Raw genomic sequence first — 239,411 nt, 5'->3', positions numbered from 1 at the left:
GGATTTTGTTGTCTTGTTAAGGAAGTCGTTTTTTAATTCATTCCAAACTTATTCGCTATTAATTACTCAATTGCTTTGATTATTACAATTAAGTCATGCACCTTGGGCCGTACTTCTAGCATATATGATTATATTTTAACGGCAACCACTGAAACTTGTCGCTTTCCGGCGTTTCTAACGTCAGCCTATCTGTGGCGCTGTTAGTGCTTGAGACTAAGCTTCAGACACCTCCATTGAGCACTGACCACCTTCGACAATTGCAACACATGGCCTAAAAATATTAATTTATTTTTGCCTCGAAGGTACATATGTACATGACAGCGGAGATGGCCGATAAGGCATGCATATAAATAAAGGAAAAAAGGCGATATGTAAAATAAGGTAGTAACATGAGGATAAACAATTAGTATGAATAAGAGCACCTTGGCTAATTAGTTATTGACTGGTTATCACATATGTAGCGGTGCGGGCTGCTGCTATTTATTGTATCTGCAAGAAAGACGTTATTCGTTCTACTGAACTGTTTTCAAAATGTTTTGGATCTTCCTACTTGAAGCATGTCGTATTATGGGACGCTATAGTACCTTCTAACACATCATTTACTCGCCATTGTGTTCATTAATGGTGTAAAGGTAAACCAAATGCAAATGCTCATGGTGACATTATTCGCGTTTTGATTATGGTCGACTGCGCACAGTATAGGGCCAGCACAAAAGATCTAACCGATTCACGCGTCCCAAGCACTCCGCTACGGCGTCCCTTATGGCTTGCGTGTTGATTTGGGCCGTGAAGCCCTACAATTCGATTTGATTTCAATCCGCATGCCAAATACAGGCCGGCTTCCTTAATCAGCAACTCACCGACATGATTCCGATTGGTCCCTTTTCATCCTGAGTCGGGCCACGTCGTCGAGCGAGCCTTCGCATTCCAGCCGCAACCGAAGAAGCCGGTTCTCGAGACAGCCTGTTGCGGGCGCTGCGTGATAAGAACTGCCCAGCTGTATGACTAACACACACACAGACACACACGCACATGTGCACGCACGCATACACACAAGAAAGAGCGAGAGAGAGAGAGGAACCACCATCTGTGGTAAATCGGAGGATAAGGTTGAGAAGTGCTCGGTTCCCGAAGGAGAGTTCCACCCTCAACGTCGGCCCTCCCGGTTGTAATTTCACAGTCAACCCTAAACCGGGGCGTCCGAAGAGTGTCAATTCACAGCTATCTGACGCCTCGCTATAGCTAACGCCGGAAGGCACGCACTTTTGATGCGCCGCTTATCGTGCGGACGCTTCGGATCGTGTGTTGTCATCTCCACGACAACAGCGTGTCCAAGTACTGAGAACGAAAACCAAAGGGGTCAAATGCAGTGATCGGAAAGCAAGTGGCACAGGCTCCCGCTCACCGTGCAAAGAAGGCGGAGCGCGACGTTCGCTGAGCCGGTCCACTACTCACTGACCACCGTGCACATGCGCTATTCGCGTTTTCTTTATCTGTGGAGCTGCACCACAAGGGGCACACAGCAATGAACCGAGCACGTCAGGGCGCATTTGGCCCGTCCTTCCATAAAGGCTCCATGCGTTATGAGCGAAAAATCCGGGAGTGGATGCTGTCACATGCAAGCAAACGGGACCATGCAAATGAGCGCTTTCTTCTTTGTTTTTCATTCCGTTCGGGCTTTATTGTAATTGAGCTGAATTCAATTCCGGGCCTTTACGTGCCAAAACCACGATTTGATTATGAGGCACGCCGTAGTGGGAGATTCTGGATTAATTTCGACCACCAGGGGATCTTTAACGTGCGCCTAATGCACGGGACACGGGCGTTTCCGCATTTCTCCCCCATCAAAACGCGGCCGCGCGGCCGGAATTTGATCCCGCGACTTCTTGCTTAGCAGCGCAACATCATAGCCGCTCAGCTACCACGGCGGGATGTTTTATTGTAGCCTGACATTGTACATTATATGGAAGCGTGTCACCTGAATAGACCATATTTGCGTCAGAGTGACATCACTGACGATTATTACGGCACCGATGGTAAAGTACTCGTCTATGGGACTATTCAGTTTTCTGGCATAATGCACACTCCTGCATAACTTATCTTTGAGGTGGCGGTCATGACGAAGCAACATTCAGAATGATGTCCGAAAAAACTCACAGGCGAAGGGTCGTCTTCGGATCTGATCGCTTTCCGCGTTGATTGAGCACACCACCAGCAGCAGGTAAGCAGGTAATCCAACCCGCATCTCTACCTTTAGCGCTAATCAAAAGAGGCGAAATGTGGCGAAATTTTATCTCGCTAGCGTTTGTGCTTTAGCACATGCACAAGCTCGGCCACATTTGTGTGGTATGCCGTTACCTCTAGCGTGGTGAAAGTTGCCCGAAAATTCTAAGGCCTGCGTTGCGCTAGATTTTATGACGATGTTCATGCTGATGCGCCTTCAATTTTTCTCACAATGTTGATATCGACGGCGCTGCCCGCTCAGCTCTTCCCCGATTTTTGACGCAGCAGTGTTAATGTGTCAGAAATATGGTGACTAGCGTGAACTGTTTGAGTACGAACAATAAAATGATTGTAGACGTGGTACAAAAGTGGTTGCAGAAGAAGGTAAAAAAAAACAAACAAGGTTCATCGAACAGAAAAAAAAAGGGTAATTCTTTTTAGTCGTTCTGGGCAACATGTTATTGTTGTAGCAGAGTGGTCAAAGGGTTATTTGCACGTTCATCTTCGGTTCGACGTGCCGAAGTAGGCAGTTGCGCTACGTATGATTTGCTGAGCCAAAGCATGCGCTCCTTCTCATGAGTAGCTTACTTTTGGGGATTGTGAAGCACCCCACACACCGGGACTCAACAGCGCGTTCTCCTCCTTATGCATCTGCTCTATCCCATTATCCATATGGGTAAGTGTGATACATTGGAACCAGAGCTCGAGGCTTGCTGTTCGGGTGTTGGCGGCGGCTCCTTATTGTTCAACGATAGTTGTTCATCGCTGTAAGCTAATGAACGTTTTTGAGAGCGTGAGGGCACCAATTTGGAACACTCGGTACACAAGCCGACAAGAAAACAATTGAACGCCGAAATGCAATGAGGCAGATTAGTAAAGATTATCTCTTGTTCGTGTACATGGACCATTGGCACTATGCGCCAATATCCCTTAATCTATAGATACATTCGCAACCTAGCCAATGTTTACATAGCCGAGGCCGTCAAAGGACATTTGCTTACGTTATTAAGCTTTCGACTGAAAACACTCCGCGCCTCAGCTTAATACTCGATGTGTTTGTGCGTGTGAAGCTGCACAAACACGCCATAGGACAGAGGCAGCAGGAGCGCTTTGCATCCGTGCATTACACATGAAAATGAAGACGATATCGATTTACAATACTTCTCGGACCGAATTCACGAAGCTTTCCCTTAGTCCGTGCAGTTTGTCGTTGAATGACCGCCTTAGCTAATGTTTCCCATCCAACATCACGATTTACACCTGTGCTCTTACGAATAGTTGTCGGCGATCGTCCACGTCACGCCGATAGTCTGCGATTGGCCATCGCCGCGACTATCCTCTCTATCAAACGGATTGCAGTGGTGGTCACCAGGACGCCGGCCAAGCTTCCCGATTGGCCCACGTAAGGGCACTGACAGCTGCCTCGAATACTATGTGTATTGCACCACATTCGCCACTGCAGTTTTGTAAAAAAACCTCGGCAGAGATGCTAGGTACAGTCACCAACCAAGAAACAAGTCATGGGAATTGTAGCGGCCAAGAACCGGCCAATTATTCGTTTCGATTCTCTATTTTTTTTTCTGTGGCCAGCCTTCTTTTAATTTTGACTGTTTAATATTTTTTAATCCCTTCGGCTAGACCGCCGTTTGATCACGATTGGCTCGACAGGTGTGCGAGCCAGACAGCTGCGCTGGCGAGCGTCATCATGCCCCAGGCGCCCGTCCTGCGACTGCAGTCGGAACAGTAGATAAGGCCCAGGCGGTCGAACAACTCGTTGCTCATCTCTGCGACCTGAGGTGCCACTGCGGAGCAGTGGTGCTTGTCAGCCGAGTCGTTCAGGCATTTGCGGTAGCCGATGAGGTCACTGCGCAAAGGAATCACCTCGCATTGCGTTACAAGCAAACGCACCAGGAAAGAAAGGGAAGATTCCGAACAGGCTGTGACTGATAATGGTTCGTGTTGATCGTCGTTTTAACGAGAAACAGACTCGGTACTAGGTACCACGATTTCTACGGATTAAGGTGTAGAGCACTCCAATCACGTGCGGCTAGTTTTTCCCCTGCAGGAGCCCCTGTTTCGGAACGCCCCTGGAGCGCCTGCAACATCCTTGTCGACAATGCTGAGAGCGAACTGCCAAGCTGATGGCTTCCCACGAAACTGAGTGCGTTTTTCACGATGCGGAATGGCGCGGCAATTGCACTTAGTGCGTTTTACGAGATGCGCGGTGGCGAGGCAATTGCAACGGCAATATCGATGACTATAACATTTCAGTTTCTGTAGTGGTGACTGCGGGTGCAGTTCGAGCGGCGTCCACGGTGTATGTTAGAGGCGCTCAAAAGCCATAGTCGGAATAGTGAACATGGTGCGACATTGCGCTTACTATAGCGGCGTATTAAAAACAGTACTTATTTAATACTATAGCCTAGGCTACACGAAAAAAGAAAGTTGTGCCATTTACATGGAAAAGTATAGCGCACAGTGCGGGAATCACGAAAACTTCACAGTGGATCGAGCGCAGCTGGAGTTGCACGAACCCACTGGTAGGCCCGCTTTTTATTTGGATCTACAGATAGGCTTTGCGAAAGTAGTTTGTCGAACATGTCCCACAACCGCATCTGTGACCTGCAACCGGTATACCGGCGGCAAACATAAGAAGCGTTAATATTCGCGCCCTAATTTCGCTAAAATTTGCAGGAGATGTTACTTCTGTTGTAGAGCGATCGATATTCGTTCCCACGAGCTTTCGAATGCAAATATTTTCGACCTGCAGCTCCCATTCACTGGGTTTGAATTCACCGGTCGCGTGCACACAAATCCTTTCGATAAGAACAAAGGAAGGTCGGGATCTCGGCTGCCACTCGCGAGGCAGGCCTGGCGTGCTCACGTGCAAAGTCTCCGTCGCACACGGTTGCTGACGGGAGTCTTCCGGAAAGCAGAGCCATTGCGATAGAAAAGGCTGATGTCGTCCTCCATTGCCGAGTCACAGGATTCCCATTCCTGGGTAAATTCCTTGAGCTCGCAAGCTGCGACGACGGAAAGTTACAGGGGACAACATTAGGCTCCAAACAATGGTGCATCCCGAAATTCATTACTACTAGCCTCGTTTTACAGCACGGCAACACACTCAGCACCTGCTCCTCACGGTTGACTTTGGAAACAGCCACGTGAAGGTTTAAGAATAGAATGTTTGGCTTAACCTTTAATCACGCTTTCCACGCGAGAAGCCGTGGCTTCATGGTTCTTCTCGGCCACTAATTTTTAAATTTTCAAGAGTATTTTGTATCAGCTGAGCTGTGAAGGAGCAATTCAATAAAGCCACATAAGTGATCAGACCAGCGAATACGGCGCGCAGGAGGGTAATATTTATTCGGCATGTTTACAAGAGCATTATGTAAATATTGGTCCAGTTTATAAATGTTGCAGCAACTCTTGAACTGGCGAAGTTGCGTGCATTTACTGTGTGTCACTTCAGGCAATGTGCAACACATTTTTATAAGGGACAATTGCATCTGGGTGTAGGAAGATTTCTTAGAGATGACCTTCGCACTACACAAGATGCAATGAAGACACAAAGATGAATACAGGATCATATCTCTATCAACGAGCTGTTGCGCTGTGTAGATGGCATGCATGATCGCCCAGCCAGCCATCCTATTTCCAATGGCGAGCTAGTAGACTCGTTACTTGGGGCTCTTCAACCGGCTTCGCTATATGCTGTTAGCATATATTAGGGATAGAGACATATGTGTACCATTTCGGCTACAGCGCGTGCAAGAACATCATTACCATTGGTCTGTGGCTATGAATGTTGATGTATTTGTTGTTGAGGCGGCCTACAGAGTTTTACATTCTAATGTTACGCTTCAACAAAGAGAGACATCGCATATAGGTGGGGGCGTTTGTATTCCGCCAGAGTAGGAAGTGCACTATATCAGACACCTTGCTCCGACGCGCTGTATTTCCTCAACTAGTGCGCATTTTGAATATATTCAACGTGAATCTTCATCCTGAGTTTCCCTCATTGTGAAAAAAAAGAGACCCATGCAGAAATTCTCTCTTCGATTTCAATGGGTCGAAAATACTTTTTTTTTCATTTTAACCGGGACTGACTCAGAAGGTAAAGATGCGACTGTTATGCAGTGGACGATGCCCATGGAAACAATGCATAGCAAATGCTTCCAGCCGTACTCACTTATCGCAGACTGTTTCCAGTCCCGTGTCACTCACACCCAGTTTAACGAAAAAAAGAAAATGATTGTGGGGCTCAACGGTCCTGGAACTGCACAGTGATTTATGAAGGACGCCGCAGTGGAGGGCTCCGGATTAATTGCGACCTCCTGGAGCTCTTTAAGTTGCTCCGAAATATGCGAGCAGTTTTGCATTTCGCCCCCATCCAAATGAGGCCCGGATTCGAAACCGTGATCTCATGCTCAGCAGCAGAACGCCATACACTAAGTCACATTGGTGGGTGACTCACGCCAGGTTTATGACAGCATGGGAGAGTCAGGTTAGCTACTTGAAATCATATATAGTCAAGTAGTTACCCTCCCATCCCCCAACTCCACCATTCGAAAACGCCGCTTTGATAAACCCAACTTGTTGCTGCGGACAAGCTAAAAATATTCTGGATGAGATTTTTCTTTTCGGTTTTTTCACCCTGGTTAAGCCCTTGATACCTATTTCCCCGATAGACCATCCTGCTGGATAAATTTGTACCCAACCAATCGATTCAAGCAACCCTGCAGACAAACCACCCATGGTGCATTAGGGATGATAATATTGCCAGCAAACCTCCCTCCCGCCTTCCTGCGTCACGGGCTCGTATCGGGCCCGCATCGGCTCGTCACGGGCCCCTGATCACGCGGTACGCCTGCTTGATGAAGTTATCTGACTGAAATTATTGTAGCCGGATAGAATGGGCCCAGCTTCGACAGCAGATGCCTCCTACTTTCTAGTTAATAAACTCGGTGCAGCTGGGCTTGCTTACCAAATAATACAGCCGCACATGAACGTCACCTAGCTGCTGTATCGTCTCCTGCCTATTCGATTTACTTTCTTATTTTGTGGAAAGGGGGTGTTTGAATGGTAAATTTCCTGAATCAGATCGAATGTAAATATTTGATAAAAACGTCATCCGAACGTTGAATCGAATGCCGTATATTTTCTCAGTTCTAAAGTCAGTGATATAAAAAATTTGGAGTGCGTCTGGTTAATACGGCTTGTTTACGGTATTGTACATGTGCATGCAGTGATCTTAGACAATTGGACGTCCTGTCTAGTGAGGAGAATGTAAGTCATAAACTAGTTCTTACAGTTATCTGGTGGATCTCGACAATGACAGCAATGGAACAAAAGGACAGCGCCACATGCACGTACAGTGCTGTGTTCTTTTGAACGAGCGGAGCCTAATACTGCAACGCTGCACACCATTTTATCGAAATGCAACCACGATAAGATCTGTCAAGTAAAAATTTAAAAAAGGTAATGTTTAGAAAACCAACAAAGATGATTGTTCAAGTACTGGCTTGCACCATACTATGCCTGTCGTTTTTTTTTTTTTTCAACCCCCGTGTTATTAAAGCGTCGGCGTTATCTGTGGCTTATGCACGGCTGCACCTCGCAGTCCAGCAGAGGCATGGCACCAAGACACGTGGCTGTGCGTGAACATCGTCACAAGCGCATGTCTCGCTATTCTGCTGTACATAACCGCGGACAAACGCCTATGACAATGAAAGGAAAGCTGCGGTGGGGAAGCTTCTGTGCGCGTATTACTGCGCCACAAATTCTCGCAGCGCTTAAGAGGGCTTTTGGTTTCTTATAACAGACACCGGAAGGCATCAGCGTAGTTTCCACATGCGAAGATGTACTAAAAGAAAAGCAGAAACATGAGACACATTTAACACTTATTTGCGCATGCGGTTTCTTTTCTTTTTTTTTTGTGCGTGTGGTTGTAAGTAGGACAACTTAAACTAACGCGCATGAAAATCCGGGGCTTTTTTAGGAGCGCTCTTACTTGTGTGCCGCTTTTGTCCCCCTAGATTCCCTTCATTGCTACAGAAAGCTGTCCGCGGACGCAGCAGTGTTCGCGCAACATGCGACGCCGCGCTTTCTGTCACAGACCTATAGGCCGATCCCGAAGGCGGTGCAATGCAACATGGCATCTCCAAGTGCTAGCTGCCCCAAGGGAAGGATGGGGGAAAATGGCGCGCTATGACACGAGGCAAGCAGATCGCTTCTGGGCGACAGGACCGACTCGCCAAACGTCTCAGAGCGCTAACTTGAACGACGGAAGATGTAGTAAGGTTTTCTCTCGTGGCATGCTTGTGTGTGTGGCCTAAAGGGTAAGGCAGTGGGCTGCAGCGCTGGAGGACCCTAGTTTAAATCCCATCATCGGGCAGGTGATTTATAACTCGATCAGCATTCTTTGGGAAGTTGACCAACTTATGTTTGTGGCTAACTTCTTTCACCCAGTGACCCCACTTGTCTACTAGCTTGGTCCAAGCATGTGGTGGCTGCTGTTTTAGGCCACAGAGCATGTACCCGAATAGTATAGTTGCTGCTGGCTGCTGTCTGGACCGGTAGCCAACTTGGGTCACTGAGTATGTGCCACTGGGTATGTTCCCGAGCAGTCAACTACGGCACCACGTTATGTGATATTTGTACGTGCCATTTTTTTTTTGCCTATCTCAAGCAATCAATGCGCCAAGGTGACATAAGGGATATGTAGCCTTAAATATATTAAAGCCATAACGTCCCATCCGCAGCAGACACCACCGCGTCCAGCGCGGCCGGTTGATGGAGAGCCACTGCAATGAAGTCGCAGCCAGGATACTAGGGATATTACGGAGCTTTAGCTGGCGTCCAATGATTGCAACAAGATATGCTTTGTCCTGGTATCATTTGGAAATGGGGTCGGCAGCGAGATTGCCACTTCTTGTGCCTGCGGTAGCAATACGGTATGTCGCTACATTGCTTTAATGCCAATCGCATCAACGCCGACATTCACCAGGAGATGTGTTCAGCCGGAATTTCTTTACTGAGCGACATCTTGCGTTAAACGTGTGCTGACATAAAGCGTGACGCATATACCTGACGCACCAATACGCAAACGCTTTACTTTCTTGGCGAGAAACCGCAGCAGCACCGACCCACGGCAAACCCCGTTGAGCGAGGCAAAGGAGGCTTCGCTTGAAGAATGCTTTGCCTCAACAAATACAAGCTCACGGACTGCCTAAATACGTGTCGTTCTTATTCAATGACTGGAAGTTATTGGGTTCGCCGCTCATGGCGTTCGCTGAGCAGCTGGCGTCCTTTTGCAGTATCCGCGGGCTATCCTGAAGCCAAGCAATTCGCCCTCGTTTCCGTTCTTATTTCTAAGTGGAAGTGTAGTTCTCCCTTATATTCGAACAAACACGAACATTCGACAATTTATAGCAATGAATTGTCCAATCGAATGGCAAAGACTGTTCGATTCGGATTCGAAACGCCTAAAATATTAGCACGCCCCTATTTAGAAGCTTAAATCTGAAGACTCGCCTATAAGAGGGATGGATTTGTATGAGCATTTCTTACCTTGACGGTACACCTTGAATTCCTGGTCTTCACTAGAGGGTAGTGCATTGCATGTGTCTTCGAACTCCATGAGCAAGTGCTTCTTTAGAACAGATATCTCAGTGTTGAGAAAAAGGGCATCTGAGCAGCCGGAGTCGTGTGTCGCTGAATACATGCAGTATTTCATTTCCTTCACCAGCCTAAGAAGAAGAAGAAAAGAAGACATGCGTTGCTGTCATTTCGATGCGTAATGCGTAGTCGTGTACTATTCGCAAAATGACGTCGCAGCGCCGGCGGCTATTCCCCCAGTCTGCGCACATATATACAGGCCTAATGCGTTCATGCAACACTATTTAATGAATTTGCGAAAATTCTTACCCATCAGAGGGCATTGCTTCATGGATTTCCTCCTCGCGGAAGAATTTTTCAAGAGCGTTTTGTAACATCAGAATAATGAAGTGGCTATTCAATTGACATGCAAGGAGCACAAACAACCATAAGGGTGATTTTTCAGATTCCCTGCTGCGTGTAGTAGAATATTTCCTCGGAATATTTACAACAGTTAATATGTAGCTACTCGGTGGATTTAACTTTAATAGTAAAAAAAATTGTTGAACCCCTACGAAAACGCAGTCCCAAGCTTAGGAATCGACGTTGCCGACAGAAAGTTTCAACGGATCGAATGCTGTGCCCCTTGCTTTTGCGAGATATTACGGTCTGCCAGTTAGACTAGCACGTAGCTGAAAATTCCGTAAAGAACTTACTGCTCTCGCATAGATTCATTTTGTTTGCTTGCGAGACATACATGGCCTGCATATGTTATCCTCACTAGAGCCGAAATCAGGCACCCCAGGGCGGTAACTCGCACAGCACGCGTTACCGAAACGGGAAAACTCGGTCGCCTAGCGACTGTAGTAAGATCGAATAGTGGTTTATGTTCGCTTTCTTGAAAATTCTGACCGACGGTTCTTGTGCTCCGCAGCACGGCCCATACGTGCTGGCTAAACTATCTCACAGCCCCATTTCCCTTCGTTTTGTGCTGCCTAGAAAAATTACTTCAAAGACTTGGATTGCGCTGTACAAGCCACCCAGAATTAAGCTATCACAATTTTGTCTGCAACCACACCAGCTTTCGAAACTACATTTGTCCAGCGTATTATTTAACCGCGCGGACAATGTTTGCGGCCATAAAGTTCTGAAGTAAAATATTAATTATGAAAATATTCATTCACCCTTTAATTATATACGAATGCCCTTTCTTCCACAAACATGCTACAGAAAAGTAAGAAGATACCTATAAAGAAAGGGGTAAGAGAAAAAGACACAATCTGTCTTATGCTATTTACTGCGTGCTTGGAAGAAGTATTCAACCTATTAAACTGGGAAGGCTTAGGAGTGAGGAACAACGGCGAATATGTCATCAACCTTCCATTTGCGGATGACATTGTGCTGTTCAGCAACACTGGGGACGAGTTACAACAAATTATTTAGGATCTTAACAGAGAGAGTGTAAGAGTGGGGTTGAAGATTAATATGCAGAAGATAAAGATAATGATCAATAACCGGATAAGGTAGGAAGAGCTCAGGATCACCAGTCAGCCTCTAGAGTCTGTGAAGCAGTACGTTTACCTTGGTCAATTACTCACAGGGGACCCTGATCATGAGAATCAAATTTACAGAAGAACAAAAATAGGTTGGAGCGCATACGGCAGACATTGTCAGATACTGACTGGAAGCTTACCATTATATAAGAAAGGTATACAATCAGTGCATTCTACCGGGGCTAACATATGGGGCAGAAACTTGGACACTGACAAATAAGCTCGGAAAAAGTTAAGGACCGCGCAAAGAGCGATGGAACGAAGAATGTTAGGCGTATCGTTAAGAGACAGGAAGAGAGCGGTGTGGATCAGAGAGCAAATGGGGATAGCCGATATTCTAGTTCGCATTAAGAGAAAAAATGAAGCTGGGCAGGTCATATAATCCGTAGGTTAGATAACCGGTGGACCATCCATTAGGGTCACAGAATGGGTGCAAAGAGAAGGGAAGCACAGTTGAGGACGGTAGAAGACTACGTGGGGTGATGAAATTAAGAAATTTATAGGCGCTAGTTGGAATCGGTTGGCGCAGGACAGGAGCCTTCCTCCTGCAGTGGACATAAAATAGGTTAATGATGACACAAACACGCTTGCAGGAAGTTTGTGTCCCTTACGATTCCCAATATTCGCCACTTGGCAGGACGAATGATAATAAATAATAATAATTAAAGTGAAAGAACCTTTACACTAAAGCACGTTGTTGGGCTAGTTGGTACACTGTAGATTAGAAAAAACCAGCCACAAAAAGACGCACACAGGAAACGTACATCACAGGAAAGAGGCACTTCCTGTCTTGTATGTTTCCTGTGTGCAGTCTTTTTTTGGCTGGTTTTTTTAAATACAACCTTTACACTATTCGGTCCTATCGATGTGTCAGTGATAAAATGTAGAGCAACACGAACTCCAGATAGAGCTTTATACGTCCTTGCTCGATACGTCCTACGTAATGTTTTTTCCGAACGTAAAAGAAGCCCGCGAATACACGCACAGTGCCGCAAGCGGCCAGTCGCGTGGTAATTTTTTGTGCATTCGCGGGCTTTCATGTTTGTAAAAACACTTTTATAAAACACATATTGAGGAACAGAAAGCTGGATCGGGAGTTTCTCATGTTGCTCTACATTTTTCTCATTGACACTTTTCATGCAATGATAATATATGAGAAGTTAATTAATTAATTAAGGCTAATTATATAATTAGGAGGAATGCAAATAATAATTTGGGTATCTCCAAGTGACGACACAGAACATTACTTTGGTTCTGTCCAGCTACGTGGCATTTGGACATTGTGAAAGTTTCGCTAAAATTACACGGGGTACGCTGTAAAGTGTGAATCCTGCTAATCTACATGTACTGCTGTATTCACGACGCCTCCCCCCCCCCCCCCCCCCCCCCCGTCCTCCCAATTTATGCCTGCGGGCATTCGAGGTGGAATAAATGGAATGAACTGAAATGAATTGACTCCACAGAGCGCATTTAAAAGCTTCTGCTCCAATGCAACGTTCCCCTAAGTATATCTTAAAAAAATCCCGTGTCCGTGGTGCAGGCGCTGCCACAACTTTGTATTTCACGGGTGGCTTACGGGCAGACTTCTGTTCGGTTTTCCTTCAGATGCGTTCCATTGTCGAGAGACACAAGCATCCTGTGGAAGGTAACGCCACACAGCACGAGCTTCTTGATGGCCTTGAATTGATCGCACGTGGTCTGCCGCTCCAGTCCCAAGTAGACGCGCCGCTTGTCTTTGTCTGGGCAGTCACAGAAAATAGAGCGAAATAAAGATGAGAATCGAACCAGAGCGTGTTTTTTGGACATACGTGGGAGCAGGGCAAAACGCGTAACACAAGAACAAGACAACACACTGCTCACTGTCAGTCGTAGACCTGCTTTAGTACTCCGTGCTTGGCGCCGTACGTTTTTATAGTTCACCAACAGATGACAGGTAGACATCGAGAGCGTCTCAAAATACTGTAGCGGTTTGGTCCACACGAAAAACTCCGGTGCCCACCGGGCGCCAAGTAGATAAAATTTGCAATCTATAGTTCCTAATAGGGCGCCCTGCATGCGCTGACGCGAAAGCCACTGCCTTTCGTGAATAGCACTATATTTACGCACGAAACCGCCACATGTTCGCACACACTTAAGGATTAGTGCCGGGCAGTCAACCTTCACTTATTAGCATAGGAAATTGGGCCAGATGCTAATGATTTATCTTCAACAGCGTCACTGTAGCCTGTATTATTTTGCTTGTCCCTGTCGTAAGGGGTGGGGGATGGTAGAAGATGAATTCACCTTCACGCCACAAGTTCATCCAACCTGCGACGAAAACACGCAGCGAAGTGTTACTTATTCGTGGTCATGGTTCTTTGAACTTGAATTTTGTAGCATTAATTATCGGTTCCCTCGCGGTTGGCAACCGAGGAATTGATATTAGAAATGATGTGAGTAAGACAATGGTCGAATGGACGTCACCTGCAGGAGCTTTGCAATCTGATTTGTGCTTGCGGTTGAACACCTTGGTCACATAGTCCCTGACCTTCTTGATGTTATCAAACAACGCCGCAGTCTCCTTGCAGTTCGGTCTGTTCTTGAATACAGATTCATAGCTGCAGTTGTGAAAATCTTCCAAAAGCCTGTAAACATGGACACATACAGGAATCGGAACGGGCTCAAAAATCATGACGCGTGCGACGTACTTGCAAACGTGTGGCTGATTAACAAGGTACGTTGAGCCGAACTCGTTGTACGACTGGTAGTACGTCAGACCGCAAGAGAAGAAGTTCTTTATCAAAACCAACTTGTCACAAGTGTCTGCAAAAAGAAGGATGAATTTCTTTAGCGAAGGCAACTTGATTGTCTACCAAAAGCATAGAGCAGAACGAATACAAAAGGATGTTTGCAAACTGAAATCCTCAAACCAGAGTTCAATACCAAGCGCTAACAATTCAATGTTGAGCGCTAAGGAAGCTTTGGTTACGTGTGATGGGGAGCAGGCCCACCGCGGGCCAATGCTGCATTGAAGTTCGTGCCTTGAACGCTTGCTTCAATGACTCATCTCACTATAGTAGTTAGAAGAATCATAGATTCAGGTGGTATGGCGTCTCAAACAACTCTGAAGCTTTCAGCGACGCCGCAGAGCGGAGCGCTACAGAATAATTTTGACCATCTTAGGCCCTTCAAGTTGCGCCTAAATCAAAGTACGCGAGCGTTTTGCACTTCGCCTCCATCGACACGCGGCCACAGCGAACGGGAATCATACCCGCGACTTCGAGCTCAGCAGCCAAACACTCAGTGAACAAATACCGAGCTGCCATGGCGGGTAGTCAGAAGAAACATCGCTTTTGCAAGTCGCTCCGTCACTTGCACCTTTTCACGGGGCCGCACCGGAACTAAGCTAAAGCTGGGTGAACACGCAAGTCTTTCCTAACTGTGAAAAAAAAAAAAGGAACGTTTTGTTGTTTAGTTCCTGAAGCGCGCACAATTCATCTTCCACCACGAAATATTCGAGGGCTAGCCGCATTATATGAGACAAACTTTTTTATTCGGTATATCGACGACTTACATTATTAATGTCGTTTTATCACAGGTTAACGAGAATATCTTATCTGTGGCATAGCGAAATTTCGCACTTAAAGCTCAATGTTATGAACAAGTGGAGGGGGATAAGGGTTGTGATACGAGTTATTGTTTCAAGTGATAATGTGCCTAAAGCACAATTTTAACGCATTTTCTCGCTGAGAAATTGAATGGAATGTAAACGTAGAGTGAGAACCGTCGATTTTCATATAGTATTCTATATAGGTATAATCCTGTTCATCATCATTTCTACATTAAGTTTATCTATTTCTTATATTTAGTAGAAATGTAAGCTTTGTTGACTGTTGCTTCTGCTTTGTCCAATACTGTGGATTGTGGAGTGCCGTGACACGTAAACGAACGACTGTAGGCAGTCGCCTCCACGAGTAAGATAATTAAAACAACAACAACAACAAACAATTTCTTCAGCCTTGACAAGTGCCAATAGAACAATTAGCGCTCGACGCAGCGCCTGCTTCTGGGCTATTGGCTATTGTTATAAAAATAACTTATAGCAACACCGTCTGACAAACGAATGGAAGGGGGCGCGCTTACCGGCTTGTTGGTTTTGTTTATTTGGAAGCCTAGCTGTCGAAATAGGGAAAATATTTAAAACGGCGAGCTAGAGAAACGATTTCAGTAAACAATGTGTTTCTGCACGTGCGCTTGCATAAAGCGTTGTTTTAGAGCGCAGTTCTTAGGCGCCCGTTCCTGCGTTTAGGGTCGGCGTCCCTCAGCGTCGTCCTTCAGTGTCGGCCCTAGGCGTAACCGAGCGAACGAGGACATCGAAAGATACAAGAGCGAACGCGGAGCGCAGCGGGGTATGAAAGACAGCGATAATGAAGAGAGCGCGAGGCCGAAAGTGGAGGAGGAGGGCATGGCGAAAGCGTGAGAAGAAAAGCGTAGAGTCGCGCAAGACGGGCTCTGCGGCGACGACCTCTACGAGATGGCGCCAGAGTAGCGCGCAGTCGTCTGTTCACCGATGGTATGCCACAAGCGCGTCAGCCGATGCCATATATGGAAACAAAGCCCTGCATGAGCGGAATTCTCTCTGCGGCGGCTGCTGTCAATCACGCCCACGCCTCACCAACGCACTGCCTCTCGCGATCTCCCAATTAGCGAGGCAGTCGCGCCACACTTCGCTGCGTTTGCAGTGTGCCGCACGAGATGGATTGTCCGCGCCAGCCAATATATCACGAAGTGAGAACACGTATAGAGCTGCACTCAAATTTCGCATTAGGGTGTATCGTAATGGTCAGTGAATTTTTTCTGTAGCGGACACGGTACCGAGAAAGTTTCCGGGGCACGCATATTGTGAATTCCAACCTGAATTTGAATACAGGGATGCGTTGTGGTAGCGCTAGAGAAACTTTGGCGATTCTTTCCCTTCTATGACTGCGACATTGACTAGGCCAAGTTTTGTTTTATTGCGGATCTCGGTGCTAAATTTTGCAATCAGACAACACACAGTAGCGTACCGCTAATGACGTCTTGCTATATGTTATCCTAACGTGTTTCTTTTTTCTTCCTTTTTCTTTTTTTTGTTGTAGGTACGTACTGCAATCTCGGAAGGGGATTTTCTCGGTCTTAAATAACGGCCGCCTGATTTCGACTCTTTCGGAAAAAGGAGCAAGAACTACAGGTAGTGTCAGAGAACCATAGCGCATAAGTGCAGCAACACGCATCCGGGAAAACGAGCAAAACGTGCCACGACAAATTAATCACTATTTGAGAGGTTTAAGCAAATTCAGAGAAGGCTGTAAAGCTCTAGCATAAAAAGATTATTCCATTGCGTTATTGCTCTATAGGAAAACGAACATTTCAGGTAGTTTTGACTACCAAAGGGAGCATATATTAAGAGCAGTTCTTTGTCGGCGGAAAAAGGCAACATTTACGACGTGCCTAAAATGATGAAATTAAATTTTGGGGTTTTACATGCCACAACCACGATGTGATTATTAGACACGTCGTATTAGGGGACTCCTGATTAATTTTGACCACATGAGGTTCTTTAACGTGCAGCCCAAACACAGCAGACGGGCGTTTTTCTTCTTCCTTCCGTCTTTCTATCGAAATCTTAATTTTGTGACGTCGTTCTCTCTTTTCTTTTTTTTTGAGCAGATATAATACGACTTAAGCATTTTTTGTGGCATTGTCCAACTGAATGTCGCATACCTTCCGGCGAATATTTTTCATTTATTCTCTTGAGCTATTGCGTTCTGTATTTGCCGATATTTTTATTTTGCTTCGAACATTTGCCCATGTGAAAATTCTAACCTTTTCCGTGGTGATAACTTAAGGAGGAAGAACAGAGAGAGAAAGAGACAGGTAAAGGCTATGGGGCTATTGAGCTCATTTTCTCTTTTCCTTGAGCTTTGCCAGTCTTTGCCATCAGACCAAGCGTAGGAACAAATAAACGCTCAGAATAAACGTAAGAATAGCTCTCTCAGCTCTGCCACCGAGGCACCACTCACCGGTCAAGTTGACACCCCTGCACTTATCCTCGTAGCCTTCCGTCAGTATTTGTGAAAACCTCATTATTGCTGACTTAATGTCGGTCGGGCTGGAGCAAGGAATCAGGAGGGAATAGCACTTCAGATACTGGTTGTAGAACCTGCAGGAGGAACCATGGCCATTAGTGTAAACTAGATGTGGTAGTCGTTAAGAGTACTAGTAGGCGAGTGCCGGCACTGGCACGGCCGTGAGTCACGCTTGTTTCATTCACACGCAAGAATGATCAAAGAAACTATCATAGCGTTATTTCCATTGAACGATGCGAGCTTCTGTCGTGTTACAACACGATCCTTCACCGATTCCAGGAAATGCGTAATCTGCGTGTTGCGAGTACAGAGTAGGTCATACGTGTCCCAATTTTGCCTCCTCATGCAGCCATGTAAGCAAGTGGCTTCAGGGAGATTAACTGCTTCGCGTCTATACCTTCACGTACCCCTGTTTGAAGGCCACTGATACGAGAACGTCTCAAGCGAGGAACGCGTTTGCTCGGCTGAAAAGGCAACGCGAAGAAAAGCTCGTACAATCTCAAATGTTTTACACTTTAAGAGTGTTTGTTTGTCTCATAACTAACACATTTACCTTTACGGCTGCACATATTTTGTTGTACATGACAGCGAGGTCAGACTACGCCTGTGATGAGGGAAGTCGTAGCTGCAGGCAGTGTTATAATTGTGACCACCTAGTGCGCACTGAAAAATATGACACGAGAGCTTGACAGCGGAGCCATTTGAAGTTTCCTTTGGTGCAGTTTTTGTGTTGTCTGTCTTAGCTATGCTCATGCTTACTTTCCACAAAAAGTCGGCCGAAAAAATAAAAGAACTTTCAACAACTATACACCTTAAAGGTAGGAGTGTTGCCATGGGACAAACTTAGCACCCTTTATTTAATTTATTTTTACATACTACTCCTTTAACACAACTATTCCAGGAATGGGAGTGCTTACATAGAAAGAACAAAATAAAAAGGACGATGAGCAAAACGAGAACAAGGTAAAAGCGGGAGCCAACCTCTCTACAAGTGGTTTTATCTTGGTCAAGCCCTTGAAAAAGACAAGTCCACTTGTCGAAATGTTCGCTCCCGCTTTTACCTTGTTCTCGTTTTTCTCATCGTCTCCAATTTCCATGTCCCGCCTTCCCTGTGTTTTCCCAAAATAAAAAGGAGGTGTAAAAACCGACAGCTCAAGCAAAGGTGAAACAAGTACGATAAAAAGTAAAGCACTTAAAAGCATGATTACATGTTCCTAAGTGTCAATACAAAGTTAGCGAGCGGAAAAGAACGAGTACCGCCGCTGAGAAAGTAATTTGAAGGTTTTAGCGCGTGAAGATATCGGTATGTGTACTGGTTAATTTATGATGGCTTCGAGGCTGATGTCTTGGCGAACGTTAAAAAGATGTTTGACAGGCGAGAGGAATTGGTGATGCAGTGTAGCGTGTTTAATTACTGCTTACCTCGGCGCTCACAGACAGAGGTTATTTTTAGAAGGACTAGGGCCGTAGATAGAGAAAACGCGCTTTCATAGCGCTGAAAGGCTGCGCGAACTGCCTTCATTAAAACAAATTTTAAACGCATTAATTTCATGTTGCTTGCGGGGACACCAAACAGCAGCAGCATACCCAAACACAGACTGTATCAGGGACTTCATAGAGTTTAGTGTGTTTTGGTGCTCCTAAAATGGGGGGGGGGGGGGCGGACCCTGCTTCCTGAGGTACTTATCGGTCATATAATTGATGTCATTGGATCATGAGTGGTTATAGGTGGAAACAACTACAATGTACTTGTACTCATGAAACCGTGTTAATTTCACGCCCTTGGAGGATTAAGTAAACTTGAAGGTTGAATATGCATTAGAAAATATCGTGGTAACCATTTTGCTAAAGTAAATTTTTATGCCTAATGAACTGCACAAGAAAGACGAGGACCAAGAAAAGATATGCATGGGACAGGTGCTCACTTCAAACTAAAATTTATGCAGAAGCACACAGATTATGCATTCGTCTTATCCCAGCGATCTCATGCAAACAAACCAAAACAAACTAAAAGAAAAACCATGAGAAAATTTAAACCATGGCGTTGTTCAGCGTAGGTGCACATTTAAGGCAAACTAAGAAAGAGCACCTTTTTAAGTTGATATTGCTCTCTATTAGTTTACACCTGTGTGGTGCACGAACGTAACTTTGTGTTCTCACGGACAATAAGATGATAAGTGAAAAAAGTGTCCTCAAGATGATAGGCCGAGTTTTTCACAATAACGCCTACACACAAGTTCGAGAACTTATTATATTGCGTTAAAAAATAATGTACTTCATTGTATGGCTAGAAAGAAACTGATATGAATCTTATGAAGACAACCACTTGTACGTATAGTACGGGAAATTGTAGGCTAAATCAAACTTAAGATTTAACAGGAAAAATGTACATTTGTTGATCGTCCAAATCTTTCTGCGTTCGTGCCGCCTGGGCCGTTTCTGAAGGCCTTCAGTAACTATATCTTCGGCAAAATATGTGTTAATTTTTAGGATCGAATTTAAGTAAACTTTAACATTACAACATGCCATTACATTCCATTACAAACATGCAACTAATGTGATGCTTCTGTTATAAATTCGGCCGAATAAGTAATACCCCCGTCGCTGGCGTCAATATGCCATAAAACGTGGCTATCCTCCTGTTTCTGCACAGTAATGTTCGCGAGCAATCAGGAGCGCCCGAAGCGCAGGGTGTGTAAAAGTGGGCAATAAAGAGCAATAACATACCATAATATAAGGAGGAGGTGTTTTTAACCTTTCGATCGCATTGCTGTTGGCTACCATTAGCCATTTTGCCAGCCTGCTCCTCACTTTCCCTTTCCTGTTAATTGTGTATATGTGTTCAAAACAAATAATAATAATGCTTACAGTGACCTAGCTGGCGTATCTAGGTCAATGTTTTAAAAATACCTTTTAAGCATTAAGGCCTCATATTTTTTTGTTCGAGAAATGCTACCAAAATGGCCCATTAAAAAAATTATGTAAAATGATCTGAAATGCTTTAAAAGCATGTTAAACACAAAGACATCTCAGGTAAACTTGCATCACAAGAAATAATTGTTTATTTACAATTATGGTACCGCCCACTTCACTTGTTGGGTCTCACTAGAAAAATGCTACAAAAATTCTGAGAATTGTACACTAATGCGTAAGCATTATTGGCTCGGCTGTTATCTAGCTTTTAGCTACTTGATTTTCCTAGCTTATGCATGACTACTCATCGCTTTTCCGGTGCCAAAGAAATGAAATCCGTGTACTGAACGGTGTGGAGATCAGTTGCCAGGAAGCTGGCATGACCCCTTCAAAGCGATCAATTGACTCAGCTGGAACGCCGTCACAACGGGAAAATACCCTGACGCCCTCGAAGTAGCAAAGGTAGTACCAATTTATAAGGAAGGAGATCTTTCTGCCCCCAGCAACTATAAACCAATATCTGTTCTGAGCATAATACTTGGTTTGAGAAAATAATTTGTATACGCATGCAGGAATTTTTAGGTAAATCTAATATTATTTGTGCTAATGAGCATTGGTTTCGTCCTCACAGATCCAAAAATCTGCAGTTCTTGCACTTAAACAATTGATTAATACAGCATTACATGATAATAAGATTGCCGTTGTTTTTCTGGACTTGGAAAAAAAGCATTTCATACGGCTAATCGTATAATATTACTGCATAAACAGTATACTTATGGTTTTAGGGGAAGAATATCAGATCTGATAAATAGTTATCTCTCGGAGCGGAAGCAGTATGTTGTAATTAATAGCTTCATGTCAGCCTCACATAGTGTTTCGATGGGCGTTCCGCAAGGCTCAGTTCTTGGGCCCGTCTTCTTCTCCCTATACGTCAACGATCTTCCCTTGGTGTTAACGTGCTCTGAAGTTTTATTATACGCGGATGATACGGCTTTATTTTTTGTGGGGGACACTACTGAAGAACTGCAGGGCAAAATAAATCAAGAAGTCAGTCGTGTCGAGAAACTGTTCACGCAGAATCAGCTCACACTTAACATTGACAAAGCCAGTTTTGTAGTCTTCCATTCCAGGAGGAAGGAAACGAATTGTGACACCGTGTCTATATTTTTGAATGATGTCCAGTTGAACAGAGCATGCCGCTACAAGTATCTAGGTGTTTGGTTTGAATCTGATATGCATTGGAAATATCGAATTGGTAAGGTTTGTTCCAAATTGGCGTATGTTTGTCATGTATTAGAAGTCCATCAGTGTTTTGACCCTCAAGTTTTACGGATACTATGCTTTTATACAGAGGCGCCTTTATTATCGCTTAGAGTCTTGGGGAAGTACGTACACAACCTATGTAGAGCCTGTCGTTGGCCTTCAAAAACGGGCACTTCGAATAGTTACCTTTTCTAAACATAATGATCCAAGTAAAGCTCTCTTTCAATTGCTTCTTGCTCTGCCGTTCAGCCACGCGTATAAAGTAAAAGTTGCTGACGCAGCTAATGCAATAATATGTTTTAATTATCCGCGACCTACCACAATATCTAATTTTCCGGCATGAAACACGGGGGAGCTACTAACAACTGTATTAACTTACCATCATGTCACAATGTATATGGACGGAGACTCGGGGAATTCAACGGTGCTATTATATGGAACGCACTCCCACTCAGTGTAAAGACTAGCCAAAACTTTCTACAATTGGTAAAATACTTCTTTCATGAATGATCGCAGGATCTTTTGTATTTTTATCCTCTGCTGTCATAACATAGTCTTTTGTTTATCCTATATTTTCCCTGTAAAAATGCTTTAATAACGTGTGTTTAAGTTGTCTCGTACAATAAGTACGCTTTTCTTATGTCTATTTTGTTATTGGACAACAAACTAGCCGCCAAGGCTATGGGTCCAAACAGTATTGTGTACTGTGTGTATGCAATGAATTAAATAAAGAAATAAAAATGGTTTCAGCAAAGCTGTTTTTTTTTTCTCATTCTTCTTAATCTAATTTTTTTTTTTAATTTTCTATCACCACCGTGACACGGCGACGTCGACGTCACCAGTTTTTGTAAGTCCACCAATCTATGTTTATTATGATACTGTTATCACATGCACCAATCAGTTAGCCTTATTTTTATACTCAGTAGCCTCATAGCAGGCTTTTCTGCGCACCACGCGTCATACCAGAAAGTGAGCTTTCAAGGCGGCCTGAAGAGAACGGTTTTCTCTCTGATCAATCTTATTTTTATTTTATTTTTTCTTTCAATAGTTCCTTATCGCTTATAAATGTATCAATCAGCTACATTTACGCTATCATAACGATTAAATGTCTGAACTTCGTAAATTATTCATTTTTGTGCAGGTACAAGGCTTTACACTTCTCACATGACAGGCAGATTTTGCTCAGGTACTCGCCGAACAATACTTACGCATTAAAAATATCCGGATTGTAAGTGTCCCTCTCCTGATGCTCTGCAAGCTATACCGCAGACTACCACGGGTCTGATAGCGCTAAAAGCATGGCGCCCTGAGCTGCGCATTCTTACACCACCCACTCCAGATCCTAGTTTCTTTGCGTTTGTTCTTCCGATTGCTCTCTTGTAACTTGAGGTACACTTGGTACAATTTGGTTAACTCGACTGGTATCGCATCTACTCGTGCATTTCCCCAAAAAATGTCTTGCAAGGCCATTCTAAGCTCATCGATAGTTACACATAGATCTATATCTTGTTCGTCACTACTCCTGGTGACATTACCTTATGGGGTTATTGCGATCTTAAAGAACCAGAAGCACGGCATGCATGGTTCAACATGGTGTTAACAAGCAAAGCGTTCCACGGCGCGGACACGAGAAAGCGCACAAACGCATGGACACAAGCCCGTCGTGTGTGTGTTCTGCCTAGTGCACGTGACGTGTGGAGATTTACTTAATCAAGGTAGCGCTTGCAGAGTTGCCAATCATGTGCGTTGTTGTAATAAATGAAGTTTTCATTGAGATCAGTATGCTTACCTGCAATCTTCATCTTTGCTCGGAGGAGTTGGAAACGTGTTCATTAGGAAAATTGTGCCGCAAGTAAAGAATGTTCCGGCGTATTCACGTAAGTGGCATTTTGGTTCGTTACTACGGAACCGTATTTTTCCTGTCAGAAGTGGCAATAGAAGCGTGTTTAACGAAGCGGCACAATCGGACTCGACAAATGCGAAACGCAACAATCCACTTACCGGAACGTTTGTACTGCGCTTTCGAGCATTGCATGCCGGGAGCCGAATGCAGCTCGTTGGTTAGGTAGTCGAGACTTGCTTGGATTTCTGACAGCGATTGGCAGCTGGAAGACTTCTTGAGCTCTTCCAGACAAAGGTTATGGCGCTCTATAGTTCTGCGTACGATAAGAAATAGGGCAGGAGGTATAGTTATGGTAGGACAGAGCTAATATGCCGCTTGGCAGCACTGGCCAGATGTCTGCAGCGGCGCCGAATTGAAGAAAGAAGTGGGAAAGGCAAGAGATACAAAATTATATTCTGTGTGGAAAGAAACTATATTGGGGCAATATAAAACATATGCCCAGACATTTTTTTCTTGTCCTTCCAATAAACTTGTGTCGAGTTGCAAACTCTGGTAGTAACCGTTTCACAAGTATTACACGGCGTTTCAGCTAACTTTTGTTATTTCTGAAGGTATCCAGGTTTGCGGTACGAGAATGCAACCGATTGAGTATAGTTCTTTTGTGCTCTTGAGAAACTCAAGGTATATTGTTACTATACGCGGTGTGCACGCCGATGGCCGCGCCACTGGTGGCGGCCTTGCGCAGAACGCACGGGAGAGGTGCGAGCCGCGCGCCGTAGCACGCCGTAGTTTGTTGCGTCGCTGATAGTGCTTCCCCGTCTTATTTGTGTTTTCAGAGCAAAATAGGCAACACCCTTCGCATGTGTGGGATGGCCAAAGGTTCAAGGAATGTCGAAGAAGAATTGTTGCAGGGTGGGGTGCTCAAATACCGGCGAAAGCGTGCCGGCGATAACGGTTCTAATTATTCCCCACAAAGCCTCAACAGCAGGAGCAACGGTGGCAATGGATCGTCGCTTCGGCGAGAGATTTCTTGTTCTCATCTTTTCCTTTGTCGCTTCGGTGTTTTTTTTTTTTACTCGATCGTAGATAGACGCGTAAGCGACGAAGTTCGTCTGCAGTGCAACATGCGGTTTAAAGGCATTTCGCTAAAGTTCGGAATGCCGTTTGCCGCTTATATTGTTTTCCGCTTCTTCACCGCGCTGGGCTAGCTAGGCAGCACGACTGCATGAGCGCATTGTGTTGTATGTTAAAGCTACAGAAATTTGCAAGAACTGAAATTGTTAGTTTTATGTGGCCCGGGAAATCCTCGCACCAGCTGTCGCGTACTTCATGTTTTTACATCTATATTATGCGTGGCTTCGCACATGTTTAACTGTTGCTAGTTGCTTCATGCATAACTCTTGTTGATTCTTTTTAGCTGCGAGGTTTTCACCCTGCCTCGTTTGTAAAGGGTATAAATCACGCTGTGTCTTGTCGGAATGACACCAAGCAAGTGCTTCTCTAACAGCTTTATTCATTTCGCCCGAGGGCATCTTAGATATTGTGGTTTTTTTGGGAAATGTGTTTAGAAAATAGGTAGCTCAGGGCGAGAATTGCTAATAGTTGCTGCTTATGGTATTTTTGTTCCATTTTTCGCTGAATAGTTCGCGTCACGTTTGGTAAGTCATCACACCTTGATGCTGTCTGAGCAGACTTAACACGCTGAGTGATTTGTTTCACAACGTAGTCGCTTCTTGCAAGTGAATTTTGTACTCAACTGAATTATTTATTATTATGCTTACGCCGCATAGGACTAAACCCGGCCATGCCGCCAGCGCTGGATCTACTTTGACTGGCGCGGTTCTGCCTTTAAATATATCATGTGGCACCTCTCTCTAGTAACATTTAAAGAAAGTACTGAAAAGTTAGTCAGACTACAGCTTTGTACGTTTCCAAGCAGCTCCCTTAGGGAATTTAAAATTGCAAAAACTGCAGCGCGAACGGGAGTTCATCGGCGGTACAGCGCTAACACGCGCTTTTATTAACCCGTGCGTTTGGTGGCTTCGTTGACTATAGTGTACGCGTTTCTATCAATAAATTCGCAATTACTCTTCTTCAGGCGACTTTGACTAGACTTATTCGGCGGCGTCACATGTATTCATCGGCAGAAAAATCACAACGGCATATGCAGACATCGCACCGTGCGGATTTGTTTTCTAAGTCTGCACTAACGACGGGTGCTTATTATTGAGGTACAGAAGCTGCATTACGGCAAGGGTAGAATTTAAAAAAAAAGACACGGTCGAGACATTGCATTAGTCAACAAAATTTGTCGGATAGTTCACATGAGCTCCACTTCATGTAAATGGTCTTTATGGCGTTTGTCTGCGGGACGCACCTGGCGCGTATGTGGACCATGTTGTCCCAAACACCGGTAACATCGTGTTCGTACCCGCTCCCACAGAGGTCTGCGTCTTCCCTACAGCTGTCACCGCAGAAGAAGCAGTCTGGAGCCCGAACAAAGGACAAATCGCAGCCGCGAACTTCAGTCACCCTTACTGCAAAGCGTTGTCGTCTGCTACTGCTCCCGCGCGTACTGTTGGGAGCGCCCGCTAGGTGGCTATCAGTGGCGCCTCTATAGGCGGTGCACGAGGCCTATAGCCCTAAGACATTAATTTAAATAAGGTAAACTCCCAAACACTCCGTACAAATGGTTAACCAGTGAAGGTGAAACGTGCGGCCCCGGTGTTTATCACTGGGTTAATCACGGCGGTTCAATAAACGGCGGCTTGGTAGGCTGCCGGATCCTCGGTACGCAGTTGCTGCTTGTATTCGGCTGCACGAGCATGTTCTTGTGCCCGGGTTGCAGTATCGGCACGGCGTAGACGAGCTCGTTCCCGATTCTGCTCGGGGCGTTGCTGATCGAAAACTGCCTGCTCCTAAGGAGTATCTATGACGCATGGCCTACCATTTCGGAGCCGGAAATAAACTCCTGTGCGCGCACTGGGCTGCGACGCAGAAAAACAACGTCACTATTGGTGCAGCTAATCCAACACCACCTAGATAGCACAAGGCCTTTTCGCTCCGATCCATGACGCCATGTTACCTGGGCCGACAGCCATAGAATATGATGGAGGTACTCCCGAGCAGGCAACAACGATTTTGACCAATGCTTTCATCACGCCAGACTTGTAAGTGAAAATTTCGGGCCAGGTAGCGTGTCCTCGTGGATCACAGTAAACAGCCCTTGTGCTATCTACGTGGTGTTGGCTAATCACGTGCCTCTCTTTCTCTCTCTCACTCCATTGTTTTTTTGCGCATACGCATGAGGTTGCGCCGGAGGAGTTTTGAGCGTATAGGTTACTCGGCTAGCCATAGACAGCTTCGCTGTAAAAACAATTAACCGACATTTAAAGTATTGTTTAAATGCAAAATCTTCATTCTTTAGCCGATTTGATTAAACGCCACTGAAATACTGCTCTGAACCGCCCTCTCAGCGAACCATCAACGCGAATCGTTCTTGGGCGAGTCAATACAGTTTTTGCGAATATAGCTCATCTCGCCGTTTTCGCGGGCCGATCCTGGAGTTGGTACAGTCTAAAATTATGCGCCACTGGGGCCACCCGTCGCCGTGATGTTGCAGATGTAGATAATGAACGAAAATAAAGGAAACTGGGGTGCCCGATTTTTATTAGCTATATCATAAGCCAACAAACAAAGACACCAAGGACAGCATAGGGTAAATTATTTCTACCTAGTAATTGAACTAAAGAAATAATAAATTAATTGATAATGAAAGGGGATGCAAAAACAACTGGCCGCAGGCGGAATACGAACCCACGTCTTCGCATTACGCGCGCGATGCTCTTACCAATTCAGCTGCCGCGGCACCGATTTCCCATCCACTTTCTGGGGTATTTATGTTTATCTACTAGAACTAACCCTGGGAGTGTTAGCCAGCGCTACCACTCACAAGCCTTGGCGGTGGATGTTGAACATCCTTTCCCCCCGAGGCGTCACGTGTACTTGAACTTTTTAGTTGCAATCAACTGGTCAATAAACCCACACACGCTAACTGAAAGCATCAATGCTGCCGGATTCGAGACTCCAGGTGGATACGCATAACAAATAAAAATTGGGCTGCTCGGTTTCCTTTCGTCTCGTTCATTACAAAGCGAGGGTCTCGTATTCGGCAACATTGATGCCTTAATAATAATAATAATAATAATAATAATAATAATAATAATAATAATAATAATAATAATAATAATAATAATAATAATAATCCTATCTTATTTCCACTGTAGGACGACCGCCTCTCCCTGAGATCTCCAATTACCCCTGTCCTGCGCCAACCGATTCCAACTAGCGCCCGCGAATTTCCTGATTTCAACGCTCCACCCTGTTTCTGCAGGCCTCGACTGCGCTTCCCTTCTCTTGGTACCTATAATATAACCCTAATGGTCCAACGGTTATCTAACCTGCGCACCACATGACCTGCCCAGCTCTATTTTTTTCTCTTAATGTCAATTAGAATATCATCTATACCCATTTGCTCTCTGATCCCAAACCTCTCTCTTTCTGTCTCTTAAAGTTATGCCTGGCTCTTTCCATTGGTCTTCCGTCGCTCTATGCGCGGTCCTTAACTTGTTCTCAAGCTTCGTCAGTCTCCAAGTCTCTGCCCCATATGTCAGCACCGGTAAATGCACTGATTGTACACCTTCCTTTTCAATGGTAATGGTAAGCTTCCAGTCATGAGCTGACAATGCCTGCCGTATGTGATCCAACCCATTTTTATTCTTCTGGAAATTTCCTTCTCATGATCAGGGTTCCCTATGATTAATTGACCTAGGTAAACGCACTCCTTCGCAGAATCTAGAGGCTGACTGGCGGTCCTGAACTCTTGTTCCCTTGCCCGGTTATTCATTATCTTTGTCTTCTGCATATTAATCTTCAACGCCACTCTTACACTCTCTCTGTTAAGGTCCTCAATCATTTGTTGTAACTCGTCTGCAGTGTTGCTGAATAGAACAATGCCATCGGCAAACAGAAGGTTGCTGAGATATTCGCCGTCGATCCTTACTCCTAAGCCTTCCCAGTTTAATAGCTTGAATACTTCTTCCAAGCACACTCTTAAGCAAAATTACACCCTTTTGCCACACAACGATAATCGTCATCTGTCTTGTCCGCATTTACTTTAACGCGGCGAGCCCGGTACTTTCCAGTAACGAACGGCATGCGCGTGATCAGCATGACATAGCATTCCCGACAGGAAAGTAACTAGCGTGGCGTTTTCAACAAAAACAAAGGAAACGCAAGCAAGGCAGATGACGATGATTGTTTTGTGGCAGAAATACACCCCAAAGGGTGTAACTTTGCCTAAGAGTGCACGCAGTAACAGCATCGGAGAGATTGTGTCTCCTTGTCTGACCCTTTCTTTATATGTATCTTCCTACTTTTCTTGTGTCAAATTAATGTGGCTGTGGGATCTCTGTAGATATTTACAAAGATATTTAGGTAAGCGGTCTGTATTCCGTGATTACGTAATTCCTCTATGACTGCTGGTATATCTACTGAATCAGATGACTTTCTTTATTCTATGAAAGCCATATAAAGAGGATGATTGTACTCTGCCGATTTCTCGATTACCTGATTAATGACATGGATCTGATCCATCTGAAGTCAGCCTGTTCTCTTAACTAAAGTCCACTATTACCCTTACTCTATTCCAAATTATCTCGGTAAATATTTCATATAATACTGGGAGTAAGCTAATGGGCCTGTAGTCGATAGACACTTCGTATAGAGAGCCGCCAGTTTTTCAAGCATTATGTCTCCACCATCTTTGATTAAATCGACTGTTCCATCTTCTCCTGCCGCTTTCCCCGTTTCATGTCTTGCAAGACCCTTCTGACCTGATCTCTGCAACCTGTTTATTGCTGCTTCGAATGGAGGTATTGTGGCTCCTCTGGGTACTGTACAGGTCATTAAGGAATCCTTCCCCTGCTTTTACTATGCCTTCGAGATTGCTGATAATATTACCCTGCTTATCTTCCAGCCCATACAGCTTGGTTTGTCCTATGCCAAGTTTCCTTCTGACTAATTTCAGGCTACGTTCATTTTTTATGGCTTCTTCAGTCTTTCTCAAGTTATAATTTCCAATATCACTTATTTTAGCCTTGTTGATCAGTTTTGACAGTTTAGCGATTTGTATCTAATCTCTTGAGTTGGGCACTTTCATTCTTTTTTGTTCCTTTATTAGTTCCTTTGTTACTTGGGAGAGCTTGCCTACTGGTTGCCTCGGTGCCTTGCCTCCCACTTCAATTGCTGCCTCTTAAACCAGCCTAGTTACGGTTTCATTCATTACCTCTATGTCATCTTCATGTCTCTGTTCTAAGGCTGCTTATTTGTTTGCAAATACCAGCCTGAATTTGTCTGTTTTTACCCGTACTGCCTCTAGGTTGGCCTGTTTCTTCTTGACCAATTTTACTGTTTCCCTCTTCAAATTGAGGTGAATCCTAGCCCTCCTCGCTAACCTATGATCACTGCACTTTACCCTACCTATCACTTCTACATCCTGCACTATGCTGGGATCGGCAGAAAGTATGAAATCAATTTCATATTCTGTTTCACCATTAGGGCTTTTCCAGCTCCACTTTCTGTTGATAGGCTTCCTGAAAAAGGTGTTAATAATAATAATAATAATAATAATAATAATAATAATAATAATAATAATAATAATAATAATAATAATAATAATATATTTGTGTGTGTGTGTGTGTGTGCGTGCGTGTGTGTGTGTGTGTGTGTGTGTGTGTGTGTGTGTGTGCATGCGCGTGCGTGTGCGCATATTTAGCGCGCGCGTGCGCTAAATATGTGACGCATAATATAATCCTGCTGTAGTCGACTTAAAACTGCATGTAGCGTTGCGCTCTATGACCGTCCGTTGCTTGAAGTTTATTTTTGCGAGCTGTTACAGAGTTTTAGCGTGTCCATAATCGTATTTAGTTTACGAAATACCTGAGTACTGGAGACTTCGACGGCTTTGATAATGATCGATGAATTGTATTCGCATCCCCTTTGAAACGGGGCGGTGACGAATGGCCTCCTAGCCTGTTTGAGCTAATCAGGTTTTACTGCATTTCTCGCGGTTTAGCATTATGCCTGTCTCTCGATCTTTTCTTTGTTCAATAAAACCTCTATCTCTATATTTTACAGTTACTCATGCCTGTAATGACTCCGGCTCTACCAATCTATTCCGTGTGTTTTTTCATCAATAGTCTAAGCGTCTGTTGTCTAGCTCGACTGGTTACCAGATAATACTTCCATTTACTTTGAATCCAAGCGCTTATTGAAGGTGGGCGTTTCCTACGGGCCTTGCTGGAAGAATGTCTTAGCATTCCATTACAATGTGCTGAGTCGTTTCGGGACTTTTGCTGCAGCAGACACATGCCTCATACTTTTCCGAATATTAGCTCCGGTATGTTCTTGTACTCAAGCAGCCAGCTTGGGCCTCAAATAGCCAGGCCACTGCCCTTTGTGTTAGCGTACATATTTTCCTCGCCTGATTTCTTTCTTGTATTTGTAGGTATCCATCGTCCTTCTTTTAAGGCGGAAGTTTTAAGTGGCTCGTTGCAGTGGCGCATACCCCTAAATAGCGGCGTGTAGTGTAGTGTAGTGTAGAGTGCTTAAAAATATCATCAAGTCGAGTGATGTAAAAAAAGTTGACGAGTGGTACGAAAAATATTATCAGCAATGGTCCATACCCGAAAAAAAATAGCGATCTGGAATGGCTGATGCCTCCCCCCCCCCCTTAAGCAAGCAAAGATGGACTGGCTGAATATGAATGAAAACACGAAAGAAAAAAGAACGAAGGAAAGAAAGAAAGAAAACATCAGGAAAGCCTCATACAGCCGCAAGCAAAGATACAATGGTTGAATATGAACGAAACGAAAAAAGAAAGTGCGAAAGAAGGAACTAAATAAAGAACGAACGAAAGAAAGAACGAAGGACAAAGAAAAAGAGAACAAAGAAAAAAAGAACGAAAGAAAGAAAGAAGGGAAGAAAGAAAGAGGGAAATAAAAAAAGATAGTAAGAAAGAATGAACGAACGTTTACATAGTACATTCGCATGTGTCGTTTAGGAGATGGACCTACAGCGCAATACGTTTACTTCACACTGCAGCTCGTCAAGTGTTGCAAGAAGTCTGACACCTCCGATCGGAAAACTTAGTGCATCATCACTACGTGTGCAGCAGGCTTTCGCCTTAACGTGTTACAGGAGTGTAACATGCTGTGATTTTTTGTTTCCATCCTTTATATTTGCTTAGCTGCTCTGAATAACGCTTTTTATTAAACGTTACTGTTGCGTTATTTATTGCCTCCTCAGGAGGGAGAATGAAAGCATCCAGGTCAAGCTTATTGCTGCTGTTGAAGCCTTGACCCAGAACATAGGTAGAACATGGTAATTTGGGTTATATTCTCTATATATCAGCGTCACAAGATGGCGTTACCAGGGCTGCATCTGCCATCTGCCTCTCTTTCTCTGGTATTCTGTAAACTGAAGCGTCTATGAATCAGTTAGAACTCTCTCAAAAGGTCTTCGCGTAGCGTCGGAAGCGCGATGTATAAAGGTCGCAAATAACTCCTCTATATTATGTAATGTTTCAATGAGCATGCATGTCCTCTACGTCGCGCCAGCAGCTCGCAAAGCGGCAGGCAACGAAAGAAAGGCTCCACTCACTCGCACACCTGGTTCTTGTGCTGTGGATTGTCGCCGTACATTGCGTCACGCAGATTGTACACGTAAAGGAGGCCGCACTCAAAGTATTTCTCCATGAAGTGATCCTCGACGCAGCCAACTGGTTTGGACGGTGGCTGGCCGTCGGTAGAGGGTTGGTCAGGTTTAATAGCTAAACGGATGGTGAAGTGGACAAGTTGGAAGTTATACACTGTGATTAGCACGCAAACGAACGAGGGCAACCGCTAAAGACAACACAGGACAGACTCACCCGCATTGCTGCAGAAGTGCTCGTACTGGCTGGTTAGTACGTTCATCACGTGCATAGAATGCGTGTGGAACTCAGAACCGATGTTGCAATGTAAATCCTTCTCAATCACGTTTGTGCAGTTTTTGAAGTTTTTGTACGCCCTGTGGAAAGGAGGAAGAAAGTGGGCAAAATATCGGGGAACGCCGATCCCAAGTGACTACGGCTTCAAAATGAGTTTGGAAACGCCAGTTGTTGAGTCATCTTTCGATGGCATCACTGTCTACTGCTGCTCTATCAAAGTCAACCATAATAGTCGTAAGGAGAGAGAGAAAGGGAAAGATAAAAATAATAGAAACTTCTGTCAAGCGGAATGTCAAGACGTGCCACGCCAATGGGTGAAGTAAACATTCCGACCAGTTGCCTCCATTTAAGTCATGAATGCGTGTGTGTTGCCAGAATTTTTTTTTGTTCCTGGTTAACCAAATGGAGGCAAAAAAAAAAAAGATGGCACGCCCCACATGTCGTTCTCCGCGTAGCTCTGTAGTAGAGGCGGAAGCAAAATTATTCGCTGACCACAGGCGTCACTGCGAACGATAGCAATTTTCTCAAACAGACCAGCACAACCGGTGTCCGAATAAGAGAGGCGCTGTTCTTATGGTTGACCGAACCCCATGAAATGAAACGCGAACAGTGCTGTGCGCATTCCCACTAAAAATACAATTACAAGTAAAGCAAATGAAGAGGGAGAGGGATCCTTCAGCACAAAGCGGTGCACCTCATTTTGTAGTCTAATAGGTACAACTTTGTACGTAATTCCGACAGTTTCCAAGTATGACGCCTCTGTTCATACATATACACCGACGAGTTAAGGGGTAGCTTCGGTGAATGTTACGTTTATCCGTAGTTCCAAAAAACATGGGTTCCGTTTAAACCAAGTTTGATAACACTGTGCTTATGGGCGGCCAATCAAAGTTTATATCATGGTTCTGTTTATCGGCCATTCCCGTTTAACCGACTTGCTTTATCCAGAGGCCACCGCTGTACCGAAGTCGACTGAGCAGGGAATATGAGCCCTTATGAACAACTTTGTGACGACATCCTTGGGCCCAGAGACCGCACTCACAAAGCATTTAGTTCGTAAGTGCTGTCTGCCATTGGCAGGCCCTTTTCGCAAATATATCCAACAACACGATTGGGAGGGCATTTTGCGTTACGAACAATTTTACCGCAAGAACATTTTTGTGAATACAGGTCCTGCCTCTGTACTACCACCGGGGAACAGGGCTGCACGCTGCGGCAGTATAGCTGACCTTGACGGCCTCGTTCCTCGTCTTTGCGGGCATCGTTTCTATGGGGCGACAGATTGGCATTTGGCGATGGAAATTTGACGTTTTAGAAATTCACCTAGCACTGCATTTGTAAAATAGTGCGTCAACAAAATTAGTAAAACAATGTAAATGTACACTGATCGGGGTATCATTGCTTGTACTGCTGCGTGGCTGACGGGCAAGCATCCTGTGCTTAGGTTGGCGAGCAGATTACTATCGTGTAAATATACCAATAATAAATTTAAATGTTCTATAGCCTCGTAAGAACAAAAGCTTGTCAGTTATAATAGCGAATATATTATTAAACAGATCTGCTGGCTGCTAATAGAGTTCTTACAGGTGAAAAACATTTTAAATTTCACTCAGTCTTCAGTAGCTAAAGTGAGTTAAGAGAACTTACACGCAGATCCTCTCCTTAGAGGGGTTGTGACTCACAATCTCATTGAACAACAAGCCACACGCGAAGAACTCCTTTGTAGCGTCTTCTTCCTGGCAATTCTGATCTTGAGTGTAGCCTGCACAAGAAAGCCAAGACGGTACGGAGCATCTCTACTCGAAGCAATCACGCTTGCGCGGAGAAGTGCTCGAAGCGATAACTGTATATAGGTCACGCACAATAGCATAGGCTTACCCTCAAGTCTTTTGGCGACGTTCATGGCAGTAAGCTTAAGCTCAGCGTAGCACATCTCGCGGTACTTCTGGGTTAGCACTTTGGGAAAGTATTCCATATGCATCATGAGTTCTGTATCCTCTTCGCAGGATTCACTGTGAAGGACTGTGTTCAGGCAACTGTAGTAGCGACTTAGAGATCTGATGCAAGGAGTGAAAAGAAAGAAAAATAGCATACAAACAGCATGTCTAAAGAATTTCGCACAAGGCGTTGTTCTTCGAAAAAGCAAATTATCTGAACTGTAGTCGGTTTCTCAGGCCCCAAGGCGAACGGTCTTACTGTCAGCAAAGAAGTGTGCCGACTCCACTTGGCACAGCTCGTGACACTTGCGACGACTCAATATTATCCGCTAAATAAGTTACATTTTATTTCATTTACCATCATGTAAGAAAAATTGCTGCTACCGCCGTCTAAGAACCTTCTAAGAACTACCACCTAGTGGTGGTTCATCACATCACGCCACATAGTAGTGGCGGTTAATAAGTTACCCCTTGGGCATTATATCTCAACAATTAGGCTTTTCGCTCAAAATTATTTTGTACCGCATAATTACAAATCCGTCTGATTGCTCACAGCTACAGTACCATATCGACAAAGTTAACTCATGATGAAACATTTGATTAATGAAATTAGATGTTTCTAAGTGCAAAGTATTGAGGGTTATCTTGTTTTTCTATCATTCTTAACGATTGACTTTATGCAATAAAGAACGCAGTACTCAGCACTGTATATTCCTACAAATGACCAGGTGTCCATACTATCCACTACCTTTCTTGGAATTTGCATGCAACTTACGTGCCTAATAACGCTAAATGCATGCTGCAATATCTAGGCTGAAATTTCTCCGCTGTTCCTTCCAGCCTTATGGTAAACTTTGCAACTCGTTTGTCCAATCTAAATTGGGGTACGGGTTTTCTATTTGGGATACTACTTACGTCACTTTATCACTCTTGAAAGAGTGCAAAATCTAGCTGCCCGCTTCATGCCATCCAATTTTTGCCGTGCTGCCAGTGTCTCGTCAGTGAAAGCTAATCCTAACTTGTTTGTCCCGCCATCGCGCCGTAATGTTCCTGCTTATGTCTGTCTGTTCCAAACGCTTGACCATAGTAATTTAACACTGAAAAAATCAACGCCTACTTCAACGTAACCACATTTCGTCAACCAGTGATCATTACTTTGAAGTAGGTGTTGCCACATGTCGCACTAAAGCATATATTGATTATTTCATCCCCCGGACCAACAGCCCAAGGGAAGTGAACCACTTTCCTTCGTCCATTCCTAGCATAACTGATGCCGCCGCCTTCAAAAATGATGTTACTAATATTTTTTAACACCACTCCTCTCTGTGATGCCTTCTGGCTCTTGAGAGTATAAAAATAAGTAAAATAAATAAATCGTATATAAGAATGACTCTGACCTGCAAATTTGGTGGGATTCGACTTCTTTGTCGTCTTCAATCTTTCGTAATTTAGTATGGAATTTTTTGGCACACAGGAACTGTGTCTCCCATGCCTTATCTCTTGTGCACAAGTCTAGCTTTGCACGAAAGCCTGTAGGTGATCTTGACTCTGACGACGCTGGAAGAAAAAAAAAGTGCAGAATTTGAGGTGCTTTGCAATTCTTGTGCAGAACATTGCGGCTATTGCTCACTAGCAGACATACCGTTGACTTCTGGAATGCATTCGATGTGGCTTTCTTGGATGTACTGCTGCATTGGTTGTAGCTGTCTTATCAGGAACTCTTTGTCGTCGCATCCAGTCGCTTGGATCGCGTTGGCAAGGCACATTTTATATTTGCCGATAACCCTGCAAAGTTAGAAATAAAGTATGAATGATTACATCGCACGCGATACACTTGTGAGCCCGGGCAGGTGGCCTGAGTATAAAATGCCACCTGCGGACGGTCAACCCGTGATGGAGCAGTTCATCTATAGGTTTGGTTTTGCTGGTCATCTGTACTGCTCACATTATTTTTTTGTTTTAATTCACTGTGCTTGTAATTTCCTTCATAGAAATGAAGTGAAATGAATGAATGAATGAATCGCTCACCCGATAGTGTTCTTAGCACTGATAACAAGCTTGGCGCAGTGCCAAAAATACTTGTCCGGGACGCTTTCAGTGTCGAGTCACGCGAAATTTCTCGAAAGTGAAACTATCTCCGAAAGGGATCGCCCAAGAATACCGCCCAAGGAAAGCTGTCTCCACCTGAGATGATAACGATAAGTGAAGATAACTTGTTTCCGATTTGTGATTTCTTGAATAAAGGTACCATTTCTTGTTCCGTTCATCTCGCGTTACATTCGCGGTTTTACTTTTTGTTTATTTCGCGTGACTGGAAAGTAGACCGTCGCGTTACAATCCCGGTCGCCCTACATTCGAGTGAATACGGTACATTATGGAGCGATGAAAATATATACCGCATATACCGTTGGCGACTTCACTTGACAGCTACTGCTCGATATCCCGGCCGGGACGGCTGCATTGTGATGGGGGCGGAATGCAAAAACGCTCGTGTGCTGTGCATTGGTGACCGTTAAAGGAACTCAGATGGACGAAATTAATCCGGAGCCCTCACGGATCATGCTTTTCGCACGTAATGGCCAAGATGCCTTGTTCTTATTTTTTGCTGGGCTTCCAAACTGAATGTGAGATTTACCGAATGTGGACACCTCCGGCGTAAAGTTCCGAACGTCTAAACATTTGGAGATTCAAATTTTACATCTTCGGATCGCACACTCGAAGATGCTGCGCAAGAGGAAGAAAAGGCCGAAACAGAAGAAAGAGGGATGGTGCCCTTTTCTTACATTCTAGCTTTCACGCCTTTATTTCAAGCATTAACTATTTACAACAAGCCCAAATGTCCATCCTACTCAGAATCACACACTTCTGCTTAGCTATACAGCGCGCTGTACCGAAAAGTATTTCACTCTCATTACACATCGATACAGATCGTCAACACATGATATAGTTTGCACATACACGAGGCAGGGCAAAAATTCCACTTAGACGGGGTCACGGTAGGATTTATATCTGGCTCACAGTCGAATTTATACGAAGTAGAGATGTAAACAGCAAGAACGCTCTTGCATAGAAGTTATTGTAAATTACTTACGCGCATAAAAACTTCATATCTCCGTGGTTATGAGGAATGTTCAGTTTGAATGTAGCATCGCACAGCTCCCTCTGGGGCGTGAAACGGGCGGCGTCGCAAGCACTGTCATCTAGAAGAATAAGTACAACAAATAAAACGAACTAGCAACACGAAACAAGAAAACATTGAAGCAAGCGCAATAATAGGGAGTCACAACGTGCTAGGCGCAATTGTTAATGTGCTAGTTTTGTAAAGAACGAGTGATATACCGGGTATTTCTTTTCCTTTTCTTCTTTTTTTTCTTTTTCTTTTTTAATCTGAGGAGGCGGAGCTCAGATTTCCCCTCCTCCGGCACACTACTTCTCCAGGCTTCGAGTGGCGCCTGACACCGGCAAAAGATGCCGAGAAGTCAGTGGGGCTACACTGATCCAGGTACAACCAAAATAGGAAGGTCCACTAAGCTTCAACAAAGACACTCCCTCACCAGAACAGGAATCGGCCTCCCTAGTGCAGTATACGGCCACTACCTCCCTCATGATTCCTACAATTAATCCAGGGCCCTCAGTCCTCAGCAGCTGCGGAGCAGCTGACCAGGGCGGCGGTCAGATCTGTAACGCGGCAGAGGGTTCTAAGAATCTCTGGACCCGGACAGGCCGCCAATGAAAACTGACCTTGGCAACCTTTAGCACCCGAACTCTGTCGAGTGCGGCTAGATTAGCAAGTGTCTTTGAGGAACCATCAGACATTGTTTGGGATATCATTGGCCTTAGTGAGATTAGAAGAACTGGTGAAGCTTACACAGTGATGACGAACGGCCGTGTCCTCTGCTATAGAGATCTGCCAGATAAGAAGCAACACGGGGTAGGGCCCTCAATCCATAAGGACATAGCGGGCAACATTGACGAATTCCACAGCATTAATGAGAAGGTAGCAGTAGTCGTAATTAAACTTAATAAGAGGTAAAGGTAGCACAAGCCTACGCTCAAACATCCAGTCACGATGATGATGAAGTAGATCACTTTTATGAAGACGTTGAATTAGCGATGAGAAGAAGTGCAAGCTCAGTATGCTCTAATGGGCGACTTCAATGCAAAAGTGGGGAAAAAGCAGGCTGGTGAACAAGCAATTGCAACTACGGCGTCGATTATAGGAACGCTAGAGGAGAGATTCTGCTAGAATTCGCAGAAAGGAATGAGCTACGAATAATGAACACATTTTACAGGTAGCGTAACAACAGAAAGTGGACATGGGAAAGCCTTAATGATGAAGCAAAAAATGAAATAGATTTCATACTTTCTGCCGATGCCGGCATAGTGCAGGATGTAGAAGTGTTAGGTAGGGTAAGGTGCAGTGATCATAGGTTAGTGAGGGCTAGGATTCACGTCAATTTGAAGAGACAAAGAGTAAAATTGGTCAAGAAGAAACAGGCCAACCTAGAGGCAGTAAGGATAAAAGCAGGCTGGTACATGCCATGGTACATGGTACATGATAATTGAGGCTGGTACATGCAAACAAATATGCAGCCTTAGAACAGAGAGATGAAGATGACATAGAGGTAATGAATGAAACCGTAACTAGGCTAGCTTCAGAGGCAGCATTTGAAGAGCGAGGCAAGGCACAACGGCAACCAGTAGGCAAGCTCTCCCAAGTAACAAAGGAACTAATAAAGAAATGACAAAGAGTGAAAGTGCCCAACTCAAGAGATAAGATAGAATTCGCGGAAGTGTCAAAACTGATCAACAAGGCTAAAATAAGTGATATTGGAAATTATAACGTGAGAAAGACTGAAGAAGCCATTAAAAATGAACGTAGCCTGAAATTAGTCAGAAGGAAACTTGGCATAGGACAAACCAAGCTGTATGGGCTGGAAGATAAGCAGGGTAATATCATCAGCAATCTCAATGGTATAGTAAAAAGCAGCGGAAGAATTATACACTGACCTGTACAGTACCCGGAGGAGCCACGATACCTCCAGTCGAAGCAGTAATAAACAGGTTGCAGAGACTCCTCCTATAACTAGCGATGAGGTCAGAAGGGCCTTGCAATACATGAAACGGGGAAAGCGGCAGGAGAAGATGGAATAACAGTCGATTTAATCAAAGATGGAGGAGACATAATGCGTGGAAAACTGGGGGTTCTTTATACGAAGTGTCTATCGATTGCAAGGGTCCCAGAAAACTGGAAGAATGCAAACATTATACTAATCCACAAAAAGGGAGACGTTAAAGAATTGAAAAATTATAAGCCTATTAGCCTACTCCCTGTATTATATGAAATATTTAACCAAGATAATTTGCAATAGAATAAGGGCAATAATTGACTTCAGTCAGCCAAGGAAACAGGCTGGCTTCAGGAAGGGATACTCTACAATGAATCCCATCCATGTGATTAATCAGGTAATCGAGAAATCCTCAGAGTACAGTCGGCCTCTCTATATGGCTTTAATAGATTACGACAACGCATTTGATTCAGTAGACATACCATCAGTCATAGAGGCATTACGTATTCAAAGACTACAGCCCACTTACGTAAATGTCTTGGAAAATATCTACAGAGATTCCACAGCCACCTTAATTCTACAAAAGAAACGTAGGAAGATACCTATAAAGAAAGGGTCTGACAAGGAGACACAATCTCTTCAGTACTATTCACTGCCTGCTTGGAAAAAGTATTTAAGGTATTAAACTGGGAAGGCTTAGGAGTAAGGACCGACGGCGAATATCTAAGGAACCTTCGGTTTGCGCTTGTCATTGTTCTATTCAACAACACTACAGATGAGTTACAACAACTGATTGATGACCTTAACAGAGAGAGTGTAAGAATGGGGTTAAAGATTAATATGAACAAGACAAAGATAATCATGAATAGCCGGGCAAGGGAGCAAGAGTTCAGGATCTCCATTCAGCCTCTAGAGTCTGTTAAAGAGTGCGTTTACCTAGGTCAAATTAATCACTGGGAACCCTGATCATGAGAAGGAAATTTCCAGAAGAATAAAAATAGGTTGGATCGCATACGGCAGACATTGTCAGCTCATGACTGGAAGCTTACCATTATTATTGAAACGGAAGGTGTACAATCAGTGCATTTTACCCGTGCTCACATATGGAGCAGAAGCTTGGAGACTGACAAAGAAGCTTGAGAACAAGTTAAGGACCGCGCAAGGAGCGATGGAACGAAGAATTCTAGGCATAAGGTTAAGACACAGAAAGAGGGCGATTTGGATCAGAGAGCAAACGCGTATAGCCGATATTCTAATTGGCATTAAGAGAAAAAAATGGAGCTAGGCAGGTCATGTAATGCGCATGTTAGGTAACCGTTGGACCATTATGGTTACAGAATGGGTACCAAGAGAAGGGAAGCGCAGTCGTGGACGGCAGAGTACTAGATGGGGCAATGAAATTAGAAAATTCGCGGGCGCTTGTTGGAATCGGTTGGCGCAGGACTGGGGTAATTGGAGATCGCAGGGAGCGGCCTTCGTCTTGCAGTGGACATAGAATAGGCTGATGTTAATGATGTTCACAGCGAATACTGTCACATTTTTGTAAAAATTGCATATTGTAGATAGGACATTTCTAGTCCACAAGCTGGTCTATTCGAAGAGGCAGACATTATTTGCACAAAGAAATTGAAATGGATAATCGTATATATATATAAGTATTCACTAATTAAGTTTTTAGCTAATTCCCCTATGGCACATATTCTAATTTACATGTTCTAGATCGGGAGTTTGCTAGGTGGATCCACTTGGAACGAATTCTCAGGATGACACCAGTTTCCAGATATTAATTTCCGTACTTTGCGGAGAAACGCATTGGCGTTCCATTTACTTTTGTGCTTAAATGCAGAAAACCACGTTTTGTTGAGAAAGTAAGAGGAACGACATTTCCTTTTTTTACCGCAGGTTTGACGGCGCATATCTCGTAAATGGTGTCATCCACACAGTTCTTTTCAAGTGGATATGCCTTGCAGTCTCGCCCGCTAGAATTTGCAAATTTCAATACCTGCCATAAGGTATTAAACAAGACTAGTGAAAACAACAAGACAGCAAAACAACAAGATTAGTGAAAAAACTTAGGCAATTGATCTTTTTTAATTAGTCGTTATTGTATTTCAATTTATTTCGTGCACGTAATTCCCACCCTTTATAGGAGACCAGCTCATGTACTAGAATTTTGCTATCTGCCACAGGCAATTTCTAAAGAAATCTTGAAATTGTTGGCTTAAACACCCAGTATATACGCTTGTTGTATCTCCCTAAGAAAAAGAAAAAGAAAAAAAAAAGAAACAAGCAAAGAAAGGAATGTATCACTTACGCGCAGTTGGCCCAGAGTGGCCAAATTTTCCTTCGTAGAAAACTACAATTGGCCGACCAGTCACTGCTAATAATAAGTCCGCTTTCTCTATCAGAGAGCGCCTTTTTTTTTTCTTTTTTTTCCTTTTTTTGAGGACCGTTGTAAAAAGAATGCGGAGCCGAGGAACTTAGAATTCTGGGGCCGAATTCACAAAGCGTCTCCTTCGTAAGTGCTGTTCGCAGTGGCAAGCCGCCTTCACTAATGATGTGTACAGTATCGCGATTAGTTGCAATTTGTGCCGACGAACAATTATAGTATAAAAGCTTTTTCTGAATACGAGTCCTATATTCTTGGGCCCCAGTACAGTTTGCCACGATACTTGACCTATTTTCGCAATGTATGAGACGGTACGCCGCTCGAGCCGCTGACGAAATTTTAGCAGAACAACTAGACCAGAAGCCATACAACTCTTACATCAGCCTTGTTGGTTGTCACCTTGGGTCTTTTTTTTTTTTTCGAAACCGGGATCTTGTCTTATAGACAAGGGGCGAATTCTTAAAACCTTATGGTTCTGCAAACTGCTTGTCATTGACAGGTCCCTTAAATAATGCTATGTTCGCTGTCCCGATTGGCTTAAGCTTTCTCCTACGAACGTTTGTATTATAGTACATAGCTTTTGAATTCGCGCCCTAGTGCGCCCTGGAGCCATCGGAGCGGTTCGAAAGAGCAGTTTCTGGAGAACGCTAATAGCGAATATTCCTTTAGTGAAGCCAGTTGACTAATTAAAGCCAGTTAGGATCAAAAACATTGAGAATTTGGTCTCCGCGGTGAATTAACAAACATCTGTCACTGGCCGGCAACCTGCGCTAATAACACGTTCGCTCTCACCGGTTCTCTCAAACAATTCTATCGTAAACGATATCATGTGAATGTGGAGTCGGGACCCCTATTCACATTGCGTATATGAGCCAAGGACCCGTATTCACGGAAAACGCTCCTTCCCTAAGAGTGTTCGTCAGAGAAAACACAAGTGAATCGTGACTTTGTACATGTTAGCGAAGGCGGTCGGCCAATGGTGAAACAGTACATACGAACGAAAATCTCCGTAATTACGAACAAAAGTATTTCGTAAGTACCCTTTGTCGATGGCTGGTCGCGTTCGCGTAAATATGTCCAGCGTCAGGATAGGCAAGAATTTTTTTTTACTAACACCTCTGGCGTACTAGCAAGTTCCAGGCAACCCTGGTCCTGGACATACTAATACCGAAGGAGATCGGGCAATGGCAAAGAGCATCTACGAAGGAAAAACTTTGAATTCGGCCTCCGATATCTGTGGGGTGTTCACGACCAACATGTTACTGTCACGTACTTATTCGACGTGTCTGACTCGTACTTTAGTGTATACGCGTGCATGTGTGTAGTCGCGTGCGCACACAAACACACGTACTCATCAGCAATATAGGTTTTCGTTAATGCTCTGGTAAGCCTTCCATTTGTTCACATTCACAATAATCCCAAGAGCCTTAAGTTTTTCAGCTCTTACGATAAGTACATCGCAAATACAAGCAAAAAATACCCGAGACATAAAAACGTATCAGTGAAAATGTACGAGCACGACGCCATGCGGAAAAATACATAGTTATCTTACGTTTTGTTTCCTGCCGTAGCACTGACACCTCGACGAGTTGAGAGCCATCGCAGGTAGCTAAACAGAGCACAACGCCCAAGAAGCCGATAAAGGCCTTCATTTCCAGCCTAAGACCTGCAGTAGTTACTAGGGAAAAACACACATACACAAACACACACACACACATGAGTAACTCCACGAGCTCGTGAGTTTCTTGCTACGAGCCAACGTTGAAACACAATGACAGTATAAAAAATCGCCGACAATTAAAGATTTTAATGTTAGCTTTTCGGCTCGCACACACTAGCCTTGTTTACAGTGTGGTTAAAAAATGACCGAACAACCACTGCAATAAGTCGTATAACGTGTTTTGACGCGAAACGACTTTCAATTCGATGAGAATAAAGGGCTATAGAAGAGTTGATTGTTGGGCCAGTTGGATTTCCATAACTGAGCAAATAATATAGTGCAATAAAAACCACAAACACAAGAAAGGTGGACAAAGCGCTTCTCTTTGTCCGCCTTTCTTGTGTCTGTGCTTTTATTGCGCTAAGTTACTTGTTCAGTTCAGAATAACGAGCCGCTTGCTAAAACCGCATGTAACGAGAACATGCCATAGTATTATCATTTGTATCTTTGCAACCGCATTACCCACGTGCATTACATATTATGGTATTATTGTGTACAAAGTAGTCATTAATCGATTACGCATGGATCGCGTCCACAGATGGCACTGATGTCGCGCCATCCATGACGCAATAGAGGCTCAATTCTTTCCTCTCACTCGGCGTTCAGAGAGACATTGATCGGCAGTACCTTTTGGAGCAGTCACGTTTGAGAAATCACTCAGTCATATTAGGTATAATCCATGAAGTTCGAACCTGTGCTCATCTCCCTTATAAGGCTTACAGTGTGCGATTTCGTGCAGAAATTTGATCCTTGCTCTGCTATGACGCCCTAGCGTTCGACACATAGGGCCCAGAAATTGAGTGGAGAGACTCGGGTAGCAAGACAGAGATGCTTATTCTCGCCCACCCCATCAGACCACGGCTCAAAATATCTGTCTCCATGGGAAGGGCAAGCGCAGGTGACTCTTATATGGGCTAAATACACTACACTAGCTGTAACATAAGTGAAGCATGTAAGCTTTGTAATGCTTGCGTAAATGAAAGTTGTTACGTTATTTCACCCTAGTACCCCATACAACCTCCTCAGTACGTCAAGACGTTTCAAGTACCCCACAGTGGTTGCGTCGCTGATAGAGCCTACCCAATCTTTTAAGATCTAATTGTAAACAACGCTCCCGAGTGGAAGCAGGAACGTTAACCTACTATATTGTTTGTGGCCGGCTGTTTGTCGCGTTCTTTTATCGTGCTCCTTCAAAGAGCCACGGGATTTGGTCATACTCGTTTCGAAACGTTGAAATAGTTGCGCAATATGCCGGCAGTTGAGTCTGTTTGCAAGGTTGCTTCTTGTTTTTCATGTCAATAAATATTGCAGCTGAACGGCAAACATATGAGTATACGCGTCCACTGCTTATCTGAAAAATTAGTCTTGCAAACAAACCTAGCATTAGAAAGCACCAATTGCACAGTGCGTGCAGCATTATTTTGCAAACGCTCATCGCAACGTCAACAGGAGCCATCCCGCAATGTCAAAGTATATCGAGGTGCGATGAGTATATCAAGAATCAAGTTGCGGTATCCTGCATCACCTCTTCTATTCAGACGCCGGATGTTGAGTTCTGTTGTTTTGTCCGTTTCCACAAATGTTGCGATTGGAGGATTTCTCGCGAATTCATGCACATTTACACAAATACAGCTCTACCAGACGGACCGAAACAAGGAGCACACAGACACGGCGCTAACTGACGACGGTAGGCATTTAATGACACGCCTTGCCTTGTATACACGGATAAATCGCCAGGCCAACAACGTAAGATGGCCACAAAACATAAAATACATGCAGCTGCTAGCACCGTGTCTGTGTGCTTCTTGTTTCAGTCCGTCTGGTAGCGTTGTTGTCATCTAATCATGAACCTACTATAGCCCGGCATTCAATCCTCAATTATTTCGCGTACACAGACAGATGCACCACTGCGTAGCACGGATCAGTGCAATTTACTGTTGTTGGTGCCTAGCGCTGACCGGGTCGTTAAATTCTAGTCTCCTGCGGCTTATGTGTCGCTACAAGGGTTGCGCACTGTCACTGTCGGATGTGGCTGCGGCGCGTGCGCTTGCGTTGGCTTGTAAGTAATCGCACACGAACGTAATTTCAGTAAACAAATGCCGCATCTGTCCGTCATCTGCATTTATTTCGAATTTTCTTTACTGTTTGCTTCGTATAACTGTAGGGAAAGTGAGGATGCTGTTTAGAACAGCTGGAGCTCCCCTTTCTGTCATTGATACTATTGAATATCTCGACTGAAACTCAGGTTCCTTTAATTACAAAACAAAACACAAATTGGTGGGCGTGCCATGACAGCACTGGCTGCATGACCCATCCCAGTTACCCGTTGCGAGTTTTTAAAATCTGCCTTATTGTAACGTACGAGACTACGAAAAATAGCGCTATGACATGAAATTTCGTCAGTTCTCAGGAGCTCCGAAAAGCGGGGAAAACTATGCTCATTCGCTTATCAATTATTGGCTGTTCATTTTGCTAGAACGGCTTTGCCGAAAAATACGCTAGTTGACTCTGGTTCGATGCCCTGCGCACTAATTTCACTAAAAGCAGCAGCGCAAATGACCGCACGAGCGGATCAGCCTCCCGTTAATCTTTTGCCTTCTGTCGCTTTCTGTCGTTCGACGTCCTCTTCATTAGGTTTGCGCTGGTAGCGAAAACGAACGCGCTAGCTAGGTGAGTGGCAGCGACCACGAAAAAACCACAACAGCATCAGAATCCCCCCCAACGGCCCACTGTGATAGCCCTGGCGAACTCGCTGGCAAGCATTCGCGGTAAACACTGAACAGCGGTAAGCCTTACAGGCCTTGCGAGGCGCCTACAGCAAAACACACGCGCTGCACTTTCGGCTCCGCCACAAAGAGCGAGAAAAATCGACTCTGCGGTACCTGGAACAGGCTGCAAATCGGACTTCCTCGGATGGCGGTCGCTAGCTTCGTTTACATGGCCCACCTTGGCTCAGCGTCCGAGGGGCCGGTTCACTTCGAAGGCATTCGAAGGCTCGCGACAGTGCGCGGCGAGAACGTGCCTCGCAGCCGCACTGGCTGGTTGTGTGCGCTCGCAATGGCCATGCTGCTGCCCACCGTCGGCGCATGAGCCAATTAGTGGGTCTCTGCTGCCACCTAGCCAGCCGTATGGAGGGGTCGCAGTATACGCCCGTGACTAGAAGTACAACCATATATTTTCAGTGCGCGGATGTCCGCTTGAGTGAGTAACACGTTTTGCACACCGTTTAGCGTTCGAGAAAATATTGTTGGTCCTCTCATAGTACGGGAAATGCACCGAAAATAATTTATAATGGAAGAGTTCAAGCTTAACGAAGCTACAGGGGTCCTCCATTTACACGAAAATAATGCTGCACTTAACACCACACTGAGGTCGTGGGCTGTCGTCGAATGCAACTACAGAAGTTACCTAAAAAAAGCGGTGTATTCAGCGCACTAGTTCGAATCTATGAGAGTTCTAATCCAAAAGCTCGTGCAGTAAGTTTAAATAAAATTGATTTCACAAGCTTTCAGATACATCAGTATGGTCACCTTCGAAATAGTCCACGTTAGACACAATGCGATAGTTCCACTTGCACTACTGGAAGCAGCCTAGGATGTTTTCTTCTCAACGGAGATATCGTTTCCTTTCAAATTTTGTCACATCCCCGAAACGCTGCCCCGGAACACCAGTCTGCATTTGAAAAAAAAATGAAAATCTGGTAGAACCAACGTTGGGTTGATATTTTCGTAAGCGTCTCTCAGCTAATCATGTTACGTAGTAACGCACACATGTTTACTCGTATGATGTATTTACATATGTACGTTTTGATTGTTTCCAATGCGAAGCATTGTTTGTCTCATTCCATAGGAACCTTTTAATAGATGGGTAGGTTGGTTCCCATCTCGCTTTGCTTTAATAAACAGAAAATAAATGTATGACAGATGGTGGAACCAAACCTCTACCGTCGATCACAGCAGCCCGATGCTGTGGCCATTAGGTCACGATGGCACGCATACTTCTCTCGTTCCAAAGCCAGCCAGCCCTTTAAAACACTCGGCGCGCTCGCCTCATGCCCCTATCTCGTCTTCTTTCATTGTGGCAGCTCGAGCTTTCAGGCGCTGTGTTAGACTGCACTAAATGCGGGACTGGCCAAGTACTTCCTCCCAACTACTTTCCTCGTAGCAGCTTACGCTACGTAGAAACTGTGCGACGTTGTAAGTACTTCACGATCGCCCAGGTTCATCATTTCTTCTTCAGAGTACAAATGTCATCTTTGTATTAACATACACCACGTGAGTGAGTGAGTGAGTGAGTGAGTGAGTGAGTGAGTGAGTGAGTGAGTGAGTGAGTGAGTGAGTGAGTGAGTGAGTGAGTGAGTGAGTGAGTGAGTGAGTGAGTGAGTGAGTGAGTGAGTGAGTGAGTGAGTGAACTTTATTGCAGGTCCGGCCAGGACGCAAACTTGTCGCGCATCCGGCTAGTCCCACATCGGGACCGGCAGGTCTAGCCCACCGGCCCGGTCGCGGGCACGCCGAGCGGCCAGGATTTGCTTTTCTAGAGCGGGGCTGCGTAGAAGCGAGTCCCACTCCTCCTTGATGAACTTGGGGTATGTCGACCCGCACTCCTAGAGCATGTGCGCTAGAGTGGAGGTCTGCCCGCAGGACAGGCAGGCGTCGTCGCGATACACGTCGGTATCAGCCTCGTGGAGGGCTGACAGACACGGATATGTGCTGGTCTGTAGAAGCCTGAGTGAATCGGCTTGCGCCCTATTCAACTTGTTGAATAGTGAGGCGGTGAGGCGGTGGAAAGACCCTTCTAGACATCTAGAAATAGTTAATAATCTAGTTGTGAGTAGCGGGAGCGTCCCTGTGGCCGTAGAGTGGAGGGGAGTCAGCGCTCCTTATAGAGGAAGTGCGGTCGGTGAGGTCACGTGCAACCTCGTGAGGTTCAGGGGAGCACCCTCGACCGACCCTACGTGAGCAGGAAACCAGTGAATTGAATGGTTTTGTGAGAGCATATGGACTCGAGCCGCTAAGAAGACGAGCAGCTTCCTTGGCGATGCAACCCTTCTGAAAAGCCCTAACTGCCGTTTTGGAATCACTATAGATTTCGGACCCACAACCGTCTAGCAGGGCGAGGGCCATGGCGGCTTGCTCGGCGACTCCGGGGTCTGAAGTGCGAATCGAGGCGCTGTTGGAAATCTTGCCGCTTGAGTCGACCACAACGACGGCAAAGCTCTTCCCGTCGCTGTACTCCACGGCGTCGATAAAGCTTGCTCTAAATCATTTAAATTGAATTATTCGAAGTACTCTCGAAGGAACTGCGTGACTGCTCTGTGCAAGTATACGTACATTCCAACACTAGCAAGCCACCGACGCATTACTTAAATGCCTATACGTTTTTTGTCATGACTGCATGGCTATCAACAAATACTGCAGCCTAAAGACACCATATCCACGCTCATCTAGAACCATGCTAAGTTTATCCGACAAGTTCCGCACTGTGCGGTGCAATATTCGAATAATATTTTATATCCATCTGTTATAGACCGTTTCATCGGGCGAGGAGGATAGGGCGCGCGGAGAGCCTTTCCTCCTCTCAGGCTTGGGCGATCCGGCGCGGCGCTGCTTGAAAGTATTGCTGTCGCGTGCTGAGGAACGATTTCGAGATGTTTTAGATGTTACTTTGGGAAATTTACGCCATGTTCGTTCATATAAGGTCGTCAGGGAAGCCTTTCGGTGCATCGGCAACTACTGTAGGCGGAAATATGTCTTGGGGGCGCAAAAATGTGACGCGCATAATCAGCCACGGTGTACGCGCATTATCAGTCGCGGTGCGTGTATGAGTTGCTTACTATTTTGCTTATATTGATTTTAATTAAACAAAAAAAAAACCGGCGTCTTTGTATTACCAGCATTAAATGGTAAATCAGCTCACTGTCTGATCGATTAGCGTACGGAGTAAAACATAAAACATACGAGCGCATGCTCGTGCACGGCCAACCTAAGGCAACCACGGAACATCTGAGCGGCAGGCACTATCAAATATCGTTCTCACACATTTCAAGTCTAGTGTGCTTGAAATTACCATATGTCTACGCTAGCCTTGCTGCATGAGGCCCATGGCGCTGCTCAACACAGCGATCACTGCGGTTGGTGAGCCAGCACGACACATAGATAATCTGTGTGCTTCGGCATTGCCTTTTTGGCCTGTATACAGGCATAGTAAATGAGAGGGTTCGCATAAAAAGAATGCGATGGCTATTTTTGAGCGCAAAATTTCCGTAATACGTGTCAGTACGTCGTAGAGAACTGAACGAACACTACCGAAAAAAAAATTCGGTTATCATCTTCTTTCTCTAAAAAGCAAGTTAAACGGGCTAACGCCGCACAACGTTAATAAATATATAACCGCTGATGCCGCATGCTTGGACCATGCGTTCTATAGAACAAATATATCTGTAACCCAGCACCTACTACTGCCTAGGACGCTCGCGCAGTTCGTCAACGGTCGCTTTGCTGGACAAGCTTGATTCAGACTCTAAGGTATGCTGCTATTACTAGCCAAAACTATTTTATTCATGGGTGGAAACCTCATCCATCCAACCAAGTAGTCACGCAATGTGACCTGCATCGAACAGTTTGAACGCTTGTCAAAGTATAACAGCACAGCTCCTATTCTAGCAGAACGGTGCCCACGCTGTTACGATCGTCGCGTATTTTTCATGGCTCCTAAACCGCAGCTTAAAAATAGAGGATCTGTCTGATCTGACAACAGAGAGGTTGTGAAACTGTGATGGCAGCATGTGCGAAAGAATTACTAAACCAGTGGGTACCTCACTTAGTGCACGCGAAGATGAATACTTCGTTCGGGTTGCTAAACTGCAAACCAGCATAACGGCAGACAAATGGGCACGGTACGTGAACCTGAGGTTTGATAAAGTTTGCATAGCTCCAAATCTGACGGATCAAAGATAAATCCATGCAATTAGGATAGCGGTGTCGAATACCGCCACACTGCAGTTTTCCTTGCAGCAGTTTGCCTCCGTGGTGGAACCGCTCTCGCCGTTGTTTGCCGCTGCCACATACTAATAAGAAAGGCGAGAGGTAAATATATAGTTACGCGAGTTTTCATTGCACCTTAATTTTCAAACGCGCTCATTTGTTCTATTGGACGCGATTTTGTGTCTGGTGCGGAACCACACTTATGATAGCGGAGTACCGGCGCTGCGCCCGAGTAGCGTATGGGTGCACCCAAATTATGTGCACTCTCCTACGATTGCTCCTTCAAGACTCATTGCACGTGATGGAACCTTTCGTAAAAAAATTATTTGCGAATGACCGGCCGCCATAAATGTCCGACATCACGATTGGCTGGCGCCTGCTCTTCAGACAGTTGTAGCGTATGAGAACTTTTGTAAATACTAGTCAACGTTTCCAGAAATAGCTGTACGTAGTCGAAGTTGGCATACAGGCATACGACTCGTTGATGTTCTCAACTTGCCACACGTGATTAAGCCATGGCTCCGATGACAGAACCTGGTTCGTTCTCTGCAGCCTCGCATAAAGGTAACTAGAATTAAGGGCACATATAGGGGCCACAGTGGCACAACATTCAGGACCACACTTTATACACTCTCAGCTGAAGGGATGTACACGACTACATGATGCAGAAAAAAATACGTAAAGAGAAAGAAAGGGTAAGTAGGTGGGAGTGAACTTTTTCAGCGCTGCTCGCGCAGCTTTTTCTTGCGTCGGCTCATTCCTTCTGACTCTTCGGAGTCCTCCAGGAAGCCATCGTTGGGGTCAGCTGGGTAACCATCGCCCTTGTCTTGGTCGTCCCTCTTGGAACCCCAGTTGTTGTGCCGATTGCGACGGCCTTCTCCGCGGGATCCCTTGAAGCCGCCCTTGCGGGCGCTGCGTTCTCCGCTGTCACCACCGCCGCCCTCGTAGCCGCCGTGGTTCGCGCCTGCTTTCCTGGCGAACTTGCCACGCCTGCTCTCGCGATTTGGAGGGTCGTCGTAGTCACGTCGCGCCTCGGGTCGCTTTCTCTCCAACGGCGACGAGTCGTCGTCGTGGCTTCTCGGGTAGTCCTCGGCTTGAGGAATGCGCGGCTCAAGTGGCATCTTGCGAATTGGAGGGTAGAATGGGTTCTCGGTGGTCACCTTGAGATGGAAAAAGAAAAATCATTTCTAGCCGTGCTCCATTAAGGGCAGCAGAAAATAGCCCCCCTTTGCCAGAGTCTATCACTCACTGTCCTGAGTGAGCTACGCTCACTCAGGACAGTGAGTGATGAGGACAGTGAGTGAGCAAAATAATTACCATTACAGCCAATTTGGTTTCTTTAACACGCCGATATGATGGCATCAATTTCATTGAGAGCGTTTGATGGAGGATCGCCAGAGACCTTGGCGTAACATGTTTTATGCGTTTAAGCCGCAGGTAATAGTTATTTTAAATCTTTTCGATGCCTCTATGGTCAGTGCAGTTAATTTAATAGCTTATTGGACTGCTAAGTTAAGCTGTTGAATGGCGAAATTGTGAATTGATGAAGCAAAATGGAAAATAAAGGTGTATTCCGTTTGATCGTGAGCGTAGTATTGTTAATATATCTTAATATATCGCCTGGTAAAACGAGCAGACTGCAGGTTCGTTGTATAGTCGACCTTGAGTTAAGCGCGCCAGCACAACTGATCCTATTGACTCCTAAAGAGCGGAAGTAAAACTGTGCTCACCGTAGGGCACCTTGCAATGCTTTTCTTCCCTGGCACGTTGAACGCATAGCTTAATATCGACATAGAGCGTTTTACTTAGCCTGCAAAAGAAGCTTACTTAGCTTAGCAAGGAAGGCCGTCGCAAAGGGATCTCATTGTGCCTCCATCTACACGTCAAGGGTAGAACGACCACGACGTTAAGGTCAGGCTGGAAGTGCAGCATTCCACGCATCCAACACACGACAGGAATTCAAAGGAAGATGGAGGCTTGGAGTGAGGGACCATGGTAGAACAAGGAATGTCGCTGAAGCCACCGTTTCGACAGGGGAAGTTCTCTTCGTCAGGAAGGGCTGACGAATACAAGTTTCCTTGTCGAAACGTTGGCTTCAGCGACATTCCTTGTTCTACCACTGCTACACATCCCATGCATTCAGCTCAAGCTAGAGGCAGTTTCTGTAAACGACTCGTGGCTTACGTTTGATGCAATATTTATTTATTTATTTATTTATTTATTTATTTATTTATTTATTTATCTATTTATTTATTTATTTATTTTCAGAATACCGCCGATCTCACATGGGATTATAGGAGCCTTGTAAAAATGTAATATACCCCAAAGCAACCGCCAAGAATATTCGATTGCACTTGCTTGTATGCGACATCAGCTTTCTGTGAAAGGATTGGAGGGAATGTTGCGAAACGCCCGCCATAGAACAGTCTTTCCAGTCACCAGATTGACTGCGCACTGTGGAGCAATAGGCAGTTCCAGAAGCGAACAAATGTAATGGAGCACTCTACACACCACTTGCTCTGTACTTTATTGGGTTTCTTGAGCCGAGTTCACGCACAGGCAGAAGCTGCCTTCTTTGCCTGCTTTGTCATAATTGGAAGGAGACTTAAGATGGCTGCTCTTCTCTCACTTCATTCGGTTGACTGCACTGGTATTTCGCACAAAAGCCCATGAAAAGGTCACGCAATAAGTCTTTTTGATTGTATCTTGAGCGAAATACCAGCGCAGTAAGCGGAATGATGCTGTATCAGCTAGACCAAGCCTTATTGAACTGCCGTCACTGTATATTAAGCCGTCTGCGACGATTATTATTGCGATAGCAATTATATGGACACTCCAGACGCATTTTGACGTCGTCGTCGCCGTGATGCTCTGTATAAATTCCAAAGGCGATAACACCGTCGACGCGCGCCGTATACTGTATGTGCGAGTGACAGCGTGTGAGGCTGAGCCGACGATCACGGCGTACTTTCGCGCGCGCAAGCGGGTATGCGGGATGAAGCGCGCCGTCTTCCGTCGCGCGCGAGGAACCGGGGGGAGGGAGACAGGGAGGGAGCGTTGTACTTCGTCAGCAGCTGCGTATGGCGCGGCCGCGTGCGGTCACGTGGGCTTTATCTTGAAAGCGATCTGCTTTGGGGGCAGAGCCTAGGTGGTCCGACTGCTCGTAGCTTTGCGTATGCTGTGTTCTCGCCGCTCATTCTGCGTTGCGGCCACGGACAACACGGTCACTTCGGTCGCTGCTGCTGCCACGCCTCCTCACGCGAGGGTTTTGACAGCGAGTGTGCGCGGCCATCGAGTCTGATGTGTGCATGTTTGCCTGTGCGCGCTGACACCATATTTGTTACTTTAATTCTTAAGCGAGTGTTACAAGTTGTGTACGGCCGATAAAACTACTATCCATACTTAGTATGGGTGTCTACTAATTTGCTATCGCAATCGACCCTTCGCCTTTCGAGCAAAAATGTGGCTTTCTTGGAAAACACCCATGGAAATGGCACGACGTATGCCATAGGATTCTCTTTGTTTGGACAGCTTTCGCACCAGCCACAATCAGGTGGGGCCACGTTCACTTGGGTTTTCTTTGCGTTTGCGTTCTCGTACGTTAAACAAATTATTGAAGTGACGTGCACCCAAAGGTCTCTCAAACTGCTCGTGTTTAACGTAAGACACCGCACGCTAATATAAAACCGTCTAACAGTTAGGTGGAAGCAATGCTGCTGCTGCCCGTACAAGAAATACAATATGATACGCCACATCAGAATTGAAGGTACAGAAGCCGCGTGCGCTCTCGTAAGCGCAGAGAATCGCCCTTCAACCTTGTTTTTTGCAGTGCAGCTGTAATCTTTGGCTAAAACTATCTTCACTCATTAATTGTAGTATGTAGTCAATGCGCGAGCAAACGAGCAATAAATCGCCGGTAAGGAAGCTTGGTACCTTGAAAACTTGGTCTGTGTACTTGAAGAACCTTCGGCGTGTTGGGCCACCTTCGTGTTCTGGCGGTTGCGATGTAGGTTCGGTGTGTCTTCCGTCCGGTTTGTTTTCGGGCAGGCGTGGGCCGCTATCGTTACGCCCGCGGCTAGTGTTGTCTTCTGTGGTGTTAGCTAGCTCTCCACCGATCCTGCCGCGTTTGTCTGCGAGAAGGTCGCGGAAATGTTGCACGCAGTTATAAGAACGTTGTAGTTTTAGCACAAGTTCGTAGACAATCCAATCGTGTTATTTGTGTTTTGCGCTACTCGCCTCATTTTTATTAACTTGCGATTCTGAGCCACCTGGAGAAGGCACCTGTTAATTCACTGGTCATTTGACCAACCGGAAGTTTATAAAGGCCCAATAAAATTTAAGTGTGCGTTATTTAGTATTATAACAAAACCGGTGCCTTTAGCGCTCTTCGAATTCCGGTTAGTATCCGTCGTTAATGTGCTATAATTGAATTACGGACCACTGTTTTTCTTTTGTCGCATGCGCAGCAAAAAAAGTGTGTCAGCTTCGAAGCTGCTTTTTTTATTTTCCTACTTTAGAAGAGCCATGCATTCTTATTTATTCGCTTACAAGTAGAGCTCGCTAAGGTAAGATTGTGACAGCTCGGTTACAGTGAGAAGTGAAGCCATAAACATTTACAGTTTATGGTAGGAGCTCCTTTTCTCGACTGTCATAGCATTGTCGTGTGGGACGAGGGCCAGTTGGCGAACGTAGGCCAATGAGGAAACGCCGTTACGTACGTTTTATGAATATAGAAGGATTTTGGCTTAATATATGCAAGAATCACTGCAGAACTGAGTTAGGCGAGAACGCTGCAATAAAATATTGCTCAGACGAGATCATTTTATTCCCAGCCACATTTCTACAATTCAGTTGAAAGATAGGCATTGTGGGAAAGCCGGGTGTGCGATTTGCTCTCCCGTGACCTTAACTTGCGTATGAGGGAGACATTCCTGTAGCGCACAGATTAGGCAGTTTGATTACTAACAAAACCCACCCTATTATTGCCATATTTGCATCTGCGAAGTTTAAAGGACGGTATCTTTTTCACAAGGAGGCAAGATTAAAGACATCAGTTAATTTTTCAGCGAAGGGTTTTCTAGATCGACTCGCCATTCGCAGAAGGAAACTGAATTTGGTAGGTCGAGTGGGCTACCCTTTTTCACTGTGTTAAAATAGGCTGGTTGTGAACAACAAACACCATGTTTACAGAGACGATACCGACACCAAGTGTGAGATTAAATTTGCTACTGTTATTAAACCGACGCGAGGCCGCACTGACTGTTCATTAGCGATCTCCTTCGCAGTTTATCGCATCCATATGCAGCTTGGAAACATGCAGATTGTATATCACTGAATTTCACAAATCCGGGAAGGGTTCGAAAGAAACGTTCCACGTTGTCATCAGCCATTGATTAATTCACTGTTGATATACTTGCAATAATGAAAATGTGGCCTCTCGACTAAAAAAAAGAAGAAAAAGGAACGATATATTTTAATGTGAACTACGTATGCGTATCGCTGCGACCATGATGTCCATTCTGAGGGCGGCGCGCTGTGGTACTGTTCATTTCGTCTGCCTTTCTTAACGCATCGTATTTAGAACTTATCTGTGTGCGCGCAATCGTCGCCCATGTTACCACGCCCTAGCTACTTTATGCTTGTCATAACTAACTTTATGATAACAGTCTTGTCATTTCCTATGTCGCCACCGTTTGTTGTAGGTGATTTCAACTTTCCTGCCACTTTTGTCACTGTAAGACGCAATTGCTCTGAATGTACGAGATTTTAATTCATAAGCATTCTTTGGCGAGCATTCCGGAGAAATTTGCTGCGTCTGTACCGTAACACCTTGTAACTGGGAAATAAGTGCGTAATTGGTCAAGACATTTTATCGTTATAATAATGTAACTGTAGATGATTGGCAGTTTTATCACCGATAAGAAAACTGCTCACGTCGTTGTCACAATTGCCCAGTTTTGAACACTCCATTTGCTTCGTTATGCTGCAAGAATGCGCCTGCATGGTTTTTGCGACTACCTGAAGGATTTCTTTCTAGAATATCATTTTATTCATTGCGTTGCTGTTGCTAAGAATATAAACAATATAAAGATCTCGTCTACCGGCCCTTATTCAATCAACTCAAAAATTAAAAAAAAATAGTAGCGTATATCCGCCTCATAATGCTTTCCAACTTTCTTGCCCAATTCTCACATTGTTCCCTACTAGCAAATCGATGGAAGGAATAAAAGGTGCTTCCTGTCTTCAAATCAGTTTGCCCGATAACTATCACCCCATCCGAGAAACCTTAAAACATATTATATTCGCAGTTATTTAATTTCTGAAGGACAATTCAATCTTTAATAACCAACACCATTGATTCACAAAAATATGCGATTGCGATAGCGATTGCACGGACACTCCAGAAAATTTTCGCCGTCGCCGTTAGCTTCCCTATGAAGTCATAGGGGGGTAAGATGCTATCCCGCCCCGCGCTGTGGGTGCGAAAGAAAGCGTACGAGAGCGAATGGAGAAGGATAGTCGCTTGATGCGGTGTCCAGAGTTGGAGGTTACGTCATAAAGCACGCGCAACGCAGGCAGGAGAAAAGGGGGAGGGGGTGCACGCCTCCTGCGCTACTTCGGTCGTGGCTGCGCATGGCGTTCCGCGCAGCTGAGCGCGTATACCACCTGCGCCCTATAAACCTTTTCATCGGGCGAGGAGGATAGAGCGCGCGGCGAGCCTTTCCTCCTGTCTGGTTTGGGCGATCCGGCGCGGCGCTGCTTGAAAGTATTGCTGTGGGTGCTGCGGAACAATTTCGGGATGTTTTAGACCGTACTTGCTGAAATTTACGCCATGTATGTTCATATAAGGTCGTCAGGGAAGTCTTTCGGTGCATAGACAACTACAGTAGGCAGAAATATGTCCTGGGGGCGCAAAAATGTGACGCGCTTTATCAGCCGCGGTGTACGCACGTTATAAGTCGCGGTGTGTGCATGCGTTGTGAACTATTTTGCTTATATCGGTTTTAATTCAACAACAAAAAAAAAACCGGTGTCTCTGTATTACCAGCATTAAATCGTAAATCAGCTCAATGTCTGATCGCTTGGCGTAGGGTGTAAAAAATAAAAGATACGAGCGCATGCTCGTGCCCGGCTAAGGCAACCACGAAACATCTAAGCGGCAGACGCTATCAAATATTCGTGATGCACCACATCGTTCTCACGCATTTCAAGTCTAGTAGGCTTGAAATTAGTATATGTCCACGCTAGCCTTCCTGTATGTGGCCGATGGCGCTGCTAAACACAGCGATCACTGCAGTTGGTGAACCAGCAAGATACATATAAGAGCCCTGCGCTTCAGCATTGCCTTTTTGGCCTGTATACAGCCATAATACATGAAAGGGATCGCATTAAAAGAATGCGATGGCTATTTTTGAGGACAACATTTCCGTAATACGTGTGAGTGTGTCGTAGAGAACGGAACCAACACAACCGAAAAAAAAAAAGATCGGTTCTCATTCTCTTTCTCGAAAAAGCAAGAGTAAACGGGCTAACGCCGCAATACGACCTCGCATAGTCACGCCGCACAACGTTTGTATATATGTAACCACTGATGCCGTATGCTTGGACCATGTGCTATATAGAACAAAGATATCTGTAATCCCGCACCTACCACTGCTTAGGACACTCGCGCAGTTCGTAAAGAGTCCCTTTGCTGGATAAGCTTAATTTAGACTGTAAGGTATGCTGCTATTACTAGCCAAAACTATTTTATTCCAGGGCGCAAACCTCATCCATCGAACCAAGTAGTCACGCAATGTAACCTGCAGCGAGCAGTTTGAACGCTTGTCAAAGTATGACATCACAGTTGCTATCGTAGCAGAATGGTACTCATGTGCACGCTGTTATAATCGTCGCGTAAGTTTCATGGCTCATAAACTGCAGCTTAGAAATAGAGGATAATACTGCAATAAGGTCACATTAGTGATTGGAACATTCAGAAATACACAATTGATCTCCGAGGCTGACTGTAGGCTCAAATATGGGCGCACACATCGCGCTGCGTGTTCCGTTCACCTCAACGCCAGCCAGCAGAACTCCGGTCATGACGCCTTAAACCCCTTCAGCATGTCTCACAGAACCGTTTACCATGTAGAAGACGCACGTCATACTAAACAGACCGCACGACCGTGAAAACAAACGCCAGAACCTACCACCGAGCGCATACCTGCCATGCAAAACACCACTTTCACCCAAGCCAGTATGGTGCTGCTCATAGGCGGCGCCACTGCCTTCACAATATGGCGGCGCCCACGATAAAACGGTGTATAGTGGAGGTAATCTCTGGCGGGTGCAAAGATGAGTGAGCCGAGGTGGCTGGTGCATACATGTGTGCTGTCTTCCCGCGCACCTAGGGCTGGAGGTCGCGTGCGTTATCTGAAGTTTCGGAGACGAAGCGAAATGTAGCAGAAGCATTCGCTTCCCTCTTGTTTGCGGTGTTCATCACACCAGTGCAGTGACAGCGAGTGTTTGCGGCCATCGAGTCAGACCTGTTCATGTTTGCCTGTTCGTGCGTGACACCATGCTTGTTAATGTAATTAGGAAACGAATATTTACTGCAATTTATGCGGTGGAAAGAACAAAGAACCCCATTTCTTGTAGTTGTCTAATACTTTGCTGTCGCTATCAATGCTTCGTCTTTGGAGCGAAAGTGCGACCTTTTTGTTTATATTAATGACCCGCCCCGTGCGCCATCTCCGTAGATTGTAACGGGGCGGCTGAAAACTCGGGGCAGTGACGCCGCTATGGTCGGTAGCAATGCACATTTCTAAAACATTACACTAAATTTCACGCTTTACGCGGAGGGCTCAAATGTGTCACATAATGATCAGAAGAACCTACCCTTACGACTCAGTACGTTTGTGCAATGTCGTCAAAATCGTTTCAGGGTCTGTTCAAACTTTTCAAGACCAGGCAATAGAACACAATGCGTTTCGCTGCACGTCAAATGCACTACCATTCACTACCATTAATTCACTACCATTTATAAAGAGAGTAATACTACAAAAACCAATTGAAACTTGGCTGCAAGTATTAAATGAAAGCATGAAAAGGACTTGTTCTTTTGAGGAAAACAACTTCTCCGTACTGCGTGATTTCTTAGTCTTTAGGCGCACAACTTTTCATCTTACCCTCGCAGGTCCAGATTTTCGCTTCCTGCTGGCCTCGACTTTCGGCAAGGTTAACTTAAATTATGGGGTTTAATGTCTTGAAACAGCACAGTGGGTTCTATGAGGGATGCCCGCATAGTGGTGGGCTTCAGATTAATTTTCACCAACTGAGATTCTTCGATTAAATACGCTAACTATTCTGCATTTCGCTTCCATTCATATACAGTGGCAGCGGCCAAGAAACGAAGCCGTGACCTTGTGCGCAGCAGCACTACGCCGTAGCCACTGATGGAGCGTGGTGCAATATTACAAAGAGCGCATTTTCATGGCGTAAAAGCTGCAATACGGCACTGCGCTTAAGTGTGCAAGCAAGACAAAGGGCGCACGAATGATGGATGGGATCACGAAGACAAACCCGCTTGACGAAACGTTGACTCTAGAAAGAGCGTAGGTTAGGGCGTGTTGGTATTCCATAACTGAGGTTTTTTAGCGCACGAGAAGGGACGAAAGACAGTGGCGAGACGAGGACACAGCGCTAACTTCCAACAATGGTTTTATTCCACAAAGCGGTACACACATATATATAGGTAACACACACAACCGTACGCATGCGCATATGCACTGATTTCTAGTCAAATGAGACTGCAACGAGACATGTGTTATGGAAAGTTAAGATCTTATCAAAGATGAAAGAACGACCATGCATAGCCAAAAAAAAATTTCTTGTAATTGCAAGATTAAAATGTAATCTCCATCAGGCCGCCCTCTGTGTCACGTTTAAAAAAGCGAATTCTTTACTTGAAAGATCTATTGAAGGCGCGCTAACACAAGCGCTCCCTAAACTAGCAATCTTCACATGTCTCGTTGCAGTCTCATTTGACTAGAAATCAGTGCATATGCGCATGCGTACGGTTGTGTGTGTTACCTATATATATGTGTGTACCGCTTTGTGGAATAAAACCATTGTTGGAAGTTAGCGCTGTGTCCTCGTCTCGCCACTGTCTTTCGTCCCTTCTCGTGCGCTAAAAAACCTCAGTTGACTCTAGACCGAGAATTTTCTTGTTCGTCCGCATTTGCACACTTAAATGCATGCGTTACGTGTACCACTTGAAGCAACCTCCTTCACTCCCGTATCAATTGAGGCGTGCTTCTTACTGTGCTTGCACTGTGCCTGGTAGTCGTACAGGAGGACAGCCAACACATTTTGGGCGTGATGGTGGAACTCTGAGCTTTCTCCACAGTTCAGTGTTTGGGCAATTGTTCTCGAACACTGAATGAAGTTTCGGTAAGCTCTGTAAGCACAAGGGAAAAAAAGGTAATCAGAGTGCAATGATGAGTCGTTAATGCTGGGCCTCATGATTTGCAAAGCATTTCTTATACGATAAGTGCCGACCGCGGTTGGCCATCAAAGCTCCTAATGTCTCGTTAACGCGACGATCGCTATCACGAGTAGTGGACTTCAGAACGCCAGCCAGAGACGAAAAGCTTTATACAGTCGAGAATTTAGCCGCCTCCGCTGATAGATACAGCGTCACGACGGGCCAAAATGTTCTCTTACGAACAATACTAGCGTAAGAGCTTCTATTGCGACAGCAATTGTAAGGATATTCCAGGTGAATTTTCGCCGTCGTCGCCGTGATGTTCCGTATAAAGTCCAAGTGCGATACCAACGCGACGCGAGCCATATGCTGTATTTTATTTATTTACTCTCATACCCACAGCGTCATTTAGGCATTGCAGTGAGAGCGGGAGAGGGGGGGGTTCCACAGAGCAATGTGAACAACCTACGGCATTTTTATGTGAACATTGGTTCAGTATGACGCACAATCAATGTCACTAAGGAACAGAAGCAGCATATCAAGATGTCAGTGTACATTACCAACATACAATAAGCTAAGCTCATATTTAGACGAAGGTGTAGGTGCGAGGGAAAGCTCACGAGGGTGAACCGAAAAGGATGGTGGCTAGATGCGGCGCCGTCTTCTCACGTGCGCAGGGGGGAGGGGGAGGGGGGGAGTTGCAGGGAGATGTGCATGCGCTAGCAGCAGAGGGCGGGGGGAAGGGGGCCGGCTAGTGCGCACCTGCTCTTCTACTCCCTATCTTGGAGATAATCCGCGGCGGGTTCGAATGATAGGCGGCCCGAGATCGGCGATGGCTTCGCATACGCTGTGTTCTCGCGCGCCTACTTTGCATTGAAGCGAGAGGCAGCACGACGGGCAATTCAGTCGCCGCTGCCGCCGCTCTTCACCATGCCAGCGTTCTGACAGCGAGTTTCCACGGTCATCGAGTGAGACGTGTTCGTGTTTACCTGTGCGCGCGTGACAACGTGCTTATTAATCTAGTTAGAAAGCAAATGTTTACGGCAGTTTATGCAGATCATATAGACTTCGCATAGCTTTCTATTAATTTGCTATCGCAATCAATGCTTCGCCTTTCGGGCGAAACTGCGCCTTTCTTCTGAACATGTGCGCAGAAGTTTTGGGAACATGGGCCCCGGTTTCTTTGTTCTTACTTATACAGGCTGTGACAACTATTATACAGCGAGTTAAACAAAAAGAAATAAACATGTATTATTCTGCGCAAATAAGCACAAGCACATCTTGTTCATATTCTGATTAATAAACTGGTAGTAACTTCTAACGATGAATTATTAAAAATTATTATGACTTTTTTTCGCTCTGCTAATTGCCGTTAAGATGTCAAACAGTTGTAAACTATATTAAGATACGTCAGAATGAGGTGTTTCCAGCAAGCTAAGCATCGCGTATTCACTTTTTTCCGCGTAATGGAGAAAGCCCGCGAAATTAAAGAAGAAAAAGAATAGCATGTGACTGCGCGCCCGTCGGCCCATAGTGTACTTGCTTTCCTACTGAAATTGTTTAATGGCGCTACTATCCCGTTCCCACTGAAGACTCTGGATCCTCGAAAAAGTATCGAAATAGTTTGATCTCGCCACCCAGCTATACGTGATTGGATGATACCTTCAGTGCGCCTCTTGGTTCAGGCCAGCTAGGAGCGCTGGCAGGCGGCACGCGCCTCGGGCACATCGTTCTCCGTTCCCAACCGGCGCACAAGTTTGCGCCGTGACATTCCCTGTGATATGATATGGCTGTGATGCGACCGTAACTTCTTTCTCAGTTTCTGGGTTCTTCTCCGTTTGGTGCACGCAAATGGGAAAGAAGCCAACGGCTTTTAGAGAGACGCCGAATTTCCGGTTTTGGTCGCCTGCAATGTCACGCAGCCACTTAATGTAACGCGGCCTCGTATCAAGGGCTCACAGAAAATTTTTCTCTTGGCACAAACCAGGAGGTGCAGGTTTTACTGCATAACGGAAACATCCAGGGGTTTTGGTGCGCACGGGTGCGCGATCACATGGTGTTTTAATATTTGTCGGGAACAGCAAACACGCGATGTCTATGCTGCTGGAAACAGCTCATTTTGAAGTGGCTCGTGACTTTCTACAACTACCTAATTGACACCTTTACAATTAGAAGAACAATTAAAAATGTAATCTTATTTTTAAATGAATAATTAAGTATTCGAGACCAAAAAGAATAAACATTTACTTTTTTTTTCACCTGTGTGCATGACATTTACAAAGGTACATGTACAAACACCCTGTATATATGTGAAACTGATTGTCTCTTGTTAATCCAACTGTCTTGAAACCAAACGAAGAAGAGTTCCATACTGATTATCGCGATTCATATCGAAAGTACTTCCCACTCTGTATTTGCTCAATTTGACGTTAGAGGATATTTTAAATGTTAGGCCCAGAAATATTTTCCTGGGGTTTTCTTGATAAGCGGTCTATAGAACACAAGTATGCGGACAATAATGCATTTAGGTGTTTGCTCTCTAGGTAGAAAACACCTGCTCACCTAAGGGACCTAGTGGACGCTCGGGATGTATCAAAATATGCTAACGTGCTCGCCCCCCCTTCCCCCCAAAAAAAAGAGAAAGCGCTTTTACGTTAGAATTTTTCGTAAAGCGCAAGATCCAGCCACTTGTGATGCTGTGCACACATATTGTGAGCGAAGGGCGCCGGGCAACCGTAAAGACCGCTTGGACACGAAAAGATTTGTGAATTCGCTTCCATTTATACACTATGCTCTGTTGCAAAATTGTTATTTTTCAATATACTCTGGTCAATATTAAAAGAAAAAGCTCTTACACTAGAACTGTTCGTAAGAGAAAATTCCAGAACATCCTGATGCTGCGCGTATTGTTAGCGAAGGTGATCGACCAATGGCAAAGGGCACCTTACGAAGGAATAGCTTTCTGAATTCGGTCCTCTGTTCTCTCTAAGGTTGATGACAAAGACGGGAAGTAAATTCGGCACATTTTATCAAGTTTCGGCGTCTACGACGCGTACCTCGATGAAGATGCGCACCGCTGCACGTGCGCTATAGAGGAATCTCTCTTATGCTCACCGAACATTGTGGTGCCACAGACCTGTCACGGAAAAGTCAGAACGCAGGGTTACCTAATGAAAGGCCAAAAGTGACACGTGTTTTGTTGTTAGTGGCATGAGGATACGGTTGTCCGACAGGCTGCTACGTAAATAAAGTAGCGCGTGCTGTACACAATACAGACCCATAACGCTTGGGATTTTCTATCAGCCACCATCTGTTGGCACTACAAGGTCGAAATTTGCACATTCTCCTCAAAATTAGTATTTCTTGCTTATCTGACTAACATTTCGCTCATTTGGATGCGACCAGACGTGGCCGACGTCTGCTCTGTTCTCGTAATATTGCGAGCATCCCGCGCATTCCGCGAGCGGCATTCAATTACGCTCATATCGACTGGATGGGTTCCGTCAGTGAGAGCATTTTTGCTGTAAATATGGTTAGATGTAGCTTTCTTGTTTAAATGGCACGTCTTATCTGTCGCAAAGTATCGATGGCCGAACGGCCAGACTGGGCCTAAAGCCTATTCGCGACGGCATAGTCGCTGGTACTATCTGTACAGGCTAGGTGACATGGGTCACTTTACCTCAAAAGAAAGAAAAAAAAAAACCTTGTCTGCTCAGTTGCCAAGGTGATGATGATTATCATTGTTTATTGTCAATTCCGTTGAAACGGGGCGGGGATAAATAGTCACCTAGCTTTAGTTAATCAGGTGTGCTATACACGCTTTTTGTTCTTGAATTTTGTATACATCTCCTAAATCTTTCTTGCTTCATTAAAAGTTCTGTCTATCTTGTACCGCTACCTATGCCTGCGACTGATCCAGCCCTATCAATCTTTTCCCTGCATTTTCCCCCCCAATACTCAAAAAGTCGCTTGTACCTCGACTGCTGAACGGCTGATGCTTCCGCCCACCTTAAATCCAAGCGCTTCTGGAATGTGCACGTTACCTACAGGTTTCGCTGGGTGAATACCTTCGCATTCCATTAGGATTTGCTCAGTGGTCTCCGGTTTTTTGCTGCCGCAAGCACATGCCTCACGTTGTTGCGAATATCTGCTCCGGCATGTTTTTGTCCTTATGCCACCAGCTCGACCCTCGAATAGCAAGGCCATTTGTGTTATCGTACAGATCTTCCTTTCTAATTTCTTTGTTCCGATTCTTGTAAATCTGCACGGTCTTTTTTTCTTTTCCGTCCTTTGCATCCAATTTACTGTCTCTGTATTTCTCGTTTTCTTTCCGATGACTCCCGGTTGTCTATTTACACTTTCAATTACCATGTACCTTGTTGCCAACTTCCTTGACCTCCCTCTCAAATATCCGTCCACGCTTTTAAGTACTTTAGCATGTATTTTCATCCATGTTACTGGGCCTTTCTTCAAAATTAATTTCGCTCATAATTTTGGTGACCACAGCGCCATGTAGGGTTTTGTGCGCCGCACTTATGGAGCATGCGAAGATGCAAATTCCTTGGCCGTCTCGGCGCCCGAGTGCGCAGGATGTGATGGAGCAGCAGCTTACTCGCACTGTCGGAAGTGATCCTTCGTGTGTGCTACCACTTCGTTGAACACCAAGGCGCACGCCAGGAACTCTCGAGACGCCTGTTCCTCTTTGCAGTTGTCCTGGCTTGCAAGCACGGCGGCCATTGATGCTGTTGGGAGAGGATTCTTTTTAAAGCAACACCACCAACGTAATTGCATGGATTTCTTTAAACGTGATCAAACATCCTTTCGGTATAGCGCACCACAAGTTTATACCGCAGTTTAAGTCGTACGTTAATGAAATACGGCGTTTCGCATTCGGTCAGTGCGGCTGGCCGCTGCTTTGGCACATGAGCAACTATGCTTTGCTCTGAGGTGCTTTCCTTTCATAAGCTATTTCAATGTATATAACTAGACAATGGTCGTAATTACCGCTACATTAAATCTAATATTAAAAATGAGAGAGATCCCAGCTTGAGTCAAATAGCGCTAAGCAATAACCTTTCTAAGTGTTTCTAATGTTGCAACTTCTGCGTATTAGTTTATAGCCCATAAAGTAGGTTCCATTATTTTTTTCTTTTTCTCCTCTATTTTTTTTTGGGGGGGGGGCGTGTTCTCGTGCCAAAACCAGGATTTGATTATGAGGCATTGATTAAATAATACATTGATTACTAATTAAAATTACTAATTAATCCGCATTAATTTTGGCCACCTGGGATATCTTATCATGCACCTATATCTACGCACACAAGCAGCCTTTCTCTTTTCTTTTTTTTATGTGAATGGCGTCCGTATATCAAAGTGCGGCCGCTGCGGCCAGTAAGGTAAGCTGGATTGCACGAGTAAGTGTTACGGATTATTATATATTTTCTTTCTCAGGCCAGTTTCCCAGTCTATACAGAAATACCACGAGGAGTTTAGAGCCATTTAGGCATTAAAGTGGGAGCGGGGGAGGGGGGGGTTACACAGAGCAATGTGAACAACCTATGGCATTTTTATATAAACATCGGTACAGTATGAAGCCCAATCAATATTGTTTTGATCCCACCGATGGCATCGGTTGTTGGGAACTCGGCGCTGACGCCCGTGGTTGTACCTGGGTCGCAAGCCCCAAGGGTAGCGTTGGCCTGGCGGCCTGGGGTACAACTGGAAGCATCCGAAGGTCCCGGCAAAGCATGAGTCGACTGGTAACAACAAAACAACTTGTTTATTTTAACATCGCAAAGAGTTGGCGGTCAGGTTGACCGAAGTAGAGAGACGGGAGAGCGAACTTAAAGAGCAAAAAGAGAAACAGGAGCGCGAACTTAAAGAGGGCTCCGATTTCTTCTGTTGAGTAAAGTGCTCTCCCGTCTCTCTACTTCGGTCGACCTGACCGCCAACTCTTTGCGATGTTAAAATAAACAAGTTGTTTTGTTGTTACCAGTCGACTCATGCTTTGCCGGGACCTTCGGATGCTTCCAGTTGTACCCCAGGCCGCCAGGCCAACGCTACCCTTGGGGCTTGCGACCCAGGTACAACCACGGGCGTCAGCGCCGAGTTCCCAACCAATCGCACAAGCGGTGCGATGCAAACATCTAGTGGCAGCGGTGGGATCAAAACATCTGGTTGGCAGCGGTGAGATCGCCTCCGACTTCAAACAACTGTCTGCCAGCGGTGAGATCGCGACAACGGAGGCCAGCAGCGAAGAGATGCAGTTGACTGTATGCTGAGCAGCTCATCGACGATCCGGGAGCAGTGCAACGAGCCCTGTGTGATGACTGGTTGCCTGCAGCGGAACGACTGCGCTGGACTCTTGGCTGCGAGGTTTGGTGAGTGCGGGACTTTCTTCTTCTGAGCTTTGCCAGGCTTTTTGTTAGTGTCAGAAACAGAGCTGGTAATTGTGGTTGTCGTTGCTGCCGGGTTAGTTTGCGGCAAGACAATAGTAAGCAGTAGAGAAAGCAGCATTCAGAGCAGCCATGGATTTGAAGTCGTTGCGCAAACCGAAATTGTTGGAGCTTGCAAGAGAGTTGGGTCTGGATGTCTCAGACAAACTAAGAAAACCTGAACTGCTAAAGGCTATTCTTGAGTTAGAGGCTGAGGATGACGAGCTGTCGGAATGCCTTGAGACTATTGAGGAGAGGTCAAAAAGACAGGAGCGCGAACTTAAAGAGCAAAAAGAGAAACAGGAGCGCGAACTTAAAGAGGGCTCCGATTTCTTCTGTTGAGTAAAGTGCTCTCCCGTCTCTCTACTTCGGTCGACCTGACCGCCAACTCTTTGCGATGTTAAAATAAACAAGTTGTTTTGTTGTTACCAGTCGACTCATGCTTTGCCGGGACCTTCGGATGCTTCCAGTTGTACCCCAGGCCGCCAGGCCAACGCTACCCTTGGGGCTTGCGACCCAGGTACAACCACGGGCGTCAGCGCCGAGTTCCCAACCAATCGCACCAGCGGTGCGATCCAAACAATATCACTAAGGCTAGAGAAGCAGTACATCAAGATGTCAGTGCACATTACCGACGTAAGATAAACCAAGCTCCTAGGGCTTTGATAGACGAAGGTGTAGGCGCGAGGGAAAGCTCAGGCGTTTGTATAACCTTTCATGTAATACAAACCCGAACATAATAGGGGTCGCGAAATAAATGAAAAAGGGAAAAAAAATGTCTGGATATAACGCAGCTAGAACACAATTAGTTTTTGGCCGCGTATTCCAAACGACACAGAGCTGGAATCTTTCCTATCCGAATATAATAATAATGATAATGAACTTGACTTGCCATAATATGGAACAAAGCTTGATATTAGATTTTATTGCGCACAAATGTTAGGTTACCATAAAGAATTGGTCTATACCGATTGCTCGACGTGTTGGATTGTATATGCTTTTGAGAACCCAGTACAAAAGGAAAAAAAATGGGCGGGCGGACCTAATGTCGAAAGAACGATTGCAGAAAACTATTGGTTTGGCTCGCGTAGAAGACTGGCGGTATTTTTTTTTAATCGTGTGATCTTTTAGCGTTTCAGGAAAAAAGTATGTCTCGCACGCGATTATTGCATGAGCTGTGTGCTCCTGAATGAATGAATTGTCGGGTTTAACGTGCCGAAACCCCGTTTTGATTATGAGGGGGGGACTCCGGATTAATTTTTACCACCAGGGGAATTCTTTACTGCCTCCCCCCCCCCCCCCCCCCCTCCCGTGCGCGGGACACGGGCGTTCTCTGTTCTTTTATTTTTTTTCAACTTCGTCCCCATCAAAATGTGCCGCCGCCGCGGCCGAGATTTGATTGCGGTGGATGGGCTTTTATGTTCCGTTCTAAAATTGCATGCATTAATGACACGTTTAAATACTGCCAAAATAAAATTTCGTACGTATTAAAGCTGCGGGCTAAGACGGAGAAGCAAAGCTCGTCAACGCTATTGTTCGAAGCGAATGGAAACAGGTCACGAAGTGCGTTTAGAGAGGTGGTCATTCTCTAGACTCGGCTGTGAGCATAGGGCATCGGCGTTGTTTTATCGCGAATTGACTCAAACAGCAGCGTTCGTATTCCGACTTCCTTACTGTTCACTTTTTCCTTGAAGAGAGATGGACTGATGTCAAGCTCCCTGAGGCAGACTTCCTTGTACCGGGAGGTGATGGCTTTTGGGAAGTACTCCAGATCTCTGACGAATTCAGGATTCTTTTGGCAACTAGCCGACTCTGTGACAGGTGTCAAGCAGTGGTAGTAGCGAAGAATGGTTCTGAAAAGGCAGGCAAAGTCGAAAACTGTAGAGCATAACAGTTTTAATTTTACGAACATCTGCCCATGCTAGTAATAGGCGTATTGCTGGGTGAGCTTTAATTTTGTGCGCATAATGAACGAAAATTCTCATTCATGGCAGAATTATACTTAGCTGGTATTTTTTATATGTTGAAGCGAATCGGTTTTAATTTACACATAAAGTTACGTAACGCTGAGCAACACATGTATTCTTTAAGAACACCCAAATATGTACTCGTACGGACACTCGTTGACCTGCAGAAGTGTCTTAGACCTGGTGTGTTGTCTATGGCCCCTTCATTTCCTGATATATAGAGGACAGAAATTAAGTAAGTTTCCTTATAATTATTATATGATGTGGTGATTTCGTGACCGCGAGTATACCGCCACTGTAATAGCCGAACTGTCATATATCGACGTAATTCTTCTGACGTAGTTCCTTAAAGAAAGCAGTATGGTTCGTGGAAGCATAAAAGCGTCACGTAACGAAAAATTGGTATTTGGACCTTTTCGTACTGTTTTTTAATGACGAAAATAGAATATACAGGGGTGATTTAGCAATAAATGGGAGAGAAATGCGCCAGAATTACGTCGCACCTCTTTGAGGTCCCTGACCTCGGATTGGAACCGCGTTCACCACATTGCAAAGTGCATGAGCTCACTCGACACACGTCCTGCCTCTTCAAGGAGCGAAGTGCCACTGACTATGGTCTGCTCGGGAACACCGACAGTGGCCCTTTGCTCCTCGAAAAGAGAGAATGTGTGTTGCAGTTCCTTATGCATATATATATATATATATATATATATATATATATATATATATATATATATATATATATATATATATATATATATATATATATATATATATATATATATAGGGGTTTTCTTCAAAGTTCAGCACGCTGGACCCGACGTAAAATACGCAGGAAAGAGACGACGAACTTTTTGGGAGATTTCTATTTCTTACTTAACGTTTTCGGCTGGTGGACCAGCCTTCGTCAGAGCCTTCGTCAGAAACACCATATATATATATATATATATATATATATATATATATATATATATATATATATATATATATATATATATATATATATGGTGTTTCTGGCTCTAGTACGTTGTACAGGACGCTGGTTCCTATGGCCGCATTTGCATGAATAGGGCAAGTGGCGCGTCGCATCGCATTGCCGGAGCCTCGCATCCATGTCTACGGGGGTAATGGGCTAGGAAGGCGAATCGCATTAACGTGCCAGGATAGGGTAGATCGAGCCGGGTAAGTCGACTCACCCGGTGCATGCAAACACGCCTGCGTGTCGCATGGAGGGAGTAAAGAAAATCGTGACAGCTGACAGCACACGCACTACTCGACTCATCGGCGAAACGCACTCGCCGGAAACAGGTTCCGCTTGTTTCTGACGAAATGGAAGGGCCACGTGTGAACGCTGTCGCATAGCATTACCTGGATGCATTAGGAATTGCGACAGGCCACTGTAGCATTCGTGTAAACGCGGCTGGTGTTTCAGGTATATGTACCTGCCTGTCGTCGTGCGAATTAGCCGCTGTTGAAAATAATGGTACGGTATAGGCCACATCTTCATCATCGTCGTCGTCGTCGTCGTCGTCGTCGTCAGCCTGTTTTATGTCTACTGCAGGACAAAGGCCTCTCCCTGCGATCTCCGATTACCCCTGTCCTGCGCCAACCGATTCCAAGTAGCGCTCGCGAATTTCCTAATTTCATCGCTCCACCTAGTCTTCTGTCTTCCTCGATTGCGTTTCCCTTCTCTTGGTACCCACTCTGTAACCCTAATGGTCCATCGGTTATCTAACCGGCGCATTACATGACCTGCCCTGCTCCATTTTTTTCTCTTGATGTCAATTACAATATCGTCTATACCCGTTTGCTGTCTGATGCAAACCGCTCTCTTTCTGTCTCTTAACGTTATGCCTAGCAATTATCGTTCTATCGCTATTTGCCCGGTCCTTAACTTGTTCTCAAGCATCTTTGTCAGTCTCCAAGTTTCTGCGCCATATGTCAGCACTGGTAAAATTCACTGATTGGACACCTTCCTTTTCAACTATAATGGTAAGCTTCCAGTCAGGAGCTGAAAATGTCTACCATATGCGATCCAACCAATTTTTATTCTTCTGTGACTTTCCTTCTCATGATCAAGGTTCCCTGTGATTAATTGACCTAGGTAAACGTATTCATTCACAGACTCTAGAGGCTGCTGGCTATCCTGAACTCTTGTTCCTTTGCCCGGCTATTCATCATTATCTTTGTCTTCTGCATATTAATCTTCAACCCTATTCTTACACTCTCTCTGTTAAGGTCCTCAATCATTTGTTGTAACTCGTCTGCACTGTTGCTGAATAGAACAATGTCATCGGCAAATCGAAGTTGCTGAGATATTAGCCGTCGATCCTTACTTCCCCGTTTAATAGCTTGAATACTTCTTCCAAGCACGCAATGAATAGCATTGGAGAGATTGTGTCTCCCTGTCTGACCCCTTTCTTAATAGGTATCTTCCTGCTTTTCCTGTGTAGAATTAAGGTAGCTGTAGAACCTCTGTAGATATTTTCCAAGGTAACTACGCAAGCCTTCCGTACTCCTTGATTACGTAATGCCTCTATGACTGCTGGTATCTCTACTGAATCAAATGCGTTTTCGTAATCTATGAAAGCCATATAGAGAGGCTTAGTGCACTCTGCGGATTTCTCGATAACCTGATTAGTGACATGCATGTGATCCATCGTACAGTATCCCTTCCTAAAGCCAGCCTGTTCCCTTGGTTGACTCAAGTCCAGTGTTGCCTTTATTCTATTAAAGATTATTTTGGTAAATATTTTGTATAACACGGGGAGTAAGCTAGTGGGCCTATAATTTTTCAATTCTTTAACGTCTCCCTTTTTGTGGATTAGTATAACGCTTGCATTCTTCCAGCTTTCTGGGACCCTTGCAGTCGATAGACTCTTCGTATAAAGAACCGGCAGTTTTCCAAGCATTATGTCTCCTCAATCTTTGATTAAATCGACTGTTATTCCATCTTCTCCTGCCGCGCTTCCTCGTTTCATGTCTTGCAAGGCCCTTCTGACCTCGATCATCGCTAGTTATAGGAGGAGTTCCTGTATCCTGTTCATTACTGTTTCTAATGGAGGTATCCTGACTCCTCTGGGTATTGTACAGGTCTGGAAGCAAGAAACTGAAATACGAGTTGATTACACTGCAATTTACTTGGCCTATATATACAGAGGATTACATTTTACCGCTATTTTTGGAGCTGGACGAAGACGTTAAGTTTCGCTAAAACCATATCTACAGTGCATTCAAATTTAATGCATGATTCGCTGGGTGAACAGATTGCATGCAATATTTGGCGAAACGTCGCGAGTGCCTCCGGCTTAGCTATCTAGTAGGCCGGAGAATGGCAAGTTACAAAACAACAGTGCTCGTAATTACAACACCCTGCGCTAGAGTGCTTGTAATAAAACCTGTTCCGGCCAATTGTGAGAGCGAACATATTGTTAGCAATGCGGATAGCTAACGAAGACGCTTAGTGAATTTGTCCTCAGACAGCCAAATTGGGCAAGCTGCCTATCAGCGCTGACTAAAGGATCTGCGGACGAATTCACAAAGCTTTCCGTTCATCAAAGCATGCTCCATGCTATTGGACGGCCGCGTTTGCTATGTCGAACATTATGAATGGCTGGGGTTTGTGTTACGAACAGTTCTAACCGGTCTTAGTTCATAAGAAATGTTCCATCGACCGGCGGATGTTCTTGTGAATGATTCTAGCGTACAAACTGACTTACGAACAAAGGTCTTGGGGCGGAGGTCCCCTGGGTGTCTCTTCGCAAGCATTGCATTAATAACTGGGAAAGGCACATGGTAGGACATTACAGCAATAAAAGAACGTTAATACAGGAGGCAAAATTTTTTCTGGGGCATTAAACTTGTCAGACATACAGCAACTGTGATAGTGACGGCCATTCCAACCTGTCGTGGCAGTAGTCGGGTCTTTTTAGTTTATTCAACAAGAAGCGCGTGGAAAAAAAAAAGAAAGCCGTGCACTAACATTCATCGTTCAGCTGTAGTACGGTATAGCATTTTTCTAACGCCGCTAGTCTGTTTGGTTGCATTTTCATTTCTGTATGGGACTTCTCATGCATGTACACACACACACACACACACACACACGCACGCACACACACACACACACACACACACACACACACACACACACACACACACACGCACACGCACACGCACACGCACACGCACACGCACACACACACACACACACACACACACACACACACACACACACACGTACACGCACGCACACGCACACGCACACACTGATAGAAAGGAAGACACAGTTTCGCCTATGTCATTAGGCGACATTGTGTTTGTACGGCACGTAATGACAGACGCGCTCGACTGAGTTAGCACTTCGCAAACAAACTCCTTACCTGCAAGACTTTTTGATTGCCTTGGACGGCTCGTTCAATTGACCGAGGGCCTTCATGTCAGACTCGAAGTCCTTTGTGCATGTGAGCTCCACGGCCCACGCTGTTGCCGGGCTGCACTCCGCCGAAAGCTTCACCTTCGCCATGCGGAAGCGGAGGCGCCGGACTTTCAAGCCTCGCCTGTTCGTTTCTGCGCCGCAAACGTGAACGCGTTTCAGACGTTTGACGCGTCGTGTGACTGTGCTAAAATAAATAACACCTTGTGTACAAATATGTCGCCAGTACTTCGAAATTCGCGCACGGGGTGCCAGGTCAAGCTACGTTGAGCCCTTTCCCGGTTTTATCAGCACGTGTTACGCTGTGAACCAGTGTAGTACTGACGCCCAACTACGCTGTGTCCACATCAGTGCAGCTTCTAGTCTACAAGCATTAATGTTATTATAAAAAAAGAACGCACACAACATCGAAAAGGCATCGTAATTGGTGAATGTGCACGACCAGAACATAACTTCCACAAATCATTTATGTTATCTTTAATTGGAAGCACCCATTATCACTCGTTCGACGCTTTTCGGTGCGTTGTCGGTCGGGCTCATGCAAAAGTCATCCGCGCAGTAACACTTCTTATTTTTATGAGCTGTTTATGATGTACTGGAGCTGTAACCAGCGCCTTAGCTTAACTACACTATACACATTTGCGGTAAACGGGATTGCACATGAGTAACAAACGAACTACGTGAGCATAATAGCTAATAATCAGCATATATAAGTGGGCTGTCGACTTGAATGTGCATTTAAACTTATTCCCAGTAAATGGCTGCAAATGAGTGTTGCAGGTGGCCATGAAAAAAAAAAGTGTTTAGGACAGCTTGTGGCAACTTGGCTACCACATCAGTGAGCAGCAAACGGAGGTTCGTGAACAGTACAATACAATACGACAGTCTGTAATATGTAATGCTGCAGCAATTTTTCATCCAGCAGCTTCTAGAAAATAAACGAGTGCTTAAATATAAGAACAACTCCAAATAAGGCACGAAATTGCAACAAACGTAGCCATAATCCAACATGAATACACAATACGTACAAGAGTTCAAGGTTCCCCACAAAAGGTGTATCAGAGGCTGAAATGACTTCGCTGCAGTGGCCTCTTATACACAAATATACTTTTCAGGTTACCTAATAAAAATTAATCAAGCCAATAATTTTTGAATTGTACATGGTGTCCAGCATCATGGGCAACAAGAACTGGCTCTGGCTATCTGAAAATGACAGCTAAAGTCCCACAAGCTAATGCACTGGATCCCACGCTTTTTCTTTTATCTATTTCCGGATGTTTTTAGAGCTTTCGCCAAAAATAAAATTTTGTTTGGGGATAAAACCTCTAGGAAGGTGATGACCAAAATGACACTGCCTGATTAACGTTTTATTTACGACTGAGAAGAGGTAACCAGTAAAGCATATTTATTAATGCTGAAAAAGAAAGATCTGCCCATTACTTGAAAGAAGAACTAAAAGGACGATTCTCTTTCAGACATATGCCTCTTACACATCTTTCAGAAATTGTGCATCTTAAGGCATAAGCTAAATCATATTCCTTGTAGCATCAAACTTATCGACTGTTCATTATTTAGGCCTAAACTTGAACGTGCGTGCCTAGTATTACCATATGGTGACATTAAAGCTATTCAATGACTCTGCTAGAAAGCATACACGTTTGATTTTGATAAATATTTCGTGTTGGACTCGGGAACGAAAGTAATAAAAAGCAGTAGCTTAGAGTCGCTTCAAGAGCTCAGAAAAGAATTAGACTACAATTTCTTTTACTTCTCAATATAGGGAAAGTTTTCTAGCGACATGTACGAGAAAGGTTCTAATGAATGTCTTCGCATTAGATCCTTATAACAGTCAATACGTAAGACAACTTCGCCCACATTTTCTGTCAACATGCAGCATTCGTCGGAACAAAGTCCGAATTCACAATGCGTTTCATTCGTAAGTGCCCTTTGCCACTGAACGGTCGCCTTGGCTAATGATATGTATAGAGTCAGGATTGGCTGAAATATTCTCTTACGAACAATTCTAGCATAAAACATTTTTGTGAATATTCGCTCAGATGAGTTTTTGTTCTTTCCACGATCAATATAAGTAAGTGCAACGCGCTAAGTGACAATCTGTTCGTTGAATTGTAACATGAATGTAGTTTTTGGGGAGTCTTTTCGTTTCACTGTAATTTTTATCTTTCTTTATACTAGCCTCCCGCCTTAAACTTGCGGTCTTAAATAAGGTCAAGCAGAATGTTTCCGCTACTGCGGGCCGCATAGCCCTCCGTAGATCACCTTCTTGACTTCAACATAGTGCATCGCTGTTCGCACGACCAAAGCTTTACGCATCCCTTGCAGATAGCGGATTAAAATATTAAAAATAACAACTGGCGACTTGTACCAACACAAATGCCTACAGCCTTGCTTACTTCCGAGTGCTCAAAACCGGAACCAGCTGGATAAGCGACAAAGCCGAACGTGGTTGGGAATGCTGCGCTTTAGTCACGTGACACTGTACGAGCAAAACTCGGCAGGCGAAAACATAAGCGATGTGCCAGTTTCCGTAGTGGTGTCGGATGGCCCGTCAGTCGAGCAACTATTTTGTGCTTTTTAGGCCCTGTTAGCGCAGTTGTACCGAATTGGGTTTCGGTTGCATGTGGCATCTGTTTTCCCGGCTTTCTGTCGGAAAACGACTACGTTGGTACCATTAGCGTATTCTTCAATCTTCGTCTGGTTTCAGTGATCCACGCGTCATATCACATTCAGTCCCGTCTCGTTTTTCTAGGAAGCAGTAGCCCCGTTTGCCAAAGAAGAGCCAGAACTGTGTAGCAAAATGTAGTACGAAACGCACGTGAATGACCCCAGAGACTTGGATCACTTACTCGGATTTCGCGAGTTTTACATAATCGTTCCTTTTAGATTGCCGTACTCGCAAAAAATAAGAGCCAACGTGAATAGCCTACTGGAGGAGCGGTTTCTTTTATTTCGACCTGGTGCACAAAAGATGAGCTCGACTTGTAGCAGAAAATTCTGCATCAAAATTTGCCCCACCTTTCGTATGCTGGAATCGATCGTAAGAACTGTTACTGATGAAAATTGACGACAAATAATAATAATAATAATAATAATAATAATACACATGCGAGCACACATAAAAAAAAGAAGAATAATTTCGCAAATACAGATTTTACCAGAGCACAACATGTACCACAAATAATAAAAGAAATAATAACACAAGAAGGATTACAGAATGACGGAACAAACAACGGATATGAGAGTTTATGTTCAGTTATTGAAGTTCCTCTGCAACTCCTTTCAGGAAAATATTAAAATTAGGCATGATAATATCCAGGCACTCTGAATAGGCGTTACCTGTCGCCTCCACTCTAGGTAGAGGGTCACAAAAATGTGAAGGCTGAAAAGCGCGCTGTTTCGTCGTGCCTTTCTGCGGAATGTAAAAGCGCACATTAGAAAGCAAGTGCGAGCAGCAGATTTTTCCACGCATTAATTTGTGAAGAAAAAGAACATCCGATTTGTTGCGTCTACAGGTGAGGGTAGGTGACATGAGTGGCTGTGTTAGCTCTATGGATATGGAAGGCTTTTGACAGAATCGATGTTTAAATATAGATGTGAATTTTTTTTTTTGCACATTTTCGACAAGTTCACAATTTGACTTGCAAGTGCCGCCCCAAACCACGGAGGCGTACACAAGAAATGGTAGGCATACGCTCTCATATAAAGTTACAAATGGCCCAGGTTGTTTGAAGTCTCTCGTCTCCCGACATACTGTACCGAGCGTTCAAAGTGCACGCTGCCTCGTCTGTTGAGCGTGGGGCGAGAAACTCGGAGAGCTATCGTTGTACACTCCAAGGTCCTTCGTTCCCTGAGCTCTTTGCTGGAGAACATCTTTAACGCTATAGGGAAATGAAGTCATGCTAGTCTTCCGCGTGAAGCTTACGACTTTCTTTTTTGATCCATTTATGACCAGCTTGTTTTCAGCGCACCATGACGCAAAATTTGTAATGTCCTTCTGAAGAGCGGCGCAATCATTAACATATCTTACCGCTTTGAAAAGTTTCGCGTCGTCAGCATATAACAAAATTGAGGAGTTTTGAATGACGGCCGGAACGTCGTTAATAGCCAGCGAAAAAAAAAGAGGAGCCAGGACAGGCCCTTGAGGAACTGCACTTGTAACCGCATAAAGTTATGACGACTGACCATTTGCGCTAACGTAGCAGTGCCGGTCGCGTAGGTAGCGTCTTATCAGCGCTATGGCAGAGTGGTGCAGACAAGTTATGTCAACTTTTGAAGGAGTATATTGTGGCATACGATATCAAACGCCTTACTGAGGTCAAAATAAATGACATACAGCTGTCCTTTCTTATACATTGCTTGAGAGGCATGTATCATGAAGCTAACGAGGTTGGTAGTTGTGGAGCGTCCTAATATGAATCCATGCTGCTGAGGAATGATAGCATGTTTAATAGAGGATGAAATTATTGAGTGCAGAGATGACTCGAATAATTTAGATGCTGTGCATAGGAGAGATATAGGCCTGTAGTTACTCTCAGCTGTCTTTACCAGTGACTTAAAGACGGGAACTTTTGGCACGTAATACTCCACAATTTTTTTTTAAAGATGGGAACGACCTGCGCTATTTTTCCAAGCCTTTGGGAATGTGTTCGTCTTTAAAGCAGAACTAAAAATACAAGTAATCACTGGAACAAGCAAGGAACCATACGTCTTAATCAAAGTAGGTGGAATGTCATCAGGACCACACGAAAAAGGCTGCTTTAAGCGTTGGATGCTCTTAAAGACAAGTTCCTCCGAGTCCGATATACTTGAATGCCGGGAAGGGCTATTGGAAAGCTCACTAACTCCGTCACTGTACCCTTCACCGTACACAGACCCGAAGTGTAGGGTGAAGGCGCCCGCGACATCTGGGATAAGTTGGCCTATAATAATAATAATAATAATAATAATAATAATAATAATAATAATAATAATAATAATAATAATAATAATAATAATAATAATAATAATAATAATAATAATAAGAATAATAAGAATAATAATAATAATAATAATAATAATAATAATAATATAATAGTTTCTAAGAGACGTTAGAAACCAAATGTTCTGTGTGTCAAGTCCCTGGTAGAAACTTTTGACTGACTGGTGCACGAAGCTGCTGCCGTTTCATTGCCCCTTCTACCAAACCCTTTCTCCACGGGGCAATGGATGCACCCACCATGTGAGGTATGTAAATGTTCGTACCTACAGCAGTGAACAAAATGGCGAACTGGGCGAGTTCGTGTGCATTCATGGAAAGTGCGACGGGATGACAGGTAAGACAGCAGTCTTACCTTTAGTTATATTGAAGCAGTCAACACTGTAGCCCTGTATGATGCCACGAATCTTGTGAAGCTCTTGAGATATGAATGTCCTTTCGTAGCAGCTCGACTGGATCATCACACTGGCGACGCACATCTTGTACTTGCGCAGGGCGCTAAGGAAGCGAAAAGTATAAAATATAACTCACCATCGTGACTATTGATCGCTCTAAATGTGTACGACATCGTTGCCCCCGACTCTTGAGGACAAGATAACAGCATCCGTTAAGAGAGATTAGAAAAGCGTACAGCTCAGAAGGTTTGTCAGCTGGCAAGCACTCAAACAGTTTCAATTATGTTTGATTTAATGAAGGCATCCTATTCTAATGCCACGAACACTAAGTTCATGACTATGAGACCCCGCCATGATCGGTGCGGAGTTTTGGAGCTTTCAAAATGGATATTGCAATCCAGCAAACTGTACGAAACACGGAATTTAAAGAGGACAGATTTCACATGTTGCATTTGAGTACACACCGCCACACACCGCCGATACACACCGCCATTTGGGCATGTGACTTCTCCAAAATTGACATTACTGAGGTAACAATGCCCGTAAGGATTAATACGAAATCTTCCTCTTTAAGTTAGCAACGATATATATAATGACCTGCGAAATCTGTTTAGTTTCCATTATATGTAACACTATCCAAATCTATTCAGCGCGTCCCTAAACCGTAGTATATTTCTTTGTTTTACATATATCTGACCAGTAAAAAGACAAAGCCTAAAGCTCTCACTTAGCTGGAACTGCTTTTGTGTTTCATTAAATGGCACTATTTTTACGCATGGTGTTCTATTACTGCAACAAAAAATAACGTGCGAACGGGCGTTATTGCCAATTTCCAGAGCTTGATTTTCTTTTTAAACTTCTTTGTTTGTACTACGTTCGAGAGCCCTTCAAAATCGGGCTAAGGCGATTTACTGCGACTTTACACGCCTGACGTCAAAGGGCCAATGAGGAAGCGTTATGACATCTTTCTCGCGACAGAATAAACAAGTAAACAAAAGCGGTGGGGTAGAACTTGTATAAAGAAACAGACAAACCCTCACTGGTGGACAGTAGTCTGACGATAATAGGCACCTCGACGCCTGTGATATATCCGCTGGCATTTGCCTATAGTGTTATAAGCGAGGCGTGCTTACAATTACACAGTGCGTAATTTTTTTTTCGTGCACATATTTTTATGGTCGTGAATGAATGGTCATGTCTCAAGTGGCTCGCGTACTCGACTTCTCAGCTGGAGACAACGAGCGAAGGAGCAAGACAAAGTGGCGAGACTCACTAGCAAACATAATCGTGACTGCCGTAGTGGTGAGGCAGATTCATCCGCAAGATGCGGTCGCACTCGGACTGCCCCCTCCTGAAGCTGTCCACCTCGCATTCGGCCCTTGGTGGTGTTTGCTCTTCTGCAGTGATCGCAAAGAGAAAGCGTCAGTCAAATTTGCATTAGTAAGATCTTGATGAGGGCTAGTTGGTTCATACTTTGAACTGAGGTGAAACAGCGCGAAAAAAGACGAGGACACAAGGAAACAAATACCACAGACAAGCGCTGACTGCCAACTGGAAGTTTATTTGAAAGTAAGAAGGAAAGGGAAATAGTAGAGGCCTTTCATATAAAAAAGGAAGGCGATAAATGTGTAAGCACTCCCTCTCTTGCCTTGTCGGGAAAAGAAATCACATTTTTGGAAGAAAGATTAAAATGTTGATTTGCAGATAAGAAAGATTAAAATGTTGATTTGCAGATGTTTTTGCGACTGATGTGCGCATGCCTATGCTGAAGAAGGTATAAATGTCCGGTGAATTTCAAATAAACTTCCAGTTGGCAGTCAGCGCTTGTCTGTGGTATTTGTTTCCTTGTGTCCTCGTCTTTTTTTGCGCTGTTTCACCTCAGTTCTACGTCAGTCAAAGTTTGGAGTACTTCTTGTTGGACTAGTCAAGGGTTATGGTGACGGGCACCGTAACGTGGTTACTATAACGCGGTGAGTTCTGTCTACCTAGCTGCATCGTTTGCTATTGTGTAACAAAATATTTACCACAGGTTCAATGCAGCCACAAATTTCGTTTTTCTTTGGCATCTGAAGGAAAGCAAATTTGCGAGATTCTAACAAACCATCTCCGAAAAAAAAGAACACCTGCCACAGAATGGTTGCTCATGACGTGTATCCAGGTAACTGCCTCAGCAGTACCTGGCAGCTCCTGTGCAATCCTATGCGATTTAAATTATGTGGTTTAATGCCCTGGAAAACTACTCATTTGGTTATGCGGGACGCTGTGATAGAGGGCTGCGAATCATTTTGGCCACCTAGGGCTTTAACGTGCCCCTAAATCTGAGTACACCAGTGTTTTTGCATTTAGCCCCATCAATCACGGCCATCGCGTCATGGAATCGAACCTGCGACCTCGTGCTTATCAGTACAACGCCAGAGCCACTGAGCCGCCGCGGCGGGCGATGTGAACTAGAATCCACCAGTTGCAAGCAAATTGCTGCCGTAATGAAAATTCTTATATGACCATCAAGAAAATATTCGGTCTATGGCTACAACAGAGTCAGGGCTCTACAGCACATTAGAGTATTAACGCCAGACATTGCTCTGTGGATCGCTTTTTTTTTCTTCAGAAGTTGGGGGGTGGGGTGGCTTAATGGTGGAGGGAGTGTGATATGACATGATCTGCTGGAAAGCCTTTTTTTCTGAAGGGGGGGGGGGGGGTGCGTTACTGGTGGAGGGAGCAGGGTCATTGGTGGTCAGCCGTACCGCCGGCTGGGCGTAGATCTCGCGCGCACGACTACGACAGCCAAGATAGGCTGGTAGAGGTGCTGGCCGTACTCAAACTGGGTTTAGGCACTTACGATCATCGTAGCTGTAGCCCGAAGGACCACTTGTCTCCGGCGCCGGCTTGGGGTCACGGTGGCGACGCATCTCACCGGGGTCGCTCATCCACGGCTGTTCCTCCTCGTCATCATCGTCAGTCTCGGAGCGGGCGAACCTGCGGCCGGTAGCTAGACTCGCAAGAAGCAGCAGGACGAGCCCGCTGCGGCGGAGACCAGCTAGCATGGTGCAAGTTAGGCGCAGCAGTTCGGGCGCTCACAACTGCGGCCAGGGGATTCCACGGCACGAGCTGGCCCTCACGCGCGGTGCTGCCCTGCGAGCTCGCTGGGGCGCGCTGATTGCTCTTCGTGATGATGATGGCGGCACCTCGGCGCGCGACAACCTGGCGCTCAAAAGCAGCGCCGCTTGCGTGTTTTCGGGACAGTGCGTAACATCTCAGTAATGAAATAAACAAGTCTAGCCAGGTGCCAAAATATACCTTGCTTCGGGATCGCAACTGAAACTGTGTGAAAGTGCGGGAATCTGCTTACTATTTGCAGACTGCGATTTTCTGACTGTTGCGGCAAATACGGGCGGAGGTTTACGTTTGTCGTGATAAATTCGCACGGCTAGGACCTTTATGCCTTGGGCAACCCGGCCTACCTGCTGCTCTCAACGAAAACGTCAACAGTGGTGGTGACAACAATAATAATATGTCACCATTCTAAATGCCACCGAAACAAGGCACAGAAGAAGACGAAGCGCTGTATGAGGTTGCGCTAGCGGCCTGGTATGAGCACCTTATATCGACATCTGCTCGTTATCTTTTTTTTTTTTTGCCACTGGTGAGAAGCGAACTTCTGAAATAAATGAAATAAAAGTTATGAATTAATTTTAAGAATTCTTGGAAAAAATGTCAAGGAGGAAAGAGAGATTACGAGGCAGCCGGCATGGACTTTCCTTGCTCACTATACGCATGCAATGCAGCCTTCTGTTTCACGCGTGGGACGTGAGAACCGGCAAGCGTACGGCGAGGCATTATGTACTTCACTCAAAGCACGTCGAATTAAAGTGATACAAAATTGTCACCTTTCGAAGTAGTCCCCTTGCACAGTACTGCACCTTTCCGGAACCCCTCTAGCGCTTTCTGCTCTACCAGCAATCATGTTAAATCGCAACATTTGAGCTTGCTTTTAATTATGGGACCATAGCGAAAAAGAGAGGCAATTTGGCTGTTTTCCAGCTAAACTGACTACTTTTAGTAATGTTTAACGGGAATAAATGTCTTTCGTTGCGGGAAGAAACGTTTTTCTGGCCATCTGCAAGTGGTGTTTGCGTCCTTGTGGTGGTAAAGCAAGTCGAAGTCGACATTTTTCTTATACCTACTGTGCTCTGACTTTCGTAAGCACAATATTGACACATGCCCTCTTTTAGGTAGGAAGGAAAATTGGGATCCATAGTGAACTAATAACAGCGCAAACTGACGAGGAAGAGATGAGAAGGCGACACGCACACGCGCTGACTTACAACTACCTTTATTTTCGCATGAAATGTATAGCATACACATGACACACAAAAATTAAGAAACAGAGGCAACAATCACGAGATCGTGCTGGCAGCTTAATCAGAACTGCTTATTCAACTGAACAAGCACACCAAGAAACGTTCTCTTTTTTTTTTTCTGTCGACGCCAGGGACGCCATGTTTACACATGCGCCATCCATTTCAACTATATTTGCCGCTTCGACTATTAATCTAGTCATCTGCTCAGAGCAGCCGTAAGCACTGTCGTACTGTAAGAATGTGGTACGCATCCACGATTTCGGCATTTGTGTATTCCCATCTGCCCGGAAGTGACTGAGTTCACGTTATAATAGTGTTCCTTTAATCTTTTATTTAGGCACCTGCCGGTTTGACCTATGTGTGCTTTACCACATGACACGGGAACAGAATAATCTAGATTGTCTGTGCACTCAATAAACCATCTGCGCTGCTGCGTAGAACAAGCGACCACCACAACTTTTTATTCCTTGTTTACGCGCTCGCAATGACTTTGCAGGCGCTTAGGAGCAGAGAAAACCACCTTGATGCATGCTCTGTTACCTATCTTTTTGAAGGTTATGAGAAATATGATGCAAGTAGGACACGACTACTACATTTTTTTTTGGCTTTTCAAGACGTAACGTTTCATTCCGTATTCTCACTATGCACCGCTTCAGCAAACCTTCCGCGACCGATGTCAGTAACGGAGCACGATAGCCAGCCACGACAAATCGTTTAGCCTGCCCTAGCAGGTTGCCTTCCACCCGATGCTCACAAGATTTTTCTAGAGTGTTGCCAAAACAAGACGAAATAACTGCGCGTTTCGCCAATTTAGAATGGGCGGATCCAAAAGAAAACAGTTTTATGGCCCCTCGGTTCATACCCCAGGAGGTACGCTGAAAAAATGCAGCCCTGAATCTAAAAATTTTATGAAGCCTTCAAGAGAAACTTAATGTGTCAACTCTAAAAGTTCAAGGCACTTGGAAAACATCGTCATTGCCTTTAAAGCAAGTGAATTAAAACCAGATGCGTGAGCATTTAAAGCAACTAAAAGGTCGCCAACAAACTTAAAAACCGCAACAATGTCCGTTTTATTCATATGTCCGTTGACCTCACTAAAAACTGCACAAATGATCACATTATCGCCTTGCATTGTTCCCAATGAAGTCTGCACGGCTGTGCAATAAAATTATGCAACAATGACACTCTTATTCAGAGTCAACCATAATTCATAATAAAAGGGGGTTGTGCTATAAGTACGTCCTTGAAGACTGAATACTGCATGTTCCTAGAGACGTAAGACGAGCGAAGAAAGCACAGCCGTCTGCAAGTAACGGGGTAATATACTTCCGCAGTGTGCAGTCGCACGAAAAGCGTTTATTAATACTGTGTAAAGTCCAAGGGCAATAAAATCGTCGCCGCGCGCAGTACGCTGTATGTGCAAGTTAAAGCGTGAGAAGGTGAGCCGGCCGTGGCGGCTCATTCTCGCGCCCGCAAGGGTAGAGAGCGGAGAGGAAGCGCCATGGGAAGCGCGCTGTCTTCCGTCTTGCGCACCATTCCGGAGGGAAGGCAGGGAGTTGGGAGGGCATGTTCTACTCCGACGGCTGCTACGTAAGGCCCGGCCGCGCGCGCGCGCCCGTGCCGCTTTTTTTCAAAAGCCATCTGCAACGGGGACAGAGTCCGCCTTGCGCTGTTTTCGCGGCTTTGTTCGCGTTGATGCTGGAAGCAGCACGAAGGTGCAATTCGCTCGCTGTTGCTGCCGAGCTTCCTCACTCCAGCATTCTCATAGCGAGTTTACGCGGTTATCGAGTGAATGTGTTCACGTTTGCGTGTGCGCGCTTAACAGCATGCTTGCTAATTTAGTTACTATGCCTGTGTTTATAAGTTTATACGGCCCATAAAATGGAAGTGGAACTGCGAAGGCCCCTGCTAAACTGTCTGCGCAGTGCACATGAACATTACACGGAGTGTGTGGAGCGTGAACAGGGGTGTCTGAGAGCCGTAAAACGAAGACGTGAGGCTGAGACGCAAAGCAGGGACAAACGCACCTCTCCCATTGAGGAGAAGTCCCTCTTGCTTGCCAATATATCTTCCCTCCAATTCCTTCTAAGCAATGCCCAAGAACTGATAACCAGTAGTCTCAATAAAATCCACCTAGGATTAGGATACTCTCTAAAGCGAAATTTGAGTGCAGTTATATACTTGTTTTCATTTCGTGATCTATTGGCTGGGGCGTATCATCTGTCTCATGCGGTACGTTGCAAACGGAGCAAAGTGTGGAGCGATTGCCTAGCCAATCTGGAGATCGTGAGAAGCAACACGTGGGTGATACGTGGGCGCGATTCACAGCCGCCGCACACACCTCCCAGACGACGCGCGCTACTCTGGCGCGATCTCGTAGCCATCGTCGCCGCGCTACGTTTTTCTTCTCAAGCTTTCGTCATACCCTCTTCCTCTGCTTTCCTCTTCGCGTCTTTCATCCCCCGCTGCGCTCCGCGTCCGCTCTTTCATCCATTGCTGTGCTCATTTGCTCGGTCTCCCCGCAGGAATGAGGTGCGCTCTAAAAACAAAAACATGGGCAAAGTGAAGAGGGGCAACATCTTGCTCGAGGAGGCCAAGACAGGTCTGTCAAAAGCGCTAACGCGACATCCGTGTGTTCGTCGACTGATGTTTTGCCAACCTTTGTGGTACGGGCCAGTGAAGTGCGATATTTTTTACCATTTTGAACGCACTTTTACAGTGAAGAAATGTGCAATAGTATTTCTGCGTGCTCAAGTCTAGCGCACCAGTGTTCCATATGTAATAAAATGCTCCAAGGCGATCGAGCCTCTTTTTGTGACAGTTTTATCAGGTTCAACGTGTTAAGATATGATACATGCTCCTCTAATGTAAAATAAAGTCTGATATGCCGCTTCTACATCTTCTGAAACGGTATTTTAACTGCTCCCAGCCAGCTACAAAACTGCAATTTACCTGTTCCCAGGAGTGCTCCAAGACACTGTGTACCAATTCCACCCCTACTTCGTACGGCAGTGGACCTAAATCGGCTGCCGCTGCGGCAATTGCTACTGGAAATACTGAGGTTTCTGCAGAATATGCCACCGTCTATGTTGTATCTCAGGTGTCTGACTTAGCCTACAGTAGTAAATAACACGCTCTGTACGCATACGTAGATTTCAGTTTCCTCTGTCCCTTGGATTTATATCCACTAGTTTGTGTAATACAGTTCCACAGATAATAAATGCATCGTTCTCACGTACGTTTTAGAGCGCAGCTCTTGCCTGTTCCTGAGTGTCGACGTCGGTATCCCTCGGCGTAACCGAGCGAACGAGCACGGCGAAGGATGAAATAGCGAACGCGAACGCGAAATGCAGCGGGTGATGAAAGATGGCGATAGCGAAGAGAGCGCGAGGAGGAAAGCGGTGTAGGAGGGCGCAGTGGAAGCATGAGGAGGGAAGCGGAGGAGGAGAGTATGGCGAACGGGTGAGGAGGAAAGCGGAGTGCTGCACGAGACGTGCTCAACGGGGGCGACTAGGCATGCGGCAAGCGCGTCCGCCGATGCCATATATGAAAGCAAATCGCTGGCGTGGCCTTCGGACCCACTGCGCATGCTCCACTTCGCCTGCGCAGCGGCCGCTAGAGAAAGCGCTCTAGAGAAGACGCCTTCATGTGTTCACGCTTTCTTTCTGTACAATGAGGACGCAACCTGTGGAAATGCTTCGTGTGCCGCTGCTGCTAAATAAGCTGCCTGAGCAGAGGCTCAGCACGACCGCCGAGAGGACACTGTAGTTCAGTATGAAATTCTTTGCCACAATATATTGGGAATTCGAAACACCGTAACAGCTGCGCTCAAAATTCGCATTAAGGAGTATCGTAATCGTCGGCGAATTAAAGAAAGATCACAATGTACACTTTTGCCAAGAGGGCAAGCGTGACGATACGCTTTTCTCAAGTAGTTCGGCACATTTATGGTTGGACCCGCCGCGGCACCACAGTGACTGTGGCGTTGCGCTGCTAAGCTCTAGGGCGCGGTATCGAATCCCGACCGCGACGCGCCCGCTTTTTGATGGGAGCGAAATACAAAAACGCTCGTGTACCGTGCATTGGGTTCACGTTAAAGAATCGCAGGTGGTCAAAATTAATCCACTACGGCGTGCCTCATAGTCCTATCTTGGTTTCGGCACGTAAAACCGCAGAATTAACTTTTTACCTTATGGATGGAAATTTGCACGGCATATGTCTTGCACAAAATGAATTAAAATAAATATTATCACTCGTACAGCGACCGCTCGAACTCGATGACTTCTTACTGGAGTAAACTAGCTGCTCCAAATCACTTGTTGAACTTACTTGAAAACAGCACCCATAACAGCTGTTTACCGAGGGAGTGAACCACCGTGGTGACTTAGTGACCATTCTGTTTTGCTGCTGAGCACGAGGCCGTGAGTTATCTTTCTACGATAACTCACCCAAGCGAGCCCATCCCCGTTACTGCAGCAGGTGTATCACGGGCTATTGACAGGCTCCCACTTAGCTCCAGTCCTGGACCGGACGGCATCTGCTCAAAACTACTAAAACTAACTTCCCACGTATCATCGTTATTACTGTGTTTAATTTTCCAACAATCTGGAAGTCTGGCCATATCATACCCATATTTAAATCTGGCGAGCCCTCATGTCCAAGCAATGACCGCCCGATTTCACTGACATCAGTTTGTTGTGAACTCCTTGAGCACATTATTACACCCACACTATGGGTCATCTTAATGCAAATAATTTGTTATTAAAAAATCAGCATGGCTTCAGATACGAACGGTCTTGCCAAACGCAGTTGTTCGAACTAACCACTGGCCTACATCCCTCTTTGCACAATTTGCTTTATACTGACGCATTATTTAGTGACCTCTCTAAAGCCTTCGATCGTGTTCCCCACAAACGGCTAATCATGAAAATAAACAGCCTTAAGTTAGATGAAAAAACTACCCAGTGGATTAACGACTTCCTATCTGGTCGCTCTCGACCATTAACTATTAATAAGAACCAATCTACTTTCTGCCGCATTAGGTCAGGGTTGCCTCAAAGGTCAGTGTTAGGCCCGTTATTATTCCTTATATATAATAATGGCATAGCTATGAATCTAACTTCACCAATGCGGCTGTTTGCCGATGATTGTGTAATTTATAGAAAGATAACCACCCCTGTTGAAGATGCCACATTACAAAAAGATTTGACCAAATTCGCTGAGTGGTGTTGTGTATGGAAGATACAAATTAATGCAGATAAAACTAAGGTCATGACATTTTCTTCCACGTTAAGCTTTCCGTCCAACGTATACATTCTACGCAATTGCATACTCGAACGAACCTCTTCTTTTAAATACCTGGGCGTTATTCTTACTTCTGATTTAAGCTGGGCCATGCATGTTGAGCATATTACTAATAAGACGCTAAAAAAACTTGGCTTTTTAAAGCGCCGTCTGTACCTTGCAAATAGTGACACAAGACTTCGTGCATACATTTCCCTTATCAGAGCAACCCTGGATTGCGCCTCAATTATTTGGAACCCTCACACAGCTAACCTTTCTGATTGCATCGAATCAATTGAAAATGAGGCTGCCCGCTTTATTTTGCGCTCCTACTCTCCATACCAAAGTGTGTCTGCGTTAAAGCAGACCCTTAATATTCCGAATCTTGGCACATGACGGAAATATTTCCGTCTGTCTTTTTGCACTCCCTTTACTATTGTGGTTCATCTTTTTCATCTGCTCCCATCTTGCCCACCCATTATCTCTCCAACCGCGATGACCATGTATACAAAGTGTCTCCCATATTTTCTAGGACCAAAATATTCCAAAATTCCCCTTTTGTGTCATCAATGACTGAAGGGAACGCCCTACCCCGAGATATTGTAACAATCACTGACCCGTCTGCCTTCCAGTGTGCCCTGCGGACATTTTTAGATGTATAAAATGTTCAGCTGCCACATTTTGCCTGGCCTGTTATATATATATATATATATATATATATATATATATATATATATATATATATATATATATATATATATATATATATATATATGCGCATTTTTCCAACACCCACCTGCCGCGTGTACCGTGTTGAAGCGTGCCATGTATAGCACATGTGAATTGTACCCTGTACTCTCACCCTAACTTCTTCTAGTTTTCTTTCCTTTTTTTGTACAAGCGGTATCTTTTACCCAAATCTGTGCTTGATTGTTGTCTTCAGTCGTTTTTATTGTGTTGACATATCATGTGTGAATTGTCCCCCCCCCCCCCCTACGTAATGCCTTGCGGGGCCTTTAGGGTAGTAAAATAAATAAATAAATACAATTACCGGCCGCCGCCACGGCATTGCGATAGAGGTGCAATCAAAAGGGGCCCGCGTGCTGTGCTACATAACGAAGGCCATGTGGTCAAAATTAATTGCCCTCCACTAGGCTGTCACCCATAGGTCTTTTCCTGAATCGTTAAAGGGCCCCAAAACCCCCAGTGGTCGAAATTTAGTTGTGGTGTTGCAGTTGAGCACAAGCCTGCAACGAACACGTAGCCGCGAGAATTTTCGGAAATGGTGCCGTAATGGCGGAGTTATACGCGTTTGATGATCGAAACGCGGCCCTCGTTCGTTTCGCTCTTCCCTTCGCTACTCTCCGTTCGTCGGTTGGTCTCCTCCTCGCCGAGTACTCCTCCAAGTGTCACGTGGCATACGTCATCGCCAACGCGCTTTTCTAAACACTGTCCACTTCCGGTTATCGCGACTCCGCGCCCCTCAGCTACCCTCTGTTGCTGCCGCGCCGGCCCGTACTACTTACAAGCGTGCCGCTGTGGACCCCGTTTTGCGCGCACGTCTAGAAAGGCACGCCAATATAATGGACCCGTATACGGTGATATGCCATGCCGAAGCACGTCCGCTGGAGTTGAACAGCCCCCGTCGCCGCCTTCCCCAGATCGTGGCGACGATATGGGTCGGTAAGCTCCGTTGTTTTCGCCCACGGGCTGTTAGCCCGTACCGCGATAATGTTATGATCAATGCAGGTGCGCGTGCGGTCTATGTGTGGCAAGTACAAATACCGAGGCGAAAGTTTGCTGCTTGTTCGAGCAATCGACAACGTCTGCTCCTGGTGACATCACCAGATGCACCCTGGGGACGTTACGACGAGCGCTTGTTGTACCGGAAAGGCGCGGAGATGGGCGCGAGATTGTTTTTTCGATTTTGTGGCGCGTCCGCGGCGCGTAGCCTGCAGCGTTTGGCATCGTTGATCGTGGCGTCGTTCTGAACTATATGCGCGTGTTCACTTGAAATGACTAAAGAACAGAGGTCGTTGCTAAAGGAAATTATGACTGCATTAGGCGGCACCCATATTTCCCCAGCATATGTCTGAGTCCTGGTGTCCTCAAGGCGGCGTACTATGCTTTCCGGGAGCTCGGCATGCAAATAGAAGGAGGGTTACACAAGTGAACAAAATATGCGTTCATTACAACGTTTCTAGGTTAGCTCACTGAAACAGCTCCAATGCGCTCAAGCCAAGCATTGCGCAGCTAGGGCGTCATCACGAGGCAGCCGGTGTCGTGTCTCTTTGTTTTTCCAGTCGGCACTCTTGCAGCTAAGCACTGCACACTGATGCATTCTAGCCATCGTAAAACATTGCCGGACTCTGTTCGCGCAGCTAATCAGACCGCTGAGCACGACTGTGTTGGAACGCGAGCGATTTGGCACTTGCGGTGCGGACCGCAGTTACCAATTCGCATGTGCGCACAAGCGAGCATCACGACGAGGAAAAGCAGAGAGCGCGCATACCTGCTAGCAGACTAACCGAAAGTCCTCGGTTCTTGTTCGAGCAATCGACAACGTCTGCTCCTGGTGACATCACCAGATGCACCCTGGGGACGTTACGACGAGCGCCTGTTGTACCGGAAAGGCGCGGAGATGGGCGCGGGATTGTTTTTTCGATTTTGTGGCGCGCCCGCGGCGCGTAGCCTGCAGCGTTTGGCATCGTTGATCGTGGCGTCGTTCTGAACTATATGCGCGTGTTCACTTGAAATTATTTAAAAAAATATTGGATGTCGTTTAGGGCCCGTTTAAAACAGTAAAACGCTTGAATGAATTATTATTACTATTTGGTGTTTTCTCATTGGGCCTGGGCGCTGGCATGTTCGTACTGACTATTTCAAATTCTAGTATATATCAGGCATAGCATGTTCGGGGAAGCCTTACTTTTTACATTTGATGTGTGTGCACCTGTGTTTGTGTGCGTACATTACATAGAAAATATTACGCGGCTCGATTTAACAGAAGCAGTGGAAACATATCATTTAGCACATAAAATTCTATATATATAGTAAGCTATGGAAATATTCATCAAATGGTGCGGTTATCAGCGATTTTCACATTCGACATGCGCATTACATAGCCATGTAGTCGGCTGTTGCGAATTATGCTGTGCGAAGCTTATATTCTTTGGTGCAACTACTATTCACCCACTATATTTCCAATTAAAAACTAAGGAATAGAAATCTTCTGGCTTGCCGTTTTATTGTGATGCGCTTAGCAAGATTGTGCCTAGGATTGGCACTAAGGCCATTATCAAAATCAGCGTAAAAGGTTTGTGAGTCAGCGGGGCACTGCTGCAGTAGCTTATTCCCAAACGATTGAGCTTCTGCTTGAAAAAATCCATTATTTCAGCCGTCGCCTCGTAGCAGTGAAATATCAAAGCCGTGTCCATCAGGCATTTCTTGTAGTCGCGAACGTGCCTGCGGAAATAACAGTGGAAGACATCAAATACATCGTGTTGTTCTGACACTTTACGGGTAACATTAGAGCACTTTAATGCGAATCTTACGCAACATCACCGAACGATAAGCCACGCCCGACTGAAGCGATAAACAATTAAAAAATAAATGGAGACACAGCTTCCTCAGATGCAGCAAGGGCTGCCAGAAATTCCGTTTGAAACAGAAACAGGTGTGCATTTACTTGGCCATCAGCGTTAAATTTGTTTTCTAATCTATTCCTTATTGTCGGCTACCGGATTATTGCGTTGATTTGACTTGGTGGCCTAAACGGTTCATATTTACTCAACTTCAGTCAATGTAACTGCGTTAACTAAATTTCGTTATGGAATCGACAACTTCCGTTTAATGCTGCTGTCGAAAAATAACTCGCTGTGAGCCCCTGTATGCTCACTGGCAATAGATGAAACGTAGTTAGGTAATCGCAAAAGTAGGCCGATTACGACAGCTGGTGCAACGTGCCCTTGATATGTTCGACAGAATATGCCGATTGTACATGTGGCAGTGCGGAAAATGTCCATATGCCACAAGATTTGATCGACTTACATACAAATCATAGCCTTGGCCCGTAGCAGGAAAGAGCTCCGAACAGGTGCCATCCGGAAGACGTTCTCCTTGAGAAGCACAGCGTCGTCTTCAAAGACACGATCGCACTTTTCGATAGCTTTCAAGAATCCCCTTTCCCGGCAGGACTGGTCTGAAAGCGTTTATAGCAGTAGCTTCTGTATTCTACATTGTAACAGTTAGCTTCTATCAACAGTCGACTGGGCGCCTCAGCAAAATTTTCGAAGAGTTTTCAAAACACTGTACCAGTGTCCTAGTGAGAGCTGCTGTGCAATAAGCATGGTATATGGTTTAGGAGACCAAGCGCAATTCAAACTGAGCTATCTTAAGACTTTGTTGTAAAGAGGTAATGATTGCTGCGTACAATAGTCGTATAATAGAATGTGCCACCAAAGAAAGTAAATGCATTCAGCCGTACGTAGCGCTTATGTTTCTGTATATATGTCTAGTAGAAATTTAATCTGCTTTGATTGACTCCATGAAGTTGCACTAGCACAGATATTAGAGGGAAAACGTCGTTACTCACGCCTTAGTCTCCTGTCACCTCTTTCACCTGGTCCGGTATCGCCTGAAGCTTCGCAAACAATGCCGTAATCGCGGGCTAATAGTGTAGTCAGTGTGTGCAGACGGCTCAAACCATGACTCTTGAAATCGCAGTTTGTTTCGTGTGACGACGTCTCGAGGCATTCTCTGTATTTTTCCCGTATCCTGGAGAGAGTGTGATAAAGGCTGATAAATATAACTTTGAATTAGCATTCTTTGCACAGCTGAACATGCATTACGGCGTTCTATGGCGTCATATTTTTGTTTTTCAGAGGTTTAAGTAGAAGTAATGCATTAGTTAGTTGGGTTGGAGGAGGTGCAAAATAAGAGCAGCCTTTCGAACAGGTCTCACAAGGGCGGCGATCATTCACAAGATTCTGTCTTTTAGTGGAAAATGCGAGCAGAACAACACATACTGGCAAATGCGCTCGTTGTCCGTGCCGATCTCCATCAGTTGGAGCATACGCATGAAGTCGCCGGCGCAAAACTCGTACTTCTTCTGAGCCCTGTCTGAGTCGCATTCCCTGTCGCCAAGGATACGCTGGTACGAGAGTCTTGCTGCCGCTTTTCAACGCAGCAACGGAAAAGAAAAAAGGGCATCATATTGTTCAAGCTTCCCGTCAAGCGAACGAAATGCCATCAAAAGCGAAGCGAACAAAGCAGGCTTGCACCAGTGATTTTCTTGCCTCTTGCTCTTTTCTTTTCCAAGTACCCTGTCAAGAGCCTGTCACTCCAGAACAATAAAAGTACTAAGGTTGCTAATGGCGAACTGGGCAAATCGCACCCGGGCGCACCAGGGTGCTTTGATGTGCCGTTTCGTCCAATCATGGTTGCACCAAGATGCCCCCGTGCGCATCGGTGCGATTTGCCGAATTCACCAAAAGACTTGGCTTTCACTGACATCTTTCGCGATCGCTTTGATCATCCCTAGTTCTTCTGCCACAAAAAGCGTAAGTACGGGCTCGGAGTCTCAGAACCAAGGCTAACAAGAACCATGAACACGACAAAAGCAGTTGTGATCTGTCCATTTTCCTTCAGTTCTCTCATAGTTGCCAGTAACTTGGCATACAGTAGAAGTCTATAGTCGAATTGACAGAGCTATTTCTTTTTAAGTTCTCTTTGCGATTGGCCGGTATCCTTCGCTAATAATAGGTGCAGAATCAGACTTGGCTAGAATTTTCTGTAATGAACAATTCTGGCGCAAGAGCTTTTTGAGAATGCGAGCCCTGGAGATTTCTGTTCAATGTGCACGCTTCGATAACACTCGGTGCACTGCGACATCCGCTATCACCCTCCATACTCGTAAAAACAAACCTGTGCTGGGACCCGACCCTCGAATTCGAGTTATTGCAAAAGTACACGCGCCCTCGCTAAACCACTCGATAACAGCATTTACGGGTTTAGTGTCACACTATCACAAGATTTTGGCACATTTTAAAAACTGTGACTATATGAAACGAAAATCGGTGCAGTTTGGAGATGCGCTGTTTACAGGTGATGAAGACCGAGTCTATAAATGATACATAGATGTTGCGAACAGCTCTTCTCAAATCGTCCTTGTATTAGGAAAAATTTCACGACTTCCAAGAGCTCCTATTGTTAAAGCTTTGAGAGTGTTTGGGCAAAAAATACCGTGGGATCAAAAATCAAGTCGCTGTGCTCGATACGCGCAGCTGATCGGGGAGAATCTACTTCTCCGCATAACTGCCGCTTCGCTGATTGCGTTATTGGTTATTAATGAAAAGCGGTGTTATAGTGCCGGTTTCGTGTCCTAGAATATAGAGGGGCAGGTTCCAGAATTTCCGCCCATGGTCACCGGGCTGAACGCCGAACTTTTTGTGGCAAGGATGGCGCGTTGCCGCCATCTGAGAGGACGATGAAGTCGCCGGCTGCTGCCACCTAAACACGTCTCTGGCAGTTAGTGGTCTCACCGGGGTTTCTGCCCACCAGACGCCAACTGCGTGCCTGCTCTCGTTACCCTGGGTCATACTCAGCGCTGACGCTTACATAAAGGGCTGAAGCTTGACATGGGGCACACTTTTTATTCAGTGAAAATGCATGTTTTACATGGGCAGTACTTCTAAGAGCGCTGGTACCGCTGATCTCACAAAGTATGATTGTGACAGTGCAGCAGGAGCTGGTGGTGCAAAAAAAAAAAAAAAAAGTTTTTCTTTGCGCATGCGCGCTTCGTTCCGACTCTGCCGCGCTGTTGCAAGCGGAACGCAGTTTAGCGTTCCGTCTTTTTGGGGTCACTCTCCCTGGATGTCTTGCCTCGTCTCACGGCGCACATGGGCTCGTACTGTTCCAAAATAAAGTTCTGCATGTAGGCAAGGTGGTTGTTGAGCTCCATCCTCATGTTGCAGTGAGTCGCATGTCGCGCCCCGTTGACGCAGTGTCTGTAGATGCTCACTACCCTGCCGAAATCCAAAAGGTGCGGACACTCGGTGAGCATTTATTGGCAGCGTCAGTTAAACGTCAGAACAGTGAGTGAATAATTTCTGCGAGACACTCTTCATTTCGATTTCCTTTAGGAACGCTCTGACTAAAGGCACTGCACGAAGAAACAAGACGGAAACGCAAGTTGACAGGACAATAGGGCGGGAAACACAAGTTCATAGGATAACATCGACAAGAGTTGCCATGTCTTGTTTCTTCGTGTACTGTTGTTAAGTGAGCGCGTTCATGAGGAAATCAAATTCAACCAACTAGCCCTATTTATTGCTCTGTTGACCCTTCATTTTGTCTGCGTGCGTTCGCACTTATCTGAAGTGGGCGTGATGTAGCTAGCATGAGAGTGATTCGTTTGATAGCTGTCAGTCGAATTTCACATCGTCCCGCAGTTCACCAACCAGGCTTCACGTTCCTAGCGACTTTACTCTCGAACTGCGTGGACACAGCTTAATCAACGTGGCCTTGTTGTGCGGTAAGTTTAGGTCACACAAAATGAATCCAGAATTTTGTGCATGATACGAAAGATATGTACCTGCAGATGTAGTGCAGGTCTTTTGGCGAGTTGCTTGTTGCATTCACAAAACCAGCGGCGCACTGGAAGAAGAACCGGATGAACCGATTTCCGTCACATGTGTATGCAACATCTGAAATAGAAAGAGGACATTGCTTTAGCTATGACGTGGAATGTGCGGAGTGAACAGAAGTTTAGTTTACGGAGGTGCTGTAATAAGTACGTGTGTTAGTTGAAACATACGTCATTAGCAGCAAAGTAAGTATTATGGTATTTTCATGACTATTACAATATTGGACAACCATAGCATATTTATGTTGGCACAAGAAACGATCCCTTTAAGAGGTAAGTTCTTACTCGGGATTCATTTCATTTTCATTTCATTTATCTACGCTTAGGGCGGAGAATCGGGTATTACATGGGGGGGGGGGGGGTAACAACACAAAGACACTTCATACGCATGAAGATCAAATCACAAATAGAACAGTTTTCAGCATTAAGTAGATACAGTGCACTAGTAGTAGCACGGGGGGGGGGGGGGGAACGTAATGATTATATAATGCAATATAACGCGATTGAGCTGCAACACTATTAGAATAATGCAACACATACATGACACTGATCAAAGGTGTTAAGGCGCGCAATCAGGATAACATAGTTGTTTAGAAAACATCAGCTGGTCTGGCAGGTTTTTTCACTAAGGTACGTTATTAAAGCCGATTGGAAAGAAGATAATATTGTTGGCAATGAATTGGGAAGGGCGTTCCACTCATTTCTTGATAAGACTAAAGGTGTGTGTAAATATTTTTTAGCCCATGCGAAAAGCGGGTATACTGTTAGTTCGTGGTCAATACGGGCGGAGATGTGGACTGCTGGATGAATGAATTTGCGATTCAGTGACTATTTGCTGGCTTCAGATCACATAACTGACAGCTGTCAATTTTAAGCTGCTTTTTTTCTTCTTTACTGCCGCGAAATGTAGCCCTGAAAGGCTGCATAATTTATGTTGCCTGAAAGTCGCTCTTATCACTGAGGAGAGTGGCGATAATCAATAACGGGAAACACGTACCACAGGAGGATTTAGTTTCATGCAGCTCTTATCGTATGCCAGCAGAAGTCAGCGCCTTGAAAAGGGCACAAAATCATCGCCTTATTGCTGTGTCATCTATCGGGTGGCGCTACGTGACTAAAGACCTCATGTCATGCAGCACGCTGTTAGTAACCGGGGGCCGAATTCACGACGATTTTCGTTTGCAAGTGCTCCTTGCAATCGGCCAGCCTCCCTTGCTGTACTCGCGGATAACTTTCTGTGGCTATGAAGGGAAACCTACAGAAGCAAAGCGCGCACAAGTGACAGCGCTTCTGAAAAGTGTCCCGAATTTTCATCCACGCTAGTGTAAGCTGGCGAAGTGAAAACATAAACACCTTATTAGCAACACTTAAATAAGACAAAACGCACCAGTGAATGTAAAAGCTTACTTATACTGCGGCTTTTGCCTTCCCCGTCTCGGCAAACTCGAAACCGTCGCACGTGGAAGCTGCGCCGATTCATCGTATGTTCCGAGCAACCAAAAGCACTGTCAAACGCTGACGGAGCACTTAGCGCGGTACCACATGTGCAACAGCTCCGCCCCCGCAGCATTCCCTACATAGCCACAGAAAGTTGTTCGCGAGTATAATCATATATTTAGCATCAAGATTGGCTGGAATTTTTTCTTAAGATCAGTGCTGTCGCAAGAGCTTTTTGAATAAGGGCCCTTGGATTGAATCCACAAAAACGTTTTTACGCTATAATTATTCGTAAGACAATATTTCTGACAATCCCGAATGTAGACACAGTCTTAGCGAAGGCGGCCGGCCAGTTGCAAACAGCACTTATAAACGAAAAGCTTTGTGAATTCGGCCCCTTGCCCCGTATTGACAAAGAAAGTTCTGACGTTAAAGGTTTTCATAAGAGCAGATACTAGGCAACAATGATATCATACATGGTATTAGTGAATACACCGAGACAATGGCAAGCAGCACTTATAAGCGAAAAGCTTTGCACATCCGGACCATCGGATCAAATTGACGAGGCTTTTCCATTCGTAAGGAATTTTTTTTTTTTTTTTGCCATTGGCCGGCGGGTTTCGCTAATTGTATGTCCAACATTGACTGTAATTTCCTCTTCCGAACGACTCTTGCGTAAGAGTTTTTTTTTTTTTTACTGAATAATGTCCAACGTCACGATTGGTTGGCATCTCATCTCACGACCAGCTATGGCATAAGAACGTCTTTGCGAAAAATGGCCATGCATGGCGAAAAGGAGCCGATGAAAGAAATCATTAGGAAACACCAATGTCTTCATTACGGATAGCGTTCCTAACACATCGATGAATGCAGAGGTTGGGCAAATTGATAAAAAAAAGATATCGTATGAGCACAATTGGCGGATATTTTCCTTTTACTATTACGCTCTTTACTAATCTGTTAAAGCCAAGCTGCCGAAGATGACAAGGCCGCCTTCGACGAAGATAGGCCATCTTATCGAAATGTTGGCCAGCCTTTCTGAGGCACCTTGTCCTGGTTTGTAATATTTATATCACAGTGTGCTGATTCATCTATGAGTCCCCTTCTTGATTTTGGATTACCATCCTTGTTTGATGAATCTTTAACAACCTTAATCTTTAAACTAAAGAATGAGCTTGCAACTATTGTTGCATGGCGCTATTCTAAATTTTTATTAAGCCTGCCAAACTCAAGACATTATTTTCCGAATAAGTCAAACAATACTACCTGACATACCTGAGATAATTCTAGATGGCCCTCCCATCTCAATCGCCGACTGTGTATCATTTTTGGTATCAAATTATATTCTAACGTAAATTTTCTTTCAACACATCGCCTTCATTAAGCCAAAGTTTATTCGGTTTAGTGAATTAATTAAATCGAAAGCATATTTTTCTAAACATTAAAGAAAACTAAATTCTGGTGTGTTACGTGCCAAAACCATGCATACGATTATGCGGCACGTCGTAGTGGGGGACTTTGGATTCATTTTGATCACCTGGGGTTCTTTAACCTGAAACAAGTGCATGGTACGCGCATGGTTTCTCGCATTTCGGCCCCAATCGAAATTCGGCCGCCGCGGCCGGGCAAACGATGCCGCGCCCTCGCGCTTGACAGCGCAACGTCGAAGCCACTACGACACCACGGCGAGTTTTATTTCCGTTATTCCAAAGACGCGTCATTAACATGATGCTTTGCTTTCGTCCATAATGAAAACACTTACGCCATTGTTTCTTGGGGAAATACATATTACTATCATATCTCGTCTATTCAAGCCTTACAAAAGCAAGTAATGCGCGTAACTACTAAGAGTGTCTTTTTTTTTTTTGCGAATACTACTTTGTTACTCAGGGAAAACAACGTCCTCCTTGTGACGAGTTTGTTCAGCTATCGTCTCATATTATTGCATCATAAATGCGTTACTAAACAGCTTTCACACGATTTCATTTATGCTAAATATCTTACAAATAAAAATAAGTTTAGGTATACATGCAAGACCGATATCATCCTACCTATGGTTCATATTAACTGTGGTAAAATGACATCGTCATTCGCGGGTATAAAAATATGGAATGATTTACTTCACTTAATCAGATCTGCGTCATATATATATATATAACCGGGAATATATATATATGATGCAGATCGGATTGAGTCAAGTAAACTATATATATATATATATATATATATATATATATATATATATATATATATATATATATATATATATATATATATATATATATATATATATATATATACACGCGCACTTGCATGCACTTAAAAATGTCCTGAGGCATTTTTACATATATTATTAGGTCTAAATCTGTGATTTACTGTCTTGCGTCATTTGTATGTATTGCTGGCATTTTTTTAGATAACTACAGCTTTGTATATTGAGTTTGCATCTCATTCGTTCAATTTTTCTTTCCAGGTATTTCATGCCATTGTTTGTTCCTTTTATGTTTTATGTTAGTTTCTAGCTTGCTACTCTTCGCCCATGTGCCTTCATTTTTACGATTAACCAGGGGTCCCATTACAATATTTGACTTTGGGACCCTCGTCTGTATAATATCTACAACCCATTTACTGTGTGTTAACGAATGACGAAGTAAAACTGAATGTGAAAAAAAAATATTGGCACGCAAATCTGCTGCGGAGCTGTGGCTCTATGAAAAAAAATGCTGATAATAAAACGCACCTGCCGTTGTCTAAGTGCACTCCACCATCTGAGAATAGAAAAACACAATCTTAAGGAAGGAAACCGCTCACCTTCTTTAAGCGTAAGACGTGAAGCCAGAGGCGAGCTGCGGGCCCTCCGTTGTGATGCGCACGTGCTGTTGTATTTTTGAGTTAGAAGGACGAAGAATTTTTCGGCGTCCTTGGACAAGTGATCGGGAGGAGCGCACCCGTAGTTGACAAGAGACGTGTTATGGCATTCTCTGTACTTCTGTATGTACCTATTGACAACAAGGCAGCCATTAATACTTCATTGATGCATAGAGTGTCTTGTTAATTGCTCGTGCTCATAGACGAACACATTATGTCTGGTGTTTACATTGCCAGCCGGAATATAGGCTTGCAGCAAAACAGAGAGCGTCGTTTTCCTGCATAATACTAATTATCCTTAAGTACTGATTCTTCCAACCGCTTTCTCTGTTCAATTTATTCATTATTTTTCCGCGAAGGCCCAAGAATGCGACTCTCTCTGCCACTTTTTGTTCTCGCTAGCAGTGTGCTCTAAGCACCAACATTCTCTTTCAACAATTTTTCTGGAGCTGAAATATAGACTAGAGTTTCTTGGGCTTCATTTGTCTGGTTTTCTTTGCTGGCATTGAAACTTTTGACCATTTGCCGCAGATGAAGTGGCTCTAGTTGATTTGTACACATTTTTTATGCAATCAGATGGGCTCGTCATGGCGTCACAGTGACTTTACAGGTCTGTTGCTGAGCAAGAGGTCGCGAGCTCGATCCATGGCCTCGTGTTCGGCAGCAATCCAATGGAGATGGAATTGCTAAACAACTGTGCCAGTTAGATATTTTAGGTACTCAATAAAGAATTCCAGGGTGCACATGATCAAATGCATTCGGAACCCCTCACAACGGCCTCTCTTGTTGCTCAGGTGTTGCTGTGACACGTTAAATGCAATGAATGAATGAGTGAATCTACAATTAAATGAATGAATCAAGCAATTACTTCAAATGAAATGAACGACTTCTTTCCATCACGAATAGATAAATCGCAAATTAATACGGATGTTCCATAAATCACTTCTACAGAGCCAAGAATAAAACGTCGTTTGTAGAGCCGTTTTATTGAAAATACGGCCTTACGAGATCTAGCTACGCACTAATCGCTAACGTGAACGTATGTAGAATGGCAGAATTGCAAGAAGAAATGGAAACGCAAGTGCATGGAAACGCAAGTGCATGGAAACGTACGCGCATACTTCTTCTGCGTTCGCTCCAACAACTTCGGCAACATTAGCAAAGTGGTAGCCGCAAAGGAACATGTCGTTTATGAACTTTTGACGGTCGCATGCTGTGGTACCTTTCTGGAAGGCTGGAAAAAGTGAGCACACGGGTGAGAACAGGGGAGGTAGGCAGCGGTACAGAGCATGCTGCCGCCACACCTATCTTTTTCTTTGTACCATAGAGCTTTGCTCTTTGCATGAATCTTCGTTTAAAAATTCTGCGTGGTACCCAAGGCGCTATTCTAGCACGTTCTGCTTCGTGGTTTACATTAGAGCTAACCATTTATCTCTATAGTCGTGTACATGTGGTTTTGTGCGTGTGATTTGGCTTTGCTGTGGTATGGTGTGGTGTGTTACATGCATTTTTTTTTTTGCCTTTTGTGATATAATGTCCTTGCTTGCCCAAATGACCGATAGTTCGCGTTGAATACTATTTCTTTGGCTTCGCGCGAGACTCTGATTATGATAGGAAATACTTTTCCGGCCTTTTGATGTCCTGATTTAATTCTTCTCGAAAGTTTTTTTACAGTTTCAAATTAATTCTGCGCTTGCACAATGACGGCGTGACTCCGGAGTGAGCCATAATTCGCAGGATATGAAATTCCGTACAGGGTGCAGCGTTGGATACAAAAATAACCAGAACCATAGGAAAGTGAAGCGAATAGATAAATATCACAGTTTTCTTCTTCAGAGTAATTACGAAATTATCGGCGCTGTAGATGCAGAATATTTTCCGCTGGCTGCACTATATGAGCGTAGGCAAATCTGATGTTTTTATATTCTGTTTTAAAGTTGTACTGGGCTAGATTATTAACAAATTACAAGTAGGTTCTCAGTACTGGATGCCTTGGTGAATGAGTTACAGTATATTATGGTATGTAAAGTATTGCCGTTAGGCTGCAGCGACGGATTCTTTTGCCACTGCGATGACGACACGTGCAGTACGCGAGGGCTTTTCTGCATGAAAGCTGCTACGGCGTGGAGTTCTGTCTTTTTTTTTCAAAGGAGTCATTCGAGTACATGGCAATAATTATCTGTTTCTAGGACCGTCTGAACGAATTTTTATGTTTACTTTAGGTTGTCTAGGGCCAAAGAAAAAATTTAATTTTTTGTCCCAACTGTTTGCCTAAAGTGATCAATTTCTTGACGTCACCGGATCGGTAAGCAATTGCATGGCTTGGACATGCGCCTTGGATATCTTTAACGCCTTTTTCATACGAGCGTTTCAGTTCACCATGCTGTGTTAGGGTTGGCGTCTCACACCACGTGGCGAGAGGTCATTCACCCTACCCCCTGAGCCGGAGCCCACGAGCGATCTCATCCCCGTCGCCTCTCATGGTCGTGGCATCGCGTGTGCTGACCTCATCCCCATCGCCTCTCATGGTCGTGGCATCGCGCGTGCTGACCTCATCCCCGTCGCCTCTCATGGTCGTGGCATCGCGCGTGCTGACCTCATCCCCGTCGCTCTCATGGTCGTGGCATCGCGCGTGCTGACCTCATCCTCGTCGCCTCTCATGGTCGTGGCATCGTGTGTGCTTACCTCATCCCCTTCCCCCCCTCTGAGCCGGAGCCCACGGGGGCCCTCTCTCCGTGCCTGTCACGTGTCATTCGACGGAAGCAAGATCCCGCCCACAACTTGTAGAGAGCCTATTTAAGGGGCTCCGAAATGTACTTTGGGAGACTTCAGACTTCATACTTCATACTTCATGCTTTTCTTATTTTCTTTCAACTACCTTTGAATAAACAGTGCAAGTTTCGCACTAGCAAATCGTCTCGCCCCTGCTTGGTCGCCATGATCTACCGGATGCCTGCAGCCCGCCGACAACGCCACGCTATCCAATAAGTAATGTCGGTCGAGCTTCGATAGGCAGGCGCCGCTACTTCTCGGCAGCAGTACGGTACGCTACCCTGGAGTACGCAACAAACTGGCTGGCAGCGATTGGGATACGGAATCCTGGAGACCCCAACTTGGACGACAACTACGATATCGTAGCCTCTTCGTCCTGGCAACAACGTTCGGAAAGAAGGTGTCCGGATCATGACTGCATATGGTGAGTGCACGGCTTTTCTTCACTGAGATATCACTTGGCTTTTACGTATTTTTTGGAAAGTACATAGCAGTGATTTTTCTTTAAACTGTTGACGGAAGTTTGAGTTCGTCAATGTTGTATAGAGTGAAGGTTTAGCAGCACTAAGGGCAGCCATGGACTTGAAGGCACTAAAGAAGCCGGAATTGTTGAGCTTGGCCAAAGAGTTGGGCCTCCAAATTGCCTCTCAAAGAACTAAGCTCGGCGGAGATCGTCAACCCGCTTTTATCTATCTTCGCGCGAGTAGGGTTTCCCGCAGAAATCCAGTCAGATCAAGGATCCGTCTTTACGAGCGCACTGACCTCGACGTTTCTGGAAAGGTGCGGTATTAAAATTATCCATAGCTCAGTGTATCACCCGCAGTCAAACGCGGTAGAGAAAGCCCACTCAGTCCTGAAACGGCTTTTGCGAGCCCTTTGTTATGAGCACAAAGCCGATTGGGAGAGTTGCTTGCCTGCAGCAATGTTCGCGCTTCGAACTGCACCGCACGAATCAACAGGTTTTTCACCTTCTGAGCTCGTTTACGGACGCTGCCTTCGCTCCCCTCTGCGCATTGTTCGAGAAGCCTGGGAAGGCCGGGCAGACGATCCTTCGGTTGTGGCATACGTGCTAGAGCTGTTGGACCGTCTGCACGCTTCTCAGGAATTAGCAGGGCAGGAAATGCGTAAGGCCCAAAGCAAGGCTAAGCGTTACTATGACAGGACGGCTCGCACGCGACGCTTTGAAGTGGGGGAAAAGGTAATGATCCTGAAACCCTCGTTGAAAAACAAACTAGAGGTTCAACGGGAAGGACCGGTTGACATAATTCAGAAATTATCTGAAACAAACTACGTAATCACGGTACCGGGAAAACGAAGGACACCACAAGTGTACCATAGCAATCTACTTAAACCCTACAGGCAGAGGGAAGCCATTGTCAACATGTCTCATAACCAACCTGAGGAAATGCCTGTCGACTTTCCAGAGTTAGCAGGAGTGACGGAGACAAAAGACATTGACGAGACCATTGATAAGTTAGTAGAACAGGCGGAGTTGAATCCCATTCAGAGGGCTGAACTGAGGGAACTCGTATTTGAATTTAAAGACGTATTTTCAGACACACCGGGCAGGACGACTGCGATCTTTCACGATATCGAGTTAATCTCGTCGGACCCTGTTCGTTCGAAAGCTTATCGCGTTTCGCCTAGTCAACGTGAAGTCATGACCACTGAAATAAACAAGATGTTAGAGCTAGGTGTAATCGAGCCAGGAGAGAGTGATTATACCTCACCTCTTATCTTGGTTGAGGCCCCAGGAAAAGAGCCGCGGCCATGTATCAACTACAGCAGGCTCAATTTAATTACGAAGGACCAGACTTATCCAATACCGCATATCGAGGAAAGCCTTGAGAAAGTGAGCAGTGGTAATTTCATTTCTACGCTCGATTTAGTCAGAGGGTATTGGCAGGTTCCATTGACCGAGAGGGCAAGCAGGCTTGCAGCGTTTATTTCCCCGATGGGAACCTTTCGTCCGAAAGTCCCGAGTTTTGGATTAAAGAATGCGCCATATTGCTTCTCTAGCCTTATGGACCAGGTGCTACGAGGAATGGAGGACTTTGCGCTTCCCTATCTCGATGACATAGCTATCTTTTCTTCACCATGGGCGGACCATATGCAACACCTGCGAACCGTGTTGTGTCGGCTACGAGAGGCCAACTTAACTGTTAAGGCTCCCAAATGCCAATTAGGGCGCGCGGAGGTAGCTTATCTAGGTCATGTAATAGGGCAAGGCCATCGTCGGCCTTCCGAGGTTAAACTGACCGCGATAGACAACTTCCCGCAACCACGCACCAAGCGGGACATCAGATTATTCCTTGGCTTGGCGGGTTATTACCCAAGATATATTCCGCGGTATTCCGAGATTGCAAGTCCTTTAACGGATGCTCTCAGAAAAACAGAACCACAAACGGTAAAGTGGGATGACGCAAAAGAAAAGGCTTTTAGTATGCTGAAGAACGCACTAACGAGTCAGCCAGTGTTGAACGCGCCCGACTACTCTAAGCCATTCATTCTTCAGTGTGATGCCAGTGACAGGGGTATGGGGGTGGTGCTCTGTCAAAAGAAAGATGACGAGAACGAACATCCTGTACTGTACGCCAGTAGAAAGCTTTCTGTTCGTGAGGAAGCATACAGTGCATCAGAAAAGGAATGTGTCTGCATAGTTTGGGCGGTACAGAAACTAGCTTGCTATATCGCTGGCTCAAGATTCACCATAAGAGACTGACCACTGTCCCCTCACATGGCTGCACTCCATGTCTACGAAAAACGGTCGTCTTGTGCGCTGGAGCTTGGCTCTTCAACAGTACACCTTCGATATTCGCTACAAGAAGGGTAAGCTTAACGGCAATGCCGACGGTTTAAGTCGTTGCCCCTAGAGTATCGAAAGCCTCATGCTCATCCGGGTTTCCGTGGCATATTTTTCGTGCATTCATATGTTTTTCCGAAGTGAAGCCGATTGTTAGCTGATTTTAATAACCACGTCTTAGCGCTTTCAAGAAATGGCTGTTTTTAGTGTTAAGGGGGGGAGGACGCGCATAGGAAATGGGAAGGTGTAGCGGGTTTTCTTTTTTTGTTAAAAGCCGGGTGTGTCTTGGGGGAGAGTGGCCTTGTGCTCGCTGCTTTGTGGTTGTGGGTCCGGCACTGTTCTGGGGTGATTGCTTGCCCACGCAGGAGACGAAAAGTTGCGAGACCTGCTTGCAAAGACCAATTTCACCGGACCAGACCAAGGAGAAAAGTCCCAAGAGCGCCACGAGGACGGAAGACCACTCCCCGGAATCTACCTGCTGCGAACGAAGGGTACGTGACCTCTACGGGGAATCCTGATACCGAAACGCCGATCTCTCGTACAGCGGCTGTTGGCCCCTACACGTCGGGATCTTCCTCCCCCGCCGGAGATGCTGTTAGGTTTGGCGTCTGACACCACGTGGCGAGAGGTCATTCACCCTACCCCCTGAGCCGGAGCCCACGAGCGATCTCATCCCCGTCGCCTCTCATGGTCGTGGCATCGCGTGTGCTGACCTCATCCCCGTCGCCTCTCATGGTCGTGGCATCGCGTGTGCTGACCTCATCCCCGTCGCCTCTCATGGTCGTGGCATCGCGCGTGCTGGCCTCATCCTCGTCGCCTCTCATGGTCGTGGCATCGCGTGTACTGACCTCATCCCCGTCGCCTCTCATGGTCGTGGCATCGCGCGTGCTGGCCTCATCCCCGTCGCCTCTCATGGTCGTGGCATTGCGTGTGCTGACCTCATCCCCGTCGCCTCTCATGGTCGTGGCATCGCGCGTGCTGACCTCATCCTCGTCGCCTCTCATGGTCGTGGCATCGTGTGTGCTTACCTCATCCCCTTCCCCCCCTCTGAGCCGGAGCCCATGGGGGCCCTCTCTCCGTGCCTGTCACGTGTCATTCGACGGAAGCAAGATCCCGCCCACAACTTGTAGAGAGCCTATTTAAGGGGCTCCGAAATGTACTTTGGGAGACTTCAGACTTCATACTTCATACTTCATGCTTTTCTTATTTTCTTTTAACTACCTTTGAATAAACAGTGCAAGTTTCGCACTAGCAAATCGTCTCGCCCCTGCTTGGTCGCCATGATCCACCGGATGCCTGCAGCCCGCCGACAACGCCACGCTACCCAATAAGTAATGTCGGTCGAGCTTCGATAGGCAGGCGCCGCTACTTCTCGGCAGCAGTACGGTACGCCGCCCTGGAGTACGCAACAGCTGCAGTCGAGTTTCCCGTTAGACCTTGCAATGATCATGAGGAGCACTTGAGCGCAGTGGTGAAGTCACAAGCATTTCAGGCCACGTTTTCCCCAAAGCTCCTCGAGTTAGCCAGACGCTTGCACACTGTAGTTTTCAGTCTGTGAACTTCCTCGAAATATTTACTTTTCTGTCATTTATATTTCTGCGTTTTTTTTCTTGTATAGGTTGCTGTCAATGGTCCACGTTGCGCACCTTTGAATGTAGTTCCATATCTTCACGTTAATCGCGGATCTGCGCTATTGCCTTTCAACCTCTGTTTAATGTTCCATAGTATGAGTGGAACAGTTTCGATAATAAGTTATTTTTAACTGATTTTCGCTTTCACGCTGTGCTATATCGCATAGGCATCGGTAGCATGGTACCACTATGTGCTTAAGTTTGCCCCAATAAGTTTTTAGAAACAAGGCTGATAGATGATTTAGAAGGCATAAAAACTAACGCGGAGATCAGTTTCTTTATGATAATACATAAATCTACGTCTCTCTCTGAACTTTTGCTGCGCTTTGTATGTTTCTCTACATAATCAACGCCGTACCTACCTGATTTTCTCAGGGCAGTACAAAGAAGACGGTACCTGTGCACAATGTTGTCCGCTATATACTTCATGTGAGGCCCCATCTGATAACCCAGTGAACAGTTCACCTCCTGCTGGACTTTGTGAGCGCACAGCCCGTACTTCTCGACTTCCCTGCGATAAATTGAACACCTCGTGTTTTCTGTGGCCATTGCTCTGAAATTCTGCTAACATTAGGTTTGTGTAGTTCGAGCGGAGTTAATATTTGGTTGAGTTGATACGCATCGGCGGCGAAATGAGGGTGACACGACAAACAAGGGTGGACAAGAAGTAATCGCTTGTAAAATGCATTTTTCGTCCTTCTTTGTCGCGCTACCCTGACTTCATTAAGTATGTGGGTAGAGCACTGATCGTGTGCATTTGAGTATACCAAAGACATTTGTGAGCTAAAAATAATCTTTTCCGATATAAATGCACAAATAAAAGCATTTTACTTCTCACATTCTTTAGTTTAGGTGTACTGTATAAGATATGTCCAGAAGAAAAGGGGGCAAAAGAAGATGAAATAGCAGTCGATCTTTAATATATAACCAGAATATTGTAATCCAAAAGCTTGCGACCTGTAATATGCAGTACTACACGGCTTCAATTGCGCCAGAGAAATAGACAATGCCAATATCAATCTCTAAGAAAATAAAGGCAAACAAGCTATATCGACCCTTGCTTCTAGTATTGCACAAAATACTAACTAAGTTAATACTTCAATCAGCTCTCACAACAGCCTAGCATTAGACATGAATATTGAACGTTGGATTGCGTCTGTGTCATCAATTATAGGTTAAGTGAGAGGTCCGCAGAATGTAACCAATCTCTATTAATGGCTTTCGTTGGTTACCAGTAGAGACACCAGCAGTCATGGAGGCATTGCGTGGTCGAAGTGAGATACTCAAATATCTCAGGAAATATCTACGGTAATCCTACAGTTCCCACATTTCTTCGCAACAAAAACTAAAGACAAAGATTAGGAAGGGTCTCGGGGGCAAGGAGACACAACCTCAACAATGCTACTCATTGCATGCTTGGAAGTGCTCGATATGTTAAATTGGGGACAATAAGGTCCGATGATCAAAAAGAAATATCTCAGCATCCTGCTCTTTTCATATGACACTGTCCTGTTCAGCAGGGCTATAGAGATTACTTGAACAAAATGGTAGTGGTCTTCAACCGACAAAATGTATGAGTAGATTTCAAGCACCATACGCAAAATACAAGTTTAATGTTCAACAGAATAACAAGGGTATGATATTAACGTGGTTGGTGGTGAACGTCTTGAAACTGTGTAGCAATACGTTTATCTAGTTCAGGTAATTACAGGGCGTGCTGATCATGAGAAGTAACTTTTCTGATGAATATAAATGAGTTGGAACGCATACAACTGCCACTACCAAGTCAAGGCACAAAAGATGATAGGCGTGACGTTAAGAGAGAGGAAGATAGCGCTAAAGATTAGAGCAAAGCGACGTGGCTGATATGTTAGTGAAGAATAAGAGGACAAAGTGGAGTTCCGCGTGCCATGTAAGGCGTAAAAAAAAGAATTATTAGATTAACATAACGGGTGCAAAGGAGAGGCAAACGTAGTCTAAGACGTCCATGGATCGGGTGGCGGGATGTAATTAGGAAATTCGCAGGCATAAGATGGGGTCAGATGGTGCAACAAATTCAAGGACGATGCCAGAAACCTCCCTGCTGTAAGCACCCTATCGGCCAGCGATCATGATGAGTTTGTATATGCTTTCCTTGGGCATAGAGCCTACAGCCTCCATGTACGAGCGTTTTTTTGTTTTTGTTTCTAGGACACCACACCGTTCCGAAACTAGCGTTCCGCAGGATATTATTGGCGAAATAAACAAACAATGCAACAGTGGGTAAAAATGCGCCAAGATGTGCAGTACTCTATTACTTGTGACAGTCATTGTGATTAAACGACTTATGTACAAACCTAAATCGTAGTTTGGAAGGCTGACTCAAACGAAGCATTAATGCGATGTTAAGCTTAGTGCTGTGACGAAATTAGTTTGATATTGTTTCTCAAAGGTGAGGTGTATGAACATAAATGATGTTTGTAAGACCTGAGTCACATACAAGGGTCACTGTGCAGTCTACTGGCACAAAGACGAAGACAGAAATTGGGTGCATCTGATTTAGTTCGTCCAGTTCACCGCCATGCTTGGTACCCACACCTTCGCTTGTTGACAGCCGATAAGCTAACACTTCGAACTTTATATATTTTCGATGTCACTAAGAGGGACATAGATCCCTCCTTGCGACCAACCAGTTACCGAACCAGACCGGCTGCGAAAACAACAGGCCGGTGGGAGAATACAATAAGCGACGTCATGTACGGCTCATCGCGAAATTTAAACTGCTGCAGTTGAAATAATTCGGCCGCGGGGTTGTCAGCTTACATAGCTTATATCGATCCTTGTGCTCGAGTTCTCACGACCTTTCTTTTCGTCAAAGGTGTAGATTTTAAACACATGATTATGTACTTTTGGGTCCCGCCGCTTAATATGAAAAAATATATAATCAGAACAGAGTCCGTGAACTTTCCTGCGAAGGTTGTGGGTTCATGCGAAGGTTGTGGGTTCGGTTCCCACCTGCGGCAAGTTGTTTTTTCATCTACTTTAATTTCCATTAACTTATCGTTTCTTTATTTCATTTATTAGGCACAAGTCATTTCCCCTATGTTGTCCTTGTTGACAGTGTTTGTTGGCTTCTTATGATATGACTATATATATAGAGCCACAAGAAATATTTCATTTCATGCTGGACATCATTCGCAAGCCGTCTTTTTCTGCCTCAAAAACTTGACAACTGTTATTGTCTCCCACAGAACATAGCGATAGGTTGAAAACAAAAGTATTTGTTTAAGTTCTAAAATTTATTCCGCTAGAAGTCATCAGGCGTTATTTGCCTTTTTTTTCATCACTACCTAATTCAAGTGCCTAGACATCCGAGTCCGCATAATCAAGTCGTTTCATGTCATCACATTTCGAGCTCTTGGAGTGCTGCTACGCTGCGCAACATGTACAACACAACATACTGTCAGCGGTTCGATTTGACTAAAGCGCCACTTTGGTAGGACACCAAGTGCGTGGCATCCAAACAATTATAATTTTCACGTGACGGAGCCTCTGTTGTTGAAATACAGTGCACTGCTACTTTGCGAAAATGCACAATTGAGCATGGCCTCGTTCCCATTACGTGACTGTGGAACTTACGGACAGAGCGAGGAGAGTGATATCGATGAGCGCTTGTTGGATGCATGCACAGCCATGTTGTAGAACTGGCCTCCGCAGCTCAGTAGCTTTTTCAGCGCCTTGTCTGGCCGGCATTCCGCTGATAGGGCACTTGTCTCGTCTGAAATGAAGCGTTCTACTTAGCCCAGGTGGTTCTCGCCGCGCGGTCGCCAGGTAGCCGCAACAAACAACCAATTGGCATGAGGGACAAAAACGCTCCGTACCGGGGAGTGCGTCTTCACGGAAACACTAAAACTACTGATGTAATTATCAACAGCGTGACGACGTCCAATAAGTTTAGGTAAACAGAAACAGAGATAAGACGGCACTTTCACAACGCGCTTCCCAGGTAAGAACGGATGTTTGGATTCGGATTCATTTCCATGGGCAGTAGATCGAAACCTGAACGCTCGCGGCATATTTACGTTCCACTTGCATGGAGCACGTATGTGGACACATCACTCACCCCACTTTCTGGTAATGCCTTCAGTAAACTAGCGTTCCGACAATAAAAGCTTTTGTTGGTGATGAGAATCATTGTTATTAAAGTCTCCTGCTTTTCATCGCCGCTGCTGTTCGCATGGCGACCAAGAAAGAAATTACTTTTGAAACCAGTGGCCATGTAAATACCGCGGAATGGGCATGGTCTGTCACTTTGGCCGCATTAAACTGTCTAAAACCATGGTAAAATACGTTGTTCGTGCCAAGCGGCCCACTTTTGTCCTCAGGGAAGTCAAGAGCTTCACGTACTCTTTACCGCTTTTGGCACTCTTTTCTAGGCGCTGGTGGCGCCGTGTGACGGCAGCGTGGTGCATGTGTGACTTTGAAGCACCCCCAAAAATTTAATGCATTAGCTTAGACTAAGACAGTGTTTTAAGTTGCAGATTACCCCTTTCCTTCACCTTGGTCGCTTACATGAAGATACCGCAGTTCAAATATAGTACAAAATTAGTTTCTTCGCCTAGTTGCTGTTTGGCAAAAAAATAACGAGGCAGCCGAGCTATCGTGCATGGACAGTTGTTCTGAAACGACCTCAAAAATTACAATAAGAGGAAGCACTGGCGATGAAAGTAAGCATTAGGTGGTGTTTGGCGCATGATGTCCCCCTTTCGTCAACGATAACTAGCGTGTAGGTTATGAGGTATCATGGGGTCATTTTCTTTCGCATACGTCTTCGACGAGGGATCTCTCAATAGCTGTTTTTATCCGCGCAGTGTGATGACACAAAGCTGTGGTTGTGGTTTGGTTGTACCGGCGAAAGTAAGCCGGCAAAGCCTGTTCAGAAACATTAAATGAAGCAAACAGTACGGAAACGAGATCCACACGCAAGCGATTCTTTGAACCTGGGGTTGTTGATACGATGTCGCAAAGGGCGGAGTTTTCAGAAGACGCGTAACACCAGAGTGTATTCGTGCAACACTGTGGTTTTTGCTTTATGCGCTTTAATGACGTGAGTTGGAACACGCTCTATCAGTCAGTCAGTCAACGAACTTTATTAAGGTCCTAAGGAACTACTAAGTCGTAGTTGCGGGCCGCTCCCACGTTGGGGCCGGAAGACCATGGTCCTCCGCCCGTTCGCGGGCCCTTTGGACAGCCCTTAGTTGGTCCTGGGGATCGCCGCTTTTAAGGGCCTCTTCCCAGTCCTCTTGTTTATTAAAAGATGCGATTTTAATGCAGAGCATTGCCAGAGCATGTGTGCTAACGAGCAATACTCTTCATTGCACTCGGGGTTGTGTGGGTCGATGTCCGGAGCAAAGCGGCTGAACTTTCCTCTCGAAGGGAAAGATCCCGTTTGTAACATTCTCAATGTGGAAGATTGAGGTCTAGTTAGCTGTGGGTGTGGCAGCGGGAATTGCCTGCGCCCAAACTGATAGTGTTTAACTATTATATTAAAAGAGAGTAGAGGATCAGAGTTATGCTCACAATCCCGACTGCTTAGCGTATCAGGACCATTGCGGAATGTTAGACCTCGCGCCTGGTCATGAACTAGCTCATTCGGGTTGGGTTTGCTGGAATGTACATTGGATCCCATGTGCGCCGGGAACCATGCGATAGTGTGAACAGCATCAGGCGGTCTTTGCTTGATTATAGCCGCCGCCTCTTTCGAGATTAGGCCAGATAGAAAGGCTCGTATGGCTGATCTCGAGTCAGTGTAGATGTAAGGCCGCGAGGGGTCATTCATAGCTAGCGCCATGGCAGCCTGTTCAGCCGCCGCTACCGTGGTGTGTCTTACCGAAGCTGCATTAAGAATTTTCCCATGAGGATCAGCTACAACAGCTACAAATGAATCTGTGCGCCCATACTGGGCAGCATCTACATAGGTGGTTAATTGCAGGTTTTTGTGCGTAAAGTCAATGAGAGAGCGGGCTCGTGCCTTGCGTCTACCTGCATTATATTGGGGGCGTACATTCCGAGGGAAAGGGCTAACTTGAAAGGTTGCTCTAACGGTGTGAGAGAGCATGATGGCATTCTCGTCGACTGCCAAGGGAGCTAGACCTGCGGACATTAATATGCTTCTGCCTGCCTTCGAAGACGAGAGGCGGACGGTTTGTGCCGTTCTTTGTGCTTCGACTACCTCCGTCAGGGTATTGTGAACCCCTAATTGTAGGAGCTTCTCCGTGCTGGTGCTAGTGGGAATTCCCAGTATGTGTTTAATGCTTTTTCTCATCAGCGCATCAATTTTGGCCTCTTCCGAGCGGGACCAATTGAGAGCCGATGCTACGTAGTTTATGTGACTCATCAGGAACGCATGATACAGCCTAAGAAGATTGCTCTCACTGAGGCCGCCTCTGCGGTTCGAGACTATTGTGATTAATCGGAGCATGTTTTCCGTTTTTGTCTTGACGCGAACAACAGTTTGATTGTTCCTTCCCTTTGCATTTAGGATCAGACCTAGAATCCTGACCGATTCGACTTTAGGGATCATCTGACTAGATTCTGCGTGTAGGTTAATAGGAATCTGTTCGAGAGGGGTAGAGTGCCTCTTGCCTCTGCGATTCGGTCTATAAAGCAGTAGTTCTGACTTTGAGGGTGATAGACAGAGTCCCGTTCATTTTAAGTACTCTTCCGTAATATCCAAGGCCTCCTGAAGGGCACGCTCCACGGCCCCCTCGGACCCCCCCACCGGTCCAAATGGTGATGTTGTCCGCATAGAGCGCATGATTCGTGCCCTCGACCCTAGCCAGTCTTTCTGAGAGGCCTCTCATCGCTATATTGAAAAGGAGGGGTGATATTACTGCACCCTGCGGAGTGCCCTTAGCCCCTAACTTGAATTCGTCGGATCTTAGTTGACCGATTTTAATAGTGGCTTTACGGTCCCTTAAGAAAGAGTTGACGTAAGCGTGAAAGCGTTTCCCTAAGTTGAGGTGCGAGATGGATTCCAGAATGAATCTGTGTGTGATGGTGTCAAAGGCTTTGGCGAGATCTAACGCTAAAATGCCTCTAACATCCCTGGTGTTCACGTCGATTATCTGCGAGGGTGAGTGAACGTCGCCCGTTATATTATATATGCATCTCTATGTGAACTCTAGGCACTATTATAATTAAAATAAATAAATAAATAAATAAATAAATATCCGGAATAAAACTACGCCACTTCCAAGGCACTTGTTGGAATGTACGCTTAGCGAAGTTTTAGTAAATTGTTTCAGTTAATTGATATGCAAACAGACGCATGACATGATGCCTGCAATTGTGTTCTATTCCCAACTTCTGCTTAGTTTATCCAGCGAGATCTCCTTTGTTTTTTGTGAATGTCCTTTGTCTTTTGTCAATACACCATAAAACTACGACCACATGGTGCAACTGAGCGACCGCGATGCATAGCACTGTCAGGATTATCAGGATTGTCCTGCCTCCAGGATCTAGTCGCCTTCCAAACAACACTGAAACGACACTGGATCGGCCCGGTAGCCACCTTTGATTAAACACACCCTCTGTGGTCAGCCCACCTTACTAAAACACTGCCCCCGAGACAAGCCTGGTTTACTCGGCAAGAAACTAGCACTGAAGGACGCCAAATTTCGGGGAGGTAGGCAAACAAAGCCTCGCTTAAATTAACTAATTATTTAATTAATCATTAATCATTCTTAAGACGAAGAACGGTGGCCAAACATCATTGTCAACGCTAACCACTAGGCTGTCGCTCGGGCTCAGACTCTGTGCGCTGTTCTCGGGTGTCGCGTTTTCTTTTTTTATGCGTTCTCCCATCGAATGCACCTCCTTTACAAAATTAATAAGTCGCATCGAAAATTAACCTTAGCCAGTGTCGGACCGTACGCTGATACTGGATTGATACTCCGTGAGGGCGCAGCCACGAGGCTTGCGCTATAGGGATCGAAAGCCTGGCGACCCAGTTTCGCGGTGCATGTACAACGCTTTCCACAATACACAAGGCTTGCACACTTAGAGCCTTGAAGCAGTCAGCGAAGGACGACAGCTTCTATATTTTGATGAGGGCAACTGCGACGTGCAGTTTCAATACTATAGTAGTTCAGCCGTTATGTGTACTTTTTCGTTGAGCCCGTGCTACTCGTTCCTGATTATATTAAATCAATATGCCATGCCGAAATATGACTTCAATAGGACGTGCGGGCGACGTCTGGCGCAATCGTTCTTTGCAAAGCGTTGAAATCACACTTGTCATCGACTACGCTCACGAATACTATAATGCATATACAGCACTTGCGACCAGTTATGGCTATATTTACCTTTAAATGGCAATAACACCTTTGACCACACATATAATTACTACATGCAACCTCGAACCCCTGTCGTGTGAGTTCATACCGAGGAGCACATGCATCAAATTACATTTTCTAGGCACGTACAGCACGTCCATATGAGTAGCCTTCGTGTTGTTTTCTCTCCTCTCATCGTCGCTTCTCGCTGTAAGCGTTTGGCGTCTCATTGTCCTCACGCGCAAAAGCCACTTGGTGCGAAAACCAAAATCGCACAGAAAGTCACTTCAGACGCGCGTGCCGTAAACTTTCGCTCGGCGTCTCGCTTTGTGGGTGGCATACCGCTTCAAAGTAAGCAGACGCGATGACCTGCCTGAATGACGCTCGAGGGATGATGTCGTGCACGCCTGCGTGCGAGACGTATAGGCGTGTGCGGTATTGAAAGCCGGCACAAAGATATAATTATGCATTGCAAAGCCTGGCGCATGCAAGACGCGCCTTTGATCGCCCCTACACTACACAGGCGGCAAAGGGAGCTGATTAGCGGTGCATGTTTACGAGGTGCAAGCTTCAGCCGCTTCCTGCAACGCAATTGCAAGCGAGATACCGCGGCAAGTGCTGCAACAGAAGCAGAACACTTACTCAAGCAGTTGGAGAAGTATTTCCTCTTCATGTCCTGCAGAAGCGTATCATTGTTCTGAGTGGGTGCTGTAGAACTTTCGCAGTAGGAAATCCTCCAGCTGTCTCTGAGGCAGACCTCGAAGTCAGCGAAGTCCCTGTGCAGGCGGCACAAGAAACCTGAGCCCGGTTTCACAGTCTTTCGTCCAGTAGACCGATTCTCAAGAATGGCGCTCGCTGATTCCCCAATTAATGAAATTATAACCAAGGTGCCAACCAATTACGTCGTTCGAACGAAAGAAAAATGCGATTCCGACCCCGGACAGTCACTTGGTAGACGCCTATAGTGCAGATAGGAGGCATTTTATTACATTGAGGCGAAGGGACACGTGGCACCGCTAAGCTGAGGCCAACCAACTTTACAAACAATTTCTTTAGTAAAGAGTTTGTCACTGGCTGGCTTCCTTGCCAAGGTTAGTGTTATGTTTGGTATCAGAATTCACCGAAGCCCGTCATTAGGCGCCGCTCTTCCATGCGAATAGATATCTAATCGCAAATCCTCATTTCAGTTATTGTACATATGACTTACTTATTAAGGCAGTGCGCCGCAATATCAGTATTGCAAGGACAAGCTTTTGTATTTTTTATGAACCATTGTTTGCTAAGGATTTGTCTTTGTACATATATTCCCGGTGCCAGCAAGGAACGTTGCTCGACGTTGTCCTCTCATTAATAATTATGTTATGCTTATATACAGAAACCGGGGACGAAGTTGTACAGTACCTTGCTGAGTCTTCGTTTTTCTCAGAAGTGAAAACTTCAGGATGTTCTGGTTCAACAAAAAAACCTCCCCAACCCTCAAATACACACACAGTATATTATATATATATATATATATATATATATATTGAGAGAGAGAGAGAGAGAGACTGTACCTGCAATTTCGGGTGAGGTCGCCTTGCACTTGGTTGACTTTTTCGTGCAGAACCTGCGTGCACTGTCTTCTCAATTTGTTATAATTTTCACCATTGCAAGGCAATCCTGTAAACAAGCATTAGAAAAAGCTTTTTACCCTGTCCTGTCTTGATATGCACCTGTATATGCTGTTTCTGTCGTCCCTAGTCTTTCGCTGCGTCACAATTCTGGTAACACAAAAGTCAAACGCAGTCGCGCAGCAACGTGTTTTAGAGATGCTTTCGTTTCGTCAGGGGTGCGGTCGGCATGCGCGGTAAATGCGACAAGCACTTGTTATTCAGCACACGGTGCTGCAATGCCCTGCTCATACTAGCGCGTACATAGGCTGAGGCGAATCAAGCCTTCTTACAGCAAGATGTGGTGGTTACTTACCGGAACATACTTTCGCCAGGACCATAAATGAGAAGCAGAGTTGCCACTGCATAATGTTCACCATCTTGTCACGCTGGATTTATGCAGCGGACATTTCTAGAAATGGGGAGAAATAATATTTTGTGTAGTCGTAACAGTGTGAAGCCACCCAACCAAAGATGACGGTTTCTATGCGCACGTACCTGATGATGATGATTATTACTATTACTAGGATGACAGCCTCAGAAAATGGTACGAACCTACCGCGAGTTCAGGAATCACGGTCGAGCATCAACTTATAGTAGGGAAGTATTAAGCTAAACGCAACTGCTTAGGAAATGAATCACAAATGAATAGAAATAACGAGTACGAGAGTAATGAGCCCTGCAAGAGCGGAGCAAGGCTTGCCGTGGCAGCTTCGTTTTTGTCACTTTTGCTCAAATTTCTGTGTGGAAAGCTTAAGGATAGACGCTATAAAATTAGCTAAATAATGGTAGATCAATTATGTGAATTTAAATATAGGTGTGAAATAACAAAACACAATAAGTAAAAATATTTCTAATCTTTCAAATACGAAGGCTTACTGTTTTTTTTTCATTGCTGTTGTCTTGGTCAGAAAGCTCAGTTCTACTTGTAAAAGAATATTCTATTTCTAGATTCTTTATTCTTTTATGCAATGTCTAAGTCTCGTTGTTTTTGTTCCTGCGATCCGGTTATTATTATTATTATTATTATTATTATTATTATTATTATTATTATTATTATTATTATTATTATTATTATTATTAGTGCTTTCTTCGGAAATAAGTATTAGTCGTTGGTAATCCCAACCCTACACTAGACGCCGATTTCAGCGTATCTGAAATAGGTGCTGCTCTTCGCAAGCTTAACGGTTGTTCTGCTCCAGGCCCAGACGGGGTCACTAACAAAACCCTTCGCAATCTCGATGACGATACCGTGTCCCATCTGACTGACTTCATCAAAGATTGCTGCCGCAATGGCGTCTTCCCAGCTGCCTAGAAGACTGCCAATGTTATCCTAATCCCAAAGCCTGGCAAACCATCTAGCCTCAACAAGCTCAGGCCCATCTCTCTCACTTCATGCGTAGGCAAGGTGATGGAACACGCCTTCTTAGCACGCATCAACACTCACCTCGAAGACAACTCTCTCTATCCCCACACCATCATTGGATTTCGCCCTCACCTTTCTACTCAAGACGCTATGTTGCAGCTCAAACACCAAGTGCTAAACGACCGTTCCCGTAACACGAAAGCCATCCTCGGACTCGACCTCACTCAAGCCTTTGACAGCATTTCACATACAGCTATCCTTGACCAGGTCTGCCACCTCCATCTGGGAGAGTGATAACGGTTGGGCTCACTCTTACTGAAACGGGACGCTTTATTCTATCCACGCTTGGCTTCACCTACCATCAGCAACAGGGCCCCAAACAACCGATCCCGCCTGACATCAGTAGCTAGATCTACAAATACCCTATCCCTAGAAACATGCACCCTGAATACAACAGGGCCCGGCGCCAAGCTCGGGCCAGAGCTATTATAAAAGGCCTTGCTCACGTACCTGGCGTGACATTTGTTGATGCAGCCCAACATTCGCATGGTACACGATTTGTGGCCGTCGCCAACGCGATGGAGTCCGACACCACGCCTCCAGCGTCACTACCCCCACTGCCGAGACGGCTTAAGAAGTGGCCATCGCCCTGGCCACTCTAGATCCCACCTGTCACACCATCGTGTGTGACTCTCGCTCAGCTGTCACTTAACTTAAGCAAAGGCCGTATTTCTCCCCAAGCTCTTCGCATCCTCTGCCAGGCACCACACTCTAAAGACAGCATGATCTCCCTAACATGGATCCCGGCCCATGCGGGCCCTGTCCACCCACACCTTCCCAATCTCAACGAGGTCACCCAGTCCATTGCACGAGGCCCAGTCAACCCCGCCGGAGTCACTGGAGACAAGTTGGACATCAGGGACAATCTGATCTCGTTAAGGCCTTTTACCTCAGTCGCGGAACCTTCCCCCCACCTCACCCCAAGTTCAGCCGGGTATAGGCTACCACCCTGCGTCTGCTACAAACACGTACCCTTCACCCGCCCGCACCCCCAACTGCCGGTGCTGTGACATTCACCCGGCTACGCTTCAGCATATGCTGTGGGAGTGCCCAGCACAGTACACACACATTAACACCACGACCCTCTCGTCGAGGTTGCATGAGGCTTTGCGGAGCTCCGCCCTCGACGACCATACCTGGGCGACCCAGCACGCCCGTGAGGCGGCGGCGAGGCAAGCTCTCGACGTCCCCTCATGGGAGGCTTAGCCCTGACCATCATAAAGTGCTGGTTCTACAATAAAAGTTTATCCCCCCCCCCCCATTGGTGGGAAAAGAAATAGCATTAACGATGTACGGCGAGCGCTTGCCGTCTCCGTGCTTTTTACCCCCCTTGCCCCCCCCCCCCCGAGATGAATGTTTTTAAAGGACAATTCTCCTATTTGAGCAACATTATTGGCTTAAATTCTGACGCTGAGCTTTGGGCTTTGTATTAACTATGTACAATCTTTGTTTACGAAGGGTTCATTTCATTGCTGCTGAGCGGTAAACATTTGCAATGTGATCGTACCCTCAGGAACCTGATTTCTCAATATTTACTCTAATCTCCGATAGGTTTTGAATGCCCCCTCGAGATGCTTCACACGCAGTAATTACCCCGACTTTAACTCGTCTGTTGCTAGAAAGTACAAGGAAGTAGATTGAGCATACTGCAAGATTCAACTGTCGCGGACATTGAAATATTTTATTCCTGGTCTGCCAGACCATCGTGAAACCATTCATTGGTCTACCAATTTGTTTGCCTGTTGAAGATGGATGGATTACACGTTGGAGAATTCAGTTTAAAATTTCAAAACACAAGTTACACGCCGGTTTAGGGGTCGTGTTACAGTATTTTGTTTCTGCAGTTCCGCAGTAGGGAGACATGAAATTATGTCTTCATGATGCTTATTGAGGGGGTCGAGGCACGCAGTACTTGACGAATCAGACGTTCAAATTCTCCTTTAGTTCCGTCTGAAATATTTATTTTGTAGTTGTTCGGGCAATTTTCGTCCTCCGCAAACCGCACCGATGACTTCTACACTGATAATGTTCGCGCTTCTTCGTCACATGCGAAGGAAGTGCAAGAAGACAGCAGCTATCACGAGCTCGAAGGAAATGCGCACAGTGCTGGAGTCGCAGAACATGACACCAACTTTCTTGAGGTGATCATCGGTCAAATTCTTGATCAACTCCTGGCTGTCAACGCAACGGTACTTCTGTGCGAAGAGGTTGATGCACTGGGAAAAATCACGTGCATGCCTGCGAAGTAGTTCAACATTAGATAAGCGAGAACAAAAGGAAACAGCAACGTGAATAGTTTTCCGACACAAAACGTATAGCTAAACAAAACTAAACCGAATTCCATCCAATAATGATGATGGACTTAGCGAAGGTGGCCAGCCAATGAAAAAGAGCAATGACGAACAAAATCAAACTTCTTGAATGAGGTCACAGTTACATGAACATGTGTAAACGATGTATTCCAAGCAACTATTCCAGCTTGGCAGGGGTGTCAACTGAATTCCTTTAATCGTAGGCCTGAAAATGTTTAAACAAATATCACAGCACTGGCTTTACATCAAATTCCATAATACTGAGCAATAAATTGTTCTAAGTTATTGCCATCAACAAAGCAGAGAGAGCCATAACTTTGTATAAATCTTTTTTTTTATGACGGCTGTGTTTCCCAACTAAAAATTTAAATATTTAGATAAGCAAGAATAAATAGAGTGAGCTTTCCTGTTAAGGCAGTAATACGGCAATGAATTGTGATTATGTCACTTACGAACACACCGACTTCCGGATCTGTGGTGTCAAGGATTGAACTTCGAAGTGACGTACGGTCCCGTTGCCTAGAGCTTTGAAGTCATCTTCAAATAGCCGTACACAGGCAGCAGATCTTCTTTGAAGATTGTGCAGGTGACATTCTATGTATGGCAGAGAAGTGAAATGAAAAGTTATTATAGTAGGGTATTGCTCCAGCGAATAGCATTGCGAAGCAACATCTAGCAGTATTGCGAATTAAAAACGTGGGAAAAAACGCCGCTCTTATATTGTTGCTTTTGTGATACAAGAAAGACATCAATTTGCGACAAAAAAAGTGCCGTTGTCAAAGATATTTTTACTTTCTCACTTCGATAATTAAACATAGGTCGAACACTTACGCGACATTTCGTCTTCGTCTGTAACATTGTCGGTGAAATCTCGACGCTGGTCAGACAGTAGCCTCTCCATACCGAAAAGGTCGTTGTTATCACTCCAAATGTCATCGGTATACCAAGCGTTCCGCTTGCTCAGTTCTCCAAGTAAAGGGTCCGGCCGTTTTTCCGTGCCTTCCATGTGTTTTCTTAGTAGTTCTTCCTTAATGTCGTCTCTTCCAGCGCTCCACATTGAAGATCGATCTCCACTGTCGCTCTCAAGCTTTGCGTCTAGTTCGTAGTAGTCCTTATTTTCTTCCAGAGCCTTACCATCAAAGTCCCGCACAACTCTATCATCGCGAACGAGATGCTCATTCGGAAAAAGCATCATGTCTGCCTTGCTGTCGCTTTCTTCTTTATGTTTACTTATGATTTCCTCTAGGTCGTCCTTTACAAGCTTCTTCTTCATTTTTCTCTCTAGCTCGTATTGGTTTAGCTGAAGGTTAGTGTTTTGTCGTGGCGGCTTCGGGATAGCACTGCCGGCTGCCTCGTCGTTCTTATCAAGCAGTAGCCCAGGCGATTCGTCGATGTGCCTCACGTATGGGAACCCAAGTCTCGGCTCACGCCTTCTCTTTTTAATGTCAAAGAATCGCTTCTGTCCTTTAGCGCCTTGCTGCACGAAGCCCTCTTCGTGACCTTCTTGACCGTCATTGAAGTCTCTTTCCCTTTCCACGTCTTTCATGCGACTTCCCGGAGAGTTTACTGACCTGCGATGTGACAACTCGTCCTTCCTTGGTCGTGCTTCTGGTAATGCGGCGCGCTCTTTTGTCTTTCCAAGAAAGTCGGGCACAACCTTCTCTTTAGGCGACCGCAGGCCTGGCTCTGGAAGAAAACTATTGGGGCCAACGTAGTTCGAGTCGTTAGAATGACGCTGCGATGGGCTTGGGAAGGGCCGAAGTTCATCCGGATACGAGTCCATTTCGTGCGGCTCTATTTCCTTGTAGTTAGGTTTTTTTAAAGGAGGTTTGCGTTGAAATGACCGCACGTTTCCGGAAGTCTCTCCTGGCACTTGAAAATTTGGGTTGTTTGGCGACGGAATTCGATCATGGGCGCTAAGTCGCTTCATGGCATTCAGACGGGGAGGCATTTCTTCCTTCGTCGGTGCAGGAGGCCCGTCACTGATTTTTAGTGAAGCTTTATTATGATCTCTCACTCCTCTGTCATAGTCTTCTTGCATAATCCCAACAGCAGATCGAGGGTCAGCAGGCAGGCCCGCTCTTGCACGAAACATATTTGAAGCTAATCGCCGAGGATAGTAAGGTAACGGTGCTCCTTGTCGATGATTCTGAGACATTTGGTCTTTCTCTTCGGTCAAAGCGTCTGCACCATTGTGCCTGGGTAATTTTGCGCCAGACACGCTGTCAGATAAAGAAAACGTTCCATCAGGGGCATAATTCACGTCACCCATACCAAGTGCCACCTGCAAGTTCCTGGGGACGTCTGGATAAGCTTTGTTATCGTGACGTCTTACTGAAATGGCTCTGCGAGGACCCATCTGCTTTGCGTCTTGACTAAGAGATTCGTCGTTAGGCAGTACGGGAGCATCGTCTTCTGGGAATGACACCACGTCTCTTGACACAAGTTCTTCTTCGCCGTCCATATGTGGTAAGTGGCCGAGTGCCGGTTTCTCGTATTCACTAAGATCGTAGTCGGTGCTTTTGTATGCATGTCCACGGCGCTGCAAGCCGATCACCCGCCTGTCGAGCTGCACAGCCTTGTGTCGCCTTTCATCTTGCTGTTCTTTCCCAGTCCTTTCATTAGGTCCGTAATGTCTGATGTACGGATAGCGCTCAATATGACGCATCCCGTGGTCAGCTCTGAAGCGCCTAGTGTCTGTTCCTCCGTTGTAGTCGTAGTACGCTAAACTTCTGTTAAATGAACCTTTGACGTTGCTGAAACCACCCCTGAATACTTCATCGCCAGAGACGGCGTACCTGTGGGCGGGATCTTTCCCTGCTCTCTGCATGTCGGATTTAGGACTGAGGTTGTCCCTGCCCTTGTACCGACTGTAGTGCCTTTCCCTCTGTTTCTGCAATAGCTCCGCCATTCCTCTTGTATCCTCGTACATTTCCAGTTCTTCTTCCCGACTCAATGGAGGCACCCCTCTCCAACCTTCTGCATCGCGCTCTCCTTGCCTTGCTGCGCGAGGTACATTCCGCATTGATTTATAAATTGGCAATTTGACTGGAGAGTTCTTGAAATTTTCAGGAAGTGGTTGACTGATAAACTTGCTATCAGAATCCTGAGCTTCGTCTTTATTTCTGACATAGGCATCACGGTTGTAATCTGGTGAGTTACCCAATTGGTCTATGAAGTACGCTCCGGGTCGCGCAAAATCTCGGTTAGCTCCTTTACTATTGAGATCCTGGACAAGCTCTGGGGACCCCGATTCATATCTGTGTTGCGACCTGAGTTTCCTTGCCCGCTCGACACCTGCCCAGAACTCTTGGTTTTTTCTCGGTTTGGTATTTCCGTCTTGTTTCTGCATAGTCATTGATGAATTGTGGGCAATTCCTTCGGGTGATAATTGGGCGCTTCTTTGCGGTGCATCCTGTTTCCTTGTTTTCGAAATTGCTTCGCGATCGGCATAATCATAGGCTGGCTTGACATCAAGGCTGTCTGGTACTTTGTCTTCTTCTTCAACGTACTCATCGTAATCTGGACCGTAGTAATCTTCCATAACTTGGCTTAACATTTGTTGTTTAATGGCAGCAGAGACATTCCCACCGCGCTTTAGTTCTTGCTTCAGCACGTTCACGTTACCAAGTATATCACGACTGCCATTTTCGTTGCTTACCTTCCCTCTTCGCCACCTTTGTAAACGTACCGGTGCCCCTCTTCGGCTTCTCAGACACGCCTCGTAATATTGCCTGTGCAGTATCCTGCCGAAGCTTCTCACGTGTCCTTTCATTACGGGGTCATCTTTGCATCCGAGCTCGCTCGCAGAGTCCGGAACACACGTTTCATATTTCTTCAATAGTGGACAGAGTACTTCGGCCTTCTGGTGGACCAGCTCCATTTCTTCAAGTATTCTGCTGAAGCTCAAACCACAGTGGAATATGCGCTTCAGTGCTGGAAGCCGTCGACACGCCGGCGAATTAGGAGACATCATCGGAGCGGACATGTTCGACCACACGATCTTCTCGCACCTCTTCGCGTAGTCAGTGGTGAACGGCTGCAGCAAGGGTGCGACGTGAGCGTGCAGTTCAGACATGGCGCACTGCGTGCGGCTTTTCACTTCGGAGATGCAGGCATTCATCTCCTCCAGCCGCCGGCACACCTCTGGAGACATCTCCAGTGGCGAGAACTTCACTTCCCGTACGGCTGTCTGAAAACTAAGGCCACATAGGAACACCTTGCGCACTGCAGTGCCCGTCAGGCACTCGACTTGCGCTCCTCGGGGAGGCGTCACGTCAAAATCTGAGCACTCTTTTGCGTGCTCTTTTTTCCACGTGTCCAGCAGGGCACTCATGATGCTGGTCGCTTCATCGGCCAAAAGGCACCCCGACTGCTCTTTGGCGTTGATGAAGCATTTCTCGAAGTTTTGGGAAATCCTGGATAAAAAAAAAGAGCAATAAACAGTTACAGGTATGATGCTTAAAGAACAATTCCAATGATTCGTCATTATAACCTGTCCACAGTGCGCACGCTAAACTCATGTGATACGCAGCCCTAGACTTTCATCCTTTTACTAAAGCATAGTAGACGCTACATCAACGCTCCAACTGCTTCTGTAATTTCTTTCTTTGTTTGTTCTTTGTATTTGCAACTGCGGCTTGCCTGCATCGTTCCTTGTCACCTTTCTTCAGTCCTTCAAGGCGTGCTTGGACCTCCATTCCACAGGAGAAGTAGTTATTAAACAGCGTCGTTCGTTTGCACGTCTCTTTGTAGACAGAAGTTTCAACGTCTAAAAAAGAAAACAGTCAATTACAAGCAGTTCATATTGTACTGAACGCTCCCTCTGCAAGCCGATTAGCTTACTTCTAACGCCGTTGCAGCTGGTGTTCACGTTTGTCATGACTTTGTGGAGATAAGTAAGGTGGTAGCTTAGGGAGAGGTTTTTCATGTTGCAGTGTGTTACACGTTCGGCAGCTGCGACGCATTCCTTGTAGGAAAGTACTTGACTGAAAAGAAGAAAAACAGTGCACATGACGACTTCGCATTGTTACATGCTGGATTTTGGGCTTATTGTTAGGCATATTGAAGCCAGAGGCGTTGTCACTCAAAGACAACTAGGTTAGTAGTGGTAGCTAAGTGACTAGTAAATTGGTAGCACCTCAACGTCGCAGGAAAAGCGGTTGTCATTAGTTTGCATTACGCCCCATGCCCAAAACTTCAACGAAAGATAATCAGTCTCTCGTTAAAAGCGGATCATACAAAGACCAAGAGCGGCGGTGAATAATACTCTCTTTAGCCTGCATGGAACACCAAAAGCAGCCGTCCTTTTATTTAAAAAGAAGGCTCATGATTTTCTTATGAAGAGTTGCATAGAAACACTGGCATATGCCGCCGACATATCGCATTAGATTTGTTATGTGTATTTGTGTTCAACTATTTAAACGCTGTATAAAAGAAATCCCCGACAATTACGATACTCCCTAACGCGAAATATTTGCACAGCTGTATACGTGTCTTCATTTCGTGATATATTGGCTGGCGCGAACAATGTGCGTCGTGCGGTACGTTGCAAACGGAGCTGTGTGGCACGACTGGCTCGTTAATCGAGAGGACGTGAGAGCCGGCGCGTAGGTGACGCGTGGGCGCGATTAAAAGCAGCTGCCACAGACAGTCCTCCGCTCATGCAGCGCTTCGTTTCCATAGAGACGACGCGCACTGCTCTGGCGCCATCTCGTAGCCATCGTCACTGCAAAGCACGTCTTACGCGGCAATATGCTCTTCTTCTCATGCTTTCGCCACACCTTCCTCCTCCGCTTTACTCCGTGCGCTCTCTTCGCTATCGCCGTCTTTCATCTTCTGCTGCACTCCTCGTTCCCTTTCATCCTTTGCTGTATTCGTTCGCTCGGTTACGAGGGACAACGCCTACGCTCGCCGCAGGAACGGGCGCCTAAGAGTTGCACTCTAAAACTTTGGTATAGCATATGATCATTAGCGGAGGCGTAGTGGAATGTGTGGCAAGCGTTATTGTGTGACCATACATTCAAACCAATTTAGCAAGAAGACAATTATGCATTGGTCTTATTGATAGGTCCGTCATGTATAAACAGTACTTGTGTACGCTTTCAAACCACTTTTACTGAAAGTTCATGTTTGAAACCACTCGTTTTTCAAACGCTTCATCAGTTTGCTTCCTGCGAGACTTTGAACTACCTTATGTTTCAGCCGCTTTTAAATCTGTCCTAGCTCTAATATTTACTATTCAAGAAAACTGGTTTAGCACGCAATTTTCCCAGTGGGAAAATGTGAAGCATTTTTGTACACTGCTAAAGTTTTTGCCACAGACCGTTTCATCGGGCGAGAAGGATAGGGCGCGCGGAGAGCCTTTCCTCCTCTCTGGCTTGGGCGATCCGGCGCAGCGCTGCTTGAAAGTATTGCTGTCGCGTGCTGTGGAACGATTTCGAGATGTTTTAGATCTTACTTTGTGAAATTTACGCCATGTTCGTTCATATAAGGTCGTCAGGGAAGCCTTTCGGTGCATCGGTAACTACTGTAGGCAGGAATATGTCTTGGGGGCGCAAAAATGTGACGCGCATAATCAGCCGCGGTGTACGCGCATTATCAGTGCGGTGCGTGCATGTGTTGTTTACTATTTTGCTTACACTGATTTTAATTCAACAAAGAAAACCGGCGTCTCTGTATTACCAGCATTAAATGGTAAATCAGCTCACCGTCTGATCGATTGGCGTAGGGAGTAAAACAAAACATAAGAGCGCATGCTCGTGCACGGCCAACCTAAGGCAACCACGAAACATCTGAGCGGCAGGCGCTATCAAATATTTGTGATGCACTGGCATCGTTCTCACGCATTTCAAGTCTAGTATGCTTTAAATTACCATATGTCTACGCTAGCCTTGCTGCATGAGGCCTATGGCGCTGCTCAACACAGCGATCACTGCGATTGGTGAGCCAGCACGATACATATATAAGCTGTGTGCTTCGGCATTGCCTTTTTAGCCTGTATGCAGCCATAATATATGAGAGGGTTCGCATAAAAAGAATGCGATACCTATTTTTGAGCGCAAAATTTCCGTAATACGTGTGAGTGCGTCGCAGAGAACTGAACGAACACAACCGAAAAAAAAAATTCGGTTATCATTCTCTTTCTCTAAAAAGCAAGAGAAAACGGGCTAACGCCGCACAACGTTTATAAATATATAACCGCTGATGCCGTATGATTGGACCATGCGCTATATAGAACAAAGATACTTCTACTCCAGCACCTACTACTGCTTAGGACGCTCGCGCAGTTCGTAAACGGTCGCTTCGCTGGACAAGCTTAATTGAAACTAAGGTATGCTGCTATTACTAGCCAAAACTATTTTATTCATGGGTGGAAACCTCATCCATCCAACCAAGTAGTCATGCAATTTAACCTGCAGCGAACAGTTTGAACACTTGTCAAAGGATAACAGCACAGCTCCTATCGCAGCAGAACGGCACCCACGCTGTTACGATCGTCGCGTATGTTTCATGGCTCCTAAACCGCAGCTTAGAAATAAAGGATAATACTGCAATAAGGTCACATTAGTGATTGGAACATTCGGAAATGGTTTTTTTTTAATTTAAATTTAAATTTTCAGACCGCACGACCGCGAAAACAAATGCCAGAACCTACCGCCGAGCGTATACCTGCGTGCAAAAGACCGCTTTCACCCAAGCCAGTATGGCGCTGCTCATAGGCGGTGCCACTGCGTTCACGATATGGCGGCGCCTACCAAAAAACGGTCTATACAGCATCTTGAATCGGCTTGTGAATTATTCGAACCAAACATACGTGCAGATATCATGATCGACGCGGTCCCCCGTTGTCTCGTATCTGTTTACTCCGCAGTGCAGAAATTTCCTCAGAAACGGCAGCAACTGGCAGTCGAGGTCAGGTATTTCTGCGAACAAACACAGGTCAGCTTTTATGGTTTGTCGCTTTTCAAATCGGGCAATGAGTTGCCGAAGTCAAACAGATTATCCCTCACGTGTTTGTTGGCTGCACTTTCCAGCGACTTTGCGAGTCACAATATTGGCCAGGTATTTGAGGTGAGAGTGTACTTCCGTCCCAATGCCGCATTCCGAATAAAGGTGAATGTTGTCTATGCAGTTCCTAAACTTCGCGCTTCGCCTGTAAAAAAAAGAGGGTTGCATCAAACACCTAATAAAGTTCAGTGCGTCTTCTTTTTCCTTCGGAGCTATCGCCTGGTAAATTACAGTTGATAAAAGGCAAACACCCGACCGCTTGCGTCATTGATTTTACGGCTAACAGCAATTACGAGCTAGCAGATGGCCTTTAATGTATCTTTCCACCCTTATTTGTAACGATTCTCAGACAATATAAGCTGAGTAGTAATGCTGAGAAATGGACCAACGCCTATGTTTCCTCAAGCCGTGCTCTTTAACCACTTCTCCACGTCTGCATTCTACGACAATCAACAGTTAAAAGCTAGAATATGGACCGAACGTGCCAGTCGCAGACTGACCACATTTATCGAGCTGCACAGAATGATGCGCAATTGACAGAAAATAGGTTCGGCATGGTGGGTGTGAGGAGTGGTTCTTACAGGATGTGTTAGTATCAGAGATCAGTACCAAAAAAGAACCACTTGCGCTGGATTCGCTATCACTGCAGTATGCCGCCACAAAAAAAAATGAACGATTACGATACTCCCTATAACGTGAAATTTGAATGCAATTGTATATATGTTTTCATTTCGTGATGTATTGGTTGGCGCGGACAATCTGTCTCGTGCGGCACGTTGCAAACGGAGCGATATGTGGCGCGACTGCCTCGCTAATCGGGTGATCCCGAGAGGCGGCGCGTGGGTGACGCGTGGGCGCGGTTCACAGCAGCCGCCGCAGACAGAGCTCCGCTTATGCAGCGCTTTGTTTCCATGCAGACGACGCGAGCTACACTGGCTCCATCTCGTAGCCATCATCGCCGTAAGGCGCGTCTTGCGCGGCACTACGCTTTTCTTCTCACGCTTTCGCCGTGCCCTTCTCTCGCTTTCCTCCTCGGGTTCTCATCGCTGTCGCAGTCTTTCATATCCCGCTGGACTCCGTATTCGCTTTCACCCTTCGCTTTGTTCGTTCACTCGCTTAAGAGGGACAATGCCGACGCTCGCCGCAGGAACGGCCGCCGAAGAGCTGCGCTCTAAAAGAGAAGAAACTCGCCAGTGCATGGAGAGCCGAAGCCGGTGGGGGGCGTTCGCATTACTGACTGAGGTCAAAAGGGCAGGAACCGGAAAAGCAACATCCCAGAGCTGGATGCTTCACTTCAAGAACGACAAGCGAAATATAGTGCAGTTGCTCAAAATGCAGCGGACATAGAAAAGATTAGTAAGGAAACGGCCTGCTAACTACTCTTCACTCTAATTGAGTATATGGATACAAAGGGCCACTTGAGTCTGCCAGTTTTCTATATGGAACCCTCGGAAGGAACATGTTTTTATTTGACATTTTCGGTATGGAAGAAACGTGACCGAGAGCACTGGTCAACTATTCTTACAAAGGCAAACGGGTGCCCTGCAGGAGCGCAAGCAGCTTGTACTGCGAATATAAATTAGAGCAATGGCTGGCCCCTGATTCAGCCTTGACACGCTAAATGTCTGTATCCGATACTTCATTATTTACTCTAAACATATCACCAGGAGATACATACGTATAAGGAAACTTAAGCAGCTGACAATGCTTTGAGACGGTCTCTGTAGCCTAAGGATAGATAATTATGCGCGTGTTGTTTGCGGCTAGCGTGCTTCTTGAAGAAGAAGCCTTATGGAGCAAAGTGGTTGGGCCCTCTCGACCAGTTCCACAATCTTTGCCGCCGATCCAAGTGAAAGAAATAGCTACGTACCTGCACTCAATGGATGGTAGGCGGTTGTATTTATCCGACGTCCCACCAACAGCAGGCGCATCGAAGATGACACCGAAGTGCACACCACGAGTTGTCGTACTACCGTCCTGGCTATGGTCTTGCGGCGCGACAGTTTGAGGCTCACCGAGGTAGAAGGAACTTGTGCACTCGAGGAACCGCACAACCGCCACTCGGATGTCACACACTGTGCTCATGTCCGTCAACACTGCATAAAAATGTAAAAGCGACTGCACCTCAGTTCCACTAGCAGTTTAAAGTGCAGATATAGAGCATATCACACGGTAGAAATACATCCTTGGTTCGTCATAGCAGTGGCCTTCGAGCACGACAGAATGTTGGCAAAAGTTGCCTACTGCTACCTTTAGCGTTCGTGCGTTGTTTAAATGCTTCCCCTCCCCCCCTTTTTTATGGATGTTTCGCCTCATAAATTTAACGTGTGGCGCACGAGCTTTCTATCGCGTTTTCAGTCGCATAGTCAACTTTCGGGGCACCCTATTGGGATAGCGAATGATATGAAAATGAGAACGTCAGGCAATGACAAGCAGCGTTTGTGATCACAACGTGTGAACCCGGGCAAGTCGGATGGCTCACAGTTTACGATGCCTCCTCGGTATCACAAAATGCCACTTTCTGCTTCTTTCTATAGGTTTCGTCAAATTTCACATTGAAGTGTATGTTTCATGATCAGAAATAATTGGCAATAATTACATTTTTAGGTGGACTCCCTTCCCGTGATTCTAGCTGCAGAATCACAGCGCGTTTCTTTCTTTAGATCTTGCGTCGGCGCAGAACACGTGTTGAGCAGCCTGTGTACGTGTTCAGTTGCTGCGCTCTCGAAGCAAGGTGCACACTGTGAAATGGGTAACAGAAAGGACAGGTACAAGCATACGACGTGGTCATGTAGCTGTCCCTGCCGGCGCGGGAATAGAGCACGCTATAGAGTCGCTAGAGCAGAGTGCATCACGCTCTAGCTTGGCTGGCCGGCAGCATGCTGGCCTACAGTTCTGGTGCACTGCAGAGACCTGCAGAGACTGCGCTGAATTTGCGCCTTCGCCAAATGGAAAAGCGCTAGCTGGCCGCGCACTTGCGCGCATGCGCTGCGGCAACAGCTCATCGCTGCGCTACTGCGGGCCGCGTTCAACGCGCCGAACTGCACAGCGGGCAAAGTTTCGGCGATCCTGGCGTCGCCGGCGTGAGGTATCCGACTGCGACGACCGCTGCCTTGCACGTTAGAAACGCCGGACTGTACCCGCGGCTTTAGACTCCCTTTAGTTCACGTTTCATGCGCTCAGGCACTGCAGAGAACTGCGTTTATTTCGTATTTTTGATTAGCGCGCCGCCTACGACACAGGCGACACGCAGTCAGTTTGGCTGCAAAAAGAAAGAAAAAAGGCCAGGTGAACCCTTGCTATCAGCTCAATCGTACTTGTAGCTGAGCGAGAGCACCGTTTTGGCATTCCGCTGCTCGCATGAACATTCGCACTTGTGCTCCCGCTGCGCGGCTCACAGCCGAATGTAAAGATGCATCGGCCAGAGCACCGTGGACTAAACACCAAGCTAAAGCTCTCTGCAGCAGTGAGCGACGTCGGGCTAGTTGGTGTTGCGTAACTTCTGAAGTCTGATACAGCGCAGTAAGACGAAGACTGACAGCGAGAAGATATCACAAGCGCTGACTTTCGTTAGTCAGCTCTTGTGTTGTCTTCTCGCTGTCAGCCTTCGTCTTGCCGCTCAGTATCACACTTACTGAAGCCATAAAACTTTCCATTTATTCGGTGACTTACTCGAACTCGTTTCCCCGCTTGAACTGCAGGTTTCTTTGTACATCTCGTTGACGAGGGACGAGATATGCTGAAGATGAAAGTTGAACTCCGAGCTTCTCACGCAACGCGTCAAGCGCATTGAGTCTTGAAAGCACTTGTCGAATCCCTGTGCTTTCCTGCAGTAAAATCCCAAACATAATTTATCCAATTTATTTTTGCAAAAGCACGTTTTACCCGTAATATACCGGCGCCCGTTTACTCCCTTCATATAACGGACTGCGAGACATTATTAAAAAAAATTCGATCTCATGGGAATTGTGGTTGTGCCACGTGGCTACCAACGAGTTTTCACCAAAAACCGCCAGGAGCCCAATAGGCTGTTCAGTTTTGTGTACGCGCACAAAAATGTTACCTACAATTATGCGTTCTAATGTTGTTTCAATAAAAACTGCTATACTCAGTTTATGCGCAATATTCACAGCTTGCTTAAAAACAAAGTGCACTTTCTCAGCGTATAGCGATGCTGACAGCTACGCTGGCAACCATGTGATTATCCGTGTTCTTGTGTGCTGCGTTGCACGGCTACTGGTTTTCGCGGTGAGAGAATTGAAACTTGGGTGACTTGGTACTAGTTCATACTGCGGAGTGCGCGGGACGCACAAGAACCAGGAAGGAAGACACGGATCGTGGCGTCCGAGTTATCGTGTGCCATGAACCCAATACTTCGCGCCCGGCAATCTTCGTAAGCCTTCCCTAATACGGACCCTACACATCTTCGGGACAGGTAGTTTCGTGCCCATTGGTGAAGCACGACGTGCCAAGACCACGACAGGGCAAACGCGCAGTCAACCTCGCAGTGAACAAGTAAAAGACAGCGCCTGTGTGTGGAATCGAGAACTTTGGCTCCACAGTATAAGACAGGAGCAAGTATAGATGTGGTTAACCATTGCTTGAACTTTTTTAGTGTGCAACCAAAATTATTGTAATCAAGAGCAAGGGCAAGCTTAATGCAGGTAAAAATTATTTTTCTCGTTGTATCTGGAGTATCGTAGAATCGATATTACTCCCTTGAACCGTCAAGGGGGATCGTCGAACTCCCTTCACTACCTTCATTGAATTAACTCCCTTCATTGAATTAACTTAGCGAAAGGTAATTAATGCAGGAGTTAAAAGGAGTTCACGGGTGCTTGCGTGACAAAGGGATTAGGCGTACTCTTAGCTGACGGCAGTTATAGCTATCATCATCATCGTCAGCCTGGTTACGCTCACTGCAGGGCAAAGGCCTCTCCCATACTTCTCGAACTACCCCGGTCATGTACTAATTGCGGCCATGTTGTCCCTGCAAACTTCTTAATGTCATCCGCCCACCCAACTTTCTGCCGCCCCCTGCTACGCTTCCCTTTCCTTCGAATCCAGTCCGTAACCCTTAATTACCATCGGGTATCTTCCCTCCTCATTACATGTCCTGCCGATGCCCTATTTCTTTTTCTTGATTTCAACTAAGATGTCATTAACCCGCGTTTGTTCCCTCAACCAATCTGCTTTTTTCTTATCCCTTAACGTTACACCCATCATTCTTCTTTCCATAGCTCATTGCGTCCTCCTCAAATTAAGCAGAACCCTTTTCGTAAGCCTCCAGGTTTCTGCCCCATACGTGAGTACTGGTAAGACACAGCTGTTATACACTTTTCTCTTGAGGAATAGTGGCAACCTGCTGTTCATGATTTGAGAATGCCTGCTAAACGCACCCCAGCCCATTCTTATTCTTCTAGTTATTTCAGTCTCATGATCCGGATCCGTGGTCACTACCTGCCCTAAGTAGATGTATTCCCTTACCACTTCCAGTGCCTCGCTACCTACCGTAAACTGCTGTTCTCTTCCGAGACTGTTAAACATTACTTTAGTTTACTGCAGATTAATTTTCAGAACCACCCTTCTGTTTTGCCTCTCCAGGTCAGTGAGCATGCATTGCAATTGGTCTCCTGAGTTACTAAGCAAGGCAATATCATCAGCGAATCGCAAGTTGCTAAGGTATTCTCCATCAACTTTTATCTCCAATTCTTCGCACTCCAGGTCTCTGAATACCTCCTATAAACACGCTGTGAATAGCATAGGAGAGATCGTATCTCCCTGTCTGACACCTTTCTATATTGGGATTTTGTTGCTTTCTTTATGGAGGACTACGGTGGCTGTGGAGCCGCTATATATATCTTTGAGTATTTTTACATATGGCTCATCTACACCCTGATTCCGAAATGCCTCCATGACTGCTGAGATTTCGACTGAATAAAACGCTTTTTCGTAATCAATGAAAGCTATATGTAAGGGTCGGTTATATTCCGCACCTTTCTCTATCACCTGATTGATAATGTGAATATGGTCTATTGTTGAGTAGCCTTTACGGAATCCTGCCTGGTCCTTTGGTTGACAGAAGTCTAAGGTGTTCCTGATTCTATTTGCGATTACCTTAGTAAATACTTTGTAGGCATCAGACAGTAAGCTGATCGGTCTATAATTCTTCAAGTCTTTGGCATCCCCTTTCTTATGGATTAGGATTATGTTAGCGTTCTTTCAAGATTTTAGTACGCTCGAGGTCATGAGGCATTGTGTATATAGTGTGGCCAGTCTTTCTAGAACAATGTTCCCACCATCCTTGAACAAATCTGCTGTTACCTGATCCTCCCCAGCTGCCTTCCCCCTTTGCATAGCTCCCAAGGCGTTCTTTACTTCTTCTGGCGTTACTTGTGGGATTTCAAATTCCTCTAGACTATTCTCTCACATTACCGTCTAGGGTGCTACTGGTACTGTATAAATCTCTGAACTCCTCAACCACTTGAACTATCTCATCCATATTAGTAACGATATTGCCGGCTTTGTCTCTTAACGCATACATCTGATCCTTTCCTATTCCTAGTTTCTTCTGCACTCCTTTTAGGCTTCCTCCGTTCCTGAGGGCATGTTCAATTTTATCCATATTATAGTTCCTTATGTCAGCTGTCTTACGCTTGTTGATTAACTTGCCAGTTCTGTTCTAGCTGTAGGGTTAGAGGCTTTCATACATTGGCGTTTCTTGATCAGATCTTTCGTCTCCTGCCATAACTTACTGGTATCCTGTCTACCGGAGTTACCATCGACTTCTATTGCACACTCCTTAATGATGCCCATAAGATTGTCGTTCATTGCTTCAACACTAAGGTCCTCTTCCTGAGTTAAAGCCGAATACCTGTTCTGTAGCTTGATCCGGAATTCCTCTATTTTCCCTCTTACCGCTAACTCATTGATCGGCTTCTTATGTACCAGTTTCTTCCGTTCCCTCCTCAAGTCTAGGCTAATTCGAGTTCTTACCATCCTATGGTCACTGCAGCGCACCTTGCCGAGCACGTCTACATCTTGTATGATGCCAGGGTTAGCGCAGAGTATAAAGTCTATTTCATTTCTAGTCTCACCATTTGGGCTCCTCCACGTCCGCTTTCGGCTAACCCGCTTGCGGAAGAAGGTATTCATTATCCGCATATTAATCTGTTCTGCAAATTCTACTAATAACTTATCCCCTGCTATTCCTAGAGCCTATGCCATATTCCTCCACTGACTTGTCTCCAGCCTGCTTCTTGCCTTCTTACTTCTTACCTTGGCATTGAAGTCGCTCATCAGTATAGTGTATTTTGTTTTGACTTTACCCATCGCCTATTCTAGATCTTCATAAAAGCTTTCGACTTCCTGGTCATCATTGGATGTAGGGACGTAGACCTGTACCACCTTCAATTTGTACCTCTTATTAAGTTTCACAACAAGACCTGCCACCCTCTCGTTAATGCTATAGAATTCCTGTATGTTACCAGCTATATCCTTATTAATCAGGAATCCGACTACTAGTTCTCGTCTCTCCGCTAAGCCCCGGTAGCACAGTACTTGCCCGCTTTTTAGCACTGTATATGCTTGTTTTGTCCTCCTAACCTCACTGAGCCCTATTATATCCCATTTACTACCCTTTAATTCCTTCAATAACACTGCTAGACTCGCCTCACTAGATAACGTTCTAACGTTAAACGTTGCCAGGTTCAGATTCCGATGGCGGCCTGTCCGGAGCTAGGGATTCTTAGCACCCTCTGCTGCGTCACAGATCTGGCCGCCGCCGTGGTCAGTTGCTTCGCGGCTGCTGGGGACCGAGGGCCGGGGTTTGATTGTTGTATTCATATAGGAGGTTGTGGCCAAGTACTGCACCAGGGTGGCCAATCCTGCTCTGGTGAGAGAGTGCGTTGCCGGTTCTGGTCACCGGGATCAGGCCGCACTCTAGGCCTATTTACGCAATTTTCTCAACACACGGTTTTTTTTTCGGTCGAAAATTGCGCGGCACCGGGATTCGAACCACGGTCCTCTTGCACGCGAGGCGGATACTCTACCGCCACCGCATGGGTTGTACGCCTCGTTTAACCTACAGTGGTGCCTTCTTTGATCAGTCAAGGTGGACTAATCTGACCTCGGTTAAACCGCACAGGTGGCACTCAACTGGAGAAATCTGGCATTTATGACCTGCACATGTGTGGCCATACATAATAGAGGATATTTTTTCTAAGAGGGTCCCCGTGCAGTGATAAACTAAAAGAAAAATATTAAAAAGGGGGGAAGAAATACTTAAGAGAATAATATCAGAAGGCTTCGCAGATGTAATTAATGGCAGAGTAGAGGTACGCACATTCCTAAGCGTAACGTCATCCTAAACTGAAGGTGGTTGAACACCTGAGGCACTCTGATTCTAAAAATAAGGCGACGAAAATATTTTTCCAGCCGCGGTTACTACATTTCAATTGTAGCTGAATCTATAAAGTGTGCACTTGGATTTATTTGAACCGTTAAATAGACACAGCTGCTCAAAATTAAGAGTTCACCCATTATGGTGTATTTTGCTGTAACCCGTGGAGCCGTCCTGCCACACGCAGTAGTAACATACAGGAAGGACAGCGCTGCCTGACGCGACGATATAAGAAGCGTTATTCCTGCTAGCTGCTGTATGCTAATGAAATTGGTTGTAATGACAGGCAGCTTTTCCGAACGAAAGATGTTGTGAATTCAGGAGAGTTGGACCGCTGATAATTTACGACACCCCTTCAGCATGTTTTAGTGCAGCGTCCTCGGCACACCTTTGGTCGCAACAGTTTAAATGCTTAATTAGAATTAACGTCGCATTGGCTTGGAATGACAATGTCTGCGCTAAACATTTCTACCTTCTTTGCCCTGTGCTAACTTCTCGGTTAGACTTGTCGTCATAAGATGAAAGTAGCTTTATAAATCGTGCCAGATAAAGCAGCTGTTGCCTTGACGAAGTTGCCCCTTGTCAAATTGCTGACTACAATATCAATAGCTACAGGACCGCAGGCAGACAATACAGGAACTGGAGGTTTGGGAAAATGGGGAAGGGGGGGTGCATACAGGCAATGACTGCAGGCTCAGGCGTTCCTTTTTCGCTCAGTGCTGAAAACGTGAAGTCTCTATCTCCCTCTGACCCCCTTTTTCATGCATGGTTCTGGGATATTATAGCCGAATGTCAGCTTGGATGGTAATTTGAAGCGGTCCGTTAATTATAATGGGCCTTGATTTACTGTAGTACAGCTGATTAAACTTTGCTCTTAACGTAAAGCAGCAAAAATAACACGAACCTGATTATGGCACTTTCTCTCGAAACAGTATTCTTTTTTTTTTCTGAACTCGGTGCCTGCTTCTTGTTATGCAGGCATAGGGAGTACCTTCAGTTCGTAAGCTCTACTCACTGGCACGTCGCGTTCTGGTTCGGGTTTTCCAGGAGGCTCTTCTCGCGAACTGCATGGCCGACCACGGCTCCGCAAGCACTGAAGCGTTTGAGGGCGTGGTAGCGCTGGCACTTGGCCTTGGGGACACCCTTCGTCTTGGAAGAGGCTGCAAACATTTGCTCTCTGTTAAACTGACCCGCACGCAGCTGCTCTTATCACATAGTCCTTACGCAGGCCGTCGGTTGGTGCCAGCAGGAGAGCGGCGAAGACGAAGAGGCAATGCAAGGGCGCCATGGTCTTCCTCCCCTCACAGCCTCGGACCAAAGGAAGCAGAAGCAGCCCTGCAGGAATTCAGCGCAGCGCTTGATGGCTGTGTTGCTCCGCTTTGCCCCGTCACTTGCGTTAGCGATTTCACTCACTTCTTGCAGATCCTCGCTCCGGACCCGGGAAAGAACTACCGCATGTCTCAATTTAGTCCATTTCTTGTCATCTCGGGCGGACGCTACACACCTGAAATACGCGAAACGTGCATGTCTCGGCCTGCAGTTGGGTATAAAGCGAAGCGGCAGTGCTGGCGAAAAGCAGCGATTTATCTTCTTCGCGGTATATTCCTGGGGAAAAGAACGAGAACATCGCGCTACTCACCATTGTGCAGAAGAAAAATTTAGAGGTTACCTAGCATCGCACACGTCTGGAATGCTACCAACGGTCATTGGCGTCGGCGCGAGACTCTGCACGGACTCGCCCTGTTTTGTCTTTCTCTCTCGTTGTCTCGCGGCGCGAAAAAGAAGAAGAAGAGGAAGCACAGGCAAAATATGAGAGTGGTTTCGCGACTTACGTGTGACGAATGGAAATATTGCCTCAGCAAAGTTAATTTCAGGGTGAATTGTGTGGTGACAAAAATTAAAATTTCACGTCACAGGGAAAACAGCCCCCTTTCGTGGTCATATGCTTTCAGAGGCAAATGACCATCGAATATGTTAGTGGCGTAAACGATTGTTATTATATTAGTTGGTGTTATTCTCGCAATTGTTCTTTTGCTCGCAGAACAACACCCAAGGACATTTCTTTCACTTCATGTGATTCTTGAGCAATTACCTATAGTGGGTATGCGCCACTCCATACAAAGTCTAGATCAAACGAGGTCTAGATCAAACGAGCTCTATGCTTGGTCTTTCTACTTATAACTTTACCAGTTCCATGTCCTGTTTTGTCACATTTATGTCGTTCTGGCAAATATCAACTATACGACATAATCATTGGTTTATCATATAATATTCCGTTCCTATCGGCTTTGTCGGATGGCCCGCTACATAGGTTTTTACATCCAACTGGCAACACTGTGAATCGCTTAGAAGTAAGAAAGAGCTACACATTGACATGGGCCTAATGTGAGAGCAAGGATTATTTACCCCCAGTCATAACTTAACGGCCTCAAAATATACAAAATCTCAGGCAAGGACTCACGCTAAACTGTCGTTACTATAATCACTAGACGAGGTGAAATTCAGTAATGAGGCCAAAGTTCCCAATTACAGTCCGCGCCACTCGAGCCCATGGCAGCGGATGTGGAACACCCTTTTGACAGACGGTGTCACATAGAACGCGAACTTTACGAGCCGACACCTGACCGTTGAGCGCTGTCACAAAGCAGGCTCCACTGTGCACAACGCAAAGGCGGGATGGCTGGTGTGTTGAAAGTTGTAATTTCATGTGTGAAATTTTAAGCACTACTCAACACATTACATAGGATTGAATTTTAATATAATATATATCCCTTTATATATCCCTATATATCACATATAAGCATTTTTTTAACTCCACCATTCAACTAGAAAAACTGCTACAGCTGGCTCCAGTTAAAAGTCAACTGCAACAGCAATTTGGACCCCGTAAGAAGGCCTATAGGTTAAGATGGGGTAGATAAAGAGCCTCCGTGCAAAATTTGACTTTTGTAATATGAGTGGAAGCGTCACGAAAAGCACGCGAAAATAGCCTTTTCGGATACCAAAACTGACAAAAGTGCTGCCTTTACCACTTGCCGGATGTGACGCATGACTTAGAGCACGCGGCTCCTCGGCATGACCTCCGATATAAGAATGCGTCCGCAGCTTCCCGCGACGGGCGTAAAAAGTTCGCTTGAAGGTGCAGTGCCGCCTTCAAAGACTCTCTCTCTCTGATGCCTAGTGGCAGCAGTCGCACAGAACATATAGAGAGAGAAGTGGTTCTTGTGGGAAAGGAGGAAAGGCCGGCACTAACTTCCGCAACCCATGCGGGAGCACGGCTCAGCGCCTGCAGGGTGGTGGAGATGGGATTAAAAGAAAGAGAGGGTAGGAGGAAGAAAGGTAGAGGGTCGTCCCAGCAGGATCAGAGCAGCCCGGCCGGTAGGGCCCAGTGGGTTCGACCGGAGGAGTAGGCTGGAGGTAGACCGTATAGGAGGTGGCCCAGTAGAAGTGGCTGTTAGGGAACTTGGGTCACTGAGTATCTACCACTGGCATGTGCCCGAACAGGCAACTTCGGCACTGCGTATGCTCGATGCGTTCTTGCAAGCATCCACTGCCTCTAGATGCTGCTGTGATGACCTTATTTTAGGATTAGTGACACTTTATGCTTGGCCAAGCTGGAGCAGCGACTGTCATAAATTAAAAGACTACTTGCCCGGCAACGAGACTATTCTCAGTGCATGGCATAATTTGTTTTGCGAGAACAAAATAACGTTCTTTAAGAAATGGGCATTTCTTACTTCGTACCATTTTGAGACTGTTGGGTGGTATGCAACTGTTACGCTTTCAAAGTGTGTTTGCGCACATTAAACGCCCTCGCATGCGTCGCTCAGCTCATACGTTCCTTTGACGGGTGTGTCGCTGTCGTATAGTGAGGGACTCCTAGCCGGGCACAAAAGAAGAAAGAGGAGCTCTATGCATACGTCTCGGAACTCACTTGTCTATTATCATCGTGTACCCCGCTCGCTTGTGATATGAATCGACCTCTTGAAAGTGAAGTGTGCTTGGGCAGAGGAACTTCGATTTGACACTTAGAGTAGCGTGACGCTTTGACACATCTTTCATTGGAATTATTTTCGCTAGAGCGGCACTTCGTTTATTTCAAACTGCGCTTTGGGACGAGTGGTGATTATCGGTAGCCACGTAGCGCCTCACTTCTCAAGCTTGTCACTAGGTCCCTTCGCGATGGTTTTCGCACCGTCCAGAAGTTCCCTGCGGTGACGATATGTATGCATCGTGCGTGGCGCCATCGGCGTGCACTCTTGCGCACAGATAACGCTCCATTCAGGGCATTCTTTAGCTCGTCGGTAATCCACTTGAAAGCTTTCCTTGGTGGTAGCGACCCGCATTAATTGGGGAAACGTAGCATCGTTTAAGCAGCGGAGACGTTACCAGAAACTTCGCAGTGGGATCTACATGGCAGAAACACGGCGCGTCGGGTTTTGCGGCCCTTTGAAGAATTGCCATGTGCGATGAGTATTCGGCGGGTCCCGCTCTTGATAGGAAGCAGCCTTCTCATCTAACTCTTGCTTTTTATAGCTTGGAGCACCATTCGTTCTTTCGCACAAGCAGCTTCTTCAGCTTCTTCTTGCTTTCCTGTCAGTACAAAGGCGCACACGTTTAACGCTAACAGCTAGCATGGAGAAAGAAGGAACACCTTTGGAAAGCGCTAGAAATAGAGGCGAGCACTGGACGAGATAACTGGGGAAAGCTGGGCACGGCGTGCTGCGCGGCGATGGATCAACCACGCCAAGTGCATTGAGATACGCAAAATTCGATTGGGGCTAAATGAAAATGCACTTTTACACATATATTTAGGTGTACGTGACCCCAGGTGGTCAAATTTAATCTGTATTCCCCGTGGAGACTACCGAGTGCTTCGTAATCATATCGTGGTTCTTGCACGTAAAATCCCAGAATTTAACCTTAAGCTTTGTTCGGATTTTCCACCCACTGTGCGGTTTGCATGTTTATGGTCGTTTATGGGAGAGGAGTCAACTTTGGCCACTAGGTATACAGGGTGTCCCAACCATCATGCACCAAGATTTAAAAATATGCAAATGCCACGTAGCTACAGAACCAAGGTAATGTTGTTTGCACTCGCTTGGAAATACTCAGATTATTTTTTGCATTCCTCCTGATTACATTAGTCTTAATTAATTAATCGACTTCTCAAATATTATTGTTAGATGAAAAGTGTCAACGACAAAATTGTACAGCAATATGGAAAACTCCCGATACAGCTTTCTGTTGCTCAATAACTGCTGCATAAATGTATTTTTCCGAGCGTGAAAGAAGCCCACGAATATACGCAAAGTGCCTCGTGCGACCAGCCGCGCGGTAATTTTTCGTGTATTTGTGGGCTTCCTTCACGACCAGAAAAACGCTTTGATGTAGCACGTATTGCGCAACAGAAAGCTGTATCGGGCGCCATTGCACTCGCGAGCATGCATCGGTTTTCCTCAATCGCTGAAGCCGGGCGAACTTCGGCGTGATAATGTGCCGCCGCGCACGGTTGTTGTCTTCGAGGCGGTTGTGTTTCCCTCCTTTCGTCACGGCAAGGCTCTTAAAAAGGATAGGGAAGCCATGGCGAGGGTAGTCTGCATATCGTACGACATTTATGTCGCATTAAAAAAAAGGTTGAATAATTGTAAACAAAGATCACCGCCCAAGGACCCCGTACAGATGGTTAACCAGCGAAGCTGAAACGTGCGTCCGCGTTGTTTATCACTGGGTTAATCACGACTGTTCATTAAACGACGGCTTGGTAGGCTGCCGCATCCACGGTACCCAGTTGCTGTTTGCGCGCGGCTGCACGAGCCTGTTCGTGTGCCTGGGCTGCAGCATCGGTTCGGCGTAGACGAGCTCGTTCCCGGTTCCGCTCGCGGCGTTGCTTATTGAAAGTCGCCTGCTCCTAAGGAGTACGTATCACACGTGGTCTACCTATTTCGGAGCCGGAGAGAAACTGCTGCGCGCGCGCTCGGCTACGACGGAGAGCAACGACTTAACTACTGGCGCAGCTAATCCAACACCACCTAGATATCACAAAACCTTTTCACTCCGATTACATGACTTCATGTTACCTCGCCCGACTGCCATAGAATCTAATAGGGATGCTTCTGAGTAGGTAACAGTGATTTTGACGTCACCGCTTTCATCACGCCAGCCTTTTCAATGGAAATTTCGGGTTAGGTAGCGTGACGTCATGGATCAGAGTAAACAGGCCTGGTCCTACCAGGCCTGTTTGCCTAATCGCGCGCCTCTCTCTCTCTCTCTGTCTGTCTCTCTCTCTCTCTCTCTCTCTCTCTCTCTCTCTCTCTCTCTCTCTCTCTTTTCTTTTGTCTTTTGCCCCGGTGGAGTTTTCGTTTACGCATACAGGCAGTACAGGGGACCAGTGGCGTAGGTAGAAACTTCGTTCGGGGGGGGGGGGGGGGGGGAGCTCATGTTGCAACTAGGCCTCCTCCTTAAGAGGATGCTTTAGCTCGGGTGCTGCTATTCAAATACATGTAGAAGGGTAATTCGTTTTTCCTCGCAACACCTGCACCAAATTTGACGATGTTTGTTGAATTTAAAAGAAAAAAGCTTAAATTCTAGTGACTGTTGGTTTCGAATTTTTCATTTAGACGGTCAATTCTTTATTAAAAATTGGCCAAAATCGCAAATTTTCAGAAAAGGGAACTATCAAGTTTAACGTTCAGTAACTCAACAATGAAAAATGATAGCACAATTCTGTGAATTGCATCTAATAGCACATCTACAGCGGGCCAAACAGATATGTTAAACATGAATCTAAAAAAAATTAGTATTATGGAAATACGACTTTTGCGGAACCCTTGTACACAACGTAACCAATTCACGCAAGGTACAAATTGACGCACCAAATTTGTCCGCATTGACTTTCCTAATAGTTGCCGTTTACAGAACCGAGATATCTGTTCTTGGTACATAGCTATTATTTTGTAAACGTCGTGCTTCTATTTTTTCGAAATTTCAAGTTTTTTGGAATATTTTATACAAAATTCAGGCCGTAAATCGAAATTCCGTTTCCAACAGACACTATAATATACCTTCTCTCTCAAATGCAACAAATTTAATTAAAAACGATTAGCAGGATTATCTCAGAAAAGCGTTTCTGCGTTTTACATGTATTTGAATAGCCCGCGTCGGATTGGGCCCCAGCTAAAGCTTAATCTTAAACAATTTGTCGGGGGATCAAATACATGAATAATAACTGCATTACCATTGTCAAAAATGCTGTAAACGAATTCTTGAACGCTACGCACTGTCCAAACAAGTAAAATGTGTATTTTTTCATGAAGGAATATTCTCGTATGTGCCAAAAATTGTGCCCAAAGTAACTGATATCAATGTGTTCATGTTTTTGTCTATTTAATAAGTAAAGAAAATATCACACGAACTTTAGAACTACATCAGTTCGAAACCAGGAAAGCAGCGCATGCCGCTTATATAAAAAATGAGTAGGCCATGAAATTAACAAGTTGAGGACAAATATGTTAATGAAACTTAGTCATTCAAGAACCGTGTTTACATTCTTGTATATATGCAATGGCCAGTGAAAAATCTCCATGACGCTGTCATTTGTTCCAATCAGGGGCGTAGCCAGAAATTTCGTTCGGGGGGGGGGGGGGGAGCTCACGTTGCAGCTTGGCCTCCTCCATAAGAGGAAGCTTTATCTCGGATGCTCCTATCTAAATACATGTAGAAGGTGAGTTAGTTTTTCTCGGCAACCACCGCACGAAATTTGATCAGATTTGTTGCATTTAAAAGAAAAACTTACATTCTACTGTCTTCTGGTTCCGAATTTTTTTATTTAGGTTGTCAACTTTTTATTAAATATTGGCACAAATCTCAAATTTTCGGGAAACTAAACTATCATGTTTAAAACTCTGTAACTCAAAAATGAAAAATAATATCACAATTTTGTGAATCGCATCTAATAGTACATCTACAGCGGACAAAATTGATATGTTACAAATGAATCTCGAACAATTTAGCATTATCGAAATACGGCTTTTGCAGAACCCTTGTGCACCACGTAACTAATTCACGTAAGATACAAATTGACAAACCGAATTTGTCCGCTTTGACTCTTATAATAGATGCCGTGTGAAGAACCGCGATATCTGTTTTTGATGAAGAGCTTTTAGTTTGTAAACGAAGTGCGTCTATTTTTTCGCACTTTCAAATTTTTCAAAATATTTTAAACAAAATTCAGGCCCTAAATCGAACTTCCGCTTCCAACAGATACTAGAATTCATCTTAACACTTTTTGTGCGCAAACACTTTTTGTGCGTTAAGATGAATCTGTTCCAACTAGGCCGACTCGCAGTTAGATACTAGAAGTTAACTCTCTCAAATTCAACAAAGTTCATTAAAAGTGATCCAGGGGTTATCTCAGTAAAGCGTTTCTGCGTTTTACATTTATTTGAATAGACCGCGTCGGAGTTGGGCCCGAGCTAAACCTTCCTCTTAAACAATTTGTCGAGAGGTCAAATACATTAATAATAACTGCATTGCCATTGCCAAAGATGCTGCAAACGAATTCTTGGATGCTACGCACTGTGAAAACAAGTAATATATGTATTTTTTAAATAAAAAGATATACTCGTATGTGCCAGAAATTGTGCTCAAAATAACTAATATCAATGCTTCCATGATTTTGTCTATTTAATAAGTAAAGAAAATAGCACACGAACCTTAGAACTATAACAGTTCGAAACAAGCAAAGCAGTGCATGCCACTGATGTGAAAAATGTAAAGGCCATGAAATGAACAAGTTGAGGACAAATATGTTAATGAAACTTTGTCATTGAACAAACTTGTTTACATTTCTGTACATATGCAACGGCCAGTGAAAAATCTCAATGACGCTGTCATTTATTCCAATGTATTACGCAGGAGCAGCATTCACCGGTCGTGTATCGTGAGTAATTGCACCGAAATTATTGTCCCAACAGAGAAGAGAGCATCTATACAAAGCCGTTCTGCAAAATACACGAGGGCGAATCAATGAAAGTAAGCCAATGCAAATATACGACAAACGGGGTACTTAATTTAAAAGTAGTCTTATGAGCATTTAGACATTTATCCCATTGACTAACGAGTCGGGTGATTCCCGTCTCATAAAACTCCTTAGGTTGCTGCTTCAACAAATATGCAACTGACTCTTTCACGTCATCGTACGACGCAAATCTGTTTCCCTTAAGCTTTTTTTTTTTGGCATTTGCCCCAAAATGTGGAAGTCGCAAGGCGACAGGTCTTAGCTGTATGGCGGATGTTGCAGCGTTTCCCACTTGAACTTTGCCAGTTTTGTATTAACCACATCAGTGACGTGGCGACGAGCATTGTGGAAAAAAAAATAAATTATGGGGTTTTACGTGTCAAAACCACTTTCTGATTATGAGGCACGCCACAGTGGAGCACTCCAGAAATTTCGACCACCTGGGGTTCTTTAACGTGCACCTAAATCTAAGTACGCGGGCGTTTTCGCATTTCGCCCCCATCGAACTGCGGCCGCCGTGGCCGGGATTCGATTCCACGACCTCGTGCTCAGCAGCCCAACACCATAGCCAGGTCGTGGAACAAGATGACCTCATTCGTGAATTTTCCACGTCGTTCGTTCTTGATTGCCCCGCGCAGCCGATCCGGCGTTTCACAATATCGGAAACGATTGATAGTCTCTCCGGCTTTAGAAAATTCTATCAGTAATAGACCCTGACGATCGAAAAAAACATAGTAAACAACACCTTTCCGGCGGAAATGACGTCCATTGCTCTCTTTGGGGGCGGTGAATTCGAATGTTTCCACTGTAAGCTTTGCCGTCGTGTTTCAGGCTCGTAGTAGTGGCACCATGGTCCGTCCCCGATCACAATTGCAGACAAGAAGTCGTCACCCTCATTGTGATACCGGATCAGATGAGTCAAGAGAGAGAGAGAAGTTTAATGATACGAAATGCTGAGAGGTCGGCCTGAGGTACATTCCTCTAGCCAGCTACTCGGCATTGGGGAAAGGGGAAGAGGGAAAGAAAGAGGGAAGAAAGAGGTGCATGATGGGTGACGATGACGATAGAAGGAAGATGTAGAAGATATGGCAAGCAGTTTGGCATGCTCAAAGTCTGCAATCCAGGCCAGTAATTTTTAAAAAATTCAGTAATGCCTGGATGGCCTTCAAACTCGATTGAGCATCTGGCCAAGGGCCTAAAATAACATCCTCCGACAACGGTGCGCTGTCAAGACGCTTCGCATGATGAGTCAAGGCAGCGCACAACTTTCTGGCGGTGGTTCAAAATCTTGGGCATCAATTGCGCACACAAGAGCCCATGACCGAGATGTTCATGAATTATGGTGTGAACCGAACCGCGACTCATGTTCACACGCTCTGCCAGTTCATCGATGTTTATCCTCCGTTCTTGTCTCATCAGCTCATCAACTTTCGCACTTGTATTGAGGGTGATTGCACGATGGCTTTGACCCGGTCTTGGATCGTCTTTGCAACTTTAACGTCCTTTTTCAACCGTTTGCTCCAATGCTTCACAGTGGCCAATGAAATGCAATGTTCAACGTACACGGCAGCCATACGGCGGATAATTTCCTTTTGGGAAACACCTTCAGCTCTCAAAACCTTCACATCATCCCGCTATTCAACTTCTGAAGTGTCCATTACGTCACGCAACCATGTTCAATCCAGTGTATGAGATCATTACAGAACATTTACCCTCACATCTATTTGTCACTTCTGTAAATGAAAGATGCCTGTGTGCTACGCGCATGCCTCACAGATAATGAACCGAACCATTATTTCGCGGAGTGGGTAGGCTCACTTTCATTTAACTCGCCCTCGTTCATCAGAAATGCGAAGATTCCATGAAATATACAAATGCTTGATATATAAAGGGGACAAAAGTGTCACTGGAAAGAAAGTTCACTGCACGTATACAGAAAACCTCGCAAGAAGATATTTAAATATACGTATAAGTTTCCAATAAATCTATGTATCTAAGAAAAAGTCACTGTATATAATGCGTCAAACAAGGCAAATAAACATGTAGCGCAATCACAGATTCACAGAATCCTAGATCCCGCCCCCATTCCATCCACTCCATCAGATACATCCAGTGCGACCGAAGGCGGCGCGCTTGCTCCTCGCTTTTCTCCTTTGCGCATGCAAGACTGAGCCACCATCGTCGGCTCACCCATTCCACCACCCCCCTATTCTTTCACTCGCACATACAGCATGCTACGCGCGGTCACGACGTTATTGCCCTGAGACTTCATAAGAAGGATAAGGGCGACGGCGACAGCAGGAATGCGCCTGGAGTCTTCATATAATTGCTATCACAATAATATAATAATAATATCCGACAATTGAAGCGTGCCGTAGCCGATTACTTTCCGCAAAAGAAGTAACAAACTGTCACCATGCGACAATTCGCATGGTGACGGGGACATGGCGGGGACACCGAAATGAAAAAAAAAACGCAGATTATGTTGGCCACAATCCAATGCCTACTTTGGGCACCTAATGTGGCTACCGAATGAATATAGAAAAAACGTGCGATGCTTGGTCCACCGAGAACAATACGCATAGTGCTCGGTATTTTACACCGGCGAGACAAGACTTTCAGGTGAGGTTGCGCTCAAGCGAACACGATGTAATCCGTCAAGTCTTCGCAGTGATGGCGGTAAGCAACCATTGTTTCTTTTTCTCGTCTGCTAGCCAGAAGAGGTCCAAAACTCTGCCAGGCGAAAATTCACTCGGCCAGAGAAAACTACACGCGCACCGAAGTACGCCGCGCGGTGGTTTCGGAGCAACACAAGAAAAACGCATACGCTCTGGCTGGCTCTGCCAGCCCGCGGGTAGGGTTGCGAAAATAAAAAAAATTAAGAGGCTCAATGTGCCTTCACGAATAAAAGACAAAGTAGAAAAAATAAATAAGAACGTAGTTACCGTGGCTGGCTTTATTGTCTTCACATGGATGCTTTAGCGCAGGTGAAAAAAAAAGGTCGTTCGACCGAATCCCGGCCACAGCGACCGCATTTCGATGGGGGCGAAATGCGAAAACACTGGTGTATTTATATTTAGGTGCACGTTAAATAACCCCAGGTGGTCGAAATTTCCAGAGTCCCCCACTACGGCGTGCCTCATAATCAGAAAGTGGTTTTGGCACGTAAAACCACGTAATTTAGTTTTAATTTTTTATGCGGCATGACGGCACAAATGAACCACCACAATGCTTCGTTTCATCGTATCTCGCTGCGCGTTTTGTCAACTTCTCTGAAAGTGTGTTGATTTGGCTTATCTCGTTGTATGTTCCGATCTAAGACTTTAGAAAAGTCAATGCACCTTTGGCGTCAAATGTTTATAACAACATTAAGCCCACAATGTTCCGGAATTGAAAATCTAAAGTACGACTTTGGAAATATCAATGCACCTTTCGCATCAAAAGTTTATTAGAACTTTATACCATAAAGTGTCAGAATTGAGATCCAAGCGCTCCCGATTCCGCGGCCTCAGCGAGATGCCGCGACAAGCCCGCCACCGCGCCTTTGGAAATTTGTGCTCGGATGGAGCTCCTTGCGTTACGATATGTTACTCCCGGTGCATGGGCGTTGCCGCGAAATGCAGCCCCATTTCGCAATGTTCGCGCTAAAATGTTTTTTTTTTTTTCGAGCGTGAAACGGACATTCCAGAGAAAATCGAGCATGATTTTCCGCGTCGTGGGTTGTTTTGGGTGGCGGCGCATGGAGAGCACGAAAAAATTTCAGGGGGGGGGGGGGCGGAAGCCCCATACCCCCCCCCCCTTGGCTACGCCCCTGGTTCCCATGTATTACGCAGGAACAGCTGTCACCGGTCGTGAATCGTGAGTAATTGCAACGAAATTATAGTCGCAACAGAGAGCGCGTATAAAAAGCAGGAGTTCTGCAAGCTATACGAGGGCGAGTCAAATAAATGTGCGCCAATGCGAATATATGTCAAACGGGGTGCTTTATTAAAAAGTAGTCTTCATGAGAATTTAGACGTTTGCCCCATTGAGTTACGAGTCGCGTGATTCCCGTCTCATGAAACTCTTTAGGTCGCTGCTTCAAAAAGTCCGTAGCTGACTCTTTCACGTCATCGTCCGGCACGAATCTAGTTCTGTTGAGCTGTTTTTCGGTTTCCCCAAAATGTGGAAGTGGCAAGGGAACAGGTCTGAACTGTATTACGGATGTTGCAGGGTTTCCCACTTGAACTTTGCCAGTTTTGTATTAACCAGATCAGCGACGTAGGGACGGGCATTGTCGTGGAACAAGATGACTCAATTCGTCAATTTTCCACGTAGTTTGTTCTTGATTGCGACACGCAGTGGTTCCGGCGTTTCACAATATCGGAAACAATTGATAGTCTCTCAAGATTGAGCAAATTCTATCAGTAGTGGCCCCTGACGATCGAAAGAAAAGTCAACAACACCTTTCCGGCGAAAATGACGGCCTTTGCGTTTATTGGCCGTGGTAAATTCGAATGTTTCCACTGTAGGCTTTGCCGTCGTGTTTCAGACTCGTAGTAGTGGCACCATGGTTCGTCCCCGATCACAATAGCAAACAAGAAATCGTCATCCTCATTGTGATACCGGATCAGATTAGTCAAAGCAGCGCCAAACTTATCCGTCTTCTGGCGGTGGATCAAAATCTTGGGCATCAATTGCGCACACAAGAGCCGATAACCGAGGTGCCCATGAATTATGGCGTGAACCGAGCCGTGACTGATTTTCACACGCTCTGCCAGTTCATCGATGCTTCTCCTCCATTCTTGTCTCATCAGCTCACCAACCTTTGAAATTGTGCGGGATGTGATTGCACGATGGCTTCGGCCCGGTCTTGGAATGTCTTTGCAACTTTCCCATTCTTCTTTGAACCGTTTGCTCCCACGCTTTACAGTGGCCAATGAAATGCAATGTTGAACGTACACGGCAGCCATACGGTGATTAATTTCTTTTTGGGAAACACCTTTAGCTGTCAAAAACTTCGCGACACCACGCTGTTCAGCTTTTGGGGTGTCCATTATATCAGGCAACCATGTTCAACGCAGTGTATGAGAGCATTAAAGAACATTTATCCTCACACATGCGTACCACTTTTGTAAATGAGAGATGCGCCACTCTGCTACGCGCATGCCTCGCAGATAATGAACCGAACCATTATTGTGACTCGCACTCATGCATTAGAAATGCGAAGATACAATGGAATATACAAATGCGTTAGGATGGATAGTTGGGCGTGTTGGTTAAGCATGATCTGAAGTGAGGGCGCTAAAATGACGAAATGATTCCTTTAGATTGTGGTAAAAAGTACGTGGGCCAAACAGAGCAGTGCCTGAATGACAGGCTGAGGCAACACAATAACAAAGTGAACAATGGGAGGGAGGGCCACCTGGCAATTCATTGTAGAAATTGCAAATGTAAGCCAGACTTCCACGCCTGCGATGTGGTTGCCAGAAGCCGTGACAAATGGGTTAGATTAATAATTGAGGCCAAAAGAATCATTGAAGCAGCTGATAACTGCGTAAGTGTTGCATCCATATCATTGTCACGCAAAGAACTGCTTTTCCTGAACGCGAATGCGCCCTGAGAAACTGTGATTGCGCTCCTAGTATAAATCAGTGGCGTTTTGTTCTGATTAAACATTGTTGGAAGTGGCGCCCTGTGCGTGTGTGTGTTTCTTCTTTGTCCTCCGTCATTTTAGCGCCTTCACTTCAGATCATACAAATGCGAAGACACAGCTTGATAAAGGGCAAAGAGTGTGACTGGAAACAAAGTTCACTGCACGTATACACGAAACCTCGCAACAAGTTATTTAAATATACGTATAAGTCTCCAATAAATCTACGTATCTAAGAAAAAGTCGCAGTATATAATGCGTCAAACAAGGCAAATAAACATGTTGCGCGATCACAGATTCACAGAATCCTAGATTTCGCCCCAATTCCATCCACTTCCCCCGATGTATCGCGCGCGACGGAAGGCGGCGTGCTTTGCTGCCCGCTTTTCTCCTTCGCGCACACACGACTGAGCCACCATCATTGGCTCACCATTCCACCCCCCCCCCCCTACGCTTTCACTCGCACATACAGCATGCGGCACGCGGTCACGATGTTATCACCCTTGGACTTTATACGAAACATGAGAGCGACGGCGACGGCAGGAATGCGCCTGGAGTGTCCATATAATTGCTATCGCAATAACATAATCAGAGTATCTGGCAAGTGAAACGTCCTGTGGCTCATTACTTTCCACAAAAGAAGAAGTAACAAAATCGAACTATCACCATGCGATAATTCGCTGCGCCGAAACAATGTATTTTTTTTCCTTCTGTCGGGCGGGGGCACTGAAATAAAAAAAAAACGCATAGGAAAGTATGTTGGCCACAATCGAATGCCTACTTTGGGCACCTAATGTGGCTACGGAAGGAATATCGAAGAAAACATGAGCCGCTTGGTCCACTGGGAACTAACCATACGCATACTGCTCGGTATCCTATACCGGCGAGACGACTTTCCGGAGAAGTTTTGCAAAAGCGAACGCGTTGCAATCCGTCCAGTACCTACAGTGATGGCGGCGAGCGACCATTGTTTCTTTTTCTCGTCTGCTAGCCAGAAAGTGTCCAAAATTCTGCCAGGTGAAAACCCACTCGGCCAGAGAAAACCGAACGCACACCTAAGTGCTCCGTGCGGTGGTCGGGGCCACGCGAGAAAAACGCATGCGCTCTGGCTGACTCTGGCAGCCCGCGGGTATGTTAGCGAGAACAAAAAAAAAAAAAAATTGAAGAGGCTTAATGTGTCCTCGCGAGTAAAAGTCAAAGTAGAAAAAATAAATAAGAACGTAGTTACCTTCGCTGGCTTTAGTGTTTTGACATGGATGTTTTGGCGTCGCTTAAAAAAATGTTCATATATTTTTTTACGTGACATGGCGGCACAAATGAACCACCACAACGCTTCGTCTCATTGAACCTCGCTGCGTGCTTTGTCAACTTGTCTGCTAGTGTGTTGATTTGACTTGTCTCGTTGTGTGTTCCGATGTAACACTTTAGAAAAGTCAATGGACCTTTGACGTCAAATGTTTATAACAACATTAAACCGACAGTGCAAGAAAGAGGTGAGGCGTGCAGACAGGACACAAGAATGAATGCACTATGAATCCTTACCAACTAGCTCAGCTTTCTGTTGTATTAAACCCACAAAGTTCCGCAACTGAAAATCTAAAACACAACTTTGGAAATGTCAATGCACCTTTCACATGCAGAGTTTATGAGATTTATACCCATAAATTTCGGAATTGACATCCATGTGATCCCTAGATTCTGCGGCCTCAGCGAGATGCCGCGGTGAGCCCGCTCACCATCAAAACGCCCTTGAAACTTTGTGGTCGGATGGGGCTGCTTGGCGTTATGTGGCTCTCGGTGCATGGGCGTTGTCGCGAGATCCAGCCCTATAGTTCGCTATCTTCGCGGTTAAATGTCTTTTTGAGCGTCAAAAATACACTCTAGACAAAATCTAGAATGATTTCCGGCGCCGGGGATTGCTTTTGTCGGCAGTGCATGGACAGCACGAAAACATTTCGGGGAGGGGGGGGGGGGGTTGAAGCCCCATAAGCCCCCCCCTAGCTACGCCCCTGCAGGGGACCGACAGACGGACGGACGAATCGGTTAGCCATATACAGCTTCGCTGTAAAAGTTGTTCCTCGTGCGGCGTCGTGTTTCTGACTACTCGGAACCTTGCTCGGCCAAACATAACAGCGTCGAGCACGGCCGCTTGATGGATACCCATTGCAACGACTTTGCAGCCAGGACACTATAGGGATAGCGTGGATTGCTACGGAGTTTCTACTGGCGTGCACTGATTACAAGATATACCGTGTCGTGGTATCTTTTGGCATTGTGCTTGGTAGCAAGATTGCAACTTAGCTTTTCTGCTCATGGGTCCATGGGCATGTACCAAAGGGTGGGGGGGGGGGGCAGGGGGGCCGAGGGCCCAGGGGTGAGATACACCAGTCAAATACACCTTATTAGTCAGATACTAGTCAGACACACCTGAGATACACCTTATTTCCTTTCTCTCTGGTGGCTTTACTTGTATTTAAGGCGAAAGGTGGGCTTTATTCACATTTGTACTACTAAAAATACCCGCCCCCTTCATTTTCATAACAAAGTTACCTTGGTTTCCCCCCCGCCCCCGAAAAAATATCCTGGGTACGTGCCTGGCCCATAAAGTTTCGTAATTCACGAGTGGCATGGGAAAGTTATCGCTGACATTGACGATAAACTTCGATTGTTTTAGACAAAATTTCATAGATATGCGAATCGGCGCTCATATCTTCCTACGTGATATAGACGCTCATTTAATAAAAATTGATTGTGGGGTTTTACGTGCCAAAACCACAATCTGATTATGAGGCACGCCGTACTGGGGGACTCCGGAAAGTTTGACCACCTGGGGTTCTTTAACGTGCACCTAAATCTAAGTACACGGGTGCTTTCGCATTTCGCTCCCATCGAAATGCGACCACCGTTGCCGGGATTCGGTCCCATGACCTCGTTCTTAGCAGCCCAACACCATAGCCACTAGGCAACCATGGCGGGTATGGACGGTCATTCCCCTGCCGCCTCGTTTTTCGAGCTATCGAAACTTCGAACTTAGCGTGCGAAGCGGGCAGTCTAGGTGATGAGGCCGCCTACCAGACGGCGTCAGCTGAGACGCCCCTCAGCTGACATCGTTGGCGATATTACGGTCATGAAAACGCATCATGACGTCACGCATAACTTCCTTGTTTGCCATGATTTTGCTATGATTTTCATCCCCGAAAGGCATTTCTGAATCGCAGCCCAACAGTCCCGCGCCTATGCTTCAAAACGATTCATTCAGCCTTGCATGTCACCTCCCTGAATAACTGGCACATCTTCCAAACCGTAATCCCTGTTCTATTACAGACTCGTGCTCAGCACCACATGTCGCTGATTCTTTACTTTCATATCACTGACAGCCGAACGACTCAAGTGATAACGTAGGCGAATCAACGCTGGGACGACTCGCAAAGCGCGCAAAATAAAAAGGTTCGAATATAGTTGTTACATAAGCCCGGTCCAGGTAGGCGTCCAGGTAGGTATGGCCGTGACCGCCGAAGCCGGTCTGATCCATTGAATAGTACGTAGCTCACTTGTTAACCCACTAAGGCTTGCCTTCCTAAATATAAAGCACAGACTCACACAGAGCGTTTGACTAGTACGTGCGTGAAAAAGGAGACAGGTCACGTTAAAATGCTCTAGAACACAAGGGTCAAGCGGACGATGGTTAGGCGGGTTGTGTCACTGCTGCGTTTGCATAAAGCTTTGGATTTGCAGAGAGAATAGTCGGTACTACGAACTCCTTCCGTGTAGCGATCTCAGGCCCAACCAGCGCTTACACAAGGGTAACCACTTCTACATTTCCGTGTAAAGTAGACTAGAGGAAGAGGCGCCTTTGTTCTGCACGTGCAGAAGCAGCCACCTAACCTCAGGAGCTATGCGATAATTTGCTCTTCTTCACTAAATGTTGTTACGAGAAATAACTTGTATGAGGTAATGGCGCCTCCTCTGAAAAGATGTCCACGCATGTGTAACTGCAGCATGGCATTCTAGTTCGCCTCAAGTGGCTTCTTCACAATACGAAGTGCAATGCGGTGAAATCCGTCTTAGGTGTCCCTTTTGTTTCATAGGCCACAACCGGTACACTGCAATTGTCTCTGTATCCAAGAACAGTGCAATTAAAACGCCACGCATGATTGCTCTAGGGCCCAAACAACTCTAACCTTCCGCGGCACTGTGACCACACCTGTGGATATCGACTTTCATCCTTTTAGAAATTAAACCAGAAAGATAAACTGAAATATTTTGGTGTGAGATAGACAGATCAATGTGGCACTATATGCTGAGCATTTAATCATTTTGTTCCACCAGTTCTCGAGGAAATTGCTAGTTTGTGCGAGGCGTACCTCTGCATCATCAAGGACGAATAAATGAATGGGTAGTTCCTTCATTTTCAATGCCATCGCATCACTCTACAGTCGAAGAGGAGAAGTGAAGGGACTCGCTTCTGCCTAGCCCCGCTCTAGAAAAGGAAATCCTGGCTGTCCGGCGTGCCCGCGACCGGGCCGGTGGGCTAGATCTGCCGGTCCCGACGTGGGACTAGCCGGGTGCGCGACGAGTTCGCGTCCTCGTCGGACCTGCAATAAAGTTTTTTCACTCACTCACTCACCGCCATGTGGCGTTAAACGTATATATATATATATATATATATATATATATATATTGTTCATCATTTATAATGCGCAATGATAATGATTTATGATGCGCAGTGTATGGTCTAGTCAGTGCAGATAGTGCGCCCTCTGCTCTTGGTAGGGAGCCTTTAAAGCTGTGTGTCTGTTGTTCATGCATTACTGTACTCTGACGAAGGCTGGTCCACCAGCCGACAACGTTCAGTAAATAAGTCTTCCTAAGAGTTTGTCGTCTCTTTATATATATATATATATATATATATATATATATATATATATATATATATATATATATATATATATATATATATATATGAATAAAGGGAAAATGAGGCTTCCACCCGTTCGTAGCAATTGTTACAAAGGAAACCCATACGGGTTCCTTGAAAGAAAGACCTCATAGTTGAAGAAAATATATATATATATATATATATATATATATATATATATATATATATATATATATATATATATATATATATATATATATATATATATATATAAAGTGAAAGTGCGTGTGTGCGTGTGTGTTTAACAAAAGAACGACCACGTGACTGCGCGATCTGATCAAGCAAGTAGTTTTTCAAATGCATGAGACCGGTTCGCGACAAGAGCAGACTTTTGAAGGTATTGTATGACTAGGAGTTTATTGGGTCTGTTGAGGCCGAAGCGTCGGCCTCAACCGACCGCACTACCAGGACGCTGGACCTGCGTCAAGAGGGTCTAATGTCTTGCTACTCAGCATTGTGAACCCCCCGCCTAATATGAAGACCCAGTAGCGGAGCATGCATGGAAAAAAAGAAGTTGCGAGGTAGCTGTTATGAACAGGACATATACGAAAATCGATGGAACCCGCCGTGGTTGCTCAGTGGCTATGGTGTTAGGCTGCTGAGCACAAGGTCGCGGAATCGAATGCCGGCCACGGCGGCCGCATTTAGATGGGGTCGAAATGCGAAAACACCGGTGTACTTAGATTTAGGTGCACGTTGAAGAACCCCAGGTGGTCGAAATTTCCGGAGTCCTCCACTACAGCGTGCCTCATAATCAGAAAGTGGTTTTGGCACGTAAAACCCCATAATTTTTTTTTTAAATGAAGGATGGCTGTCGCCGCCTCAACGTGGTTTTAGATGGTCCGCAGGTTCCTTCTACGAATTCACTCCTACGTCCATGCTTTCAACCTGCCATCGTGCTCACTATGCGATGCAGTCGACAAGCCTCTTCTCTTTCTCTTCGTTTTTCTCATTCCCTTACCATTAAACCGTGGTTGAGACATCCACCACCTAGCGAGACCGCGGTTTTCCTCTTCCGATGAACGCGTGCTCTCCCAACTATTTGTGGTGCAATGGCAGTTTAACTAAGTAATCGCTAGGCCATACATAAGGCAGCTGGCCTCGCTTGGTTCGCGTCTTCCGCGTTTTGGCTGGCAGTTCAATATGCGATTAATGGCATTTGTCGAACTATCTTGGGAAAAGCGGGCGGGCTGTGGGGGAGGGGCAGAATGACGCAGTTACCTTAACAGGTTGAACATTATTAAAACACCTAGCTGGATTTCTCTTAGTTCAGCCTCCCACTCAATTACATAACTGTCTGCTATAGGCGCTGCTGCCTATTGAAATGACAATAAACCACGAACTTAAACTTGACTGCGTTTGTATCCGCTGCCTCCTAGCGAATCGCAAAGGCACCAATTAATGTATTAATGTAAGAGAATGTACAGCGACAGCTCGAATCACTTAGAGAAATAACACAAGAAAATTTCAGTTCTGAAAAGCCACTTTTTTGACCGCATCAGAGCTCCTGGGCTTGACGGAAGATAAGTGCGACGGACAGGAAAACGGCCATCCACGATGCTATCCGTAGGGACGACGCGCCGCAGAAGGCCACGCCAAGTTTCTTCATTTGCTCCTCGACCACTATAGCCACCTTGCCCGCGATCTCTCCGCAATGCATTCGCTTGGCAGTTTCAAGCAGGCAGGTTCGGTAGGTCACCAGGGAACTGCAGGTATGGAAAGAAAAGCAGTGGGGTTTCAAGTTACTGGGTACCGCTTAATTGAACTCATTGATACAACTGCTGCCACTCGATGTCATGCCGCGCTTACTTGCAAAGTTTCTCCTGGACGTCCTTTGCTGGTGTCGATGACGACGATGATGCGGGTGCGGGCCAGTCCTTGCTCCACGACACTTTTATGCTATCCGAGAAGGTGCGGTCACAGGTCTCAGATTGGCGCTTCAGCTGCTTAAGGTTGCACTCTGAAAAAGCATAGAACGATTTCGTGTTGCTGCCATCAGTTATAATAATTAAGGGGGAAAACTACGGAAAGCAACAATTCAATGTTTCTACCGAAGAGCTATTTGGCATCATCTGGCAGCTATTGCTATGAGAGGAGGGTGGCGATGTGGGTTTACTGGGGATGTTCGCGTTGGCCAATCCCAATTCAATGCAGCTAGTGGAGCGAACTGTGCAGACGTTTCTGAATAGCACAGTGCTTACCCGCCAATGTTTTTTCCGGTGAGAAGAGTGTATTATAGCAAATGCTTCGCGAAACTGATCACAGCTACAAGTAAATTAACCAAGAGGATTGGAAACAGAACGCTTGCGAAATTCACGAGAACACCGCGTATGATATGACGAGTATATTGGCTATTCGTGGCTATACCCATTCTCATGTACGTACTGCACACGCTTTCGCGCTGACCATGCTTTACCACCGACTTCACATCCAATTCGCCTCTCGAATGCATGGTGGTTGCAAACCACGTTTCCGTCTTGCGTCACTTGGATAACGTGCCCAATGGTGCAATCGAGCCTCGGTCCCCCACCACCACAACTCAATGCTCTAGTCGCAATCGCACTCGTACTTCTATTGTGCCAACGCCAACTGGCTCACTGAGATTATCGTCGCGCGAGTCACACTTCGTAGCTCGGATGCGCGAGACCACGTGTACCCGCGCCAGTGTCCTTTACGCCACAGGCCACAGAAGTGAAATGGGCTAACATTTAGCGTTAGATTAATTGCTTCACAAAAGCTCCGCTTCACATAGATTTCAAGATGTGCGTTGAACCTGCATTTTTCGTTTATCATTATTTAATTTTTTTTTATGTTGGGCGACAATATCCTGGCGTAAATAAACGTGCCGTTAAGTCATAACCGTTAAGCTATGAACGTAGGCGAACAAATGAACCAGTATTTCTCTTCGTGCATTAGTGTTTGTCACAGCCCGTTACATTGGCATGATCCAGGTTTGGAGGTTACGAAACGGTGCCTCATCGCATGAATGAAAAAAATGTGACCGGCTTCTTGTCTGGCTATTCGCGTTTCAATTTATACTACTATAGTGCAAAGTAGGCAAGCAAATTTTAATATTGCTCTTCTTTTCTCTCGCTGTGCGGTAATGAGACCACACAGTGAGAGGTAACGAGGTAACGCAGGTAAGGAGTAACATTACGGCATGCACTCATGGCTAGCTGCGATGTAATGTAGAAAAGCGGACGCCCACATTCAGAACAATAGAAAAAAAGGATGATCGTGCGCTAAGCGTCACTCGCACCACCCAGCAAAATGGATGGGCTGCCGACCGTTCAGGGTAATTAAGGTAGCGGCTCACAGCGCGTGGGCTGGCCTTCTGTTAACTGGGAGGTGTTGGGGGATACTGCCTGTAGAAGTGGTTCTAACATCTTACTTTTGGGCTCGGTTTCTCGTTAACAAGAATACCCGTGGACCCACTAACATAGTTGTGTGTGAAAACCTAGTACCTTTGTGATCGTCAATGAATATCCTTCCAACACTTTCCATGCTTGAGCCCGAAGCTGAGTGCGAAATCTCCAAATCGATGCTTACAACCTAAGAATTGCTTTCTGCGTTGGGAAGTCTACACTGGTGACCCTACAGGTGCGTCGACATGCTTTTTATGTAGAGGTCTGACTACGGGACGAGCGCAGCACGATTACAAAAAAAAAATGTGGTGGTGAAAAGACTCCCTTGCACGAGAGTACAAAATTGGGCTAGTTGATTTGTAAACAGTATGCAAGAGGAGACAGGAAAAAGAAATAACGGCGCAACACTGCTCGTGTGTTCAGTCTTGTCGTGTCGTCTGCGCCTGTTCGCCAGGCTATAGCCACCACTTCACTGTCCCCTTCTTCTGGTGACTTACCCGCACTTATTTTAGCTTTTGCGACTCTCTCAATCGCACGTTTTCTCGTGCCGGCGCGCTCGGTTTAAAATCAGCGTGCAAGCGCCAAAGTTTTCGTGGCATACCGTCGCCGGAGATGTGCGTCTCGCGGTCTGTAAGGATTTCGTCCTCCTCTCCTTCGTCGTCGTAGTCGAGCTGCTTCTTCACCTGAAGGTCTTTGCTCATCCTGCGCAGAGCTTCGTTGCCGGTGCGCTTGCGCTTACGCCGCATCAGGCCCATAATGTCGTCGTCCTCCTGCTGATCCTCGTCGTCCAGGATCTTCATGGCCCGCCGGTTGCTCACCCATGCGTTCGGGTCGCCCCGCCGTTGCTGTGCGCGATACCGCAACCTGCGCGCGAGCCATGGGTTCACATTTTACCCTTTCTGGAGGCAGGAATCAAAGGTGCCCTGTAACTTTCATCGTCTGTGTGGTTCTTTCTCCTGTTGTTGCTGAATTCGTGACGTGTAGATCTGATGTGTAGAGGTGAACGCGTGCTTTCAAGAGATCCTGCCAAAGGGCGGCGCTTTTTCTCTGATTGTACATTCTTTGCGTTTTATTCTGTGTTGTTTAACGTCCCGGAGCTGCGCAATGGGCCATCCAGGTCATGGTAATGAATACTGCAGTGCAGTTCTGACTTCCTCTGGCTTTCTAACAAGCGCTGAAAACACGGCCTACGATCGTTTTGTTTTGTTGTTGTTGTCGTTGTTTTTTCACGCAACCCACATTTAAGTGAGGTCGCCGCAGCAGGTAATCGAACCTGTTACCTCTTGCTCACTAAGTCAGTACTAAAAGGCCTGATCAAAAGTGAACATTTGCTTCACAATGAACAGTTTTAGTGCTCAACAAAGTGTCTCAACCTCGTATAACAGACGCTAATTTCATATGAATAACAGATAACCAGAGCCAGCAGTTGTCATCGAACCTGATTTGATCGGAATTATTGCTAGAAATTCGCCAATATAGAATAAACATTTGCACACATTATGTATCTTCCACTAACATCTCTGTTGAAATTACAGGAATATACTACACAACATAGCACCATTTTCCACACAGCACAACGCGCTTTAGAAGACTGCTTTGTCAAGACATTCTGCTTGAAATTTGCTTTAACGTTCAAATTGTCGACAATTGCTTTCAATATTTTGAAATCTATCAGTCGTTATGTACCCCATTCGCCTGCTGGGCATCCTTGCGAAGGAGTCGTCAGCGTATTCCTCCTTGTAATCTGCACCGAGTCCATACGACGCCATTGCAGCCGGTGAATCATCCAAGTACTCCTTCTCAATGCGCACTCTACGCTTTCCACTCGTGCTGAAAATATTTTTCGGGTCTCTCCTTAGGAAAGTGCTCAGGTCCATGTCGTTAGAAACATTCTGGCCGGGTCCTGCCTGCGTTAAAGCCGAAACAAATGTGATAAAGAGCCTCCCTGCAGCAAGTTTTCATCTTACCTGCTGCCTTAAGGTTCCAGGCTTGTTACTTTCCTGTGAGACACAACCATCCGAATTACAGGTACGTTCAGTTCAAGTGATCGAGCGCAATTCAAACAAAGCACTGCACACTTAATTCAACTGCGGTATTTCATATAATACATGGCAAGTGCGAAGTGTGAAGTCAGCATGCGCTTCTTAAGATTGGCCAGCACTTAGATAACAGATGGTCTACGCTCCGACTTCGAAAAAGGCCGCAGCTCTACGTGAAATATTGTGATTTCGAAAAAAAAAAAGACACGCTCTGAGTTACCTTGGTCCCTCAGTGAAGTGTTCGAGCCCTCACCTCCTTGCGTGGCATGCCTCTAAGTGTGGAAAGCTTTTAGTTCGGAAATGTTAATCTACTGCAATAAAACGGCGCGTTGGTAGAAATGCATGGCTGCGCTGAAGCAAACGAGGATACAACCAGCCCCCATGTCATCTCTGTTCTTTAATGCGGCTTTCAATCTTGTATTACCCTATAGCTAAGCTGGCCCGCATTACGGCTCAATCTCAGCATAGCAGCGAGTTGCTCCACGGAACTTCTCATAGCCATAGCTTGATTCAGAGGAAATGTGAATGAAGTAACGTAAATGATCATACCTAGGTTGTTGTGACTAATGGTTGTGGCTTATTGCATGTTCTAAACCTGGGCTTTATAGCGTGCCTTTAGATTTCATTTAAGCTTTACTCATTTACATATAATGGCCTTTATCTTCCCTTGTTGGGCAGAGATAGTTGTCACAGCTGCTCAACCTCTTTCAGCGCTTCTTATTCACTCTATTTGTTAAAATCACTCACCTGGAGGATCCGCTCTTTAGCCATTCTCATGTGCGCCAGCTTTCCATCGGTACTAACACGAGATGCGTTGGACTTGGCGATCTCTTTGACGTTACCGAACGGGTCCTGACGAGGGTTAACCACCGGGGCGCTAGCCCTGCGGCCCTTGCCACCGGCCTGTCCCTCCGCTCCTTCTTTCGTGTCGTACCAGTAGGGGTCGCTTTCTGCCCAGTCCTCTTCGTAATCTTCGAATGCCTCTGGTGCCTCAGGGGCGTTCTTGTACACAACGTTGGGACAGGAGTCCTTGTACTCGTCGCGCATGATGTCCGAGAATGACATAATCTGAACTCGCATCTCGGCATCTTCATCGCAGCCCGTGCCTCGAGATGCTTTTGCGATGCACTGCTCGTAGTCTATCAGCAATCTGAAATATTTTGCATTCCAGGCACAATGTCTATAGCTACCGCACGCGCTAGAAACACAGTTTTCACATTCTGCGCTACGTACTTGCACTTCACTGGGTTGCCACCTTCAGACCTCGGTTCCATTTCGTCGAAAAGATTGCTAAAGCTGAGACCGCAAACAAACATCTTTTTGAGAACGCGTTGGCGCACACAATTTTCTGGAGTTTTCATTTGAACGAAAGACATCCTGAAACTGTCTGCAAGTAAAAACAAAAGTAAAGCGCGGGTAAGTAATACAATATATTCCCTACACGCTGCTACAGCCGCTTATATCCTGTTTACAGAAAATATCTATCGCGTCGGTATTTGTCCACTTACTCGTCACATTTCGGCATGCTCGATCATATTCATGAGTTAACGAATGCAGAATTGGGGACACGTGGTTGAAGATTTCTCCGTCTCGGTCGCATCCCGTGCTCTTTTTGACAACGTCGACGCAGCTGTTCATTTCTTCAAGATACCTGCCCATGAAAACGTGACAAAGTTTTTAAGAAGCACATACGAAGATGTTTACGGGGCTTGAGGTACACGCCAATCTTCCCAGACCGACGAACGGTAAGATTTCCCAATTGGCGACGTGCAGGTGGGTTATAGCGTAAAAGTAAGCAAAAGATAAATTCTCCGTGTGTGACTTACTTGCACACTTTCTCAGCCGTTGCTTCACGCTTAACTTTCAAGTCTTCGACCAAGTGTTCAAATGTCATTGCACAAAGAAATGCATTCTTTACAGCTAGGCTCTTGGAGCATCTTGTTGATATGATTCCAGCATCTAAGAAAAAAATTAAAATTTATCAGCATGACAAATTATAGAAAATACTCCATAAAATCACAAGCGCGCCTGCGCGAGCACAAATCTGTAAATTTGTAATATAGGTTAGCGTACTCAATACGGGTCGGGGCTCTTCACAGCTGTAGTCGATGTCTCTGGTTTCTAGCTCCATCAAGTATTGCATTGTGTCCGTGATTGCTGATTTAGAATGACACTCTGATGCTTCCAGAGCTTTGCGGAAACATTCATTGTACGAATTCATCGTCCTGTAAAAATGAAGTGGGAACAGTTTGGGCTTGTTCTTCGCATTCGCACCATTAGGATATTGCAAAAGTAAGCTTATTGCTAAGAAAGGCCTACAACTTTGGTGGAGGATACCTTATTTTTGTCAGGGGGTGCTAAAGCAAGAGTGTCCCACTAAAATTGTGCACTCAGTGTACATGGGAGAAATTTCTAAACGGGAAAAAAATAAAGAAATGCTTACGTGCATCTCTCCTTTCCGGTCTCGTCACCCTTGAAGTTGTTGTGAGCTTCCAGTTCCTTTTGGAAAGATAGGCCGCAGGTGAAATATTCCCGAAATAACGTTGATCTCGAACACCGTTTGTTTCCTTCCAAGACCTGCTTCGAGTATTCGGCTGCAGAATAAAACAGTTTAGTTGTCACACGGCGCTTTACTGAGAAAGCTATCATCACCTGCTCCTTCTTTGCACAAGACAGTTGGCGTCGTAATGACATCGGTCAGGTACTTGAGATGATGCATGATATTCATGCGCTCATGCAGGCATCTTGACTCTCGCATGGCCTGAGCGACGCACATTTCGAACTTGAGGTTGGAGCTTCACATGAAAATATGAAAAAAAAAACGAGTCAGTGTGTGCATGTGTGCGTGCGTGTGCGTGTGCACGTGTGAAAGCTATGCAAATGGCTGCCTCCTTGTCAACATTGCTTATCATTTGTTGCAACGCACAAAGGGAAAGCAGGAACTATAGTTGCTACTAATGTAATTTTCTGTATTTTCACAGTTGCAACCGTCATATATCTGATATTATCCCGAAGTTAATCACTTGCAGCTCACTGCTTCAAGGACCCCTTACGAGGTATAGGCATTGCAAGGAGAAGATCGCGGCGGCGATCATGTCTGCGAAGTTTTACATTGGTGTGTACCCTGAAATCAGCTTTAAAAGAAAAAGAACACGTGCACTCTTCTTTACGAAGGAGCCACACTGGCCGCAATCGAGATCACGTGGTGCTTTCGCGTCACGCGCATGCCGACTGCAGCGCACATTTAGACAGTGGCGGCGGCAGCAACTCGTGGATTCCCGAGAAACCCAGAGCTCGCAGGAGCGCCTCTCGCAGTAACAACATGGAGGAGAAAAAAAAACGGGGCCTTAAATGAAACTGGAAACTGGTCTACTTGGTTCGTGATATCACTAGTGGGGCCAGCCCGGCTGACTGGAAACACAGACTAAAAGGCACGAAGTGGCCAGGGAAACTGCTGGACTAACCAAAATTTTTTTTTAAGATTTGAAATACGCGCGTTTAGGAAGCTCACAATAAGTGAAAATGTGTTAACTTCAGTTTGCGTTACGTTAACTTCGCAATGCAGGGTGTGTAGCTATGCTATCTCTTTTCCGGATAGATGCATTGAAGGGACGTGAATTCTGCCCTTGCCATGAATGTTCATTGCTTCTATAATTTCGCGTGAAAGCACGTGGAGCTTACAGCTGAGACTGAAGAAAAGAAACAAGAATATTTCATATGCCATAATTTTCTTACACGCGTGCGTCTTGAAAAAAATAAAAGTCAGTTGTTAATTCCGCATCGTCCTAGTCCCCTTCGTATTCAGTTGTACATTGTCTGGTACCAGAGTACTACTAGTGAAACCAACAAAAAGAGGTCTAAGTGGGTGCCGTTGCAAAAGGAAAGAAGGCTCCGGTATGGGAAAAGGCATGAGGGGCAACTGCAACGGGTCTCCTCGTGTAGAGGGCAGCTCGCCTCCTCCACCAAGGCACTGCGGCATTTCTTTGCGTCTATCTCGAATACTGCGAATTTTAGTTTTATTCTTACGTGGCAAAGCTCCCTAGGCAGCCGTTTACAACTCCTAGATGTAAAACGGAAATTTGCGACGTTGCGTTGTGAAATCACTCCGTATATTATTGTTTTTAGGAACGCAGAATCCGGACTCTACACAAACTAGTGCTCGTTGATTTGTTTAACATTACACGGACTGTGTCCATATACATTTTCGTCGCTTTCATGCAAGGTTACACACACATGCATATGTATGTATGTATGTATGTATGTATGTATGTATGTATGTATGTATGTATGTATGTATGTATGTATGTATGTATGTATGTATGTATGTATGTATGTATGTATGTATGTATGTATGTATGTATGTATGTATGTATGTATGTATGTATGTATGTATGTATGTATGTATGTATGTATGTATGTATGTATGTATGTATGTATGTATGTATGTATGTATGTATGTATGTTTAATGTCCGTATCTCCACGCGCGCGCAAACACACACAAACAACTTAATTCAAGGCCCACAAGCCTTTACACGGGGTCAAATGTCCCCGTATTCTGTAACTTCTAATGAAATACTAAGGTGCCGGGTCAATATACTTGCTCCAAACAAGTGGGTGTCTGTAAAAGCATTGATAAACGACTTTAACTGTGGTACCATCCATGCGGTGTACAGTATCGTAATATAAACACCTTAAATAGTTATACTAGTTTTTTAGATTTCAGCTGGTGGGAGTTTTTCAGTACGCAGAAGGTACTGTACCTATACAGTGCAAGTCGCAATGATGATTACGTTAAGCACAAAAGGCGTGTTTCGACCGCTGGGTGTTAGTCGCAAGCTGAATGAAATGGAGCAGTTCCAGCTGAATAAAATTGGCTATATAAATTCGACATATATTCGAATACTTTAGTATTCGTTATTAGCTGTCCTGGTAGAATACTACAGTATTCTACAAGGACTGTTTTAGATTGGCGGCGTGTCTTAATTGTAATATTTCCTTGTGAAACGCATCAACTGCAGTGAATTTAAATAAATTGAACGTACATTCGTAATTTACTCTCAGATTTACTTCGGAGATATCATCAAGGTGCGCTGTAGGCTGTGATGGTGTTTAGTAGAGGGACACTACGAAATGAAGACTGACGACCACACGCGCCTTTCACGCTTCATTTACGTTTCTCACTTCAGTCACGACCATTGTTCTCGAGCTACCTGTGAAGCGTTCTCGTGCATTACTGCGTACTTGTATATTTGTGTACGTATATTGCATAGCGTGCTCGTAGTTGCCGCAACATCATATTACGAGGTCCAGTTTTTATCAAGCTTCTAATCTAATCTAATCTAATCTAATTAACACTTCTAACTGACCATGCTGTGTAGTTTTCAGTCAATGTACTGTCTTTTGAACGTGTGTATAAATGAATTTGCAATCTGTGCATCTCATTCGTGCCATTGTTGCTCGGTTGTTCATATTGGTGCAGACTTTTTTACTCACGGGCATACAACGTCTGGCTTTGTTTGAAGAGAGACGGGGATTCGCTTTCTCTCGACGTTGTAGTTGATTGCGCACACAAAGAAGTTGTTGAGCATCGGCTTTTCCTGGCAGTCAGGAGTTTCCGATTGAGCGACAGCTTGAACTGGAAAATGAATGAATGAATGAATGAATGAATGAATGAATGAATGAATGAATGAATGAACGAACGAACGAACGAACGAACGAACGAACGAACGAACGAACGAACGAACGAACGAACGAACGAACGAATGAATGAATGAATGAATGAATCGTTATGATGAGAAAACCTACACTGCGAGTTGATACAGTTGAATTCGTCAACCATGACTTGATATAGAGCCTGAGATCTCTTGTACAATTCGGAGTCAGTTGAGCAGTTGGACTTGAGTATATCTTCGTAGTAGCAGTTGAGCCAAGATTTCACAGCGCTGTAAAATGATCAAATTAACCGGTTGTATTATCTTGTGCGCTGTGGACGAATTGATGGGCCCACAATAGTAACCGCACGTACATTTACCAGTCTATACGCTACTGACCAGCAAATATGTGACCCCAAGATGGCTCAGTCCAATGCAACGAGGTGTCAGTAACAAGCTGCCAAATATCCTGAATAAAAAGCTGCCACGTCGAAGGACCCCACCCTACGATGACATCGAAAAAAAAAAGTCTTGAGCAGGAGCTAGAAAACTTTTCGATTGTTCTGAAAGTGTTTTGTAAGTATGCGTAGGGTCTACTGTTTCAATTAAATTGCTATCCCACTGATAAAGTCCAGTGTAACCTTAAAATACTGAAACTTTTTTCCCTTTGTGAAAATTACAGTAACGAGCCAATGGCCAATGGTCATCGGCAATGGCAATGGCAATGGCATGCCACTGGCCATCGAGAAAATAGCTAAGTGCTCAAAGATGCCGCTGTCTTCCTGATTATCTTTGTTTGATTCTACGTATGTAAAATGCAGAATATAAATTATGGATTACAAAATTGCCTTTGTGATAAAAGCTGTGCCCGAATAGGCAGTCAGCCAACGGGGCCGTTTCTCGAAGTAAAGTTGTAATAGTCATTGCCACGTGACTCGCCAACGAGCGAAAATGACTTGTGCCCCACAATGAGTTTGTTTTCATGTGTAGCTATTCTAAGGCTACTTCCCTCGGAAATTGATCTACAACACGTGACACGACGCGCTCCATAGGTACGCGTGGGGTCCTATCGCAGTATTATAAACAGGGCGTTTTTTTTTTCCTTTAGCTGCGCCAATTTTTTTTTAATTGCCTATGGTAGATAGCACACTCTTAACCCTAGATGTAAATTACTCGATAATTCGGCCATAACTTCTACGAGATATCAAAATACTTATTTGACTATTTAACGTAATTCATCATCATCATCATCATCAGCCTAGTTACGCCCACTGCAGGGCAAAGGCCTCTCCCATACTTCTCCAACTACCCCGGTCATGTACTAATTGTGGCCATGTTGTCCCTGCAAACGTCTTAATGTCATCCGCCCACCTAACTTTCTGCCGCCCCCTGCTACGCATCCCTTCCCTTGGAATCCAGTCCGTAACCCTTAGTGACCATCGGTTATCTTCCCTCCTCATTACATGTCCGGCCCATGCCCATTTCTTTTTCTTGATTTCAACTAAGATGTCGTTTACCCGCGTTTGTTGCCTCACCCAATCTGCTCTTTTCTTATCCCTTAACGTCACACCCATCATTCTTCTTTCCATAGCTCGTTGCGTCGTCCTCAATTTCAGCAGAACCCTTTTCGTAAGTCTCCAGGTTTCTGCCCCATATGTGAGTACTGGTAACACACAGCTGTTATACACTTTCCTTTTGAGGGATAGTGGCAACCTGCTGTTCATGATTTGAGAATGCCTCCCAAACGCACCCCAGCCCATTCTTATTCTTCTGGTTATTTCAGTCTCATGATCCGGATCCGTGGTCACTACCTGCCCTAAGTAGATGTAGTCCCTTACTCCTTCCAGTGCTTCGCTACCTATCGTAAACTGCTGTTCTCTTCCGAGCCTGTTAAACATTACTTTAGTTTTCTGCAGATTAATTTTCAGACCCACCCTTCTGCTTTGCCTCTCCAGGTCAGTGAGCATGCATTGCAATTGGTCTCCTGAGTTACTAAGCAAGGCAATATCATCAGCGAATCGCAAGTTGCTAAGGTATTCTCCATCAACTTTTATCCCCAATTCTTCCCACTCCAGGCCTCTGAATACCTCCTGTAAACATGCTGTGAATAGCATTGGAGATATCGTATCTCCCTGTCTGACGCCTTTCTTTATAGGGATTTTGTTGCTTTCTTTGTGGAGGACTACGGTGGCTGTGGAGCCGCTATAGATATCTTCCAGTATCTTTACATATGGCTCATCTACACCCTGATTCCGTAATGCCTCCATGACTGCTGAGGTTTCGACTGAATCAAACGCTTTCTCGTAATCAATGAAAGCTATATATAAGGGTTGGTTATATTCTGCACATTTCTCTATCACTTGATTGATAGTGTAAATATGGTCTATTGTTGAGTAGCCTTTACGGAATCCTGCCTGGTCCTTTGGTTGACAGAAGTCTAAGGTGTTCCTGATTCTATTTGCGATTACCTTAGTAAATACTTTGTAGGCAACGGACAGTAAGTTGATCGGTCTATAATTTTTCAAGTCTTTGGCGTCCCCTTTCTTATGGATTAGGATTATGTTAGCGTTCTTCCAAGATTCCGGTACGCTCGAGGTTATGAGGCATTGCGTATACAGGGTGGCCAGTTTCTCTAGAACAATCTGACCACCATCCTTCAACAAATCTGCTGTTACCTGATCCTCCCCGGCTGCCTTCCCCCTTTGCATAGCTCCTAAGGCTTTCTTTACTTCTTCTGGCGTTACCTGTGGGATTTCGAATTCCTCTAGGCTATTCTCTCTTCCACTATCGTCGTGGGTGCCACTGGTACTGTATAAATCTCTACAGAACTCCTCAGCCACTTGAACTATCTCATCCATATTAGTAACGATATTGCCGGCTTTGTCTCTTAACGCACACATCTGATTCTTGCCTATTCCTAGTTTCTTCTTCACTGTTTTTAGGCTTCCTCCGTTCCTGAGAGCCTGTTCAATTCTATCCATATTATAGTTCCTGATGTCCGCTGTCTTACGCTTGTTGATTAACTTAGAAAGTTCTGCCAGTTCTATTCTAGCTGTAGGGTTAGAGACTTTCATACATTGGCGTTTCTTGATCAGATCTTTCGTCTCCTGCGATAGCTTACTGGTTTCCTGTCTAACGGAGTTACCACCGACTTCTATTGCGCACTCCTTAATGGTTCCCATGAGATAGTCGTGGGAACCATTAAGGAGTGCGCAATAGAAGTCGGTGGTAACTCCGTTAGACAGGAAACCAGTAAGCTATCGCAGGAGACGAAAGATCTGATCAAGAAACGCCAATGTATGAAAGCCTCTAACCCTACAGCTAGAATAGAACTGGCAGAACTTTCTAAGTTAATCAACAAGCGTAAGACAGCGGACATCAGGAACTATAATATGGATAGAATTTAACAGGCTCTCAGGAACGGAGGAAGCCTAAAAACAGTGAAGAAGAAACTAGGAATAGGCAAGAATCAGATGTGTGCGTTAAGAGACAAAGCCGGCAATATCGTTACTAACGTAATTACACTAATTATATTACGGCACATGTTTCAATCTACGAATTGTAGCTAGTGAGTATGGAAGACATATCGACTTAGAACGAATTCTGCGGATGACACAGGTTTTGAGATATGCGCCGTCAAGCTTGCGGGGGAAAATGCACTATTTTATTTAGTTCTTTAATAAAACGCTGTTTTATGCATTGAAGCACAAAAGTAACTTGAACGCCAATGCACTTTGTCGGACACTTTGAAAAAGTATATATCTAAACTGGCTTAGTCCTGACAATTCGTTCGAAGTGGATATCGCCTTGCGAAATCACCAGCTACAATTCGCAAATGGAAATATGTGCTTTAAAGTAATAATTACAAATAATTAGCGCAATTTCTTACTTATTCAATTAAACATTTGTATTTTATCATAGAAGTAACGGCCGCATCGTTGAGTAATTTAGATCAAGGATTAGAATTGTTCCTTAGGCCACACGCAAATTTTTAAAATTTGGTGCAGCTAAAAAAAAAACCTATATGAGAATACCTATGACTACGTATGACTACTGAGATGTATGATTATGGCTATCTATATGAGCGACTACAAAGAATGCTTCCGCAGTATCTGAAAAGTGCCACTAAGGAGTTTCTGCAGTAATGTTTATTCCTTGTGCGATGGTCTTTTGATCTTTTCGGTAAAGTGTTCATTTATGTTTACGGCCCTCCCCACATATTGATGTAAATTAAATAGAATTGAGCTGAAATGTCGCATCACTTAATTCTACTGCGTTTGCTACGCCATACTTCCCGCGAAGATATGCTTGCCAGCACCAAACAGTACGTTAAGTGAGCATAGCGGCCTTTATTTGTTGAAAAGCAAAAATAGGTCTTAATATTCGAAGTTCGATTTTCTTCCTTAGAAACTATGGGAAACAGTTGATTATGAAGACAAATCCGGAGTTTACTAGCCCGATTGGTTATCGTTATTTTCGTTTCTCGCACTATTACCGAGCACGGGTTAATAATAAACAGCGTGACGTCTTATATAATAGGCTCACGAAAATTATGACGAGCTAAAAATTTGCACGTGTAATATGTACGAGGGCTATACTTTAGTCATGTCCAGGAATTTTGGCCATTGCCTCTTCGGCTCTTTGTCGAACTTTACCGCAGTCCACCAGCCTAATTCAGTGGGCCGCACTAAAAAAAAAGACAGACAAAAAAAAGAAAAGGAAAAAAAAAAGATAAATATTTCGGAAGGCCACCCGATTTCAACAATTTGCAGTTAGCAACGTCGAGAAGGCACGGCCATTTATTAATATGCGTAGTTACGGCTCTTAGTCGTTACGTCTTTGTGGAGTTGTAGAACAATTTTGATCGGGATTAAAGCACTGCTACAACGCAGCAGGAAAGTTACGAAGTGCCGCAAATACGCAAGTTATTAGAACAGCGTACCCTCTCGACGTTGTGAACGGAAAGTTGTTGAAATTCATGCGTCCTTATGAAATACCATATTTAAAATGCTGCCGATTGAGTTAGGGTGGTGCACTGCGGTAAAGTTCAGAAGATGACCGCAGGGGCAGTGTCACAAACTCCTAGGTATGGATAGGGATGAAATACGCACCTGTGCGTTCCTGTTATCTAATACTTAGATAACACTTAGATACACTTAGATAATACTTAGATAGCACGGCTAAAAAGTCACTGAGAAAAATATTAACAAAAACTGGTGTGCGCAGAAATACTAGTACCAGGTGTTTCTTTTTTTGTGACCCCTGCCTTTCCGCAGATAGGCTAGTTGGCTGGACGGGCATCAGCAGCTATAAGTAAAGCAATTTTGATGATAACTACGCTAATCAACTTATTTTTATTACTATCATTAGGGTGCATGTTGTAACTGCGTAATTGAAGCCGATGAGTAGTGAAGTTATGTCTGCTTATGCAGAAATCCCATAACTAGCGACACTTTGGAGGCGTACGACCATAAAATCTGCTAAAAAGCAAGACATGACTTCGCTATTTCTCGGCTTCAATTTCGCAATCACCATATGTGCCATTGAACTTGTAATCGATAATTAGCATATTTAGTTAATCAGCGAAATTTTCGTTCTATTTTTCTTGCTGCTAATGTCCGCCTAGCCACGCATTGCTCAGCTGCAAAAATAACAGTGGCCTGTATAAGACAGTTTATTTTTTTTTTCGAATAAAAGGAAACACCTGGCATATCCGCCGTGGTTGCTAAGTGGCTATGGTGTTGGGCTGCTAAGCACGAGGTCGCGGGATCGAATCCCAGCCATGGCGGCCGCATTTAGATGGGAGCGAAATGCGAATTAATACACCCGTGTACATTTACATGCACGTTAAAGAACCCCAGGTGGCCCAAATTATTCTGGAATCCCTCACTACGGCTGGCCTCATAATCATATCGTAGTTTTGGCACGTAAAACCCCATGATTTATTATTTTATTCAAACACCTAGTATATTTGTTATCTCTTTTGCACTTGCTTACGTGCTCCGAATAGTAATGAACTCCTAATACTAATACTCATGCGTTCTGTGCATAAGCTGAGTTAATGAGCTTTCATATAAGACGTATTCTCCTCACTTACGTGCAGGGATCAACCTTGAACTGCGGCTTGGTAGTGAGGTCCTCGCTGCGGATTCCACTTTCCATGAGCCGAGAACTGGTTTTCGAAGATAATTTTGACAACTTTCGAAGCCCCTCAGAGTCGACGTTGTCGAAAAATTTCTTGGCACATGTAAGGTACGTTTCGATGGCCTTGTCCTCGTCGCACGTCTTTAAAGCTGCGTGCGATAAAACGGTGGGGCTAAACGAAACATGTATAACCTGCGCCAAGTTACGATCATGGCTTCTTTGATTCGAGCTAAGAGGGATTGCTGTGGTGGGAAAACCGCCGTACTTTGCTGTATGATATAAAGCTGCTGTCATAGGGGTGACTAGGCAGGTCACAACTAATATTCCATATTCGATATTTCTGAGTAGTCCCAAGGTTGTATGTTCATATACTGTGCAGTATTTTGTGAACTATTTTTGTTTTCCATTCTGTGCACTTCGTCATTAGGTCGCACAAAGCCGCACCTTCCACCGTCACCGGCCACGTTGTAGGACGAGTAATATGAAAGCGATAGACTCACAGGGGAAAACAATCCTACAAGCTCGTGTCTCTGTGGACGATGTTCCATGCAACCAATCAGCTCAAGGCGACACTGCCATTTTCAGTGCCTATTCAACAAAGTCAGTTTGCGGTGCACTTGAGCACCACAAGCGGTCTCCTTTTGTACCAGGGTATTCTTATAAAAATGAGCGCTATGCTCACCTTTTCAGCACGGACCACGCACTTCTACAGCCTCACAACATGAGCCTGACGATTATCGCACATACGGATGAGACGTGGCATTCGCCCTCCATTTTCCGATACTGGGGCAAATAGCAGGGTCAATATTCGAAAAAATCTCTTGCACTAGAACTGCTCGTAAGAACAGATTTTAGCCAACCCTGATGCTTAGCATATTAGGGAAGCAGGCCGGCCAATCGCAATGAGAACATACAAACGAAGCTTTAGGGGCCGCATTAACAAAGTTTTTCGCTCGTGAGTGCTTTGTTCCGTTGGTCGGCCTCCTTCGTTAATATGTCAAGCGTCAGGGTGGGCTAAAATATGCTAGTACGAACAGTTCTAGCATAATACCTTTTGTGTCCTGGAAACTTTCTACGCTCAGCCTCTCGATGCTTTTGCCCCCATACAATGCAGGCAGCATTTACTGTTACAAAAAACTTGGCCCGCGCAGAGACCGTCAAGATCCTTGACGTCACCGCGAGTGGGGCCGTAAATTTTCTTTCGCTATTGCATTTTTTTTATGGCTTATCAATTCCCATCTCAGGATAAGAGCGGATTTGTGATATTGCAGAAGCTTACTTTTCGAATAGGGCTGAGCTTAGTTAATATTCATAAAAGCGCTCTCTCGTTATTTGGCGACTTGTTAATAGTCTCGTTGGCTGTCACGATCGGTAGACATCTACTCTCATGAATAGTGTTTTACGCTTGAGCACCTTGCGTAAGAGACCTCTTTCACAAGCTTTTTGTTCGTCAGAATCCTTGCCGTTTTATTGGCACCTTCATTAGAATGGGTAAATTATATATAATTTGCAGTACTTTACAGCGTGCTCGTTTTCCATTCAAACCTGGGCACAACTCTGTTGTACCTGAAGCCGACCCACGCTGCATCCTGATTACGATGTCATCGATTAATCAACCTGTATTCATCATCATAGGAATGTTCTCAGTATGGACAATAACCCTGAGAAGGCTTGACTTGGTCCGTATCTCGGAAATATGGCATACAGTAGTAGCTAGCTTAGAGTAAAAAGGAAGAATAAATATAGGATTCAATAAAAAAGCTGAACTGGGTAACAAGCTGACAGATGCAGTTTTTGTAACAAAAACAGTAAAAATTGTCAGCTATTTCGATTAGACAACGTTCATTCTTAAAAACTTTGCTCAGAGCTTGTCGCTAAGCTAGCGGGCTAATTGGTTTGGAAACGGCCCCAGGTCGCCCAATTTATGGGAGGTCGTGCGCAAATTCCATAGTACCATTCTAAGTTTAACTCTTATCCTGCTCCCACGCTTGTGGTAAGCGATTTATGCGATTTCAGTGTTGATGGCAGGTTGATCCTACTAACTTCAGTGTACGCTGCTTTCAACTACGATGTCCCTGGTTTGTTATTCTTTGTTTAAATAGGTTCAACAGAGAGGTGTTAACAAACATGACGTAAGGAAAATGGCCTTCGATCTAAACGTGTGCTACTGTTTTGAGCCAAATGGAATAATTCATGTAACCTCGAGAATATTGAATTAGAAGAAAAATTTGTCCCGGCCTAGCAATATAGGAGCAAAGCACATGCATGAAGTATGTCGTGATACGTTGGTAAAACAACAGCCGACACTATAGCAATATATGTATGTTGATTGTTTTCCGCTTACGTTGCAAGCTCGAAAATAAAGTTCGTTTTGCACAAGACCCTTGCAAATCTTTTCCACATGGACACGTTCGATTCTGTAAACTTATGACAGGAATACGGAGACTGCTTCCCAGCCTCAATATAGCGAATTACACATCGGTGAGTAACACTTTTTCAAAGACGTCATAAACTGAATACTGGGCCGGTCTTTTAACCACTTATGAACGGCCATTCTATGTGATAACGTAGGCGGGACACCTCCAGGAACACTGAGGCAGCGCGAAACGGTAAAGAATTAGAATAGAGTTGTTACATTGTCCCGCCCTTGACACGGTTTCTTTTTTCTAAGTACTTCAACGCGGCTAACGAAACAACAAAACCGGTAGTAGACCACTGCCATCTCATTTCACATTGCACAGCTTACATAACGTCGTTATTCCTTTCTTGCCGATACTTGCTTGACAAAAGCAATGTTTACATAGTTAGACTGCATCCATTCATTGATTTTACTTCAGATTATAGTCATGTTGCCAAAACAAGCTATCTTCACCTTTCACATTAGTTCATGCCAGGCATAGCAATACCACCCTCAACGCTCCGGGTGTTTGGCATGGAGCAGCTGTTTTATACTGTGCCTTCAAACGTCAAAATGAGATGGCCAACCTACCAGTAACATTTGTTGCCGGAGAGTCTGTTTCGATTTGGCACGATTTCGCAAATGCAACGATATCGTTCCGCATGAAGTAGTGCACATGGTCGATGAAATCTTTGTCGTCGCTGCACTCGGAATGTCGAAGCCCAAGCTGAACGCAGTCCTTGTAGCCGGAGACGACGCTGTTGAGAGAACAGTGCCAGCTATGAAACACTTGGCGACCAATCCAAACTGACTGTTATTACGAAAGTACCCATTCGTAGCCGCAGTTTGAATTTACAGTTATATGAGTTGACGTTTTAGAATATTGGTTTCCACTTAGGCGGTTTTAATATGCTCTAAAGCAAACTAGCACAAAACCAGGGCTCACATGCATAGAACATTCACGGAACCTTTTGTTAGGTGCCGAGTGGCTAAAATCTGCTTGTACGAAGAGCCGTAGCGAGATACATTTATTCTGAATAAGAGCCCTGTTACGTAATTGGCGCCCACGATGTGCCGTCGCCGAAGTGATCGTCTCATGCCGGTTATGTCGTTGGTGGCGAGTGCCCCAATGGCAGCGAAAAAAAAATATTCTTAGATTTTTTATATATATCTACAGAGCTGAAAACTTGCGCGACCGTTTAAAAGTATGATTACAAAAAATAGGCCACTAGTGCTAACTAGGCTAAAACCAAGAGCGCGAAAACAGACCCTAATACAGAGATGAACACGTGGCACGCTCTCCCTGTCTATGTCTGTTGTTTGCGCGATCTTGGCTTTAGCAATGCAGTAACAACAAGCCCAAGCATTCACTACTGTAAATTAAACCCGGTGCAATGTAGCTATTCCTTATGATCGATTCTACGCCATCCTTATCATGACATTTATATATAACTGTTAAATAATCCTGGCCTAGGCTTAGTTTGTGAACTCTGGAAAACGTTGCTGAAGTACAGGAAAAAAATAAGATTTGCGGCCTATGATTTGGTCGGTATAAAAACACGTGAATTTTGATTATCTTTGTCTGCAGTCGGCTTATCAGAGATTGGATATGCTATGTATTTCATGTAACTCGAACCAAACATAAAAAATAGCGTAGTACACCTCACAGAAGCGAGGCTAATGGCATATTGTTCGTAGTGCTCTTGAGTTACTCACACTAATTTTTGAAGTGCGATAAGTTAACTAGTAGCGTTTAATAATGCAAGATTTTAAACATTCGTCTTAGAGATAGGTAGCTTCTTATAATTTGTAGAGCGCACTGAGAGGCACCCAATGAAGTTGTTTCCACGTCGCCATTTTTTGCATGAGCCTTTGTTCGGGCTCCTGGAGAAAGTCCGCGAAAAATGAAGGAATCGTGTCACTGAGCATGCACTTGCGCGTCTGGGCCTGTATTCGAAAATAGTTCTTACGCTAGAAATGGTCTTTCTTAAGACCGTTTTCCAGCCTGCCCTGATGCTGGACATATTAGCGAAGGCGGCACGCCAATGGCAAAGAGCCCTTACGAACAACAAGCTTTGGAATTAGGCCCCTGAATCGCAGAGCTTTCAGTTATGTTTCTAAAAAAGGAAGCCCGCATTGCCGCATTTCACAAACATTCACATTTTTGCCAATTTGATAATCCTAATGCTTACGTATTAAAAAATGAAGAGGGTTTTGCTATTTAGCTATTCCAGCAATGCGCATAACCCCCATGTTTTTCGTCGTCCGCTTTCTTCGCGCAGGTTGAACGCCCTTAGCCCATAGCACGGCGTGCTTTGTCATGGCGCACCTATGCCCTAGCAAACACAGTCTGTCCTAGCAAATACGAGGGAATCCGCATTCCTGGAATTTCGCATACCCTCTCCACTTTCTTCTGGATTGCGTCGCTCGTTGGCGCCACCAACACGACCGGGAGAGCGCTTTCAGCCACGGCTCACGCGTTCCGGCTGATACTGAACGCAATAGTACTTAAAAAAAGAGGACAGCAATCTGTGTAACACAGGATGACTACGAGCAATATGCCATGGACCTGACATGTCTAAGGTCTATCACTCTGCTTAAAGTGGGGCTTTAGTTGCATGAAGCTCTTTTAAATACACTTCGCTACATGCGTTGGAAAAGTTTTCTGCCATTTGCAGAGAGGCAATGCCTTAGGGGCAGAGAAAAATACTTCTTCCGCGCTGCTCGCGGCCACCCGCAACAAATTGGTGATGCGTCTAGAATATCAGTTGCCCCGCGGTACGCCGAGTACCTGCAGTCCGTGCTTCCTCCAGCTGGTAAAAGGTCATCCTTGTTTTTCATGTAGTAGTGGAACGTAGAGGAACACGCGAAGAATTTCTTGAGAGCAACAGAACGCTGGCACGACATCGTCTGCCGCATATTCTGAGGAGCTGGAAAGAGATTAGGTATAACACATAGTCTCAACGGAAGTCCCATGTACACAGCTGCGCAGTTTTACCTCAGTGGTGGGTCTTACCTGCTTTCGGTATGCACGTGACATTCTTTTTGCGGACGTTGATCATGATGCGCGCGTTCTCGTTTTCCTTGATTGTGTCATTCGCGCTACAGAGGGTTTTGCGCATAGCGTCCTTCACGCAAGTTATGTAAATTTGAACATTGCTGGAAGACAACAGACGCGGGATAGTTTTTGTGGCCTTCAGAAAAACAAAACAAAAACATTGCTACTGGACGCCTCCCATGCTACAATACCTGCATGTATTGTTTCCCGAGGTTATGACATCGACGTTGGAAAACATTTCTTCGCAACCGTTCCTAGTCGTTTCATACGCTCGGAAGTCGCAGCCTTTAGGGGAAAAAAACGTTGGGAGAGTACATAGATACCGTCATGTCCAGCGCACTTCGAAGAAGATGATTCAAAAGTTCATTAAGTAAAATTCTTTGAACACCCACGTCACAATAGGACATCGTCAAACGTTGCCTATTCCGGAAGATGGTGCAGCGCAATTGCCATGTTCCATCGATGGCTAGCGCTATATATCTCACAATAACGTCCCAGAAAAGCTGTAAACCTTATGTGATCCCAGGGTGCCTTTACGCACAATCCGGTTAGAATCGACACAGAATAGAACGTGATTTTATAACGCTACCTCGCGTGATACCTGTGCTTTTTGGTGGCGTGTTGTGAAACCAATAAATCAATGGAAGTTTAAGGCAAAAGTTGCGAGCGTGCATGCATTGCAAGAGACCCTCGCTCGCCTGTGCGCACTAGCCTGCGCCGAAGGTCACAGGCTCACATTGCAAAGTTCCTTGCGTTGCAGGCTTAACCTACAGCAGGCCGACAGAGCAAGCCACTCACCGTCTCCCTCCATTTCCTGCTTAGAAAGGATCCAGACGTTTCTTGACGCTAGCGCGCATCCCAGGAGCGCGAGGACCGTGGCAGTAAGGAGCGACGCCACCGCGGTGTTGGCCATTCTGAAGCCCTTAACACCCCGTCACGAGGAGCGTCACCGATGGAATGCAGGGTCCTCAGCTCCCTGCAATGCGCATTTTTAATGCACGTTAGTATACTGAAGGGCCGTTTATCCTGGAACGGTGGCGCCTTTTTGCAGCGCAGCGGAACGCGCCTCGTTAATGCCTCTCTCTTTCTGCTGGTCAAACTTGACCCCCGCCCTGCGTCACTTGCGAGTCTCAAGATTGTCGTGGGAAATTAGTAAACAGACAGCTTACCTGGATGGTAAAGGGCGGCCCGCATTAGTTCATCGCCGGCGAGCCCCTTCCTGCCCGGTCACTGCAGCGTTCGAACTGCACGCACCGCTCGAGCGCGCGTTCGGCTTCTTTGTCCTTCTTCTCGCGCCACTCTGCATCATCATGTTCGCCTTACAATCGGCCATGAAACAAAGCCAAGTGCGGTCCGGGACAGATAAAAAAAAAGAAAGTGTGGTGACTGTTCACAGTTATGTTGTGCGCTACCCATTAAATTATAATTCACATATCATAAGATCGGTATTACGAACACCAAGAACAGAGCTGATCTATGGGTGCAGCAGCGTTTGATTACATGCCCTGTAGTATACAGGAAACTGCCCTTTATTGACACTCTTTCCAACAAGATATGACTGCTTAATCGTGTAAGCAACAAACGCATTGCACTTATTATTATTATTATTATTATTATTATTATTATTATTATTATTATTATTATTATTATTATTATTATTATTATTATTATTATTATTATTATTATTATTATTATTATTATTATTATTATTATTGCATTTGTTTCGCCGTCGGCTAGCATCCAACGTCCTCGTGTTTCTCTAATTAGTGTTCTAGGAGCTACTTCGTTCTATTAGTTTTCTTTAACCCCTGCATGCTACTCTACGAAACTGCCTTGCCACACTCCCACCCATTTAAATTGTTCAGCTTATAAAAAATAATGCGCTTATGGTGGGTGCATGCTGTTCAAATATCACTGAGATTTAGGAAAAAACATAAAATGAAGCCGTTATTTAAATCAATCTACTGCAGCAATTATTTTTATTTATGTATTAAACTAACTACAATGATTATGAATGGTGAACATTTAATTAGCACGAACTAAAGGAAACGACGAGCTTGAAAGCGTATATTTGTGGCAGTGAGTACATTTAGGCAGCGTTTGTTGTTTCATTGCGTAGTTGCCTCGAGAACAGGGGCGCTATAACGTAAAGCTATTCGAAACTTTTCTATTCCAATTCCGAAATCAGGCCTCCGCAATTGGTCAAAAACTTTTTTTGAACCACCCCCACTTTTCCTGCCTGCCACCCGACCTCACGAAAACCGCAACAGCTCCCTATCTCATATGACGCGTGCACACTGATTATGCATCATTGGACCGAACAAAAAAAATTACTTATTTCTGATTCGACACCTTTTAGCCATTAACCCACCGCTATTGGTTAAAAGTTTTCGGGCTGCACCCACTTCACCTGCCTGTCACGCGACATCACAAGACCGCGAAAACAACGCGTCAAAGTGACGTGTACGCGTTAAAGATGCATTAATATGCCGAACAAAACTGAAAATTTTCTGCATAGCTGCAGGCTGCCCCGTTCGGAAAGGAATAAACGATGGCTGGCACCGATCGCTCAGGCACTGGCTACTCGCACCTGCCGGAGACCATGGGTTTATATGCGTACAATAAACCTTTTTACTTGGCCGTGTGACGTTTTCAAGCACCTCGGCACGCTTACGAACTCGCTCTGCCAGCTCATCTTTGCTGAGGATCCATTTTAGCGGCATTCTTAACCTTCCGTTGCATACCGCCGCGATTTTCGACCAGCCACCTCAAGCCAAGCAAAGGAAAGCGGACCAATTGCAGACGTCGGCACCATCCTCTTCATCCGCTTATATATGTTCAGTGCACTGGCTCGGCCCCATCGAATCTCTCTCTCCACTTGAGCGTGCTCCTCGCCTCTTGTCAGCCAATTAGATAAGACAAGCCGCTCACTGTAGGTAATGTTATTCGTCTTTAAAGCAAACAAAAGTGACCTCCTAGAAAGAAGGAGAGCGTTTGATTGGTCTGCTGAGACAACCCTGCGGGTCACGGCCGGATGCTTGCATCGGCGGTTACGCAAATTTGGGGTGCGATTTCGTACGCGTTCTAAAATAGAACGGAGGCGGTTCGTTCCACCGAGCCAAATACGATTCGTCAATTTGAACCGTGCCGAACGCCATGACGTCAATTGTGACGTGATATCTGCTGTCAATCAGTCTGTGTCGTCTGCTATCCGACGAACGGAACGGAACATACCGCCTATTTCGTGACGTAAAGAACGAACCGCCTCCGTTCTATTTTGGAACGCCTACAAGATCGCACCCTTGACGTCAGAAGATTGGAACAAAAACATATTGGAATAGTTTTGCGTTATAGAGCCCCACAGCCGTATAACCAGTACATATATAGTGGTGCAGCTTCTAAGCCTACAGACACCCCAAAGCATTCACGCAATTGCCGGCAGTCGCAGCTATTTGCTTACCTGCAGGCACAACTCTGTTACACTCAGTAGGCGATTTTATGTGTACAACGAAAGAGAGTTCTATTTTCGAATTGTCACCCATTTCCTATTTTCGCAACCACCGCCATCGGCTCATGATGTATAATGAAATATTTATTTTACTGTTGCAAATACCATATCTAGAACCCATAAGCCTGTGACAACTGCGTTCTTATCGAAGTTTTCCTTAATCCGGCCGATATACTAACGGTATGGAGGGGGGGGGGGGGGGGCGACGATCGGGCCCTGCAGCCCGGTGGCGCGAGAGCGTCGATGCCTTTGTATCGGTGGTGACAGTCCGACCACCGACCACGAAAATGGGCCATTAAAAGACAAGAAAGGTATTCGCTAAAAAAAAAAAAGATAATCCAGTGAAGCCTCGACTTCCTTGGCTCGTTGATAGATTATTGCAGCGCTAAACTTCCCGCTCGTAGTTTCTTCAAAGGGAAAGCTGGGCTCGAGGGTGAAAGTTGATTTCGTAAAAAGTGCCAAATGCGAGACTCGCATAGGAAGCAAATCAACGCTCGCGTTGTCTCTTTTTATTCGTTTGCGTCTCCGCTTTCGTGTTGTTAACAACAGAAATAGCAGTTTTTCCGTAAATATATATTTATCATTATTTACGCTCTCTCTAGTGCTCACCAATACACACGGTTGATGTTCATTCGAATACGAGCCTGAAGATTGAGTGGACTTCGAGCTTTTGTTTAAGCTTTCATGGAGTTTTCTAATTTTCCTTTTTGCGTTAAATAAATGCCCTATAGAACTGCAAACCCTATAGAAGAAATAGTAGAATGCCTCAAAGCACCTTCAATAATTTACAACGTTTAGCTTTTCTAAAAGCCAGGTGGTGCATGTGTCGTGACGTCGTAGTTCAGAAGAGGGTCACGTGGGAAAGGAACATACTTTTATTGCATGCATAAAAACTTAAACGCCGGTAATGTAATGTCGGCGCTCCCTTAATTATAACGCCTTGACTTCCTTACCACTGTCACAACCACACATGGGCAGCCTTGTAAGTGCGCGCCTTCACGGGGGCATCTTCACCCTCGAGGTCTGCCAGTGAGATAGAGGGATGGCAGACGTCGCGGGGCGAGAGCGAAGGAGGGCGACGTGGACGAAGAGCAGGTTAAATAAGGAGGTCTCCATTCAAGGCTTCACGGTGATCGGCATTACGTGCTCCTCGGCGCGCTCTGTGCATCTGATAGTACGCCTAAACGCATCAAATTTTTGCCTATCGTGCTTTCTCATTAAAGAAGGTTCAGTTGTACCGTTATTTCTCAAACACGGGCGGCTACTACAGACAAGCATGTCTCACAGGTGTTGAGGAACCAGAGACATAAATAGGCTGGATTTTTTTTTCAGGAATCGTTACATCGGTCTTTGTTGTCCTTCCACGTTTCAGAGCAAAGCTATCCCGATAAGCCTGACTGTAGGGTGATTTCTACCATGATAATATATGTAGCCCGATGCTAAGCACAACAGGTGTTTTGAAGAAGTAAAAGCACAAGGTTGATTATTCCGACAAACCAGTAGTGTTTACAGACCATATGGCCTATTTACGCTGTCATCACAAGTGTGTCACGATTTCACCGGATATGTAAACTGGTATTTAATATATGCATAGGACTGTCAGGTATCAAATGAATACATTTATAATAAGAAATTTGTTCTTTCCTTGCGTAACTTTCTTTTCTAAACGCATACGCGTCTTGGCCGAACGGGTGAACAAAGTGACACTTAAGAAGTTGAAGGTGTTGGCCTAACTTAAGACAGCATTTTAGCTTTATGCGAATAAATTGTCGAGGGTAGAAGACACTGCCCCACGGCTTTTGCATGTTACTTTTTTATCTTTTATCTTTATTGCGCACATCAGAAACGCCACATACTCAAGGTTGAAAAAGGGTGATGTGAAACTTGGCGATGTTCTTGGCAACAACAACAACATGATGTTCACCCTTTGTGCTTGCATGCGCTTTGTTGCATGAGAAGAGTTCGCACATTGCTCAGACATCAAGTTTCAACGTTTGTCGAACTGGAATAAAATTTTCTCTGTAATCTTGAATGTAGAACGCTTCCAAATCACTGTCTATCGGATTTCCGTTAGTGGTGTCCCTCTAGCAAACAAGCGTCTTTCGAGCTACGGTACCAATGGTCTCAGTGGCCCAAGATAACACCATTATTTGCCTTCTTATTGTTTTAATACCGTGCGTTGACAGACGAAGTCAACGGAAGGTGCGTATCTATTTGACTATATTTAAATTATCTTTAATAGGTACCTACGTGCACCGTATTACGAGCAGGATGCACTCATAAAACCTGAATCCTTAATACCAATGGGCAATGCCACGTTAATGAAAAGCGACAATATGTGCACATGACCATCAATGGTAATTACTTCACAGCAAAAGCCTGTGATTGGCACTAGCTGTCACCAATAACGAGCCAGAACCGACACTTATTCGATGCGAGGACAGGTTTCAGGTTGTATGGGAAAGGCATGTTGATCTTTGCTCACTGCTGTAGATGCTCAGCGCCAAAGTAACCGTGAGGTCTTCTTCGACGACTGTAATGTCCAATATATATAAACTGTCATCTTTGAAACCTACAACTACACAGATTCACAGATGCCCGGTTGTCACTCCCAGGTTACGCCACTGCCGGGGCAGGGTGGGGGAGAGGGGAGGGGGGAGTCCGCATATATACGCAGGAAAGAGAAGACGAACTTTTTGGAAGACTTCCTTACTTAACGTTTTCGGCTGGTGGACCAGCCTTCGTCAGAGTACAGTAACACATGTACAACCCATACACAGCTTTAAAGGCACCGTATCACGAGCAGAGGGCGCGTTATCTGTACTGACTAGACCATACACTGCGCATCATACATCATTATCATTGCGTATTATAAATGATTGTCAATGACACGCAATGGCACGCTCTCCTGCGTATGTTACGTCAGGTCCTGCGTGCTGAACATTGAAGGATATATATATATATATATATATATATATATATATATCTTGAAGGGGCAGCGCAAAAAGACGATGACAGAAGGCAGGAACTCGGCCTAACAACACTCGTTTACTCGTCCTAACAACAAGATGTTCAACCAGTACCAACTCGCCCAAATGTCGATCCTTCTATATATATATATATATTGTATTGTAAAATGTGGAGCAGTGGGGCTGTGGCTAGGAGAGAGACAGAGAGACAACGACGACGAGGTCGGCTACACTACCTCTCGCTGCTCCAACGTTCTAGTCGCGAACGCTTACTGCTCAAAGTGCTTCGCGACAATATATATATATATATATATATATATATATATATATATATATATATATGGGATTGGGATTTATGAGGAGTGGCTGGTGCTGAACGTCCTATCGGAAAGTGTTTGTTTGCTTTTTTCATCATTAGTGTCGCCCGTCCTAATCAAGCAAATGTCGTCAAACAGCCATGATTGTGCACGTATGTTTTTTACGCGTGCGCGCGTTCTGTGAAGTTTGAACACTTCTCCAGGATTATTCCTGAATGTGCAAGCATAACTGGAGTGGTTAGGGATCGAGCGCTTGTGAGCAGCATGCATTTATATGCCTGTTGCTGCTTCATACACAAAAACATGCCAATAACTTTTAAACCTCCCAAAGCGGGGATTTATAAACCATGTTGGTCGTCAATGAGCACTGTGTTATCTAATGCACAAATTGTCAGAAGTGTGATAGTGAACAAGGAAATTACGAAATTCCATAATGGGAATCGTGAATCTCGAACCGCACGTAAGTGAGTGAGGTCTCCTAAGCCAGTGGTTACGCTTGCCATTCATTGGTGGTGTTCTATCGCGGATCGCAATTTTGGTGTTATATGCAACCGCTATAAACTCTTACATTCAACATGTTTGTGGCCGCACTTAATAGATTACACCTTTATATGCGTTAAGCGTGTTTCACCGGTCTTAAGCTCTATATTTGCACATTAGCAGTCCCGGCTGAATGCTACGAAAAAAATAAAAAATAAAGGAGGCCATTACACGAATGGCTATCACTGTATGTTGATAGACGTTGTTCATGCTAATCTTCAATATTTTTTCTCATTTAGAGCAGATTAGTATTTGATTCAGTTTTATTAGCTATTATTTATTATTTATGATCTTACGTGATCTAGAAAGCTTATGCGCACTTACGCAAACACGGTATACCGCGTGCACGCGCATAAGTGAATAAATTCTTAGAATTCGCGACAACAGTGAAAATGTGTGCTACTCGAACGTTGAAGCATGACCTCAACTACGTTTACATACGTCACGGAGACTGGAACTGGCGCCACCCATAAAGTCTGACACCATTACACTGATAGCCAATGCGCCTTTAGTTTTACTTTGTGTTCACATGTCCTATAGGTTCACGCCAGCCTCATAGACACTATTAATTCAAGCTGCGCCGCAAAACTAAAATTTAATATTGTGCTTCAATTTTAATTATTTCCCTAGTGCACCAATCATAAGCGCGAGTCTCTATGCTTTAATCTCGTCTCTTCACTTGACCTCAACATCGCGGTGGTAAGATGCTCAAAAGCAGCCACCACAGCCCGATTACTTGTCACATATGTGCTGTTGGCCCGCTTTGTTTTCCGCATATTAACGCTACGCCGCCAAGTTGTATTAGAGCATAATGTTTACGTGGAAACATTGCGCTATGTACTCATTCGTAATGCATTATTTTCTCATGTAATAGGCAGTCATGTCATAGCGCTTTAATGCCATGCACTAAATTCATGCTTGTAGAACAATAAGCAGCCTTGCTGTCTTCTTACTGTAGAGCTTTACCTATGCGCTGGCAGAGTAGCCCGTATACCTTTGGCGCATATGTTTCCGTTCTAGCTTATCCTGAAGGATTTATACGGCCGGCGTTCTGACAGCTCGCGAGGTCATGTTAGCGCGATGTGTAGGACGCGGTGTTTCGATTCAGAAACCCCGCACCGGTCGGTACTATCATGGTTGCTACGTGCGCGATAACGATGGCACAAGCCGGCTGGGCACTGGCTTAGCCAGAAAATATTTCGGGAGGTGGGGCACCCACTTGACCATGGAGGGGGAGGAATGTGGGAGGGGTGCTAGTGTGACTGCACACTCGCAGAGGAATTTCGGGGGAGGGGGAGGGGAGGTACGTACCCGGTTGTCACCACCTGGTTACGCCACTGCCGGGGCAGGGTGGGGGAGGGGGGAGGGGGGAGTCCGCATATAGGTTGTCTGCATAGATATCTAACCCGAGGTCATAGAATACAGCTGCTTCTTTGGACCAATCTGTGGGATTGGAACACGAACACGCCTAAACATATTTCGCCATCTGGCGTTCAAATTCTGACGCAACGGGAAACCATACAGTTAATGTGAGTAATGTTCATCAGAAAACTTATTGAAACTAAAGATATCACTATTTTTATGTGTAATTATCGAGGACGGCGAAAAATCGCTTGGCTTGTTCATATAATTAATGATGGAAAAAATGCCTCTCAACACTCTGGCTTACGCGCGGGAAATTTTTTAGGATGTTCGATTCCACCAGCTGAGGCGTGCATCAGTGGCGAAATGGTTGGATCACCGAGCTCCTGTACTACGGGTCGTCAGTAGGAATCCTTCCGTCGGGCAGTTTCACTTCTGGTTGTTAAATAAACATTCATTTACTTGTATGTATCCGGCACATCATGGTAACCAGTGGGCCATAAGGAGCCCATATCGGCCGACATTCTTAAGCTGCACTATTTCCGGGGGCGGCCCGTGAAAAGAGGCTAGAACCATAACCGATATGCAAACGGGGTGGTAACTCGCAAATAAAAAACTTTGTATTTAAAAAGGGAGGCCGCTGACGTGGGATTTGGTGTGGTGTGTGTGAACAATGTCCCTGAAATTATTCTCCGAGGAAGTGTGAAACAGCAGCCTATTTTAGGCCTCAGCTTTAACCGGAGGTTTCGTGATCCGCAAAGTTGCACAATAATAGTAGCTTAGTCAAAGTGGTAGCACCATGGCTGGAAGGAAAAACACAAGAACAGAATCAGATAAAAGGATACGTACTATGCTGAACAGGCAGCACAGATCGAACTGTCACGCAACTCCAGGATGCCATCACCTCGTAGCCTCTCTACTTGGTGTGCTTTATTGTGAGAACAGGCGGCATCAGAAAAACAGAACACTGAGTTAATCATACTGGAGAAGCGCGCCACTATATGCATCAAATTTTTCTAATTACTGTACCATTCGTAAGGAAAATTATGCAATACATGCGACCTCGATATTTATTCCTAATTTTGGATCCTCAAACTCAGGCTGCACAGGAATACGACAGTGACTGTACCGGCGTTGTACCGGGGCTGGCATCCTGACCCGATCGTAGCAGTAGTGCAAAACGTCAGGCCAAGTTTTATCAGCTCGTTCTCGACTATCCGAGGTGTGTTGGCGAGCATCACCAGACACTTATTGCGCTCAGCTATTTCGCTCATGCAGGCACGGTAGAGGTCCACCATCCTGGGAAGAAAGGATTGCAGGAGACAGCAATGAGCGCATCTATGAAAGTATACTTGAAACACTTTGAGCGTTTGTGCATCGTTTGTGTATTTTATTGTGCTACAACGTGAATTATTTGCGTTGCAGCAGCTAGTTTTGGGTAATTTATCGAAGAAGCATAACGTACAACATCTACAGCCTAGTCTTGCAATGTACTTGCAATTAAGTAACTCGAGAAAGGGCACAGTAAAATGCTGTCAAGTCATAATCGCCTTACTTGCACACGTTGTCGGCGATGTCTCTGAGATTGGACACCGGTATATACTTGACGTTTCGTTTGTACTTCCGGGCTTGGTCAGATATATATTGACTGCAGCGTTGCTTTTCCCTCTCGTACCCAGCCATGTTGCACACTACATAAAGAAATGTAAACATTAACATACATTCGTATTTGCAGATGGAACTGCAAATATGGAGCCTGATAGGCTCTGCAACTTACGTCCGTCATCGTTGTCAAGAACCGGAATGACCACACCCGTCATCGCCGATTGGGGTTGCTGTTCATCGCTGGAGTTCGTCATATTGAATGCGGTGGTCGGGGTTGTTACTAGCACGTTGGGGGGCTGCGGATCATGTTTGACTTTGTTCATGATCTTGTCAAACCCGAACCCACGCACCTTGTTGTAGATCCTCCTGCGATATTTTTATCCATGAGCATCTACTTCTCCCTACTTTTTCTCCTTCAAAATCTACCTGCTATATTATGGGCTTCACTGCAGCGCAAATAATTTTAACCAAGATGTCGAGAAAACTCCATCACGTCAATCAACCAGCAAAATAATATAGTGACTACGTTTGAATGACATGTTCACATTCGTGGTACATTGAAATGCAGACGTGCAATCTCAGACACAATTAGAGCGAGGACAACTCAAACGCCGATTATATCAACTGAAAAGTCTCACAGTGGCGGAAAAGAAGGAGGACAAGCTTTATCTGCGCATGCGCAAGGGAAGACCAGAGCCAACCCATCAATTAATATACACGTGCGGGCACTCGCGAAAGATAACTGTTCAAGTATAACAACTCTTCTTTAAGCACGATGCGCACGTGCTAGCGCTATTTATGGTACTCCATCACTTGACCACAAGGCAAACTTGCTCGTTCTGACGACGGCACAGAACTATACTGTATACAAATTTTGGAGTATATACACTTGTTATCGCGACAGTGCGAAGAAAGGTTAGACGATGTTGACCTGCGTGTTCCGCAGGTCAACGATCGTTTATGCTGATAGAATCTTTGATAAATGCAACAGCCTGTCTGCCCGAAAGTCCATGTACACACTTAAAAAGATGGCGAGAAAGCGTGCATTGCAGCAACAAAAAAAGTTTTGTGCTGCTAAGCACGAAGTTGCGGGATCAAATCCCGTCCACGGGGGCCGCATTTCGACGGTGGCAAAATGCAAAGCTGCTTTTGTACCGTGCACTGGGTGCACGTTAAAGGACTGCAAATAGTCAAAACTAATGTGGAGTTCCCCACTACGGCGTGGGCTACAATCATGTCGGGGTTTTGACATATAAAATCCCGTAATTCATTTTATACGAGGAACCTTATAAACTACGCCCTTACGGCATTCTTCGAATTTGTTAGTATGCGGTACATGTCACCTGTAAGTTTTCTTAGTCTTGCTTTTTTTTTCACTTGAACTGCTCTTTCTCTGCATGGCGGCACATATCTTTCCTAACCTACTGCCATCCGCAAACAGAACGGTAAATCTATGGGGCATACAGTTAACGTAAAGTATATCCACGGCTTTCTTCATTTTTACTTTGAAGGCTTTCTGTAGTAATGCGCTAACTGGAAGGTATAATGTACCTTTTCAAGTGTTCCGAGGCGGTGACTACGGCAAGACGAAGAAAACCAGCTTCTAATAAACGCGTCAGCTGCATACTAAAGCTAATATTCATCTTGTGAACCCACGAATTAGTGAGCGAGGATTTATGGCACGACAGGACCATTTCGTTTTTTACAACTTTACAAATCTTCGACGAAAAGTTGAGCAAACGTTTTGATGATCTCTAATGAGTTTCCAACACACACGGTTGTCTAAAGAAGTCGAGGTATTACCTAAACTTGTATGCTCCTATGTAGTAGCGGTTCCTTACGGACTCTTGACCCCCCCCCCCCTCCTCTCCGACCTTATATTTTGATTTCTTCAGTTACAGAAGCAATGACACTGTCGGGGTTATCGCTATAACAGCAAACCAAGTACTTGTCCTCACGGGAGAAGATTTTGAGGACAAAGTCACCTAAAGATTGGTCTAACTCGAGGGAAACATTGCTTTAGTATATATCACCAGGGAACGCGTCAACCTTAGAACCGACGCAAATACAGAAAACTCCCGTGAATTCGATCTCTGCGAGAGTGCAAGGCTTTATCGAATTATGTGAGAGGTCCAATTCACAAACAGCGAGAAAATGAAGGAACTTGAATCCATTTTGTTACTTGAAGTAGTCTATAATGTCTTTTTGTTCCTTTCTCTGGAAGCGAGACTCCACCAGAATGAGGTGAAGAGTTCGGACATGTTTAAATGCTGCCTCAGCACACACGGCACGAAACAAGCAGGAACGGATGGATTCACGAGCGTGGAGCACTAAAATATCAATATAAATTTAAATCAAATAGCTTCGTGCCTAGATTAGCAGTAGCACTGTCAGCTGAATTTAGTATATCTTAAGCTTTTAGTAACCGGTGGTTGTGGGTCGAATTAAGTGAAGTAGCGTGCTTGTAAATGAGTTTTTCTTGCGTAGCAATGTATCGTTTCTCACTTGGACTTTCCAGTGCCTTTTATTTGAGCGAGAAGTCGACTTAATCGAGGTCAAATTGACGAGAGTTGGGGCGCTATAACGTAAAACTGTTCCAAACTTTTCTATTCCAATTCTGCTATCAGCCCTCCACGATTGGTAAAAAACTTTTTTCGACCACCCCCACTTCACCTGTCTGTCACGCGACGTTTACGAAAACCGCGATACCTCCCCATCTGATATGATGTGTACGCACTGATTATGCATGATTTGACAGAAAAAAGAAAAACACTTATTTCTGATTCGACCCCTTTTCGCCATTAGCCCTCGGCTATTGGTAAAATGTTTTCGGGCTGCACACACTTCACCTGCCTGTCACGCGACGTCACAAAACCGCAAGAACTCACCGCGTCAAAGTGACGTGTATGCGATAAAGATGCATTAATATGCCGAACAAAACTGAATTTTCTTCGAAATAGCCGCAGGCTGCCCCGTTCCGAAAGGAATAGAAGATGGCTGCCACCGATCGCTCAGACACTGGCTACTCGCACCTGCCGGAGAGGATGGGTGTATTTGCGTATAATAAAATTCTTGCGCGGCCGTCTAACGTTTTCGAGCACTTTCGGCACGTTTACCCCCTCATTCTGCCAACTCTTCTTTGCTAAGGGTCAATTTTAGCGTCATTCTTGAGCTTCCGTTGCATGCCGCCGCGATTTTCGACCAGCCACCGCAAACTAAGTAAGGGAAAGCCGACCAATCGTAGGCGCCGGCACCACCCTCTTCATCCGGTTATCGACTTTCAGTGCAGTGGCTCGGCCCCATCGAATCCCTCTCCACTTGATTGTTCTCCTCGCCTCTTGTCAGCCAATTAGATACGACAAGCCGCTCAGTGTAAGCAATGTTATTCGTTTTTCAAGTAAACAAAAGTGACCTCCTATGAACGAGGAGAGCATTTGATTGGTCTGTTCAGACAACCCTGCGGGTGACCGCCCGGTGCTTGCGTTAGTGGTTACGCAAATTTGACGTCAGGAGATTGGAATAGAAACATATTGGAATGGTTTTACGTTATAGGGCCCTTGACTTCATGTGACTGCTGTAGATTCCACCCCACAATGGTCTACTTTTGATACATGAATATGTTTCCAGAAAAGCCCCAGTAGACGCACAATATTTTTCCTTACATACTGGTTCCCCAAACTTCTTCCCTAATATAATCCTTTTAACAACCCGTCACACGGCAGAAAGTAATACATATCTGCAATATTCATACTTAGAACTAACATCTTTCCTTCAAGAACTGAAATAGTGTCTGGAAGTGAGGCAAGCGAAATGGATGTAGGAAGCTTAGTAACGCTAGACACTTGTGCTGGTAATTAGCTTCAACTTACCATCAAGTATTTTCACGAACACATTAGCCCGAAAAACAATCCCCTGCTTACGCGCTTAAACACAATCCCCTGCTTAAACAGTTCTAAAGTGAATGGTGTCGCTTTCTTGACACTATAATGCAATCTTATTCAGCTGATGTCTCAACAAAGAAATTGACAGGAGCTTACTTCATCGCATTAAACATGATAAGGTCATTTTTATCACTGTGAAGCCATATTAGTTTAGTATTAACGTGCTCCCACTTCGTTAATGAAAACTAATCAACGAAACAAAACTGTAGTAGGTCTAGTTCAGGCCACAGGATATGCGGTTACTATTTTTCTTCGCGTATTCATGATGGGATCCGGCAAAAAAATTTAGGCGCTTTATTTAGCTGCGGAAGTATGAAATGCCAGTGTTATAACCACTCTAACATATTTTGAATTACGCGTTTAAAAAACAACTGCTCTGTTTTCATGAACCTTAAACCGCAGTTTTCAAATATTTACAGCGTATGACATTGGGTACTTCGCGCAACGACGTCGTACACCAGTTCGTGCACTTACTCGAGATGATCGTGCAGTTTCAAGCGGGCACTTGGAGCGATCCTCGTTTCGTTACTCAACTGCTCCTCGACGAAGTGGTCAGGCCTCTTTTCTGGTGCCCTCGTGCGCACAACTTCGTCGCCAAAGTAGTAGTAATCCTCGTATACGTAGTCGTCCGGCTGCATCTCAGACATTCCGGGTGCCGACTGATATACTTTGCGGCAGGTAACTTTGTACTCGGCCATGAGTAACGACCTCAGCACGGACACTTGAGCCTTGGCATTCAGGCTGTGCTTGCACTGTCCATTGTCCAGAGAGTGTATCAGACATTCGTCGAGCATTTCCAGAGACCTAAAATCAAACATCTGTTAGTTCACATCACGCAAGCAATTTCGTCATCTTACAGAACTACCAAAGACCGTGAGGGCCCTTCTTGAAAAAGTGAAGGAACGCACGAGCACGATTCGGCTGACGTCATCGTGTCCCATGTAGCTTGCTCAGCGAACTCCTGAAATTCTATGGTACATTGGAGAGCCTTTAAGAGTGATTTTGGGTAGTCACATTTGGGATCAACGTCTGTCAGCAACAGAGCTGTGAATGAAGAGCAAAGAGAAAATTGCTGGTGGTCTTTATCAGGCAAGATAGAGACGTAGTCATACTTACAAGCGGCGCTTTCACACAATGGAGCCACGTTCCAAGTCCAGAAATTCAGTATAGCCGACGTGTGCTGGTGAAGTGTAGACTTCGTGCAGCCAGTGGTCCTCTCGACATCGATCATGCAGTGCTGGTATTCTGCTAAGTAACTGACCAGATAAAAGAAAGGGAAAAAGCAGTCCGCGTGAGCAAGATCTGTGAACCGTGCTAAGCGCGGGTCATATTTATGCTCACTTAAAGGTAGTTTGAATTTACCTGCATGTCGTCGACGTGACGTAGTACTCCCCTTGCCTCTTCAAATCTTCCATGAGCTTGTTATAAGAAAGGCCACAAAGAAGCATCTTCTTCAGCGCGTCGGGTTGAGCGCATTTCAGCAAGACATTCAAGTCGGCTGCCGAGAAACAGGCATTGCACTTTTTAAAAGTATCGCCAACATGCTTGTGCCACCTTTTGCTTAGCGCAAGTTGTCTAAGACAGAACCTCAGAGTACTTGTTTCAGTGGTCCCTAATTTTTGAAATTATTCTTCAGCGTCAACGGTACTTTATCATTATCCCTATCAAATTGGATTGATACTCTCTCCCCATCCCACGTCTACAATGGATGCATCCTACAATAAGATCGAGCACCCACCAAGCCACCCGTAACAAAGTTTGAGTCTATTTCGACTCAGCGACATTTTCAAACGCCACCGCTCTCCACTGTCCCTCTTCCTGAACCCAGACACGCACATACACACGCACGCGTTCACGGACAAGCCATCACTGCAGCCTTTCAGCTGCAGGCGCAGAGATGGTTGACCATCGATGGGCATGGAGCCCAAACTTGCGCCAATTCTACTTGCATGGAAAACTTACCTGCCGTACAGTTATCATTACTCCACTAGCATGTTACTCCACTCCAGAGTAGTATTGATAACCTTACCTACGACCTTAAGAAAAACGTAATGCAAGTTCCACGAAGGGCCAACTTTTTCAAATAAATTAATCTTCGAGTCGAAAGCTCCATTGCGATACACATTTGCAGCCTCCTCGTGAAATGTTCGCAAATGCCTGCGGACCTTACCGGACTTCTGCGTGCAGCGAGACCTAAGGGTGTCGGTCATTAACTCCGTCTGCATCTGCATAATGGAGGTGAAGGTGTCGTCCGTGTATGTGCACTCGTTGTCTGCTCGGGCTTCCATGAAACACTGCGAAAATGAATCAAGAGCCCTAGAAAGTAAGAACAAAAGACAATTGTTCGCTATCAGAAGAGTATATGTTGTCATATAATGTCTATAAGTTCGAGAGCTGTAAACTCTACAAATTAAATAAATAACAAACAATTGCAACTTTTGTTCGCAGCCCGTGAAATTACGCAAGAGCAGAGCAATCTTTCTGAGCTCACGATGGCTTTGATTTGCTCACACGGAATCGGCCGCTTGCTCAGGGGAATTGCACAGCGTTCTGCTGTCTATCTAACATGTCACTAAGAACTCTAGTATTATCTTCTTCCGTTGCTTACAGTTTGTCGATAATAAAGTAGTTAAATATGGCATGATGATATGGCGAAACATTACGTCATGCAGCAGTACTCACCTACATTCGTCGATCTTGACCGAGAGCTTATTTTGGAGCGTAAAACTGCACCTCAGGTATTTTTGAAGTAGACTTTTCTTCTTGCAGAGAGACGGCACTCCAGCTTCCGCTTGATTCATATGCAAGAGAGAATAATATTAATGATTACTGATTAATATCAGCACACTTCGACTGTCTAGGGAACCTTCTATAAGCGATTAAACTTTCTTTCATTTGTTTATGAAAAGCAAAGCAGTACCTTTCTTCTCCGCCAGTGTGTTCTTGTCTGAAAATTTAGAGAGAAATTTGTCCGGTTATTCAATGAACGGCAGATGTTTAAAGAATAGAAGCGCAGCACCATCACACATGAAAAACAAATAGCTTCCCCTCTGCTTCTTCAAAAATGCATTCACAAAATGGATTCGTAAGTTTTTTGATGACCGTCAGCAGACTTTCCAGTTTATGAAAGCACCGAGTTCTTGCGGTAATTTATGTTTGACATTGCAAACCTTGATGTTACTGTTTTTCGTACATTTATCCACTCAGAAGAGTGCATTCGAGGCCTCAGTTACCATCCGCATTAGGTGTCGCAAAAATAGCACATCATGCCTGTAACGTACAGTGAGCGTCGTATACCGATATTGACCGCCGTTCTGGTTTGTACAAGCTGACTGTTTGTTGGGGCATGTATATGTAAGAAGATATAAGCTCAACCAAATTGGCCACGAGTACTTCAATTTACCATACATCTCAACACCATCTCATGTCCGTGTCTTTTCACCAGATATAAAGTGAAAGCGCACCGCTTATTTTTTTTTTTTTTTTGCTTTCCCAGTTTTTACTTCACAATGTAAAGGCACGGTTAACATTATTGATACACTATTTATTCTTTATCTATGAGCCCGCTTATGTTCTCACTTTCTAGAAAGGATTTCGCAAACGGATTTCTGACACGGATTTAGCCTGCACAAGCAAACAAACGAGCCCGCCTACCTTCTGGCTTGCACTGCGAGGAGTATTTGTCCTGCACAACGTTCGTGAGGTAGACAAAATCTTCCAGCTCTTTCACTTTCATGCTGCAGTTGGTCAGCTTGCGTGCCTGTTGCACACAGGAACCATGTCTGCCAAGAAACCTGCATGCAAGATGCAACTGTGCTGTCACTAAACCGAATCTCCCGAGGCAAGCATCACCGATTACAACCCATAAAAATCGCCAAGGTAAAAGCTGAACGAAAGGCGTATTATTGGTGCCGACTGATCCCTACCCAATTCTACAGTCGTGTCGCGTTTACATGGATGGGACGTAAGCGTATAAAACAGTCAATGTTCGGCGCACCGAAGTGTAAAAAAAAAGGCCACGCTGCTACTCAATCGCATTGAAGACATTGGGGCCGAATAGCCATGCACCGAGCCATCAACACGACGCCCGCGGAAGCACGTGGGGCCATCGGGGCACGTCGCTTCGGTGTTGTTCAGTGCATTCACCGCTAGGATTCAGGTGAAGACGTAGTTGAATTCAGGGGGTGCCGGTAAAAGTGGATTGTTATCAACTCTCCCAATTTGCAATTTTGCTTGGACTCAGCGAATAGCATGCAAATGAGATGTGCGCTTAATGTCTTAAGGTCTTTCAGCGTCTTATACTCACATGCACGCCTGCACGGTGTCCTTGGCCATGGCAAAACTTGAGAAGAAATTGACCACGCAGTACGAAAAGAGCTTGACAAGCTTTCTGTACGAGCAACCTGGTGGAGGCAGATTCTCTACATGGGAAACACGGAAAAGCATCTCAGCGTTCATGGAAGTCAAAAGAGTGATGTGCTACATGTCTTCTTCGTAGCTTATTTGCTATTTAACCGCTAAGCTGACAGCAGTGATTATATAGTATCTGCTCAATAGCACAGTTTTTACTGGATACATTGCAATGCTCTTTTAGCCTCTCTGCTGGCCTGAAAATGTTACATTCTCAAGTAAGTTATGGAGCATGGTGTCTTTACAGCACCTTTTACAATCTTTTTGTTACATATTTATACAATTTTACAGTTATGAAATAAGTATTCATACAACCATGGGATTTTTCGGGCAATGCTTGAAACTTGGGCACCACTCGTTGCTTGATCCCCGTTGCACGACCAGAGGCTTACGTCAAATGCGAGACATCGCCGGCAAGTCGCAGCGAATTTCGTTTTCTTCCTGACGCTTGATTTTATAATATATTTTCGGATAAAGCAGTGTTGCTCAGCCTTCCGGGTGCTGTTTAGTGCTTTTTGGGGCGTTTATAGATGAGCGATATATTTATTTATTGCTCTAGCATCAACTTTACCCAAGTGTTTTCAACCTTGCAGATAAGCGATGGTGAAACCACAAGCCGCCTGCATCAATTACCCAACAAACATGGCATACGTACCACACCTGCCAGTGTGGCAGAAAGACGCCGTGATTAAGCTCTTGCCCAAATATTCTCTAGTTATTAAACTTATCTGAACAAACGAAGCACCAGAATAAAACCTTGCGCACCATACAGTTCCATCCTCTGGTATATAAAAAAAATTTACAAATTTAGACGGCGCTTGCTTTGCATGCAGAATTGGCGACTAAAGTCGCGTAGCTAGGGAACACGTGAGCTTTTACCATTTGGTATGAACGCACTAGACCGCTGCTCTCCCAAGTGAGTAGATATTGTTCGTTATTGCCTATGCGTGCGCTCAGTTGGCGACCCTTCATAGGTGCCGTGCCTGTCTGTGGCTAATCGACCAAAATTCAACCGGTAGATTCGACATGCAGTAATTTGGAAAAAAGTTTAGCGTTCACAATTAGTTGCTGTGACAGGATATGTGTGCGCATGCCTGAAATTTGTCATTGTATTCTTACTGGACCACGAATATCAGCTAATTCCGTGTTATGATTTCGTCAAAGACAGCTCTAAGTGCATACTTCTTCGAGAATTTAAGCACGACTTTTTCACAGGAAGCGCAAAATGATGCAGTGATTTATTAAGATATACATCTGCTGGCGACGACCTCCCGATACCTGGCAGGGTTATTAGTGCCGTTCGACAGCACTTGGTAAATAAGTGCCTTTCGATGATGCCTCAGGGCTCTCTGTGCTTTCCTTGTCTTACTTGTCGTTTGGTTTCATTAGGTTGTTACTAAAAAAGGAGCCCTTCGGTCCGCTTAATCTTCTCGCTCGTTTCATATCGATGGTCACGACTAGTTCAGCCAGAATGTCTTGAGTTAGTATGCGAGGGCTTGTTGGCCAGTTGGCGTGTCCTAGGTTCACGCACTACGTGACGCCTGTGGTTGAAAGAGGTATGACATCCGCTGTTATGGCCATGAGTAGCGCTCGCTAACATACCAATGCCTAGGCTTTGTAGAGATGTACGCAAATGCCTAACGCTGTAGCCAGAGGGAATGCCGTAATTAACATAGCTGAATCTGTAAAGCAACGCACGCGTCATGTGGAGGTTAAGGGTTCGCCTCTAAGCGGCCGCGAAATTATCTTTTCCCCACTTTCGTTTACCTTTTCCTTGATTGAAATACTCAACTTTATCGCTAATTGAACTCCCTAGTTTATTTTTAGGCAGTTGAAAAAGTAATTCCCCGTATGCTTCTTTTTTTGCTTCATATGGTTTTGTACCGTGTGCTTTCCTTTTTTTTAGTTGGGACAAATTTTTTACAAACCGCATTGAACATTTTGCGCAGTTCGGCCTGTTCACGTGAATTACCGAAAAAGGTGGAAGCTACTTAAGCGATGAAGCGCAACAGCGTTCATGTGGCTAACTAGAAATATTTAACTTTCTAGTGATTCATTTTAGGGCACATGCTTCAATTGCGAACTTAAAGCTACACAGTCGTGACATCATGTCTGTTTATATTAAATTCTAAGGCTGACGCCACTTTCGCGATCTCCGGGCTCAATTTCTGCTAAAGAATGCATTGGCGTTGCAGTTAAGATATACCGAACTGCTTGACACATGCTTTTCGGAAGCAGCTAGCTGGAACTACCATGTATTTCGTAATACACTTTACGGCTGGATACCTCCAATGTGGCTCTAAACTTATGAGTTCTGCTGACCAAGCATGACTTCGCTAAATCTCAGCTTCAGTTTTGCGATTGAGACGTGTGTCCTAAAGAGAATAATGAAAAATGATTAGTGGATTTTTTTCAATTAGCTCCCTGAACGTTTCTATCTTTATGCAGGTAACTTCCGCCTCTCCGATAGATGCGCCTCAATAGGAAGAACATGAGACACAGGCGATGATTAAAAAAACAATCAATTTTTTTAAATAGTGGGCAGTGTAATAATATTCAGTAAGCGATTTTTTTTCTGTCACGAGGAAGGGCAACGAGCCCTACTATTACAACGTTTTCGCGATCTCTGCCCTTTCAATATTTCTCACGCAACAGCCGTCCACTTCGGCATATAATAAGGTGCCGACTTCGCAGTAAACATGGGGAACCAACACTCAATACTCGGCTATAGTCCACTGCAGAGTGCGCGAGATCCTAAGAGGGATTCAGTCTTTATACGGGTTCCAAACCAACATTCGGCCGTTCTCACGTTTGCTGTACGATGAATAGACAGCGTGCTTTTCCTTATGCAAGAATTTGCAGGCTGACTTCGCTGAGTCTCCGATGAGTATTTCCTGCATGGTGAGCATTTTTGTGGAGAGGCCATCAACATTCTTGCACTCGCTGTGGGATATGATTTCGTTCGTGCATTCTTGGAGTTGTTTGATCACCCTGGTGGACAAAAAAATACGCGTTAATAATACTGTACTCGCTGTCGCTGGATAGGATTAAGAAGAACCAACCCGCAGACTTCGTCATCCTCGTTCGCCTTCCTCGCCAACATTCTGAGAGAAGGTGTTGTCGGGCCCGTTTCATTCGCAGCAAGGTTGTACACGTGCTGGTGCTTCGCAAAATGTCTTTTCCATATCACCATCTTCCATAGAAAGTTTGAACCACACGTGAAATAACGACGCAGGGCGTCTTCAATAGCACATCCTTTGGTATGCTTCAAGTGGGGCTCTATGAAAAAAAAATAATTAGTGAAAGAACAGCAGCTGTTATTGAAAAATAGTTGCTATAGGCGCTTTATATGCTCAAAATTGCGTTAAATGTCAAGAAGGACACGGGAATACATGCAGTTATAACCAAGAACACGGGAGTCATACATATTCAAGATCTGCACGAAATGTTGCACCGTTGGTGTTTGGTAAAAAAAAAAGAATAATAAAATCTGCGGTTTGATGTGCTAAAACCACGATGTGATTATGAGGCGCGCCGTAGTGCGGGACTCGGGATAAGCTTTGGCCACCTGGGGTTCATTAACGTGCACCCAATGCATGCTACATGGGCGTTTTCTTCACCCCATCAAAATGCAGCCGCCGCGGTCGGGATTCGATCGCGCGTTCGCGGGCTTAGCACCGCAACACCATCACCACTATGCCACCACGACGGGTTTGTGTTTGGCGACTTCTGCTTCTGACATGTCGTGCAATGCGACTGAATATGAACATACCTTCGTCGCGATGCTCATCCGCATTGCCGTATTCACTGTTTGCCATGGCCCAGTGCTGAACTTTGGAAGCCGCTCTTGGAGCACCTTGAAAACAGAATAATGTTCATGACCACCGTAGCAAAGCAGTTCAAGGCAGGCAAACGCTTGCAGCTTGCCTCAGAACGCGTTCTCGGCGTGCTAGACAAATTTTTAGTTACAGAAGGAAAAACTGAAACGGGGTGGCCTGACATATGTTAACTCTTCTCCAGTTCCAAAAATGTAAGAATATAGATAAAATACTAAAGGGTGCCACGTGACTAGTCGCGCGGCATTTTGTATTTCAGAGGCTTTCTTTCACACTTGGGAAAAAAACTTGTATATAGCGCGCATTGAGCAACAGAGAACTGGAACGGGAATTTTTTGACGATAGTCTACAATTTTCTCATTGACACTTTTGCTCTGATATAACATTTAAGCAGTTGATTAATTATTTATAATTAATTATGTAATTAGGCAAATAGAAAAAATAGCCTGATTTGCTCCAAGTGACGGCAGACAACATTACTTTGGTTCTGTCCGGCCACGTGGCACTTGCATAATATGTAAATTCTGCCCCTAGTTGCGTGGCACACCCAGTATATGTCAGTAATAGGGCCTGAATGAAGAATCATGGCCCTCTTTCAGGTAGATTCGAACAGTTTTTTTTTTATGATTTTGGAGAAATTGTTCTCAGCAGGTGGCAAAATTTATAATGCTCGATGAACTATATGTGATTGCACAATTTAGTTATGTGTAGTTGTTGTGCGCAATGCTGTTATAGGCACTGCAAAAAAAAAAAATCACCGACGATTACGATACTCTCGAATGGGAAATTTGAGCGCAGCTCTATACGTATTTTCATTTCGCGATATATTGAGGCATCGCACCGATCACCGCACCGACTGACAGAGCCGTGACGCGCTATACAGGGTGTCCCATCAGGGTTTCCCAGCTAACTTTAGCCAGGGTTTAAGATACTCAGATTATGTTTTTTCATTCCGCCTAATTAGATAATTAGTTCGTATGGACTCCTCGAATATTATAATCAGATGAAAAGTGTCAGTGGGAAAATTGTAGCGCGACATGAAAAACTCACGATACGGCATTCTATTGCTCAATACGTGCTACATAAAAGTATTTTTCCGAGCGTGAAAGAAGCCCGCAAATGCATGAAAAATTGCCGCGCGACTGGCCGCTCGGAACACTTTACCTGTACTCGTGGGCTTCTTTGACGCCCGGGAAAACACTTTCGTGAAGCACGTGTTGAGCAACAGGAAGCCGTATCTGGAGTGTTTCATGTCGCTCTACAATTTCCTCAATGACACTTTTTATCTAATTATAATATTTGAAAAGATGTGTAATTAATTAGCACTAATTGTGCAATTAGAATAAAACAAGTAATCTGAGTATCTCCAAGCGACGGCAAGCAACATTACCGTGGTTATGGCCAGCTACGTGGCATTCGCATATATTTAATCTCTCGCTAAAGTTAGGTGGGACGCCCTGTATAGACTGGCCACACAGTTTCTGCTTCCCGGCGACTGCAGTTTATGCAAACGTAATTTTTACCGGGAAACGCTTGCGGTGAACGCTGTGCGCGAAGGCGAGCTTTCTGGTTGTTTCTTATCTGTCCCCCGCACCGCCAGTGCCGCCGGTGTCGCGGATGCGCGGACGTGAGCGCCATCGAGCGGGGCTTTGAGGTGGCTTTCTTCGCTTTCCTCCTCGCGCTCATTTTGCTCTCGTCCGGCGCTGCGTTCCGCGTTCGCTCTTTCAGCGTTCGATGTGCTCGTTCGCTCGGTTACGCCGAGGGCGGACGAGGCACGCCGGCGCTCAACGCAGGAAGGGGCGCCTGAGGGCTGCGCTCTAAAAGGCGTGGATGTAATTGGCTCACCTCACCACGGCTAAGTAACAGCTGAATATGTTTGTAAAAAAGTTGGTTGGATGCTTTTTGTAGACAGTTGTATAGCGAAAACAGCGCCATTAGGCATTCCGTGGCAGATTTGTCTAAATTAGTAATTTAGTTGTTAGCAATTAATGATTTAGCCATTCTTATTGCTGCTTTTCGTGTTACAACGCGAGACCAATTTTTAGCATCTCCATTCTGCGTTGAGAGCGTCCGTCTCTCTATGCTCCCCCCTGCGTGTCCTTTAATAGGAGCCCACCTATCTTTTTGACTTCTTAAGTTGGCCTACCTTTCAAGAACGGCGACATTCTCTTGTGGCTGGTGATATTAGGGCAATGCAACGAGTGTTTTTGCAGGGACTGCCTCAAGAAAAAACCCATGTGCGCCTGCAGCGTTTCGTCGTTTGTGCAGTTTGTGTCCTTAAGAGCGACGTTTCCGCACTCCACGTACGTTTTCAAGAGTCTGCGTAGAGATTAATGAACACGTTTAGCCCTAATGAGACAAGTTTTGCTCAGCAAACAGTAATCTGAATAGCTCACTTACTCGCATATTGTTCCTGGCGTCAATGACTTTCCTTCTATGTGGAAATGAAACGCCGTGCCGCATTTGAAGAATAGCTTCACGGCACGAACCCGCAAGCAGTTATGTTCGGAGCCTTCCTGGAGTATCAGTAGATCTGCAGTACATTTCCAATGTTACCACCGTAATATACACTAAAGTCGACGCTGTATCAATGACCTTTCAAGACAAACATACCAGGTGCCATTTTATGGAAACGGATTTTTTTAAAACAAAGGCGGTTTATCTACTCTGATTGCGGGACGCTTTCTATACGGTTACCTTCAACCCTGTCGACAAGGTTGGTGGGTAGCCGCCGCAGTTGATCCGCTAATAAACTAAAATTTGTTCATTAAACTTTCCATTAGTGCTTTTAAGGTCCATGTTGTAATAAAAGTATTGCATCGGGGCGCGGCAGGAATCTAGAGCAATATACGTAATTTTAAGAGCACCATCCGTTATTTAGATTGTCGACAAAAATCCACCGCTTCCCTGAAATATTTCAATCAACACTTTAGTTTCGTGACAAATCGCTTGACAGCGCGCACAAAAAAAAGGCCTCAAAATTTTGACTAGCCTCCCCCTCCTCCCCTTCCACAAGCTCCCATACATCAAACTTCATATCAAATTCGCAACGGATATACGGTCATGAAAAGCAATACCGCTCATGTGAAATGTAGGGCTAGGCGTATGTACCAGAATCTTTAATGTTTATAGATGGCAGCGATATTTCGTAGGGGCTGTGGCAACCGCGAACGAGCGAGGAGGATACCGCTGAGCTCGGCATCCTTCCCGTCAAAAAACCTGGGCGGCCCCTACGCGCGCCGTGCCTACAGATGGTCACATGGGGTGTAAATTAAATACCTTTGCTCTAAACACGCGTTCGAGAGTAAAAGATTCTGGCCTATAGAGTCGATTTCCTGCATATATTCTTGTTGTTTAATGATAGCAGGAGCGATAAGTTTGCAATGGCGCTTCCCTATAGAAACTGCGCCTGCTTCCAGCTGTGGATGTTGGCCGTTATGAATGTTGGCCGTTATGGATGTTGGCCGTTAATGTCCCCAGTCATGTGTGGACATTACGAGACTGCCGCACCGCCCCTTCAGTAAAAACATTAACACGCACGCTACCAGGCCTTAGGGCTGCCATTATGGCACCTATAGCTTAGAAGGCGGAAGAATGGCAGCCCAGCTCAACTGCGAGGTGCATTTGGGATGCCAGGTGTCAGATTGCCACAGCAAACGTTGTGCTCAACTATCCCACCTTCTTCCCGAGACATTGCGCTGGAAAGGCTCGACTTCAGCTTTCAAGAACAGGACCCTACATCATCTGTATTATCCTGAACAGAGCAGAGCATCAAGCCGGTGGAAGCTTATTTGAACGCATTTTTGCCATAAGCGAGGTATTTTTTGAGTACGGCTTTCCACACTCAATGCGTGGTCACGGTTGCAGGGGGGGGGGGGGGGGGGGTCCGAAGTTGAGTGGTCGCATTCTCAACATAGTCGTCGGAATGCAAAGAATTTGACCGAATTATACACGAATTGGCAAGCGATTGTAACTATCCCCCTCTCCGCTGTCTTGAGTATTTCGCGCTTTGAACTTAAAAGGAAGCTTCAGCTCGGGTGCTCCTATGTAAAAACATGTAAAAGGAGAATTCGTTTTTCTCGGCAACCACTGCACCAAATTTGACGAGGTTTGTTGCACTTAAAAGAAGAACTTAAAATCTAGTGACTGTTCGTTTCTAATTTTTGATTTAGGTTGTCAATTGGCAAAAGTCGCAGATTTTCAGAATGCGAAACTATCAAGTTTACCACTCTGTAATACAGCAATGAAACATGATATCATAATTCTGTGAATTGCATCTAATAGTATGTCTAAAGCGGACAAAATTCGTATGTTACACATGAACCTGAAAAAAATGTATAATATTGAAATACAGCTTTTGCAGAACACTTATACACAACGTAACAAATTCACGTAAGATGTAAATTGACATATCGAATTCGTCCGCTTTGAATGATCTAACGGATGTCGTTTACAGAACCGCTATATCTGTTCTTGGTGCAGATCTATTAATTTGTAAACTTCGTGCTTCTATATCTAATTTTCGAATTTTCGAAAATTCTTTTAACAAAATTCAGACCATAAATCGAAATTGCGCTTCTAACAGACATAATTTAGCTTTCCCTCTCAAATGCAATAAATTTATTAAAATCGTTCCAGGGGTTATCTCAGAAAAGCGTTTCCGCGTTTTATATGTATTTGAATAGGCCGCGTCGGAGTTGGGCCCGAGCTAAAACTTCCTCTTAAGCCTGTGGGCTAATGATAGTCTAAAAGAAAAGCCAAGGGAAATCAAAGATACTCAACATCTTACCACTGTAGAGGTCGCAGGTGAGGTTTTTGTCGCGCACCTTCCTTCTTATTAGATTTGATTCCGAAGTCAGGAAGAAAGGGTTCGTTGTGCAGCCGGTGTTCCTCAGCGCCATGGTCAGGCAGTCGACGTAAATTTGCATCACACTGCGCAGCAGTGAGCGATGGCATTACTTACATTTGCCATTTTGCGATAGGCACAGATTGCATGTATTGTCAGCGACTATACCAGGTGCTTTGTCTTAGCTCCACCAAATTTTTAAAGGTTGCCTGTGGCAAATAGCAGAATGTTGTCCCTTGAGTTAAATTACTTGATGAGGTAGCCATTGCTTCCGTGAGAAATAAAAAGGCTTACTTGAATGATTAACATAATTACAGCAATTAAGTTTTTAGTTAATTAGTTTGTCACATATTTCAGTCTACCAATTGCAGCTGGTGAGTTCGCAAGGCATATCCACTTGGCACAAGTTCTCAGGACTACATCAGTTTAAAGATATTAATTTTCAAAGCGTTCGACGAAATTCATTAGTGTTCCAGTTACTTTTGTACTTCAGTGCATAACACAGTGTTCTTTTTCTCTTTTTGCTTTTTTTATTAAGTGCAACAACAGTGCGTTTTTACCGCAAGTCTGACGGCGCATACCTCGAAACCGGTTCTATCCTTAGTATTCGTTCCAAGTCTATATGCCTCGTAAACTCACCAGCTACGTTTCGTACATTGAAACATGTACCGCAAATAATTAAAAATTTAATGAATGGTAATTATTTTAAGTATTCCATTAATCATTTAGATTTCTTGTAGAAGTAATGGCCGACTCTTCGAGTAATTCATCTAAGGGTTTAAAATTGTGCTATTTGCAAGAGGAAATTAAAAAAAAATTTTGTGCAGCTAAAGAAAAACCATATATAATAGAAAGCCACAACGCATTTGTGGTGTGCACGATATGGTACATAGGAACGAGGTTCCATCTATTCACCAACACCTATATTTCCCACTTTCATATGTTTGGGTGCTTCCGCGCCGTCTTGTAGCTTAGCTCCTCATGCCGCATTTGTCGCCAATTCCATAGTTGGTGTGGTCGATGTCGTTTCTGTATTTCCTCGCTTCTATGGAGCTGCGGCACATTCGCACTACCTGGGCTAGTCAATGTCTCGAAACAGGAAGGAAATGCGATATCGCAGAGGTCGTGATCCAAGCCCTAAAATTACCAGCACCATGTGCAGGAACTAGATGAGCGGATTGCTGCTGGAGTTTAAGCTTAGAGGGCGTAGAGTGCTTACATAGAGAGCGCTTACATAGAGTATTATGTAATAATTATTCACCCAATGATTTGTGACTGATATTATTTATTTAAAGCTTGAAGGTGCGGATTAGGAGTGGGTGGACGATGACGGGATACAAGGCTGCACATTTGCTCCACACATGGACACATACATTATGCCAAACAACCCGTATCAAGACAAAGAAAACAAAGAAGAATAAAACGTTGTCAACACTGATCATTTCTCATGTTCGTAAGTGCAAGGGGATGCGCGCAAGAAAATCTTCCTTGGCACTTTTTTTTTTTGCACTACAAATAAGGCAACCCTCAAGTAACAAATTTTGCAATAACCGAACGAGAAACAGAGGCTTATCTTGACATGCCCATTCGATTGCTCATGACAACGACCAACTCAACCAGAGTGATGAAAGGTAGGACGTTTTGATGCAGAACGTTGTGATTCCCGACCTACAAAACCTATGACGCATCATGTATACGTTGCTTCTTTGTGAAGTGCACTGAACACAATCGTTTGATATTTCATTTCAGGTTCCTTTCCCGAGAGTTGTTCTATTGGGACTGCTCATGTAACTGCAGATAAGCGTCCGAAAGGCGCATAGCATGGTGCCCTCTGGTGGCAGTGGTCGTGCCCTTATTATTGCCTCTCTGCGTGCGCGAAGGTGCGCGACCTGTCCACCAAGGGATTGTAATTTCAGCCACAAAGGCAGCACAATATCCCGTGGTTTCTCTATTTAATGTAGTACCATGTTAGGTCAAATAATTATTGCCTTATTGTAGCACGCTCAAATGCTACTGGGAATTTGTATGGCGTGGTCATCGAAAAATTAGTAAAGTTCGATCATTTTTATGCGGCGAGGTCATCGTATATAGATTACACGACTAATATTAATGTGGAGTAATTGTCAGCCGCGCATTTGGTGTGTTCTATTATGCCGTCTTTTACATTATCGCTGGCTGAAGGCGCATGTATGGGCGTGATCGCTGCCAGATGTTGAATGGACAAGTGTCCATGAATAGAAACAACGAGAGGTATTATATCTATTATGATGAAAGCATTCACAATATCGTTTACGTTTGCGCTTAGATACATGTTGACACAAAGCAGGCCTAATGTTTTTAAGTGGACTGCATGTTTGTTTTTCTTAAAGGGCCCCTCACCAGGCCACATAGTCAATTTTGGTTATACGTTGGAAGTTGTCACGTGCCCTCTGAGCAGCGCTCTACCGCAATATTTTTTTAATTCGTTCATTAATAGTCCAGATATAAATATTGCAGTGCCGTGAACTCATAATTTCAGTAGGCGAGCGTCACCGCCAACAGCTCTCTCTCTTCACTTGTCTCCGTCTAGTCTCCGCAAGTGAAATTCCTTCTCTGCGTTCTCCCATACCGGAGCTGGAGGATCACGTGGCGCATACGTCACGGGCCCCGCCTTTTTTCTCCTTCTTCTCCCTCGCTTTTTTTTTTTTTTTTTTGCTGCGCGGCGTATTTCCGCTGACGGCGTCGCGCGCAAGCTGTTGTGATTGTCTCGTTTCGCGCTGCGCACAATTTTGCGCGCTGTGCACGAGAACACCTGAACACCTGAACACCACTATAAGTCAGCGCTACACGAGCACTCAGACAGACGCAAGCGGATCACAGAGCATGATCGCGCGCTGGAACACGGTAGAAAATGACATAGTTTCGCTCTCTGCACGCGTGACTGCACAACGTGGGAACAAGCAGACGAAACAGTACATCTATCTTGCTACTGTATGAAGTAGCAAGGACACACAGACATTCGGTTTGTAGGCTTTGTTATTTCTCTACACTTTCATTCATCTAGTGAAGCAACAGATTAAACAAATAACGGCTGTTGCTTTGAATAATTCTCAAAGTCACGTGTCAGTATGAGCGACGTCACAGCACTGCCATGTATGTACGTAGGTGTACTTCCGCGATATACGTCGACAACCTGGCCCGGAGCGCGGCGTCCGCGAGGAGAAGGGCAAACGGCGTTTGGTTAGAAATTAGAGCGCTTTCCGCGGTGCGCAGCGATGTAATACTTAGCAGACACGATCGTTAGCGCGCATGGCATGCACTGCGCTTGTCAGCTCAAAATGGCCAGAGCTGGTGAGGGGCCCTTCAAGTGTCGTAGTCAGGTATTTTATTTACTCCCTTTACCTCCCATCTTTCTGCAGTATAAGTGCTACGGGGAAACTTTATACATCATTACAGAAAAGTGATCAGAGTGAAGGATAAGGGACAATGTTTGCGTCGCCTTACACTACCCCGCGTTTGCACTGTTCACTTCTCCCTAATCTTTGTTTTTCTATCAGGATAAGTTTTCTTCTCACTCTGCTAGGTGCAGGAAAGAAGAAAGCCGTATTATGTCTAAAAAAATATAAACCGTCCTATTCTAAAAAGTCGAACTACCATACGTTGTCAAGATTCGGCAAAGAATATGACAATTAAGAGAACAACTAGGCTGACTACAAGTCATTGAGAACAATTTAATTGACAACTACAGTGAACTACAGCCTTACGTGATAATCAGCGCAAATTGTTTCTAAGTTCGTGGTTAGCACAGGTCCCTTCAGATTGTTTCCCCGTAGCTTAACAGGACTTACGTGGAACGCGGTGTGGCTGAATGGCCTATTTCACTAATGACGACTATGTCAAGCGTAGAATGACATAGCGAGGCATGAAATAATCCCTCCGCCTTGCGCCCAGAACGCCGCTAGCGGCAGAGGCGATTAATGAGCAGTGCGCACTTACGCGCATGCATTACCTACTATGCTAGCTCTGTAAAGTTACGGAAATCTTTTGAAATTTAAGGGAAAAATCGATGCTTTACGTAATGCGAGCAAGCTGAAGGACCTGAAGTCACTTAAAGTTTGGTTGGAAGAAGATTTTCCTCCAACAGTGTAACTTGCGCGAAAGAAATTGTACGACTTCGCGAAAGAAAAACGAAACCAAATGAACGCTTTTCCGCGCGCTTTAACAAACTCCACATGCGTAGCGGAATTTACCGGTATGATCCTGCCTCGGATAAAGTAATTAGCATAAAAGAAGCAGAGAAGCGCCGAACCGAATGGCAACATGCAATTACGCACAGCGCCCAGACTAATGTCCGCCCGGCGTCACTGCTCTCAGCAGACTTTTTCAGCATCTTCCCCAAACTTGACACATTCAAAGGGATCAGTCATGCCGCGTCATCAGATATCATTCTTGGCACGGAAACGTGGCTTTCAGATGACATCAGTAGCAATGATCTCGCGCTTCCCTCATCGGTTGTAATTTTTCGGAAAGGTAGAACTGGTTCTAGAGGTGGTGGCGTGCTTATTGCAGTAAGAGAGGACCATCAGCCATGATTGTTGCCGACTCACCCCTAGAAGTACTTTGAATTTTGCTCAAATTTGGTCACACACGGTGTGTTTTAGGCGTCTGCTACCAGCCATGAGACAGCCGTCCTGAGTTTGAAGAACTATTTACCGAAGCTGTCGAGCTGGTTACTAACAGGTTCGCTAACTCCCTCCTAATAACAGGTGGTAATTTCAACTACCCTGTCATATAATGGTCAACATCATCCGTTAGCACACATATTAACCGGGCCGATCACCTTCGTTTTGTTGATTCTCGTCGTTATCGTGACCTCACGCAACTAGCTCATCCGCGGTAATCACATTTTAGATCTTTTATTCACAAGCAACCTTGATACTGCTGAAATACATGTTCTAGATGCCATCAGTGACCATAAAGTAGTGCAGTCTTCCTTCTCGTCTCCTTATGCTTACTAAACGAAAATAAAAAAATACATTCTGAACTGTGCGCGAGCTGACATTGAAAACATGAACCAAATGCTGCAGACCTTCTTAAACGAATTCCAAGAAGACTTCGAAATCCGTTCGACTAATCACAACCGCTGCATATCTCGCGATAACTTAAAGGAGATAGGAGCTTCCTGCGCGACAAAATCTGCGATAAAATCACTTGCTGGCGATCCGTGGTTCACACGAGAAGTAAACAGGTGCGTAAATAAGATTTTACAAAAAGACATTACGAACGAACACCCCTTCTGACTAGCAGAACTACAGAAGATACCTGGATTGGCAGAAAAAACTATTCTTGAAGTGAAAGATCAGTACTTTAATTTTACGCCTCCTAATATGTTAAAAACGGATCCCAAGAAATTCTGGAAAGTCGTATATCCAAAAAAATAAACACTCGGCACCACCACTTCAGGGGGAAAACGGCAGTGCTTTACAAGTAGCCGACTGCGCCGAGGAATTCAACAATAATTTTGCCACGGTTTTTGCAGATGAACTGCCCTATAATTCCCATCAGCTCTCACAATCTCATATTGCATTTCCTTGCACACCTATGGTGGATACAGCGCACGGCGTATCTCGCGCAATAGAACGCCTCCCCGTTAAAACAAGTTCAGGTCCCGACAGCATCAGCGCTTTGCTCCTAAAGCTAACCAGTCAGTATTCAGCGCCCTTAATTTCCTTAATATTTCAACAATCCGTCGACACAGCATGCGTACCGGAAGATTGGAAGTCAGGGTTTATAATACTATGTTTAAATCTGGTGACAGTTCCCTTCCAAACAACTGCAGGCCCATCCCATTAACCTGAATTAGCTGCAAGTAACTAGAACATATAATGCAAAAGGGTATTATAAGATATGTAAACGAAAACAACCTACTCCTCATCAACCAGCACGGCTTTCGGAAAAATCTATCCTGCCAAACTGAACTCTTTGAATTAGTAACTGATCTTCATCGTTTACTGCACTCATCGCTGTCGTCGGCGCAGTCTCTGTCGATTTTCGAAGGCATTTGATCGCGTCCCCCATAACCGTTTGATCTTAAAGAATCCGTAATCTTGAACTTGATCATAAAACACCGCAATGGATCGGACACTTTTTAACAAACCGTCATCACTCCGTCAAACTAGAAAGCCATATCTCGAGCCGTACATGCATCCTATCAGGGGTACCACAGGGGTCAGTGTTGGGCGCACTTATAGTTTTAATTTATATTAATAATATAGCAACTGACATAAAGGCGACAATTCGATTATTCGCAGACAACAGCATAATATATAAAGAAATAGCAAGCGCTACCGACGTTACTCACCTTCAGTCTGCCCTCATTAAACTTACAGAATCGCAGATGAAAATAAACATAGATAAAACAAATATCTTAAGTTTAGCCCGGCATCGAAAACACTGGTCAGTACATACGCAATTAACAACGTGCCAATATATTCAATCTCGATGTTTAAATACCTAGGAATAAAATCTAATTCTACTTTAACATGGAAAGTTCATATACAACACATGACTTCAAAAGCATTAAAGAAACTCGGCCTTCTCAAGCGACGCCTTCACCTCGTCAGCCGTGACACTACGACTATTAGCATATAACTCGCTCGTTCGGCCTTCGCTAGAATGCGTATCTATCATTTGGCATCCCCATCATGTCACCTGGACTAACCATCTCGAAGCGGTCCTTAACAAAACAGCACGGTTCATTCTGTCGTCTTATTCGCGATTTCGAAGCGTCACCATACTGAAAGACACCATCAAAATGCCATTACTTGCCATGCGCAGAACAGTTGCCAGATTATCTTTTTTGACGTCCTGTACCATAGTAACATGTCATTTTCTCGCTCACATATTTCTCGAGCACATCACGTCTCGACTCGCTTAGATCACGCGTACAAAGTCAAAACTATTTTTGCGCACACTGAAAAATACCGGAATGCACCTCTCGTACTATCAATAGATCAATGGGATTCTTGCCATCTAGCATTGTCACTATCAACGACTCTCAATCTTTTCACTCAGCTTTTCAGTCTTACTACGAACGTCAAAATATGTTACAATAGTTTGCCTTTTTCTATTCGCTACTGCATGGGGTACCTGTTGTCATCTTTATTAGAAACTAAACAAAGCACGAAAGTTACCCACATGATGTTCTCATTATTTTGTGAGGTGTTGCCTAGATTGTACTTCGAAAAAAAATTGTATTGAACTGTCCGTGTTAGTACTGTACTTTTTGTTTTTAGTTTCGATCTCCATGCTATACTTCGCGTTGCATTCTCGTGTTTATTGAATGGCCGTATTTGCCTGCATTGTGACTATTTCTGTTATTCCCTATTCAACACTCACCCCCCCTATTTGTAATGCCCTTCCGGGCCTTTAGGATATCCAAAGAAAGAAAGAAAGAAAGAAAGAAAGAAAGAAAGAAAGAAAGAAAGAAAGAAGGAAAGAAAGAAAGAAAGAAAGAAAGAAAGAAAGAAAGAAAGAAAGAAAGAAAGAAAGAAAGAAAGGAAGAAAGGAATAAAAGCTCAATATCAATACTCACTGGCAGTCGTTGCCCTTCCTTGAAGCCAGAAAGTTGACATTTTTGTTACACTCTTCTCTTCTCCGAGAGAATTCAGTGTACTGGCATTGTTCCACTGTGAAAACAAAACAAAAAAACAAAAAAAGACAAGAGCGCAACACACTGCACCACGGCCATTTTAATGACATTTTACACCGGGGCTAATTAATTGACATTTAGTTACAGTACAACTTTTGAAACCTCCTTACCTTCGTGTCCTCGCATATTTCGTGCACTCTGCGCGGTAACCTGTATACGTTCCCCCTTTGCTGTGTAGGTCATGACAATTAAGGCGTAGGCTAACAGGCTGCCCACCGACATCGTTTTGAGCTGCAAGTCTGCGAAAAAAATAATAAAAGGACACTTAGCTCATTATCACTAAACGTCCATTCAGCTCACGGCGCCGCCTCGACAATGAATCGAGGGCAGCACTGGGCCTCGTCCTTAGTACGTCTTAATTATAGTCGCTCTAGAAGTAAACAAGGAGTACGAGGAAAGCATACGTGAATATCTTAGCAAATATCTATAAAAACTCCACAGCTACCTTAATTTTCCACAAGAAAATCAGAAAGATATCAATAAAGACAGGGCTCAGGCATGAGTCAAACTCTCCCCTGCTAGTCGCTGCATGCTTACAAGAAGTATTTAGATTATTAGACTGGAAAGGATTAGGAGTGGGGATAAGCGGTGAATATATCAGCAACGTACGCTTTGCAGATGACATTGTCCTGTTAATCAACGCTGGGGATAAATTGCAAGAAATGATTTAGAACCGAGAAAGTGTAAGACAAAGGCAATGTTCGATAACCTTGCAAGAGAACAAGAATTCATGATTGCCACTGCAGCCTCTAGAATCTGTGCAAGAGTACAATTACCTTTAGACCAAATACTTATAGGGGACCCTGATCATGCAAGAAAGTACGCAGAAAAATAAAAAGGGTTGGAGCGCATACGGCAGAACATTACACATAATGAACGGCAGCTTGCTGCTACCTTTGAAAATAGACGTGTACAGTGATTGCGTTCCACCGGTAATAATATATGAAGCGGGAAATTGGACCGTAATAAAGGTTGAGAAGAAGTTAAGGACCGCCCAGTGGAGTGACGGAAAGAAAAATGTTAGGCGTAAAGTTAAGAGACAGGAAGAGAGCGCGGTGTGGACTAGAAAGCAGACAGGGGCAGCCGATTTTCTATTTGACATTAAGAGGAACAAAACTGAACTTACAAGCCATGTGATCCGCAGTACGGACAACTGCTGGTCTGTTAGAGTTACAGAATGATGCGAACGCATCAAATTGCCTATTGTGCCAAAACGCCAGCGTATGTCCTCTGGAGCAGCGAAATGGCACCTAAATTCCCATTGGCTGCGACGCCACGCCAAGTCTCGACGGAGCATTGCCGGCGAAAGGGAACACCTGCTGCCGCGCTGGCGATGGCATCGCCGCGACGCCCCGTCACCCTCGCTCTCGAAATCCTGTATTAACCGCGCAAGCGTTCGAACTTCGCCTCAGTAATCGCTATAAAGAAATTAATGTGTAAAAAAATCGAATGGAAGAATGTTGGCGAGTTTCGAACTTACGATCACTCGCTCAGAGGTCGAGTGTCTTAGCGACTGGGCTGAACCAGCGCCTCCTTGATTGCTGGCCTGTGCATTCTCCTTGATGACATCATTCTACTTGGACCGAAATTTCCATCGCCAAGCCCGGCGTGACCAAAGAGGTGACGTCACAATCACCACAGCTTGCTCGGGAGTGTCCCCAGTAGATTACATGGCAGTCGGGCAAGGTAGCATGACGTCACGGATCGAAGTTCGCCGGCCTTCTGCTATCCAGGAGGCGTTTGCCAAGCGTCTCAACGCGCTCGCTTGCCCGTGAGGCGTTCATAACGCGAAGGACCGCTCAGCGGCGTTCACTCGGACAATAATGCAACTCATAACTCGTAAGAAGTGCTTAACTGTCCTCGGATTTTTGGGTTATTCTCATTTAATTTGAGTTCACTTGAATCTGCTATGCCCGTCGGCGGCGCCAGGCATTTCCCGGAGGAAGCACTACATAAAAAGGAGATACCAGTTTCTACATGAAGCGACAATGTCCATTTTGGAGTGTTCGCTCGACCAACCGTCTATAGCTGCGCACTGAATAGCCCAGAGGCGTTAATCTCTTCGAGCAACATGAAATATTTTTTGCAGCCTCCAGGATAAGCATTTAATTATGGTGTATGTTGTATCAAAATTAGATAAAATGCAAGAAGGAACAAACTTTCAACGTGAAAATCACCAAGAAATTACTTACTCCAACCTTCTGCCTTCCTTACGATTGTGATAATAAAAAGGAAACAGATATCGCACACGGACAGGGCTTGTTCAGAAGTTTCATAATATAACTTACGACGTAAATCTCATTTTACCTGAATATTTTACAGAACAGTCAGGTTCATCACCGGTATATAATTGAATTATTACTACATTGCTCGGTATCAGCTACCGTAGATGTTTAACTATGCAAAGGTATGGCCAGAGTATCTGTAATCTTGGACATCCAGCGCTTTCTTTGTGCATTTGCAAATTTTCTTATACATCCCCTCCGCTTTTGCACTCATGGCATAAATAGGCTGCCTTATTGTATCCAGGACAAAGCCAGCTATGAAACTGTTTTCCATCCAGTGTTAGCGGGCTAGTTGGTATGAATCGGTAGCTGTGTGTAGCGCGAACAAGAAAGCAAAGACAGTAGAAGAAGGCGTTTGTGTGCGTTAATTCCGTGTGCCGTTTTTCTTTTCTTGTTCGCGGTACATACACCTATTTATCGACAAGCTCACAGTGTGAATTCTGTGGGAATATTGTCGTTAGCAAGGTTCTCAACTCAACATGTAATCAATTTAACGGCACTGCCCTCTCCTTGGGTCGCGGCTGAAGTTGATTTGGTTTTGGAAGTGGTTGTTCAGGCTACTCGACAGAGGCGCATGTGGGCGATCAGTGCACGTTCATTGCAGCCGTGTGGGCCACTTAGTAGCCATATCTCTACGGAGGCCGTGGTATTGAGAGCCGACAGACTGATCATTGAATGGGAGACTTGTATGTTATGACAGCGGAGCCCACCTTTTCAGACGTCGCAATCTTGGTCACAGCTCTATCGTGCCAACCGTGTCGCCTTGCATTCCTGCGAAGCCAGCTCGAGGTACGCCGAGTGGGGAACGCAAAGCTGTGTTACCTTGCAGGGGCTCCTCTCCCAACGCCGCGCCGTGGGGCACAGAGATGCTGTTGGGAGGTGTTTGTGCTTGCCGGCTTCGGAACACCAGCCACGATTTCCCAAAGCACGCGCGCCGGACAAGCATGATGGTGATAGCAGACCAGTTGGTGAAATCTTGAAGACTTCCTCGTCGTCTCATGGCAGTTGGTAGATTACTGAGCTAGAACACTCCTTCTTAACATGTTGTTTCTTCAGTTCAAGGAAAAACGCTTTTGGAGCATTCTTTTCGACAGCTCTACCTATACATAACTCTTCAGGTGATCCTTGTGTTTGGCCCTACCGTTCTCTGCTTTAGCCACAGAAATGTTTGCGACGCCATTTTTCCCGAGCGAGACACAAGCATAAGTACATACTAAATTTTATAATTTCATTTATTGTTAAACTCTTAACGTAATATATTTATGCACATAATTTGGTGAGTACTTCACTAAAATCGTACCAGTGATAAAAATAAAACCAGGAATTCCTGGAACTGCTTTGAAGTATGTTGCTCTGCAACAGATCACAATGCCGCCACATATAAACCGTTGACTGTACGACCTGTTTCATCTGCTATATAGTTACGCGGGCTCCATCAACGCGTATACTGCGATTACGGCAAATCTCACCCAGAAGACTTCTGCAACTGTCACGGGGTGACCCCTCTGCGTGGCACCTCTCCACTTACCTCCTGAAGCAGCCAACGAGATCCTGAGTTTCCATTAAGTATGCACGTGGTGCCCTGCTATCCAAGAAATCATCGCTACCGAATGACCAAATTCGCCATCGGTTTATACATGTTCGTATGGGTGGGCAGCGCAACCCGGACGAAGGACGAGAGGAAGTACACAATACGAGCGTCTCGTCTTTCGTCCGGGTTGCGCTGCCCACCCATAGGAACATGTTCAATCACCAACTCGCCCACCTTGCCGTGTTAATTCGGTTTATACATACCGAGTCCCGTGCTGCGCATCGCTGTGTTGCATGCTCTGTAACACGGACGCTTTCACTGTGGTGTAATGGATAATGCACTTACAGCACGGAAAAACTCTTCAGAGCCACTCTTGAGATCTTTCTGTTGAAATTACGGATCAGCTCTTGGTGGTTGGCGAGAGCACTGTGGACCTAAACCGATCTGTTGGCACTTGTAACCCGATTGCAACCCGGTACCAGTTGCGCGTAAACGGCGGCTTTTGCCGGAACTGATTCCTAACCCGAACAATTATTCTTGCAACGTGCCTGAACCTGAACAAATACAATAATAACTGTGTCCGGTTCGGCACGAAGCGATTCAAGTATATGGGGCTACATGGGTGCTCAACATTGGCGATTCTACGAAATAACTGCTTCTTTAGTCCGCTCATCTCCTAACAGACTGTTACGACTCGCAAATAGCGTTGTTTGCGAGCATGGGGACAGGGGATGTATGCGCCAGTAAACACGGCCACTTCGGCGGAAACGCTTTCCCTTGTGAACTTTGCCATGCCAGTTATGCTGCGCGGCTGAAAGGTCGCGGCTCGACGGAATCGCCGTTTCTGTTGAGCCTCGGAAGAGGAAGCTTTAGCTCGGGCCCAACTCCGACGCGGCCTATTCAAATACATGTAAAACGCAAAAACGTTTTTATGACATAACCCCTGGACCGATTTTGATGAAATTTGTCGCATTTGAAAGAGAAAGTTAAATTCTAGTGACTGTTGTAAGTGGAATTTTGATTTAGGGCTTGAATTTTCTTAAAACGATTTTCAAATATTTGACCGTTTGAAAAAAAATAGAAGCACGAAGTTTATAAGTTCATAGCTCTGCATCAAGAACCGACATCGCGGTTCTGTAAGCGGCATCCATTAGATCATTCAAAGCGGACAAATTCAATATGTCATTTTACATCTTACGTGAATTTGTTACGTTGGTTACAACGGTTTTGCAAAAGTTGTATTTCTCTATGAATAAAATTTTTTTATATTCATGTGTAACATATCAATTTTGTCCGCTTTAGATATACTATTAGATGCAACTCACAGAATTGTATTATCATTTTTAGTGGTTAAGTTACAGAGTTGTAAACTTGATAGTTTCGTTTTCTGAAAATTTTCGATTTTTGCCAATTTTTAATAAAAAATTGACGACCTAACTCAAAAATTCAAAACCGACAGTCACTAGATATAAAGTTTGTCTTTTAAATGCAACAAACCTCGTCAAATTTGGTGCACTGGTTGCCGAGAAAAACGAATTCTCCTTTTACATGTATTTAGATAGGAGCACTTGAGCTAAAGCTTCCTCTTAAGCTGAGCTAGTTCTTCAGCAGGTGTCCGTGTAACGTGTCCTTCCTTCAGCGCTCGCGCACAAAATTGACTATACTAGTGTCAAGGTAACTAGGCATGGAGGCTATGCACAGTCCATGTGGACGCAGGGATTCTCGTATGTTAACTCTACGTGTATTTAATATACGCGTAAAAATATTTCCCTTGTTAGAGCAGTTCAGTTGTAAACTACACATAATAGCGATAAACATCTGCACTCATTCAAATCGGGCTACCTAGGTTTCTTTACAGTAGCGTATTCTTTTCAACAAACCATCACTAAAAACGTTGTGATGGCGGCGACACGATAAATTTAACCCAGTGGCGCGTATGGGTTACATCGCATGATAGAAGAAATGGTAGGTGACCCCAATCTTTGACTTTGGTGTCTCTCAGGGGCACTCGCACCTCGGTGTTGGTGTTCTCTAGGTTAACTTTAGCCGAACGTAACGCACGAACCGAATTCGGAGGCAACTGTTTTTCATTAATTAACCGGTTGAATATCTTGTCATCTTCTTGCGTCTAAGTTATTAGTGGCGTTATTACTTCCGCTTTCTACTTTCGGGTTTCCAGGAATTTCGCCAAAGTCGTGCTCACGTGGCGGGTCTCTAAAGTCTACGATTCTGTGCCTTGATGTGCGGTAATCAGTGCTTTCTAATTAATTCTAATTACTCCAGACACTTCAGTAACTCAACTTGTCACTAAACTTATGCTCCGATATCATATCTATAATGTAACCCATGAATTTGTAGTGTACTGTTTTTTTTTCTATTTGTTTCTGATTTATTTCCAATTTCTTCCGCGGTGGTCTCATGAGGTGAACCGGAAGTGCTGCGCAAGAAACAAGAGTGTCACTCGATGTTCGTGCCACTCAAAAAATAAAGAGGGAAAGACCCATCATGGGACTGCGCGGCTGCTGTTCCCATTGTCGGCCGTGCGACTGTGCGCTGCATCCTCGAGGCCCACAGCACCTTTCTCCCTCCCCTCTGCACACACTCGCACGCCAGACACCCAGAATGCTGTCGACAACGCCGAGTATATCCGCCGCTCAGTCTCAGGGCACCGCATCGCGACAGGCTTCTCTGTGCCACCACGGCATAGTTGGAGGAACTTTGCAAGGCGAGCGGGGAGAATCTCGAGGCTATACACTGGAAGCGCGAAGTTTGTAAGGACGCGCGTGTGGCTGTAGGCTGTGACCCTCAGACATGGTCAGAGCTTACAGGGCTGGCAGCGACTGTCGTGAGCAAGATCGACGCCGATAACCGAGTTTGTCGGTCCAGTTACCGTTCGCAATTCCAGTTACCGTGCGCAATTAAGCTGGCAACCTGTTTCGCTTAGAAAAGCAATCGTGCCGTGAGCACAAAATTAGTTAAGTCACTGGAGCAGCGACAACATTTTTAGGGTTTATTTCTTTACTTTGTTGATCCTTTATGATAAATGTTATTCTGCTGCGAAGTTCTTTCACTCGTGTACATGGTGATCGCGCTGCATGCTCATAATATGTTCAATTTTATAGTTCATTTCTAGACATTGTGCTGCAAAGAAATAAGGTATTTTGTTGTACGTTCGGAAGTAGTTTGCGACATTTTTGTTCAAAATGTGTCGCTCGCCATTTGCTTGTATGTGCTAAATATTAGACTTAAAGTATTGTCTTCTAATGTGCAATATTTTTTTTTTATTTCTTTCCATTGGTCTGCAATTCTACATCGCTAAATTGCAATGTGCCTTATAGGAAGAAGGGCCTTAAGGCGATTTGGTTATACCCGTGAACTTTTACGTTTACAAATGTCCGCGCATACACGCGCCTATACAAATATAAGCGCCTAAGTCCACGGTCCCATACGTCTGTTAAGTTATTTTCTGTGTTTTGTGCGTACTCACTATGAATGATGATAAAAACAAGGCGGGAAAGTGAGGTCGCAGGGATGGAAGTGCGCATGATGGAAATTAAGAATGTATATTTAATAATGTTATCACTTAATTTGATAGGATAGGATATACTTTATTGCTCTAATTTACACAGTCATTCAGCGGTCAGACCAAGTGCTTCCATTTTCTTCTTGTCGATGGTGACTCCCGTCTTGCAGGGTTGACGCCCCTATTCCAAGGCACCACTGAGCGTGGCATGGTGTACCAGCCCCTGTTGGAGGCATGGGTTGCCGCTGGCGAGCACACTATCCCACTGCTACGCACTCAGATTTTCTACATTGTGCAATGTTTTGTTTTTGCTGCGTTCCCACGTGATATGATAAAGGGTGCGTTTTGCGCCACATTATGGGCGTATTGGTTTGGGAACATTTTGCTTAGTATGGTGCAGATTTTGGGGGGAAGGTTCCTGTTTGCAGCTTCCGCCGGCAAACTGCCCCTTGTTGACTTGCAGCCGCTTTACGTTATGCAGAACAGCCCTAATAGCTGCACTTAATGTGTACGTCAAGGTTCACGCCTCGAGCGCCGACACGCACTTCGACCATGGAGCAGTGCGTTTCCTGCGCTACGAATGTGTTTTTAGTCTTCCTGCGGAAACGCCGGCCTCAAAGAGACACGGTGATTAGTTTTTGAAGCGCGTGACTGTGTATGCTATACGAGTATGGTACGCTTTGTGTGTGTCATTTCCTGCCTGTCAAAGCGTACATGCCGGTTAGTTCATTACTATAGCTTGCATGAACCCATTTCAGGGCGAGCACAAGAGAAGACGGGGACCAAGAAGGAAGTCGGGGCAATGTCCTTGTTCGTGTCTTCATCCCTTCTCCATAAAATTCATATTAACAGAGTTCGGAAAGTTGAGCTCCTGATTAACAAGATCATTCTATAACGAATACAGCTATTGCTTTAATGAGAGTCTCTTTTTTTAATGAGAGTCTTTTTCCCTACTAAACCGCCCGATTCATGGCCTATTCCCCGTAGAGTAAGCTGATCCACAGCACCAGGCACAAACTAACCAACCAACTTAGTTCACGCTTCCAACGCGCATCACTGCGTATGCTATCGCGTTCGCCTGAGGCTATGATGAAAGTTCAGCGGATCAGGCCGAGTGTAAACAAGAACAACTATAGTATACTAGCGTCGGAAATAACTGAAGATACGCCGCTTGCATGCACTTTTAACAAAATTATTTCAAATTCCGAGATATCTTGCCGGAGCTTTTCAAGATTTTAAGAGAAAATCACAAGCAACGTTTAATTCGAACAGTTTTGTCGCGTTGGTAAATATAGATCCATACCCAACGTGGTTTTATAGCTCCGCTTGACTAGGCTCGCTTGTCGAACTGCCATAATTCTGACAATGAACTGACTCATCGCCCACTAATGGCACGGTACTGACCATTTCGCAGAGTAACAGCATCGCGGGGGCTGGAGGGTTGAGAAACGTATATAAATACACATTCTGCGTCGACATCTCGCACTATGGGTGCCAGAGCATTTATGCAATGTCCCGTTTATTACGTTCGGGCCTTCGGGTTGGTGCGTTCGGCGTGCTCCAACTTTTTGAAGCGAAGCTTTCCTTGCAAACCTTTCCTGGCTTTGTCTTTTTTTTTTACGTTTGCTGGGTGCTGCTGTCTTACCGAATAGCTCATACCTCGGTCCCCCAGCACAGCATCCCAATGCTCCTGCCATGATATAGGACACAACCACACGCATATACCTCTATAGTTCCAACGCCCAATAGCTTTTGCGAGGTAATCGCCACGCGTCACATTGCGCAGCTCGGGTGCTCGAGAGTACATGCGCGCTACCGCCAAGTTTCCTTTACGTCGAACAAAAGAGCAAACTTATAATGTATGATTAACCATTTCACAAAGCTTTGCTTCACGTAGATTGAAAAATGAGCGTTTAACTTTTTTTTTCTTTCAATGAACTTTGCTTGTCGCAAACTTTACAACCACGACTAAATTAAAAATGGGGGGTGGGATGTTCGCGAAGCTGCACCGTGAACTACGAGCGACGCCGTGGTGGATAGCTCGAGTACCACCGGAAGGAGATAACGTCGTTACATATGCCACCCTTTATAGGAATGCGGGGCTTGACAAAAAACGCCCCAGTTGCAGAGCCACCACGACAAGTCCCAGGCTAATTATGTTATAGATTTATAAGGTATAAAATTATAGTATTATAAGGGCAAGCAGAAACGCATTCCAGTCATTATCGAAAAAGTGGACACAGTCTAATAGCTCGACAAATGTGAAATTTAATCGGCCTTCTTCGTCCTTATGATTAAATGTATTGCTTCACAACGTTCGCCAGCAGGCCAACAAATAAAGTGGACACTGCTGCGCGGGTCCAGCTACCGGAGGAGGCGCAGTAAGGAAGCCGCATCTTCTTTCTGTATGCCTCAAAGACTCCGTTGATTGCCTGCATGTGGCTGCAGTTGTAAGCCTTCAGGACCGCGGCCAGGCACCCCCTGTAGGAGTTCAGGTCGCTGAAAAAATCGTGAATCGTATCAGGCTTGTGTACCATTGGCCGCCGTGGGAGCACAGAATGATGAGATAGAACTGCTTAGCATGCTAGAACGCCTAGTCCATTGATGCCTTCGGGTCCACTGAAGACCTATGTCAGTGGTGCCAACATTAGTCTGTTCACATAGCCTACCCCAAGGTTTTCTTACGTTACTGAAGGATGCCGTGATTAAGGATTTAGGTCTAATCCGGTTTCTCCTTTACCTAAGTATGTTTCTTTCGCGCTTAGAATAAGGTGGTACTTTTGCTTTTCGCATAGGGTAATGTTTTCATATTCTGTAGGAGATAAATTTCTTAGGTTTCTGGCAGACTCATCGCGGGCGCTTCCACTCGCGTCAGTTTGGAACCCGAAGCGAATCAGCTGTCTTCAAAATGGCGCAACGTGTCAATGCTTTCTGCGTATGCGAAGCACGAGTCTCATTGAGCGACTGAACATTGTTAAAAGTGGACAACTTTTATATTTACTTTTCTGCATTGGAACACAGGTATTTCACAGATAACAGCGCAGACAAGCAGTAATTTTTTTGAAACACTTGCATTAGCTGTCAAACCTAGATCAATGTATGGCAGTTCGATGTCAGAAACACGAGCGCTTGATAAAGGCGCACAAGGTTTTGATCGAGTGGCCCTGTAAAAAGATAAGTGCGCATCGGTGCAGAAGTCAAGGGGAGATATAAATCCGTAACAGCAGTAGCACCCGCAGATGTCTTAATGCCGATAATAACCTCGGGTAAGCTAATAATGTGAATGACTGTGCAAGTTGGGGATATATTATAGCCAGCTAGTTCACATATATGTACGAGGATTTGAACACGAAAAAATAGACGAAGCGCTACTACTTCTGGCAAACGTTATTACTGGGTACACTGCAAAAGTGCAGTGGTGGTAACGTAGTCATCGTGCTTGACTATGCATGGAAGTAACGAATGGCGAAAATGTACTTTTTAAACATATGGACGGGATGTTATTTTTCTCCCGAGCTTCGCAATGCTGGCCGTTGCTAAGGGTGTCTGCAGTTAAGTTACTAAATTAAAAAGAAATGTTTGAAATGGAAATTGAACGACGGAGCGCTTACTTGTTTTTTATTAGAGTTAGTCATTTATGTTGCTTTTATTATATTGTGCGTTGTTCAATTACTGTCTTTAGCTATGCCTTTAGAATATTGGCAGTTGTCCGCAGTGGCACCACTTGTGATACGAAACACAAACTTGACGCTGCAATAATGTTTAAATTGGTAATGCAGGGTATCTTAGTGCATGTTATAAAAAAAGGCGTGCAGACACGGACAGAAGAGGGAAGTCGCACAGTGGCAGGTAGAGACAAAGCTTATTGACCGCCGCTGCATAGCCACTATTTTGGAACACTTGAAAAGGCACTTTCAGTTCGCACATAGTTGGAGAAAGCAATGAGCATAATAACCGAGTCGCGGGTATCCCCTACATCCATTCCTTGTCACACAGACTTAGGGAGCGAGCAGATACAAAGTTGTCGTTTTTGCGGCTTCCAATAAGTTAGTGAAGTTAAGCACCGCCGAGAAGAGCAAGAAAGAAGAGGTGAATGGCAAAGGAGGGCCCCATAGGTGTTATGTAAAATCACCAACAAGTTCGCACAGAATGTCATATGGGCGTAGTATATAATGTTCGTTGTGGCTGCGGTCACGTTTATGTAGGGCAGGGTTTATGTAGTTTATGTAGGGTTTATGTAGGGCATTTTTTTTTGTATCAATCAGTTCAATTGACCATAATAGGTCATTAATCAAGGGAACTACGTCTAACCTGTCTTTGCACCGTCGCAATGGTGAATGGGCTCCAAAATTTCATGACAGTATAGTTTTATTCGGACATAAGAACGAAGAAGCGCATCTTATTGCCGGGGCTTGGCATATCACTAATAGCGGAAGCGCGTGCGCTAGCCAGCGTATCTGAGTAGTTATATTTATATCATGCTGATGTTTACATAGTGATGTTTATATCAAGTAGTAATGTTTGATCATGCCTAAGCAGTTACGATTCCTGTAGGCCCGCGCGTGTCCCTGATTAACGGTTGGCGCTTCCTCTCCTTAGCTTGCGCAGATAAATTTGATGGGTGACGATACCATTCCTGAATATACGCAGATAAGTTTTGTGTCTACCTTGCTTTCCGCCACTGTACGACCTTACAGCTGATAGTATAGATTGTCCGTTTCCCTCTTGTGTCCGTGTCTGTCCATCTAACCTTTTTTTTTAACATTAGACAGCTTTATAATAGCGTTTGTCGCCTTATGTGCGTGAAACGCAAGCCCCTTTGCAGGACGTTACGGCGCGCGTCCCTCCAAGACTTAGTTTACCGTGCGGGAACACAAACACAAGAAGGATGTTAGAAGACATAGCTCCTTCTGGTGTCTTGTACCGAACGTATCCAAGCCAAGGCAATCCATTAGCAACCATTCTGTTGCTATGTGGGTGCGTCTCGTTTAGGCATACAGACGCCGGAATGCCGAACGATCTCAAAAAATTGAACGCGCTATACGCACTCATAACTAAAGTTTCAGTTTAGTTCAGACGAAGAGAAGGCTTATTTCAATAGTTAATGGTGATCAATGAGAGTGAGAGCGTAGCCATGACGAGAATTCACGCTGAACCGAGAGCCATAGGTGCCGCCATGTTGGACAATACAATTTTTAAGCATGCGTAAGCATTACGAACATTAAGCTCGCTAAATAACATACGTTATCATAATGCACGTAAACCACAGAAACCCAATTATGTTCGGAGCATGCGCAGTGATGACAGCGCTGTTTACGCACGTAATGCGTTTATGTTTGGTTGCAAACACTATTCTATAGTTGTCTATTAAATATCTACCTACTAGGTCAAATTTTTGTCGTTCTAAAAATAACTCTCTATAACTCTCTATAAAAATAAAAATAACGCTCTATAACGGACTGCTGTTGTGAAGCGTTATATTGAATTTTAAAGTAATATCAAGTATTAGCAACACTCGAGATAACAGAAGAGAAATCCCTAGATTCAACTAAATATGCTTTAACGCTCCTGCAATTAAACTGTCCGAAAGGCGCTCAAGTATTTTACTATGTACACGCTGTGCCTCACGGATAAAGGATAGTTGGTCGATATATTGTGATCATCCATCATATCATAGTCAAGCCTGATTCTATGGCTATTGCACTTCCGCAGGGGTCTTAATCTTGTGTGCTAGCTCATTATGAGACATATCAGCTAATAAGGCCACGCTATAAAATTCTATCATACGCTATATAAATTATTTGCTTTTGGAGCTGCTGTTCCTTGGAACGACTGAATGCACTTGGTCAGTACCTGCAGAACTGCTTAACTCCTGCGCTGCTGCCGTCCAGGGGCAGACCCACATCGCTGACGTTTGGCCAACGGAGTAGAAGCCCCCTCAAGGTCGCATTGCAGAGACCGAGCGCCAGCTTGACCTTTTCGGCCGGGCACTCTGTAACGCAACAAAAGGCTATTATCTCCTGCAATTTAATTTACTTCCTCTTACCATTGGCGCCCAGCTCAGACTTGTTAACAGCTACGACGTTCTCCATCTTGGCCAGTGCGCCTCCTCTGAAGTGACGGAACATATCGAGCCCGTTGGGGAACATTGCAAGCTCCGAATTTTCGACGTAGTCGTTCCCAAAGAAGTAGTCGTCTTCTCCAGTGGCCTTCTTTCCACGAGCCTTCTTGGCGATTTGCTCGACCTTCTGGAGCTCTGCGGAGCGCGCCCTCGGCACAGTTTCTACGTTGTTTTCTGGTTTGAAGAACTGCAACAGCGTCTGTGGTGCAGTGTCATTCGATAAGCTGTTGACCGCCGATGCGTCCACGACCTTGGACGTCGTGGAAGCGTGTTCTTCGAGGCGCATCGCCAGTGGCCGCCAACCATTCGGGGCGTTGGAGCCGCGCGCCTTCTGGTAAAGGGTGTCCGAACGGTCATAGTCGCTATACTCCGAGTCGTCAGGGTGCATCGCTATGATCCTGGGACCAGCGAAAACGGCCTTGCGTCCTTCTGCTGAGTCGTCGTAGTAGTAGCCCACGTTCTCGGTGTTCTTATCATAAAGACCCAGATCAATCCGCCAGCTTCGGAGCCCACTGGAGCCGGACGCTTGATTGTATATCTGTAATGGTTTGAATAGTAAGATGTCGCCCATTTTATTAGAATGTAGTACTTACATTTTTAGCATGAGGCCTCAGCATATGTTGCTTGTTCTTTGCACGGAAATTTGCCTCTGGCTGCTCTTCCACGAGGCACCGGACATCGTAGGCGTCTTCAAGCACTTTCTTGTACAGCTTGATTTCAGAGTGAACGTTGATGTCCCCATAACAGCCGGTGCCTTCAACGGAGTCTTCAAGACACGTGTGGAGCCGTGAAACGTGTCTGCAACAATAAACACGATACTTACTGCTTGTGGAATTTTGTTAGTAACATTACGGGTTCCACTCACCCGCATGGTACAGGCTGCGAAGGAGTGAACTCGTGCTCCGTGTCAGCCAGGTCTTGGAAGCTTATTGAACATCGAAGAGCTCTCTTGAGTGCTTTGCTGCGCTGGCATCCGGGCTTCACGTATGCGGCTAATGCTTGTACATTCGGCAAAGCTGAAAGAACGTATACTTTCAGTGTCTGTGGTTAGCCCATTAAATACGGCTGGAATTACCATTTTCCCCTGGGCATTGTAAATCCTTCCCAGACGTGATAACCCTAAGGAACTTCCTTGAATGACTCGTAAATTCAAGGTTGGTGCAGTTGCTTTTGTGTTCCGCAGCGGCCAGGCATCTATTGACGTCGATGACAGCGCTGTAAAAGAAACGTGCGTGCTTAAGCTTTGTTGTTTGTGCCTCGAAATTCAGATATCTACTTGCAAGCGTCGTTATGGTTTGTCCAGGGTGCCGGCGTCTTCAGTTCGGTCATGGCTAGGTAAGTTGCGTAGCATACGACCGACGCAATCGAGCCCTTCGTCGCATCACAAATGCCCTCAGTACTGCCTACAAGGCTGGCTCGTGCTGCAAGAAATAAGGAAACTGTATATCCGACCCTTAGCGGCGCTTTTTAGTTACCTTTGGGATTTTGTTCGTAAGTGGCGCATGGGTTTTGGTACCAGCTGAGCATCAAGCTCTCGATTAACTTCACTGTGACAAGAATGGGGTCATCCTTATCATTGCCACCATCGCATTTAAGTTCTTTCCTTGCTTTCACAATGCACTCACGATAGTTCATAAAGCACCTAGGGAAAAAAATAACAGGAATCGTTATTTGTTTAGAAATGAGATGCCGGGAGTAAGGTAAGTTTGCTACTCACTTGCAAGGATGTTGGTCGTGCAATATAAATTCATGCATGGCAACTCCGCACGTGAACATCCGTCGAAGCAATGATCGGTTTGCGCATGTCGTTGGGTACTTGTAGCCAGTATTGAGTTTAGGCTCGCAGGGATCTTCAATAGACATCCTCTTTCGGTCGTCGGCATCGGAAGATTGATTGACTGGCCTCCAAGCTTTGTCTGCGTTAGTCACTCCTGCCATATCGTTTGAAAATGCATTCGAATTATTGTCCGAGGCTGGCTTTTCTTCAATGAATGCTTTCTTGTTTGGTTCGGCTGAGGGGAGCGTCTGCGTTTGGTGGTTACTATCGTTTGCTTCACTAGTAGCTGTAGTGCTCTTCCGGCCACTTTCTTTAACCAGGCTCTTATTGAAAGAAGCATCATCGTGACTTACGGTTGAGTTTCCATCATTACTCAAGTTTTTCTTTTCTGAAGCGTCGGCGCTGTTGGCAACAGGAATAAGATTTTTACTTTCCGAGGCAGTGTTGCAGGTTTGTTCATAAGTCCTCAATATATTGTTCGTGAAGAACTTAATTGTAGGTGTCAAGAGCGTTGTGTCGTTTGAACAATAGGTCTTCTCAAGGACATCTCGCAGGCACGTCTGGAATGTGTTCAGTGGGCTGGAAAGCAAGGAAACTTGTAACCGATATGCGCACCGCGAGCTCGAATGTGGTGTGCTCAAAGCAAGACCGATCCGCAGCAATACGTACCTGCACGATGATGGGTTCGATTGAAGAGAGTCGCTTATGAAGTCAGCGTAAAAAGGCATCGAGCAACGGGTGTAAGTCTTAGCAAGCTGCAGGTAATCGCATTTCTTCGTGTTGTTTCCGGTAGCAACGTTCAGAACGGGTCTTTTAGGAGGCGAATCTGGAATCGAACACAAGAGGGGGGAATAGAATAATCTGCAGACGGATTTCATGTGGCGCTACATACCTTCGGTTGCAAGATTTTTAATGTAGGCTCCGGAAGCTCCCAAGCCCATGAAGAGTATGGCACACAACACCGCCAGCTTGATATCCATGTTTGAAGATGTTGGAGTTTACGGGAACGGTGACTTTCTGCAGGCAAAAAGTAGCGCTCTGAACTTGCAGCTCCGTCAATTTATATTTCGCGAACAAATAACCGGGTATCAACCAGACATCAGGTATCACCAACCAGACAGGTATCAACAACTATTCTCTATATTCCTCTTTTCCCTTGCCCCCGTATAAGGTAGCCAACCGGATCCTTTTCTAGTTAATATCCATGTCTTCTCTTTCTTTTCTCTCTTTCACCCCACTATGAGTTAACGAATGGCGTTTCCGCGTTGGTCTCGTGCATGACAGTGCAACATTTCTCTCAGTTTCGCAAATGACGGCGGGAAGGACGGTGTCGCAAGCGCCGTGCACCTCTTAACACTATAAACCGAGAAGACATGTGGGCGTTAAGAAGTTAGATTAGATTAAGGGGTTTTACGTGCCAAAACCACGATCTGATTATGAGGCACACCGTAGTGGGAGACTCCGGTATTATTTTGACTACCTGGTATTACCTGGTATTATTTTGACTACGTGCACCTAAATCTAAGTACACGGGTGTTTTTGCATTTCGCCCCCACAGAAATGCGGTCGCCGTGGCCGGGATTTATTCCCGCGACCTCGTGCTTAGCAGCGCAGCACCAAAGCCATTAAGCAACAACAGCGGGTGGATTTAAGAAGTGACAGCCAGCTCACTTCAATGGGAGAACCGGCGCCGCTTAAGGCGCATTCACGCTGAGAAGCTTTCTATCGCGGGAGTAGGCGGCATCCTAACAGCAACAAGGGCGCGTTCACATTGGCACTCTTGTCGCATGCGACGAAACATTCATTCCCGCTTTCCAACTCTGATGAGATGCGCGCTGTACCTGCACTGAAGCTCACCAGGATACTTCTGGCAGGTTTGTTCCGAAATCATGGTTAGTGCAAAACTATGTGTGTCTTATGCTTTTATAAAAAAACAAAATACGCTACACGCACAACAAACGCAGTCATATTACGGAAGAGTAGCGAGCTTGGTGAGTTGGTACATAGTATTGAGAATTAAACCAGTCAAAGAACGAAGGACAGAGGAGAGACGTGGCACACACTACTGGGCTGTTTTTTTTTTCAATAGAGCACAGTTGTTAGTCCAGTCATTGTGTGTGCCACGTCTCTTCTCTGCGCTTCGTCCTTTCACTGGTTTAATTCTCAAAATCATTATTTTACGTACGTGGGCAAGTACGGTGACAAGGTTCTATAAAGATCACGAATTACACTCGCGTTTGATTTCGTTCCGTGCAGCTTTAGGGGGCATCACAAACACTTACACTTTAGCTAGTACGAGGATGTGTACGAGGATGTGTTAGTACGAGGATGTTGATCGCGCTTTCAGAGAGAGCGCTTGCGTGACTGTCTTAACTCTGTTACCGGTGTTGAAAATGCACTACGTAGTGCATGACGTCAATCCCGCTCACCAGTTGCATTGCATCATGCCTGCACACACACGCATATTATATATATATATATATATATCTTGCACGTGACTTCGATGAGGCAGCGTTTCACCATGCTGGTTCTCCAACATGGAGGATAGGGTCGTGTATCATATCCGCCGCCGCAACGTACATCACTGTCAGAAAGGCGCGGTCGGAACGCTGCTGACGTCTGGGCTAGAATCACATAGAACCACTGCGCGAGACGCCAATGGACGCAGCCTTGCACCGTGCTGGTCCTATACGTAGCGGCTAGGAGGACGTCCGTGCAAGCTATCTATACACTGCACAGAATAAGCCACGTGCTTACTCTCAGACCAATGAGCTTTGCAGAGGGCTTGGATGACCACGTTTCTCCAGCGCAAAGTACAGCGAAAGAAATGCTGCGTACTCACGGTGAAAGCTCGACTCGACTTCTATGCCAATACTGCAAAAACACGCTCGCGTAATTCAGCTATCTTATTGCACATAGCATCCATGTACACATACACTTGCTCTGCAGACTTCTCTTGACATGAAGCAGAGCATATATTCAGAAAGTACCGGCAAATCTACCTGCAATCAACGATGCGGTCGGCCATGCCTGCGATATCTTGCAAAATAGCTGACCGGATGTTTACAAGCGAGAACGGCCCTTCCGCCCTTATCCATTCCATTCTAACGTAATCCCGCATTTTGATTGCCTTGCGACAAGCGATGCTTTTTTTTTTCACGCGACTACATTATCTTGCACCGATCTCTGCGACGAGGGCTCTTTTCGAGTCGCACGAAGTGGCTCTTTTGGTCGCCGATCTTGTCGCCGACCGGTAATCTCCCATCAACGGGACTCTGGCGTTAACGTGGGGGCTTGGTGCCGAATTCACAAACATTTCGTTCGTAAGTGCTATTTTTCATTAGCCGGCTGCGTTTAGACAGCTTTAGCCTTGAGAAAAGTTTAACGTAAGAACTCCTTATCAATGCGGGACCTACTTTCCAAAGCATATATAGCATTTAATCACGTATTGAGGTAATCCACCAGTGCGCTTTCCGCATCTATCTCGGTATCGCAGCGGAGGCTTCGTCCCGGAAGCCAGCTCATGGACAGGCCGTACAAAACGAGCCGTTAGAACAGTACCTTAAAGATCCACCATAATGCATTTCACGAAGCAACGTAAACGTAAATGCATACTTTCTTACTAGACGGAATTCCCTTTACCCGCCTGATCACTAATAATTTTCCTTCTTCCACTGGGATATCTGAAGTGGTAAGGCGTCGTAACTTTTAGACAAGCACTTAAAAATGGACCCGTAACAATTTTAACCTGAACGACAGGTGTCGCTTTGTATTCCGTCTACTTAAAAGGAAATAAAAAAGAAAAAGTGCTTAACGTTCCGAAGCTGCTGCTTGGACGCCGTATTTAGATTTCCGGGCTAATTTCGGCCAAGTGAGGCACTTTGACCTACACCCAAAGCACGGCACACAAGCGTTTATGCATTCCAGCTTCATCGGAATGTGCCCGCCGCGGACGGGAATCGAACTTGTGACATCGTGCGCGAGAATAAAAACACACTGCCCGAATATAAAGTACTGAATGGGGCGCCGAGTTTGGTGCAGCCGCTGGTATTTGTGTTATGGCGCGCCTATTTTAAGCGCGTTTAGCCGCCGTGGTATACATCGTAACGCCTGTGACGCTGTGAAACTATAGCCCGGGGGCGCGGGATCGAATCCCGGCCGCAGCGGCCGCATTTCGATGGGGCTGAAATGCAAAAACGCCCGTGTACCGTGCATTGGGTGAGCGTGAAAGAACCCCAGGCGGTCAAAATTAATCCGGAGCCCCTCACTATAGGGCGTGCCTCATAATCAAATCGGGGTTTTGGCACGTAAAACTCGAATTTTTATTTTATTTTAAACGCGTTACTGTGGCACCCTGCACTTCATTTCGCTAAGGGTTTGCGTGCGTCTTACACCATGCTACGCAGAGTTAACGCAAGCATTTCTTCGTTACATTAATTTATTAAAGGAGTGAAGGCAGTGCCACTGAGTGTGCCCTCCACTTGAAAGGGCACGCGTCGTGCAACTTATAGCGCCTGACTATTCTGCTGGCAGTCACTCGAAATAAATTTTGCCGGCAGTTCGCAGAAATTGCCAGACAGCTCAAGCCCCAGACAGCTCAAGTCACGAGGAAAGTTCCGCAAATACTATGAGTGTTAACGCGTCATTTTGTACACATTGGCAGTACCTCCATGACACCATAGGGACGACAGAAAGCAAGAACCCGGACCATCCTGGTTCCAGATTTTATCCGCCTGCCGCACCTTCGGTACCCAGGAAATACTGCGCCACCCGCTTTATCAAAATCTCAGGTGCTCTCCCGAGGCCTCCATTTGCCGGCCTTATATTTATTTTTGCGAGCTAAATAATCTCATAGGACCAAGCCACATTAAGTACAAAGCAGGTCGCTTCAACCTAGCGGCTCTAGGTAAAAGCTGGCCGGTATACCTGCCTAGCCCTGCGCGAATAGCGAAGTGCGAGCAGAATAGCGACTTTCCCATTTATAATCGCCTGACGTCAAAGCGACTGGCATCGGTTGCACTGAAGCGACCGCGGCGCGCTCTTTCCACGGCATGCAGGCTCCCTGAGGACGGCGATAAGCCTGCCGCAGTTTGCACTAAGGCACAATTCTGAGCACTAAGTTGGGCACCGCTGTCAGCCTGGCGATGGCGGAGTGAAAACCCATTGCAACGGGACGAAACGAGCGGCTCACCAAGCTTGGCGGGCGCGGCGGCGGCCCGGACGGCTGCCCCTCTTCTGGGTAGACGCGGTCGAGGAAGGCTCCCCCCCGACGCTCGGCGGCCCTGCGTGGCAGCCCTCGCGACGACCGTTGGAACACTGGTGCGTGCCGGGCTGCGCGACCCGCGAGCTTGACACGAGCCACCAACCCCGCCCGCGAGACGCCGCCTCGTCTTCTTCTTCGTGGCTCCTGTCAGAGGAAGCGGTATGGCGAAATAAATTAATGAATGAAGAAGAATGCCAGTATTATAAAGGGAAACCTTAAAAGTTAAGTAAGTAAATAAACTAGGAATAGAAGACTAAGAATCACACCTGGAAGAGAATTCAGACTGTCATAGGAAACAATTTAAGCAGACTCAACTCCAGGTGACATCTACGTGATGCGAAGCATTCACCGTTTGGTCGAGAATGGTTCTCATAAATCGTAGAACTATTATGTTGAAAACAGTTAATACTATTGCGACGTGTTGCGCACTGTTGCTGGGTGCAGCGCATGGTGTTGTTTGTTGTTGCAATATCCAGCGACCCAAGTTGGCGTCAAAGAGGTGCATTCAAGAGCCACACATACCCAGCGGTACATACCCAGTGACGCTTACCCAGCGGCACGTAACCAGCGGCACGTAGCCACGGCAACGCGGCCCACGTTACCCAAGTTGTTGGCGTCAAACGGCTTCACTGAAGAGCGGTACAAATTCAGTTCCACTTACTCAGTGCCCTTCGGGTTCGGCCCCCAAACATAGCGTGCAAGTCGTTACTGAAAACTAAGTTAAACTCGCCCAAAATGCTTCGGACTAAAAACAGCGAAGCGATCTTGAACGGAGTCACTGTCGAGGGAAGCAAAATTACCGTAATTACCGCCAGGATATCCGGCCTCACAACGCGTCTCGTGGTATATTCGGGTTCGTGACACGAATATCAAGAGCTTTTTTTAATTATTATTATTTGCTTCCGCTTCGGCTCGCGTAAGACGGCGGGAGCTCGGAGTTGTCACTGTGCTTGTCGCGCCGCCTTTCTTCTAATATTTAAAAAAAAATCTAATTCGAAAATATGCCCAAAAGCATAAACTATTAAATGTATGAATGTAGGCCTGTTTTCGATGGTTGGTCTAATATAGCCAAGAATCATAGTGCAGTGCTCTCATGGGATGAAGACCCACTGTTTGCAGGTAGCGCCGTCGGATCTGGTTTAGGCTAGGGCACGTCCGCAACAGGTGTTTCATTGTAGCCGTAGACGCTCTAGCTGAGAAATATGGCCGGGTATCCACAAGTGGTCCACGGAGATGTTGTGGCCAGGCATAGGTGCCCGATGGTGTAAGCGCCACACCCACCCTGAGTCTCTGCAATACCACCTCCTCCTGGCGGGTAAGGCCGCCTGGGAGGCTTGAACCACATGATGGAACGAAATCTGATTTAAAACGCTGTAAGTGCCGCATCAATATGGTTGCGGCATATTAATCACAACCTTGAGCAAGACAGTCGGCGCTGTTAGCCGCGTCAAGTGAGTGACCTTCGAAGTCTTGCGGTGGATCGCTGCACAGTGCGTGAAAGGATTTCCCGTGTTCGATTGCGCCACGGACATCTCGGAAGTGCTGCTTGTCCCATTCGGCTCGGGCACGTCCGGAGGTCGCAACCGTTCTCGTCTACAAAGTCGTCAGCAGGGACAACGAGCAAATTGTGCATGCACTCCTCCTTTCACTTTATTTTGCAACGGCAGTTCGCATTAACAATGAATGAAGCTACTCGAGGGAAACTCAAACCCGAAATGTTCTAGCAATTTTTCAGCTGTAGCATATTCGAATAACTTGCCTGATGATTTAAAACACTGAATATTCTTTGTTAAAGTTAAGAAAATACTATTCCTCTTTCTAAGGAAAGTTGAGTTGATACTCCTCTCGTTTGCAACTAATGTTTTGTTGTATGTAAATAATGCATAATAGCTGTTGCTCACTAGTTGTTGCTAATGTGTAATTGTTGTTCCTCAGTCATTTCTCTTTGTGCACTTCAAAACAGGAGGTCGCCTCGCAGCCTTGAGCTATGAGACTTCCTTTTGTATGCTCCACTCAAAGGTAACAGCCTTGTAAACAATAAGCATTATTTTGATTTGATTTTGGCTGGTACAACAGCATACGATAGCAGCTGACAACACGCATATTCACTGCACAGCGCTGTGTCAGTTCAACATTCGAGCATGTGCCGCTATTGGAGCGTTCCCTCTGCCTACGGGGGCGAAGCGCAGATGATGCTACTAGCAGTAGTATTAAGTAGTCGTAGTCATAGTAGTAGTAGTAGTAGTAGTATTATATGTAGTAGTAGTAGTAGTAGTAGTAGTAGTAGTGGTAGTAGTAGTAGTAGTAGTATTTGTAGTTGTAGTAGTCTAAGCAAACTAACTACAAGCATTCATGTTTCAATACTAACCCCTAGCCTGCTGCCGCTGATATAGCAAGGGAGGAAGGTGTGGCGATTGTGGCGCACCAGAAGCAGCCACGGAGTCTGCAGAAGGTGCTCAGGCGGTGCGGCCCAGCCCGCCGCCGTGTAAAGCAGCATAAGGTTGAAATTTATAGGATTCGAGTGGGGGTGCGCACTCGAACAAAAATGACAGTTATCGTCACCTAGCGTGCATTTCCTTTGCTTAACGCTGCTCTATCAGATGATTGATGGGCTTTAATGGCGCAAGGGCATCTCTGGTCAAACTGCTCTACCGGATCTTTCAAAGCACGACGAACGGCAGGTGCGTATCAGCGTGACACAGAGCTCCTAAGAAGAAAGTACCGAACGCAGAATAAGAGCAAGTGGGCGGCAATAGCCACGATTATTATGGGAGAGGGATAATATAACCGATAAAAAAAAATTAAGCATGCATAAAAGAAGAAGAAAATGAAGGCATGCTGGCGCAGTTATACAGCGAAGCTGTTTACCGCTACCTCCCAACGTAGAATCGTGTCCGCGGACAGAAGCGTTCGAACTACCATCATCAGCAATGGCTCCCTGAGCAAACAAAAACTGTGGAGCCACCGTGGCGTCGGGGAAGCGTGCTCGTCTCGCATCCGAGACGCCCGGGTTCGATTCCCACTGAGTCCAAAATGTGCCCAATCTTATTTTCAGTTCCTTTAATCGACTTTGTTTACACAAACCTGCCTGACAAATCGGACGTCAATGCGAGCATTTTTGAGGAGTTTTTGCTCGTTATGCCGTTGGCCAAGCCACAAAACAGGTGGTTTGTCCACTTCGTCACCGAGGAGTTTGCCTTGATGTGCTTCACCGATGCCACTCAGCCAGCCCACCACACATGGAACGTGTATTGATCTTACGTTGGCAAAGAGCGTTTCTGCGCGTAAAACCGAAAATTCATAGTGACCACAAAGCAGTGGTGACGATTGTTGCATAATAAAACGTTTGCCAAAGTTTACTGCCTGTCTCAGCGCCATATCGTAGGTG

General features: G+C 45.2%; 7 protein-coding genes across 9 annotated transcripts; all 7 read right to left on the bottom strand.

Annotated features, from left to right (window-relative positions):
- Nucleotides 1-3,751: 3,751 nt before the first annotated feature.
- LOC142573264 (uncharacterized) lies at nt 3,752-46,706 on the bottom strand. The gene is made up of 18 exons (XM_075682885.1): nt 46,548-46,706; nt 43,498-43,623; nt 37,579-37,687; nt 36,130-36,272; nt 35,885-36,044; nt 34,429-34,607; nt 34,198-34,312; nt 32,491-32,630; nt 32,223-32,391; nt 23,660-23,814; nt 23,448-23,577; nt 17,417-17,556; nt 14,063-14,177; nt 13,839-13,999; nt 12,952-13,114; nt 9,796-9,974; nt 5,108-5,246; nt 3,752-4,087 (listed from the first exon to the last, which is right to left on the bottom strand). Exons 2-18 carry the CDS (start codon nt 43,595-43,597, stop codon nt 3,874-3,876), a joined length of 2,511 nt encoding a protein of 836 aa, XP_075539000.1. The 5' UTR covers nt 43,598-43,623; nt 46,548-46,706; the 3' UTR covers nt 3,752-3,873.
- A 4,532-nt stretch (nt 46,707-51,238) lies between these two features.
- Nucleotides 51,239-82,522, bottom strand: LOC142573262 (uncharacterized). Its single transcript, XM_075682875.1, has 9 exons — nt 82,180-82,522; nt 80,614-80,737; nt 79,301-79,443; nt 73,897-74,083; nt 69,225-69,403; nt 65,729-65,858; nt 60,953-61,089; nt 54,582-54,778; nt 51,239-51,808 (listed from the first exon to the last, which is right to left on the bottom strand). Exons 1-9 carry the CDS (start codon nt 82,382-82,384, stop codon nt 51,368-51,370), a joined length of 1,743 nt encoding a protein of 580 aa, XP_075538990.1. The 5' UTR covers nt 82,385-82,522; the 3' UTR covers nt 51,239-51,367.
- A 9,607-nt stretch (nt 82,523-92,129) lies between these two features.
- LOC142563956 (uncharacterized) lies at nt 92,130-113,970 on the bottom strand. The gene is made up of 7 exons (XM_075674739.1): nt 113,700-113,970; nt 96,579-96,690; nt 95,867-96,009; nt 94,012-94,159; nt 93,579-93,760; nt 93,035-93,185; nt 92,130-92,449 (listed from the first exon to the last, which is right to left on the bottom strand). The coding sequence occupies exons 1-7, from the start codon at nt 113,968-113,970 to the stop codon at nt 92,230-92,232; spliced, it is 1,227 nt and encodes a 408-aa protein (XP_075530854.1). The 3' UTR covers nt 92,130-92,229.
- A 7,199-nt stretch (nt 113,971-121,169) lies between these two features.
- Nucleotides 121,170-139,965, bottom strand: LOC142563894 (uncharacterized). The gene is made up of 12 exons (XM_075674626.1): nt 139,893-139,965; nt 139,478-139,757; nt 139,269-139,413; nt 133,525-133,679; nt 131,723-131,948; nt 129,855-129,997; nt 129,659-129,767; nt 126,688-126,830; nt 126,487-126,613; nt 122,674-126,260; nt 122,295-122,436; nt 121,170-121,768 (listed from the first exon to the last, which is right to left on the bottom strand). The coding sequence occupies exons 2-12, from the start codon at nt 139,539-139,541 to the stop codon at nt 121,573-121,575; spliced, it is 5,037 nt and encodes a 1,678-aa protein (XP_075530741.1). The 5' UTR covers nt 139,542-139,757; nt 139,893-139,965; the 3' UTR covers nt 121,170-121,572.
- Nucleotides 139,966-159,316: 19,351 nt separating this feature from the next.
- On the bottom strand, nt 159,317-181,758 carry LOC142560811 (uncharacterized). 2 transcript variants are annotated; one of them, XM_075673178.1, is made up of 21 exons: nt 181,669-181,758; nt 181,298-181,475; nt 180,691-180,784; nt 180,458-180,600; nt 180,233-180,371; nt 178,033-178,199; nt 174,997-175,192; nt 169,054-169,190; nt 168,742-168,883; nt 165,900-166,042; nt 165,691-165,841; nt 165,321-165,472; nt 165,074-165,206; nt 164,756-164,898; nt 164,481-164,634; nt 163,995-164,397; nt 163,176-163,208; nt 162,895-163,115; nt 161,810-162,072; nt 159,653-159,803; nt 159,317-159,549 (listed from the first exon to the last, which is right to left on the bottom strand). In XM_075673178.1, exons 2-21 carry the CDS (start codon nt 181,410-181,412, stop codon nt 159,342-159,344), a joined length of 3,288 nt encoding a protein of 1,095 aa, XP_075529293.1. In that variant the 5' UTR covers nt 181,413-181,475; nt 181,669-181,758; the 3' UTR covers nt 159,317-159,341. The 2 variants fall into 2 exon arrangements, with proteins under 2 accessions (XP_075529293.1, XP_075529301.1); XM_075673186.1 differs by lacking the exons at nt 180,458-180,600; nt 180,691-180,784.
- Nucleotides 181,759-190,212: 8,454 nt separating this feature from the next.
- LOC142573253 (uncharacterized) lies at nt 190,213-218,714 on the bottom strand. The gene is made up of 21 exons (XM_075682865.1): nt 218,519-218,714; nt 215,634-215,762; nt 215,407-215,500; nt 207,777-207,919; nt 205,388-205,520; nt 205,134-205,306; nt 202,924-203,007; nt 202,214-202,430; nt 201,961-202,142; nt 199,048-199,162; nt 198,396-198,535; nt 197,662-197,688; nt 197,424-197,532; nt 196,912-197,057; nt 196,104-196,239; nt 195,858-195,997; nt 195,650-195,785; nt 195,216-195,545; nt 190,973-191,166; nt 190,751-190,886; nt 190,213-190,494 (listed from the first exon to the last, which is right to left on the bottom strand). The coding sequence occupies exons 2-21, from the start codon at nt 215,743-215,745 to the stop codon at nt 190,272-190,274; spliced, it is 2,970 nt and encodes a 989-aa protein (XP_075538980.1). The 5' UTR covers nt 215,746-215,762; nt 218,519-218,714; the 3' UTR covers nt 190,213-190,271.
- A 6,400-nt stretch (nt 218,715-225,114) lies between these two features.
- On the bottom strand, nt 225,115-236,139 carry LOC142560799 (uncharacterized). 2 transcript variants are annotated; one of them, XM_075673157.1, is made up of 12 exons: nt 235,952-236,139; nt 231,653-231,777; nt 231,430-231,586; nt 230,701-231,339; nt 230,459-230,625; nt 230,260-230,404; nt 230,059-230,198; nt 229,849-229,999; nt 229,577-229,805; nt 228,909-229,521; nt 228,716-228,854; nt 225,115-225,361 (listed from the first exon to the last, which is right to left on the bottom strand). In XM_075673157.1, exons 2-12 carry the CDS (start codon nt 231,738-231,740, stop codon nt 225,157-225,159), a joined length of 2,673 nt encoding a protein of 890 aa, XP_075529272.1. In that variant the 5' UTR covers nt 231,741-231,777; nt 235,952-236,139; the 3' UTR covers nt 225,115-225,156. The 2 variants fall into 2 exon arrangements, with proteins under 2 accessions (XP_075529272.1, XP_075529281.1); XM_075673166.1 differs by having other exon boundaries at nt 229,577-229,781; nt 235,952-236,138.
- Nucleotides 236,140-239,411: the final 3,272 nt, after the last annotated feature.

This window comes from Dermacentor variabilis, chromosome 1 (genome assembly GCF_050947875.1).
Source record: "Dermacentor variabilis isolate Ectoservices chromosome 1, ASM5094787v1, whole genome shotgun sequence".
Lineage (NCBI taxonomy): Eukaryota > Metazoa > Arthropoda > Arachnida > Ixodida > Ixodidae > Dermacentor > Dermacentor variabilis.
Note: the sequence above shows the minus strand (reverse complement) of the source record. Positions and strands in the feature narration are given on the sequence as shown.

Bases quoted from the DNA above. Each gene is read 5' to 3' on its own strand.
- LOC142560811 (XM_075673178.1), bottom strand. From the start codon at position 181,412: ATGGCCAACACCGCGGTGGCGTCGCTCCTTACTGCCACGGTCCTCGCG. The intron at 180,785-181,297 runs GTGAGTGGCTTG...TTTCCCCTAAAG, and splicing joins GCAGGAAATGGAGGGAGACG to GCTGCGACTTCCGAGCGTAT. The intron at 164,899-165,073 runs GTAAGTCACACA...TTTCATGGGCAG, and splicing joins ACGGCTGAGAAAGTGTGCAA to GTATCTTGAAGAAATGAACA.
- LOC142573264 (XM_075682885.1), bottom strand. From the start codon at position 43,597: ATGAAGGCCTTTATCGGCTTCTTGGGCGTTGTGCTCTGTTTAGCTACC. The intron at 37,688-43,497 runs GTAAGATAACTA...TTATTCTTCTAG, and splicing joins GCTACGGCAGGAAACAAAAC to ATGACAGTGCTTGCGACGCC. The intron at 4,088-5,107 runs GTGAGCACGCCA...TCCTTTGCGCAG, and splicing joins GTGCGACGGAGACTTTGCAC to TGACCTCATCGGCTACCGCA.
- LOC142573253 (XM_075682865.1), bottom strand. From the start codon at position 215,745: ATGTCGGTGGGCAGCCTGTTAGCCTACGCCTTAATTGTCATGACCTAC. The intron at 205,521-207,776 runs GTAAGATGTTGA...AATGTACTGCAG, and splicing joins CACCTGCGACCTCTACAGTG to ATCTACTGATACTCCAGGAA. The intron at 205,307-205,387 runs GTAAGTGAGCTA...ATCTCTACGCAG, and splicing joins ACGCCAGGAACAATATGCGA to ACTCTTGAAAACGTACGTGG.
- LOC142563956 (XM_075674739.1), bottom strand. From the start codon at position 113,970: ATGGCGCTAGCTATGAATGACCCCTCGCGGCCTTACATCTACACTGAC. The intron at 96,010-96,578 runs GTACATATCTTT...GGATTTCGGCAG, and splicing joins GACCTGCACTACATCTGCAG to GGTAGTGAGCATCTACAGAC. The intron at 92,450-93,034 runs GTAAGTCGATCA...TTATTTCCGCAG, and splicing joins GCCAAGGCTATGATTTGTAT to GCACGTTCGCGACTACAAGA.
- LOC142563894 (XM_075674626.1), bottom strand. From the start codon at position 139,541: ATGGCGCCCTTGCATTGCCTCTTCGTCTTCGCCGCTCTCCTGCTGGCA. The intron at 129,998-131,722 runs GTACGTAGCTAT...TTTTTTTTACAG, and splicing joins CTACCATCCATTGAGTGCAG to GCGAAGCGCGAAGTTTAGGA. The intron at 129,768-129,854 runs GTGAGGGATAAT...GTTTGTTCGCAG, and splicing joins AAAGTGCAGCCAACAAACAC to AAATACCTGACCTCGACTGC.
- LOC142573262 (XM_075682875.1), bottom strand. From the start codon at position 82,384: ATGCTAGCTGGTCTCCGCCGCAGCGGGCTCGTCCTGCTGCTTCTTGCG. The intron at 79,444-80,613 runs GTGAGTCTCGCC...TCGCTTCCTTAG, and splicing joins AGTCACGATTATGTTTGCTA to CGCCCTGCGCAAGTACAAGA. The intron at 65,859-69,224 runs GTAAGGAAGTCG...CTCTCCCAACAG, and splicing joins CTTCAAGGAAAAAGTGAACA to CATCAATGGCCGCCGTGCTT.
- LOC142560799 (XM_075673157.1), bottom strand. From the start codon at position 231,740: ATGGATATCAAGCTGGCGGTGTTGTGTGCCATACTCTTCATGGGCTTG. The intron at 230,199-230,259 runs GTAGATATCTGA...TTTCTTTTACAG, and splicing joins AACCATAACGACGCTTGCAA to CGCTGTCATCGACGTCAATA. The intron at 225,362-228,715 runs GTACTGACCAAG...CGATTTTTTCAG, and splicing joins GGAGTTAAGCAGTTCTGCAG to CGACCTGAACTCCTACAGGG.